Below are 288,358 nucleotides of genomic sequence, written 5' to 3' on the forward strand. Positions count from 1 at the left end.
ACAGTTTATTTGAGAGGTTATAGGAAGAGTTCACTAAGGAAAAATGTACACATGCATTTTCCTCTTACCTTGAATATAGCCAAGTTATTGTTGCTAAAATAAAAGAATACTGTATTTAGATTTCTGACAGTGAGCTAACATAAATTAACTGAATTTGTGAACTGAACAGCCTAAATTTGTCTTAAAGACAAATAGCTTAAAGACAAATTTAGCTAGAGGCGATGGTAATGGAGATATGGGAAAACTGTAGGTTTGTTTTTTGTTAATGTAATGTTTTATGTATTATATTGGTTAAAAATACATTAATCACAGGCTTATGGTGAAATCTGTATGCTTAATATTTTGTTATAATAATCAGAACTTTTTGAGTGATATTAGTATATATGTAAAAGTCTTTCACCATGTAAACACTATATAATACCATATAAATACTACTTGGAATTAGGGCTAGGAGGCTTAATCAACATCAACCAATGCCATAGATTAGAATGATATGCTGATTTGCATAACATGCACAAATGTTTTACAAAGGTGCCCCCACCCTGTGAAAACAGGGGCTGTGTCCCAAACCACTACCACACTAAATAGTGTATTTAAAATAGTGCTGTGGTTAAACAATAATCAAATAATACAAATTTATCAAAAATCTTTCCCCTTATCACTCCAAAGGGTGATGTCGATAAGCACAAGGCGTCTGTGAGCTGATGTATCAGAACCGAGGTGTGCGCTTTCCTCAAAATGCGCTGTGATGCTATTTGGCAGTGCTGCATCAGCAGCAGTTCGAAAAGAGGCGAAGTCTGACTTCTCATGTATCAGAGAAAGCATGTGCTAGCCTTCACTATCCTGGTGTTGGGTCATCACTAGCGATAGGGGGAGTCCTAAAAAGTGAGTTGGGTGATTGGCTGTGTGAAATTGTGGAGAAAATGCAAATGAATATTAGAAATAACAAAATAAAATCTGTGTATTCATTTATGCCAAAGTAAATACAGTTTTCAGTATAGGGCTTTTTTAACATACATATCATTAGTTGTTCATAATTATCATAATTCCTAAACCATTCACCACAGCATTGATCCTCTACTGTAGCTGCTGCTTTTTACCTGCCTAATGTAAACCCAGGGCTCTAGCTGATTGTACAGTGTAGTGCTCTCTAATAGTAGAGTCATTGAGATCTGATCTGCAGATTAAAAGAAGAATAAAACAAAAGGAAGGATAAAGAACACAAAGGACCCAACCTTCAGGTTTTTCCTGGTGTTCCCATCTCACCGGTTCAGTTAAAGTCAAAGGCAGAGAGGCAGTCGGATGAAGGGTGGTGGAAGGCCGTGTGTGTGCACGCATGTTGAAGTGAAATACAGATAAGCACGGACGGGGATAATAATAGCTCATCAGCATTATCATCTCACCATCGCCACCTCTGTCAGACGACCTTCGCTCCATTCTCCTCCTCTCCTTTCCTCCTTTCTCCTCTCCCCTTCAATCCTGCTGCCACTCAACCCGTCCCACAAAGACCGCGTTGAGTATTTCAATTCTGTTATATATTTAATTGTGAGAAACTTAACATTGCAGGTCTGGTTAGGTTGGGTTCACACTGCACAATTTTAGGCTTGAATTATCATTTGAAAACTAATTTTAGAAATTACTAGAGCCAGTGATAGAACAAGCACTATGGTCACAAGAAAGAGGAGGGTGGAATTAGACCTAGGTGTAGGCTACATGGTATAAATACTGCATGTTTTTGGACTCAATTTTAATATCTTAAAATTTTAATATTTAATAGCCTTTTTTTACGATTCATGATATTTATTGCCATATTTCGACACATAGAGAACTTGGTTTTAATTTAAAATTCACTTCATTTCATTACCTTAAACAGGACTAATTACACTTTTTGCAGTTTATTCAGTGTTTTTTTTTTTGTTTTTTTGTTTTTTTTTTAAAGATTGTTTTAAAAAGTAAAAAAGCCCTATTAGCCCTATGTTTAGCCCTATCTGGATGGGATTAGTTTCTTTGGGGATCCTGAGGTAATTTTCTCTTTTCGGGGGGGTTGGGGGGGGGTCCTCTGTGATTTTATTTCCCATCTGGAATGACCATGTACGTGTTTTTCTCAGATGTCCAGTAATTTTAGTCCCGTCTGGACACACATTTCTGAGTTTCGTCACCTCGCGTTTCATAAAATATCTTTTTTTTTTCCCCACTGCCATGCACCATAATTACACTTTGGGCGTGCGTTTCCACGGAGATCAATGTAAAAACACAATAGCGAGTGGAAATGGAGGAGCTACAGAACGTGATGTTGCGACTGAGAAAGCCTCAAAAAAACTCACTGCTCCTCCTGTTTTTATTCAATTGCAGTCCGGAAGCAAGAGTTTTAGCACTGAGTAGAAGTGGAAACTAATCCTGTCCATATAGAGCTTTTTTTCTAGTTGTTAAAAAGATATGGTTATATACATGTTTTTTATTAAGGTTAAATGTGATCCGAAACCAACATCCATCCTTGCCTAAATTGGGAATAAAACAAACAGACTAATCACAGCCCAATTTTCTAAGTTATATGCTCTCTAAATAAAAGTCATGACCGACCGACCAAATTTAGCCCAAATAAAAACGTCCAAATAACGTCCGGTGCTTCGTGGGCAGAAATCAGATTTTTCAGTGCATGTAAACTATTAACTATTAAGAGTATTCTGGGATGCATCGGTCTGTGCATGAATAAAAAAAACAGAGCATGGTAGTAAAAATAAGTGAGTTATTTTTACCAGCACAGCACCCTTTTGGATTTTAAGTAATCTTGCTCTTCTAGCTGATGTATGTTCACATTTGCAGCTTGATGTGTAAAATAATATATATAATATAATATATAACATAATATATTATTTACATTTACATCTAGTTTTTCTCTGCAAATGTATTGGTTGGTTGCAAAGCAAAAAACTTGTTCAGATCAGACTAACTATTTGAAATGTTCTGCAGTAATGATCTTATTATGAAGCATAGGTAAACACGCTTATTGACTTAAAGATTTTCGATTACAAGTCTTGTGGAGTGAAACCGGCATTTAATCGTTTTAAAATCGTTTTAATATTGCAGATAAAATGAAAGGCAGACTGGATTTTTATATCTCTGTATAAACTCATGTCCTATAAAATGTAAATGCTTTTAGAGATTGCCTTATGAACAGTAACAGATTCCACACATCCAGTTAAAGCTGACTTGAACCCAGGCCATCTGTGCTGTATTTGTACACTGGGACATCGGGCGGTGTGTGTGTGTGTGTGTGTGTGTGTGTGTGTGTAGGGGGATGGGGTGGTTGTGTGTGTGTGTGGGGGGGTGCTCAGTGTAATTGTAACTGTATGCTGCTCCTGTATGCGCAGGTATGAAATGAGAGTGGAGGCCTGCACACTGCTCGGCTGCGCCGCCAGTGACTGGGCCTCGGTTCAGACGCAGGAGGCGCCCCCCGCTGGCCAGTCCGCCCCACTGCTGGAGCTGCAGACTGACTCCGAGGGCATGCAGACTGTGTTCCTGCTCTCCTGGGCTCCCCCAACTCAATCCAACGGCAAGCTGCTGCATTACGAGCTGTACCGGAGACCGGGCGAAGACACCGAGAGCCACTCTGCTCCCATACTCGTCTACCGCAACACCTCCACCTCCCACCACGACCGCAAACTGCTGCCCTACACCGCCTACGAGTACCAGGTCACTACTCTAACTATTTACTCGATTTATGTCACTATACAGCTCTGGAAAAAATAACAGACCACATAAAATGATGAGTTTCTTTCATTTTACCAAAATATAATCAAGAGGAAGATGGATGATCATAAGCCATCAAACTAAGCTGAACTGACTAAATTTTTGCACCAGGAGTGACATAAAGTTATCCAAAAGCAGTGTGTAAGACTGGTGGAGGAGAACATGCCAAGATGCATGAAAACTGTGATTAAAAAACAGGGTTATTCCACCAAATATTGATTTCTGAACTCAACTATGAATATGAACTTGTTTTCTTTGCATTATTTGAGATCTGAAAGCTTTGCATCTGTTTTCCTTTTTAAATAAATGTTCTAAGTGACAATATTTTTATTTGGAATTTGGGAGAAATGTTGTCTGTAGTTTATAGAATAAAACAATGTTTATTTCACTCAAACATATTTATGAATAGCAAAATCAGAGAAACTGATTCAGAAACTGAAGTGGTCTCTTAATTTACAGAGCTGTATTTCACATGCTCACAAAAAATAAGCACTAAAATGGTTAATATCAATGCACCATAGTTTAATCTTTAAAATCCATTCCATCCCTGTGTAACAATACTTTTATGTATACAAGATTTACTCTGAATAAACACATTATTGCTCATATATCCCATTACATTTTTGCACATTTTATGCTGTTTTTTTTTTTTGGTGTTTGGTTAAGCAGCACAATATTTAAAAATCAATATATATTTTCTTATCCTTTCAAACATTTTGTTTTACATATATATATATATATATATATATATATATATATATATATATATATAATTTTTATTTATTTTATTTTATATATTTAAATATATATATATATATATATATATATATATATATATATATATATATATATATATATATATATATATATATATATATACACACCATTACTTACCGGCCCACATGGCTCACAGGTACCAGGTTAATTAATAATTTTAGATTCTGTGCCCGAGCCTGATGCATTCTGTTTAACCCTGTTTAATCACACAAAGCCTTGCCTGTCTTATCACACGTGTCTTTTCTAACCATACGATATCAGGCCGGTTGGTGACCTAAAGACATTTAGGCTCAGTCCCATTCACACCTCTTTCCCCTACCACTAAGCTCTACCCCTCTGTTTTGCACCTTAATTCCTAGGAGTGGGGTGTCATAGTTTTAGGGTAAAAACTGGGATTTATTTGGCACATTTCATAGGGCAAGATGGCAGCACAGGCAACAACATGTAGAATGTTCTTTATTATTATGCATTAAGCATTATGTTAGTTTAATGTTATTTTAATGTATTATTGCCCTTTCTTCATAACAAGCATAAAACCACTAGTAGCATTTCTCAAGGTAACTAAGTTAATTAAAGATAAGCTTAGTAAACAATACTGTAATAAAAAAAGACTTCCTTTTAAAATCAAACAAGCGCTGGATGTTAAAGTGCTTTTGTTTATTTACAGTAAGCCTTACAGTTTTGCCATTTTCTTTTAGCACTAAGGCTGAAGCATTAGCATTAGCTGATAACTGCTACCAGCGCTCCAAACCCTAAGTGCTACGATTAGCCTGGGTGATGTTAGCTAGCGATCCTTCCCACGTAGCTAGTTTGAACATGGTAAACCCACAGACTACAGTCCGATATACTCGCCTCTAAACAGCAAAGAGCTAGCACGATTAGTTGCTAATGCAGCTCCAGCAGTGCTAGCCGGGGTTAGCAGCAGGCTACAGGCTGATAATACTCACCTCTGAACAGGGAAATAACATTTAGTGGATAATGCTGTTTCAGTCTCAGTGCTGGATAACTAAACTGAAACTCCTGTGTAACTCTGTACTTTAGCAAAGTAGCTTTACTGCTCCTTATAACCTGACTGGTAAAATGCATACATTATGTACATGGGGTTAAAAAGGTGCACTGACAACTTTTGGAAAAATTAAATTTTAAGTGCGCCTTATAGTGTGCAAAAATATGGTAAGTATATAAATTAATCTCTGTCAATAGAATACATAATTGTCACATTTATATTAGGTTTTTTTTAAAAGGTTCTCCCGTTTCTAAGAGGGAGATTTTCAGTCGCTTCCTCTTTAACTTCCCTTGTGTTTTAAAGAGGAAGAGTGACACTTAAAAACAAGGGATAAGAAATAAGAAATTGAGCTTGGCCTTAATAGTGTATCTTCTCCAGATCATGCTCAGTGTGACACTCGCACTGTTAACACTGATGGCCGGTGAACCCCCAGGTCCGACTCAGCCTTGCTAACTGCCTTCAGTCCGTATGACAGGTGTTTAATCTAGCTCCCATATTCATAGCGCCGCTGTCCCTTACAAGACCTTTCTTAATTGACAGGCTAGCCTTTAGAGCAAAATAACATTAGCATTTGATTGTCAGGCGTGAGAAGCGTGGGCCGGTCGTGGGCTAAATTGATAGACTCTGCCTGATTGTTCTGTCTTATTTATGAGTGGTAATTTATGACAGCCGGCGGGCGGGGCCCAGCGACAACGGACAGGTGACAGGGCCATTAATCTCGGACCTGGCAGTGTACCGCTGATTACGATCGAAGCCATCGAATTAGCCGGCGCGGCCTCTCGAACGTACAAGCATCGGAAAGACCTTTTAATGTCCATTTGCTCTCCCTGGAGAGGACGCTAACTGTACCGGATGTGAGGAGGGTTCCCGAGTTTTAACCCACGCACTTTACGCGCCAACACGATTTCAGTAACTTCAGTGGATTAGGTGGCTGATTTAATCCGCTGAACCTCAGTCCATTTTTCACGTTTAAGGAGATCTCTTAGAGTCATGGTTATTGCTGTGATTGATGTCTTTATCCAAATGTTATAACACAGTCCCTTATGTCTTGTTTCATGTCGCTGGGGCTTTGCTCCGCTCCAGCTTTCCTGTGCAAAACCAAACCGGCTTAGCGAGCGGCGGCTACATATTTTATTGACACTTTTATGCCGAACCTTAATTAGCACTTCTATTGGAAGTGCTCGCTTTTGGCCCGGTGTTGATGAGCGGGGCGTGGTGGAACTCTCTCAGAACCTGTCGCTGGGCAGACTTTTCCCTTACTGCTTCAACCCAGATCCATTAGAGCTCACACATGACATATTTTTATTTTCCACTAATTACTGTAATAACAGCTCAGTATGCAAGTGGTGGCGCAGCAATAAAAAGGTCTGTTCCGCACACAAGGACATGGGGATGTCCTCGTGTCTCTCTCTTCTTTGGAGAAAACAGTTTGTGCTTATGTTTGTTATTAATTCACTGAATTTACACTAATCACTAAAAAAAACAGAGGCATGATAGAAGTGCTGTCTTATACTCAAAGGTACACTTCGAACATTTTTAATAATTGTACTCTCAAAGGTATAATATTGGTCTTTAGAGGTTTAAAAGTGTTCCTTCTGATGTACAATTTTTTTCATAACAGCAGGAAGTACAGTTACCATTGTACCATTTAACCAGCCAAAAGGTACATTCAGTATTCTGTATTACTGTACTAATAAACAATATATATTTATTTATACATTTTCAATTTGAAAGCAAGACTATTTTGGGTCATCACTTTCTTGAGACGTATTCAGTTGATGATAATATTAATAATCTTTATTGGTACAAAAAACATGGATACAAAAAAGACCTTCACTGAAAGATCTCTGGGCAAAGGTTTTAATTATTTATTTTGTGTGTATTTTTGCCATTTAAGTTCTTCAGGTCTTGTGAAGACCCTAAAATGTCACATAATCCAGTAAACGTAAATGATATAAAAGTTAGCAGGAAACTGGGAGGGCTTTTAATGAATACAATAACTAAGAACAATTTATTACTAACAACCTAAAGCTGGCCTGTAAGAATGGAATAAACTATGTTTTGAAAAGGGATGCAAAACAATGACAATTTCCAAAACCTTTGTCTGTAGTAAAGCAAAGCTGGAACAGATCATGTTTCTGCTGTTACTCTCTACTGCAGCATTTACACACTTACACACAGCACATTCACACTTTCATCATAATAACTAGAAAAACACACAGACAAACAAATAACTCTGTAACTATTAGAAGTACTAAAAGTGTTTTCTTTAAAGAACTTACAGATGAAGCCATAGACTGGCGAGTACTGTTTCCTACACCTTCAAAAGACTCAAAAAGAAAATTGCTACAAGGAAGAGTCACGTCTGGCTGATCCACATGGCAACAGCAGCCTTTAGCTCTTTTTAACACTGGAAACTGGAAGTCTCAGTTTCAGCAGTGAAGAGAAGAATTAGAGGTCAGAGAGGTTAAGTGCACTAATAGTCATTGATAAGATGATCAAATAAAATAAAAAAGAAGCAGGGTCATGCAGCACTGCTACCGGACTACTAAAGAATAGGATTGTTGTGAAACTTTTAGTGTATATAAATTAAATTATTTCCATTTTTCCTTTTACTCCACAGACATGATGTTTTTGGTACTCTTACCATATGTCCATATGTAAGTGAAAGGACACACTGTGTGTAGAGCAGGCGATGTCACTCTCTACCTTCCGCCTGCCAAGTTGACCTTTTCGCTCTTTGGGGTGACAAGATGCCCTTTCCGTGACCCTCCCCCCTACTCTGTCCGCACAACACACTTCCGCGCTCCTCAGACACATCCAGCCGTCTCGTCGTCACTCTTCTGCAGCCGAACGAGTCCGGACGGGAATACGCAATCAGGCTGTACACCGCGCAGTCCCCGCGTATTGCCACTTAGATCTATCATTCTGATTGATCACGGTCTAATTGCCTATTATTGAGGCTAATTTAACCCTATCCACCGGAACATCCATCTGCCACCTCGATTCCCACTGACAATCTACAAATTACTTACCCATGCAAATGCTGACCCCAGCCGACCTTTTGCTGTTTCTCCTCTCTAATTATACCAACAGCTCGTCGGCTAAATAAGATTACAGCGCCGGGCCGTGTGTTGGCGTGCTCCTTGATGAAGGTGAAATGTAATTTCCATGTAGATTTCCTCTGTAATGGACGCTGGCACTTTTTGGGCTCCTATTGACAGTGTGGCTTAGGCAGACAGAGCCTCAGGTAGCTGGATAAGGGAGGCAGCTGCACAGGCCCAGCAGGTAAAGGTGACTGTGTGTTAAAAGCAGGAGAAATCGCACTCTGGACTGACTCTATGTGCTGTCTCTAAACTTTCTCTGGAATCTCTCTGAACTGCCTCGCGACTCTGTCTCTGGACTGTCACTAAAGTGTATCTCTAGACTGACTCTGTAGTGTCTCTGTACTGTCTTTAAACTCTTTTTGACTGACTCTAAACTGTCTCTGAGCTGTCTCTAAACCCTTCATCTGAATTGTTTCTACACTGTCTTTGCACTGTCTGTAAACTCTGCCTCTAAACTGTCCCTGGACGTCCTCTGAACTGTCTGTGAACTGTTTTTGAACTCTCGCTGAACTGTCTCTGGACTGTGTGTAAACTGCCTGTAAACTGTCTCTGAACTGTCTCTGGACTATCTTTGACACCTCTCTGGACTGTTTGTAAACTCTATCTGAACTTTCTTTGAACTGTATCTAGACTTTCTTTGACCTCTCTCCTGGACTCTCTCTGCACTTTTTATTAACTGTCTCTGAAAGCTCTCTGAACTGTCTGTAAACTCTGTCTTGACTTTTTCTCTGAACTGTCTCTGGACTTTTTCTCTGAACTGTCTCTGGACTTTTTCTTTGAACTTTCTCTGGACTTTCTCTTAACTGTCTCTGGACTGTCTATAAACTCCCTCTGAACGGTCTGAACTGTCTCTGGACTGTCTTTGAACTTTTTCTGGACTCTCTGTAAACTGTCGCTGGACTTTCTCTGAACTAAAGAACCATGGCAGTAACCTTTTATTGTAAAAGCTCAATTAATTCGATTAATACATAATACATAATAGTAATGAAGTAAATCTAATTTAATTGTGTCTTTTACAAAAAGTGGTAATTATAAGCAATTTTATGTTTTAATAAAAAGCATGAATACCAACTCTATCAGACTTTATTAGCTTGTGTTATTAGCTAGTGCCGCGCTTCCATGCAGCACATGACCAAATCAAATTCTGTATGAATTTACAAAGACTTCTGAATCTAAGACAAGGATTTGCTGACCGCTCCTGAACATGAATATGGCTGTGATTTCAGGTGTGGGCAGTAAACTCGGCGGGTCATGCTCGCAGCTCCTGGGCTTTGGGCCGGACTGGACCGGCTCCTCCCGAAGGTGTGAGCCCACCCAAATTCCTGCGCATCCACGCCACCTCCGCTGTGGTGGACATCAGCCCTCCTGCCAAGCCCAACGGCATCGTCAGCCTCTACAGGGTGTTCACCCAGAACCAGGACACTCACCACCTGGTATGCTCTACAGGCTCTACCATGGTACCCTGGTGCTTACAGGTTTTCAGTACATCTCAGACTGTTGTCTATTTGAATCTACTTGAATATATATCTAAATGACACACGCATACAGTTAAAAGTCATAAGGTCGAGAAACATTGCTAACGCTGCTCCAGCAGTACTAGCCGTGCTAATAAAGGGCTAATAATGTTCAAAATACTTTACTTCCGCAGTCTGATATACTCGTCTCTGAATGGTGAAAGAGCTAGTGCTTAGCGTGGTTAGGGGCTGATATTAATGCTTTTCCAGCAGTGCTAGCCAGGGTTAGCAGCTGGCTACAGGTCAATAATACTCACCTCTGAACGGCTAATGAGCTAGCACTTAGAGCAGTTAGTGGCTAATGCTAATATTGCTGGACAACTAAACTGAAACTCTTTTATAATGCATTCTCTGCTATACACTATACACTAGTCCAGAACACAGAACTCTTCCTATATTTACTTTTCTAAGTATTCCCCTCACAGATCAGACCAGAACGCTGAAAGAACATTCCATTCTCATATGATTTGTTGTGATGCATTTTGATGCACTTGGATTTTTCCTTGTGTTAAAACAATCCAAACCAGATGAAAAATGTAACAAGTTTACAGCTATGTTTAAAAAAAAAAAAACATAGTAGGTCCTACCCTGTTCTATAGCTGTAGTATCTATAGTCTCAGTATGTTATACAGTCATATGTAAAAGTTTGGGCACCCCTATTAATCTTAATAATTTTTAGTTCTAAATATTTGGGTGTTTGCAACAGCCATTTCAGTTTGATATATCTAATAACTGATGGACACAGTAATATTTCAGGATTGAAATGAGGTTTATTGTACTAACAGAAAATGTGCAATATGCATTAAACCAAAATCTGACCAGTGCAAAAGTATGGGCACCCTTATCATTTTATTGATTTGAATACTCCTAACTACATTTTACTGACTTACTGAAGCACTAAATTGGTTTGGTAACCTCATTGAGCTTTGAACTTCATAGCCAGGTGTATCCAATCATGAGAAAAGGTATTTAAGGTGGTCAATTGCAAGTTGTTCTCCTATTTGAATCTCCTCTGAAGAGTGGCATCATGGGCTCCTCAAAACAACTCTCAAATGATCTAAAAACAAAGATTTTTCAACATAGTTGTTCAGGGGAAGGATACAAAATGTTGTCTCAGAGATTTAACCTGTCAGTTTCCACTGTGAGGAACATAGTAAGGAAATGGAAGACCACAGGGACAGTTCTTGTTAAGCCCAGAAGTGGCAGGCCAAGAAAAATATCAGAAAGGCAGAGAAGAAGAATGGTGAGAACAGTCAAGGAAAATCCACAGACCACCTCCAAAGAGCTGCAGCATCATCTTGCTGCAGATGGTGTCACTGTGCATCGGTCAACAATACAGCGCACTTTGCACAAGGAGAAGCGGTATGGGAGAGTGATGCGAAAGAAGCCATTTATTACTATGCAAAATTCTCATTATGCAAAAGCATACCTCAGGCGACTCCGTTTGTGGCGTGCTTGCAGAAATGGCTTCTTTCGCATGAATCCTGAAATATTACTGTGTCCATCAGTTATTAGATATATCAAACTAAAATGGCTGTTGCAAACACCCAAATATTTAGAACTAAAAATGATTAAGATTAATAGGGGTGCCCAAACTTTTTCATATGACTGTACATGCAATAGGTCGGCAGGTAAGTGACCAGTTAAAAACAGTGATCCTTAAAGGTGCTGAGAAATGTTTGTGTCATGATTAAAGTCATTTAAAATGACAATCTTTTTCAAAGTGTATCCATCACCCATGATTTTTGTTTCACCAAAATCACAGTTTGATATGCTTGACTTTTTTTTTTTTAAACAGTTGTCAGAGGGGACGTCCCGCCAGCAAACTCTGCACGGTCTCCTGCCCTTCACTGTGTACTCTGTGGGGGTGGAGGCGTGTACCTGCTACCTGTGCTGCAGCCGAGGCCCCCTGAGCGAGCTGCGCACCCAGGCCTCCACCCCGTCTCAGCAGCCCCCGCCCCGCCCCGTTACCCTCACCTCCCGCTGGGCTCTGGTGGAGTGGGATGAGCCTCTGCAGCCCAATGGCATCATCGAAAGGTGCAGAACACTTAGAACAGTCTAAAGGAACTGTTCCTTCACCGCAGTTATTCAGTCACATTAATATTCTCACTCAACCAATTTGACCAAATTCTTCTTAACCTTTTTAATCTCTGCCTTAATATTAATTTATTTTAAAATGTGCTGATTGGTGGGTCACTCTGGTTTAGTTTTAAAATAAAATAAGACTTTATAAGCAGAGCTTTTTTTTTAGCTGGAGTTGAACAATCCTGATTGAGTATAAACTGTGGTGAGTGTGTTTAGCTGAATTATTGGTGTGTTAAGAAACAGGCTATAGTCACTGATAACAAAAACATTTTTTTGGTTTCATGATTTTTCCCATTTTATCCCTAATTTTCAAGGCCAGTTACCCAACCCACTTATTAGAAACCCCCTTATCACTAGTGATGCCCCAACACACCAGGAGGGTGAAGACTAGCACATGCCTCCTCTGATGCATGTGAAGTCAGCCACCGCTTCTTTTCAAATTGCTGCTAATAGCATAGGAAAGCGACTCGTCAACTCGGTTCCAATATATCAGCTCACAGACGCCATGTGCTGATCGACATTACCCTTTGGAGTGATGTGGGGAGAGAGCGCCATCTACCCAACCAGAGAGAGCAAGGCCAATTGTGCTCTCTCAGGGCTCCGGTAGCGGATAGCAAGCTACATGAACAGTATTTGAACCAGCAATTACCTAATTATTGTGGCAGCACATAGCCCGCTGGTCCACTCAGAGACCCCCACCACAATTTTTTAAAGGAAAAAATTTAATTGTTAATCAATGGTTAGGCTACTAATTAAATGCTAGTTCACTTTGTAGTACTATAATTGCTACCCATTGACCTTTATTGGTATAGCTGTAGTATCTATAGTCTCAGTATGTTATACAAGCAATGGGTAGGCAGCTAAATAAGCAGTTAAAAGCAGAGATGGAAAACCTAAGGTCTACCAGGGTCCCAAGAGCTCTGGTGCTCTGCACAATGATGCTACTACAATATAGGCTTGTATTGGGTTTGTTAATCTCATGTTGTCTATTTATTTCCACAAAATTCACCAAAAGAAAAATGTTCTCCTAGGGGAGCATAACCCTGGACCCTGCTTGACAATAATGATGATCAGGCGTATACACAGGCTGTTAATATATCCTTTGCCCAGGGGCCAACATGCATTTCTGTCAGGAATTTTTATGTAAATGTCACATCTTATTCTTTACATTGTGTCACATTTTTTTCACAATAGACCAATAGAAATTCTCCAACATGACCTGGAAGAAAATATTTTACATTGAATGTTAAAACATGTTTTTTTTTTTCCCCGTCTTACCTTTTTCCATTTTTAGTGATGTGTTGATGTGAATAGTTTAGGGCTGGACCCGAATATTCGGGTATTCGGATATTCGTTCGTTGAGTAGGTATTCGGTTTTTAATTTTGGTATTCGGATATTCGTTTTTTTTCTCCTTTCCAGAGTTCCACCTCACTCTAACCACTTCTGTTTTAGCGGGTCCCGTCAGAATATCTTGCGCGCGGGACAGAACTGAACTGTTATTGGCTGGAGCGGGAGTTTAATCCAGACGATGCGGGAGCAAGAAAACTGTAATAATTGTAAAAAAAAAAAAAAACCTAAAGAAAACTCTCAACGCGCAGGATGGACCGACACACACACGCACACACCGATGGTGTTTGGACTGGGGTAAGGAACGGGACCACAGTATTCAGCGCTGCTGTTTTAATAAATATATAAGTAAATTTGAAGCATTAAATGTAGTTTATTTAATTTACATTAGGAACGTGGGGCGGGAGCGGCAGAAATGTGTATGTGGCGGGCGGGCGCGGGATTAAAAGAAGCAATTTTTTTGCGGAGCGGTAACGAGACAGAAACGCGGGAGCGTGGAAGAGTGGGTTTAAAAATCAGTCTCGCGCAGACCTCTATTATACATGATAAAAAAAATGCAGGCTCTTCGAAACTGATTTATATAATAAAACGTAAGGGGTAATGTGGCAACAGTAGGGGCTAAATCGGTTACAAAAGCCTGGCCTACAAAAATGATGTTTGAACGAATTTCCTCTTATCTAATATAATTTAAAATGGTTTAAAAATATAAAATAATTTCTAAGCAAACGAAATATTTAATATTGAGCTTATAGCCCAAGTGCAAAAATACAAAATCAGTAATACGGCTATGCCCTGCACAATGCTTAAACCGAAACAGACCAAGTACAATAACGTCATTAACAATGACTTTCCTCTACTCTAATATAATTTAACATGGTTTAAAAATATAAAATAATTTCTAAACAAACGAAATATTTAATATTGAGCTTATAGCCCAAGTGCAAAAATACAAAATCAGTAATATGCCCTGCACAATCCTTTAACCGAAATAGACCAAGTACAGTTTACAATGACTGTCCTCTAATATAATTAACAATGTTTAAGAATATAAAATACTTCCTGAACAAACGTTTTTTTTTGTTTGTTTTTTTAAGCAAATAGCCTAAGTGTGAAAACACAAACAGCAATTTACTGGGCTGGCTTGCGCAGCGGAGAAACCGTGCAGCAGCAGCCTCCTAGCCTGCTTACGCAGCGGATAAGCCGCGTGTGGGGCAGCAGAAATTCCGGGATGAAAACACAAAAAAATCTGAGCTAAAAACACAGAAAAAATATGGGGGATAAAAACACCAAAAATCCGGGGTGAATATGTCTCGTCGGTCAGAGCAAATTGAACATTTTTCAGTGGATTAAAGGGGCCGTGATTTGCTTTTTTTTATTTTTTTTTTTACCTCTTTTTTTAAAAACGAATATTCGAATATTCGCTTCGAATCAGTGCCGAATATCCGGAGCTCAAAAAACGCTATTCGGGCCAGCCCTAGAATAGTTGTTAATAATAATAATAATAATTTATATAATATTCTGTATTTGTATATATTATAGGTTAGATGCCCCTGTTGTCTATGGTATTTACCCATAATCTTGTGTGTTCTCCTCTGGTTGTAGCTGTGAGCTGCTGGTGCGGAGTGCTTGCCCCCAGCCGCTGCAGCCCGTCCCCATGCCCTGCTCTGTGGGGGCAGTTGAGACCAGGTTCTTTGGGAAGGGGCAGATCCTCAACATCACTAACCTTCTCCCTTACGCCAGCTACGAAGTCTGCGTTGTGTCTTATAACAACATAGGAAGCACAGCATCTGACTGGGTCTCCATCACCACCCTGAAAGAGCGTAAGATTATTAGATTAGATATTAACATTATCTATACATATCTTTATCTATATGTACCTACACTTATCTATACAACAGCAACTGACACCAATACAATAAAGAATCCTGCTTTTTTCTTGGTGGACATGCATTACTGCTATCTTACTTGAGTATAAATGTTGGTTATCCATACTCTACTGGAGTGATTATTTCTCAGACAACTTTTTACTTCTACTCCTTACATTTTTATACAATTATCTGAACTGTCTACTTTTTACATTTTAATAGCCTTGTTACTCCTATTTAAACTCAGGTTGTTTTCATAAAAAAAACCTATCCACATAAATCTCTCCATCCAAATTGAGTGAATCTGATTATGGTTGGATGAGAAGTGTAAGCATACATTCAGACACCCTATTGGTTTATTCTTGATCAATTACACCTGCACATGCCACGCTCTCATCTACCAGCTGGATGAGGTACTGCAGCTTCTTGTGACCAAGCAGCCCCAAGTTAGCCACGTAGCAATGCTGTGTAAACCTGAATTCCTGAAGCTGATGGGCTGGATTAGAAATGAGAAATTTTGGACGATCTCGTATGTTGGCTTAGAATTGCCCAATACCAATATACACTGCTCAAAAAATAAAGGGAACACTCAAATAACACAATAAAACTCCAAGTAAATCAAACTTCTGTGAAATTAAATTGTCCATTTAGGAAGCAACACTGATTGACAGTCAATTTCACCTGCTGTTGTGCAAATGGAATAGACAACAGGTGGAAATTATTGGCAATTAGCAAGACACACTCAATAAAGGAGTGGTTCTGCAGGTGGGGACCACAGACCACTTCTCAGAACCTATGCTGTCTGGCTGATGTTTTGGTCAGTTTTGAATGTTGGTGGTGCTTTCACACTCGTGGTGGCATGAGACGGACTCTACAACCCACACAAGTGGCTCAGGTAGTGAAGCTCATCCAGGATGGCACATCAATGCGAGCTGTGGCAAGAAGGTTTGCTGTGTCTGTCAGCGTAGTGTCTAGAGGCTGGAGGCGCTACCAGGAGACAGGCCAGTACACCAGGAGACGTGGAGGAGGCCGTAGGAGGGCAACAACCCAGCAGCAGGACCGCTACCTCCGCCTTTGTGCAAGAAGGAACAGGAGGAGCACTGCCAGAGCCCTGCAAAATGACCTCCAGCAGGCCACAAATGTGCATGTGTCTGCACAAACGGTTAGAAACCGACTCCATGAGGATGGTATGAGGGCCCGACGTCCACAGATGGGGGTTGTGCTCACAGCCCAACACCGTGCAGGACGCTTGGCATTTGTCAGAGAACACCAGGATTGGCAAATTCGCCACTGGCGCCTTGTGCTCCTCACAGATGAAAGCAGGTTCACACTGAGCACATGACAGACGTGACAGAGTCTGGAGACGCCGTGGAGAGCGGTCTGCTGCCTGCAACATCCTTCAGCATGACCGGTTTGGCAGTGGGTCAGTAATGGTGTGGGGTGGCATCTCTTTGGAGGGCCGCACAGTCCTCCATGTGCTCACCAGAGGTAGCCTGACTGCCATTAGGTACCGAGATGAGATCCTCAGACCCCCTGTGAGACCATATGCTGGTGCGGTTGGCCCTGGGTTCCTCCTAATGCAGGACAATGCTAGACCTCATGTGGCTGGAGTGTGTCAGCAGTTCCTGCAAGATGAAGGCATTGAAGCTATGGACTGGCCCGCCCGTTCCCCAGACCTGAATCCGATTGAGCACATCTGGGACATCATGTCTCGCTCCATCCACCAACGTCACGTTGCACCACAGACTGTCCAGGAGTTGGTGGATGCTTTAGTCCAGGTCTGGGAGGAGATCCCTCAGGAGACCATCCGCCACCTCATCAGGAGCATGCCCAGGCGTTGTAGGGAGGTCATACAGGCACGTGTAGGCCACACACAATACTGAGCCTCATTTTGACTTGTTTTAAGGACATTACATTAAAGTTGGATCAGCCTGTAGTGTGTTTTTTCACTTTAATTTTGTGTGTGGCTCCAAATCCAGGCCTCCATTGGTTAATACATTTGATTTCCATTGATTTTTGTGTGATTTTGTTGTCAGCACATTCAACTTTGTACAGAACAAAGTATTCAATGAGAATATTTCATTCATTCAGATCTAGGATGTGTTATTTGAGTGTTCCCTTTATTTTTTTGAGCAGTGTATATAGCTGATTACTTATTCCATCTCAACCTTACATCACGTCAATATGGTCCTGCAACTAGGTGCACCATTCCAACAGGACAATGTTCATCCCCAAACTGCTGACTGCATCACTAGACCAATCCCTGATTGAAACTATCTGTAACAGCATTACAATTCCTCACTTTATTCTGGGTGCAGTTATTTTTTGATGATGAGTGTGGATTGCTGTTCTATATTTCATGTAGTAAAGATAGTAGTAACTAACAGTGATTGTTGTTTGTGTGCTTTGTGTTGCAGCTCCGCAGTATAAGCAGCCGTTTGTGGTTCACAGTAACCTGACCACAGTGTATGTGGACTGGACCCAGTCGTTCTATCTGAACGGGCCTCTGAGGGACTACGCTCTGACCGAGAGCAGCCTGAGGCTCTACAGCGGCTTCCACAGCTACATCTACATCCCCCGCACCTCCGATAAAAGTATTACCCTCCTCCTACACTCCAGCTTTTGTAGTGTAGTCAGAAACTGTTCAGAATCAGATCACAGCAGTTTTCTGATTTATTCCAGCAGTCATGTAAACGGCATGATCTGATTTCTAAGATCAGAGTAAGGTGTAAAAATCTGATTAAAGAAATCTGATTAAAGAAAGCTGGATTTGAGCTCAGTAATCAGATTTCTCTTTGCATGTAAACTTTTAACCAGAGTATTCTGGGATGTCTCAGTCTGTGAAAATAAGCGACTAGTGATTAACAGCACAGCACCCTGAGATGAATCTGATTATGGACTGATTGTTGTAAACACATTTATTGGATTACTGACAAATTTTATTTGCACATATTAATAATTTACAATTTACTATTTTTTGGGGGATTTTTCTTGTGTATTTTAATCTCTCTTCTCACTTTTTACCACATCTCTCTCTCTCTGTTTTTCTCTCCCTCTATCCCTCTCTCCCTCTATCGCTCTCTCCCTCTATTGCTCCCTTCCTTAATCCCTCTCTTGCTCTCTTACTAGCCTTTTCCTTCCAGGTTACCTGCAGCACAGATAGTGGCAGTGCCAGTTCTCCTGTTATAAAATACAACACAGCCACTGGTGTAGGTATGTTGGCACTCGGGTGTAAGAAATATTGCTATCATTAGATATTTGCTATTCTATATTGATGTAAAAATTAATTGCAGTGGTTCATTTTGCAGCCATTAAAAAGCAGTGTTGTGTTTTGTACTTCAAATTAGAACTTTGATCAGGGCCAAAATATCGACCCTGACCCGTCATTTGAAATAATTTTAGTAAGTAGGGTGTTAAAACTGAGCTTTTAAAAAAGATTTTCGGGATAAACCTGTTATTTAAGAAAAAATATTTATTAAGAACAGATCTCCGAAAGATTAAAACATAAACAATGTTGGTGGTTTGGGATGAGTTGGAGCTCAAAGTGAAGGAAAAGAAGTAAACAAGGCACCTCTAGAACTCCTTTAAAACTGTTGAAGAACCATTCCAGGTTCTACCTCATGAAACTACTTGGAGAATAATGCCAAGAGTGGGCAAAGTTGGCATCAAGGCAAAAAGAGCTACTTTAAAGATTCTTAAGTATAAAACATATTTTGGTTTGTTTTACACTTTTTTGTTAATTATTTAATCATAATTGCATATGCATTTATTTTAGTTTTACATCTGCAATATTAATCTACAATGTAGAAAATAAATAAAAATAAGAAAAAACTTTAAATAGGTGTCCAAAATTTGACTGGTACTGTATATATTTGATATATTTTAATTAAGATTGGGGTTTGATTCATTATTACAGTTTTCTTTATCTTCCTGATCTCAGATATTGACCTCCACTTTTCCCCTGAACAGCCATTTGTTAGTACAAGCCTGCACTGTAGAAAACAGAAGCCGAAAACACTTGGTCACAGATTATCCTAATTTTTCAGATTATTAGACATTATTAGACAGCACAAGGTTTTATGGGTCAAAATTTTACCACCACATTATTTAGGCAAATGTTCCTAATTTAAGCTGGTGACATTAAAACATAGCATACTTTTATTATTCTCCTCCTTTCACCGTGTTCTTTAATGCTCAGGACCCCCCAGGAGAGAAAACCACTGAAGAGAAGCTATTATTATTATTATTTGGGTGGTGGGTCATTATTCTCAGCACTGCAGGGATTAGCGCTGATTAACATGGTGGTGGTGTATGAGGTGTTGGTGTGTGTTGTGCTGTATGAGTGGATCAGATACAGCAGTGCTGCTGGAGTTTTTAAACATCTTAGTGTCGCTGCTAGACTGGGAATAGACCACCAACAGCGTCCTGTGGGCAGCGTCCTGTGGGCAGCGTCCTGTGGGCAGCGTCCTGTGGGCAGCGTCCTGTGGGCAGCGTCCTGTGTCCAGTGATGAAGGACTAGAGGATGACCAGCACAAGCTGTGCAGCAACAGATTCAGAGCTTCTGTCTTTGACTTTACTTTATCTACAAGGTGGAGCAGCTGTAAGTAGGAGTGTGTAATATAGTGAAGGACAGTGAGTGATTAAACACAGTGTTTTTGTAATCAGTGCCAAATATAGAAACACAAAGTGTCCTATATGCTTAATTAAGCTAAATAAATGGATACGGGGTGTATAAAATAAGGAGGTGGTTCATGTCCAATAAAAATTGACGTATCAGCTGGGCTGAGTTATTCTTTTTTTTTTTTTTGTTAAACAGATGCTGTAGAGACTGCTTCAGGTGGTAAAACAGGGCTGTACGGCGCTGGATACAGGTTCTACACTGAGCTGTGGTTCATCCTCCTCATGGCCTTCCTGGGACTGCTGTTGCTTGCTCTCCTGCTGGGCCTGATTCTGCGCAGAGCCCTCAACAAACCCCCCTTCATCAGGGAGAGACCACCGCTCCAGCCCCTTCAGAGGAGGAGCCCCAAGTACCCACCCAGCGACTCGTACCTGGTGAGAGGACAGCTGTAGCACTGACTTCAATTTATACTGCCTTTATCAACTCTTATACCTGCAAATCTACCACACTGACTTATAAATACATCTAAAAATACACCCAATCAGCATGCAGGAGAAAATCAGGGCCCAACCGGACAAACAGGGAAATGTATAAGCCTAATGTCAATATAACATGTCTTTGTGTTGCAGCATTATGTTTAATAATTCTGTACAGACACTGTGTAACAACTTAATATATTCTCATAATTAACACATTATTACAAACATAGTGGAAAAACATTAGGCTTCATTTTACATATTTTTTGTACATTTTTTGTACATTTTATTTTTGTGTACAAAAATATAGAGCTACTTAAACAGGTTCAAGAATTCCCTGTCCACCTTCTCATCTTAAAATAGACCCACCCATTTAGAAAAGTGACCTTGGATATCAATGACATCACAACCCAATCCATATTGTTTTATATCCAAGGGACTGAATACACTTGCTGCTGCATGTTCGGCAAATAATAATATTAACTTCACTTAATATAGTCGTATGAAAAAGTTTGGGCACCCCTATTAATCTTAATCATTTTTAGTTCTAAATATTTGGGTGTTTGCAACAGCAAAAGCATACCTCAGGCGACTCTGTTTGTGGCTTCTTTCGCATCACTCTCCCATACAGCTTCTACTTGTGCAAAGTGTGCTGTATTGTTGAACGATGCACAGTGACACCATCTGCAGCAAGATGATGCTGCAGCTCTTTGGAGGTGGTCTGTGGATTGTCCTTGACTGTTCTCACCATTCTTCTTCTCTGCCTTTCTGATATTTTTCTTGATCTGCCACTTCTGGGCTTAACAAGAACTGTCCCTGTGGTCTTCCATTTCCTTACTATGTTCCTCACAGTGGAAACTGACAGGTTAAATCTCTGAGACAACATTTTGTATCCTTCCCCTGAACAACTATGTTGAACAATCTTTGTTTTTAGATCATTTGAGAGTTGTTTTGATGAGCTCATGATGCCACTCTTCAGAGGAGATTCAAATAGGAGAACAACTTGCTATTGGCCATCTTAAATACCTTTTCTCATGATTGGATACACCTGGCTATGAAGTTCAAAGCTCAATGAGGTTACCAAACCAATTTTGTGCTTCAGTAAGTCAGTAAAAAGTAGTTAGGAGTATTCAAATCAATAAAATGATAAGGGTGCCCATACTTTTGCACTGGTCAAATGTTGGTTTAATGCATATTGCACATTTTCTGCTAGTACAATAAACCTTATTTCAATCCTGAAATATTACTGTGTCTATAAGTTATTAGATATATCAAACTGAAATGGCTGTTGCAAACACCCAAATATTTAGAACTAAAAATGATTAAAATTAATAGGGGTGCCCAAACTTTTTCATATGACTGTATTTTCCATATTGGGCCCTATTGTAGTGACCTATAGGCAAGCCGGCGCAGCTTGATTTCGGGGGCGTCGGTGTGTATTTGCTATCGTAATGACGAGGGGGAAAAAGAACTTGCACAGTTCGGAAAAGACTACACAATTCAGAAGATTTCACATTCTGTCTAAACAGAAAAAGCATTGCTTTTTGTTTGACTAAATATATCTGACAGTCACATGTTCCAGTACCTTTGATTACAAGACAAATGGGTGGGTTTAGACAGCAGGTGCTATTTTCAGAGATGTGTATCAGAATCAGATGTAAATACCTGGAAATTAAAGCTGACCGTTTGGTCTGTTGTTTTATACTCATTTTTAATGTTAAATTTAAATGTCTGCAGCAGAAATAAAGGAGATGCACTAAAAGCAAGAAACATGCTGAAAATGCTGAGCAGGTAACTGCAGGACTGATGGTGTAACCTATAAAAAATAATTAGCTGCAAAATTACACTTCACATTTAAAGCAGGGATGTTATTAAAGAGCAGATATTGGTAAATGTACAGATGTTTATGAACTGCTTCATTTTATTATGGATCTGGAGTTACAAGGTATTTGTGCTGCCTTGTAAAACCAACTCTCCATCTGTTCTACTTTCACTCTTCTCATCATTCTGCCTGAACAAACTGAACAAACAGACCACGTGTACTTAACTTATCTGTCCACTAGAGGGCAGCGCTGCTATTCATTTCTATTCATTATGCTATTCATTATCTCCTGATACTGCTGCCACCTTGTGGCTGTGTAATAGAATGACTGACCACAGAACCCCATAATTTATTATAGTGTTGTGAAAATATTTTTTCTTTCATTTCTTTATCTCTTTATTTGAACACTCTTACACCTTTTTGATCAGAGAGAAAAAGTATTTATCAATATTACTAAATATTAAAAATGTTGCTTGTATATTAATCGGAAATACAGCTCTGGAAAAAATTAAGAGATCACTTCAGTTCCTGAATCAGTTTCTCAGATTTTGCTATTTATAGGTATATGTTTAAGTAAACTAAACATTGTTGTTTTATTCTATAAACTACAGAACATTTCTCCCAAATTCCAAATAAAAATATAATCATTTGAAGCATTTATTTGCAAAAAATTAGAAATGTGTGAAATAAACAAAAAAGAAGCAGAGCTTTCAGGCCTCAAATAATAAGTTTTAAGAGTTCAGAAATCAATATTTAGTGCAATAACTCTGGTTTTTAATCACAGTTTTCATGAATCTTGGCATGTTCTCCTCCACCAGTCTTACACACTGCTTTTGGATAACTTTATGCCTTTACTCCTGGTGCAAAAATTCAAGCAGTTCAGTTTGGTTTGATGGCTTGTGATCATCCATCTTCCTCTTGATTATATTCCAGAGGTTTTCAATTTGGTAAAATCAGGGATAAACATCATCCTTAAGTGGTCTCTTATTTTTTTCCAGAGCTGTATTTTGCAACAAAGGTAACAAATAAAAGCACTTACCACAGTAATAAACATTGTTATACGGTTAAATAATGTCTGAAGTAATTATGAATTTACATTAGTTAAGACATTATTAATTATTATGCCATTTTAATGCTCATGAATTTTGTAAATAATAATGAGTCAAGATAATAGTTAAACTATTTGTAACAAATAAAAATGTCTTAACTTGTGTCTATTACTAATTAGTTGAGACATTCTTTCTGTTAATTGACATATCCTTACTGTAAAGTGTTACCTATTAGTATTTTTATTGGTGCTGAAGTAAAGTACTATTTTAATCAGGTTAAGTACAGCCTTCACACCACAGGTTAGCTTTAACACAGACTTAAAACTAGTCCCCCATAGAAAAAAGCTGTATTAATGAAGCATTAATGCACAAAAAAAACACTGCTACATTAGCATTAGCTACTAGCAGGGCTGAAATTGGATTGGGCCACAGTCGTTACTTTTCACATTTTTAGTTAATTTTTATGTTATTTCTTTGTAAAAATGAACACATCAGAGAGAGATAGAACAGTCTTAACGTTTCCTGTCCTCCTTTGATTCTTCTTTCTTTAAAAATCTCTCTGTTTTCCTCCTGTAATGGTTTGCTGCTGGTGTAGAGGCCGTGCTCTGATCTGTGCTCTAACCATGCTTCCACTGCTCTCCTGCAGTCAGATAGAGGACTGGTAAGCACTCACTCACCCCACACTCTTCTCTCTCTCTCTCTCTCTACCCCTTTCTCTCTCCTTCTCTCTCATTTCTCACAACCTCTCTTTACATGTCTTCTCTCTCTTTCTAAACCTCTCTCAATCTCGCTCTCATCTTTCTGTCTCTTTCTATACCTCTCTCTCTCTCTCTCTCTCTCTCTCTCTCTCTCTCTCTCTCTCTCTCTCTCTCTCTCTCTCTCTCTCTCTCTCTCTCCTGTCCTGCTCTCTCCTCACAGTTTGACAGTGTGCCGGATTCGTCCAGCAGTGTAACTCTAAAGGGGTTTACCATGCACTCTGAGGTACAGCAGCACCTGATTGGCTCTTAAAGCTAAACGCTTGTTTGCATTTCGGGATTTTTTTTTTTTTTTTGGAGTGGCTTTGTTATGGTTTGGCATGGTTTCCCATATGAGTTGTGTTTGTTTGTGCATGCAGATTTTAGTTTTTTATTTTTTATTATTCCTTCTTTACTTACCTGTGTGGAGTGGTGCTGTGAGTGTTATTAAATGTACTGTAAAAGTAGCACATCTGTTTTTGTCCAGCAGATGGTGCTGTAGGTGCTGTAAAAAAGGAAGCACTTTAGGCTCTTAGACCGTATATTAGTTTTGGTAAATTAGTAAATGTTCATTAACATAGCAGGGTAATTTTACATTATCCATCTTTATCACAATGACTACTTATGTTGGTATGTTGATGTAAAAAATATATATTAATTAATATATTAATATTTAATTTATTTTAAGCTATTTTTACTGCTATAAATTAAGAGGTTTAAGTCTGTGTGTGAGTAATTGTGACTTGCTGTTTTAACAAAAACACAGTGACAAAATCCTAGTCATTAGGAAATGTGGTTCAGCTGAGCTCTGTATTTAGGTCTGGTTATTAAATGGTCTCTATTGAATTTGATCAAACTTTAGGAGGTGGTAGTACACACTTGGCATTTCAGGTTTTATTTTAATTGAGTTTTGTCGGAATTGTGGGATGGCTGTGGTTCAGGTATGTTTGTGTGTGCATGCACATTTTATTTAGTTCATTATTTTAATCAGAAATATTTTATATTACTTTATCTACCCGTTTGGAAGGGTGTTGTTTGTGTTATTGAAAGTGCTTTGTCCAGCAGATGGTGCTGCATGTATTACTATATACAACTTGAATATTTTACAAAAGATATCTTCCTTTTTTTAATACAGGACTTAAATTAGTGGAATATTGTTTAAAGTTTGATTTGATACAGATGCATTTTTACTCAATATTTTCTAGACCTTAATGTCCATAGAAATAACAATAGGTAGATAGCTTTAGTTTATAAGTTCTTGTTTTTCTCTCAGGGTCTGGCTGACACTAAGATCACTGGCCCCGGCTCCCGCATCAGCAACCACAGCTACCAGACCACCATGTCCGTACTGCGCGTTCCCAGCCAGACCCAGCTCAGCCACGCCTACTCCCAGAACTCCCTCCACCGCAGCGTCAGCCAGCTGCTGGACGCGGCCGATAAGAAATCTCTGGCTGGGCTGGCGTGGGACCCTGACCTGCAGGGCACTGACAGCGGCATGGTGAGAGAGATTTGGAAATTATATGTTGGTAAATAAGTATGTTATTTGTAATTAGTAATAATCATTATAAATAATTATACAAAAAATGTCCACTGAAGCACAAATTTGGACTGACCAAGAAACTTTCCAAGTTACACAACATCAAAACCAAAAAATCTAAACAAAATAGTGGGTGGAAAGGTGCCACACAATGGATAACATATAAGCTATATTATTTTAGGTTCTAAATAATAAATGTAAGTTATAATAATGTGGGTTCTGTATAATACATTTAAGTTATAATAATCTAGCCTCAAATTAAGGAGTGAGATGTGATGTGATGTCAAACTTTTGAATGGCAGTATATTGAATTGAACATGCCAAAGGTCATGTACACTGGAACCAGTATTCCATAGGATCCTATTTTAGCAAGCAATAGGTGAGCCTTCAACCACGCACTGCGCAGTGTGATTTAGGGTGTGTGCAGTGTGTCTTTGCTATCATAATGACAGTAAAATTACACCTTGCGCCTGTGTTTTCTGATGCCCAGATAGCAATATGCCAGGAAGTTAAACACCTGAACACATGACATATTCAGCTTTGGAAAAAAAGTAGAGACCACTAAAAAATTATAAGTTTCTTTTATTTTGCCAAATTGAAAACCTCTGGTATATAATCAAGAGAAAGATGGATGCTCAAAAGCCATCAAACCAAGCTGAACTGCTTATTTTTTTTGCACCAGGAGTAAAGGCATAAAGTTATCCAAAAGCAGTGTGGAGGACTAGTGGAGGAGAACATGCCAAGATGCATGAAAACTGTAATTAAAAACCAGGGTTATTACAATCAATATTTCTGAACTTTTAAAACTTTTAAAAGAATCTTTATTGTTATTTCAGCAGTTCTCATTTTCTGCAAATAACTGCTCTAAAGAAAATATTGTCTGTAGCTTATATAATAAAACATCAATGTTAATTTTACTCAAATGTATATCTATAAATAGCAAAATCAGATTACAGATTCAGAAAATAAAGTGGTCTCTTCATTTTTCCAGAGCTGTAAATATTTACAAGCACCATTGCTATTTAAACAATGCAGACACAAGGTGTGGAAATAATAGGCTTGTTGACGGGGTGTAAGATACAGGGGTGATAGCGTTCCGGCGCCGCGCCGGAAATCCGGCGTAGCGTGGCTCTATAAAAAATATATATATATATATAAATAAAATAAATAAATAAATAAATGGAGCCGGTTCAGGTATTAAGTCCCGCCTCTCAGTAGAAACAGCCAATCAGCTTGCTGTTTTTTTTTTTTTTTTTTTGCGGAGGAGCGGGGGAAGCCCCTCCCTTGCTGTGAGATTTAGCAGCGGGATCGGACGCAGCAGCTTCAGCTGATTTAAAAACAGATCTGGATATACGGAGATTTTTCTCAAAAAAAGATAACGGTAGGCTAAACACGTAAACTGTGATGATATGTTTCTGATAGCTGGTTAAAAATACACTTCTTGTATCAGCACACAGATTAAACCCACTGTGATTAATAAACTGCAGCTGTGTTAGTGAGTTAGCTTGAGTTTGGAATTAGCTAGATAGGGAGTCAAGGTTTTAGAAAATAAATAAACTATATATGTAATGTTCAACTTGCCCTGTACCTGATCAGCTAATCACTATTTCACATATTTCACTGTCGTTATTAGTTTAGGATTACAGGAGAAAATGAATATAGCTAATTAGCTAGAAGCCAGATGTAGTGGATAGTCAGAATTTAGTACAGTACTTTATGTTTGTAGTTTAAAGCAGTTTCTTAACCCACTGAACTAAAATTGTGTTTTCCACAATTCCACAATCATTTCACCTAGATTTTCACCTGATCTTGATTTTCACCTAGAGTGACAGCTGTCACAGTGAAAATGAAGCGGAGTTATGAAAGTGGTTGTGCTAAACGAAAGAAACGGGCAGAGAGCAAAAGAATCGCAGATGCACTGCCAAAATTCACCTCCTTTTTTACACCTCCTGAACCGATCAGTGTTTTTGGGGCCGATTCCGATCGCCGGTCGTCTTTCACCACGATGGGCCGATCGCCGATACCGATCTTGGGCGGGGCCAAATGCCACATTAATGCCACACAGGTGCCTGGCAAACCTGGCTGGTACAGATTCCCCTAATTACATCCACACCAAAGCAAACACTGGTAATTTACGCTGCTAGTAAATAAACACGAATGTTACTGGCCAAAATAAACGCTTTTTATGAGAGATATAAGTTCTGTGTAAATATTTATAAGACAATACCTGACAAAATCAGTTTTAATGACGTTAAATAAACATCACTGTGACAGCGCTAGTCGCAGTTTCACCGCAGTAAAGGACGAGGAGGTGAATCACTTATCTAACCAGCCTTTACTGATTTCTGCTCCAATAACCATTTCAATAACCTCCAATAGCCTTTAATAGTCTTCAGTAGCCTTCAACAGTCTAACCTTGCAGCCGTGGTGTGTCCACTAAACTCCGTAGTTATAAACATCATGAGGTTAGCAGCGCGCTAACTGACCTGTTTATAATGTAATCCGAGCAGTGCCTCCGTGACAACTGCTGCTGTTAGCTGCTTTGGCTGAAAGGTGAACTGTAGAGAGCTGTATTATCCGTTTTTAAAACCTTTTCCTACACAGATGAACTTAAAAAAAACGTGTAAAAAAAACGCCCCACACTGGCTGAGCTGAGCTCTGTAGCCCGTGGCTGGGCTGTAGCTGTGACTGAGTAAAGACAGCGGGGGCTTGTGCTGCTGCAGCTCCCACTAGTGGTTGGATGAGGAACTGCAGCTTCTTGTAAGTGAGCAGTTTCACCGGTTTCACCAGTTTCATCCACACACAGCTCTGATAAACTGCTTAACCCTAAACTCCTGAATCAGATCGGCTAAAATCATAAGAATATCTGCAGAACAGTGTTAATATGCAGAAGAATATACAGAACAGTGTTAATATGCAGAAGAATATACAGAACAGTGTTAATATGCAGTAGAATATGCAGAACAGTGTTAATATGCAGTAGAATATGCAGGATCAGGGTTGAGAAACACTGCTGTAATGTGACTTCTGTTCATTTGTAGTTCACAGTAAGACCACATGTCCTGACGTTTATAAAAATCTCTATGAAACATAAAGTTACATTATTTTACACAAGGACACCATCTTAAGAAGAGCTCTCAGTAGAAAAAAATAAAATAAAAGTGCACTTTTTTTACAAGAGTGGAGAAAATGTAAATATGAAAATGAAAACGTTATCTAAAATGTGTCACTTGACAATAAGGTTATACACAGACTATTAAATGTTTGAATAATGTGTCAACATTTATGCCTATGTTACGTCACATATGCAGTCTGTTGTCCCTCCCCAACAACCCCCCCCCCCCCCCCTTCCTCACCCTGTTGGAACAGGAAAAAAAAGTTCAGGCTCAGGTTTTTTTTTCACTATCACCCCTGAAGATAGCATTGAACATCTTGACGTTCTTTGCACAGGGTGTAAGATAGGGCCAGTAGTGTCCCAAAAAAGCTATGAGAAGAGTGTTGCACTGAGCTTTGGGGTAATTTCGGTGGGGTTTTCTGCATTTAATGTAACTCAACTCCCATAATTTAGTAGACTTGCCATGAGCACACTGTACAAGTTGTGGAATATTATCTTGTAAGTGAAGTTAAAGTCAGGTCAGTCATGTGCTTACAAACATCGTCAACATCGGCAATTTACAAACTGCCATCTCATGACTTTTGGCACGTTCATGTATTGAGCACTATACTTACATCTGTGGGATTTTCTTACTATATCTGACGTTCAGTAATGCTAACACTGTATGTTGTTTTTACAGTATGTGGGAGATGAGGAGTATCCGGAAACGATAAAGGGCTTCAGCTCTGTGAAGAAAGAGCAAACTATGTTTACAGACACTCACCTCTAGAGCTCACTCTCACACTGTTTCACTCTCTCACGCCTTTACACATGCTCATCAGCATCACAGTGCCACCAGGAATCCCAGCATCTCCTCTCTCCACCAGACTGCAGATAAAGGGAACTGATGGTTCTGGTTGTGTCCAGTACAGAAGCCCTTACTCTGCCGACTTTGGCCTCTAAACTTTACACACAGCGCACCCTTTAAATTCTCTTTAAAAAACACAAATCATGGGAATTTGTTTATTTAAATCTCCTGAGAACAGAAATATGATAAATCACTCTTCAAAAATGACCAAAATGCACTCTTAAGACATCTCTAAGAACCATGTGGGCATGGTCATATTATTTTCTAGTGAACCTGTATGACAATATTTGTTTATTTTACCATTGCAACGCACACCTTGTCACAGAGAAGCATAATGTATTGGTGAATATTTGGATATCTTGTATGTAACTTACTAAGAGGCTCAGAGAAGCCAAATTAACCCAATTAGAAAGAAAAGTCACATTTAGCTTCACAGGAACTTCCCAGAGAAAGAGAGATGCATTGGTAATACATCAGATAAATGCATGAATGTATCGTGTCCTCCAGAACACAGGGCAACTACCTCTTTAACAAGCTCTCCAGCTCAGACTTCTGTTACTTACGTTACTACTTACGTTATTTTAAACACTGTTTTCATTGTGTGATCATGTTTCATTCAGATATAAAAGGTTAAATCTCAGTGTGGTATTGAGGTTCCAGACATGATACTGTTACTGTTACTTTTTGCAGAAATAAATTATTAAGATGTGAATAAAGTCATTTAGAATGGTTTGAAGCAAAACACTTAATTCTACAATGTAGAATTCCCTACTTTGTGGTGGTGGTGGTTGTGGTCAGATAAACCAGGCCTCCAAAGAATAAGTGGCTTCCTTTCAGAAGGAAATTACTTAGATCATTTTGCCTGATGACAGATACTTTGTTTTGTATCTTTTGCCCTAAAACATTTGTTGAAGAGCTACATGCAGGACTTGTTTGTAAAATATATATTTTTAATTTAAATTACATACAATGGAATCTGGTGTAAATGTTCTCTCAGTTCCACTGGCAGAAAAACAGCTCCATAGCGTGACACTACCACTACCATGCTTAACAGTTGGCATGTTTTTTGGGGTTAATGCCACACTGGAATGCCTCACAACCACCACCCTAAAAAATTCTCTCAATCTTATGTTGATTCCAGAGATACCCTGCAGTAGAATTTTTTTGTACAAAAGATGAAATTAATTAAATAATTTAAAGCCTATTAACGCCATGGCACTTGAGTTTATAATGACTGTATGCAGACATCCAACCACAACTGTATAAAAGCTATGAAGACTTTTGACTGGAGTTTGTGATGCATTGTTTGTAACACAGTAGTATGTGCTACTACTGTTTAATGACAAACATAGACCACTGAAGTCGTGCGTCATTCTGTAGTCCTCGTACGGCTTCTGTGACTAAGCGTTTTTTCCCTATGAGAAAGATGAATAATGCTAGCTTTAAGCTAATGCTACAGCGGAGTGAACTGACCTCCCAGCCTAGCTGCAGAGATCAGCCGGGGACTATTTTCGGCGCAACACCAGCGAACTCCGGCAGTAACTATACAGAGTATTAAACACAGCTGAGCCAACTAATGAACTAGCTGCCCTTACTGAGGAGAGCTGAGAGCGTCACAGCATAAAATCACTAAAACAGGACAGTGATATTCCAGAACCAGCTGTAACACGTTTTAACATTTACCCTCTTTATTATGCAGTGAAATAAATTGGTGTTTCTGGTTTGTTGTCGCCTCAGTGAGAGCAGGTAGTTAGTTGATTAGTTAGTTGTTAGTTGATTATTTGGGTCAGATGTTGTAATTAATATAAACTAATGACTGTAATTAAATACTAAACCTGCAGAGAAGCGCTGATCCTGAACTGAGAGCCTTTTAAAGCTCTAACACAGACTACACTGTTCAACATCACACTGCTCAACATTACTGACAGAGTTTTAAATGCTTTAATGATCCTCTGTGAAGAAGCATAATAATCCAAAACGCTTTCTGATGGGAGTTCATTGGTGTCCAGAATCCAGTCCGGGGTCACTTCCAGCCGCTGTGCTGTGACGTCAGTTAAGCATTAGCTTAAAGTTAGCATTTTTCTATTTACTCCTCTTAAATGATCTCGAAATTCAGAGGATCCAGTGATATTTAGGAGGTAAATGTACACAGAATAAAATCAAATTCCCCATTCACTTGAACTACTTAGACATGGTCTAAGTATGGGCATAAACAACATGGTACCGACTGCAAAATAACGACATGACTTGACATGATCTATTATGAGGTCCCTTATCAAACCACTTTCAATGACATGGTTTACATCTTAGTTACACAGACAATTCAGTTACACAGAAAATAAATCAGTTGAAATCTTTATTCATTATCTAATGATGCTATTTTCACTGCATTGTATTTACATTACTCAACTCAACTTGGCTTTTCTTTCTTTTCTTAAGGGAAATTTGCTACCTGGTAGCTATTACAAAATGGAAAACAAAGCAGGTAACAAGAGAGTTAAGAGTTAAGTTGGGATGGGGTTGGGTTGGGTTGGATTGTGTTGGGTGAAGTTGGTCTGGATTTTGTTAGATGGGGTTGAGTTAAGTTGGCACCATGCAGTGGAAAAGCATCACATCAGATATTTTAAACATGAGCTGGGATTTTGTAGGTTTCATTAAATGCGGTTTAGAGCCATTTTGCTCACAGATCTGATATATAGAACAGTATCAAATTCAAAACAATATTAAAAATTCAACTCGTACAGTGGGCTTTGAAGAAATATATATGTAGTTTAACAATTATGTGGCTATAATACATTAAACTAGTCTTTATTGATACTTTCCCCAATAAGTGTTTGAAGACCCACTGAGTCATTGCTTCTGCTGTCTTTGTAGACGTGTGGGATGACTGGTAGTAATGGAAACATAGAGAGTGTGAAGTTGTGCCTACTAGATCAAGAAAATATCGCTTATATCAGTAATTGTGACAATGCCAACTGATCATACGTGTCTTAAATGTTGATGTACATGTTAATGTAAAGTCCTGACTGTTCATGTTTGTGTTATTTTTATCTGTTTATAAGGTCACATGTGGATATACCGGGTGTCGCATGTGTATTCAGAGGGGTTGTTTTAAACCTGTATGAAATAGCAATAGACTGTAGCTGTGCTGATCATTACTTCTGTTTAACTTTCAGTTTCAGCTTTTTCGAATAAGCAAAATGAAATACAAGCAATTCTGACTTTAAGTGATTTTTTTTTAAGATTTTTTAAAAAAACAGATTATCAGTATTATCAGTTAAGTTTATTGTTTTTATTGTTAATTTAATGTTTTTTTTTTTTGTATTATAACATACTTCTGTGTTGTGTAAAAACTGGGCAGTAATTTATCTGAAGGAACTTTGTGCTGGTGAAAGTGTTGTTTCTGTATGCATTAAAATAATGATTCTGAATAATTTGAACATTTGGTTACGTCTTTATTGTGTCAAGGGGAAAAAAAGGAGAAAATGCCAGTTTTAAGACACTGGTAGCAGTACCATAATGAGTATTACACGTTCTTAACTTTCTGAACTTACAGAAATAATAACCCACACATCAGTCCCATTTTAAAACGTGCTTTCTGCAGACTTGCCTTCATAAATTGGTCTAAGTTGGACTAATCATAAATAATCAGATATCAGACAATGAAGAGCAGAATCCCAGATAACATATTCATGTAGGATCTGTATGGGTAACCCCAATGAAAACCCAAAAATCAAAGTTTTATCCATGGGTTCCGTGTCAGCCCCATATATAGATGCTGTTATTACAGTTATTGGGCCAAGATGGGGTCCAGGTGAGGTTAAGGTGGGCTGTAATGATGTGGCCCATTAACAGCTAGGGGTGTGAACCACAGGGCATCTGATGATACAATATTATTACAATGTGTTGCACGCGGTAACCATGATATCATGATACTGTGATTCTGCGATACTTGATATATATATATAACAATACATTTCTTTACAATATTTCAGTTCATCTGTGTTACTGAAGAAAATAAAATTCACCTAAATAAGCAAATACCAGGAATTATGGATTTATCGGTGTCAGTTTCACAGAATTTCACCACCAATATTCTTCAGCGCTGATTTACACTCTTCATTTGATAATAGTGCCACCATGTGGAGTAATGAAGCAAGAACTTCAGTAAGTCTAATTGGTGGAAAAGTCTTAAGAAGTTTAGAGTGACCATGTTTTAATAAGACTATCTATATTTGATTGCATCACACATGAAAACAACATTACAAACCCACTCAGAAGCCATCAGTTCCCACCTGGAACCCACCTAGCCCACGCTACACCCATGTAAACCCCTCATGAGCATATTGGCTGGAATCTGACTTGTGACTCGGACCCACCAGCAGAACCTGCAGGCTCTCTCACTTGTTTAGCTTAAATAGTATTAGAACTTTTACATTTGTTCTAACAAGCAAAACGCATTAAGCATATGAATAATCAGCAAATTAAATGGTGGCAAAATGAAGCTGCAGAACAACAGTACAAGAACAGCCATGTTATTGTGTAATTGAGAATGTTTAGTAAATATATCCATATTTATATTTACTATTGTTACTTTTATTGTAAGTGCTCTCAGGAAGGGAGAAATTTAAGTCTAAATATAGCATATTTTAGTTTAAAAAACTTATTTAAAAATGGTTCATATTTTTCCCTTCAAAGATAAAGGTAGATATCTCATGATACAGCCAATCAAATTACTTATATAAACTTGTGTCTTTTTAGGGAAAATTGACAAAGACTTGATTATTAACTGTTTTTTCATTTTCTTTACATTTTCAGTTCTTTAAAATGATAGACTGAGCCATATACCAAGTGTGCATTAAGTATATGTTAACCAATTGTTTAACACTATGAATAATAACAACAAAACTCATTAGTAGATCATCATTTGGGCAGTTTTCCCTAACAAGCACTCCCATAGGGTACTACTTCATGGTTAATTTACATATTGATGTCCCATAACACAAATGTGTTTTTCTACTGCAAAACAAACATATATATTACATTTAATGCAAATTTGAAAGGAAATTTTCTTTCTTTGCAATCAAACATGCCATTGTTTGATTGTATAGTACTGACTATAATCATGATATGGAGAGAAATCCTGAATAGAATCCAATTTGACAGATATGTGTGCGTTATCCAACATCATGAAACTGGTTCAGAAAATGTAAAAGGTTCTGTTGGATAGAACTCTCAATCTCTTTCAAATCTTTTACTTCCTATGTTATAATGCATAAAATAATAACATGTAATGCACTGTAATAACATACAATGAATGTGAAATTCATGATATACCGTGTCAATAGTTGTGTATATAGTTATATATAGTGTACAGTTCTCTCAGGTAGGATTAAAAGTGTAAACACAGCCAGGTCATGGCTACACAGAAAGTGACAGTGGAGCTATCTTGCAATAAGACAGATGAGCATAGTTAGCTGGACATATATAGACAAACATAAACACTCAAAATTCACAATAAGTGCAATTTCAATAATACAAATTAATTAGGATTATATATTAGGTGAAGGCTATAATGAGTATATATACAGTATACTGACAACATAGACAACTTCACAGGCATCAGGTTGTCTACTCAGTTATAGTGTATAATACTGTCTGAATACACTAAACATAGTGCTGTAGTGTTCGAGCCACCGGTCTCAAGACCATAAACCAAACCAGACGTCTCAGTCTCGTCTGGGTCTCAATCTCATTTGGATTTAGTCTTGTCTTGGTCCTGAGATAAAGTGGGCACCGCTTTACCTCAGCCTAGCCTATGCATCGCTACATACCTTACCTGTAGCTCAATCGTGCACCTCCCTGAAAAAGTAACTACATGAGGCAAACAGCTGCAGCTGTGATTGGTCCGCTGGGCATCACGTTCCTGCCCACACATTCCCACCTTTGCAATTAAAACTGCAGAGCGACGCAGAGCCACTGATATCACGGATGTAGAAGTGTAAACGTGCTCTGCTACGTAGCACACTCTCGCTGGAGGCTACGGCGTAGGATCGACGCAAAAGTAAAAACTCTCCTTTAGTCTAGACTCAGGTTTAGCAACTAAAAGTCAACTCCGAATGTACTATTAAAGTCTTGATCTCGTATTTGACTCAAATAGTAAGTGTCAGTCTTGAGTCAAGTGTGAATCAGGGTTCACACGGTCATGAAAACCTGGAAAAATCATGGTTTTAGTAAATTTTTGGTTTTATTGTCCATGTCTGCATTGATTGTTGTTTTAAAAATCATAAAAATTTGCCATGAAGGCATGGAAAATTTTTAGTTAAAAAGTGTATAAACCCTGGTGAATAATAAACGTCTTGGTATTAATTATAAAACTACAGCTTTGGTCTTGACTCTTGACTCTGACTCAACTACTAAAAGTTATGGTCTTGACTTGGAATCGACTAATAAATGTCTTGGTCTTGACTAAAATTCAGATTCAATGTGATGCTGTCTATGTCTTGTCTTCCTCTCTGTCACTATTGATCTTGTTCTTGTCTCAGATTCAACTATTAAAAGTTGACTTTTAAGTGTGAGCAGATAAAACAGCCTGGATCTATTACAATACACCACGGTTTTTACAGGTTTTTATGAAAGCGAAACCAATATAGACACATTACACAATTGAGCATGATCCACTACACCATCAGATTCCAGACCACATGCACCCCCATTCAAACTGGACTTGTGTTACCTAGGTGATGCAGATGCCAACATGGAGGTGCATAAGCTTGCTGCAGTCACTGTTTGAGCTGATATTTGTGCAGAAGCAAACAACTAAAAGTCTTGGTCTTGATTTACTTTCGGACTCTGTGTCTTGGTCTTGCCTCACTCTCAGTCACTCCTGGTCTTAGTCTTGAGTCAGACTCGACTACTAAATGTCTTGGTCTTGACTCGGCTCTTTTGGTTTTGACTACAACACTACATTGCATATCTTAAAAGCTTCTTCATTACTGGAAATCACTTTTAGAACCTCAGATAAAGGCGAAACCAGCAGGGGTCATTTTAAATTAGTGTTCAAAGAAAACAAAAAAATCTGAATGCAAATATGACACAAATATAATAATAGTAGTATTAACAGCAGTCATTATGCTGGGGATAATCAGCATCGTCAAATTCTGCTAACACAAACCACTACAACAAAACAAGACGTTGTTGGAGCATTCTTGTACACTAGCAGCTCACCAGTCTGCCACTCATAACTCCAAATGGCATTAATAAAATGAGCTGAAAATGTAGATATATTAAGAAAGATGGCCGGCAGCCACAAGTCAATGCAGTGCTAGAAGAGTAATATGCTGTATAATATTTATATATATAAATAAGTAGTGCACACCACCACATTCCACAGACACAAAGAAGTGGGTGGGGCTAAACTTATTGTTTACACAAGACATGATGAAAACATCAGTACATCCTGGAGTTTTGTTTCAGTTTTTACTTCAAAACTTCTAAAATGGAGTAACTGATGGATATCTGCTCATGCGCTGTGAGACACTTCTGGAAAAGTTATGTAATAAGGTAATAAATGTAGTGCATCTGGATTAAGGTTTCTGCTGTAAAACAGGATTTTGTGCAAAGTTAGCCTGCTTTCTCTAAAGTCCCATGAAAAGAAATAGTCTAGAATGAACCCCCTCTTCATACAACCTACGAGAAAGGTTAATAAACGTATAAACCCAGAATAAAATTAACAATATTAAAGGCACCTGGCTTCAAAAAAGCTTGAATATTCCCTTCATCAAATGTTATCTGTAATAGCAAAAATAAAGTGCCTTTAGTTTACAGAAAAGAAAGCTGATATGGATCATTAAGGCCTATGGATCTATCTACATACTGTAGCTTCACTATAATGTAAGAGAATGTAAGAGAATAGCAGAATGAAAGAATGGCGGGCTGGTTGTAACTGATCTGCCTGGGTGTGGTGATTTTCTCAGTGAAAGATAAGGGAACATTAGGGAGGAGTCTACTGACAGACACTAAAGGACAGATTAGAAGTACTAAAGTGAAATTAGTATTAATAACTCTGTGATGGATATGAAACCAATAAAGCAACTTATGTAGTGTTAGAAACACACACTAAAGAGATAGCAAGCAGACACACAGTCATGCTCTGTACAAATACAGTGGTATAAAAATGTCTGTGCACCCCTGATAATTTTCATGATTTTCCTTTATAAATCAGTGTCCAGATTAGCAATTTCAGTTAAATATATCATATAGCAGATGAACACAGTGAGATTTGAGAAGTAAAATGAAGTTTATAAGATTCACAGAAAGTGTGCAATAATTCTTTAAACAAAATTAGACAGTTGTATAAATTTGGGCCCCAACAGAAAAAGAGTTGAGAGAAATGAGAGTCTGGCTTCTGGTTGAAGATATTTTAGATTATTTTTCTTTACAAAACATCTCCAGTTCAGTCAGGTTTGATGGTTTCTGATCATGAACAGCCGCTTTAAATCACACCACAGATTTACAATAATATTCAGGTCTGGGGACTGAGATGATCATTCCAGAATATTGTACTTGTTGAAGTATTCAACAAGACAATGACCTGGCACAACTTTTTCACTCATTCTTAAACTTTGTTCTCAAGAATCTTGACTGTAATCCATGCGACCCTCAACTTCAACAAGACTCCCAGTACCTGCACTGACCACACAGCCCCACAGCATGATGAACCACCACCTAATTTTACTGTGGGGAGCAGTAACGTGTTCGTCTTGGAATGCTGTGTTCTTTTTCCTCCATGCATAAACAACCGGCCCTCCAAATAACTCAATTTTAGTTTCATCAGTCCACAGCACCTTATTCCTAAATCAAGCTGGCTTATTCAAATGTGCTTCAGCTTTAGCATACCTAGAGCGACTCTGTTTGTGGTGTGTGCTCTGAAAAGGCTTCTTCTGTGAAGTGCTCTGAATAGTTGCACAGTGTCTCCATGTGCAGCTAGATTATGTTGTAGGTCTTAGGAGCTGCTCTGGGGGTTGACTGTGGTCTTCCGTTTTCTCACCATGTTCCTCAGAGTGGAAACTGACAGCTGAAATTATATTTATTATAATTATATTTTTGTATTTCTTCCCTAAATAATGTAGAACAATCTTTGTTTTCAGGTAATTTAAGAATTGTTCAGAAAAGATGCAAGAAGGAGAAAAACTTGCAATTGGCCAACTTAACCTTTTCTAAAAATTGGATTCACCAGTCTATGTAGGTCAAGGGTCATTGAGCTTACAAAACTAATTTTATGTTCCGATGATTGTGCTAAAGGTATTCAAATCAATAAAGTGACATGGGTGCCCATTTTTGTTTAAAGACTTCTTGCACACTTTCTTTAAATCCCATTAACTTCATTTCACTTCTTAAATATCCATGTATTCATCTGCTATATGATATATTTAACTGAACTTTTTGATCCGAACATCCAATGATTTATAAAGAAAAATCATGAAAATTATCAGGGGTGCCAAAATTTGTAATACCACTGTATTTCTGCTCTATTACCCTAGAGCTAGAGATATGTAGATTTTTAGAGATATGTAAATCATAAGCCCACTGGTTCTGTGTGGGCTTGTAACAGTGACTCCTGGTATAATATGGTAGGAACAGTGGAGCAGTGGTTCTCAGCTGAGGAGCTTTACAAGCTTTAAATAAGCTAATGTATTGTAAAGCCATTGCCATGTTGGTGAACTGCAGAAAACCACAAAAAGAGTGCAGGATATGAGTACAGGACTACAGGACCCAAGCTGAGAACCACTGCAGCAGATGGATGACCTCTCACTCGCTGCTCATGTCTGGGCCTTTGCGGTGGCGAGGGGAGGTGGATGTTTTAGTTGGAGAGGGCGAGGCTGTGCTGGAGGAGTCGCTGCCTCCTGCATCAGCTCCCACTGGCACAGAGCTCAGCTGTGGGACAGGGGGAGCCTTCTTCCTGCTCAAGAAATTCCCCTCGAACGCCCCTCTCCTCCTGCCCTCCGCCCGGCAGTCTGACGTCCCCTCGTCTGACGAGTGGGCCCTGCGGCGGTGGTCTCCCGGGCTGTCTGGGGCCTGGCGGCTCGCAGCAGATTTTGGACTCTCTGAGGACCTGGTGCTCCACTGCTCTGTGATCAGAGTCTTTTTGTCACCGTCGTCACCGTTGCTGTCGCTCGCAGACTGACGCACCTCGTCCTCGGCGCCGCACTGCCCGTTGTGCTCCATCAGGACTTTAGCCAGGTTCAGGCTGTGGAAATCTCGGTAGCTGTTGAAGCTCTCTGTGCGGCGGGCACGCGCCAGCAGGGGGCTCTCTCTGTACGGCCGCAGGGCTCCGTATGTGGCCACCTCAGAGATGGGCTCTTGCGTCTGGAGTTGAAGGCTGAGGTAAATAAACAAACAAAAATATATATATTAACGCTTAATATGCAGTGTATGAATTGGACTCAGCCTTAATCCTGCAATATGACTCCTCTAGTAATGTTTCAGATGCTGGAATTACTTTGGAATTCTGAGATACTTTACTTACAAACAATGCTTCAACACAACAGCACAAGTCTGAATGGAAAGCTCTCGTCACGAGACGATCTTATATAATCGGTCCTGTACAGCGAAAACCATGACCCCATGAGCACCTTGAGAACGAAACTTTAATTATTCACATGGCTCAAGATGTCAAGTGTAGATTGGCTCTTTTAACTTACCTTCATTGTTCTTTTGTTTTTCTTTCTTTTATTGTTTTTTATTTATTGCCTATGCATATTTACTTTTTTTGTGTTAATCTACATTTTGAAAGTTGAATTTGTTTATCTGTTGATGCTGTTGTTTGTTTTTTTATGTAATTTAACCATTAATAAAATCTACAGTATAAGTTAAAAGTTTAAACACACCTTTTCATTTAGTGTTTTCCTCATTTCTAATTAATTTCTACATTAAATATTAATATTAAAGAAATAAAAAAAACAATGATGGAACATAAGGAATAACTAAGTAAACAAAAAAGTGTTTAATCTCCACATTAATCCTCTGATCTAAACCTGATGAGCTGAGATGGTGATTTGAGGTGATTTGGGATGAGCTGGAGCTTCGCAGCGTGAAGGAAAAGCAGCACCTATTGTTCAGCACCTCCAGGAACTCCTTCAAGACACTGAGACAACTATTCCAGGTGATTCTCCCTCATGACACTGGGATTAAAATACCAAGAGTGTGCAGATCTTTCCTCAAAGATCAATGTGCAACTTAGAAGAATAAATTTAATATTAACAATGCAAAAAAATCATAAAGAAAAAAAACACCCTGAATGAGAAGAGATGTGTCCTTTTGACTGGTACTATAAATTATTTCTATTGTATCAGCTCGGCTACATTGCAAACGAAGGTCTCTGTCCATGTACACAAGAAAGTGATAGAAAGTGACAGAAAGTGAAAATGGAGGAAAAAAAATATATCACTGATAATAAGGGGGTCTATCTTCTGTGAGCTGTTAAATATAGAAACCTACTAACACAGATTGGAGTTCTGAGGTGAGAGCAGGGCCTAACCTGGAGCAGGACTCTCTGAGGCGGCTGTGCTGCAGGACCGAGGGCGCCGGGCTGATGTTGGGTGTTGCACAGCGTGATGTACTCAGGTCACACTGATCAAGCAACTTCAGAAGCTCCTCCTCCGTGGGCCCTCCCACTTCTTCAGAAAAAACAACACAGTAACAGTAAAGTTAAGATAAAACTGTTTTACCATAATCTACACAGTAATGTTTCCTATTCTAGGGAGTCAGTCAAGTGTTTTTTTTTTGTTATGTTTGCCATACTTGGGGCCTAAGTTTTGTCTTTGCCAATGGTTAATGGCAAAAAAATGGCTAAAATTAGCATCTTTAGAACAAAAACACCTGTACTTTGACAAAAGCCTATCTGGATGGTATTAGTTTCTCAGGGGGTCCTGGGTTAATTTTCTATTTTATGGGGGTCCTCTGTGATTTTATTCTCACCCGGAACGATCCTGTATGTGGTTTTCTCATATGTTTTCTGAGAAAATAACAGGCTGAATATCCTACTGTTTTTTTACTGAACTCCATGGTCCTCCAGTAATTTTAGTCCCATCCAGATGCACATCTCTGAGTTTTGTCACCTTGCGTTTCATAAAATAGCTATTTGTCCACTGCCACGCACCGTAATTACACTTTGGGCGCCCGTTTCCACGGAGATCCATGTAAACACAACAGTGTGTGGAAATGGAGGCGCTACTGATTGTGACGTCACAAAAATCTACACTGGTCCTTCTGTTTTTTCAATTGTAGTTCGGATACGAGAGTTTTATCCCTCAGTAGAAGTGTAAAAGTTTTTTATAGACGTCCCCCTGAGTAACTAATCCTGACCACATAGGGCTAAATCAATATTCGGAAGTTTGTAGATATCCTGAACGATCAATCTGAGAGCATCAGAATTCTGTAGAACAATAACCACATCTTAGCCACTTTAGCTAAGTTTTGTTATGCTTAGCTTAGCCGGGGTGTTATGTTGAGTTTAACTAATTAATATGTGCTGCTTAGCGGCTCTGTTCATTCATACAGTCATTCAACAGTTTTCAATTTTTTCATGTGTTTTCCATGATAACTGTGTTTTTCTCTGGTGTATAATCTGAGCTCACAAGGCAGCACAAATCAACAGAACTACCTAGCTAACACATTAGTGCCCATTTCACCAGTAGTACACACAATACTTAGAAATAGCATATCAGCTTTTTATTAAAATGGCTTGTCAGATGGGTAGTTCATTAGCTTAGCTAATCAGCTAACAAGTTAGCGACCATTCTTCCAGTAGAGGACTCGCAAATAGCATGTCTGCTTTTTATTTGAACAGCTAGCAGCTGGGTAATTATTTACCATACCTAGCTACAGTGTTTAGCACTGAAGGGGTATTTATAGGTTTTACCGGTGCACACTGCAAAATACACTCACTGAAACACAAGGGCATATGGGATTAAAAGCTGTAATATTGGTGAAAGCTGGATTTCGATAGGGATTTAGGTTTTATACTGGTAGAACTGCCACTAATGTGTTAGCAAAGTAGCTAAGATAGGCTATGCTAATAATCTAGAAGGGATTCCATCCAACCAAGCTAGGCTTTGCACTGAGAACTGTGCACAGGTTGTGTTAGTGCTAAGTAGCTGGCTAGACAGTCTCTGATGTCTCTCATGTGAATCCCTAAAACACTGTAACTGGACTGTTTTATGAATGAATCCTACCAGCAGCTTCACACTTGGTTTTGTCATCGCTTTTGTTGACCGTGTCCATAGCTGTGGTCAAGTCCCACATCTGAATGCTGCCGTTAGCGTGTCCGGTGAAGAGGTAGCGGCGGGGACGGGAGCCCATTCGGCTGGAGCCCTCACACTCACGCACCGTAAAACACGTGATAGTGGTGCAATCAACCGCCTGCACTTCACAGATCCTGCAATACAGGCAGTGAAACACATGAAATTTACTACATTATAAATGAATACTGATATAATCTAAGACTATGAAGGAACACAGAATCATGTAGTAACTTAAAAATGTTAAATAAACCAAAATACTCTGAAGTATTCACGTGCTCTTATCTAGGCTTCTGTTAACTTGCGATTTCTGAGGCTGAAATAGAGCAACTCTACCTCTTCACAACTTTACAACTGATGCTCTTAAATATATTAAGAGGCAAGAAATACAAGCATTTAACTCTTGATGAGTTCAGCACAGCTGTTAACTGAAAGCCTAATTTCCAGGTGACTCTACTGCATAAAAATGACTGAGAAAATCCAGCCAAGATGTGTAAAGCTGTCATCAAAACAAGAGGTGCTATTTGAAGAATTTAAAATATAAAATATATTCTGGTTTGTTTCAAACTTTTTTGTTTACTAAATAATTCCATGTTTTTTCTTCATATTTTGTATGACTTTATTTCAATTTACAATGCAAAATCTTTTAAAAATAAAGAAATGGTACTGTGGGTATGAAAAGTATTCAGACCCCTTTCAATTTTTTTACTCTTTGTGTCATTGCAGCCATTTGCTAAAATCATCAGATAAATCAGATTATCATGACAGATAAATGTAAATGTATTTGTTTTTCTCAGAAGTGTGGGTATAAATCACAATGACTAACTAATCTGAACACACTGTTTCTTGTGTGTAGAGAGTACAGCTCTGCTGATTTTTAAACTTACCTCTTTCCAGTAGAGGACAGGCGCACAAACAGCTTATTGGTTATGGGAATAACTTTCTGAATGAAAACCTGTTGATCATCTCTCTCTCCAAAAGGACCTACATAAAAATAATACAAGCATCACAGTTTATTTTTGTATATCAGTTGTGTAAGTATACCAAAGCTGAACAATTAATCTATCTTTCAATCTACAATTTACCGTGTTTAAATAAGCTTTGTGGGATGGACCACTAGCTATTATCTAGCGGTTAGCCGCTAATGCTAATGCTCCAGCCATAGTGCTGAGAAAATTCAGAAATCTAAACTTGCTATAAATAAACAGAAGCGCTTTACTCATTCAAATAAACAGTTTTCAGGAGATAAATCTCGCTAGACTTTGAAAGAAAGTATTTTTTTATTATCGTTTTGTTTAGCTTTACTTAACTTAGTTAGCGTCCCCCAATAGACATTTATTGACAGTGTGCCTTATAATCCAGTGCGCCTTATAGTGTGAAAAATACAGTCCTTCCAAGTTTTCCTTATTCCTGTCAGTTGATTCCTTCTGCAATGCAAAAACTGTTGGATATTTTTCATTTCTCCATTGGGGTCAAAATATTGTGAGATTATATAACCTATTACTTTATACTTATTATTATTATACTTTATACTTATTATTTTGACTTGATTTAAGTTATTTAATCTTTTGAAAATACATTATTTCTTGATTAAAGCAAAATTATCAGCTAATGCAATAAGACTCTCAGTTGATCACTTAAAACAAGTAAAACAAGTTTTTTTTTAAGTATTATAATATTTCTATTATATATAAAATTAATCCATATAATTTGTGTTTAGTAAACTGCGGTTTGTGACTAGTCATTGTGATTAGTCACTACGATTGCAGGATCACTATAAGATATAATGAAGGAAAATTCTTTAAGCTAGATTAACTAGTTAGCTAGAAGCTGGATGTCGTGGATATTCAGAATTTGGTACAATACTTTATGTTGGTAGATTAAAGCAGTTTCTTAACCCTCTGTCCTAAAATTGTGCATTTTCCACCTGATCCAACTGATCAGCTAATTAATAATCTTTTATTGAGTTTACCTGTTAAAATCCCTTAGCCCCCTGTAAACCATAAATCAATCGTTATGTATATCCAGCAGTGTATTAGACATGTCATACCACCACTTACTTTATTAAGTGCATTTAAAGCAGAGAAAGCTGTAGAATATGCAGTGGGGATATGCAGCAGAAATATGCAGGAACAGGGTTGAGAAACACTGCTGTAACCTGACTTCTGTTCATTTGTAGTTCACAGTAAGATCACAGCAAGACCTCATGTCTTGAGTAAATAGAGGGATTCCAGGCAAATCCTGGATTTTTTTTACTGTAACTGTATATGTTTTGAGCAACTATACAGCAACTTAGTGTGACAATGTTAAGGCAAGTTAGTGAAGTATAAAGAGAAAGAGAATGTTACAAAATAAGTTTATTGTAATAGGTGAGTTGTGGATGTTGCAAAATTAACGGGGGGGAGTAACACAAAAGTAACGCGATAGTTACTTTTACTGGTAACTATTTACTTTTATAGTGGAGTAATTCAGTTAGTAACTCAGTTTTGGAGAAGTAACTAGTAACTATAACTAATTACTTTTTCAAAGTAACGTGCCCAACACTGGTCACTCTTACCGATATCATTTCCAGAAGAGTAACTGCTGTGACTCTCTGTCTCCTCTAGTGAGATGATCTTGAAGGAGGCCAGTGGTGTTGATCCAGGTTGGGTGGATATCATGCCTCTGAAGCGAGTCACTGTCCATGTTCTAACGTGGTTATTGTCAGCACACACTGTGACACAAAATATTAACATTAAAGGACCAATAAGGAATATATTTTCAGTAGTAAATGATTAAATGGTAGGAGTTATTAAACTCATCTTGTAATTACTTATATAGGTTCAATGCTCTCAGCTTGGCAGCCCGAGTATTCTGTGGAGAGGTGGGCGGGGCAGGCAACTCTCTCTGGTGTTTTGGAATTGGACTGCTTTATTCATTTCACACAATCCCTCATTTCCTACTGAATGCTCCTTTACATTAACTTCCACATCCACATTTCCAATTGTTTTTTTATCTTCGTTTTCATCCATTTTTTTTCTATAAAATCTAAGATAAAAAAGCAGTGGTGAACGAAATCTATTTATATGTGTTTCAATTATCTCAGATTTCCCAAGCAGAATCACCACTGAATAACTAAAACTGTGCCTTCACAACATTTGCTACGTATTTGGATAACAGAAAAACAAGTGCTGACATACACGGACATGCCACAGGTCATGGGACAGGAACTAGTATCATATCCCATGAAGGACGCTGCACTGTGATATGTGGACGGGGTCTCCTGCATTGAATGTGGATGTGATTTCTCAATTGTCAGTTTGCATGGGCAGTTCTAGCTAGACACCACCAGTCACGATTAACACACTTTTGAGTTTAACCCACCACAGGCGATACTTCACAAATTAAACAGGTATGGATGTTCCCAAGCTTTTCACTGAAGTATCACTTCATAATCAATTTATTTCCTTCAAAGTTTACTAAGGTATTACTGCTTGTAACGGTAATGTTACCTGATACCAGGTGTTTCTCAGAGAGCATGATCTTAGTGACGGGGCTGCGGTGGACGGTGAAGGTCTGGAAGAGTTGTGGTCCAGATCCAACTGTTTCCGGGTGCTGCACTATTACACGTACTGCTCCAGAACTGGTGCCGTAAGCGATCTCAATCCAGTTTCCACTCACACCTAAAAACATTATGAGCTCTGTAAATCAGTGTTATATTGATCAGTATATTGATATTAAATACAGCAGAATATAAATGTCTTAGAGTGCGTACATGTGCAATGCTTAATTATGCTTAATTTTCTACAGGACACCTACTGGTTTTAGGGGTTAGGTAGACACTGAGGGCTGTGATGGCATCATTAGAAGGGTCGTGGTAGAGCTCAGTCACTAGGAGGTCATTGTCCTTCATTCTCAATGGGAATTTCTGCATGTCTAAAACAATGAAAAATGCATTTAAAAAAAGTACCTGTACTGAAGGAGAAATATAAAAATCATGTATAGAATAATACAAACCACTGGATTCACTGATCAAATCATATTATTTCTTCTTTCCTGCAATTTACAATTTTTTCATCCAGTTAACCATCAAATACAAAATGGTAACAACAGGGTTGTAATGGCTCCCCCTCCTGGACTTGCCACATACTGCACATGGGTAGACCCTGTGGTTTGACCTAAATGCACTTACTGTATTTTTCACACTACAATGCACACTGGATTTTAAATGTCTATTTTCTGATCTATTTTCATTAACAAGGTGCACTGGATTTTAAGGCGCATTTTAACATGTGACGCCACGTTTCGCTTGTAATTCAGCAGGTCACCTGTAAAGCTAAGCTAAGTTAAGTAAACAAGTGTGTAGTCAGACAAGTCAAACAAGTACTGAATGTTAATCTACACAGATTTCTCCCCTGAAAACTGATTATTTGGGTGAGTAAATGGCTTTCGTTTATTTACAGTAAGCTTAGATTTCCAGATTTCCACTGAGGCTGAAGCATTAGCATTAGCGTGTAAACGATAATGCTGTCTAACTGCCGCCCGACAGCGCTACACTGAGGAACCCTAAGTGCTCCAGTAATCCAGGCAAATATTAGCTAGCGGTTCGTCCCATGTAGCTTTGACTTGAAAACACACAGACTACAGTCCAATAATACTCACCTCAGAACAGCCAAATGGCTAGCACTTAGCCGGGGTTAGCAGCAGGCTACAGGTCAATAACACTCACCTCTGAACGGCTGAATTGCTAGCGCTTAGCAGATAATGCTTATACTGTTGGCGAACCAAACTGAAACCCCTGTTTAACGCTGTTCTTCAGCAGAGTGTCTTTACTGCTCCAGACTGGTAAAATTCATACTAGTGCACCAGATTATGAGGCGCACTGATGATTTTGGGAAAATTGTTGTATTTTAAGTGAGCCTTATAGACTGACAAATATGGTGTATATGTGTATATGTGTCAGGATTTAGAGCTTCCACTAGAGAGGAGTTCACTCACTTGGTGTTGGGTTAGAGGGAGAACTAGGATCCCCACTGGAGAACTACAGTATAACAAGAGAAGCACTGCTAACATTTCATAATGTCCTACACATACTCTGGTATATAGATTTGGGAAAGTAACACGGTGGAAGTTGAAGTGTCCCAAATAGGAATTGTAAACACTAGATTTAGTGTGTTTTTGGTGTTCACACTGCCTAGTCCTGACCAGGTGCTTACCAATGTAATATATGGAGCCATTGTTGCAACCAAGTAGAAGGAAAGACCCCGCAGTGTCACAGCTTGTTATGGGCACAACGTCTTGCACCTGCACAGAAAAACACAAACAGTGTGTTGTGTTGTCTTCCTCATCTTCATACATTAGTTTTAAACACTTTATATGGATGTATCACAAAACAATAAAAAAATTAACCTGCACCTCTATATTTATATTTGCAGTCATAGTTACTATATTTTATACTTACAGTTCAACCCCATAATGTTCTGCTGAAGTGATTTTTGAGTTATTATACACTGCCTGTGCAAAAAAACATTGGCACCTGGATTTAACTAAGCAAATGATCTGGAGTTGCTGAAGTTGCTCTTCAGATCTAGGTTCAGCAACAGTATGTGCTGAAAGAATGAGGTCAGCTGACTACCTGAATAAACTATATATAAACCAATGTCAGGATTCATGAGGTTGGAATTGTGAAAGAGTTCAGGGAGCATGAGATCATCATTTTTACACATGGATTGAGAGTTCACCCCAGAGTCCAGACCTTAACCTCATTGAGAATCTTTGTGATGTGCTGAAGAAGGCTTTTGCCTTCAGAACTGCCTTAATCCTTCATGGCATCATCCATTATGTGAATCTCTCGTTTCACCACATCCCAAAACTGCTCTATTGGATTGAGATCTGGTGACTGTGGAGGACATTCCAGTACAGTACAGAAATCACTGTTGTGTTGAAGAAACCAGTCTGAGATGATTCGCGCTTTATGACATGGAGCATTATCCTGCTGGAAGTAGCATCAGAAGATACAGGTACACTGTGGTCATAAAGGGATGGACATGGTCAGCAACAATACTCAGGTAGACTGTGGCGTTTGAGACACGATGCTCAACTAATGAGCCCAAAGTGTGCAAGGAAAATATCCCCCACACCCTTTCAGCACCACCAGCCTGAACCGCTGATACAAGGCAGGAAGGATCCATGCTTTCATGTTGTTGACGCAAAATTCTGACTCTACCACCCGAATGTCGCAGCAGAAATCATCAGAGGCTCATCAGAGCAGGTAACGCTTTTCCAGTTTTTCCAATTTTGGTGAGTCTGTGTGAATTGTAGCCTCAGTTTGCTTTTCTTAGCTGCAGGAGCGGCATCCGGTGTGATCTTCTGCTGCTGTAGCTCACTATCCACCTCAAGGTTTGGACGTGTTGTAGTTCAGATATGCTCTTCTTCTACAGGTTGTAACGAGTGGTTATTTGAGTTACTGTTACTGTTCTATTAGCTGGTACCAGTCTGGTCATTCTCCTCTGGCATCAACAAGGCATTTGCTCCCACAAAACTGCAGCTCACTGGATATTTTCTCTTTTTCTGATCGTTCTCTGTAAACCCTATACATGGTTGTGCGTGAAAATCCCAGTAGATTTCTGAAATACTCAGACCAGTCCGTCTGCTACCAACTACAAAGTCACTTAAATCACCTTTCTTCCCCATTTTGATGCTCGGTTTGAACTGCAGCAGATCGTCTATGCCATGTCTACACTCCTAAATGCATTGAGTTGCTGCCATTGGCTGATTCAACATTTACTTTACTAAGCAGTTGGAAAGGTGTACATAATAAAGTGGCCAGTAAGTGTACATTGTCTAAAAACCTCTCTGATGTAAAGAATGTTTCAACCAATACCAATCTGACCATCTCCCATTCATCATTAGTAATTATTAGCTGAATGTTCTTACTTGCCAGTGCTGGGTGACCGCGTTCCAAACCCCAACCTTTCCAGTATGACTTGTGGCCACTAACTGGCTCCCAATGAAAAAGAGAGAGTCCACAGGTACTCCAAGATTAAACACACCTGTAGGAAGATACAGAGAACTTTAGGTCACATCAACAAGCTCAAATAAAAGTATACTATATTGCCAAAATTATCGCCCGCCCGTCCAAATAATTGAACTCAGGGGTCCAATCACTTCCATGGCCACAGGTGTACAAAAAAAACAAGCACATAGTCATGCAGACTGCTTCTACAATATTAGTGAAAGAATAAGTCTCTCTCAGGAGCTCAGTGAACTCCATTATGGTACAGTTCAATTGTGAAATTTCCTCGCTACTAAATATTCCACAGCCAACTGTCAGTGATATTATAACACAATGGAAGCGGCTGAGAACAAAAAGCAAATCCAAACTTCATGTAGCTTTAGATAAGCTCAAAAACAGTAGAACATGGAGAGCACTTACTCTCCTAACACCTCTAACAAACTAACTACTTCTAACCTCATTTCCTTCTTCCCCTCCTTCACTCCTCCATCCCACTATTTCCCTTTGACCTCCTTTAGGCCCTATATAAAGATGTTTTACCTTTAACTTCTATTACTTCTGTACTTCACTATTGTAATTCACTTTGGACAAAAGCGTCTGCCAAATGTAATGTAATGTAATGTGTTTAATGGAATGGGTTTCCAAGGCCAAGCAGCTCCATCCAAGTCTTACATCAACAAACGCAATTCAGGTGAGTGAATAATTTTGACAATACTGTAAATATTATTATTTTCATACATTTTATAGAAATAATTTTTTTTCTCACCAATCTCATTACCACTTCCCCCATCCTGAATACTCCACAGAATGATCCTGCTTTCTGAGGACACTGCCACCATCTTGTCTTTGTCTCCATGTGGACCACCCACTACTTTCGCATTAAGGGCCACGCGCTCAATAGCCCAGTCCAGGTACGGGCTGGAGAACACCTGCTGCCACCCTGATGACTCCTTTATCCTGTAGAACAATAAGAATGTTTTTTTGAAAAGGTATCTTTATGTGTTTAATGTAGTGTATAATCATATAATACTGGTAAAAACATGATAATGGGTACTTAGAACAGATTACCTGTAACAAATGACGAAATGAGCGTAAGCAGCTACAATCCAGTTATGATGGCCTGCGACAATAAGCACCTTCCTAGGATCTACAGGTGATCCTGACAAAAATAAGGCGAATAAAAATAAAAGCCTTTGATTAGAGATCGAGCAAGCTACAGATGTGCTTATAAGATTGTATACATAAATTTTCCATATCAGTAAGGATATGATGTATTAAATTTTATACCAACACCCAAACAAGACTTTTTAGGATACCTTTTTTTAAATTGCCACCAAAAATGTCAAAATGTAAATTTTTACTCAATGTATTTGAAGCCTGAAATATTTGTGGTCTTTTTACCAGAGATGGAGTCGCTCCACGCGGTTTACACATTGTATTGTTTTTCACGACGTCAAAGGAGAAATATATCGTCTCTCTCTCCTGTTTCATTCAGCTAACACTGTCGAGCTCCGCAAGTAACGACAGTTTACGCAAGTCTGTCTTCCTGGTTTGTATCTGACCGCGCTGCTGCAGAAGAAACAGTTACTGATTGGATGACTACTACCGCTTGTCCCGCCTTCTCCACCTTTGCTAAAGTAGTAATGATTGGATCTCATCCTAACTGGTTCCCACCTTTCACAAAACTGAATCAGTTCTGATTGGATGTCGTCCCTGCCAAACATTTTCGCCTCGATTTTATTCGTTGACGAAAAGGTCAGTTAATTTCATCTCGTTTTTATTTTTTTATGCTGTTATTATTTAGTTATCGTCTCGTTTTCGTCTTGAAAAAAGCTTCGTTGACGAAAACTATGACGAAAATTATTCATCAACGAAATTAACACTGAGCACTACAAAGGTAAATGTATTGTAAGAATAGCACTGCTGAGGTAAATGTATCATTAGAATACCCTTCTGAGGTAAATTAATAGTTAGAATAGCACTGCTACGGTAAATTTGTGATTAGAGTAGCAAGTATTAGTTACAATATGATTGAATAGACCTTTCTTCATGATTCATGATTAGAATAGCACTGCTGAGGGAAATTCATAATTAAAAAAGCACTGCTGAGGGAAATCCATTATTAGAATAGAACTGCTGAGGGAAAGCCATGATTAGATTAGCAGTCCTGAGGGAAACCATAATTATAATAGCACTTATGAGTTAAATCTATAATTATAATAACACTGCTGAGGGAAATCAATGATCAGAATAGCACTGCTGAGTGACAAGACAAAAATACAATTAGGCTATTTAGTTAACTTAATGGTGAAAACAGTGGCAAATTAAATTATTTCGCCTTGGGATAAAAGGTTGATGTTGTTAGGTTTTGGCCCAAGGGTTCAAATAAGGTGAATCACTAATCAAAAAGCCCTTTCTTTTTTTTTTTTACATTTTTACAGTCAGCAGCTTGTGGCTGCATTTTTAGTGGACTCCAAACAGTCCAAGCGTTCTTCCAAACCCTGTGTTTGTGTGTGATGTAAGTCAGTGGTGTGTATATGAACGCTGCACTGAGCTGTAAAATTGCTCCCTCTCATCATTCCTCTCACATGACTTGGCCGAGCACAGAGGACATAAAAGGCCTTTTAAGATGGCTTTCCCTGCCCACTGCTGCTCAGCCAATCAGTGGACGGCTCTGTTCTGTGGTGCCCCTCTCCCCCTTCGTTTCTGTTAAAGATAAAGACATTAGCTTCTGCTAGAGCATTTCTCTCTACACTGCTCCACAATACCCTGCATCTAATGGCTGTTCATGTTACAGTCGTACTAATGAGCTTCACAAGGAAATTTTTATAGGGACTGTTTTTATAGGCTCATCATCAATAAATATATATCGATATATATGAATATATCGATATATATCAATATCAATATCATAGAAGCTCAGTGCGTCTAAATTTCTTACTGACTTGGATGGATTTAATCAATGTTGCACAAAGGTTATATAAGTGCAGGCTAAGGCAATATTCACTTAAAGCACTTGTAAAACTAGAAAATGAGTTCCAAAGTTTTTTTTTATGTAATGTACAGTACCAATCTAAAGTTTGGACAATCTTCTCATTCAACTTTCCTACATTGTAAATAATATCTAAAGTCATCAAAATTATGAAGGAATCATGTAATAACAAAGTGTTGAATAAAGCAAAATACTCTATGACGCATTTAGGTGGCTCTTATTTGGGGTGCCATGAACTCTTGCTCTTCCTTTCCTGGAGTGGTCCTGATGAGAGCCAGTTTTGTCATAACGGACTGCACTTGATGATACTTTAATGTTCTTTACATTTTTCAGATTGACTGATCTTCATTTCTTAAACGTATTTATTTATTTAGTTGAGTAGTTCTTGCTACAATATGGATAAGAACATTAAGATGCAAGAAATTTAAGTAATTAAATCTTGATAAATTCAGCACAGCTGTTTACTGAAAGCCATTCCAGGTGACTCTACCTCATAAAGCTGACTAAGAAAATCCAGCCAATATGTGCAAAATGTCATTTAAGCAAAAGGTGCTACTTTAAAGAATCTAAAACAGGGGTTGGCAATAGGCATGAAACATCTGGCCCATGAGGTTGTTTAAACTCTAATAAACAATAACGAAAAAAAGATCAATAAATAAAATGCTTTTTTGGTCAGCTTTAGTTTACATTCCTCCAGTCTTTCTGTCACGCTTTAATTCAATAGCCGGGGCAGCAGTAGTGTATGGGACCACGACCCTGAGGACACGGGTTGGATCCCGCGTGAGGAGCAGTGTTTTTATTTATTTTTCCTTTCTTCTTGGGTTTACCTGCTTTAAGATCAACTGTTCTGTAATTGGGTTCAACAACCATCTGGGCTGGAGTGCTACAATATAGAGAGCCATTTAAAACTAGGCATTAATAACTTAAAAAGTTCACAAGAAGCTAATTAAAACCACTGTTTACATCCCATTACGCTAGCTTCAGCTCCGTGCACCGCCATCACTGTTCTGATAGATCAGATATATTCCACATAGCCTGCCACCTGTCATTATCAGTCCAATGATGGCTTTACATGTCAGGGATTTTACCCTGGATAACGGTGGAAGAAGAGATTAATTGGGGCAAAAAAAAAATGCCTGGTGTCACCTAGTCTGAAGGGTGTTTGGACAAACTGTTAAAATTTCTGGATCTCAGAACACTGTGGAAGAACAGATGTTTGCTATTCATCAAAGGTAAGTACTTTTTATTATGTTTTACTACACTAAAAGTCCATTTTACACTGGGGTTCTCCTTTAAATTTGGTCTCATAATATTAAATATTCAGTATTTCACTATTCTGCTTGTGATAATCATGAATGCAGTCAATGTTTGAATTAAACATGTTGGCTACATTTTAAAAAATATAAAACCCTGTCCTACTATAGGTGTTAATATTGGCCAATACCATAAACAAGATTTTGGCTCTGTTACTTGGACAAGATGAAGAGCAGTTTACAAGATAATATATTTACTTTTGATGATTTTCTTCATTGTATTAACAGACAAACCATGTAAATAACTAATTCTGTAACGTCAGGCAGTGTGGCAGGCATTTAAGTCTTTAATTCCCCTCTCTATTGCATTTTACACATTTTCCACTATAATAAATGTTGAAAATTTTTAGTAAAGTGGAAAAGTTTTCTTTGTTTGAGCTATGTGTAACTAAATCAAAATAATGAAGGAAATTAAAATATTTAATTTATTGTGTATTAGACACAAAATTAACCTCTTATAAAATGACTGTATACTGGTTTACTCACCCAGTCTTGTTGCCCCCTCCCCTCCAGAAGGCCCTGGCAGAGCGGACTGTGGGCAGGAGCGTGGGAAGCCCCCCTCTGCTCCGCAGGAGCCCGGCCGCTCGTCCTGACCGGCAGCAGCTGCAGTCTGCCCACCAGTAGCTTTGCGGGCTGGGATAGCTGAAAGACAAATAAACCCAGCAGACTGTAAACTCTGAAGACTGGAAACAGTTTTACTGGAGGAGAGAATTCTGAGGGATCTGGGTCGCTTCGCCTCTCGCATTACTATAGAGTAAATGTTCATTAGATAAAGCAATAATTTTCACAACTTTGAAAGAAAGTTATGGTTAAAATTATTCTAACTAATTTTAGGTCCTTTGTTGATCAACTTTGTAGATCACTGGACAGCAGCGAAAATTTTTATTTCACTGTAAAGCAATCCATGTGTGTTTAGTTTCAGTTCCTTATGTTTTTTACTGTCTTTGCATGAGCATCTGTCTTTGCATGAGGCTTTTAATTCTCATAAAAAATAAACAAAATATAAAAAATAATATGTGGCCAAAAACACATAGGTTCTTCATCTGAAGTGGCCAAAAAACAGCAATACTGTACATTTAAAAACAAATTATCATTATGAAAAAAAACATCAATCAAATCAATGGGATACATTTTCAATAATTATTTTTTAGTTGATTAATCAGGAATAATCAAGTAATCACAGCAGACCAGCAGGTCAGTACTGGTCCTGTTAGTGAGCACACAGTACCTGGGGGTGGGAGGTAGCCGTGGAAGAGCACACTTCCACATGATGATCTCTCCAGCTCCTCACACAACAGCAAGCGTCGGACTGACCACAGCAACAGAACAGCAACAGAACAGAGGGAAACGGGTATTAATTTATAGAAATAAGGCATAATTGCCATATTATGCCTTAAGTTAAAGAAAAAATATCTGTTAAAAATCTCCAAATTATACCTAAAGGAGTAATTCCATAAAACTCAGCTTCATGCCGCAGTATGCTGATGTTAACCCCCCTGTGACAGACAAAAATAAGTTGAAGCAAACCAAGTATTTCTACAAATATATGATACATTTGTACAACATTCAAATCCAGTATGTGGGGTCTCTTACCTTAAATCTAATTCTTTTGTCCGAAGGAAGTTTAAAATGGGCACAAAGGCTGTCGGGTCCCTGTCTATAAATATCTGTGGCACAAAAAAAGGTATAATAATTTAAAGAAAAATGTATGACAACTTTTATCACTAATTCATCATTTTTAGTCACAACTAGAGCTAGGCAATATGACAACATTTAAAATCGATCACATTTAATTAAGATATTATAATACATAATATACTTTTCTAAGCACATTGAATATATGATCAGTAAATACAGTGATACGAAAAAGTCTGGGCACCCCAGGTCATTTTCATGCTTTTCTTTTATAAATCATTGGTTGTTCAGATCAGCATTTTTAACGATGCAAACCTGACTGAACTGGAGATGTTTTGTAAAGAAGAATGGTCGAAAATACCTTTAACCAGACTCTCATTGGAAACTACAGGAAGCGTTTAAAAGCTGTTATTTCTGCAAAAAGGGGCTCTACTAAATATTGATGTAATTTTTCTATTGGGGTGCCCAAATTTTTGCACCTGCATAATTTTGTTTTAAGATTTATTGTACACTCTCTGTAACTCCTATAAACTTAATTTCACTTCTTTAAAAATTTAACTGAAATTGCTGATCTGAATAACCAATGATTTATAAGGAAAAATCACAAAAATTATCAAAGGTGCCCATCCTTCTTTATACCACAGTAAAAAAACATCTGCTGCTACTGATGCCTTCCTGTTTGTGTGCCAAAATTTCTTTATAACTACAGTATTTTGTATTGTAAAAATGTTTTTAAATATTGTGAGTAAGGGTGGGTGATGTGGTCTTAAAATGAATAAATATTTCAGTGTTTTTGTTGTGGTAACAATATTCTTGGCTATACAAAATAAAAATAAATGTCACATTATTACTTACAGCTCCAGTTTCATCCCTTAGTGTTGATATTCTCCCACTGAGCAGGCTGGAGGACACACAGAAGATCCAAATATAACACTCTTACACTAAACAGTATTACAGAACAATTACAGTGGAAGCCTGTAGGCTGTAAATATGATTTTAAGGTAGGTAGATTTTCATGTATAAGTTTTAGGATTGTTGTAAAAAAAAAATTTTATTAAAAGATGAAAATTTCTAACACAAATGTGAAAATACTCTGATAGTTGGAGTCAACATACTCAGTGTAACAACACTGATGAACCACGAGTAAACACCCTGTTCATCTTAATGTCAGTCTGAATCGGGAAATATTATATCGCACAGGCCTCACTGGGTCTACATACACGTATTATTATGATGGCTTAAGTTTTAAAAAGTCTGAAAAATTACCTAGAGAAGAAAGAGTCTGGAATCCACATTAGAGTCTGTCTTGATGTGCTGAATCTGAAAAAAAAAAAAAAAAAAAGAAACTTGTCAGTTTTATTTACCAGTATTCAGCAGAGATAGTCGGAGTGTTCTTTTTCATTTCTATTTAGTCAATCAGCACTTTTTTGTCCTTGTCCTGTAGTTTTATCTTCCATCTGAACACCTGAATCCATTTCATAACGATTTTATACATACATGACTACATCTACATTTGAAAACAGGGTATGGATACTAATGTCACAATATTAATAATTTACTGCATGTTTCTGATAATATAGTAAAATAAACTGGTTAAATACACTGCCTGGTAAAACTGTAAATAATAGAGCAACCCATTGGATAATTACTGCATGGCTGATTATGTTTCGGATAACAATAAGTTAACCTTAACTGATGCAGTGAGTAGCTTCTCATTTGTTAAACATCCATGTGGAAATCCTGTGGTCAAGAAAAATATGTTAATCTGTTTCAGATAGGTCAAATTACTGTCCTACATCTAGCAGAATAATTATCTAAGGAGACTGTTAAACCTACTAAAATCAGGTTAGGAACTAATCAACTGTTCGGCCTGATACTGATGGAAGTTTCCGGAAGTCAGTCTTCCCTGTCACCCAACACAGATCAGCTGCTCACTGCCCAGTTAATGCCACCTGCTTCAGACTAGTTGCTTATTCTCCATTATAGACTATACCAAAGTTTACATGAACTCTAACTAGCAAACTGCTTCTATTATTGTAAATCTAATATTTAAAAACATAATAACCATAAGCCACACATCATATCAAACCACAAAACCTACTTAAGCAGCACAGTGCCAACTATCTGTTATCAGTCATTAATTCAGCTTGGAAACTGATAGCATCACCAGTTAGCCATTAGTCGTTTTGGCTAATCTGCAATTTCCAGCTTCATAATAAAACTTTATTGCAAACACAAAATTTGGCATGTTATGTTGATATTGACCCAAAGTGTCGGTTTATTCGTAAACAAGCCCATGCTCCAGCAGTGTTACTGAAGGAAGACCTAATATTCCTAATATTCCTAATATTATTGACTGGACTAATATTAGCTTACTTAACTGCAATCAGAAACATCTAAATGACCACTGCTGACACATGCTGCATAAACTCATACTTCAATAGACCTTGGTGTTAAATAAATCTATGTTTTCCATCTCTAAATCACTAAAACCACATTGATCTCTGATGTCAGTACTTATTTATTTGTGCACATTGATTTTAAGTTGATTGTGTCGTTGTTTTATATGTGTTGTTTGTATTAAAGTTTACTTGTTTGTATTATATCCTTATAGACTGCAGTGGGTTCTTGCAGTGTAGAAAGCGAGATTTAAATAACAATTATAATATTAATTATTATTATTATTATAACAATTATTATTTCCACCTTTTACCTAACAGTATAGACGAGCCAAAATAAGGGCGTAATAAAGGCTGTTTAAAGGTTCAAACAACATTAAAATATATAAAACCATGATATTTAGAAAAAATATTTAATGCACTTTGCTATCAGGGACATTATTTAACCTAGCTGCGTTTAAAAACGAAATGTCTAAAGGACCATTGCTGTCCATCTAACGTTAAACACATATAAACTGAATGTAGAAACGCCCTCATACTTCAATACATTTACATGAACGTTTGCTCAGCGTCTGTCAGAATTTCAACACTAATGCGTATTAAGCAGTTTTAAATAAAGGTTTAAACAACAGTAACATTTGTGATGTAACCATGTTTACACAAACGTTTAGTCGATATTTCTTGCTATCAAGGACTTGAGTTACTTAGCCTGGAGTTAACTGAATTCAGAAACAAAACGTCTAAACGACCACTGCTGCCCCTCCACACACACATATACATAAACTCCCATAGACCTGGGTAAACTGGGAGGAGAAGTTTAAGACGGTTAGCCCACCTCGTTCCCCCGACGTTCAGCTGGATGATGTCACCCATTCCAGATGTGGTGGAGCTGTTACAGATTCCGGCCATGTCTCTCCCCGCAGGAGCCCGTTATAACCCCGCCACTGTGGAGGAGGAACACCGTGTCCTCCCGATCCGGTACTTACGGTCCTCCTCTCCCCCTGGTCCCCTTCTCTCCTCTCCCGAAAACCCAGCTAAACCTCGCCCGGGGACCGAGCCGCGGCTCTCCCGCCCCTCTCCGCCATGTCCCCGGAGCGGTGTGGTTAATAAACCCGAGTATTAGGCGGGGGAAAGCTCCACTAGCCCCCGGAGCAGCGCGGCTAGATCAGCTAGTTTAGCTGCCTGCTGTTCGGAGAGCTGCTAGCGGCCGCGCGGAGCCGCCTGCACCGCTATGACTGTTCCATATCGGCCAGCCAATCAGAAGCAAGAGCGTCAGTCACGTCCAGCCAGCACAGCCGTAGGAACACAAGCCCCGCCCCAAACGCTCCTACTCTCCTATTGGCTGCTGAGCGGTGCTCGTCATCTGTCAGTTAGCTGTATGTGGGGAGGCTGGAAGGCCCAAGGTGTCGCTGATCTAAGCAGTCATGCTTTAACCGCGGTTCTCAGACTCTGCTGAGTAATATTATAAATAATAACTACGATAACAATATACATTATTATTACTACTATTAGGGCTCAACCTTGTTTTTCTTTCTCTTAGGTATGTGTCTACTTCAAAAGTAATTCTTCTGGCAAAAGGTCTGCAGAAGATTGCTTTAAACTTTTGGACAAGTTGAAACCTGACAGATTCTGTGGAGCTCTTGGTGGTGACCATTTGCCAACAGATGACACACCGTCAGAGAGTAAAATGGGCCAGATAATTTCAGAGCGAAGAAATCGCCTCAGTTCTGCAAAGGTTAGACAGCTGGTATTCCTGGTCTGCCAACCTGAAGTAAAGGAAATAAAGCAAGTAGGCCACATCTATCATGATGATCCTGTTTGGATTTTATTTGTTCTGCACCTACAACAGTGAGTGTATGGATGTGTCTATGTTCTATTTTTATTTATTTATTTTAGTTTCTTGACTTTTTGTTTTGCACTACAGTTAAGCTTTTTTTTCTTCAACATTTAGTTGATCATACTTGAATACTTTTTATTTTTATTAATTTTTTACAACACTCTCGTCTCCTGATCCGAAGCCGTGAACTAAACTGAAACATGAACCGTTCAGCCGTGTATCAGTTAGGTGGTTGAAGTCGCAGGCTCCTCCTGCCAAGCACTGAACGATTCATTGAACAAATTTTTCTAGTGAACTGATTTTAATGATTCAGTTCTGAACTGAATCATTAAAATCAGTTCACTAGAAAGATGAACTGTTCATCTAAAAGAGCTGTTGTGCCATTACTATCTAAAATGGCCTCAGAACTGAGCTTTGGAGATACACTGCTCTGGATTCTCGGCTCAGAATCTACTATAAAGATTACTGAGGTTGTCAGACAGGGTTCTTTTCTATAGATTTGTCTCTTAGATTTTTGTTCCTTTTTTTCTTTCCAGGTTTACCAGCTTTGACTATTGATTTCTGTATACTTAAAGGAATTTTTAGTTTCACTTAGGCTGGGGTGATGTCCAGAAGTACTTGGAGTTGTTTCTTTTTCCTGCAATAAGCTGAGATTTCCCTCCATTGCTTTTTCTTTTTCTCATGTTGTGTAATTTTTTTCCCTAAACTTTGACAGCTACCTGCTTGTAAACAAATACACAATGCATATACCAATAATATAAAAAATATAAAAAGTTGAAAAATAGCTCTCTATCTGGTCTATATGGTCTGGAGCTGGAGCCTATCCCAGCTGGCATTGGGCGGAAGACAGGATACACCCTGGACAGGCTATCCAGCCAATCCATTGCAGACACACAAACACATTCACTTACACACTCACACCTAGGGGCAATTTTATCTGACGTCTAATTAGCCTGAACGTGCCGTCTTTGGACTGTGGGAGGAAACCGGAGCACCCGGCGGAAAACCACACAGACATGGAGAGACGTGCAAACTCCACAGAAACCTGGGTCGCCCCAGCCGGGAATTGAACCCAGGCCGAAAACTGTAACTCATGGACGAAATTTTGATTTTAGAGGTGAGGGGGTTGATTGACCTCAAAGCATTCTTTCTCACCTGTGAGTCTCCAGCCTCTCCTGCTCTACCTCCTCCTGTCTCTCCTGCTCTACCTCCTCCAGCCTCTCCTGCTCTACCTCCTCCAGCCTCTCCTGCTCTACCTCCTCCAGCCTCTCCTGCTCTACCTCCTCCAGCCTCTCCTGTTCTACCTCCTCCTGACTCTCCTGCTCTACCTCCTCCAGCCTCTCCTGTTCTACCTCCTCCAGCCTCTCCTGCTCTACCTCCTCCAACCTCATCTGCTCTACCTCCTCCAGCCTCTCCTGCTTTACCTCCTCCAGCCTCTCCTGCTCTACCTCCTCCAGCCTCTCCTGCTCTACCTCCTCCTGCCTCTCCTGCTCTACCTCCTTCAGCCTCTCCTGCTCTACCTCCTCCTGTCTCTCCTGCTCTACCTCCTCCAGCCTCTCCTGCTTTACCTCCTCCAGCCTCTCCTGCTCTACCTCCTCCAGCCTCTCCTGCTCTACCTCCTCCTGCCTCTCCTGCTCTACCTCCTCCAGCCTCTCCTGCTCTACCTCCTCCTGTCTCTCCTGCTCTACCTCCTCCAGCCTCTCCTGCTCTACCTCCTCCAGCCTCTCCTGCTCTACCTCCTTCAGCCTCTCCTGCTCTACCTCCTTCAGCCTCTCCTGCTCTACCTCCTCCTGTCTCTCCTGCTCTACCTTCTCCAGCCTCTCCTGCTCTACCTCCTCCGGCCTCTCCTGTTCTGCCTCCTCCAGCCTCTCCTGCTTTACCTCCTCCAGCCTCTCCTGCTCTACCTCCTCCAGCCTCTCCTGCTCTACCTCCTCCAGCCTCTCCTGCTCTACCTCAGCCTCTCCTGCTCTACCTCCTCCTGTCTCTCCTGCTCTACCTCCTCCAGCCTCTCCTGTTCTACCTCCTCCAGCCTCTCCTGCTCTACCTCCTCCTGTCTCTCCTGTTCTGCCTCCTCCAGCCTCTCCTGCATATTGCGGACTTCTGTAAAGATGAGTTGGTCACATGTCCTCCACAGCGCTGTAAAAAAACTTGTTACACATTTGTTTGCAGTTGCTGCTGCTAGGGGTGGCCTATCAGTTAAACAAGTCCTTCAAACATTCGGTTGTGGTGTCTTAACCTTCCGCACATGCCTCAGAAGCTCTATTCCACTACGCCAGCCAATGAGGTTGACAGCTGGCTGACAGCTGGCTGACAGCTGTGGTGTTTGTGCTTACACCCATGTATATAATATTGTGGTACAGCGTCACCTCATCATTCAAAACCACCTTCTCGCTAAACTCCAGAAACCACCACACACTCTCTTCTACAGGTTAATACCTCAGTCGCTTAGCGACTTTAAAAAGAAAGAGGATTTATTCAGGTTCTTACCATAGACCGAATATTTCTTATTTAGTCGGTTTGTCTCGAAACACTGGCTAAAGGAACTAACTAAGCTAATGGGCCAAGCTAAGCTAAGCTTTATTTAAATTTTATTTTAAAAAATTTCCTAATTTTTCCCCCAATTTTGCTTAGCCAATTACCCAACCCACTCATTAGGATTCCCCCTATTACTAGTAATGCCCCAACACACCAGGAGGGTTTCCTCCAACACATGCGAAGCCAGCCATCTTCTTTCTTCGAGCTGTTGCTGATACAGCATTGCCGAGTAGCCAGGGCGCTTGGAGTATAGCGCAGCGACTTGGTTCAGGTACATCAGCTCACAGACACTTTGTGCTGTGGATATCCCTCTTTAATGATGTGGGGAGAGAGCGCCATCTACCCACCCGGAGGGAGCGAGGCAAATTTTGCTCCCTCTACGCACTGTCAGCTGATGGCAAAGCAGCATTAACAGGGGTTCGAACGTGCGACCTCCCGCTCATAGTGGCAACGCTTTAGCCCACTTTAGCCCGACTAGTTACTAGCTCCCTGTGCTATTGTGCTAAAAGTTAAATAGTTTGGCCACCATGCCGTTGTCCCCTGAATAGCGCAGTCTAGCAAAAATTAGCACACCAGCTAATTGTTTGGAGCAATGCAGGCAGGGCAGAGTGGGGTTGGTGAAAACGACCCTGTGGAAAAAAATGTTTTAGCAAGGACACGCACCACACTTGCGCCACCTGCCTTGGGCTGCGACACACCCAGGCAGCGCTGAAAGATCCCAGTTTGTGCAATCACTGCACACAATTCACTGTCTAAAGCCTACGCCGCAGGCTGGTGCGCCAAGCCAGGATGTGCTTAAGCGTGCAGCTGAAAAGCTAAACATCCCGTGGCCAGCCATGCTAGCGGAGAATGCAAAGTCACACTATGAGGAAAAGAGATTCCTAGGGTGAAGCGAGCCACAAGATATTTCCAGAGCTTATGGAGGAGTTAGTTACGTGTTGGAAGGAGAAGCCCGTTATGGGAAAAACTCCCCAAGCCCCCTCTCACTCTACTTTCAAGCAGGCGGTGGTCTGTCAGACTGTCAGTTTTTACATGCCTAAACTGCCGAAACCCTCAGCCGGACCAACCCGCTCAAACCGGAATTGCTGAAAGTAAAACTGCTTGGTCTAGAAAGCCCCAGCAGCTACGACAAGCTACCCAGCCACCCCTAGCCCATCCACATGGATAGTAAGGAGGCAGAAGAAGTCAGCCTGATGGGTATCTAGCATGGGGAGGAAGTCAATCTGCCCCCCGTTTAACTGGCTCCCCTTCCCAATGTTGAGGTGGAACGCAGTTCAAGCGGTCCAATATGTTCTGTGTGCCAACCATACCCAGTTCGCACACCAAGCACACCCTTACTTTTGATGGCCTCAGCTATAGACTTTTTCCCTCTGGGCCATTTGTTCATGAGGGATTTTCAGCGCTGGATGGCCGCGCTCAGATCCGTTGCATTACACACGCTACACGGCGCTGATGGCTTTGTGTCAGTGGAAGTGGAACACTGGGGGTCCCTATACACATAGTGCATGTCAGACAAGAAGTGACAACAGATGTCACTGTCTGGTTGTGGGGGCATACACAAGGACAGGACAGTGGATGGCAGGTGGAATTATAGGCAGCTATCCATTTACATAAACTGTTTTTAGGTGCTGGCAGTAGAGCTAACACTCAGACAGACACTATGGCAGTAGTGGGGCCAGGGAGGGCTGCGCTTCCATCCGTTACACACGCTGGCACACAGAATGATTTTATAGAGCAGTGTCCAACAGACTTGGGAGCGTTACGGCAGAGTTACGCTGGATCTGTTTGCGTCACTAGGTAATGCATAGAGTGCTCTGTTTTACTCTCCGCATGATCAGAATGCCCCTCCCGGAGCCGTCGCTTATCCACACCATATGGAGAGGGGTCCGAATGTAACCTTAGTAGCTTCACACTGGCAGGGCAAGCATTGGCTGGTGGAAGTCACGCAGCTTCTCCATGGCAACCACTGGCCCCTCCCACTGCGCAGGTATTTACTGTCTCAGGCGAGGGGGGATATGTCATCCACACCCAGGGCACCTAGCCCCATGGGTCTGACTCGTGAGTGGTTTAACTTAAGTGTAACAGGGCTACCGCCTAATGATATAAAAACCATTTACAGTGCCAGGTGGGGGGTGTTTGAACATTGGTGTTCAGATAAACTTGAAACCCCGTTCCAATGTTTTGTGGAAGTTATACTGTCTTTCCTCCAAGACCTGACTGGTAAAGGCAAGTCATTCTCCACAGTTAAGGCATACCTCACAGCTATTGCCTTGTGCCATGTGGGATTTGAAAGGAAAACAGTAGGGCAACATCCTTTAGTGTGCCGCTTTATAAGGGGGCACAGCAGTTGTTACCAGTCTCCAAACCCTTGTCTCTATCTTGGGATATGTCCTTTGTGCTTGAAGCCATGTCGGCAGCACCCTTTGAACCTCTGAACCCGGTAGACTTGAAGATTCTGTCTTTTAAGACAGCCCTCTTGTTAGCCTTGGCTAAACGCATGAGTGAGATACATGCATTTTCTGTGCACTCGTCATGTAGCCAGTTTTCGCAGGGGGACTTTAAGATATATTTGCGTCCAAACCCTGACTTTGTTCCCAAAGTCATTCAGCCTTGTCTCCCTTTGGAGCTGCAGGCGTTTTATCCACCGCCTCACATATCCAGCAGTGGTTAAATGTCCTGTGCGAGCGCTGCGTATTTATGTGGATAACTCAGCTTTTCGTATCTTGGACTAAGCCATACACGGGGAAAGCTATTACTAAACAAAGACTATCACACTGGATTACAGAAGCGATCGCTTTGATTTACACCAGTAAGGGGCTAGCAGTCCCATGTGCCGTCCGGGCACACTCCAGCAGAGGCATAGCGACCTCATGGGTGGTCTTTAGTGGCCTTTCTATTAAGGAGGTGTGTAACATTTCATTTGACTTAAGAATTGCTCAATACTGCCCTCTGCTGGTAAAAACGGAAGTAACATGTTAGTGCATTGTGGTCATGGGTTATGCTAATGAGCAGAAAGAGCGCCATGATGGCTGCCATGTGGAAAGACTAGATCTTAGATTAGATTGTGACTTCTCTTAAAATTCTGGTCAGAAAATGCACACGGTATGTAACTCTTTGTTGTTCGTTCTCCTGTTGTCAGCTTATTTGTGTTTTTGTTTTACTGTTACAAGGGTAACTAAATAGTTTTGTTAATTAAGAGCCATTACTGCAATTAAACTACTAAGAAACAGAAGATCTTGTGCATGTGTTTACAAATGCAATATTTCCTTTTATTTCAGTTTTTCACAGTGTTGCAAGTAAAAAAGGGATGGAAATAAAACTTGTAAAACATCAGCAGATTTGTTATCTTGTCTATTAACAGTTTATGGAGCCCCTAAAAGGACGTGGTGTATTTTTTTTACGTAGAAAGTGGTGAGCACCACTTACTAAGTCGTGAGCACCAGATAATGGTAGCTAGCAAGCTATAGTTTAAACTGGCATATGTTCATATTTCAGTGGGGGATGTTTTAACTAATGTTAGCTAGGTTGGCTAATGTTAACCACTTTATTTCAGTGAGGAATGTTTTAGCTAACGATAGCTAGGTTAGCTATTGTTAACTACTTTGTTTCAGTGGGCAATATTTTAGCTAACGATAGCTAGGTTAGCTAATGTTAACTACTTTATTTCAGTGGGGAATATTCTAGCTAATGTTAGCTAGGTTAGCTAATGTTAACTCATTTATTTCAGTGGGGAATGTTTTAGCTAATGTTAGCTAGGTTAGCTAATGTTAACTCATTTATTTCAGTGGGGAATGTTTTAGCTAATGTTAGCTAGGTTAGGTAATGTTAACTACCTTATTTCAGTGGGGGATGTTTTAGCTAATGTTACCAAATTAATTTCAGTGGGGAATATTTTAGCTAACGATAGGTAGGTTAGCTAATGTTAACTACTTTATTTCAGTGGAGAATGTTTTAACTAATGTTAGCTAGGTTAGCTAATGCTAACTACCCCATTTACAAAGAGACAATGTACCCAACCGCAGGAAGATGCATCTTTGGGGAAGGGGGGTATCCTTGCATCAGTGCACCAATCAAGCACCTGACCCAGTACAAAGTGCCTGTGCGGAACCCTGTACAGACTCGCTTCAACAAGCAAGCTCTCTCTGGCCTGGTGCATCATCGAAAGAGCATTCGGGATGCTGAAGACACACTGACACTCCATCTTCTTTAAGGCTTCTTTTGAGAGGAGCCCTGTCTTCGCCCCAGAAGTTGTGGCATGTTGTACAGTGCTCCACAACCTCTATCGCTTATGGTGATATAATTGAGACAGAAATTACAGAAGAGGATGATGCAGCACCAGAGCCTGTGAATACAGTACAGAAGTCAGGAGAGGATGCATGGGAGAACAGACGACCATACATCTCTTCACGAGCATGATTATGTTTAGAGGTGTTTTGTATACATTTTATAAATTGTTTATATGTACATTGTTCTGTACATTCCAATTTCTATAATTTTACTGTTACATTTTTCATATTTTTTTTAATTTTTTTTTTAAAGTAGGTTAAGAACACTTTCCACATTTTGATGTTGCAATACAGTTAATTTTTTATAATGTTTTATGAATAGTCTAAATATAGTTAGATTCATAGGTAATTAATCAAGTTATTGGATATTGTAACTCCTAGTTTTAATTGTTCACCCCTTTTATTCAGCATATTTAATTGAGGATACATTAAAAATAACTGACTCATTATTTGTCAATTCAGTTGCCTTGTTTTTTGTATGTTTTGCAAATTACCACATTAACATTAACCCTTTTCAGTTTAGAGTACAATTTTGATTATTAAAAGTTTGAAATTATAGTCAAAATAAGAAGCTTTTCATTTTTAATTCTGACTCTTGTATTCCCAACCAAAAACAACCCTGTTTTCCTTTTTTCCATCTTCTTTGCAGCTAATAGACCACTGAAGTCGTGTCGTCATTTTGTAGTCCGTGCCATGTTGTTTATGCCCATAATTGGGGTTCTGTGTCTAAGCGGTTTTAGTGAATGGGGAATTTGAATGGGCTTTTTTAAAAAACTGGCCTCTATCACATTCTGTGATAAATACATATGTTCAGAACCCTGTACATTTTATTCTGAATCCTCTGAATTTCAAGATCGTTTAAGGGTAGTAATTAGAAAAATGCTAACTTTAAGCTAATGTTTAACTGACGTCACAGCACAGTGGCTGGAAATGACCCCGGACTGGATTCTGCATAACAGCGAACTCCGGTCAGATCGCATTTTGGATTATTACGCTTCTTCACAGAGGATCATTAAAGCATTTAAACAGATGAAAACTCTTTCAGTAATGTTGAGCAGTGTGATGTTGAGCAGTGTAGTCTGTGTTAGAGCTTTAAAAGGCAGAGATCGTAAGAGAAAGTGGCTCTCAGTTCAGGATCAGCGCTTCTCTGCAGGTTTAGTATTTAATTACAGTCATTAGTTTATACTAAGTACAACACCTGACCCAAATAATCAACTAAAATCTAACTAATCAACTAATTACCTGCCTTCACTGAGACCACAACGAACCAGAAACACCAATTTATTTCACTGCATAATAAAGAGGGTAAATGTTAAAGGGATAGTTTGGTATTTTTGACATGAGTCTGTATGGCATCATCATAACCAGTGTCGTGCATCCACACTGACTTACCCCCCACAGCGTCCTGTGAGCCGAGTTCTTGTCCAGTTTAGGTCAAAGCGAAAGTAGTCCGGCATGTTTGCTGGGGTCAGGAAAATAACTCCTTTTTCTTCCCAAAGCAGTACGTGTTCAAAAGAGTGATTTATTTACATCACAAAAAACTAACCCTGCAAAAGTCACGCCTCGTAAATCACTTGGGTCCTACTTTCTCTCGTTCCATATCAATGCGCGCAGCGCTGCAACCTGACAGCTAGCCTACGTGTTTGGGTCGCTTTGTTTACTTCTCGCCTCGAGAACATGTCTGACTACGAGAGTGACGAGGAAAACATTGATCACCGCTCAGAGCCACGGGGATATCTTTATGAACCCGAGAGAGGGTGGACAGAGAAGTGGTGGAAGATGAAACTGGAGCCACTGCTGGAGCTGCGATACCCAGGGTGGCCGACAAATCCTGGTGCACTTGTTTCAAGTGCGAAATAATGCAGACCGAGGTGGAATGCTACTGTTGCCACGAGTGGGACTTAGTTATGCCCGAGATGCAAGACCAGGACATGTGGATAAAAAGTCATCATCGCTGAAGTGCGCACTGCAAACACGAAGCTTTTTTATTTTTTCCACTTTTGTGTCCACATGGATGCCCAGCGCTAGTACCCAAAGTTTCCTCAGAGCAACATCAGTCACAGGAAAACGATGAAAACTCTGCGGAGAATCAGCCACATCTTTGTTGCTACACACACACACACACCTAGCTATATATATATATATATATATATATATATGTGTTTACAAAGCTTATAAAAGCCAATAGACTTCTCCCTAAAGTTAGCTCGTTTGCGTTGCTAGTCTGAACACAGCTGCTAAGCACTGCCAAAACACAGAACAAGTTGACGCGTGCGCAGCTCGCTGTCAGAATGACGCGCACTGATACGAAATGAGAGAAAGTAGGACCCAAGTGATTTACGAGGCGTGACTTTTGCAGGGTTAGTTTTTTGTGATGTAAATAAATCACTCTTTTGAACACGTACTGCTTTGGGAAGAAAAAGGAGTTATTTTCCTGACCCCAGCAAACATGCCGGACTACTTTCGCTTTGACCTAAACTGGACAAGAACTCGGCTCACAGGACGCTGTGGGGGGTAAGTCAGTGTGGATGCACGACACTGGTTATGATGATGCCATACAGACTCAAAAATACCGAACTATCCCTTTAAAACGTGTTACAGCTGGTTCTGGAATATCACTGTCCTGTTTTAGTGATTTTATGCTGTGATGCTCTCAGCTCTCCTCAGTAAGCGCAGTTAGTTCATTAGTTGGCTCAGCTGTGTTTAATACGCTGTATAGTTACGGCCGGTGTTCTCTGGTGTTGCGCCGAAAATAGTCCCCGGCTGATCTCTGTAGCTGTGCTGGGTGGTCAGTTCACTCCGCTGTAGCATTAGCTTAAAGCTAGAATTCTTCTCTTTATGATTTTAAACGATCTCGTAACGCAGAGGATCTTCAGGAGTAAAATGTACACAGAATAAAACGTGCAGGGGTCTAAACTGATTTATTTACCACAGGTAAATAGATGTGATAGAGGCGGGTTTAAAAAAAAAAAAAACTTTTCATTTTTCTCATAGGGGAAAAAACACCGTACGAGGACTACAGAATGACGCACGACTTCAGTGGTCTATGGGTGAAACTGCTCTCTCACAAGAAGCTGCAGTTCCTCATCCAAACACTAGTCGGAGCAGCAGCAGAAACCCCGCTGTGTTCTTCAACCCAGTCACGGAGCTACAGCCCAGCTCAGTCACTCTAGAGCATTTTAACAGTTTCTGCAGTTCATATGTGTAGGACCAATGCGCCTCGCAGCAAAAAAAAAATTGTTTTAACCACACAAACCGGATAATATCTCTACAGTTCATCTTTCAGCCCAGTCACAAGCTAACAGCAGCAGCTAACCTCAGGAGCAGCTAACAACAGCAGCTAACCTCAGCAGCAGCAGTCACGGAGCTGCGTTAGCTCACAAGCTAACAACAGCAGAGGACTACAGTTTAGACTATTTTTAGAGCTGGATATGTAGTTTTCATTTGTTTCCACCCTGAGCTCCACACTGAAGTTCTGTGTGTGCGCACACTCAAGCTCTTCCTCTCTGTATCGGTTTATACTGGACGCTCTGAGGAAGCCGCAGCGCCGCTCGGATAAAATTAAAGGCAGGTTGCTGCTCACCTCAGAATTGTAACTATACGGTTTAGTGGACATGGTCGCCAGGTAAGACTGTTGAAGGCTACTGAAGACCATTAAAGGCTATTGGAGGTTATTAAAAGGGTTATTTGTGGCAGAAAGAGGCTGGTTAGTTAAGTGAGCAGATTCACATCCTCACTGGGGAGAATACAGAGCACTGTCAGTTTCGTTAAAAAAAAAAAAAAGCTTTCCTCCATATTGTACAGTTGTACATTATTAAAACAGATTTTGTTCATTCTAATTATTTGGGAATTTAGTTAAAAGCTCCATTTTCATGCTGTAACGTTACTTACTAAAAATTCTGCAGTTTACATCAGGTCCGCGCTCGTAATGACAGTTTATGACCGCGGTCACGCCATCTGCACTTAGAAAACGCTCGGTCGCGCTATCTACACCGAAAACTGAAATGCGCGTCTAAACCGTGTTTTACTGTAGCAGCGTGCACAGCGCACCCGGAGGAGCGGAGACTGGCGCTTCTCGTGCAGAGACTTAAAATGGAACAGAAACTAGTTTTACACCTAAATAAAAATTATTTAACGAGATCTAATCCACAAATATACACCAGAAAGACCACTTCTTATCTGTAGAACAGTGTAACGTTTTGAAAAGGTTTGGATTGTTATTAAATAAGCAAATCAAATTGTTATAAAACCACAGCCCTAAATTCTTAAAGATCTTATTCTCATGTATCCCAGATATATGTTTGAAGTGATATTACTGTATCATTTTTGAGTAATTGAATACCAAAACTATCTATTCGGTTTTGTATAAAAGAGATTTCGGAGTGCTATAAAGCTAAAAGAAAATCTAATTCTTCTTAAATCAGAACATGAAATCCTTAAAGAATACCTTCCATACTATTTATGTCATGCATGTATACTGATTGTACAGTATCATTTTGGAGTAAATGAATACCAAACTGTTATCCAATGAAACCAAGAAAGTCTTGAAGAAAACATTCCATTCTATTAATGACATGAGTAACAAGTGATATAACTGTATCATTTTGGAGTAATTGGATACCAAACTTAGGAATAATGTCTATTCGGTTGTGCATAAACCACATTTCAGAGTCCTATAAAACCAGCAAATCAAATTGTTATCCAATGGCACTAACAAAGGCTTGGAAAACACATTCTATACTATTAATAACATATATATCAAGTGATTTTACTGTACCATTTTGGAGTAATTAAATATCAAACATACAAAAAGTGTTAATTCACTTTTGCATAAATCAGATTTCAGAGTCCTATAAAACAAGCAAATCAAATTGTTATCCAATGCCACTAAGACATTCTTGAAGAACACATTCCATACTATTAATGACATGAGTAACAAAGGATATTACTGTATCATTTTGGAGTAATTGAATACGAAGCTTAGGAAAAATGTCTATTTGGTTGCGCAAAAACCTGATTTTGGAGTCCTGTAAAACCAGCAAATTAAATTGTTATCAAATGCTACTGAGACTGTCTTGAAGAACACATTCAATTCTATTATTGACATGAGTAATAAGTTATATTACTGTATAATTTTGGATTAATTGGGTACCAAACTCAGAAAAAATGTCTATTCAGTTGTGTATAAACCAGATTTTAAGGTCACATAAAACCAGCAAATCAAATTGTTATCCAATGCCACCAAGACAGTCTTGAAAAACACATTCCATACTATTAATGACATGAGTAACAAAGGATATTACTGTATCATTTTGGAGTAATTGAATACGAAGCTTAGGAAAAATGTCTATTTGGTTGCGCATAAACCAGATTTCAGAGTCCTATAAAACCAGCAAATCAAATTGTTATCCAATTACACTAACAAAGTCTTGAAGAACACATTCTATACTAGACATGAGTGTCAAGTGATTTTACTGTATCATTTTGAAATAATTGGATACCAAACATGGAAAAAATGTCTATTCGGTTGTGCATAAACTACATTTCAGAGTCCTATAGAACCAGTAAATCAAATTGTTATCCAATGCCACTAATAAGGTCTTGAAAAACACATTCTATACTATTAATGTTATGAGTATCGAGTCATATTACTGTATCATTTTGGAATAATTGAATACCAAACATAGGAAAAATGTCTATTCGATTGTGCATAAACCAAATCCTATAAAACCAGTAAATCAAATTGTTGTCTAATAAAACCAAAACAGTCTTGAAGAAAATATTCCAATCTACCAAGAACATTAGTCAAGTGATATTACTGTGTCATTTTGGAGTAATTGGATAGCAAATTTAGGAAAAAATGGCTGTTCAGTTGTGCATAAACCAGATTTTGGAGTCCTATAAACCAGCAAATCAAATTGTTATCCAATGGAACCAAGTCCTTCTTGATAAACACATTCCATACTAGTTTTATAGGACCCCGAAATCTGGTTTATTCACAACCAAATAGACATTTTTTTAAAGTTTGGCATCTAATTCATCCAAAATCATACAGTAATATTCTTTGTTACTCATGTCATTAATAGTATGGAATGTGTTCTTCAAAACTGTCTTAACTGTTTAATTTGCTGGTTTTATAGGACTCCGAAATCACGTTTTTCCACAACCGAATAGACATTTTTCCTGAGCTTGGTATCCAATTACTCCAAAATGATACAGTAATATCCTTCGTTATTCATGTGATTAACAGTAAGGAATGTGTTCTTTAAGGCTGTGCCATTGGATAACAATTTGATTTGCTGGTTTTATGGGATCTTAAAATCTGGTTTATGCACAACCGAATAGACATTTTTTCTAAGTTTGGTATCCAATTATTCCAAAATGATGCAGTAATATCACTTGTTACTCATGTCAATAATAGTATAGAATGTGTTCTTCAAGACTGTCTCAAATGCATTGAATATCAATTTGATTTGCTGGTTTTATGGGACTCCCAAATCTGGTTTATGCACAACCGAATATATTTTTTTTCTATGTTTGGTATCCAATTACTCCAAAATGATACAGTAAAATCACTTGATACTCATGTCATGCATAATATAGAATGTCTTCTTTATGGCTGTCTCAGTGGCATTGGATAAAAAGTTGACTTACTGGTTTTATAGGACTCCGAAATCCGGTTTATGCACAACCAAAGATACATTTTTCCTAGGTTTGGTATCCAATTACTCCATAATGATACAGTAATATCCTTTGTTACTCACGTCACTAATAGTATGTAATGTGTTCTTCAAGAATGTCTTAGTCGCATTGGATAACAATTTGATTTGCTGGTTTTATAGGACTCCCAAATCTGGTTTATGCACATTCAAATAGATTTTTTTCCTAAGTTTGGTATCCAATTACTCCAAAATTATACAGTAATATTCTATGTTACTCATGTCATTAATAACATGGAATGTGTTATTTAAGGCTGTATTGGTGGCATTGGATAACAATTTGATTTGCTGGTTTTATAGGACTCCAAAATCTGGTTTATGAACAACCGAATATACATTTTTCCTAGGTTTGGTATCCAATTACTCTAAAATGATACAGTAATATTCTTTGTTACTCATGTCATGCATAGTATGAAATGTCTTCTTTAAGGCTGTCTCAGTGGCATTGGATAACAATTTGACTTGCTGGTTTTATAGGACTCCCAAATCTAGTTTATGCACAACCAAATAGAATTTTTTCCTACGTTTGGTATCCAATTACTCCAAAATTATACAGTAATATTCTATGTTACTCATGTCATTAATAACATGGAATGTGTTATTTAAGGCTGTATTGGTGGCATTGGATAACAATTTGATTTGCTGGTTTTATAGGACTCCGAAATCTGGTTTATTAACAACCGAATATACATTTTTCCTAGGTTTGGTATCCAATTACTCCAAAATGATACAGTAATATTCTTTGTTACTCATGTCATGCCTAGTATGAAATGTCTTCTTTAAGCCTATCTCAATGGCATTGGATAACAATTTGATTTGCTGGTTTTATAGGACTCTGAAATCTGGTTTATGCACAACCGAATATACATTTTTCCTAGGTTTGGTATCCAATTACTCCAAAATGATACAGTAAAATTCTTTGTTACTCACGTCACTAATAGTATGTAATGTGTACTTCAAGAATGTCTTAGTCGCATTGGATAACAATTTGATTTGCTGGTTTTATAGGACTCCGAAATCTGGTTTATGAACAACCGAATATACATTTTTCCTAGGTTTGGTATCCAATTACTCTAAAATGATACAGTAATATTCTTTGTTACTCATGTCATGCATAGTATGAAATGTCTTCTTTAAGGCTGTCTCAGTGGCATTGGATAACAATTTGATTTGCTGGTTTTATAGGACTCCCAAATCTAGTTTATGCACAACCAAATAGAATTTTTTCCTAAGTTTGGTATCCAATTACTCCAAAATTATACAGTAATATTCTTTGTTACTCACTCCATTAATAACATGGAATGTGTTATTTAAGGCTGTATTGGTGGCATTGGATAACAATTTGATTTGCTGGTTTTATAGGACTCTGAAATCTGGTTTATGAACAACTGAATATACATTTTTCCTAGGTTTGGTATCCAATTACTCTAAAATGATACAGTAATATTCTTTGTTACTCATGTTATGCATAGTATGAAATGTCTTCTTTAAGGCTGTCTCAGTGGCATTGGATAACAATTTGATTTGCTGGTTTTCTAGGACTCTGAAATGTGGTTTATGCACAACCGAATAGACATTTTTCCTAAGTTTGGTATTCAATTACTCCAGAATGATACAGTAATATCATTTGTTACTCATGTCATTAATAGTATGGAATGTGATTTTCAAGAATGTCTTGGTGGCATTGGATAACAATTTAATATGCTGGTTTTATGGGACCTTAAAATCTGGTTTGTGCACAACCGAACAGACATTTATTCTAAGTTTGGTCTCCAATTAAGCCAAAATGATACAGTAATATCATTTGTTACTCAAGTCATTGATAGTATAGAATGTGTTCTTCAAGACTGTCTTGGTGGCATTGGATAACAATTTAATTTGCTGGTTTTATAGGACTCTGAAATCAGGTTTTTTCACAACTGAATAGACATTTTTCCTAAGCTTGGTATCCAATTACTCCAGAATGATACAGTAATATCATTTGTTACTCATGTCATTAATAGTTTGCAATGTGTTCTTCAAGACTGTCTTGGTGGCATTGGATAACAATTTAATTTGCTGGTTTTATGGGACCTTAAAATCTGGTTTATGCACAACCGAACAGAAATTTTTCCTAAGTTTGGTATCCAATTACTCCAAAATGATACAGTAAAATCACTTGATACTCATGTCAATAATAGTATAGAATGTGTTCTTCAAGACTTTGTTAGTGCCATTGGATAACGATTTGATTTGCTGGTTTTGTAGGACTCTGAAATGTGGTTTATGCACAACCGAATAGACATTTTTTCCAAGTTTGGTATCCAATTATTTCAAAATGATACAGTAAAATCACTTGATACTCATGTCAATAATAGTATAGAATGTGATTTTCAAGAATGTCTTGGTGGCATTGGATAACAATTTAATATGCTGGTTTTATGGGACCTTAAAATCTGGTTTGTGCCCAACCGAACAGACATTTATTCTAAGTTTGGTCTCCAATTAAGCCAAAATGATACAGTAATATCATTTGTTACTCAAGTCATTGATAGTATAGAATGTGTTCTTCAAGACTCTGAAATCTGGTTTATGCAAAAGTGAATCAACATTTTTCGTATGTTTGGTATCCAATTAATCCGAAATTATACAGTAATATCACTTATTACTCATGTCAATAATAGAATGGAATGTGTTCTTCAAGACAGTCTTGGTAGCATTTGATAACAATTTAATTTGCTGGTTTTACAGGACTCCAAAATCAGGTTTTTGCGCAACCAAATACTCTGAAATGTGGTTAATGCACAACCGAATAGACATTTTTTCCAAGTTTGGTATCCAATTATTTCAAAATGATACAGTAAAATCACTTGATACTCATGTCAATAATAGTATAGAATATGCTTTTCAAGACTTTATCAGTGGCATTGGATAACAATTTGTTTTAATGGTTTGTAGGACTCTGAAATCTGGTTTATGCAAAAGTGAATCAACATTTTTCGTATGTTTGATATTTAATTACTCCAAAATGGTACAGTAAAATCACTTGTTACTCATGTCATTAATAGTATGGAATGTGTTTTTCAAGACTGTCTTGGTGGCATTGGATAACAATTTGATTTGCTGGTTTTATGCGACCTTAAAATCTGGTTTATACACAACTGAATAGACATTTTTCTAAGTTTGGTATCCAATTAATCCGAAATGATACAGTAATATCACTTATTACTCATGTCAATAATAGAATGGAATGTGTTCTTCAAGACAGTCTCGGTAGCATTTGATAACAATTTAATTTGCTGGTTTTACAGGACTCCAAAATCAGGTTTTTGCGCAACCAAATAGACATTTTTCCTAAGCTTCGTATTCAATTACTCCAAAATGATACAGTAATATCATTTGTTACTCATGTCATTAATAGTATGGAATGTGTTCTTCTAGAATGTCTTAGTGGCATTGGATAACAATTTGATTTGCTTGTTTTATAGGACTCTGAAATCTGATTTATGCAAAAGTGAATTAACACTTTTTGTATGTTTGATATTTAATTACTCCAAAATGGTACAGTAAAATCACTTGATATATATGTTATTAATAGTATAGAATGTGTTTTCCAAGCCTTTGTTAGTGCCATTGGATAACAATTTGATTTGCTGGTTTTATAGGACTCTGAAATCAGGTTTTTTCACAACTGAATAGACATTTTTCCTAAGCTTGGTATCCAATTACTCCAGAATGATACAGTAATATCATTTGTTACTCATGTCATTAATAGTTTGCAATGTGTTCTTCAAGACTGTCTTGGTGGCATTGGATAACAATCTAATTTGCTGGTTTTGTGGGACCTTAAAATCTGGTTTATGCACAACCGAACAGAAATTTTTCCTAAGTTTGGTATCCAATTACTCCAAAATGATACAGTAAAATCACTTGATACTCATGTCAATAATAGTATAGAATGTGTTCTTCAAGACTTTGTTAGTGCCATTGGATAACGATTTGATTTGCTGGTTTTATAGGACTCTGAAATGTGGTTAATGCACAACCGAATAGACATTTTTTCCAAGTTTGGTATCCAATTATTTCAAAATGATACAGTAAAATCACTTGATACTCATGTCAATAATAGTATAGAATGTGCTTTTCAAGACTTTATCAGTGGCATTGGATAACAATTTGTTTTAATGGTTTGTAGGACTCTGAAATCTGGTTTATGCAAAAGTGAATCAACATTTTTCGTATGTTTGATATTTAATTACTCCAAAATGGTACAGTAAAATCACTTGTTACTCATGTCATTAATAGTATGGAATGTGTTTTTCAAGACTGTCTTGGTGGCATTGGATAACAATTTGATTTGCTGGTTTTATGCGACCTTAAAATCTGGTTTATACACAACTGAATAGACATTTTTCTAAGTTTGGTATCCAATTAATCCGAAATGATACAGTAATATCACTTATTACTCATGTCAATAATAGAATGGAATGTGTTCTTCAAGACAGTCTCGGTAGCATTTGATAACAATTTAATTTGCTGGTTTTACAGGACTCCAAAATCAGGTTTTTGCGCAACCAAATAGACATTTTTCCTAAGCTTCGTATTCAATTACTCCAAAATGATACAGTAATATCATTTGTTACTCATGTCATTAATAGTATGGAATGTGTTCTTCTAGAATGTCTTAGTGGCATTGGATAACAATTTGATTTGCTTGTTTTATAGGACTCTGAAATCTGATTTATGCAAAAGTGAATTAACACTTTTTGTATGTTTGATATTTAATTACTCCAAAATGGTACAGTAAAATCACTTGATATATATGTTATTAATAGTATAGAATGTGTTTTCCAAGCCTTTGTTAGTGCCATTGGATAACAATTTGATTTGCTGGTTTTATAGGACTCTGAAATCAGGTTTTTTCACAACTGAATAGACATTTTTCCTAAGCTTGGTATCCAATTACTCCAGAATGATACAGTAATATCATTTGTTACTCATGTCATTAATAGTTTGCAATGTGTTCTTCAAGACTGTCTTGGTGGCATTGGATAACAATCTAATTTGCTGGTTTTGTGGGACCTTAAAATCTGGTTTATGCACAACCGAACAGAAATTTTTCCTAAGTTTGGTATCCAATTACTCCAAAATGATACAGTAAAATCACTTGATACTCATGTCAATAATAGTATAGAATGTGTTCTTCAAGACTTTGTTAGTGCCATTGGATAACGATTTGATTTGCTGGTTTTATAGGACTCTGAAATGTGGTTAATGCACAACCGAATAGACATTTTTTCCAAGTTTGGTATCCAATTATTTCAAAATGATACAGTAAAATCACTTGATACTCATGTCAATAATAGTATAGAATGTGCTTTTCAAGACTTTATCAGTGGCATTGGATAACAATTTGTTTTAATGGTTTGTAGGACTCTGAAATCTGGTTTATGCAAAAGTGAATCAACATTTTTCGTATGTTTGATATTTAATTACTCCAAAATGGTACAGTAAAATCACTTGTTACTCATGTCATTAATAGTATGGAATGTGTTTTTCAAGACTGTCTTGGTGGCATTGGATAACAATTTGATTTGCTGGTTTTATGCGACCTTAAAATCTGGTTTATACACAACTGAATAGACATTTTTCTAAGTTTGGTATCCAATTAATCCAAAATTATACAGTAATATCACTTATTACTCATGTCAATAATAGAATGGAATGTGTTCTTCAAGACAGTCTCGGTAGCATTTGATAACAATTTAATTTGCTGGTTTTACAGGACTCCAAAATCAGGTTTTTGCGCAACCAAATAGACATTTTTCCTAAGCTTCGTATTCAATTACTCCAAAATGATACAGTAATATCATTTGTTACTCATGTCATTAATAGTATGGAATGTGTTCTTCTAGAATGTCTAAGTGGCATTGGATAACAATTTGATTTGCTTGTTTTATAGGACTCTGAAATCTGATTTATGCAAAAGTGAATTAACACTTTTTGTATGTTTGATATTTAATTACTCCAAAATGGTAGAGTAAAATCACTTGATATATATGTTATTAATAGTATAGAATGTGTTTTCCAAGCCTTTGTTAGTGCCATTGGATAACAATTTGATTTGCTGGTTTTATAGGACTCTGAAATGTGGTTTATGCACAACCGAATAGACATTTTTCCTATGTTTGGTATTCAATTACTCCAGAATGATACAGTAATATCACTTGTTACTCATGTCATTAATAGAATGGAATGTTTTCTTCAAGACTTTCTTGGTTTCATTGGATAACAATTTGATTTGAAGGTTTTATAGGACACCGAAATCTGGTTTATGCAAAACCGAATATACATTTTTCCTAAGTTTGGTATTCATTTACTCCAAAATGATACTGTACAATCAGTATACATGCATGACATAAATAGTATGGAAGGTATTCTTTAAGGATTTCATGTTCTGATTTAAGAAGAATTAGATTTTCTTTTAGATTTATAGCACTCCGAAATAGATAGTTTTGGTATTCAATTACTCAAAAATGATACAGTAATATCACTTCAAACATATATCTGGGATACATGAGAATAAGATCTTTAAGAATTTAGGGATGTGATTTTATAACAATTACTTATTTAATAACACTCCAAACCTTTTCAAAACGTTACACTGTTCTACAGATAAGAAGTGGTCTTTTTGGTGTATATTTGTGGATTAGATCTCGTTAAATCATTTTTATTTAGGTGTAAAACTAGTTTCTGTTCCATTTTAAGTCTCTGCACGAGAAGCGCCAGTCTCCGCTCCTCCGGGTGCGCTGTGCACGCTGCTACAGTAAAACACGGTTTAGACGCGCACTTCAGTTTTCGGTGTAGATAGCGCGACCGAGCGTTTTCTAAGTGCAGATGGCGTGACCGCGGTAGTTTATGGGGCGGGCAGAGTCAGGCTAAATTTTTTGCCCAATCTAAGATCTAGCTGGAGCGTTAGATAACTGTTGTCCTTATTAAATTTATATATTATTAGTTATATATGAACAGTAAATATGAGTTATTTTAAGCAGTAAGCTGACTCAGAAAAACAGGCTGTGAGGCGGCTGATGTTGGGACACATTTCTGCGGTATTAACATATAAATATGAAAATTCTGGTGTCTTATAACTATTGACACATAACTTGTATCTCTCCTGAAAAGCATTTTGGTCAGTAACACTTTTCTGTTTATTTGCTATCAGCATAAATAACCAGTGTTTGCTTAGGCTTGGATGTAATTAGGGGAATCTGTACCAGGTTTGCCTGGCACCTGTGTGGCATTAATGTGGCGATCGAAATCAGTCCTAAAAACACTGTTCGGTCCATGTACAATGCAAAATGGCCTTTTACCCTTAAGAAACCAATACAATATACTCAAACTTAAAGATACTACTAAGAAACCAAAATAAAAACGTGTACAGCTTAAGGTCTCTAAATATTCCTTCAAATTTCCAACACAGATAACAAGTTAAAGTGGACATGAAACATTTTAGTTTGTACAAGTTTTCTAAGGGATTAAATATAATGGAATTTATTTGCGAGATTTTTTTATATAAAATGTTTACACACTAAATTTTAATATATTTATGTTTGTTACATTTGCGCTAGTGCGCCGCCATTTTGCCCGTGCAGCACTGGTGAAGTCACGAGGTTGGTTGGTTGATGAGCCCAGGTACATAACTAGCGGTTAAGGGAAATAGTTGTTGTTTGTCGAGATTATGGATGAAGATGAAGCTGAACTGGGCTAACGTGGATCATTTGCTCAGAGATCTATCCTGCATAAACCTGAGCAAAAAAATTTTTTGATGCTTTTCTAAGAGAGAGACGTTTTGGGGGTATCTCTGCTCTTTCTACTTGAGGTCCCTGCAGAAACCCTGCAGCCCGTCAACAGCAGGTACTGCCATCCCGTTAACTAGCTTGCTTATATACATTTAGCTATTTAGCATGTAAAGTCCAGAGTTCATTAGGACTGAATTAAACGTACATGATTTAAGTGGATATTGAAACACCCAGGCGCTGTTTGGTTGATAAACCGTTCAGTTTGGAAATTGCTGGGTAGCTAGCTTCATCTAGTTAGCGTTAGCTAGCGTTGGCTAGCTATGATGAGATAGCTAGATAAGTAGGTAACGCTAGGCATGTTTTCTTTTAACTGTCAGCTTATCTAAACTTTCGGTAACGGTACGTGAATCTTTCTCTAATTCTTCACCCTGCAAAATTTTACTACACCCAGTATTACTACACTCAGGGGCAATACAAAAGTGGACCCATTTGCAATGATTTTTGGTTTGGCTTTTATTATACATTGAGGAACTAGTGTAGGCTCATAGTTTGTTAGTTAGGCGTCCAAAAACCAACCTAATGATGTCACTTGCGCTGGGACAAGATGCCGCTACACTTAGTTCAAAAATGACATTTTTGCTTATTATTTTAATTCCGTTTCACTAACAACTGTTAAACTTTCAAGATTTGTTAGAGTGAAAATACATCTTGTGAATTATACTAAAAACTTGAATTGTTTCATGTCCACTTTAACAGCTAGAATAGCTAGCTTTTGTTTTAAAGTGCATTCTTGCATATGAGAAAATGTAGAATGCATGATTTGTTTGGCCAGCATTTGCGTTTAGTACAAGTACAACCGATGAAGAAGATAAAGAATGCGTTTAAAAATACTAATCCAACACTACAAAACACAAGCTTGTCCAACTTACACGCTGCAATGTCAAGGTCTATGGCAAGCCAAATGGGTCAGAATTCGCCTGGGTCTGACGGCGCTTAAAGCGTGTGTAATACTTAAGCGCCGTCCAAAACGCCGTGCAGGGCTTACTTTTACGCCTTGGAACCAGAGACTGTAAAAAAGATGGATGCCGTGTCTCCGTTCCCATTCATTCAATGAAAATGAAGCCAAAATCTTCCGCCATGTTGGCGATCCTGCCACCTGATTCTGCGCAGTAGAGACCAGAGGAGGGAGAAAGACTGTGGAGAGCAGCCTACCCATTTACATAACCCGGAGCGGAGCTGACGGTCTGTTATTGGTCCCGCCCATAAGCAGCCCTTTTAACATAACCACACCTTTTTTTAATAGAGCTGAATAACGTTTTAAAAACCGAATTCTGTGGGGATATAAAAATTTAACAATATAAGCAGAGGTTACACTAGCTGCTGCATTTAAATAATGGAGGTAGAATTACAGTATATTAGAAAAAAACGTGATTGAAAGTTGTCTGTTTTGCCATTGAAACCTATGGGGATGGGTGGAGTTACACGGCTTTCTGCAGCCGAACAGCAGGGGGCGCCCGACCTGTGGTGGCTTCACTTTTGAGAGACGATGCTCTGTCCAGCTATATACAGTCTATGCTTGGAACAAACGCGAGGCGCCGCCAGGCGTTTAAGTATGTCAAGCCAACTAAGCCAAAACGTGTGGGAAAGAAACGCCTCCACGCGTAAAAATATGACGTGTCCACACGTAAAAAAAATCACGTGTTGACAGATAAAGACGTTATCTTTTTACGTGTACAGACGTAATCTTTTTACGTGTGGAGGCGTAAATTTATGCCGTCTGTACATCACGTGCTTTTTTTCACCTGTACAGACGTGGATATATTACGTGTACAGACGTAAAAAATTAACGTCTTGGGATTTACTGTCCATCTCAAAAAGCCGCAGTTGCAATATGCAGCCTGTAGATGGCAACATTTACTGAGCTGTAGAAGCAGTCTTAATATGCCTGTACAACACCTCATATCTGCTAGGACGGATTAAAATGTGGATAAACAAGTATTTTTAATGCCACAGTGCCCTACTCAGGGAACATAACATTCCCTACATTAACACACAAGAAATATAACTATTATTGCTAGGTGTAAGACAGATCCCACAGGGAAAGTCATATTAAGTCAAGTCGTATTATAGCGGCACAATTAACACTAAAGCAAGGCTGTTATTAAAAATGTTAGGTCTAAAAAAAAAATTAAAAAAATGAACTACAATCAATATAAACACAATATTTCAGTCCTAACTGTCCACACTTAATTGCAAGCCTTGTGCAGTCAGCAAAAACTGTTCTACAATTCAACAGAAAATTTTGCAGAGCCATGATTGCACTGACCTAAAGGCAGGGTAAACATGTGAAATAGGGGGTACATCATAGACACATGATTACAACGTTTCAGTTATGTGGACCTTGCGTGCAGAGTGTATGAGTATGTATGGGGCTATGTCACGGTACGTAGACACTGCGTTGTAACCCACGTAAGCGTCTTATGAATATGGAATACAATACGTTGCATGACATCATGTGTTGTCAGGCTGCCTTATTACAATGCAAATGTATGCATAGGCGCGTTTACCGATTGGATGTTAGATGCCAAAACGTGTATACACGAACAGTTTTACCGCCTGTACACGTGATTTTTTTACGTGTGGACACGTCATATTTTTACGCGTGGAGGCGTTTCTTTCCCACACGTTTTGGCTTAGTTGGCTTGCCATATTTAAGAGCGTGTGGCGGCGCCAGGCGCTTACATATGGAACGCCCTTTGGGTCTTTACGTCTACATTGACGTCCGTGTTAACACGTCCAATTTGAACGTCTTAAGACGGCAAATCTTACCGTGTTAACACGTTACTTTTGGACGTCTTAAGACGTTTAGATGATAGTACTTCCATACTATTGGTTGCCTCAAATGTACCCACCCCTTGTTGATGTAGGGTTTGCGTTGTGGTCACGTGGGCTCTACGCTGTGGTCACATGTGCTTTATGTTGTGGTCACATGGGCTCTACGTTGTGGTCACATGGGCTCTACGTAGGCTGTTTCTGAGGATACGTATGCATCACATGTCTTATACGCAGCTGTGAAGTTGTAATCGCAATGGTCCATGTGTGGGTGGGTTTATCTGTGAGAGTAATTTGGGGCAAGGTCAGGGTGGGTGTTTGGAGGGGCTTTTTTGCAGTGTTTGGATCCCCCCCTCAGTGAGTGCAGTGGTAGCACCCAATTTTAAAGTTACGTGTTAACGCGGCACATTTTGCCGTCTTAAGACGTTCAAATTGGACGTGTTAACACGGACGTCAATGTAGACGTAAAGACCCAAAGGGCGTTCCATACTTACATAACGCCACCACGCGTTTTCATAACGCCTCCAGGCGTTCCATATGCAAAAACGGACAGAATATACATATCCCCTCCTTCTCCAAGCAGTTCAGCCCTCTGACTCTGTCAGGGAACTATATCTCCTGTTAAAATAAAAGCCCCCAAGTGCTTCAAATGTCTGCTGTGTTATTAGATGTGCTAGATTCGTGTATTTCTGGCTAAACTGGGCTTTGCAAAATGTAGTCCCTGATTAAAACATAACAAAATAAAAAAAACTTATTTATCAACTCTTTCATTGCTGCTTTATTTAGTAATCATGTTTCATTTGCCGTAAGACCTCAGCCCGCCAAAACACACGCACACACACTCACACTCACTCACTCTCTCTCTCGATCTCTCTCTCCACTGAAGGCATTTGGTGGTGTTAACAAAACGTTCTTATTGATAGATACTGCTAAACATCTACAAGATGTCCAGAAGATGTTTCATCTTACGTTGCAAGCGGACATTAAATGATTGCACTCGACTTCTAACTGGTGACGCTGGCCCTGGTGTGTTTGAGTCAACGTTACTGAGGTAAATGTTGTTTGACTATCTAACCTAGTAAAGTTTGTTTCAATTTACTGTGTCAAGCCGATATAACTTCAACTATAGACATAGAGCTACTAAATAAAAAAAAAACACTAATTGTATTTGACTAGGTTAAATTGTAATTCGATATATCTTTAATTACATTTAATTTCTAAATATGAATCACATAACATTTAGTTAGACTTTGAGTTACTGCTAATAATTTAGCCTATAGAAAAAGGCTTTACTATATTTATAAAAAAATTGAAATTAAGAGACCACAGCAAAATGATCAGTTTTTCTGAGTTTACTATTTATATGTATATTTTGAGTAAAATAAAACGTTGTTTTATTCTATAAACTATGGACAAAATGTATTCAATAAAAATATTTTTATGTAGAACATTTATTTGCTTATTTATGAGAATTTATGAAAGTCAAATTAACAAAACTGATGCAGTGATTTCAGATATGAATTTGTTAAGAGTTCAGAAATCAATATTTAATGAAATAACCCTTATTTTTAATCACATATTTTATTCTGCAAATAAATGCTCTTCATGACAATATTTTTATACAGAATTTAGGAGAAAAATTTGAAAACAAGATTATGCACTGGGAGTAGTGAGAGCTGTGCCATCCATATGCTGGCACTCCCTGGCACACTGTCTTAGAAAAATAAAAGGGCTTTATTGAAACATGGCAAAGTAGTAAAAAGTACCAATGCTTCTTGTCCAGTAGGGGGCATTTGTGCCCTGATGAAGGCCTTAGTAGGCTGCAACTTTTCTGCACTTTTTACTATTATGTCTCAATAAAGGCTTTTTATTTGTCTACGGTAGTGTGCCCGGGAGTTTCCTTGCTTATGGGAGTGCCCGAGTAGGGAGAGGGGCCCTTGAAAATCCTGTTTTTTTTTCTTGCTTACGTTACTTGTGTACCGACATGGATAGGGGCCCACTGACATTGAGAGTGTACAGGGCCCAGAATTTGCTGCTACACCCCTGCTTGTGGATGCATATGGAGCTCTCACTACTCCCAGTGTTTTCAGACAACTGCACCCACTCGCTAGAAGCACCTATTTTTTGCCTTTACAACCGTGACCCCTGCAGCGCTTCTTCATAGATCAGAGAAACTGACCATTTTTTTTTCACACAATTAGAAGTCTTGTGGATGAATTATCTTTATGTATTTAAAAGAGCTCATTTGGGGAAATGTTTAAATAATAGGACCTGGTCTGCAAAGTAGGGCTGGCCCGAATAGTGTTTGAGCTCTGGATATTCGGCAGTAATTGGGAGTGAATATTCGTTTCGTTAATCCACAGCAAAATTGTCCACGGTCCCCCGGCCCCGAAAAAGAAAAAAAAAAAAAAAAACATTTCCCACCCCTTTCCTTGTCTGTTCGGGCTCAAGGCTCCAGAAGTCTGTGATGGGCGTCTTTTTTTTTTAATTCACACTGTTCTTATTTCTCATTAAATATCTACTAGATACAGATTATATCTGTACAGTATAATTTATTTCACTTAAGTTCTGAATATCTGGAGTGCATTATGTCTCATTATGTTGTGTAGTTAAGTAGTTTTCACACCAGGCTTCACCGCTGCGTTAGCAGAGCAGAAGCGCAGCTGCGTTAAGGCTATTTGGGTTTACTGATTTACTGATTTTGTATTTTGCACTTGGGCTATAAACTCAATATTAAATATTTTGTTTGTTTAGAAATCATTTTATATACTTAAACCATGTTAAATTATATTAGATTAGAGGAAATGCGTTCAGACATCATTCTTTTTTGTCCTGTTACCGCTCTGCAAAAAAATCGCTTATTTAATCCCGCGTCAGCCCGCCACATACACATTTCTGCCACACCTGCCCCGCGCTAATTTGCTTCCGCATCGTCTGGTCCCGCAAAAAACAATTCAGTTCTGTCTGTGTCGCAAGATATTCTGACGGGATCCACGAGAACAGAAGTGGTTAGAGTGAGGCGGAGCTCTGGAAAGGAGAAAAAAAACGAATATCTGAATACCAAAATTAAAAAACGAATACCTACTCAAGGAACGAATATCCGAATATTCGGGTCCAGCCCTATTGCAAAGAAAGGCTAAGTACTTCCCATTATTTTACTTTTATTCTTAATTTAAATGTCACCCTTGTGCATTTTTTCCTGTTTTTTAAGCCCTTTGTAGTCCACTTGAAGAATCTCAACTGTGTTAAAATTCTTTATTGCGATCATTTTAATGTTAATCGTGTGTCTGAATTTACATTGTCGTCCAAGCCTATTTTTGGTGAAACAGTTAGTATTTTGAGTGCCTTGACTGAACTGTTTTGGTTTTTCTAAGATGAACGAGAACATTCCTGAGTATTCAGATGAACTTTTTGACAGTGAGAGCAGTGTGGAAGACAACGGTACACATTCTACTAAGGTCAGAAAATTGGAGCACACTTGGAAAACACTAAGAAAACGACCAAGTTGCCATGTAAGTCTGTTATGTTATGTTTTCACATTTCAACAAGCAGTTCAACATAGTTCAGGATTTAATTAAATTGTCATTTTGTTTTTTTAAGTTGAAAGGGAAGAGTCCTGATGAGGGAGTTGACAGCAGTGAAGAGCACTCTGATTACAGTGAAGGGAGTGAGGAAGAATATATTCCAGATTCCACAGAAGATAGTTCAGATGATAGCACAGTTGTATCATTGAGGAAGTGCAAAGGAAGACCCCTTGCTCCTCCGGTTCAGATCAGTAGTAGAAGACCAAACTCACTTTATCTGAGCAGTATCAGAAGCTCAAATACTCAGACTAGGAGAAACAGCATAACTAGCAAACCTCAGACTAGTAATGATACCCTGAACTGTCACAGCTGTGATACAACAGCTAATTCTGATTCCACATCTTTTGTTGACCAAGAAAGTTCCTCAGTGTTTATTCCTGCTGTACACAAAAAGAGTGATGGGGGAAGAATGTATGACAAAAAACAGCACTGCCTGTTTTGTGGCTTAGCTTCTTCCAAACTCGCAAGACACCTGGAGCGTAAGCATTCCAATGAGGTGGAGGTAGCAAAGGCACTAAGTCACCCGAAGGGATCAAAAGAAAGACGGATGCAACTTGAGTATCTGCGTAACAAAGGGAATTTTGAGCACAATTCTGTTGTGTTGAAAACGGGCAAAGGAAAGCTGGTCCCTCGCAAGTTGCCAAAACAACTCTCAGATGGTGAAGATTTTCTTCCCTGTATTTACTGTCAGGGATTGTTTCTAAGGAAAACATTGTGGCGACATGTTAAAGTCTGCAAATTCAAGCCTTCTGAATCCAAACCTAAACCTGGAAAAACCCGGGTCCAGGCTTTGTGCTCTTTTGCTGCAACACCTGCCCCAGGTGTAACTGATGGTCTTCTAAAGCTGCTGAGTACCATGAATCAAGACGGCATAGCACTTGCAGTCAGGAATGACCCATGTATTATTGAGTTTGGAAATCATCTGTACAACAAGTACGGATCGCAGATTAAAATGCATGAATTCATCCGTCAAAAGATGCGAGAGCTTGGAAGACTCCTAAAGAGTGCACAAGAGGTCACACCCCTTAAGTGCATCAAAGATCTAATTTGTCCTAAAAACTTTATGCATACAGTCACTGCAGTGAAGCACACAGCTGGTTACAACAAAGACACAGATGCATATCAGTCACCAAGTTTAGCAGTGAAACTTGGACATAAACAGAATTGCTATGCTTGTTGAAAGCACTGCCACAATAAAAGGAGAAAAAGCAACTGCAGAAGCGGCCATCAGCTTCCAAAAAGTCTATAGCTCCAGGTGGCATGAGTATATTTCAGGTACAGCTCGTCGAACATTGGAAGAAGCGAAATGGAACTCCCCTCAGCTGCTTCCCTTCACAGATGATGTTAAACGTCTTCATTTGTATCTTGATAAGCAAGAACAGTATTACCGGAAAATGCTCTCAACAGATCCTTCTTCTCAGCACTGGTCACAGTTGGCAAAGGTCACACTGACACAGATCATGTTGTTTAATCGGAGACGTGAAGGAGAAGTTTCTCGCATGCCCTTGTCTGCATACACTTCCAGAGATGCATCAGATCCTCATCCAGATGTTTGCCTGGCCCTCTCAGAACTTGAAAAGAAGCTCTGTCAGCACTTCCAACGAATAGAGATCAGAGGCAAAAGAGGCCGAAAAGTTGCTGTTCTTGTAACGCCGACAATGCAAGAATCACTTGACCTGCTCATTCAGAATCGAAGAAAATGTGGAGTGCTTCAGGAAAATGTCTACCTCTTTGCTCGTCCTTTTGCAATGACCTGCTTTCGAGGCTCAGACTGCATCCGGGAATTTGCAAAGGATTCTGGTGTGAAAAATCCCAGTACACTCAAATCTACAAAGTTACGAAAACAAATTGGAACCCTCTCTGAAGTGTTAAACCTCAGCAATGCGGAGATGGATCAGTTGGCTGATTTTCTAGGCCATGACATTCGTGTGCATCGGCAGTTTTACCGCTTACCTGAAGGCACCCTCCAACTGGCTAAACTGAGCAAAGTTTTGCTAGCATTTGAGAAAGGCCGCTTGGCAGAATTCAAGGGGATGAATCTCGATGAAATCAGAATTGATCCTGATGGTACTGTCCACTACACAATTAGTCTTTCTTGGTCATGATTTTCCATTTATTTTATTTATTTATTTATTTATTTGGCCAGAGCATTGATGTAATTCAGGACATCTTTTGATGTAATTTGAAAAACATGGTTAAAACATGTGTCTTGGAGTATGGTTAGCAACTAATTTATTTATATGCTCTTTTCCCTTTCCTTTCTACCTCAGAGCAAGTTACAGTGGACAGCGACTCGGAAGAACCTGAAAGCTGTATGACAGGTATCTGCTTACATCTCAGTTTTTCCCCCTTCGTTTCATTAGAGAATTTATTAGATATTTAAAACTTTTTTACAGCTGTGGATAGTTTTATGTTCCAAGGCCTTCAGTACTTTTTCTTCATAGGTCTGACCCTGATTTTAGTAACAATGTCATCTTAAACAAAAAATGTATTTTAACATGCATTATTGAATTCTTCTGATTTACCTTGAATGGAGTGCACAAAAAGTAATTATTATGGCTCCAGACTAAAAATGCACCGTTGTCTTGGGGACGATAAAAATAGCTCACGGAACGAGATCAAAGTTTGTTTGGGATTAATGTATTTTCCACAGATGACTGAAGACCCTATTCTCCAATACATGCAGCTCATACTTGCAGCACCAGAGAAGCATCAAAGTCAAAGCAAGTGCATGAACAACGTTATTCTAAAACTAATAACAGCCTGACATGTGACATCACAGTATGTAATAAATAGACAAGTAAACAAATAAATTAAACTAAATATACATTTTTCTGTGCTTTTAGTTTTGTAAAAAAAAAATTGTGTGGACAAATTCAAAAGCTGAGGTAGTGTTGACTGTTTTTTGACAGCTTTATATTTACAGTTGTAAAATTGTCTGCACTATAGAGACTTATATTTTATTGAATTAATTAGTAAATTATGTGTTTTGTTCCCATTGCTTTGTGAGCATCAAATCAAGCACCAAGCATATGGTGTAGTGCAACAGTAATATTGAACTAATTTTGTAAGAAATATTTTAGGACGGGCTATTTTCATGTATTTTAGGACGGGCTATATAACCATGCATTTGCTATAATGAACCCCGCCTACACCATGCGGGGAGGGGAACTGTGATGATGATATTTGGGGTACAGTTCAGAACAGCTTGGGACGGTTCTCAAGCCAAATCCCCCCCGCAGCTAGGTAAGAGATTAAGATGAGGGTGGTGATGGGGTGGAGGCGGGTGCGAGGTCGAAAGTCACGTAGGTGAGGAGCACCTGGGAGGTATATATATAGGACCAGGGGGAGGAGCTAGGGAACTTGAGGCGTGGTTCATATCCCAAAACTTTGTTAATTCTTAACAACACTTTGCTATAATGAACCCCGCCTACACCATGCGGGGAGGGGAACTGTGATGATGATACTTGGGGTACAGTTCAGAACAGCTTGGGACGGTTCTCAAGCCAAATCCCCCCAAAAAAGACGAAGTGTGAGGACCGGCAGCCGAATCTGAACTGAAAGTGAGGTAAGCGAAAGTGAGAGTCTGGGGTCTTCAGCAGAACTTCATAAGATCTTGAACGGCGTTTCGGGTGGTTTGAGTGAAAAGTCTTAATAGTAGATGGCATGCAGAGTTAGCATCGTCCTCGTGATACGATTTGAAAACCAGTATAATGTTTGACTGAATGGGGAGTTAGACAGGTTTGTGGCCGGGTGAGTTATCTTCTCTTGACAAGGGAATGTGACAATCATGAAAATCTAAATCAACGTCTAGGGTATGACACTTGCTCCCAACTGGGTTGAAGGCCAATCGGCTGAGAATAGGGGTTGATCTCATGAAGTTTAAGGTGGACTGATTGTCCCTTTTTGGCCTGAAGTCTGTTCTTTACTTTGTCAGGTCCGTTCGCCCCTTCTGGGGCATACGCCCTCAACAAGATTTCGCCAGGCATCCCGATCCTGGGCCTTTGTCCTACTTGACTCCAGGTGTACCACATCCGCTTAAGTCCGCATCCAGATCCCTACGCGACATGTTTCTGGGCCTTCCTCTACTTCTTTCTCCCTGGGTTCCAGGTCAGTGCTTGCTTAGTGATGTTGGAGGCAGGCTTCCGAAGACTGAGTCCAATCCATCTCCAACACCTTTCTGGAACTCTTCTTCTTGTAGGAAGTTGGTTTGTTTCTACCACAGATCCTGATTGCTGATGATGTTTGGCCAGTGGATCTGGAGAATATTGTGCAGACATGAATTAATGAATGTCTGCACTCTCTTCATTGTTGGCACTGTTGTCCTTCAAATTTCTGCTCCGTACAGCAGTACTGATTTGACAGAGTTAAACAGTCTGATCTTGTTTGAAGAGTTAGTTCCCTGGATTTCCACACTTCCACAGTTCATTACGTGGGAACCAATAATGGGCCTGCAACTGATGATGGGTCCTGCATGATGTCGCGTGCAGCTTGGAAGACAGGATTGTTCTGAAATCAAAGAAGAGAAGCCTGAAGTAGAGAGAGTCCAGCTTAGTCCCCAAAAGAGCAACAGGCAGGGCTGAAGGTCATCACAGCAGACAGGGGCGCCCAGGTGAAGAACGCGGACACTAGAGGGACTTCAACCAGCAGGCGGAGAGAAGTGACAACTGAAGAATTCAGCGCATTAGTATGGCCGGGCGCAGGGGTCCGCCTCGCTTGCAGGGATTGAGGGAACTGAAAAAGAACTGAGGAAACAACAGAATCGAGGAATTAGAAGGAGCCGTCGCGGAATGGATCGAGGGAACAGGGGAACGGATCGAGGGAACTCGGAAACTGGGGAACTCGGAAACTGGGGAACTCGGAAACTGGGGAACTCGGAAACTGGGGAACTCGGAAACTGGGGAACTCGGAAACTGGGGAACAGGGGAACGTAACGAGGGAACAGGGGAACGTAACGAGGGAACAGGGGAACGTAACGAGGGAACAGGGGAACGTAACGAGGGAACAGGGGAACGGAACGAGGGAACAGGGGAACGGAACGAGGGAACAGGGGAACGGAACGAGGGAACAGGGGAACGGAACGAGGGAACAGGGGAACGGAACGAGGGAACAGGGGAACGGAACGAGGGAACTAGGGAACGGAACGAGGGAACTAGGGAATGAGGGAACAGGGGAACGAGGGAACAGGGGAACGTAACGAGAGAACAGGGGAACGTAACGAGGGAACAGGGGAACGAGGGAACAGGGGAACGTAACGAGGGAACTAGGGAAAAGGGAACAGGGGAACGAGGGAACAGGGGAACGAGGGAACGTAACGAGGGAACGTAACGAGGGAACTAGGGAACGTAACGAGGGAACTAGGGAACGTAACGAGGGAACTAGGGAACGTAACGAGGGAACTAGGGAATGTAACGAGGGAACTAGGGAACGTAACGAGGGAACTAGGGAACAGGGGAATAAGGGAACTAGGGAACCAAGGAACAAGGGGAACGAGGGAACAGGGGAACCAGGGAACTAGAACGGGGAAACGGAACGAAGGAACAGTGAAATAGACCAAGGGAAATGGGGAAATGGATCGAGGGAACAATGAATAGAGTGAAATGATTAATTAAATAGAGGAAACAAATTGAATCGAACTGTAAAATAGATCGAGGGAATGATTAATAAATTGAGGGAACGGTGAATAAATAGAGGGAACACAATTAAACTAGCAGGGAAATGGATTGAGGGAATGATTAATAAATCGAGGGGACAATGAAGAGGGAACAATAAATAAAATCCAGTGATGAAATAGATTGAGGGAATGATAAACAAATCGAGGAAACGATTAATAAATTGAGGGAACGATGAGTAAATAGAGGGAACAATAACTTAAATCTAGCCGTGAAACAGATCGAGGGAAAAGGTCAATAAATCGAGGGAACGATGAATAAAATAGAGGGAACAATAACTTAAATCTAGCGGTGAAACAGATCGAGGGAAAAGGTCAATAAATCGAGGGAACGATTAATAAAATAGAGGGAACAATAACTTAAATCTAGCGGTGAAACAGATCGAGGAAAAGGTCAATAAATCGAGGGAGCGATGAATAAAAAGAGGGAACAATAACTTAAATCTAACAGTGAAATAGATCTAGGGAATGGTGAAATGGATTGAGGGAACAATTAAATAAATAGAGGGAACAGTAAATTACATGTAGGGAATAATACATAATGCTGAACAGGCAAACAGTTCGACGGAATGCTAGAGAGAACAATAATTAAATAGAGGGAACAATAAATTGATTGAACGAAGGAACAGTGAATTAATTATAGGGAACATTGAATGAATTAAGGGAACAATGAATAGAGTAAATAATAAAATATAGGAAACCGATATAAATAGAGGGAACAATCGAGTAAATCAAGAACAATAGATCAAACTGAGGGAACCATGTATTAATTCGAGATATTAGATCGGCCTCACCGGCAGGTAGGGAGGGAGGGTGGTCGCGCTGTCTGGGAACTGATTCGCTGTGTCGAGCAGAATAGCTGGCGCTGGTGCTGAGGCGTAGAATCAGCGAATCAGGCAGGTTACGTTCTGGGCCGGGCATCAGACGAGCTGGATCGAGTAGTTTAGCTTGCGCTGAATCAAAAGATCCGGTGCTCCGAACCGGGAACCGACTCGCTGGGTCGAGTAGCTTTAGCTTGCGCTGAATCAAAAGATCCGATTCCCCAAACCGGGAACCGACTCGCTGGGTCGAGTAGCTTTAGCTTGCACTGAATCGAAAGATCCGATGCTCCGAACCGGGAACCGACTCGCTGGGTCGAGTAGCTTTAGCTTGCGCTGAATCGAAAGATCCGATTCTCCGAACCGGGAACTCGTAGCTTTAATTAGCGCCGGTGCTGAGGCGTGGAATCAGCGTGTCGAGTTGGGCAGGTAACGTGCTGGGCCGGGCGTCTGACGAGCTGGATCGAGTAGCTTTAGCTTGCACTGAATCAAAAGATCCGATGCTCCGAACCGGGAACTGACTCGTAGCTTTAGCTTGCGCCAGTGCTGAGGCGTGGAATCAGCGTGACGAGTCGGGCAGGTAACGTGCTGGGCAGGGTATCAGGTGAGCCGAGTCGAGGAGACCACGGAGCGCAGCCTGGAGTGAGATGAGAGCGGCAGAGGATGAGCGGTCAGAGAACAGCTCGAAATCCGAGGCAACCAGATCAAGGCCCAGGGCGGCGAGATCAGCAGGTGCTGTCGTGCGAGGTCGAAAGTCACGTAGGTGAGGAGCACCTGGGAGGTATATATATAGGACCAGGGGGAGGAGCTAGGGAACTTGAGGCGTGGTTCATATCCCAAAACTTTGTTAATTCTTAACAACACTTACAGGTTCGTTGTATGTAAATGCTGTAGTAGAGCCGTATTAACTTGGTAGTGACTATGACAAAGATAGATATTTGGGAAAGTTTGGAAACCTCATTCAGGTTATTTCTTGACTAGATTACAGGTACTGGTCATAAAATTAGAATATCATTGAAAAGTTACCTTATTCCAGTAATTCAGTTCAAAATGTGAAACTCATATATTATGAGAGTCATGTCATCTGCTGGTGTTGATCCACTGTGTTTTATTATCAAGTCCAAAGTCAGTGCAGTATCTACCAGAACATCTTACAGTAATTCATGCTTCCCTGTGCTCACAATCAATTTTTATGGAGATGTGGATTTCATTTTCCAGCAGGACTTAGCACACTGCCCACACTGCAGAAAGTACCAATTGCTCTTATATAATATTCTAATATTCCGAGACACTGATTTTGGGTTTTCATTAGCTGTAAACCATAATCATCAACAATAAAAGAAATAAACGCTTAAAATGGATCACTCTGTGTTTAATACATCTATATAATATATGAGTTTCACATTTTCAACTAAATTACTGGAATAAGGTAACTTTTCAATGATATTCTAATTTTATGACCAGTACCTGCATATGTAACTTCTTACCTGGCAGGGGAAAATCAAGTAGCTGAAGTATGTATGGTGTTCTGTTGTCTCCATAAATAGACTGGCCATGGAGTTCACTTGGCCTGCTAATTTTAGTATTTTCCTTGCTGAATTATACCCCCTTCTACTCAAGGATAAATTGGATGTTTCTGCAATGGTAGGTTTCTCACTACTACTGGATGATAAACATAATAAAAAATGATGGTGTTTATTCAGTTTCATTTTGCTTTCTCAGAGTGTGATGACCTTATGCCATTACCACAAGACCATGCAGAGCAAGCTGCCGAGGAGAGAGACGAAGTGCAGAGGTCAAAAAAAAATGTGAGGGGTAAGGTTTTAAACTTTCATATTTTTTCGTAGATGTGCTGATTTTGGGCCAATTTCATAATTTACCTTAAGAGCTTAGTAGTCTGTCAGTTCAGTAAGAGCTCATTACGTATGATATGATTTGTATCAGACATAATAAAACAGGGAGGACACAGAATATAAAGACTAATATATATATATTTATTTATTTATTTTATTTATTTATTTTTTTACTTTCAGGCGGTGATGCACCTTCTTCCTTACCACAAGAAAATGCAGGGCAAAATGACGGTGAGACAGATCAATTGCCGAGGTCCAGTAAAAGAAAGAAAGGTAAAGGTGATCTTTTAGTAAGGAGTATAGCATCTGTTGGTTGTAATTGGGCATGCATATAATAATGCTTAACAGATATGCTTCATTTCATAAAAAACACAGCAATGGTTAATGCCATTTTTAAGCTTTAGCCAAGTTTATTGATGTGATCACATAACCAAAGAGATAAAATGCATTCAAAATGTATAGCAAGCCTGAAAGCACGTCATGTTATTCAATGGTCAGGACTAAAGCTAGGTATCAACTTTATTTTTGTGTGTTCTTGAGATCTGTTTTTAATAGATGCTGATATTCTCTCCATTTCTATGTGTTCTGTGAGTGTTTTCCCTTGATTTACAATTTGTGAGGATGTTTTTTTTTTTTTTTTTTTGGTGAAGGTTGGCGCCTCCAAAAGTGCTCTGTTGCCCTCCTAGTGTAGGTTTGAGTTTGAAGCTTCTCCTAGCAGACAGAGTGATGGGGATGGGGGGGATAGGCTGTTTCAGTAGTGGTGTTGGGTGTTTTATGATCAGTTGCCAGAAGTCTTTGACAGGTGGACAGTACCATAAAGTGTTTGTGTAGCTGTCTGGGGTGTTTAGTGAACAGTGTGTACAGATTTCTCATTTTATGAAGTTTATCTAGTGTAGTGAACTCTGTATATTACTTTATTCTGTATATGATATTAAATGTGTTTTTGAGAGTGTTTGTCCAGAAATCGGCAGTGTGAGGAATTGAAAGGTCACCTTCCCATTTCTTTGTTGGTACAGAGACTGTTTGATCCAATAACGATAGTAACCTGTACATTTTGGATATGTTTTTTTCTGTCAAGGAGATGTTGCAGGGCTCTAGAGTGCGACCAAATTTTTCAATCGTGCGAAAAAAAACACACCAATCCCCCACACCAATCCCACGTACAACCAGCCAGCTGTTCAACCGGGTAGAAGTCTCCCTGTGGTTCAACAGACACGGAGCACACGTGATGGATAGATTGATAGATTAAAGTGGAAAGGGCAGGGGTGATGGAGAAAGAGGGTCGGAAGAAGTAGTATATATCCCTAATACTTTGGGGTAACAGGTTACACGCGAGAGTGTGTAAGACAAATCCCTAGCAACAGCTTAGCAACCTCTTTAGAAATTATAGCAACTGCTTAGCAACCAGTTAGCAACCACCTGGAAAACATTAGCAACTGCCTAGTAACCACTTAGCAACCACCTGGAAAACATTAGCAACTGCCTAGCAACCACTTAGCAATACCTTAGTAACCACCTGGAATACCTGGAAGCAACAGCTTCGCAACCACTTTAGAAATTATTTCAACTTCCTACTTAGCAACCACTTAGCAACCTTGTGGAATACGTTAGCAACTGTTTAGCAACCACTAAGCAACCATGTGGAATATGTTAGCAACTGCCTAGCAACCACTTAGCAACCATGTGGAATACGTCAGCAACTGCCTAGCAACCACTTAGCAACCACTTTAAAAACGACAGCAACTACCTAGCAACCAGATTGCAACAGCTTAGCAACCACCTGGAAAACATTAGCAACTGCCTAGCAACCATGTGGAATACGTTAGCAACTGCCTAGCAACCATGTGGAATACGTTAGCAACTGCCTAGCAACCAGATAGCAACAGAGCAGCAACCACCTGGAAAACGTTAGCAACTGCTTAGCAACCACGTAGCAACCATGTGGAATACGATAGCAACTGCTTAGCAACCACTTTAGAAATGATAGCAACTGCCTAGCAACCACTTAGCAACACCCCACCCCACACAGTCCATACACCATACACTCCACACCCCACACACTCCCCCACACACACACCACACACTACACGCCACCCCCCACACACACTCCTCACCCCCCAAACCCACACACTACACACCCCACACCCTACACACACTCCACACCTCACTAATTCCATACCACACCCCACGCACTCCACACCCTACACTTATTCCACACCATACACACCCCACGCACTCCACACCCCATGCACTTCACACCCCACACCATACACACTCCACACCCCACGCATTCCACACCCCAAACACTCCATACCACACCCCGCACACTCTACACCACACACACTCCACACCCCATGAACTCCACACACACACACACACACACACAGACTCCACACCCCAACCCACAGTCCACACCACACGCACTCCACACCACACCCCACACACAACACACTCCACACCCCACGCACTCCACACCAAACACTCTACATGCCACCTCACACACACTCCACACACTAAACCACACACTCCACACCGCCCACCCCACACGCACTCCACACCACACCCCACACACTTTCCACACCCCACCCCACACTTTCCCCACCCCACACTCTATACACACCCCACGAATTCTATACCCCACCCCACACATTCCACAGCCCACCCCACGGACTCCACACCCCACAAACTCCACACACCACACACACACCCCACACACTCCACACACCACACCCTTCACTCCACACACACTCCACACCCCACCCACTCCACTCCACACACCACACCCTCAACGCCACATACTCCACACCACACTTCACACCCCACACAGTCCACACCACAAATAGCCTACACTACACACATTCCACACCACACACTCCACACCACACCCAACTCAACATGCACTCCACACCCCATACAGACCACACACTCCACACCCCACACGCTACACCCTACAGCACACACAAACTCCACACCCCACCCAACACGCACTCCACACCACACACACTCTACACCCCACTACACCACCTGCACAGGCTACACCCCACCCCACGCACTCCACAAAACACTCAAAGTACCAAGTACCATTGATATAACGCGGTGGACCAATACCAGCAGATGACCTGTCTCTTCAAACCATCACTGACCATTAGTAAACTCTGCATTTCATTTGTCAATAAAGGGAGCAGAGTCTGGAAAGAGGAGTGGAGATGCACACAATCCAAGCTTCTTGAGGTCTAGTGTGAAGTTTCCACAGTCAGTGATGGTTTGGAGAAACATGTCATCTGCTGGTGTTGATCCACTGTGTTATATCAGGTCTAAAGTCAGTGCAGTGTTTTCCTGGAAAATCTTACAGCACTTCATGTTTCCCTCTGCTGACAACTTTTATGGAGATGAAGCGTATTTCATTTTCCTGCAGGACTTGGCACACCTGCCCACACTACCAAAAGTACCAACTAGTCTTATATTATAATATAATTTTCTGAGATACTGATATTTGGGTTTTCATTAGCTGTAATCTATAATCAACAATAAAAGAAAAACACTTAAAATGTATCACTCTTTGTGTAATGCATCTATATAACATGAGTTTCTGATTTTGAACTGAAATAACTTCAGTTTTCAGATGCACCAGTATATGTAACCTGACCCAGTTTGATGTAGTTCAACAGTGTACTGTGATATTTTGTTTTTCACATACAGTGTCCTCTAAATGAAGTGCAATGTAAAAGCTTGTTTTGTTATTGCTGCCCAATTGAGCCCTTTTAGTTTTATCGTATTAAACAACAAATATGTCTGAATAGGTCTGCTTATAGACATACATCAACAGGAAGAACAGAAAGCTGTCTGTGGGGGGTAAAAGCAGATAAGACGGAAAATTAATCAATCAAGTAAAAGTTAAATCTAAAATTTTGTTCAACAATCTCATACATCTTTTAATCTCATACCCAAATTATATTCAGTGTAAAGCATAAAATAATAAGCCTTGCCATTTTTAAAGGGCTCTAGGTAACTGAACAAAAGGGTTCTTTTACTGGCACATGTCTTAGTTTGAAACTCATATTTATTATTAATGTGAAAAGCTTTATGGACAGCATTGAGTCAAAGGCACTGTTTTTTTTTTAATGAGTCATGTAATGCATGTCAAATACCAGTTGTTTATGCTGATATGCATTAGCAAAATTTAATTTGACCTTTTTTTCTTAGGTCCCTTCAAGAGAACACCCTGGACCAATAATGAAATCTGTGCTGTGGAGAAACATATGATGACGTTTATCCAAAGGTGGAAGGTACCAGGAAAAGCTGAATGTGATCACTGCATAGCAGCTGAACCATTGGCACTTCAAAACAGAGACTGGTTGGCTGTTAAATTCTATATAAAAAATCGCATCACAGCATTACAAAAGGTTTAAGGCTTAGTTGGCAAAGGCCAGGTCTTAAGGGTCTTTTTTGTTTTTTGTTTTGTTGGCTTCTTTGTTAATTATTTGTTTATATAATGTTTTTGATTGGATGCACAGTAACTGTGTAGAACCAGATTGTTCTTGAATGGTTAGAAAAATTTCATCTTCTGTTGGCAAAGTTGCCATTTTGTGTTCAGTTATTCGTGGCAGGCCCCCAGCAGTTATCCCATATTCCTTCTTTTTTGTCCTGTAGAGCCCCATTTATTTCCGGCCACACCCAAACCACTCATACTCAATACTGACCCACACTGCTCCATTCATTCCTAATGTCTCCCATAGCTCTTGTTCTCTTCAAGAAATGCACTTTTGGTGTATCTTATTCACCTTTGCTTATGTGTATTGCAAAATGCATACTAGCATATATTTTCGATTGCTATATATATGCTAAATGTTCTGAAGATTTCCAAGACAATAAACAAGTATTTATTGTATTTGTCTGTGTTAGTTATTTTGTAATTGGTCCTTCACAATATGGGACTGGTCCTCAAAAAGTATGAAAACAGGTGTGTGTGTGTAATGATGGTCCTCAGATATACTGAATACCTGAAATTCCCGAAGTGTCCCCACAAGTGACCTTCCGTTCAGGTAAAAATTCATTTTGGTGAGATATTTGAAATTTGAAGTGATATGATTCACAAGTGAATTTTTGCATTACATGATTTTTTTCAAGTCTGTAGTACCTTTGGAAATGGTGGCTCCCACAATGTAACAATTCCTCCAGGTGGGTCTTACGATGCATGAAAACAAGTGTGTGTGTGTGTGTGTGTGTGTGTGTGTGTGTTTTGGCGGGCTGAGGTCTTACGGCAAATGAAACATGATTACTAAATAAAGCAGCAATGAAAGAGTTGATAAAAAATAAGTTTTTTTTATTTTGTTATGTTTTAATCAGGGACTACATTTTGCAAAGCCCAGTTTAGCCAGAAATACATGAATCTAGCACATCTAATAACACAGCAGACATTTGAAGCACTTGGGGGCTTTTATTTTAACAGGAGATATAGTTCCCTGACAGAGTCAGAGGGCTGAACTGCTTGGAGAAGGAGGGGATATGTATATTCTGTCCGTTTTTGCATATGGAACGCCTGGAGGCGTTATGAAAACGCGTGGTGGCGTTATGTAAGCGCCTGGCGTTTAAGAGCGTGTGGCGGCGCCTCGCATTTGTTCCAAGGCAAAAAAGTAAGCCCTGCACAGCGTTTTGGACGGCGTTTTTTAAGTATTACGCACGCTTTAAGCGCCGTCAGACCCAAGCGAATTCTGACCCATTTGGCTTGCCATAAAGGTCCGCCTTTTTTGCCCACAAACACACTTGTGTGGGTAGCCAAGCCCAGCAAGCTGTGAAGATTGAGCTGTCGTGAGAGAGGCTCCCAGTCTCGCGCCGTACCCTTCTCGTTTTGAGACTTACTTAGAAGCTCCCACAGCACCCCCGTCCGGTCTTCATCTTAAATGCACGTGAATAAAGGTGTGTTATATGGCCTGCATTGCCTTTAGATGTCAGACGAAAATATGTAGGAAATACCGTCCTTGTTTGGAAAATTTAAACCACTGTATACAGTATTGCCGCTATACCACCCAACCCTAGCTGACATCTAGCCTAGGCTAAATAGCTAATTTGCTAAAGGAAACTAGCTACAATAAAAGCCAATTCAGATTTTGTTTTGCTGGTAGCTGGCTTCAGATGGTTTAAGCTGGTCTTTGAGAGTCAAGGTGGTTGAAAAGCTGGTTAGCTTGGTAAACACATACAATACCGGTAAGTAAGCTGGTTACCCAGCTCTTCACCAGCATAGTATATTTCATTTGAATTTTATCATATTTTGTCATGCTGGTCAACCAGCTTGGGGACATGGGTGGTTAAGAGTGGAGAGAAATTTCAAAAATCAAAACACACTACAGTCAGATGCATTCCATAGTTATAGTTGGCAGAATATAGAATAGTTTAAAGAAGGCTAACTTTCATGCAATATGTGTGTCCGCATATGTATATACTATTTTTAATTTGAATTTGTGTAATATTTTAAATAATTTATGAATTTGGGATATGGGGCAGTTGAGTCAACAGCAAGGAATCTGGTCTCACACCATGGGCACAAACAGCACAGAGCCTGAGTGAGCCGTGACAAGTGTTCCAAGCACATCTGTGCAGCAGGAGATGACTAGGTAAATTCTTATTCTTGTTTCATATATTTTATTTGTGTTATTAGGGTTTCCCGCAGAAAAATTGCCAGTCAAGGTGGTCTCTTTGTCGATAGGGAGTGGGGGGGCGGCTATGTGAAATTTCCAAGGCAGCTCACAATTCGATGTTATCATGACATGTTGCCCACAATAATAATGATGATATCACGAGACTGCGATAGCAATGTATCACAATACAATTATCTATGATCTATATTACTGAACAATATAAAATACTCCTAAATAAGTAAATTATTTGGATTTATTGGTCAGTTTCATGCAATTTTGCAACCAATATTTAAAAAAAATCTATTATATAGTGCATAGCTTAGCTTGTTCTCATCTCTTTAACACACATGCACTGACTGAGACTCTTCTAAATGTGGCTCTTATTATTCCAAAATTGTAAAATATATAAACTACCATACATTAGAACAGTTCTGCTGCTGTTAAAATGTGTAGGTATAATACAACTAGTACACTATGCTACACTAATAACCTTTCTAATTGTGTTACTGACACTTTCAGAAAAAAAAATACAGTAATGCAAGTATACATTTAGAAATGTTTGGAACTCCATCTTCACACTCCCTGCATATGAGTACCCTTCTTTCAGGAAACACAGCGGATCTTAGCATTCCTAGCGCTCGCAGCTCTGCTCCTAGGCCATCTTTGAGTTTTAGAACTGTCTGGTCTTCGTAGATGTTTGTGCTCGTTGCTTTGGTACTCCTGCATAATTTTAAGTTCAGGTTGGGTTTAAGTTCAGGTCGGGCGTCCCTATCCTGGCACAAACATCTCCAGGGAACAGGGTTTTTAACTACTGTCTAAGCTGTGCCACACTAGTAGTGGAGTGTGCTTTTGGCATTCTTTCCTCCTAGTGGCACATGTATTGGCGTGTGATTGAAGTTTATCATACAGTTGCTGAGAACTGTGTCAAAGCCACCTGTGCTCTCCATCTCCACAATTTCCTCCGAGTGAGCACCCTGAAGGATGTAGGAAGGCCATCTGATGCTCCACGTCAGGCACAACAGGATGCAGTGAACCAGCACTTAAAACATCACTCTAGCGGACACTGCCAATAACTTATTGAAACAAAAATACTAGGTTACATTGATGCATGATTCTAAAAGAACATAATATGTATGTAGATACATACAGAGGATGCCATCAAAGAGCAGGATGAAAGCAGATTCAGGCAGATGATGAATTGGTAATGGCTGACCACTCTCCATGGGTTATAACGACAACATCCTGTGTGACTTAGTTTAACAGGAAACAGAAACATAGGCGAATACTTAGGCTGTGTCCAGAATTTTTTGCTACTCGTCCTCTCCTACCTGATTAGCTTGAACATTCTGTCAGTATGATGTAGTTTAATACAATAAACATATATTTTGTGCAATGAATGCTTGTGTGAAATTTCCTTATAGAGGAGACCCAAAATTAATTATTTAATAACTGATATGGTTTAGATAACACAGAGATAGTCATATCGCATCAGTAAAAGCCTTGTTACCTTTATCATGACAAAACTTTTAACAGTATTGATTGTGAATTAAACTTAAAAAAAGTGTTTTATAAATGTGTATGTTTGCTCACAGCCTACCAATGCATTTGCAGTAATCTGCATTAACAGATAAAATAACACCTATTCTACAACAGTCTTAACAAACTGTTAAAACAATGTTAACTTGGTTAATAACCTGACCGCTTAACGAGGCAATTAAGTAAAACAGATGAAAGCAATACACTTAAATACCGTCACATAGGCATAGAAGAAGTGACAGAAAGAACTTTTCTGCTGAATGTAAACTGTGGTGTAAACAGATCCCATCACCAGTCCACAACCTAATTTTGTGAAATATGGAGCACCTATTACTTCATAATGGCTTACACTGCAATAATGCTTACACTGTAATACTAAGTGAAAGTTGCCATAAATTAATAAAACCCAAAATATACATGTAAATTTCCATCCTTGCCTAACTTAAATACTTTTTAAGTTTTCTAGCTACACAGCCCTGTATTCTAAGCCAGGATGAACAGGGCTGTGCCACCCCTGTCACAATATTTTAAAGGGGTCTCTGAGCTGACGTCTGTCCTACCCGGGCTACTATGGACATGGTCATGCATTGAGTTCATAGAGCTCAAACTCATGGGTGGACACATGAGGTTTGGGTGCTCCTCAGTGTATATTGGCTTGCTCATGGACTGTCGTACAGGGTGGTAGCAATGGCATTTGATGTACCGAGAAGCACTGTGCACAGTCTGGCCCACCGCTTCTGTGCTGAGAAACTCACCCTGCTGGAGGAAGTAATCTGCTTTCCAGTACAACAGGAACTCTCAGCTGTGGTTGCAGGGTTTGCTCCGGCAGCCAAACTTTCCTGTGTTCTCCAAGTGTGTGGGTGCTATTGATGGATGTCATGTACGAGTGAAGGTTCCACCTGGTCCGGATGGACATGACTACACTTACCGTATGCTGTTTGCTTCTATCCAGCTGTGACAGTAAAGGAAAGTTCATCAACATTGATGTGGGGTATCCAGGCTGGGGTGTCCATGATACTAGGGTGCTGAAGAATAGCCCAGTGTATGTAGGTGCTCTGTATCCCTCTGAGGGTCACTTTATACTGGGGGGATGGAGGATACCCATGTATCAGCACTCCAATTACCATCATTACCCCCTTCTGTGAGCCAACAGAGGGAAGAATGCAGGACCGCTTTAATCGATATCATGCAAGAGCCCGGAATGTCATAGAGCGAGCATGATGGCATGATGAAGGCCAGGTGGAGAAGTATCTTCCTTAAGGCACTTAAAGTAAGCCACCTCTTTGCTGCAGATGTGGTAGCTGTCTGTGCAATACTGCATAACATTTGCCTGTCAACAGGGGATGTTCTTGAACCAGAAGAAAGAAACGACCAGGTTAATGTCCTGCCACCCAGACCAGTTTGGGATGAGCGCAGTGGCCAACCACTGCGAGCCTGTTTAGCAGCACAGTTGTCCACCCCCGTAATTTGGCCAGACCACATACATCATGACTACATATCATTTTTTTTACTGTAAATAAATGACATGATTCCCCAGAAAACTAATCCATATCTTGTCTGTCAACACTCCATTTTAAATAGAAAATGAAATTTTCTAAAAAGAAATGATGTGAAATCTACATTTTTTCAATCATTTTCTCAAATAGCCAAAAATGTATCATTCTGAGCCTGCTCCCTCTGGGCTCTAGCCTCCTCTCTGGCAGCCTCCTCCTTCAGAAACTCTAGCACCTCTGCAGAGTAGCTTTGCCTTCTCCTTTTGGCTGCTGGAGTTCCTGAAGAGGGACAGGAAGTACTTCTGCTGGTGGAGGGCACTGGCTGGCTCACAGAGTCAGGGGCAGAGCTGGCACAGGAGGGAGCATCATCTTCCAGTGTGGAGCCTGAGCATTTACTTGTTGATGCCACATCAGCTGGTGGGCTTGGCAGTTGGGCATTTGTGATCCTCCTGGGATGCACCATTGAAAGTTTGGGGCATGCATTGCCCCAAACCAGCGCCATGTTGCGGCTGTGGTCTCCCCCTGATCAGTGCCGGTCCCTGTAGGGGGACTTCTTAGCTCCTAAAAGACATAATTTTGGTGTTGCAATGTACAATTATTCATATTACTTACTAAACAATATAACAAAAGGTTTGTACAAAAAGATCCCAGTATATTCTGTGATTACACTTTTGCCCAGCACCAGTGAAAAGGAACATCTCCCAAAACATAGTGTTCATTGATTGTTTCTCTGGTTAGGATATTGTAACACAAGACACCCAGTGCAATTCCTTATACCTACAGTCTGTATACTTTTGCCAAACAGGACATGCACCTTACATATATTTTTTGCTCAAGAGACACCAAGCCCAAGTCTCTGCGAATTGTCCTGTAAATCAAGCATCATGAGTCTGACATGAATAAAGCTGCTTATTTAAGACTCTGTGTCATATCTAACAGGTCGGCTGTACAAGAGTGGCACAAGGTTGCATATGTAAATATTATATTATTTTAATAGTGAAATATGATTTCATTGAATGTAATAAAACAAATAACAAATATTAATACATAATAAATATTAAATATAATAATAATTATAACATTTTGCATACATGCTGAAGTAAGAAAATATTAGTTAAAACAGCATCAATGGAACATAACCATCACACACAGCTAAAAATTCAGATATTACAATAAAATCATGCTTACTCCCAGGCATGTTAGGCCGCATTTCTCCGGCCAGTGAAGAGGGCAGCCCTGTCTGACCTTATGAAGGTTTCGGTTTCCTCATCAGTAAATATGTATATATTATATGTATATATAACATGTTACAATTAGGGTCATTAATATTGTTTTACTGAACATACAAAGCAACTTGTGAGCAGTTGTGTTAACTGCATAAAGAATATTTAAGCTCAATTCCAGTATATAAAGCCAGGTGGTAAAGAAAGAGCGTGTTAGCTCTAAACTATGAACTATAAAACAGCTTTAATTAATGCGTTTATGACTTACATTTGTGTATTGCCTTCGCCATCTCGCGTGCTCTGTGGGCGTGGATGCAGTGATGTCATTTGAAGATCCCTAAAAGTCTTCCGGATTAGGATGCTTTCATGTATCCTCTGTTGGAAGCGGCAAGATGGCGTCACGAAATCAGTTTCCGCGTCACGGAGGAGAGGAGGAGGATCGGTAGGAAAAAGGAGACACTTTTGGGGTTTATGGACGCAGCCTAAGATTCACCGCAAGGTGGTTCTATTCACTACTGCAAAAGGCATTAAAGATAACATTGAATTTATAACAGAACAGTGAGGGAGTCGACAGAATGTCCACCAGTTTAAATGTCAGCGTCTGTGTGGACAACTTACCTCACACACCTCTCCCTGAATTAATGGTAAAAGCAGACGAAGTATGGGCAGAAAATAAGTGCAGGATTCCGCGGGCTGTTTTACTCAAAAGGCTTCAGTAACTAATTGAGGATTATATTCACAATGTGTAAGGTAGCTTGATAATCGTCTCACATGTTAGCTAGCTTGCTGTAGAAAGACTGTAGAAAAATACCTTACAGTTCATCTGACTACAGTCCTCCTAACAGGATTTACTGAACTGAATCTATCCAGGCAAATACATTGGCACAGCACGTAATATTAAATCAGACATAAAATTAATGTCAACACATCCGTTAAATGTTAGCTAAGCATGCAAGTGTACACTCTTGTAAGACCAGGCTACTCACCGTAGGATATTACCTAGATCGCTAAGCAGCTACTCTAAAGAGCCATGACTTGACTAACATTACCCCTCCTTATTTAGACATTAAACCAAGAAAATAAACACTTAAGGGTAAATGAAGATCGTAGCCGGAGAACTGGGTTTAGCTAGCTTGCTGTCTTTCTGCTAATGTTCATCTGTCTTAATTAGCTGGCTGGGTAATATTAATATGGCTAACCTTAGCTACGTAGCACAATAACATATATCTTAGTGAATCTATTCACTTTCCCAATTACGGGATCTTTAAAAAAACTTTGAGAGGTTTGACCTTTTTTATATTTCTTTTTAATTAAGTTAGTAACTAAATTATGTAGCTGCCTAGGTAGCTAGCACTATCTAGGTATTTCTGTTTTTTTTAGAATACCCATAATCTGATTAACACTAGCTAAATTTCTTTATTTTTGAAATGCATTTGGGAACACAGCAGTGAGGTGCACTAGCTGGGTATTCCTGTTTTTATTTAGAATATCATTTTATGTAGCCTACTGCCTTGAATTCTGTACTAGTTCAATTTTTAGCTAGCCAACCAATTAGTTCGATAGCTAGACATTACTGTTTTTATCTAGCTAGAAATTCCTGTTTTTATTTACCTAGGAATTCTCACTTATATCTAGCTAGAAATTCCCGTTTTTATTTAGCCAGGTATTCTCATTTTATGTAACTAGAAATTCCTGTTAATAAGGTTAGCTAGCTAAATTACTTAGTTAATTAGGTTAACTAGAAAATCAGCACTAGCTAGGTGTTCCTTTTTTATTTAGAAAACGTCTTCCAAGGTGGAGATTTTTGAAAACGCTGGGAATCGGTGCTTTCAAAAAACACTGATGTCACACAGCGAGTCTGCGCATGTCTGCTTTTTGTTTAGCATTAGCTTAGAGATTGGAAGCAGTGTTGCCAACTTAGTGGGGCAAAATTATTTACAAACCTCACCTCCACTCACAGCTAAGAGCAGCAGAAGCAGCTTAATGAATGAAAGAGAGCAGCACAAGTTTTAAAAGAAGCTCGGTTTCCGCCATGTTGTTTTCAAATCTCCCCCCGACTTCTGTTGACGCCCACATTCACATACGTAGTGAGTGACTCCTTAAAGCAGTGGAAACACGGGCCGGTTCTTAAAAGGTTTGCAGGAACCAGCTCCGGCACCAGCACTTTTTTGGTGGAAAAGAGGTATGGGAGACCAGATCTGTCTGTGACGCCCAGTTTCTTTAGCCAGACTGTGCTCACCAAGTCTGTACATGGTGAGGATCTTCCTCAGTGACCTCTCTTTGATAGCTGTGAGGCTATTCTGACAAAAGTGGCAACCTCCAGGAACACTGTTTAACCATAATATTTTTGCTCTTAACATTTTTTTTTGTATTTAATTTATGATTTTGGATAAATAAAAAAGATGTACCAGTTGGACAAGAACTTCCTTAAAGCTTTCATACAAAATAATTATGTGCGTTGTTGTTGGGGAAGTTTGGGGTTCCCCCTTTATCAGTTGCACGTGGGGCACTAATTAGCGTGACACCACGCCTGAAAGCTGTATGTTTTCCCGTGCAATTCACAGTTAGTGGTAAGATGTGTATTCACATTTTCTGAAGTTAATATCCCTTTTTTTTATTAACTTAGACTTCTAGAAACTTTATAAATCTTCTGAAGAGGAGGTATTATAACTTCATAGTGAAGCTTTATTGCTGTTTTTACTGAGAACACAGTGCAAATAGTGTTCTTAAACCCAGCTTTTGTACCTGTAGTTTTTTTTTTTTTTTTGCTTTATTGTTTGTGTGTCTGTGCGTGCGCTATGCTAACTTGCTCCTTGTTTTGTGCTTAGGTATGTTTTGCTACTGTTCTAACTGTTCAAACTAGTTCTTAATCCAGAATATTGATTGATTTAAGTGTTTTTATTTCTTTAAAAAATTGTTGCCCATTGTGATTAATATATACACCTATATGTGATAAATATACCCCTAGTATTTTACATAGCCTCCCGTATAATTTTACAATGTGATTTGTTTCATTGTCATTGTAATTGTGTGTGTGTGTGTGTGTGTGTGTGTGTGTGCGCAGTCACATGGTGAAGGCTGAACTGGAGAGGGAGAGAGTGTGTGTGCTATGCTAACTCTGCTCCATGTCTTGTGCTCAGTTCCAGCAGTAAATGAAAGTCTGACAGTCCGTTGTGGTGTGGCTGTTCCTTGACTGTATGAACCAGTTTACGTCTGCTACACTGGCATGTGAATTTCATTAGGTGCTTCTTCAGAGCCTGTATCTATGTAGCTGACCACTTTTTCTTTTTTGGCACTGCAGAATCTGTAAAAAACAAACAAACAAAAAAATTTAGCTCCAGCACGGACACAATGACCGAGGGTGTGCTAAACGGCAAGTTTCATTTTAAAAAGCTTCCAGATGGAACTTTAGATAAAACTAAAGTTGTGTGCACATTTTACAGTGATGAACTCTCTAATCATTGAAGCTCACAAATATGAAGTACCATCTACGGGCAAAGCATATCTTTGCTGATGTTAGCAAGGACGTTAGCAATGAAATGGGTTCAAACGGCGTTCATCAAACTACACTGGCTGAGTGCAGCCAGACCAAGTTACATGTGATGGGGGGAGTCCTAATGAGTGGGTTGGGTAATTGGCCGTGTAAATTGGGGAGAAAATTGAAAAAAATTGGAACAAAAAAAAAAAAGCGAAGCTACTGACAAAAACTTCACATATTGCACTGGCCTGAGACCCCCTGGACATGAGTAAGCAACCAGAACTACCTTGTGTAATAGCACACCTAATCGATAATAATTGCCAACTGAACTCATTCAAATTAGGAGTGATAAAAATGGAGGAAAGGCATTTTGCTGAAGCATGCACTAACCAGTTTCTGAAAGTTGCCAGTGAGTGGAATATAATAGACAAAGTGACCACTGAACACATTGTTTATTGCAGTAAATCATGGCTCAATATATTATCCAAAATAATTAGTTATCGTGATAGGCTAAGTGTAATTTGCATAAATATTGTTTTGTTGTATATTGAGTATTTGGACTCCTTTAATAGGCCTCTCCTAGTGGTTTACTGAGGAAGGACAAACCATTCTAGAGTGGAGGGGGAGCCAAACATTTAAACACAGGGTTGTAAACAAATATCTGCCACATTGTTGACAGAGCAACAGTCTATAGTGACAAAAAAAAAAACACAACAAACAAATGTAACTGTAATAACTGTAGAGGTCTGTGAGGTCTTCAGCATACTCACATTTAGCCCCTGCGAGGCAATCCGCACCACTTGATTGTTAACGACCTGTAATAAATTAAATGATAAAGATTACATTTTACACTAATCTCAAACAGTGACTTAATGTATTAATTAATACAAAAGAAAAAGGTCTTGCATCGTCAATAAGCCAATGCAGTCTTGACTTTGGTGCAATTTCTGGATCAAGAAGATGCTGTGGACAGATACTCCGGAGGTGTCAGATTGTAGTTGTCATCAAAGAGTTTGTCCTATTTAACATATAAAAAACATAGTACAAAAAATAAGGACATTTGTGTTTGATAGAATATTTCTTTACTGACTCAATGCTTATTGGTAATAATTTGTATACTGTTAAAAAGCCTGTTAATTTCTTTAGAACATGCATTTGTGGGATGAGTAGTGGTGGGGAATCCTCTCTGCCATTGCCAAACAGCTTATTTTGACATTGACTTTGTTTGGTGTACTGAATGACTAAATTTTGAAGAAACAAGACATATTGGCAATTTAATGATTTATTAATTTCACAAACATGTGCCTCAGTAGCTTGTGGAGGAACCATCCACAGCCACAACAGCCTGGCACCTCCTCATGCTGCTCACCAGCCTGGTCTCTCACTGCTGTGGGATGGCATCCCATTCTACAAGCAGGCAAGATGGTTGTGTTGGTCACTGGCATGAACAGCTGCACGCCCAAGCTGATACCACAAGTTTTTTTAATGGGGTTGAGGCCAGGACTTCTCTACTCCCAAATTTATAGGTGTAGTCCACATACTCAACCCTACTGCTCATCCCAAACATGCATGTTCCTAACAACAAAATAATCCACACATTTCCTTACTTTCAGTGCTATATTAATACACAGCTAAATCACACAGGCTGCTAATGTAAAACAATACAACGTACACTCTGCTGTGAGCCCTGATTTAGTCGTTATTACCTACCTACATTCTCAGGAGAAACAGAGAACATGGTACTCTAAATGCACAGTCATCAGATTCTGCGTGATGCTCTTCTTCATACTCATCTGATAGAGGTGGAATTTGACTCTCCTCTGCTGAAATGAAAAATATCAGGTTCTTCATTTTGTTTATATTTTTGTTGGTGTTGTGAAGATGAAAATATAATCTCATAATAAACATGTAATGCAGATCATTCATCTGGCACAATGAGTACCTGCTTGATGACAGTTCTCTGTTTATCTGTTCAGCTGCAGAAGAATTAACCAGAGAAGACAAATCTGGCACCAGTTTTAAGCTCCTCAGTAGTTCGTCTTTGATTTTTCTGATGGAACCTATCATACAAAGAAAACCTTGGACTGGTTCCTGTCACAGGTTGTACAGAGGAAAACCTGTTAACAGATCTTGCCTGATCGTGAAAGGCTGATCTGGATGAGAAGCCAACACTGGCCACCCATGGAAACTGGACATGAAGACTTTTTTTCCAGTGCAGCCTGAATGTTCTCATCTGTGTTTGCACACAGATGACCATCATGTGGCTAGGAAAACTGCTGGTTTGTCTGGTTGTTGACATTCCTAGCACCGTGTCCAGCGATTGTCTGACATGTACACTGTGGGGGGATGTTTAAAACTCAAAAGAGCATCTCTATGGTTGTAGGCTGACTCCTGCCCCAATACTGACTGGTAATACACTACAGAGTGTATACAGGCCATGTGTAGCACTCCACCTAAGTTGGATATAAACAGAATAAAAAAACTTCACTGTGCACTTTAAAATAAAACAGTCAATTTGTTAATCTAAGTATAAGATTTATATAAAGAAATGCTCAGTAAATATCACATTAAATATGTAATGAGACATTTTCATCAAAAAAGATCAAAAAACAGTGTTAACAATAAAAGTTTGCTTGTTTGTTTATCGTCACCAGTTTTTTGAAGCTTCACAAACATTTTAGGATACAGGTCCTTGTACAGGAGTAGCTCTTCAAGCCAACTGATCAAGTCTGTCCGACTACCAATGAGCCCAAGAGCATTGTGTGCTTTGATCAAGTCCTCTTTACTGGGCTAAGCGAAGGAAACAGGCACAAAAAAAGAATATAAGGATTTGCGTGTCTTTGCATTATTAGAATGAAACAACAAAAAATATTAGAGATATTGTAGATACAATCTTAACTATACATTCTAGGGTAGTACTTACTGCTTCATCTACATTCAACCAACCCCCTGATGAGGCAGCATGGTCCCTCCGAGACAGACCTTTGAAAATTTCTGTCTTTGGTACCACATCATGTAGTCTGGTGTCCTGCCCCAGCCACGGAGTATATGCAGTGTACGTCAGAGTACTTTTATAGGGATTGTTCATTGTGGTACCTGGTGATAGAAAATAAACAAAATCTCAATATAGCATTAATTTCTAAACAATGTTTACTAAATGTTCTGAAAGTTTCTCTTACCATCACAAAAAACCAGAAGCTACAATCTGTTTTTCAAACATCTATCGTCTAGTCTAGTCCAAATTAGGTCGTCTAAATAGGTGGACTAGTACATGAAAGACAGAATTGGCTAAATGACTGCATGTTGCCTCTACATACATTTATTGTTGACAGTCAAAAAATATTTTGCATAGGCAACCTCATGACTCATGACCTCATAGGCAATTCACATACTTGTTGCCTTTCTGTATGCAAAATCAAGTATACATTCGGCTGCCTTATTTTGCAGTTTGGGTGATGTTACCAGAGGGTTGGTTACCAAAAAGTAGATTAAAAACAGAAAATCTGTTTTAGATTTCTTACCTGGTAATTAAAAGCGATTTTCCAATTTGCATCAGCAATGAAGATTGGTGGACTGTGGCCACATCTGTTGCAGGAACTGTAACTGTAATTCTTTAAAGCAGAAGAATGGTACAATGCCTGTCATATTATTGTGCAGACGTTTGAGGCTGGCATAATCCTCCAGGGTTTGCAAAAATCACCCAACTGCAATGTGATTCTATCAATAAAAAACAATGACCATTTTCTTTACCAAAATTAAGTATAGTTAAGATACCCTGGATAATACAAAAGTTTGGTTAGTCATGAATATGCATACCAAATGTGACAGAAAATATCACTTTAGTTTTACTGCACACAGCTTAATGACAAAAGAGAAAAATGAAAGTAATTGTACACAACCAGATTCATACACAAGGTGTATTTGCATTATAAGACGCACTGTCAATTTTTTTATTTAATGATTTTAAGTGCACATATAGTCCGAAAAGTACGCTACTTACGTCCATGTTCTCTCCTGCCATTTAAAATCAAACATGTACACCAACTCTTCATTGGTGTACATGAACCTGCGTTTTTCTACCTTTGTTTTCTCAATGAATTCTCCACGTTATTCAATAACAAGTCCCCTCTGGAGATATGGGCAACTGCAAACACACCACCTGAAACATACCTGAAACATAACCACAGATTGTTTGAAAATGTATTTAACCCTTATGCCCTCCTCGGGCATTTTTGTACATTTTTTTCAACTTTTTTTTTTCATTTGGTGATCATTTTGGCTATGTTGCAGCTAGTGGCATGAATTTTTGCAGAAAATCTGCTTTTTCATTACATTTTTGAAATCTATTGTCTTTTACTCTTACACGTCATTCATACTCTCTGGATGCATTTTGCACCCTCTGGACACCTTCGTGGCAAAAATGTACACGCACCAAAAAACTGCTCTTAAATCATTATACATCAATATTTTTTTTTGCTTTTTTTTTCATAAATCACTTAATCAATTTCAGACCTACTCAAAACTACCAAACATTAAATAATTTTCAGAATTTTAACCCTTTAAATGACAGTTTAATTATTTGAATTATTGCATTTTGTTTTGCAAAAAAACACGAAAAATGTATTATTTTCCATAAAACAAACAGTGGACAGATGGGGAATTGGTGGTAATTACAGTCTTGGATATGTCAAAGATTAGCAACAAAATTGTTTTGATTGCATTATTATTTTTTATGTAGTGCCAGATTTCAAATTTTGCACCCTCTGGACACCTTCGTGGCAAAAATGTACACGCACAAAATCAGCAATAAAATCCTCATATGTCAATATTTTTTTTTGCTTTTTTTTTCATACATCACTTAATCAACTTCAGCCCTGATCAAAATGATCAAATATTCAATAATTTACAGGATTTTAACCCTTTAAATGACGGTTTAATTACATTAATTATTAATTATTCATTAAAAACCCCACAAAAATTTAATTATTTTCCATATAATAAATAGTAGATGGATGGGGCATTGGTGGAAATAAGAGTCTTGGATATGTCAAAGATTAGCAACAAAATTTATTTGATTGAATTATTACTTTTTATGTAGTGCCAAATACTCCCTCTGGACACCTTCATGGCCAAAAATGCCCCATTGACTTCCATTGAAACCACATTTTTTTATCTCACTGCAATTACAGTATAAAACCATGCATTCTGAAATGTTAGTATTTCATTTTGAAGAAAAGTAGTGATATTTGACATTTTTACTGTATTCCATTAGATTCAACAATTTTCCCATTTTAGGCTGATGAATTAAATTCTTGTAATTTTGCCAGTTATATTATGGAGCCATGTGACTAACAGGGGACCCCCTAGAGTGTGTGTGTGTGTGTGTGTGCAATCAGTTTAGAAAGAAAGAACACTTTTGTTGGCATTGCTGTCACAAATGTACAATGGAATTAGAATTCTGAATTTGCTCCTAAAAGTTTAGCTTAGTTCCTTTCAAGCAGACCAGCAGGCCCTGCAGCATGTGACCTGGTGCTCTCTACAAATACACCTGTTACACTTGATGCAGGTGGTAGAGGACCTCTTCTTTAGGCCTGTGCACAACCAGCACACACCTCTCTTTCTGGTGGCAGTAGTGCCAATGGCAGTATCAGTTGTTTCTGTATGAGCAGCAACAGGGGCCTGTAAATCCACCACCATGGCAGCAGCAGCTGCTGTACGTGGAGGGTGCCGTCTCCGCACAATTTCTGAGGACACCATGGATTTCCCCAGCTCCTCTAAGAACAGCCTCCGTCTGTATGTTCTTTGCTGGTTCCAGGAGGGAACCACAGCAGTGAACAGCACGAAAGCATTGAAGGCGGAGATATCGATGCAATTGAAGAAGAGGACAAGAGGCCACCGGGAGGTCCGCCTCCTACAGCTGTAGGTGCTGACCACCTACGAACAAACAAGAACAAAAAAATATATATATAAATAAATAAATACTTATCCTCATCATTCACAAGTATTTTATATAATTCATTCTTTATGTAAATGCAATAAATATATCTAATGAATGATAAACAATCATAATAAATACATATTTATCTCAAACACAAACATGAAATCAGTGAGAATAAATAAAATCTGGAATCAGTTCATAAAGTAATAAAAGCATATAATCACATACCTTGTCAAGGTTGTCCACGCCACCCTTGCAGTGATTGTAGTCAATGATGATTTGTGGTTTCTGCTTCTCATCCTGATGTACAGCTGGCTCCCGGTGTTTCGTGCTCAAAAGGAGGACATTTCTTCCCCGCCTCGGGATGTAGCTCACTGCTGCGGTGGTGTTTGTGAATGCAAAAAGAGATGAGAAGACAGCTCTCCCCTTTGTCTGCTTCAATCTGGGGGGAAGCTCAGGCTTATTTGCTCTGATGGTCCCTACCAGAGCCACCTTCTTCCTCAGAAGCTCCTGGGCAAGTGAGTAGGAAGTGAAAAAATTGTCACAAGTAACTGTGACACCCTTGAGCCCCTCAGTCATATCCAGGATGACTCTCTTTCCCTGGCCCATTTCTGGAGCTCCACCAGCGGGTTTTCCAGTATACACCTGGCACCTCCAGGCATATGATGTGGCGACGTCTGTGGTAACCCAGATTTTTAGCCCATACTTCGCTGGCTTGCTGGGCATATACTGCCGGAATTTGCAGCGGCCTCTGAAAGGTACAAGCTGCTCATCGACGCAGATGTTCTCCCCTGGATTAAAAAGGAGTGGGAGACGCTGCACCCATTTGTCCCACATATTACGGAAAGCAGAAAGCTTGTCCTCTTTGTGTCGGCAAGGACGGGTGAGTCGATCATCGAATCGGAGGCTGGCACTTATCAATTGAAATCGTTTGTGGGACATGGTGGCTCTGAAGACTGGTCTCCCATTCTGGTCATCCCACAGGCTGCGGGTAGATTCTCCTTTGGACCGGTACACACCTGCCAGAATGAGAAGTCCCATGTATGCTCTAATCTCTGTTTCATCTACATCACTCCATCCTGACACCGAACGCCTCCCATGCAGGTTTGTCATTTGTAAAATCAGCTGGATCATGTCAGGAGTGAAGAAAAGGTCAAAAGAAGATGCCACATCATGGATTCTGGTTATGGCATATCTTGTGGGCCCTGCAATCATGCCACTGGGTGCCTGAATGTAGCGCAGTGTCTTGGAATGAGATGGAGACCAAACTTGCCCATTTTTCGCTGTCCACTCACTGTTAAGATGGGCAGGATCCTCAATGTCCTCTTCACTTTCAGAGGAAGGGTCAGAGGCACTCTCAGAAATGGAGGACTCCAGTGACCATTCTGTGTTAGACTCCGCGTCGAAGCTTGTGTCTTCTTCAGAGGATTCCTGCAGCTCGGTTGTAGATAAAGGCTGCATGACCATTTCTAATGCTTCCTCTGTACTAAAATGTCTCTTCATTTTTCCTGCAGGTCTTTCTCCTTCTCTGCTCTCTATGAAATGACCCCTCAGCCAAACTGCACGTTTATCTTTGGCTGTGAAAGCAGCCAGGTGCATAAACATACTAATAGTTTTTTTGTTGTTGTTTTTGATTACATCAAAGGCAAGAGGCCATGATTTTACTCAATCACCTCTTCAAAGACATCCATCAAAGGTGACCTTTTTTCACCCCAAAAATATCAGTGTGTGCTTACAGATTCACACACACACTCTCATTATCTCTCTCTTTCTCACAGGCCCACACACACACACACACACACACACACACACACTCTAGGGGGTCCCCTGTTAGTCACATGGCTCCATAATATAACTGGCAAAATTACAAGAATTTAATTCATCAGCCTAAAATGGGAAAATTGTTGAATCTAATGGAATACAGTAAAAATGTCAAATATCACTACTTTTCTTCAAAATGAAATACTAACATTTCAGAATGCATGGTTTTATACTGTAATTGCAGTGAGATAAAAAAAATGTGGTTTCAATGGAAGTCAATGGGGCATTTTTGGCCATGAAGGTGTCCAGAGGGAGTATTTGGCACTACATAAAAAGTAATAATTCAATCAAATAAATTTTGTTGCTAATCTTTGACATATCCAAGACTCTTATTTCCACCAATGCCCCATCCATCTACTATTTATTATATGGAAAATAATTAAATTTTTGTGGGTTTTTTAATGAATAATTAATAATTAATGTAATTAAACCGTCATTTAAAGGGTTAAAATCCTGTAAATTATTGAATATTTGATCATTCTGATCAGGGCTGAAGTTGATTAAGTGATGTATGAAAAAAAAAGCAAAAAAAAATATTGACATATGAGGATTTTATTGCTGATTTTGTGCGTGTACATTTTTGCCACGAAGGTGTCCAGAGGGTGCAAAATTTGAAATCTGGCACTACATAAAAAATAATAATGCAATCAAAACAATTTTGTTGCTAATCTTTGACATATCCAAGACTGTAATTACCACCAATTCCCCATCTGTCCACTGTTTGTTTTATGGAAAATAATACATTTTTCGTGTTTTTTTGCAAAACAAAAAGCAATAATTCAAATAATTAAACTGTCATTTAAAGGGTTAAAATCCTGAAAATTATTTAATGTTTGGTAGTTTTGAGTAGGTCTGAAATTGATTAAGTGATTTATGAAAAAAAAGCAGAAAAAAGAATTAATGTATAATGATTTAAGAGCAGTTTTTTGGTGCGTGTACATTTTTGCCACGAAGGTGTCCAGAGGGTGCAAAATTTGAGGAGGGCATGAGGGTTAACCAACTTTTTTTGCAGTTATATAAGCAATCCATTGTGTCACTTGACACAACTTTCACTTGAGTAAAATGTAATGCACTGTAAATGGTTGCCTCCTACATATTATCTGAGGTAATTGATCTTGCCTTCGGAAATGTCAACAGTTAGTTGTCTAAATGTGCAGCTGCTGTTTAGAGCCCCGTTCTTTATAGCAACGGTAATAAATCTAAACTCATTCACTTTATATTTTAAGAAATACAAGTAAAATGATAACTCTATTTTATACCCTTAGTTTAGATAATTTTGTAACCTGTATCAGGCTAAGCTATTTTATTAATTTATTTGCTTGTTTTAAGCACATATTACAGATCAAAAAAAGCTATTTTTCTAATGGTGGAGCAAGCAATACATACAGCACATATCATTAAATGTTTATGTTTATAGTGAACCTATAACCATAAACACACACAGTTCCAGTATTACAGTGTATAATAATACTAGTAACCCTGTTAGATATGGACCGGGGGCTGTATGTATCCCTGCGGTAATCTGCACTGACTCAGTAACTTTACATTACTAGCACAACTCCAGTGGCTACTTAACCCCCGTTACCATGGAGAACAGCACGAGCGCTGTTGGAACGCGGTTCGACGTCACGGCTGTAAACAGCTGAACCCGAGCACGGAGCGCTGCAGCCGGTAACCGAGCCGAGCCGAGCCCGCGAATATTACTATATGTATTATATTATATTAATGATTAATTATAAGACTGTATGTTTTTATTAACTGTGCTGGAGAGGAAATCAGCGGAGCTACAGCGCTGTGAAGCTACAGACCCCAGATCAGCGCAGGTTCTACACGCCAGCACGAGCTCTGTACACAACTCTACAGGTAGATAGTGAGCGCTAGCTGGGTTAACAGCTTACCTAGCCAGGAGTCACAGAGTTAATATCACCATAGCGGACACTAAGAAAAGATACAGTAAAACGAAATATTTAATATTCACAATCTTTAAATGGTTTATAATCACTGAAATAAACAGGATGCTAGTTCAGATGCACACTGTTAGAGGAGTGAATCAGAGTGAATCTGAGTGTTTCAGGTCTGAAAGGGGTTCCAAATGTATTGCTTAATGGCTGCCAGGGTTTTACTAAGTGATTGTCAACTGTGAACTGATTAGTTTGTTTTAATAAAAAAGGCTTCAATCACAGCACACCTTTCACAACAAAATATACTTGTTTACTTCTGTTTCTCTGGGATTGAGCTCCTTAATAATTGTTCACACAGACTGGTTAGATCTGTTACTATTGTTACCTATTCAGAGTCTCTAACTAAACAGACTCTAACCAGTCTTGCTAACCACAGATTTCTCTTTCTATCATTTTTGTTTTTCTTCTGTGTGTTTTTGTGCCGGAGCCCCAGCTCTGCAGTGAACAGTCAGATCTGTGGTTGGGTCGTCTGAAGACTGTTCACACAGACTGGTAAGCTCTGTTACCATTGTTACTTAGTCAAACTCTAACGAAACAGATTCTAACCGCACATATACTATAACCAGTCTCGCTAATCACATATTTCTCGTTTTATTGTTCTTTTTTATTCTTCTGTGTGTATTTGTGCCGGAGCCCCAGCTCTCCAGTAAACAGTCAGATCTGTGGTTGGGTCATCTGAAGACTGTTCACTAAAACTGGTAAGCTCTGTTACCATTGTTACCTAATCAGACTCTCCAACTAAACAGATTCTAACCACATATATACTCTAACCTGTCTCACTCACCACATATTTCTCTTTCTGTAATTTTTGTTCTTTTTCTGTGTGAATTTGTGCCGGAGCCCCAGCTCTCCAGTAAACAGTCAGATCTGTGGTTGTGTCATCTGAAGACTGTTCATTAAAACTGGTAAGCTCTGTTACCATTGTTACTTAATCAAACTCTAACAAAACAGATTCTAACCACACATATACTATAACCAGTCTCGCTAATCACATATTTCTCTTTTTATTGTTCTTTTTTATTCTTCTGTGTGTTTTTGTGACGGAGCCCCAGCTCTGCAGTAAACAGTCAGATCTGTGGTTGGGTCGCCTGAAGACTGTTCATTAAAACTGGTAAGCTCTGTTACCATTGTTACTTAATCAAACTCTAACGAAACAGATTCTAACCGTGCATATACTATAACCAGTCTTGCTAACCGCATAATTTCTTTTTTATTGTTCTTTTTTATTCTTCTGTGTGTATTTGTGACGGAGCCCCAGCTCTGCAGTAAACAGTCAGATCTGTGGTTGGGTCGTCTGAAGACTGTTCACTAAAACTGGTAAGCTCTGTTACCATTGTTACCTAATCAGACTCTTCAACTAAACATATTCTAACCACATATATACTCTAACCAGTATCGCTAACCACAGATTTCTCTTTCTGTCATATTTGTTATTTTTTCTGTGTGTATTTGTGACTGAGCCCCAGCTCTGCAGTGAACACTCAGATCTGTGGTTGGGTCGTCTGAAGACTGTTCACAAAAGCTGGTAAGCTCTGTTACCATTGTTACCTAATCAGACTCTCCAACTAAACAGATTCTAACCGTGCATATACTATAACCAGTCCCGCTAATCACATATTTCTCTTTTTATTGTTCTTTTTTATTCTTCTGTGTGTATTTGTGACGGAGCCCCAGCTGTGCAGGAAAGAGTCAGATCTGTGATTGGGCGATCTGAAGACTGTTCACTAAAACTGGTAAGCTCTGTTACCGTTGTTACCTAATCAGACTCTCCAAACAGATTCTAACCACAAAACCAGTCTCACTAACCACAGATTTCTAATGTTACTATTGTTGCCTATATTCCAACCAGTCTCTGTAAACACTGATTTCTCTTTCTGTCTTTTTTATTTTAGATTTTTCTGTGCCAATTTGTTAGATCTGTGATTAGATCAGTTAGATCTGTGGTTGGGTCGTCTGAAGACTGTTCACAAAAACTGGTAAGCTTTTGAAGTATAGCAGCTTGAATATTTTCTTTTTATTTCTCTTCACTAATGTATGTAACCATTCTTCTAGGTAGACTTCTCCTATGGCTGTGTATGTCTATAGCATGTTTAAGTGTTTCCAGATGTATACCATAAGACCTTATTTAAGCAGGTCCCCAAGTCCGGAGGGAGAGAGAGCAGGAACATCAAATTGGGCTACATGTCTCTCCAGGGCTGGCCTAGGACCACCTTGAAGATATTGTCTTAGTCTTTGTAATAAAAAATTGTATTGTAGGCAGTGTCTGCAGCGTCTTCTTCCTAATCTTCAAGCATCTTCACAGCAAAGAGACAGCAATAAACAACACTTTTCCTCTGTGTGTATTTGTGACGTCCACTGGCACTTTTCTTCAACGCATGTCGCCATACCGGATCTCGCGGCTCGCCGTGTCTGTGATGTTTTAATTCAATTAAAGCAACAGATGTAGTTAATCATAAGTTTAATATTTTACATTTTTAGTAAACCTCACTGGCTGGGCGATATGGAAAAAAATCTTATCAAGATATAGTTTTCCATATCAGCCGATATCGATATGTATCACAATATAAATCAAATCACTTTCTGTTACATTTAAAGATTTCTTTTTACTTATAAGTGACACGTGTATGGCCCTTAAACCCTATAAACCAAATAAAATGCAATAGCACTTGGATTTTTAATAATTTTTTTATTACATTTTTAACCAAAGGATTATTCCCCTCCCTGAATGCAGGCAGCTGGATCTTGATTTAGTTTTAGTCTTTTGACTAAAATGTATAATAGTTTATTTACATTTTAGTCTAGTTTAAGTCTAATAAATTTTGGTCATATAAAAAGTATGTATTACACATGTTTTACTGTTTTTCTATTTTATATTTGTTGTTATTTTGAGATTATTTATTGCTATTGTTTATTAAAATAATAGCCTTTAAGTTTTTTTTGCATTTAAATTATGCTACATTTAAATATTTTAAAGCTAGTGACCTGTAATGGAGGTGGGAGGAATAAAGTCAAGTTTCTGAAATGATGCACTTCTACTGCAGTACAGAGTTATACTAACATTACTGGCTTTCAGTAGACTACACTTACATTACTTAACAAGTGTATTTAAAACTCATTCAGTTCAGTAACTGATCGCATGCTGCGCCTGTTCGCAGCGCTACTTAAACGGGAAATAGAAAATAAAGTTTATGCTTATTATAGCTATCGCGATGTATAATTTCCTTGATAACTATCGATATCGTTTTATCTCCCAGCACTAACCTCACTGTGATTTATAGTTCTATAAATCCATATTTCACCATTTTTAATTTTTTCTGTGGTTAAGAGGCACCTGTGTGTGTGAACTCGCAGCCTCCTCTACCCGTCGGATTCATTTAAATAAAGTGTAGCTCTGCTGAACTTTTTTGCCGGAGGGCGGGGCTGCTTCATTGCAAAGCAACCCAGCACGCACCGCGGTCTGCGGCGGCTCTCTCCATTGAAATGAATGAGATGCGTCAAGGCTTAAGTGCCAGTGGACGCACACCGTGCGGCACCGCCCACTGCCTTGCTCTCACTAGCAGGAGGGTCAGTAGGTGTAGCCCCGCCTACTGTTCATTCATGTATTTGCCTGCTGGTGAAGTTAAAAATAAGAAAGGAATTGGAAAAAAATAAATCAGCAGAGAGTGCTAATCTTTATTTGCGTTTGCCTTTTTATTTTGGCACTTAAAGAGCCACTAAACCCTAATCTATATTTTTTTCCATTTATAGCTGAAATGTGTTCCTTTTAAAGTAATAAAACATACCAGACCTGCTTAAATTTTTTAGGAACCTTTCCTAACCTTCAGAAAACGCATTTATAATGATTATTTCTGCCTCTGCAGTGCCCTCACAGGTTCAACTTTCATTACTTTTGTATGTATAATATGCAGAACAGTCAATCAATGATACAGCCCTGGTATTTACCCTGGTGAACAGCGCAGAGCTAGCTAGCGTTAGCTAGCTATATAAACCCCACAGGCTGCTGCTGTCTCGGAGAATCTCACTGTTCCTATAAGCTGTGGCCGTACTGCGGGAAACGTTCGGATGAGTGAGTGAGTGGGTTCTTTCAAAGTCATTTTCTGTGACTCGTTTACTGCTTCATTTCTCAGTATTCATTTCTGAAGTATAATCCTATGTTTATCCAGTGCGAGTTCTCCATGTGTGTGTGTGTTTATACAAGTTTGCAAGTATAATGTGCATTATGCCAGTGCCAGTTGGAATAGGATGAATCAGTTCAGCTGTATCAGTTTGATCAACTAGCTCAAAGTCCTGAGGAGCCAGCGTTAGCACCAGAGAATGGTGAACAGCCAGTGGGAGAGGTGTCAGAATGGTAGGGAATTTCCTAAAACCACGACTGCTGTAAAGTTTATAATTATCTGTACAGCAAAAAAACATCAGATCAGATGTTTGCCCCAACTGCAAACATCACTGCGGTGCCCCTCCCAAAGTACCATGCCCATTTTTTTTTTCAGCATTTTTCAAAACTGAGCCAGGAGTGGAGTCAGTTGATATCATTGAGGGCGACACCTGATGTGTAAGGACGTGAGCAGACCAATATAAACTTTATGGACATTTTATCGCAAGGATAAAGTTAGCTTCTTATTTACCATCATCTTATTTGGATTTCCGTTCCACCTTAAATGCTTGCTGCATAATTCTTGCCTAATACTCGTAACCTAGCTGATTATCCCATTATCTGATTAGCCAGGTCCATAAAAACTAGTTGAACTGATTGGATTACTGACAAACTCACTGTGATATTTTAAATTCAAAATTAATCCATACAAGACAACCTATATAGAAGAAAAATACAAACAAAATAATCAGTAAAATGATGAATACATTTATTGTGGAAATCATGTGTTTTTATTTCTTATAATGTTTATCCTTTTGAGGATGACGAGGAGAATGACAGTGGAGATCACACTTTTTCCAAATTAAAATTGGATCCACATATTCCTATAAAATTTTAAATAAGTTTATAATACAGATGCTCATATCGCTGTAAGTAAATACTTGATAAAAGGACTTATAGAATAGCATGGCAAAACACATCGACGAGACAAACATGAAAAGCTTAACACTTACTTGCTGCTTTAGATCATCTTTAAAACATTGAAAAACAATGGTGGGTAATGTACAGATAAAAAATAGAATCTAAAAAAATGTTTACATTCCTCTCCATCCCAAAATATATATAAATAAAACAATTATTCAACAAATATAAAAAAAAAAACAGTTGGAAGAATTTGCAAATAAACACAGGGATCTAAAGGCAAACGCTTGGTTTTGTCTTCATGTGAGTACACGAGTGAGGACTTTATTATGTACAAAAACAAGTTCCCGTTCACTGCATTAAATTCAGTATCTATGGAGAGAGGAGGGGTCAAGTGCATAGAGTGTGATCATACAAAGCCAGAGCAAAAGGATCCACAGACTAAAAATAAAAATATAATCAACTCAAATGGGGCGGAAAACCAGGTACCAGAAGCGCTGAAAGGAACTGTCCTTATTTGTCATTATTTGAAATTAGCATAGTCTGAGAAGATATCCACAAAATCTTGAACCACTTTGTAACAGAAGTCATACTGTTCCTGAAAAAAGAAAAAATGAGAGAAAAGGACACAATGAGTCATAGTATAATATGGCTTGTTAAATACAGAAGGAGAGAGTGAGTTTTATACAGTTTATCACTTTTATGTGCAGTGCCTTGAAAAAGTATTCATACTTTTACCCACTTTTTTTAAAGATATGTAATTATGTAATAAACAAAAACAAAGCTGAAAGTAAATGTGAAGTGAAAAGATGGTACATAATCTGATTTATTTCAAATAAAAACTTGCATGCATTTGAATTCAGATCCCTGTACTCTGATAAATAAAATGTAGTACAATCAATTCAGTTCAGACACCTAATTAGTAAATAGAGTCCACCTGTATGTATTTTTTTCAATACAGCCTTCTGCGAATGCCTCAAAAAATGTTTTAGTGAACATAATTGATCAAACAGCATCGTGAAAACATCAGATATGTCAGAGATAAAACATCAGATATGTCAGAGATAAAGCAGCAAGAAGGCCCATGGTCAATCTAAAGAAGCTGCAGAGATTCACGGCTCTGGTGGCAGAATCTACCCACAGGACAACTGTTAGTCATGTACTCCACAAATCTGGCCTTTATGGAAGAGTTGCAAAAAAGCCATTTTTGAATGCAAGCATTAAGAAGCCATGTAAGGAACACAGCAACACGTGAAAGTATAACTTTTTGGCCTAAATGCAAAACACTATGTTTTGTGGTTGAAACCCAACATTGCACATCATCCTAAAAAACACCACCCCCAAAGGGAAGAATGTAAAAAAAAATTAGCGTATAGATTCTGGGGGAGACATATCCCAAAACACCTGCAAATTTAATTACAGCTAAAGGTGGTCCTACAAAGTATTGACTTGCGCAGCGCTGAGATTGAGATTTTTTATGGTGTTTATTTTTATTTTTTTAACTATGTATCTTTTTCCTGGCTTCTTTGTATTGGTCTATCATAGAGTTGCACGGTGTACCGAAGGTTCGATTCTTTTTCGATACTACGTCATCACAAACGATTCGGTTCTTTAGCGTTCGATGCTTTCGATACTGTATATAGCCCAGTCACTAGCTTCAAATGAGTCAAATTAGTAGGCGCGATTTGATTCAGTTCATAAGAAAACTGATTCACACCGCAGCAGTCGGTGTGGCAGGATTCAGATAAACTTAGTGTTCTGAACAAATGAATCGATTCACGCGCAAGCCAGCAGAGCAGCAGCGAGTGTAGAATGGCGACGGCTAAAATAACAGATGTCTCTCGTCCGCGACTTGTGGACAAAACGGGCGCGAGGAGTGAAGTGTGGGAAAATAGTCTGAGATGTAGGCATCTGTTTTTTATTTATATTTTTATTTTTAAATAAAATAACGAAAACTGAAAGTGAAACTAAACTACTTTATTTATTAGCGCTGTTTTCACTCCCGCAGTTGTACAGCGGGGGGTGTTGTGCCGATTCTGTCCGCGAAGCGGGAGTCGGATTCAGTAGCGGATTCGGCACAAGCGCGGAGGCACCTCGTGGCGGTGTTAGTTGTAAGCGCTCGCGCTAGCCGCAAAATACGACAGAAAACACTGAGGGAGCTGCAGAATTATGTGTGGGACTAGAATATGAGCACGAGGAGATAAAAGAGAACCTTTACCTGTGAGTAGCTCACACACCAGAACAAGCAAATCTCTCTCTCTCTCACTCTCGCTGTGTCTCTCTCTGTCTCTCTCTGTCTCTCTCTCTCACTCTCGCTGTGTCTCTTTCTCTGTTTCTCTCTCTCTCGCACGTGAACGCCTCCGCGTTTGACCTGCAGCACTGTGTTTAGCTGTTCTTAAAAATCATTTTAATTAAATAATAGTTCTATGCTTCTATGTTACAGTGTTATTTAACATAATAGCAGACAAGCACCCTGATCTCTACAAAGAGCTGAGAAGTCGACAGGTTAGTGGAGTTAGTCAAGATACACTCTGTCTGTAGCTTTACTAAGATTTACTAGCGACTGCTTATTAAAAACGGTAAACGGTTGATTAATAAAACGGAGCAGTGAGTGTTAAAATGAACATAACATTGTAATGTTCTTCTGTCTCTTTATTTTCCTTATTCAGAACTTAACTTCTGCCCGCCCGTCAGGTTCACATAGTCAGGCTACCATTACCTCTGGTTTTAGTTTTAGTTTTTAGGAAGTGTTTAGATAATTATGTTATAGTTAAGGTTATAATAACGAAACTTGTTTTTTGTTCAAATGTTTCATTTTAGAATAAAAACATTTGCACCTATTGTTCAGTGTTCAATCCAGTTCAGTCAAAAATAAACATTTTATGTTCAGATATTTTTATTGTTTTTTTTTTCTTCCAAGTATCGTTTTGGTATCGAGAATCGTGATACTACAGTTGGTATTGGTATCGAAGTCAAAATTTTGGTATCGTGACAACCCTAGTCTATCACATGCAGTCCAAATAAAATACATGTATGTCTGTGGGTGAAAAAGAAAAATGTTAAGAAGTTTAAGGTGTATGAATCTTTTTTCAAGGCTCTCTATTTGTGTCTCAATCAATTATTAAATCAGTCATACACACAGTACTGTCTAACTTCTATCTGTGGTTGCTATGGTGTTACGAAATCGCTTAATGGTTAGTACGGTGTTTCTAGGTGGTTGCTTGATGGGCAGTTTTTTTTGTTATCTGGTTGCTATGATATGATGTTGCTATGTGGTATCTGTACTGTCTTCTTACCACAGTTTGGACCATGTGTGGTCTCTGGTTGCGTAAACTCTTCACAGTCTGGAATACGTCCAGCAGCCCCTCAGCTTTGACCCGCTCCAGGATGTTACTGAGAGAAATGAAGGTTCCGGTCCGGCCCGCACCAGCACTGATTAAAACAACACGAAAACATTACTTTCATTCACACCTGAGCAGCACACAATCAATCAGGAGTATTATCACTGATGTTATTTTAATCTGCTATATAAGTGTTGTAATATATCATCAGAGGAACAATGTTTAATATGTTTAATACAGCATATCTTTCTTAATCATATACAGCTCTGGAAAATTTAAGAGACCACTTCAGTTTGTGAATCAGTTTTTCTGATTTTACTATTTATAGGTATATGTTTGAGTAAAATTAACATTGTTGTTTTATTCTATAAACTTCGGACAACATTTCTCCAAAAATGCAAATAAAAATATATAATTTAGACCATTTATTTGCAGAAAAATGAGAAATAGCTGAAATAACAAAAAAGATGCAGAACTTTCAGACCTTAAATAATGCAAAGAAAACAAGTTTATATTCATAAAGCTGTAAGAATTCCGAAATCAATATTTGATGGAATAATTCTGGTTTTTAATCAAAGTTTTCATGCATTTTGGCATGTTCTCCTCCACCAGTCTTACACACTGCTTTTGGATAACTTTATGCCTTTACTCCTGGTGCAAAAATACAAGCAGTTCAGCTTGGTTTGATGGCTTGTGATCATCCTTCTTCCTCTTGATTATATTCCAGAGGTTTTCAATTTGGTAAAATCAAGTAAAAACATCATCATCATTAAGTGGTCTCTTATTTTTTTCAGAGCTGTATTTTCTATTAAGACATGTTTAAAGTACTAGACACCCAGACCCAGTGCTCTATATTCTACATTTTTGTACTTGAGTATTGCAAGTAGTTTATTGTAAAATGTAGTAAGCACTGAAGTACTGAAAGTACACAAGTGTTGTGTTGTGTAGTTATTACAGAATAAGGTCAAAAGTTTGAATATAATATTTATATTATTTTGAGTGTTTGGGCTAAAGGACACTCACAATTCCTTTGGCTGTAGCCTCTCTAAATAAACTTAACCAAAAGAGAGGCTGTTAGGATATTTTAACAAATTCAGCATAAAAGGTTTAGTGGTCTTAAGCACAGGTGGAACCCAGCCACACCTTCCTCTCTTAAAAAAAACATGGACTGTAAATTAATTTGTGAAGAGTTCCCAGGAGGGATGAGTGTCATTTTATAAAAAAAAAAAACATAATCATTTAGATTCAAATCAGACACACAGGCTATTATTTACTATTAGTATGTACTATTTAAAAAAAACCCTGAAGCTTCGTTATATGGTCTATTTTAAAAAGCTTTTTCAGGGCATCTGCCCACACTGAGCAATGAAATAGCCTTTATTCTTTTACATGAATCTGAGTATGGCCCTTTATTTAAAAAAAACAAACCCAAAATCCATGACTGACTGACTCACTGGTTGGCCACACACACAGGTATGCAGACACACACACACACGGGCATGCACACACAGGAGGTATCAGGAGTGGGGCAACACGTCAGACAACAGCAGAATGAAGAGCGCTGTTTAATTGTGCATGCGCACATGTGCGTGCTCAGCGGAGAGAACGTAGATTATCATTGCGGTGCCTGAGCCCCTTAAAAGGACTGGTAATGCCCCTGGTAACAAGTAACACATAAAAAATATATCAGAGTAATGTAAAGTAAAGTACAGATACAGCATTTTAATACTTAAGTACAGTAGTTAAGTAACTGTACTTTGTTAATACACAGCTCTGCTTCTAATGTAGATATTTTTGTGTATCTATGCTGGAAGATGTTTTTGGGGATTTGTTTTATACTCTCTGGATATATAACATAGAGAAGTTATATTACATTAGAAGAATGTGAGAATGTGAATGCGTGTGTACCTGCAGTGCACCACTATGGGGTGGTTGCCAGATTGCTGCTGTTGTCTCTGCACTGCGGCGATAAGATCAATCATCCCCTTTCCGTCTGACGGGATTCCGATCTCTGGCCAGCCATGGAAGTGAAAATGCCTGACCAGGCGGGTTTGCTTCTCCTAAACATAAAACACATGATGATTAAAGTGATCAATCAAAAAAATGCACACAGATTCTACTGGTTTGTAGAAACACATACCTTATATATAGTTGTTGGACTTTTTATCAGAAACACAGATAAGTTAATAGGTGTTGGAATGTTTCACTCAGACAGCAGGTAAAAGTGGCCCAAATCCAATTTCTCACCATAAGCGATTTTTATTTTAGGTTGTTCACACAATGATGTGCACGTGCAAAACAGCATTTCCTCACATGAATTTTCACCCTGTGAGAATCTCAAGACCTTTAAATAAGTTCAAGCTGCATCTGGGCTCATAACTACTGATTCACTCAAGCATCGCTGCTAAAACTGTACGTTATTCAACCACGGACAGCCAGCCCTTTCTTTAAAATTAATAATTTGATGCATATGATGTAAATGATCAGATTTGAGCCACATTTACCTGCTGTTTGAATGCAGCTTAAATGGCAACTTTGTGTTTACTGCATACATATTTGCTGCCTGCTACTGTGGGAATCATTTCAGACACAATACTGAAAAGTATTGTTTACTTTTATTTTAGGGAGTTTATATTAAGTCTCCTTCAGTTTGACAGCAGTAGCAAAGCACATAACCTACTATTTTAAAATGTATGTACAAACAGTACAGATATATGTTAATATAAATTACATTATATATTTGTTCACCTTTTGATATCATTTCAATCTGGCATTTACTCTTTACCAACAGAAATGCCCTAAATCAATGTTTGCTGTGACTCTAATTGAATGTTTTTTTTTTACTGTGAAGCCATTTTTCAGTATCAATCTTCTACGGAAGTTTACCTGGATATTTATTTAAAAAACTCAAAAAGGAAATGTGTTTTGCTTCTGGAATGGTAATGTAGATTTACATATCACAATCCCATGTGAAAGACTGTAATAGAGTAGTTGAGGTGTATAACTCACCGGCATGTATGTGAGCAGTAAATCTCGGAGACTGAACGTGTCGCACAGTGTGTCTCTCTTCAGCTCCACGCTGTACTCTCCAAACGAAACGCTGCCCTCTGCAGGCCAGTAAGGCACACATTTCTCCTGCAGTCAGAGAGAAGAAAATACTCCTTAAAAATCCTGTTAAACTGAGGTCATTGTCAGTGGCTCATCCATCCATCCATCCATTCATTCATCCATCCCACTCGTTTATTAGCCTTTGCAAATGCAGTGGCATTTGCCTCTAAAAAGATGCAAAGCCTATTTTGTATTTTTTTTTTTTTTGCAACTTGCAACTGTATTTACTTTTAATAGTTTGATTGCAGTTTATATGCATGCACTAAATATTCCACACTTTAGTTTTGTGGTAGATCTTTGATGTGCATAACTTTTATTTAGGTTACATTGTGTGACACTGTTATTATTTTATAGTTTTGGTAAGTATAGTCTGCTAGAAATGCGCTAGAAATGTGCACTCTCTCCGCTTTTAGACTCTTTGGCCCGTTTACTGTGCTAGAAATGCGCACTCTCTCCGCTTTTAGACTATTTGCCCCGTTTTTCTGCGCTAGAAATGCGCACTCTCTCCGCTTTTAGACTCTTTTACCCCGTTTTTCTGTGCTAGAAATGTGCACTATCTCCGCTTTTAGACTCTTTGGCCCGTTTTTCTGCGCTAGAAATGTGCACCCTCTCCGCTTTTAGACTCTTTGGCCCGTTTCTGACACCTAGTGTTCAAACTTTGACTCTCACATTATAAACCTGCTTAACAGCGGGCCAACTTTCATTCTATTTATAAAATACCTCACGGTTTAAAAAACCTTTAAAAAAAGGAAACGGGCTGCAAATGGCCCGCGGGCCGTAGTTTGGACACCCCTGCTGTAGACCAGGGATGGGCAACTGGCGGCCCGGGGGCCGCACACGGCCCTCGTCATCACTCAGGCCCACGAATAGATCAAAAATAATTTCATAATTTCATAATTAAAAAACAAAACAAAACAAAAAAACCAAAAAAAAAACCGCAATTCTACTTTTGACCGCTAGAGGGCGCTGCCAAACAACCACGAAAATTGACATTGACATCCAGTCCATTGTGAGCCAGCAGGCCAAACCACAGCTCTCTCATTAGCTTCAATAAATGTTGGGCCTCTGTGGTCTAGTTTTCTGCTATTATTGAATGAGCTATTTGCAAGTTTTTAAATCTTTTTTGTTCTTTGTTATAAATGAGTTCAAATGCCTTTTGCACTTTTATAAGCAAATGTTTTGTCCTTGTTGCTTATGAAGGACTTGTTATAATGAACTTATTTTACACAGAGGAACTACTGTATTTGCAATCAGTTTTTTAAGCAAACTTTTTGTTCTTTGATATGCAGGACTTCCTTTTTGCACTTTTTTTAAGCAAACGGTTTGTCTTTTGCTGTATTAAAATGCATTAATATGCAGAAAATAGTTGTTGATAAATGTTGGTGCTGTAAACATACAGATATAAATTCATATAAAATTTGTTCTTATTGAAAATCATTTGTAGCGTTTTTCATATTCAATTATTTGAAGTGCGAGGTCATGTGGCCCTCCAATGGTCATGCTGAAAAAAATGTGGCCCTCTCCATCATGGAAGTTGCCCATCCCTGCTGTAGACTATAGACTACATCTACTACATCTGTAGAATACATCTGTAGATTTTTGGTTTCTATTAAATGTATAAAACAGATTTAAATAAAACTTAAAATAGTTATATTCTTGCAGTAGTATACTCATGAAATTATAATAAAAAAAATAATGTTTTGCCATAAAACCAAGATCATCAAGACAATATAGCAAAAATACCCTTACATTTACTGTAATTATTTTAGGGCTATCACACACACATAGTTATTTTTACATATGTACATATAGGGCTCTATTTTAGTTATCTATAGGTCAGCCATTAGCAGTGCTGCTGGAATTTTTAAACACTGTGTTTAATCGCTCGCTGTCCTCCACTCTATTACACACTCCTACCTACAGCTGATCCACCCTCTAGATAAAATAAAGTCAGAGACAGAAGCTCTGAATCTGTTGCTACACAGTTTACAGTGTTGGTCATCCTCTAGTCCTTCACCAGTGGTTACAGGACACACACCTCACCAGCACAACACACACTAAAACCTCATACACCACCACTAAGCCCATCAGTGTCATTGCAGTGCTGAAAATAATGACCCACCACCCAAATAATAATAACTTAATTGTGGTGGGCCTGTGAGGTATTGAGGACAATATGAGGATAATACAGTCTGCAGCAGTGTTAATTTGATTAACGAAACCTATGGCAAAACATCTTCATTGATAACATATTTTTCATGATGAAAACAGGACGAGAACTAAATAAAAATGAAAAAAAAAAAAAAAAAAACATATATATATATATACAAACTATATTATACTTTATATACCGTATTTTTCGGACTATAAGGCGCACCGTATTATAAGACGCACTATCAAAGAACGCCTATTTTCTGCTATTTTTCCATACATAGGGCGCATCGCATTATAAGGCGCGTTAAGTGACACTAGAAAGGGTGCCTATATCAAAGTGAACAGGGGTGGCGCCATGTTTCCCTTCCCCCACCGGGGGTGGTCGCTTGCCGGTGGAGCGTCTCCGTATACAAATCTAGCTCTTTCAAAGTCAAACGAGTGCTGGATATTAATCTACACAGATTCCTCTCCTGAAAACTGTTTATTTGGGTGAGTAACGTGCTTCAGTTTATTTACAGTAAGCTTAGATTTCCAGATGTCCACTAAGGCTTGCTGCACCAGCGTTAGCATAGCTATCCGCTAGCACGCTAGCTAGTCACCTAAACTAGTAAAGTTAACCCAAACTTAAACGACAGCGTTACACTGAGTAATCCTGCGTGTTCTGGTAAGACAGTGAGATATTAGCTAGCGATTCGTCCCCCGTAGCTTGTTTTAACACGGTAAACAAGCAGATTACAGGCTGATAAAACTCACCTCTGAGAGAGTTAGCGCTTAGCATCTAGCTAATGCTAGCCAGGCAAAGCAGCACAGACTTACAGGCCGATAACTCACCTCTGAACGGTGAACGCTTAGCGATTAGCATCTAACTCTAATAATACTGCTCCAGCAGTATTAAAAGTGCTAAATTTAGAAAATACTGATCTCTGAACAGTGAAAAAGCTAGCTAGCTAAGCGGTTAGCATCTAGCTAATGCTATTTATTGCTGCTCCAGCCTCGGAGCGGCACGGCTCTGCACCGGAGTGTGTGTTTACTGCTCCTTACACCTGACGGGTAAAATTTAGATAATACTGATCTCTGAACAGTGAATAAGCTAGCTAATGCTATTTGCTGCTCCAGCCTCGGAGCTGCACGGCTCTGGACTCTGTATAGCACTGAAACTCTGTATAACGCTGCACGGAGTGTGTGTTTACTGCTCCTTACAACCTGACGAGTAAAATTTAGATAATACTGATCTCAGTGAATAAGCTAGCTAGCTTAGCGGTTAGCATCTAGCTAATGCTATTGCTGCTCAGCCTCGGAGCTGCACGGCTCTGGACTCTGTATAGCACTGAAACTCTCTATAACGCTGCACGGAGTGTGTGTTTACTGCTCCTTACAACCTGACGAGTAAAATCCATACAAAAGGCGCACCGTATTATAAGACGCACTGTCAATTTTTGTGAAAATTAAAAGTTTTTAAGTGCGCCTTATAGTCCGAAAAATACGGTAATACAAACTAAAAATCAAACACTGACAAATGGGGAAAATATTTGTAATAAACTGTATTATTGACCAAAGATCAGAACCCAGCCACTCCATGCGAGATCCTTATGTTTGATAAAAACAGCAACATTTCCCCGAGCCCCTCACACAGACCCTCTGTCACACAGCTGATTCACACATTGTCGGAGTGACTCTCCTTCTTACTGAAATGAAAACTATTTTGGGGAGAAGTTCAGATTTCCTACCCAGGAAAACTAAGGGCAAAATATGTGGAATACAAATCTTAGGAGGCATCTCTCACCACCAATACATTTATAACATTAGCTCCATTACCTAGCTAGCTAATCTGATATGTCTCCAGTTTAGTTTTAGTGTTGTTTAATGTCTAAAATGGATTTGTGAAACTCATGATCATTAGTGTTTGAGTTATACTGGCCACAAACGTCTGTAAAACATGTTCCGCGAGACACAATTCAGTTAGTTTTCACTGCATGAACGGAGACTGAACGACTGTTTAGATTTTGTTATGAAAGTTATGAAATTTTAGTCTTCTAAAAGCATGTAATATTAGTATAAATCGCAGTAGAAAAGTATCATTTCAGAAACTTTATTTTATTTTGAATGTTAGTATAATTTAAATGTAATAGAAGTTAGTTTATTTGTTTTAATAAACATAAAAATAGTAAGAACATAAAATACATAATTTTTTAATTCAACTAAAATCTGTTTGACTAAAACTAGACAAAATATTGTTTGTTTTTGTCGACTAAAACTAAGCTGAACCTAATAATAAATAACTGTAAATGTGACAAAAACTATTATACATTTTAGTCAAAAGAATAAAAAACTAAAACTGAATCAAAATTTACACTGGTATGCAGAGATTACCTGTTCTCTCTCTTTTAGTTCAGTCAGCATGACGATGGAATGACACTTCCACTCCCACACCATTCGCCAGAAGTCCTGCACAGTGTGGGCTAAAGGGCCCTGTGTAGCTATGAAGTAATCCTTCTGCCTGTAACCCTACAGACAACACACACACACACACACACAAAAGCATATTTAAGTCTCACAGTCAGGGCAGCCCCACACTTAAGCATGAAGAATATGAATATAATGAATATGAATGTAAAAACCACAGAATAAAAAAATGTCCAAGCATGCAAAAAAGAATGTTAACTTGAACACTTTAATAAAAACCTGAGTATAACCCTAAAATATATACCCAGTTGACTTGTTCATTAAAGAGATACTTACGTCTATGAAAGATGCGTTTATGTAATCTGTGAATTCTTGACCTCTTTTCACAGATAATATTACCCTGTTGAAGTCATCTAAAAAAAGAAGAGAGGCGTGTGATGAGCCATCAACTGTGTAATAACATCAGCACTATCATCATTGTTATTTTAGATAACATGCTGTATGAATAATTTAAGAAAAATAACATTTATATATGAGAGTTTATATATGTAGAGATGATAGTGATTCAGCAGGGATCTGCAGAACCTCTGATATAATAGTTGTAACATAATAAATAAAGGTGTTTTTCTTACATGGAATGATCTGCAGTACTCTGTTCTTCCTCATGTTTGCAGGCAGATTCCCAGTCCTCATGTTCTCCTTCATTATTCGGACGTTAGTCAGTTTCTGCCAAAACACATCAAAGCAAGAACTGAAGATATAGAAACAACTTTCCTCAAAACACCTGTTTGTGATTTTAATGAATCATTATCTCTTATGGTTTGCTTACACATAATTAATCTGAACGTTTGCCCTGTAAATAAAATATAATAAAAAACTGGAAACTGGATTACATCAATGCATATGTTTACATTATATTATAAATATGGAGTACATTATATTTATATTTGATATATATATATATAATGTCTCTCTCAAATTAACATAATTTTTCTCTCAGTGGAAGTCAGTGTCATCTCTGATTAACTCTTGCTCTTCCTTTTTTGGGGTGGCCCTGATGAGATTTCTTAAAGTATTTTTTTTCTTTACTTAGTTGAGTAGTTTTTGCCATAATAAGGATTAGAACATTATTCAAATTGAGCTACTCACTGTATACCTGTAACTCTGTTAACCTCTTCACAACTTTACAACTGATGCTCTAAAACACATTAAGAGACAAAAAATTCAAGTAATTCACTCTTGACAAGTTCAGCACAGCTGTTAACTGAAAGTAATTTCAGGTGACTCTACCTCATTAAGGCCAATTTATACTTCTGCGTCGAACCTACGCCTTAGCCTATGCGTACCCAGCGAGAGTGGGCTACACAGCAGAGCACGTTTATACCTCAGCATGTGCATATCTGCAGCTCTGCAGTTTAAAGTGAGAAGGCAGGAATGTGTGGGCGGGAACGCAAGGCCCGGCAGACCAATCACAGCTGTGGCTGTCTGCGTCATATAGTTACATTTCCAGAGAGGTGTGCATCAAGCTACGACATAAGTTCGATGCAGAAGTATAAATTGGCCTTGAAGTTGACTGAGAAAATGCCAAGATGTGCAAAGCTGTCATCTAAGCAAGAGGTGCTACTTTGAATAATCTAAAATATGAAACATTTGTTGAATACTTTTTGTTTATTAAATTACTCCATAGTTTTTTTTCCACAGTTTGGGTGTGTTTAGTTGTAATTTTCATACAATAATGCAAGCCATTATTTTAAAATAATGAAAAAAAAAAACAAAAACAAAGAACAACAGTGAATTGTGTCCACACTTTTGACTGGTCCTGTATACTATATATAGGTCAACTTTTATCCAGTTTTCTTCACAATTTACTTGAACCAATTTACCCAGTCATTGACTGGCATACAGTGAGCTTTGAAAATTAGACCCTCCTGATGTCTAGCCGTAACAGTTTGGTACTAACAGAAGTGTCTCAGATTCTTAGTCTTGTCCATTTTATTACTTCCAACACATGAACTTCAAGAACTGACTGTTCACTTGCTACTTAATACTGGATGGCAGTATGTAAATGAATCATAAAATATTACCTCCATGGATGGCTTAGGAATGACCACATCTGTATAAGTTATGAGGTGTTACCATGTGAAGGTGTAAGTGAGGTTGGTTAAACACTGGTAAGTATGGTCAAAGCAAGACCAGGTAAATTATGGGAGTTGGAGTGAGGTCTGTGGGTGGGTGTGTTGTGGGTGTAGATGGATGGGATGTTCTATTTCCCATACCTTATTTATATTTCTGAAGGTGTGCAGGTATTTAACATTCCTCCATCCACAGTGTCACATGTATACTGGAAATACACCTTAGAAGGCTGATATTACCAACCTCAGTAGACAGTGCAGTGGGTGGTAATGATGGTGACTAGAGGCATCTGGCCAGAATTGTCTGTGTGAACAGACAAGCGACTCTGGCACAAATCCATGTTCAGTACAGGACCGTACACACATATCCCAGAGCAGTGGGTCAGTCCAGCGTTCTGTAGCTTTCATGGGAAATGACAAATGTCATGGGACACAATACTTGTTCCTGTCCCATGACATGTAGCAATTTAGTGAGTGTGTGTGTGTATAGCGAAGTTCTGCTATTAAAGAAGGTAATTACCCTGAACTCCTCCTCCAGCCCCACTCGGTCCATGTGTATATGAGTGCTGTGCAGTCTGTGCAGGTGACCTTCCAGAGACGAGATGTCCAACTCAGTGTCGCCATACAAGTAATGCTCCAGCAGAGCCTGGTAGATAAACGAGTACTGCATCTGGAAAATCAAGATCAAAAGCATTTTAGGAGAGTAATTAAGCCCTTGCAACTAATAACTACACTTAATGTAGCATAATTTTTACCTATGCATCTTCCATATTGCTTCCTGAAATTATTTATTTGCATAAGAGGCCTGTCCCTGGTCTTGGCCACCAGGGCTACCTTCCATTGGAAGCACAGTTATATTTCATATACTGGCTTATTGCCTGGAGTGTTATAAGCCATTTTCTTACTGTAAAATGTGAATTCTGCCTGACTAAAAACTGCAATGAAGCATAAGCTAACTTTATAAAAATTAAAAAAAGCACAAGCTAACCTTGCCTGAAGCAGCAATAGTTAGTCATATTAAGAGGTTAATAAAACATACTGCCAATCCTCTTATAAAAAAAAAAAAAAAACAAGACTGCAAACTGATGGTGAGTTAGTGGTGGGGGCACACTCGTTTTAAAAAATAAATGATGCCAGGAATGAATGTGTTTGGTAACATTAATAATTAATAATAAAGTTGCAATTACAATTTTGAGTTACTATGCTATTTAAAGCCAGTACAACTCAACTAAATTGATACTCATACACTTATATAGTAAACATTAATTAAATATATTTAAAAATATACTTTTTCCAGGCAGCTGGTTTCCCAGCTTTTCAAACTGAAAAACTGGAGTTGTCTAAAATTATTGAGAGGTATTAAATATATGAGCTATTTTCCCCTTGGTGAAATCAGATATTCTATATTTTCTATCATTAAAATTTAAAAACATAAATATATAAATAAAATAGCTTACAAATTCATATGAACCAAGACAAAACCGATTTTTCCCAAAACTTTTAAATGATTGATATATGGTTAATCCTCATGCTAAAAAAAAAGCTATGTAAACAGTAGGTCTCTCGCGCTGGAGTCTTACATCAGTCTGTACGAGCTGACAGCGCTGGTTTCGTATTCTGGACACAAAGCCAAACACGTCCACACGTCCCTCTGCGTGCATCATATCCATCATGGCATCGATTACGATGAACGTGCCGGTCCTTCCAACCCCAGCACTAGAGAGAGTGAGAGAGACAGACACACATACAGGCGTTAGAGTGACCTTCATCAGGCGTTCCCATTCACCTGTTCTCCAAACCTGATTAACCACCTGCAATCACCTGCTGTGAGCACAGGCCAACAAACCTCACCACCACAAACCAAAACTGAATGCATGTCTAGGTGCTTGGTCTTATACACCTGTGGCCATGGAAGTGACTGGAACCAAATATTTTAGATTTATATATATATTTTTTATATATTTTCTTGCATTATTTGTAGATTTCCTGTCCTGTTCTTTGTGCTGCTGTAACTGGCTAGCGCTAGCTAGCGAGCTCTGCTAGTGTGCTTCTTTGGCAGTGCTGTTCTAGACAGCGCTCCACAGCGCCTCTAGTGGTATGGGGGTATGTGAAAAATGCATACTGGTTCTAAATTCCCCTCCGGTAAAACAGAGCATACTGTCACCCCCCCCCCCCAAGCCTTCAGTATATAAAAAAAAACATTTTGTTTTATTCTCAGGCAAAATAACAAGGTTGTGAAAAGGTTTGATAAACATATATTGAGCATTTTGCCCTAAATAAAGTTACATATTTAGTATTTATACAACAAAGAGCAAGATTTGTAGACTCTAACTTACTTTCTTGACATCTATAAACGTAAAAAAAAAAAATTGGCCAAAAATAATAAATACTGAACAATATTTTACTTTGTTGGTATGTCTGCTGGGATGTTAAAAATTTTCAGGGGTCAAAAATTGTACTTTTAAAAATGGCTTTTTCTATAAAAAGCCAGGGTTGTTATATTGTTTTCGTTTACAATACACATCCTGTATACAGTATTTAGTATAGTAAAACAACATATGCTGTACAAATATTGAGCTATTGAAAATTGAAAGTGGATAGCTTTTATGTAAAGTAAGCTGGTGCAATAAGCTTTTATATACCACTGGCTGTGAAGGCAGCTGGGTCTTAGTACTTAAACAGCTGTTAGGCTTTAAAACAGCAAATCCCCTCACTGTCACAAACTCTACACAACTTTCATCTATAGTGGACATGTGTTCCTACTGAGAGTGTTAACAGCCCCATATAATGTCCCTGTTGTTCTTCTTAAAGCTGAGCATGTCCTCACAAAACACACACACACACACACACACACACACACACACACACGTAATTTCATCGGCCCTGACATTTAGCCTAGGCGTCTGTCTCCAAACTTTTTAATTAGACTGTACACCCTAAATGATATAGCCCAAAATGATATTACAATATTTCAAGACATTTTTACAATAATGATATTCATAACCATATAACGAAAAATTTTAAGAATATACTACTGCAACAAAATACATTTTAAGATTTATTTTACATATGTAAGTATAACTGTTTCAAACATTCGGCAGAAATAAAAAAAAAATCTATAAACTTCTATCTATTTGTAAACAATATATGTAACATTATTTAATGCATGCATATAAACTGAAAAAACATTATTTTATGCATTTTTATTACAATATTACTTGTGATATATGTGAAATACAAACATAGAAACACAAATGTATATCACAAATACTTTATTTTACCTCCTCTCATGCATTTAATTTATATGAATTAGCAGAATATGTGTAACAGGTTCCCTTCAGATTTCTTTTATTTCTGTTTATAAATAAGGGTTAATCTACGGTTACAGTGAATACAGAAATGTTGAGCGTAATCTGTTGTACACATACTGCTAAGTGAAATGCCTGCACACTAAGGTGGGTCAGATTTCAGCAAAACACCAGTTCTTTTTTTCTTCTATTGTTTATTGGTTGATTGACTGCCTCGCGTGCTGTAACTGATCTATAAGACGGAACCATCTATAAAAGTGTTTTCAAACTTCAAACAAAGCGAACCATGGTTTAGTTGATCTTGACCGAGATCACCTCTTTCGGTCAGACCAAATTTTGGTCCTTGGGCTATTTTTCACAACTGCTATTTTGGTTTGGATCAACCTGAATAGTCCCTAATAATCCGGTCCAAACAAGGCAGAAGAGGAAAACTCCCTAAAGCTTTTTAGTGGCTTTTTAACAATGCTGTAGTTTTTCACAATTACCTGATTGCATATTTAACCAATGGTCCCCCGGGAGGGCTTTTCTGCCTAGCCTGCTGATGGTGCTAAAGAAGTTACTTTAAAGAGCCGAACAAAAGGTTTGTATTATTGAGACATCTGCTTTCAGCATTTATATCATAGCAGCACACAGATGAGCATACACTGCTCAAAAAAGACTTAATCATCATAGTATAACACAAAGCCAATTAAACTTCCTGCTTTGGTACAATGGACAACATGTGTATCGGTTTAGAAGGTTGAGCCACAGACAAATACTCTCTCCTTTTCCTTCCTGACTGAGTTTTCCCCTGGTTGTTATGGTGTTTTTAGTTAGTTAGTTGATATAGTAATCCTTTAGGTAATTGCCATGATGTCACTAACTGGTTACTTGATGGCTGATATGGTGATTATAGGTGGTTTCTAGGGTGTCCCAGTTGGCTGGTGTTGTTATGTCTGGTTTTATATTTAGTGCTCCTGGGTGGTTAGTACGATGTTGCTACTCCTTTTTCAATGCATTTCCATACCCTTACTACATACTACTGGTGGTTAAAATGGTAGTTTGTGCAATGTTCAGAAAGAAAGGTAATTTTTATACTGAAAGTATACTGTGACTGGTGGTCATGGTTACCTGCAGTGAACTATTATGGGTCCAGCGTGTGAGGGGTTGACACTCCGGACTTTCTTAAGAAACTTTAGCATTCCAATAGGCGAGAGGGGCACGCCGAAATCCGGCCAGCTGGTGAAGTGGAGCTGGGTGACCAACCTCGGAGCTCTGCACCCATCTGCAGTGTGCTAACAATCACAGAGAGAGAGAGACAGATTTAACACTGAGAAATTGTTATAATTAATATGTAACCCCTGTGGATACGCTGCAGTTTGACTCTAACTAAACAAAACATAGTGTGTTGGAGCGTATAACAGAAAAACACAGAGATTAAAATATAACACTGTCTGTGTGGTTAAAGTGCAACCTTTCCACTTCAGTTTGGAGCCATTGATACACTAATCCAGTGAACTATGTAAGAACTGTAGCTTCCATACACTTTCCTATTTCCTATATAGGGACTAAGGCTATGTTCACAATGCAGATGCTTTGTTTGTATGGCTATGTGAACCCTATGTAAAACTAATTAAAACAAAATTAAACAAAATCTTAAGATTGAAAATCATTACCTTGACATGCATGCACCTTTTTATTTAAAATATTATTTTAGTTCAGTCAGATCAAAACTGAAAAAATAATTTTAACATATTCAGTCAAGTAGGTAAGACAAACTGTGACACATTTAGTTACAATATTAAGAACATATTTTTTTTATTTTCAACATTACTGCCCTCTTTTTCTTTTTACACAAAAAACGAACACATACTATGGTTGCAAAAAACAGTAATTGCAATAAATTTGTGGCTTGCGTTATATATTGTTATATTTAAAATATTGCAGGAGTGTTCACTATATTTCCCCAGAAGTCAATAATCCAACATGTCAAGATAACATCTGTGGTGGAACCCAGAAGGCATGCAATGTGTAGGAAGCTACAACTTTGAACTCTCTGAAAAACTAAAGAAGCTTAAATATCACACTGGAGAATGTATCCAAATGACACATTGGGTCATTTATTATTTTATTTCAGATCTATTAAATCAGTAACAGAAAACTATTAAAAAAATCCTCATTAATAATGTGGATGGTCCAGCTGGTAACACTCAACTTGCCACAGCCCTGTTTCTACGTGTGCCCTGCATTAATACAGCTGTGGGACTGTGAGCTGTCTGAGAAGTATGTGTGTGTCGGTAGTACATATTAAGCGCTTATCAAACGCCCGGGTCTTTTTTTTTTTTATCTTGGATGTCATCCGCATCTGGTTTGCGCTTGTCATACAGAGGGCTGTAGTGACGAATTAACTGATCAAACAAATGATTTGTGTTGCTCCACACTGTCAACAAAAACACCATCCTCTCTGCAGCTGAAATAATTCAGCATATCTTACACTGATTTTCTTTTTCCAGAGGTGGAAAAAGTACTGAAAACTTGTAATTAGTAAAAGTACCTTTACTTTGCTAAAATTCTACTCAAGTAAAAGTAAAGCCAGGCGGACACTGTGCGATTTTAGCCCGATTTTAAGCCCGATCTGGTCGGATGTGACTGAATTTCATGATCGGGCCGAATTTTAGCTTGATCGTGCGTCGTTTGTCGTGCAGTGTGAGAGGGGAAGCGATGTCCGATTAATTGCCCATACGAGCTGCGAATGAGCAGTCGGACGCGACCAGGGATTTCTGACATGCCAGAAATTTTGGTCGCTTGTCTCACAGTGTGAGCTGTTTTGCGGGCCGATTTCTTAACGTCACGACCTGTTTTCCCAAAAATCTGCACAGTAACTATAAATTATTATTAGTCATATTTATTTCTGTCAGTTATAAGGATTTATATTTATGTTCGGTACACAGACTTATAGCTTAATATAGCAGACACAGGCATTCTGCTGTTTAAGAATTTCAACAGATGCTTATTTTCAGTCAATAGCTGGAGTTTTTGAAAAGATAAATTAAAAGAGAAAATAACTTTGACAAACATAAATTTATTTTATTTCACTTTGCTATTATATCTGAAAAATAAAGCACATTGTCAGCCTCTGGTGCTGCCCGTCAATTATATAAAACTTAAAACATGCACAGAAATATAAAGCAATATTTTATAATTCCTTTCTTTTCGCCAGGGCAAATTTATTAAAATTATAAATATATTAATTTATTAATTAAAATCTCGTCCAGTGCTCCAGAATATTAGCCACGCAAAGCCAGCTTAGCGCAGCGCGTGGCATTGCGCGCAGAATAACCTCTGTCTTCTAAAATAAACGTTTTAATAAATAAGGTCGGAGAAGTGTAGTAAAATTAATGCTATTAAACTTACTAAAGCTAATAAATGTACTCATAATCAAGATAAATCGGACAAAATGCGCTGCGCCTCTCTCTCTAAATTCAGCTAAATTCAGCGCGAGGCTACAGATAATATAAAACTCAGTTCAGTTGAATAAAAATAAGTAAGGGCCTGTAAGTACAAGCAAAGGACCTGTAAGTAAATATTGTCAAATATAAAGAATAGTTTGAGGTTTTGGTGAGCTGTTTTCATGATTTGAAACTGAAACTAACTGAAACTTTGATTAATCTGCAGAAAGCCTGGGTTATTTTAAAGAATTTTTAATGAGTTTATATTTTATATTTATTCATTTTAATTATTTTTCTTCTTTTATTAATCAAATCATTAAATATATATCTTCATAAGATATTAATTTTTTACCTTATGTCAATTTTTATGATCTTTTTAAAAGGTCCTATTTTTCATTTTTTACGTATATATTTTATTCGTATATAATACATTTCAGTTTTTATTTCTATTTTTTATATATTTTTTTAATCCCTTTTAAACTGTTAATGCTCAGGCACTGTAAATGAGGGTCCCTATCCAGTGTGAATAATCGATTGCTTGTTTAATATTCAGTGTTGCAAAACCAGTTTTTACATAAACAATAAACAGAATAAAAAATAAAATTATTTTATTTTATTTAAGCTGCTGGTGTTTCTTTCGCAGCCTGACGAGCAGTCATTTTTCTATGCGCTCTCCTTCTGTAAAACGGACAACCCGTAGAGTCCACGTCGCCTCAGCCACCTGCGAGTCCATGTAGGTCTCTTCCGTGGACTTTCAGCGCACAACAGGGCACAAATAAGCAAAGCTAAGCGCTTTCTTTTGCAAGGCGACATGTTGTGTTGAAGCGAGAGTTTGTACGCAAAGAAAGCTCCGCCTACGGGCTGCGTTTAGACGTGCAGTGTAAGCTCCCCCGTCGCAGCAGGTCAGTCGGACCGTACAGTGTGTGCAGATGAATCGCAGGCGTTGTTCATACACGACAAACGATTCAAACGTGCAGTGTGAGCTCTCCAGAACGCATCCGATTACAAAAATCGCACAGTGTCCGCCTGGCTTAAAAGTACCCATCTAACAATCTACTCGAGTAAAAGTAAAAAGTACTCAATTTAACATGTACTTTGAGTAAATTTACATAGTTACTTTTAATTATTTGATGTAAAAAAATTGAAAACAAATAATACATTCAATTGATTTGAATGAACTATTGTACCACATAATATTTTAAACCTTTCAGGCAGTATTTGTTCAGACCACCGCATAAAATATTTTTAGTGGCATAGGTTTCTATGATCCATTTGTTTTCTTTACTGTTAAAAAGTTATGGTCATATAGGTGACTATAAACTGTAATTTTATAGTTTTACAGTTTATTATTATTTTTTAACTTGACATTGCAATTCTTTAACTGCTATTTACATGTTCTTACTGCTATTTACATGTTCATTTAAATAGATTGTTTAATAATAAAATACTTACCACCACATGCTTTCTCAGGTTTGATGTGGAAGTTTTGAAAGCTGACAGCTCTGTCCGGTGAGGCACATTTTGTATTGCATGAGGAAGTTATTGCCTCGTTATTCCACACGCGAGCATCCGTGTGCCCACATGTCCGCCCAATTTTATTTTTTACTCACTAATTGTGAGTTTTCCAATGTAGCGAAGTAAATTGCTTGTGTCAAAATGTACTTAAGTAAAAGTAAAATTACCTATTTAAAAAAAACTACTAATTTAGAAATTACAAATTACTCATAAAATTTACTCAATTACAGTAACTTAAGTAAATGTAATTCATTACTTTCCACCTCTGTCTTTTTCCACTCAAATCTTTACTTTCTGTGAGGGAGGGGGAAGTGTTGATGATAAAGAGTGTTTGGATGGTTCACTGTTCCTGCAGACACTGCATTTCACATCAAATAGCAACAAACTCTGTGTAATTAGGTCAAATAAACTGTGATTAGAGTAAAATAAATGATATTGGACAGATGTGCCCTGGCACTGCATATCCTGGAATGTGATTATTGCGCATGTGCACATCTCGATGACGTTGCTCTAATGATATATCATGCTGCCCCAACATGTACAGTGTGAACTCTTTGTGTTTAAAAGTGATTTTAGGGTTTTACTCACATACTGCACACAGAACTTCCGGATGGTGTAGTCCACCAGCACTGTGACGTCCTCACAAGCCACCCTCACACAGCCGTACTGCCAGCAGCCCTGATCCGGCCAGTACTGATAGCATTTCTCCTACACACACACAGACCCAAATTTAACAGTTTAATAACACGACTTTAACTATTTTATCAAACAGCATTAAATAAACAGGACCCCATACAAAGGTTGTGAGCAGAATAAAAATAATATTACAATAATGTAGTATATGGAACCTTTTAATGACTGCTTCTATCTTACAAAAATAATAAAGCTAACTTTGTCTGAATAAGCAATAGTTATTCATATTAAGAGGCTAACTAAAGCATGTAGATTTTCCATGTAGTTTATTTTACATTTGTTTGGGTTTCTAATGAGCTTTATTCTGATTATCTGCGTTGTGATGTATTAAATTAACTACTTATATCTACAACTTAAATCATTCCCAGATGTACACGGTATGGATTTATTTTAACACCTCAATAGTGTTAATTTTCTGTGTTTTTCACATTATAAGGCACACTTAAAATCCTTTAATTTTTCTAAAAATTGTCGCGTAATGTATTCATTTTACCAGTCAGGTTGTAAGAAGCCATTCCACTGAAGTACTGCATTGCAGTATACAGGATTTTGCCATTCAGAGGTGAGTATATTGGACTGTAGCCTGTCTGTTTTCTGTGTTAAAACAAGCTAGCTAATATTGCTTTGGTTTACCAGAACACTCAGGGTTCCTCAGTGTAGCGCTGTTGGGTGTCTTGCGCTAGTGGTTAGCTGCTAATACCAATACTGCTGCACCCAGCCTTAGTGGAAATCTGAAAATCTAAGCTTACTGTAAATGAACAAAATGGCTTTACTCACCCAAATAAACAGTTTTCTACAGAAATCTCTGTAGATTAACATCCAGAACTTATTTGACTTGAAAATGTTTTTTTAAGAATTAAAGTTTTGTTTACTTAGCTTATGTTTACTTAACTTAGTTATCCCCCCACCACCACCCAGCAGCAAGACTTGTTCAATTAGAAGGAAAACATGGTGACACCCCTGTTCCTTACCAGTGTTGCATGAAGCGTTTTATATTTCAGTGTGTCTTATGTATGAAAATAGACCAGAAAATAAATGTTCATTGACAGTGTGCCTTATAATATAGTGTGCCTTATAGTCCATAAAATACAGTAAGAGATATCATCTATAAAACTGTGGGATTCACCTCTTTTCTCTCGCGTGTGTTGGTCAACATGACGATGGTGGCAGACTTCTGCTCCCAAACCATTCTCCAGAAATCTGCCACCGTCTCTGGTTTTGGACCTGCAGAGAGAGAGAGAGAGAGAGAGAGAGAGATCACCACCTGTTAACTAAAATCACTTCTTAAAGATCAGAACCCTGATCAGATCCTGCAGGGCTGCACTGTAAAAAGTAATTTCACAACTTTTTTAAATAATATTAATAAGCTTTGTGTATATCAAGCAAGGGCTTGATAATCTTGCTATAATACATGAATTATGTATCATATGTAAGCATTATTTGTAAATATGATTTAAGAACTAAATAATTTCCAACAAGAAAAAAATATTTTGTTTATACTTACCCTGAGCAGCGATGAATTTATTCTTTTCTCTGTATCCCTACACAAAAACATGTGCACAAAAGAATGTATCAACAGACAATAGTCCAAGGCTGTGTCTGGTACCTATGTGCAGTATAATTATTATTATTTTATAATTGTTGTTTGTTTTAGTGTTATGGTAGGCTAGGCTAGGCTTTTATATCCGAATTGGTGATATTAACCAGCCAATAAAAGAAGACCTTCACAAACTCTCAGTAAAAGGAACAACAGTGTGATTTATTCTGAGGCAAAACAACAGGGATGCATTACATACACAATTACTTCTTACTATTTAAGAAATAATAACCTAAAATACTACATGCATGCATTATATAGCACTTTTAACAGAGTCATAACAGCTAATAATACTGGAATATGCTTTTCCATTAGTTTTTTCACATTAATTACATGAATAATATACTCACATCTATGTATGAGGCATTAATGTAGTCAGAGCACATGTGGTCATCGATGCGTGAGAGCACCACTCTGGAGTGATCGTCTGTAGACAAGGTTAATAACAGTCATCAATATTTCTGACAATCTGGCAGCTATATTAACTGCTATATGCTCTCACATACCAGTTCATTCATTTGACATATATCAACTATTTTATTAGAATAATTTACCATGAGCCAAAACATTATGAACACTCACAAATTTAATGCAGTTTGTACCTCACACTATAACACTGTACTTTACTCTACCTCACTGTACCACATTCAACATCATTTTACATCACTCACCCTTACTCTACCTCACTCTACCTTATTGCACCTTACTCTACCACACTGTATCTTACTCTACCACACTATACCACACTGTACCTCGCTGTACCTCACTCTACCACACTGTACCACACTGTACCTCACTCTACCTTATTGCACCTTACTCTACCACACTGTATCTTACTCTACCACACTATACCACACTGTACCTCGCTGTACCTCACTCTACCACACTGTACCACACTGTACCTTACTCTACCACACTGTACCTTACTCTACCACACTGTACCTTACTCTACCACACTGTATCTTACTCTACCACACTGTATCTTACTCTACCACACTATACCACACTGTACCTCGCTGTACCTCACTCTACCACACTGTACCACACTGTACCTTACTCTACCACACTGTACCTTACTCTACCACACTGTACCTTACTCTACCACACTATACCACACTGTACCTCGCTGTACCTCACTCTACCACACTGTACCACACTGTACCTTACTCTACCACACTGTACCTTACTCTACCACACTGTACCTTACTCTACCACACTATACCACACTGTACCTCGCTGTACCTCACTCTACCACACTGTACCACACTGTACCTTACTCTACCACACTGTACCTCGCTGTACCTCACTGTACCACACTGTACCTTACTCTACCACACTATACCACACTGTACCTCGCTGTACCTCACTCTACCACACTGTACCACACTGTACCTTACTCTACCTCACTGTACCTTACTCTACCACACTATACCACACTGTACCTCACTGTACCTCACTCTACCACACTGTACCACACTGTACCTTACTCTACCTCACTGTACCTTACTCTACCACACTATACCACACTGTACCTCGCTGTACCTCACTCTACCACACTGTACCACACTGTACCTTACTCTACCTCACTGTACCTTACTCTACCACACTGTACCTCGCTGTACCTCACTGTACCACACTGTACCTTACTCTACCACACTGTACCTTACTCTACCACACTATACCACACTGTACCTCGCTGTACCTCACTCTACCACACTGTACCTCACTCTACCACACTGTACCTTACTCTACCACACTGTACCTTACTCTACCACACTGTACCTCGCTGTACCTCACTCTACCACACTGTACCACACTGTACCTTACTCTACCACACTGTACCTTACTCTACCACACTATACCACACTGTACCTCGCTGTACCTCACTCTACCACACTATACCACACTGTACCTTACTCTACCACACTGTACCTTACTCTACCACACTATACCTCACTCTACCACACTGTACCTTACTCTACCGCACTGTACCTCGCTGTACCTCACTCTACCACACTGTATCTCACTGTACCTCACTCTGCCACACTGTATCTCCTTGTACCTCACTCTACCACACTGTATCTCACTGTACCTCACTCTGCCACACTGTATCTCACTGTACCTTACTCTACCACACTGTACCTCGCTGTACCTCACTCTACCACACTGTATCTCCTTGTACCTCACTCTACCACACTGTACCTTACTCTACCGCACTGTACCTCGCTGTACCTCACTCTACCACACTGTATCTCACTGTACCTCACTCTACCACACTGTATCTCCTTGTACCTCACTCTACCACACTGTACCTTATTCTACCACACTGTACCTCACTCTACCACACTGTACCTCACTCTACCACACTGTACCTCACTCTACCACACTGTACCTTACTCTACCATACTATACCACACTGTACCTCGCTGTACCTCACTCTACCACACTGTATCTCCTTGTACCTCACTCTACCGCACTGTACCTCACTCTACCACACTGTATCTCACTGTACCGCACTCTACCACACTGTATCTCCTTGTACCTCACTCTACCACACTGTACCTTACTCTACCGCACTGTACCTCGCTGTACCTCACTCTACCACACTGTATCTCGCTGTACCTCACTCTACCACACTGTATCTCACTGTACCTCACTCTACCACACTGTATCTCCTTGTACCTCACTCTACCACACTGTACCTCGCTGTACCTCACTCTACCACACTGTACCTTGCTGTACCTCACTCTACCACACTGTACCTCGCTATACCTTACACTACCACACTGTACCTTGCTGTACCTCACTCTACCACACTGCATCTCACTGTACCTCACTCTACCACACTGTACCTTGTTATTCCTCATAAAAAATAATTTTACATCACTCTACCTTACTGCACCTCACTCTGCCTCGCTGTACCTGACTCTACCACACACTACCTCACTACACCTCGCTGTAACTCACTTTACCTTGCTGTTCTTCATTCAACATCATTTTACATCAAACTACCTCACTGTACCTCACTCTACCACACTCTACCTAGCTGTACATCACTAGACATCTCATCTCGCTCTACCGCACACAACTTCACTCTACCACATTGTACCTTGCTGTAACTCACTCAACATCACTGTATATTATTCTAAATCACTACCACACTCTACCTCCACTCTACTACGCTCTACCAAACTCTCTATATCTTTGTTTTTCATTTTACCTCATTCTACTTCGCTGTACCTCATATTTACTGTGGACCTCTAACTCGCTCTACCTCATTCTGGCTCACTCTGCCTAGTTATGTTATTGTCACTTTGCTGCATCTATTTTGATGTGTTTATCACAACAAAATAAAACTGACATCACAGCCCTAGTGACTACCTTATAGGTTTTCACTGCTATTCAAATAATATCTATGCAGTGGTGGTCAGCAGTTGTGGTGAAGAGGGATGCTGCAACAGGTGGCCTTCAGTCGGTAACTGTAAACCTACAAAGTGTACGTGCATGATTTGAGTTTCAGATGCAGTGGCGAATGAGACTAGATACTGAGTTCTGAGAATTCAACAGATAGTTTTCTAATTTTCATACATATAATGCATATAACTATTAATAAGATTTGTTTTTCTTTCTAAGCATTAAGCTATAATATTTGTATTAGTGGTGTCAATAGCAATAAAAATATTGTATTATTCTTAACCATATTCTGTGATTAGTCATACACATAATCAACACTCACAGGGCAGTATGTTTGGATATCTGTTCTTCTCCTTGTTCTCCTCTCTGCTTGCCTCCTCGAACATCCCGCGGCCGAATCCACACGGCAAAGACTGCAAACACAGTTGAGAATGGGGAAGATTAGTTACTGAAAGCACTGTGGCTTTAGACTGTAGAGAGGGAGCAGAGAAATGTATAGAACTAAAGAAGAGAAGGAGTGTTCATACGTTAAATTCCTCTCTGAACAGTTTGCCATCATCTGCCATGCGCAGACGGAACTCTTCCTCCAGGGAGTCCAGCTGGATGGGGAAGAAACGCTTCGATGGAGAGGGAGAGCGAGGGAGGAGCACCACTGTCTGTTCTGAAATAGTGATATATATATATATATATATATGTAGAGAAAGAGAGAGAGAAACAAATATATATTTGAATTAAAAATAGAACTTACAGAACTTAAAGTTACAGAACTGATCTACAGCCAACAAAATGATATCTCAAACTGTATCCTATGACAGGGATGGTCAATAGAGCTATATAATGGTTAACCCTTTCTTTAGTAAAACTTTTTCCAGGATGTTTTAAAGACGTTTCCCATGAGGTTTTTTAGGATGTTTTCCAGAACATTGGACAAGTAATCTGAGCTTAGGTTTGACACAGGTTGTTTTGCAGAATCTCCTTATATTTTGCACTGCCCATCTATCCTTCAGTTTTACCACATGTTCAGTCTTATTCTCATCACATGATACTACCACCCCAATGCTTCATTGTTGGGGAGGTGCTTGTTGAGAAATGTTCAGTTTGAGCCATATACAGTCTATATATAATTAGTTTCGAACCAAATAACCTGTTCAATAACCTGTCTTAGATTAAGCCAATGCTTTGGAACTTAAAGGAATAAATACTTTTTCAGGGCCTTGTACAGTGTACAAGGGGTGGGCAACACAATAGTACTTTCTATTTAATATCCTTGATCTGACAAGGACGGGATGTCAAAATATGCTACAATGAAACGTGTAATGAGTGTAATGTGAATTATGTATTTAAGTGTAATGTAATTTGTATAAAAAAAATTAAACATAAAAAACAAGTTGTGCCCTCCACAAAGACTAGAAGGGCAATTTGGAAAGACAACCTAAACAAACACACCAACACACACCCCACCCACGCACACACACACACAAACACACACACTGCATTAGCTCCAGTTGTAAAGTTGTTTCTTTATAAAATAAAAGTGAACTTATAATGTTAATCCTACCTTGGTCTTCCAAGTATCCATTGGGTAACTTTTTGTCAACTGAAGTGACAAGATCCTTTCTTTGGTGCCTGAACCTTTAAAAACAGCAAAAAAAACAAGAATTTAAATGAAAACAAACTAAAAAAATCAGCAAACAACAATAAACACAGAGGCTCTAATGATAGTATCTAATCTAAATTATGATACACTGTAAAAAAGCACCAAAACACACCATCTAAAGCTGTTCTTTCTCATGGGAGACGGACTGTAGCTCTGATTCCACAGAGCAGCTGAGAGGCAATGACGCTCTGAGCAGCTCCCACAGCTGCCGCAAGTTTTACTGCACAAACAGCTGTCGGACTGTGTGGGCGGGGCCATATACACACACATACACACTCACACACACACTCGCACCCAGCCCATACACACACCCCTTATAACCACCAGCAAAGAAGCACATCATTAAGTACACGCAGCATGGAGTCACATTTAAAAGGGTAAGGGTTCAACTCCATCAGTTTAGCAGATAAGTTCAGTTCATCAAGCGAAATCTGGAAAATCTGCTTAAAAATGTATTAGTGAACATCAGTTATGAGAGGAATTTCAGCTCATCTTCTGGGTTGACTGAATCCAAATGAAACTAACCTTAATAAGAACGATTTACTGAGAGAAAGATTTGGCCAGATATCCTACAGTTCAGTTCAAAACACTCTACTGTCTAAAGATTTCATGTGAATGTTTGGACAATTACTGTAAATTATTAATAAAAAATAAATAAAACTTCATATGGAAATGTATGTTTCTGTCAGATTAAAATAATTTCATAAAAAAGTAGTTGTAGTCAGAGCAAAGTGTGAAATTCCAGGAACAATATATGAAAAACATTTTCACTGATATGGGCAATATAATCTGATGTCCACAAACAGAAGTAGTGTGTAACAAAGGTACTACTTTTTAATATGACTTAATAAAATATATATATATATATATATATTTTTTTTTTTTTCATGTCACACTATAAAAACAATTGCTATGCTATGATTTGCTTTAGGATGTGAAAAAATATTAACATATCAAAGTATTGCAAAATACTTCATTGCAAAATGTATCATTTTTCAAAAACACTGTATCAATGTTTAATTATTAGTTTAGTTGTAAACATTGGTGTCTTGGTGAGGTAAACCAACATCGGTAGTAATTTTTCTTTTGATCAAGCACACATACAAGGAAAAACAGTGTGTGTTTTAAAATAATGAAAATGACTAAAAAAAAGCCTGTTTAAATCACATATGTACATTTATTTACTTAAACCAAAACTTGCTTTTTATTCATCAAAAATATTTACAAATCTGAATAAATGCGTATCTAATGTTCTAATGTTTTTTTAATTTATTAAATTTGAATCCTAGATTTGGATATTCTAGCCAGTTAAACAAAAATATAAATAAGATATAAAACTTCAGGAAATTGTTGTTAGTCTGGTTGGGATGCATACTATGCATATATATGTGATGTTTTAGCTGTTGTTTTTCAAGCACGGACTATAATACAACTCCACAATGCCAATGCTGTCTGTCTGTCTGTCTGTCTGTCTGTCTGTCTGTCCAGTGTGTAAACTACCACCAACATGAAGGTGAACCCTACACAGCAAACATATTGTCAAATCACACAGCGATTTATAGAGTAATGCTTTTAAAAACAATCAACGCTTTATTTTTTTTAGATTAATCACATGCATTAAGTGTTAACATTAACAGCACTACAAAGAACATCATGCAGGACTTTGTATCAGTTCATGATTTTACCAGGTGTCTCTGCATTAATGGACAAAGCAGAGAAAAAAAAACCCAGACAGTGCAGTACTGCTGGAGAGAGTCTGAGGCTGGGTTCTGAGTGCCCAAACTGAGACTCATCTGTACAAATCTGATTATAGTCACATTTTAAATCTCTAAAATCTCCAAATGTGATCTGATTAGCAAAAAATTTAATTCTTGGATTTCCGACTGACTATCAAAAATGAATCTGGATACAATGCAGACATGTCAAAAAATCAGTTTTGTGCTGGCAGTCTGACCATAGCCTGAGAGAGGTGGAGTGTATTACAGTGCTTTATGGGAGAAACGAGTCTCTGTGCCAGTTATTGGCTGCAGGCAGGGCTGAGACGCAGTGTGTGCTACATCAGCATTATCTGACTGGCTTTTATAGTGTTTTACAGGCTGGCTGAGATCGAGTCGTGTTTGAGCTGTGCATGTGTGTTCTGTGACTGGCAGTTTTATTGAACAGTTAAGTTACTCAATTACCATTTTAAGCCTGGAAATGGAAAGCACTTGGAAAGTGGTCCTTTAACATCTGCAGGTGGGTAATTCTCTGAATCGGGAGCCCTTTAAGTCCCCCAGCTGCAGAACATTAACGTGGTGCTACTGTCTAAATATTATTGTCATTTACTATTAAAAATTATGGCTACAATTGGCAAAAAAAAATGAACCCCACTACACTAAATTCCTGTGAAACTGAATAAAACCACCAATAGTTGTACCAACTATAAAGTCAATGAGAAATTATTCAGATTCTTGCGTCCTAATTTAAGATATAAAATCATGAAATTTTGCTTGATTAAAAATCTTACATACTTAAACCTTACTACATAAAATTAGTTTACCCTATTGGCATATATAAGTTAATACATTTTTATATGCCAAAAAACTTGAAGTATTATATTTTCTAGGAATTCCAACAAAAGATGAAACAACATATTACATTATGTTCAAAAAAAAAAAAAAAAATGCACTCTATGTTTTTAGTTGGCCTAATTTAAGTTCTGTAAAATCTGCTGACAACCCTAGAATTATTATTATTTTTTTTGGTTTTTACTGTTTACCATCTTTTTTGCACTATACGGCACACTATAAGCCACGGTAAGCGGTAGTAAATTCCGCCCTAGGGTGATATAAGCTAGCGGTTCGTCCCACAAAGCTTGTTTTAACACGGTAAACGACAATAATACTCACCTCTGAGCAGCGAAAGAGCTAGTGCTGTTAGCAGCTAATGCTAATGCTGCTCCAACAGTGCTATCTGGGTTAAGCAGCAGGCTATAGGCCGATAATACTCAGCTCTGAATGCTGAAAGAGCTAGTGCGGTTAGCAGCTAATGCTAATTCTGCTCCAACAGTGCTATTTGGGGTTAGCAGCAGCCTATAGGCCGATAATACTCAGCTCTGAAGGGCCAAAGAGCTAGCGCTAAGCTCGGTTAGGGGCTAATGCTAATACTGCTCCAGCCTCGGTGCTGGAGAACTAAACTGAAACTCCTGTAAAAGCGGAGTGGCTATGACTTTTAAATTCATACAAAAGGTGCACCGGATTATAAAGTGCACTGACGATTTTATGTAAAATTTAAGGATTTTATAGTGCAAAAAAATACGGTATATTATATTGTGGTGACATTCACATGGGCTTCAAAATCTTAAAATATTTTTTTCCTACCCAAACTAAAGGCAGGACATCTGACTGTATATGTGGCCTACCTGAGCAGGTAGACTGTGAGAAGGATGAAGATGATGAGAAGAAGAGAGATGACGAGGGCAGAGGGCAGGACATGGGAACCCTGAGGAGCAGGCGGCTCTGAGGAGAAACAGCAAAAAAATAAAAAATAAACAGGCAGGACAGATTCTGTAGGATCTTTATCACATAAAAAAATCCTCATCAGAAATGAAGGGGAAGACTAGGCATACCTGCTGTCCGGTTGGCGTGTGAGGAGATGTTTGATATGAGATTTGTTGCCACCAGAAACAGGACCATCATGACTGCAGACAAACAGAAGCAAACAATGTAAATGCAGCTTTATAAAGCACATATTTTTAATCCATTTATAATGGAAAATCCACAGAAATCTGAAAGCGTTTGTGCTGGCTTGTGATCAACGTTGCGTCTCGTGATCAACTGCGTCATCTATGAACTCTATGACTTTTAGTTAACAGCTGTGCTGAACTTGTCAAGAGTTAATTACTTGAGTTTCTTGCCTCTTCATGTGTTTGAGAGCATCAGTTTTAAAGTTGTGAAGATGTAGAGTTACAGGTATACAGTGAATAACTCTATCTGAGTAATGTTCTGCTTTAAGAAATGAAGGTTAGACCATTTTTAAAAGTATCCTCACGTACAATTACAAAGACTATCAAAAACGTTATAATGAAACTGGCTCTCATCAGGAGTGCCCCAGGAAAGGAAGACCAAGAGTGATCAACTGCGTCATCTATGAACTCATTCAGAATCCCTATAGAGCCTTTATCAGGAAACCCATAAAGAATAACCCATAGGTCAGTGTAGAACCTTTAAAAATGTAATACAATTCTAGGCTAATAGGCCACTGTCTAAAATTACCCATCAATTTCATTCAACTAATCATAGATTGTCTCGAGAGATATATAGCATCTCCAGAGGCAACCAGATGCTCTACATGCTCTAAGCAGCACCTATGCACATTAGAAGTGGTAGCTAGAAGTTATAAAGAAACTAGAACATGTAACATGAAAAAAAAAAACATGTATATGTGAAATAAAGTTTGGTAATGCTGGCTTTTCTTTAAATTATTTCATCCATTTAAGCTCTCCAGAGTTCTCCAGAGGAACTTACACTGTCCTCAAGTTTCTCTTGTTCTATTTTTTCTTGTGCATGAGCTCATGAAATGCTGCTTTCATTATAATGCAGTGGCCCAATCCTATTGCACCTCTTGACTGATACCGTTATCAATATTTATCATGATAGAAAATATTTTAATAACAGTGACATAAATTTTAAACACATTTTCAATATTTTAGTATCACTCAGAATCTGCTTGAGGGCTGCATTAAGCTGCCAACTACATGCCATTTTTCTGACCTCATATAAAAAAGTGTTTTTTTATTATTTAAAAATCTGCATTGTAGATTAATAATAAAGTCATCTAAAATATAAGGAAAAAATATGGAAATATTCAGTAAAGGTTTTGCATTATTTTATTTAGATGACAGCTTTGCACATGAGGTAGAGGTAGAGTCGCCTGGAATGACTAAGTTAACAGCTGTGCTGAACTTATCAAGAGTTAATTACTTAAATTTCTTGCCTCTTCATGTGTTTGAGAGCAACAGTTTTAAAGTTGTGAAGAGGTAGAGTTACAGGTATACAGTGAAAAGCTCTATCTGAGTAATGTTCTACTTTAAGAAATTAAGGTTAGACAATCTTTGAAAGTATCCTCACGTACAATTACAAAGACTATCAAAAATGTCATGATGAAACTGGCTCTCATCAGGAGTGCCCCAGGAAAGGAACATTTTAAGTTACCAGCCTCAGAAACTGCAAGTTAACAGCATTCCAGATAAAAAACACCTAAATTATTTCGGAGTGTTTTGATTGTTTAACACTTTAAGTTTACGTTCTCTAACATCTGTTATCTGGTGACTGACAATCTGTTTGATATATCTGTTTGTTCAATATTGATATTTTCTCACAATCTTAGTTTGCTTTCTTTAGCACTAAATTAGAGTTTTAACATTCAGTTAGTCTGCATCTGTCTGTATATCTGTGCTCCTCATGAAATTGGCTTTTAGTGTGCATCCAGGTTTTTCAGGTCCAAATGTGAGTGTGGTAAACATTACCAACGCTGCCATCTGTGCTTAAAGCTGGCATGGAAATAGGGAACACACACACACACACACACACACTTTTATTTATTCCTGCCCTCCGCTGTGTGTGATTACGTGTAAGCTTTTGCTATTTCACCTGACTCACAGTGACCTTTAGAAGAGAAGAAAAGAGAACAGAGGTGGGTCTGATTAATCCCACCATAATCTGAAGGGGAAAGGCCTCCGCTATTTCCTGGAACTTTCAGTCACAGAGGTGAAGCTAGAGACGGCTGATGCAACCAATGACACATTCACGCTAATACAGAGACGAGCACTGAATACAGACAGTCCTGGTCCAGAACGATACAGCAGTTAGCTGACGGCATTGGCTTGTACTAGCCTTATTTGTATTCTAGTGTTTCAGTCATTTGATATTTTCCTGTGTCCATTATAATTGGGACTAGTTTCTGGCTTTGCCACAGGTTAGTGGTAAGAGATGGCTAAAATTAGCTGAATTCCTGGTTAGGCCTGTCACGATAACAACATTTTCAGGACGATATATTGTCCCAGAAATTATTACGATAAACGATAATATTGTCAAAAGCACCACTACAGAATTTTTTTTTTCCTGCTTCTGGGCTCCCAAAGGTGCTTTATTACGACAATGTGCCACACCAATAATATACTAGCATGATACTATTACACCATTTTACAGTTAAAGTAACTTTATATTATTAAGAGCAGACATTGAGCTCCCAATATAAAAATATTTTAATATCCTAAATAACTAAAACAAATAAAGTGCACCCACCCTGGGTTCTGAAAAACTGCACTAAATATTAAACAGACCCTTATTCAAAAAATAAAGTAACAAGAAATAGATTAAAGTAACATTTACATTAATTATTTTTTAAAAACTCTGAACACATGGGCACTTGCAGATTTCATTTTTCTGATCATATATGTATATGCTGTGAAACACACATTAGCTTAGTCCATATGATCGAAGACACACAGCTAGCACAGCAGTCCAGAGCTCTTGCTATTAATGGATTTTTTAATTCTGAGCAAGAAACACCAGCATGTTTAGCGTGTGGGGCTTGAGGCAGGATCAACAACAACCGGGGATTTTTTTTTTTATATTCAATATTCAGCTGGATGAATTGGGCTGGATGGTTGTGCTTTAAATAAGATCTCATGTTAGTAGTATTGTCAGCTTTTGTTTCCACTGTTGTGAAACCTTGTAAACATACCGGCTGATTCGTGTTGATGGTTCTCCTCGCTCATTTGGTTTAAAGTCAAAATACTCCCGCACCGGAGCCGTGGAATACGGTTTTAAAACACAGCCCATCCCGGACTGAACTTCCTCAAACGTTCTCTAAAGTTGTTTAGTTTTGAGAAAGTCCGATTAGCCTCGAATACATTCGCTAGCTAACACATCTCCACACACACACACACACTCTCCGCTGTGTGTGTGTGTGCGTGCTTCTCACTCTCACTGCTGCATGAACTCTGCGCACACTACAGTTTCTAACAGATAGATCCGGCGAGAGCCTGCGACAGAGCAGCGGGACTCGCTCTCTTATGTAAACAAATCCACGCGGAAACACACGGCTGTTATCGACGTTGGCAAATTATCGCAATAAAAAAAATTATTGTACGATTAGTCGATAACATAGTTATCGCAACAGGCCTATTCCTAGTTCCATCTATTAAAGCATCTATTCTAGGTCCTGAAGGAGCAAAGCAGCACCAGACCTTCAAACAACCATCGCCATGTTTCACGTTCAGTGTGATGTTCTTTTTCTGAAATTATGTGTGTAATTTTATGCCAGACATACCGGGACACACTTTCAAAAACGTTCCACTTTTGTCACGTCTGTTCAAATAATATTTACCCAAAGTACTGGGAGTCATCAAGATGTTTTTAGCAAATGATTTATAGATCCCAATAACTTTGTTTTCTCATCTGTTTTTGAATTTCTTCAGATTGCGGCATAATGTGTTGATTTTTGAGATCTTTTAGCTGCTTCATGTTGTCAGACAGGTTGTATTAAAGTGATTTCCTGATTCTACAGGTCTGGTAGTAATCAGGCCTGGTTGTGGTTAGTAGTAAAATTAAAGTCCCAACTTTCCAATAAGTGTGATAAATCACAGTTCATTTATGGGGTGGGAAATACTTTTTTTTTTTTTTTTTTTTTTTTTTTTTTTACAAATGACTAGATTGGTTTGGGTAGTTTTTTTTTCCTAATAAAAAAAATCATTATTTTGAAAGGCTTTTTATTTATTCAGGTTACATGTATTTGATGTTAAAACAATATATAAAATTTTAAATAATAAAATACGTTTGTTTGATAATCTAATAAAAGAAAGTATGACAAAAAGGAAAAACAAAAAAATACTTTTTCACGCCTCTGTATTTGCATATGTGCTATCTACTTGGTGGCTCTGTACATTCAGACACCATTATGTGTTTTTTGTGATAATTCTTTGATGCATTATACAATCTAAGGTTCCTGACAAGGCATGACAAATCCACAGAACTACCTAGCTAACACATTAGCACCCATTCCACCAGTAGAGAAATTACACATGAAACTTACAAATAGCATATTAGCTTTTTATTAAAATGGATTGTCGTATGGAAACTCCATTAGCTTATATACCAGCTAAAAATTTAGTACACGTTCAACCAGTATAGAACTACCATGAACAGAATACCATGTTAGCTTATTTGAGTCTACCGAAAAGCACCAAGCCTCCAAAACATGAAGGGCATTTCGGATAAAAACGTTTAATATTGTAGGGTTGGGTTTAAGTTTAATACTGGGGGAACTGGTGCTAATTTGTGAACTAGGTAGCTAAGCTATGCTAAGCTAACCATCTGGAAGGTATTTAAGCCAAACAAGGAGGGCACCCTTTACTTTTGACTTCTGTGGTCCAAAAGAAGTTGAAAAAAGAAGATACGTGTGTTTTTTTTTGGTTCTAAACGACAACGATAGCTTATTTAGTAGTGTGTGGCAAAGCCATACCTTTTACCTTGTGTGATATTCATACCTAATACAGCATTAAAAAAACATTAGTTTTTGGAGGAATGAACTGAAAGTATCTTGTATATTATATATTGCCTGAAAGGATCACGGGCCAGATGTGCATATTTGTAATAGAACGGCGGACACTGAGGTTGCATGTAGTTTCCAACATTAGAATACAACTATCATTAATCTAAACTTGAAGTAATTTTAAACCTTTATAAAATACACTGTGACATCACTTATTTCTCAAATAACATCAGTAAACTTCACTTATTTCATAATATTCTAATGATGTCTAATTTCATATAAAAGACTGTGCCCAAATACATTTGAGTACATTACACCCAATCCTTTTGAGATTTTACTTAAATAATATTTACTTAAAAATGTTCCTGCAATCATTTATTTGCATAATGTGTGTGTCCCCACCACAAACTCACCATCAGTGTGTAGTCTTGCCCACCAGGGTTACCTTCTTGTCAGTACAACTTAGCAGTTTACTTACATAGTAGAAATTAAATAAACATTACTTGAAAATATGTGTTATATTATTAAACTTTTTCAGGGCAATCGGTTTCCTCCAGTAAAATCAACTTATAACATTTTACCTTGTAGCATAAAAAGTAGTAATGCTAAATGCCCAGGTCCAGAATACTCACAGAGGTGGTCCGAACAGTGATGTCTCGTCTAGAGTCAAAGTGTCTTCTTAGTCCATAGCAGCAGCTCACTGCTCACTACTGTTTCTGAGTACTAGTGTGAAACATCTTCATAATATCTGTTTATCCGCTTCTTCTGGTCTCTTCTGGTCTTCACTGATCTTCCTCAGGTCACTGTCCTGTCCACTCTAGGTATGACAGCCATAACCCTGGAGATGTGAAGGAGATATAGAACATATTAGCACATTATTTTTACTAAGCATATTTTCTAGTGGTACAGTGGCATGCAAAAGCCTGTCATCATCACCTACATGGGTGCAGTCTACTTTTACTTTACACTGATTGATTTGTAGAATGTTATCAGTCCAGCAAGTTGAAATATTATATAATAACACTTTACATTTAAATGTCTTCTGAGCATTTAAAGAGTATTGAAATCCCCTGTTGAGTTGTTTCTATCGTTCTAAAGCAGGGGCGTCCAAACTTTTTTTGTTGGGGGCCAGAAGGAGAAATATATTTGAAGTCACAGGCCACACTCTGTAATAAAACAAATAATGAAATTTACCACTTTAAATAATATTTTTTTCCTGATTATATCATTTACACACCATTTTACTTCACTTACTATCTTTATCTATGACAGTGTTGTGTAAACTAAGATTTTTCATATTTATGTTTAATTTCATGATGTCTCTTAATATTAAACTCCTTAATTACGCACCCTCTCCACTTTTAGACTCTTTTGCCATGTTTTTCTGCGCTAGAAATGCGCACTCTCTCCGCTTTTAGACTTTTTGCCCCGTTTTTCTGCGCTAGAAATGCGCACTCTCTCCGTTTTTAGACTCTTTTGCCCCGTTTTTCTGGGCTAGAAATGCGCACCCTCTCCGTTTTTAGACTCTTTTACCCTGTTTTTCTGTGCTAGAAATGCTCACCCTCTCCGCTTTTAGACTCTTTTGCCCCGTTTTTCTGGGCTAGAAATGCGCACTCTCTCCGCTTTTAGACTCTTTTGCCCCGTTTTTCTGGGCTAGAAATGCGCACTCTCTCCGCTTTTAGACTCTTTTGCCCCGTTTTTCTGGGCTAGAAATGCGCACCCTCTCCGTTTTTAGACTCTTTTACCCTGTTTTTCTGCGCTAGAAATGTGCACCCTCTCCGCTTTTAGACTCTTTGGCTCGTTTCTGACACCTAGTGTTCAAACTTTGAATCTCACATTATAAAAACCTGCTTAACAGCGGGCCAACTCAAAAAAAGGAAACGGGCCGCAAATGGCCTGGGGGCCGCAGTTTGGACACCCCTGTTCTAAAGCAATAGAGAAGGCTAGACACAGAAGCCATACTCACAGGAATTAGAAATGGAGGGCATAATAATCAATGATAAATGACAATAATCAGTGACTAATTGACTTATCTGTAAAATAATTGACAGATTAGTTGACTACAAAAACAATTATTAGTTGCAGCCATATTTTGCATAAGCCCCACAGTTTCGCACTGATTAAGAATGTAGCGTATGAAAGTGAAACCTGTCCTGAATGTCCTCTAGACAGTACTGGAGCTGCAGAAACCCAAACAGCTGCTACATCACCCGCTCCTCCGCTGATGGACCTTTTACTGCCTGTATTAAACATTATTTACTTTTCACACATACATTCATCTGTGTTCAATTGTGTGAAACATATTATGAAAAAATATATATTTTTTCATGGCTAATGTACATATCTGTATATTATGTAGAGTGCTCAGACTTTGCTCAGCTTCCGATGTCACAAGCCATCTTTTACTGCCCACATGGGAGTTTTTTTATATTTTAATATTTAATTCTTAATTAATTTTGTAATATTGAAAAAGTATTGCTCCTTAAAAAGTAAAGTGTAAATGCATTATTATTATTATGCTATTATGTACATTGCAAAAATTTCACATTTTAAAGCAATAAATCTTATTTTTTCTATGATAAGCATTTTGTAAGTGTAAGATTATTTTGCTTATTTTAGAAACAACAACCTTGTCAGTCCTGACAGTGTCAGTCTGCCCGCTCTGGACTCTACACTTAACAACAAAGACTCCAATTCCCAGCATGCTCTCTCACCTGACTCTGCAGATCACATGAGGATGAGTGCCCACACCTGTCTGCTTTTGTTTAAATACCAGCCTGTAGGTATTGATTCTAGTTCACTAGCACTACTTCTAAGCATTTCTTTTGTTTGTTTCCTTTTGTTACTTCCCTATTTCTAGAATTTCCCCTCGGGGATCAATAAAGTATCTATCTATCTATCTCTATCTATTTTTGTATATTACACTACTCTTTTTGCCTACTTCTGTACCTTATTGGATTATTTTAGCCTGCTCACTCTGGTTTGTTGTTTATTTTTGCTGCCATTACGATACTGACCCTGCATGTTTCTGACTACCCCTGTAAGTCTTACCCTTTTGTTTCTAAATTGTTTGACTGGTATCTGTGAGTGTCTGTCCTTGGTTCTGTCCGTGTGACAAACCTTAATCAGCCTTAAGATTTTCACCTAATTTTTTTCACCTAATTAGAAAAACAGAAAGTCACCAGTCAGGTTATTATTCTGTCCAAGTTTTCTTCTTCTTTAGTTTTAATGCTGAAGACAGGCTGCCTCAACTTCCTGCAGACAAACCAAGTCTCCCTGAAGCTGTGGGAGTCTCCCGCATTTCGGTAGTGGCTCCCTGATGCCCGCGAGTCACATATAATCTCCCGCAATTCAGAACGAGTGCCCCAAGAGTGCACTGCACACAAACGCGCACACAGGCGACAGACTTTTTTTTCTAATCACATGTGGGAAGGAGAGAGAGAAAACAGAGAGGGTTCTGATTGGCCTGTTCTCTGCAAAGAGTCTGTGAGACAGCCAATCAGTTTTAAGTGTGGGCGGGCAGTGTTTTTCCCCCCTCCCGGACGGGAATTGTTCAGTGAGTGAGAGAAAGCAGATCATGGTGGAGGAAGGGAAAGCAGAGGCAGGGCCTTCCAAAAAGAAAAAATATAAAACTCATTTTACCTCTGAATACTCTAAATTTAATACAAAAATAGTTAAATTAATCAAAATAAAAGTTAAGTTTCGTTAGCCTTTGGTGTGTGTGCAAGTTTTTTTTGTTCTGTTTTTTTTTTTGGCCGGGGGTGGGGGGGTTTAACCTCCCTGAAATTTACTTTTGCAACTTGGGATGTCTGTTCCTGTAATTGGTCCAAAAGTCCTAAACATCTAGAAAAGTGTTTCCACACTGCAGAAGAACCGGACCGTGGTTTAGTAGACATCCACTTTTAATCAAACCAAATACCTTTCACGCCTTTTAGCATTTTGGAAATAATAAATATGAAGGTATGCTCATTTCCATTTTAGTTTTATGCGTTTTGCATTAATTTATCTCTTAGCAATTATTTTATCAGATGACTATTTACCCCTTTAAATGTATATATATTTTGTGTTTATCTACATTTATTCAAATGTCAATGTTATTATTGCCCAGAAATGTACCCTACATTTGTTTTTTTTTTCTTTTCAGAAATCTTTTTCAGAAGATATTTGTACAGTACTACACATACTGTGTCTGTACATAATTACTGCATTGCAGAAGTGCCTGGCAACCCACACAAGGTTAAGGTTAAGTGCTCCCATTAAACACTTAATAGTCTACCGTCAAGGAGGGCCATTCAGATCCGCTGAATACAGCCCTGCTCGATATCCACCACCGCAATCCAGGATAGTGTACTCGTCTCTCCCTCTGCAGCACTGTGGCAGGTAAAGCGATGTAGAGGCGAAATATGATATAATTCATGACTTAAGCACAGTAAAGGCAATGTCAGACGCTATATACGGGACTGTTTTCCCTGAACGCTCTAATGTTAGCATCACAGTGCCCTCCAATATGAATGATCTTCTGTAAGGATGAGTATGAAAAATCTGAATTGATCTTTTATGTATTTTAGCCAGTCATTGTATCTTTATTCAGCAGAGATGACTGCAGAATATTGAATGTTGACTTAAATATTTTTAGCACTAATTATTCAAACACAAAATTTGTTTGGTAAGCTAATTGACCCTTGACCTACATACATAGGTGAATCTAATTATGAGAAAGGGTTAAGGTGCCAACTGCAAGTTTTCTCCTCATCTTCTCTAAAGAGTGTCAACATTGGAAGCCTCAAAACGCAACTCCTAAATATCCTGAAAACAAAAATAGTTTAACATCATGGTTTAGAAGAAGGATACAAAAATCTATGTCACAGATTTCAGCTGTCAGTTTCCACTGTGAGGAACATAGTGATGAAATGGAAGAACACAGGCACAGTTCTAGTTAAGGCTTGAAGTGACAGAAAAAACAAATCTCAGATAAGCAGAGGAGAAGGATGGTGAGAACAGTCATAGTCAACCTACAGAGCAGCTCCAAACTCCTACAACATCATCTTGCTGCAGATGGAGTCACTGTGCATCGTTCAGCTATTCAGCGCACTTTAGACAAGGAGAGGCTGTATGGGAGAGTAATTAATGCAGAAGAAGCCTTTTTTGATCACACGCCACAAACAGAGTTGCTTGAGGTATGCTAAAACTAAAGCACGTTTGAACAAACTAGCTTAATTTTAAAATAAGGTGCTGTGGACTGATGAATCTAAAATTGAGTTATTTGGAGGGCGGTATGCATGACAAAAAAAGAACACGCACTCTAAGTCGAACACTTTCTACCCACAGTGGAATTTGGTGGTAGTTTCATCATGCTGTGGGTCTGTGTGTTCAGTGCAGGTACTGGGAATCTTGTTAAAGTTGGGGGTCTCATGGATTCAACGTCTCAGAATCAGTGAGTAAGTTGAGGTTGTGCCGGGGCTGGATACTTTAACATGACAACGACCCTAAACACTGCTCAAAATCGACTTAAGCATTCATGCAGAGGAACAAGTACAACGTTCTGGAATGATCATCTCAGATCATCTCAGTCCCCAGACCTGAATATTATTGAAAATCTGTGGTGTGATTTAAAGCAGCTGTTCATGAACAGAAACATCAAACCTGACTGAACTGGAGATGTTTTGTAAAGAAGAATGGTCTAAAATACCTTCAACCAGAAGCCAGACTCTTATTGGAAGCTAAAGAATAAGTTTAGAGACTGTTATTTCTGCAAAAGGAGGATCTACTAGCGTTTCTGATCAGCATTAAAGATTTGCGCCTAATTTTACTTCATATAAAAACATAAAACAGGCTTAAAATTACCTGCAGCTATATTGACATATAATAATTTGTCCATATTGTGAAGCCCAATATTAAACCTCAACTTAATAAATAAAACTGTTACAAAGAAAAACATTATGTAGGATAATCTGATTATTCTGCATACAAACTACACTCTTATTTTTGTTTGTTTGATGACCGTAAGTAACATTGAGAATCTGAAAGGCAGCAGCTTAAAAATGAAGTCCTGCTTCCCAGCCTCGTCTACACTCCTGACCTGGATGTGTGTGTCTGACGTAAAGCTGGACTGTCGTTACAGGTCATATCAGGCCCCTGAACAGGTCAAGCAAATGCAGATCACATCAGAGAAGCTGTCATTCAAAGCCGAGCAATTGTGTTCCAGACGTTCTGCTGGAGAGAGCCAACACAGAACACAGTGCAGTCATACGCTCACAGATCCATATTTTAATTTTTTTTTTAATCTAATATGAGTGATTCTTAATTAGTTTTTTTTTTAGATATTTAGTTTTTTACGTTACAACAGTTTTTAATCATAGATTTGTTATTTGCAAACAAACAGCATAATTTAAAGTGATGTGCAAGCTATTGGTTCCTAGCTATTTTTGAACTTTAAAGGTGCACTTCAAATCTTTTTATCTTCCAAAAAATCGTCAGTGCGCCTTATAATCTGGAGCTTTGTATGTATGAATTTTACCAGTCAGGTTATAAGGAGTAAAGTAAAATCACTCAGCTAAAGTATAGCGTTATACAGGAGTTTCAGTTTAGTTTTCCAGCACTGAGACTCGAGACTGGAGCAGTATTAGCATTAGCCGCTAACCGTGCTAAGCGCCAAGTGCTCTTTTACCGTTCAGGGGTGAGTATTATCAGCCTGTAGCCTGCTGCTAACCCCTGCTAGCCACTGCTGGAGCAGCATTAACATTAGCCGCTAACTGCAGTGCTAGCTCTTTCGCAGTTCAGAGGTGAGTATATTGGACTGTAGCCTGCACGTTTACCATGTTAAAACAAGCTATGTTGGGTAAACCGCTAGCTAATACTGCACTGGATTACCGGAACACTCAGGGTTCCTTAGTGTAGCGCTGTCGGGAGGCTAACCTTAGTGGATAATCTGGATGTAAATAAATTAATGCGCTTTACTCATCCGAATAAACAGTTTTCAGGAGAGAAAGTTGTTTGACTTTATGTCAAGGAGAATTACAGTTTTGTTAACTTAGCTTAGCTTTACAGAGCTGTTGAATTAGAAGGAAAACATGGCAACACACTTCCATTATAATCCAGTGCATCTTATGTATGAAAATAGACCAGAAAATAGACGTTTATTAATAGTGCACCTTATAATCCGGTGCGCCTTATAGTGTGAAAAATACGCTAATTGTAAAATGTTTAAATATGAATATAATTAGTAAGCACCCCCTTTAACCTTACAGACAGCTTTTATCTTAAACATGGTGCATATTTCAGTTATGATATATGATATATGAAAATCACTGCAAAAGAGTTATTTACAGGTTTCTGACAAAAGGTCTATTTACCCTCTGGCAGCTTCTATATGTCTATTTTGAAAATAGCATTAAAACAGTAATTTGATGAATCAATTTAATGCGATTAACCTCCCAGTGCTAGGTGGCATGTAAGGCTACAACGATTAGTTGCCAGAATCAACAACAAGGGTGGTACAAAATATCAATATCAAGATACATCATATTATTTTGTTGGCTACACATTATCGATATGTGGCGTCCATCAAATATGGATATCTGTATTAAAATATAGGCTCTCCAAACTTCCTAAGACTATCCCAGTGATGCGACTTACTAAAGTCACTGCGTTATTACTCCATGTGGTGGCACTAACTAAATGAGTGTAAACCTGTGGTAAAGAAAATTAGTTGAAATTCTATGAAACTGACAAAATTAAATCCATAATTCCTGGTATTTGGAATATTTTATCATCTTCAGTAACACAGATGCAGTGAAGTATGGTGGAGAATTGTCTTGTGATTTATCGAGTATCACAGAATCACAGTATTGTGATATCACTAACACGGGCACAGTATTGTAATAATATTGTATCGTCAGATGCCCTGATTTTCTATTTGTTGTTGTGAGCCTCTTTTATAAGCTCTTTCAGTCTGACTGGAAAAAAGGAAAAGCACAGGCATTCTATCATTAGCTTCACGTATTCCAGCTGATGAGTAATGCACGTCTCTGCCCATGTGTTGTCTGTACCCGACGCATTACAGCATTATAATGATCCTAATGCCTTTGTACAGCTGCTCCCTCCATCACTGGGAAGGGCCCTGCTCTCATTAGTGATGGAGGCATGCATCACAGCAGGGTGGGGAGGTGCATGAGTCGTGGCATCAGCAGCGCCGCTTTGGAGCCTCCTACCAGCGTAGGCCTGTCACAATAATTTTATATTACAGACTGTTATAGATTTTACAATATATGGACACAACGTCAGAGCAAATGTATGTAAATGAGCAGGTATGGCATTTGTTACAAACACTGATTTTACCAACACTGAACTTTTTTATATTTCAATTCAAGTGTAATTTTGAAAAACTCCCTCACTCTTATCAGCTCTGTCTCTTTCGCTCTGCCTCTCGCTAAATCACGCTGTCTCTCCCTCTCTCTCCCTCGCGCTGTCTTTCTCTTTCTCACCCACTCTGTGTCTTTCTCTCTCACTTGCTTTGTCTCTCCCTCTCTCTCCACCTGCATTGTTCCAACTGGAATAGTTTGACAAAAACAGCAAAAAAAAAAAAAAAACACTTATAGCTACACTTTTCCATTTCAATCTGAAATAATGTTACTTGTCCAATAAAAAGCACAGTAGTTAGTTTCTCTGGTCCAGATCAGTTGATGAGTTTGTTTACTTGTCTTGTCTAAAAAATGGTTGACTGCGTGTTCAAAGGCACTTATGCCTGTTACTGGAACTCACTCCTGTTACTGGCACTCATTTCTGTTACTTTTTGTGTTTTGAGTAACAGGAATGAGTTTTCAGCATAGAATTAGCAAAAACAAATAGCTAAATGACAGCTATTCTAATAGCATGAGGACACTGAACACATTCTAGTGATTTTTCCCAAAATGTGGATTTAAAAAATAAATAATAGTAACAGGACAAAGTGTTGAGATTGACCTCCCAGTTATAGCTACAATACGATAAAATATACAGAAAAATAAATGAGGGAACTGAATTTGAAAAAAGTGTCTTCCCATGGTCTTCAGATAAACAAACAGATTCCTGTTGTAGATGTGACTTGTAGAATGTTCCAGATGTTTCAGGTGGGGTATGGAATGAGTGAAACCTTGGGAAACAACTAAATGTGATTTTATGGATTTATTATGAAAAAAATATATATTAAAGCATAAATGGGATTTGGAGTCAGACAACAATGCAAAAAAAATACACCTGGATTTTAATAATTATGTTGTATGGTAAGGTTTACAGTTAGAGAGAGGGGACAGGTAACGAGTGCTAAGTTTCAGTGTTCTAAGTAGTTTAAATTAATGTTTTTGATTACATACCTGATTTTTGCAATTAGGTCAATATACAAGACACTATGCTTAATAATAAAGTGTATTTTGAAGTTATTTTGTGTGCACATTTAACCGTGTAATTTCCTTGGGACAGAAATGGCACAGATTTGGTGGAATGACCATGACCATATACTAATCTGTTTTATTCACCTGACAATAACATTCAAAGTAGAAATACTGTGCAAAGAAACTGATATAACAAAAAAAGCCTACAATTTAAGTAAATAAATATTGTTTTTAAAATAATTGCTTAAATTACCTTAGATTATTAACAGTAAGTTCAACTTGCTTACACTGTACACTCACAATATTGCACTTGATGTTTGTGCTATAATGTGAGATACTGACACTGGTGTTCTGATCTGTACTGTACATGAATCCAAAAACTGGCCCTGTGGACCATCTGAAATTAGCTATTAAGCTAATAAGGTAGCTGCAGCTGCAACAAATTAACCCATTAGCCTGCAGAGAACGGCTTTACTTCAGTCTCAGTCTTACTTCAGTCTACTTCAGTAAATGAACCCATCTGCCTGGCTTCAGTAAACTGTGTTAAACGCAGGTTTACTGTCTAGTAGCCTCTGTGCTAGCTTATGCTAACCGGCTGCTGAGTTTAGCTATTAAGGTAAATAAGATGAAACATACTGTAGGTGAAATCCCCCTGAATGTGGACTACGTGACTGTGGATAATGCAGCAGCCCCAGCTGAACAGAACCTGTACAACTGATTAAACTTTAATCCTGGATGGGTCACCCAACAGCAGCTGTATATTTATTCACTTCAATCAAAATCCAAGTGCAGCCAACTACAACACTAAGCTAACTTCTGGAGACCTTTAGCCTCCCAGTTAAGAGACACATTCCCTCACTCTAGACCAGCGTTTCTCAACCTTTTTTCTATCACGGCACCCTTTAAATATATGCGAGATGTCAAGGCACCCCAGTTTCCGGGGTGGGGGGGGGGGGGGTGTTTTGCTGGCGCAGTACTTCAGGTGAGAACGGGGGGGGGGGGGACCTGGCGCAGTACTTCAGGTGAGAACGGGGGGGGGGGGGATTGGTGCTGGCGCAGTACTTCAGGTGAGAACGAGGGGTGTTGCTGGCGGAATATGAAATAAAATAGCGCGTGCATCGCGTGGGGGACAAAAACTTTACAGTGTGTCCCAATTTAGGGGCTGCATCCTTCAGAGGTTGTATTCGAAGACAGATTGCGTCACAGCTGCGCAGTAATACACCGCCTCTGTGGGTCGCATCCTGCAGAGTATGCTGCCTGTGAATTGGGACACACCCCGACACGAGCTGACTCTGGAAAGGAAATATGCACGTGAGGCGCAATATTTTGACGGCACCCCCGATGAAGCCAGACACGGCACCCTGGTTGAGAAACACTGCTCTAGACCTCCTTTAACCAATGAAATCACAGCGTGTGAGAGTGTCAGGTCTGAAAGGCTAAGAGCGAGGAATCTATGAATAACTCCAGGGTAGTGCCTGTTCTGAAAGGAAGTAAAGTGCAGTGTTGGTATTAAAATAATTCATAACTCTGGATCAGGCTGTGTTCGTCTGCTCACAGAAATCAGTCAGATGTTTTCCACGCCTCAGTGAGCACTCAGGCTTTTCTCACAGTCCACAGAATACGCAAGCTACTGTTAGTGTAGCGCAGGGCTGGCGGCAGCCTTTCATCACAAAGTTTCATGAAATAATCATAAACTCAGCATAATGGAAAGAAAAAGAGGAGGAAAAAAATCTCAATTCCAGGAGGGAGCAGACAGGAATTCACTCACAGTGAATGATGTTAATGTTTTAACGAATCAAAGAATTCAAGAGATAATTCATGCGCAAATATGTTTACTTATGTCTTTATATGGTACTAAGAAAATATCAATATCAATATTTTGTTTTGCAATACTGTGTCTATTAAAAAAAACATATAATTTTTACTTTAAATGTAAAGTTCGGTGTCAGACAGTGGTTCACTTAAAGGTACATTCAGTAGGAAATGAGAGCGAGTGTGTGAAATAGCTACAGCAGTCCAATTTCAAAACACTAACTTGGGTTGCCAAGTTGAAGAGGCTGAATTTACACAATCCAGTGCAAGACGAGTTCAGAAGCTTCTACCATGTCAAGCAAGGACGAGTCATACTACTTTAAGAGTTAAGAGTGTTTTTATTGTTTGCATGTTTTAAACCATGTGAACTTTTTATCCTTAGTTAGCTAATCTAGCTAAGCCTGTTATACCGGAAAAATCCCACTGGTTCAAAAATACACAACCTAAAGCTAGAGTTTCTACTTTACAGATCCTAGTATTTTTTTGTTGCTTATTTTAGCTGATAACATATACATCTATATTTGAGTAGCCTACCGTTTTATCTTGTTGCAGCCTGATCTAGATCTCAGTTATGACCTGCCCTCACTGCTTTCAAGCGAAGCCAGGTAAAACTGGGCAGGTGTCGATGCTAGAAGAGGCAGAGAAACTTTCAAACTTACTGCCAATTTTTGCTCTTGTTTTATTCCTTCTTTAGACACTGAGCTTTTTTAAAACATGCTGAGGCTTTTTAGCCTGTGTAGCAGCTATGGTTTCAGCTGAACCAGCCCTGCTTGCTAGCTTCCATGCTGTAGCACCACTCGCTTGCTGTTGTGTACTAGTAACCTTGTGGGTGGAGTTAATGTTGGGGAAGGAGCAGCAGGTGTGGTTAGAGGCCAAAACAAACACAGATACCGTGATACACTGCACAGTCTAAATAGAATTGTACTGCTGAAGCTCTGCAGAAAAGAGCTGCCAGTCCTTTAACTCAGCATGTTTCCTTAATATCTGATGATACATCCTGATCATTTTATCATTTACTACAGAAAATATAATCCTTAATAGTCATTTAATATTGTGTTTAAACCCTGCCAACTAGAGATCAATAATGTGCTTTTTATACTGACATTCACTATATTGGCAAAAGTACTCACTTGACTGCATGTCATCTGAACTGGAGTAAAATCCTATTATTAAACCAAAGTGTTTAATTATTATAAAACCAATGTATGGCGTCACATCAATGTCAAAAGTCGGACGGAAAAATACCACGTAAAAAAAAATTATCAGCATGTTCCACATTTTGCTTGTGTAAACTAACGTCTTGCGAGAACAAATGTGAAACTTGTGAGCAAAAAGATGTTAGTGTGTGCGCGCTGAACAAAATATTGCTCTCAAGCTTAATTTTTCTCCTCTCGAATGTTTTTTTCCCCACTTGAATTCACAGTTCTCCTCGAGCGTCCGTCCCCAAACTGTTAAAACCACCCCTTTCAAAACTTGAGCTCAAATAACTCTCTTAAGCGAAAACAACAGCCGCAGGTAATTTGCACTCCTAGGGTGATGTCCACAGCACAGGGCATCTGTGAGCTGATGTACCGGAACCGAGTCGCTGCGCTTTCCCCAAGCGCGCTGTGATGCTGCTCGGCAATGCTGACACTACATGAGCGGGAGGTCGCAGGTTCGAACCCCCACTCATGCAGCGTTGCCATCAAGCTGCTGGCGCTCAGAGGGAGCAAATTTGGCCCTGCTCCCTCCAGGTGGGTAGATGGCGCTCTCTCCCCACATCACTCCTAGGGTGATGTCCACAGCACAGGGCTGCTTCACCCTCCGCGAGTGTTGGAGCATCACTAGTGATAGGGGGAGTCCTAATGAGTGGGTTGGGTAATTGGCCGTGGAATTAAAAAAAAAAAAAGAAACGATTCGTCATTACAGAGAACACTATCTAGAGTCCAGTGCCAACATAAAAATAAAAGGATTAATATATAATAACAACCATAAGGTATGCTAATAAAGTCAAAATAAATTGATGCTTTTTGCTATATAACGTAATGTTATGTAATGACTAATAAGGTTGTGTAGCCTACCCTGTAGCCCAGCCTGTCCATTACAGGCTGCATTGAAGTATATGCAGTCATATGAAAACATATTTTTTTATTAAAATTACAGATAAAGAATAAAGCACATTTAAATATTTCTGCACATTTTAGAGCTTACTGTATATGTATGTGTGTCTCTGATAGCTACATAATTGATGTTTGATGGGTTACAGTTAGCGATGCAGATCAGCACTGATGCAGACAAGTATCCGGCTGATATCAGCAGAAAATGCTGGATCAGATAACAGTGGAAGAAAACAAATCTGATCCAAATTCAGCCTGAAACAGGAAGTAATGTGTATGTTAATGTGACATTTACTGTGTCCTTCTTCCTGTGGGGCAAGGCAGTACTAAAGTAGATACGCCACATTTAGATGCTGACTTAAAATAAATTGTTTAGAATTCAAATTTATGTTAAAGCTAAGTACATTTTAAATAAGAAACATATAATTAAATAATATATTTTTATTTAAAAACAGTATTACTATTAGACCCTGTTTACACCTGATCACTTTATTGAGAAACATCTTTATTATGGCATGTTCTCAGTCACCTGAAATGGCTTTCAGTTAACAGCTGTGCTGAACTTGTCTAATGTTAATTACTTAATTTTTTTCCATCTTAATGTGTCTGAGAGCATCAGTTGTAAAGTTGTAAAGAGGTAGAGTTGGTATGCAGTAAATAGCCTTATTTGAGCAATGTTCAGATCTATATTATTGTAATAATTACTCAACTAAGTAAAGAAAAAAATTACATTAAGAAATAGAAGTCAGTCAATCAGAAACATTTTTATTAACTTTGAAAATATTCTCAAGTTCAGTCGCAAAGACCATCAAAAATGTTATGATGAAACTGGCCCTCATCAGGAGGGCCCTGGGAAAGGAAGACAAAAGTGTTTTCTGTTTCACATATTAACTTCATCATATAGGATAAGTTACCAGCCTCAGAAACCTCAAGTTAACAGAACCCCAGATAAGAGCACCTAAATGATTCAGAGTATTTTGTTTTATTTAAAACAAGTTACTACATATTTCCTTATGTGTTTCTTCATAGTATGGATGACTTCAGTATTCACATACAAAAAAATTATAAATAAAAACATTGAATGAGGCTCAGCTTTGGCTAACAGGTTTAGCTCAGGCTAAATGGTTGATGGTATTGCACAGTATGAGATAACTGCCTGAGGGTTTTGGGAGGTCAAGTTTGTTTATATAGTGATTTTCACAAAGCCGCTTTACAAAAAAACTGGTTTACTGAGCCCCTGGTGAGGCTTACACCTGGGCTGACAGTGCAAGAAAAAATCCTTAGAGGAGGAAGAAGAGGAACTTTAAAAGAACCACCTCTGGTTGACACTTTAAAAAAATGAAACAAATAAAATAAAAGCATATTTAGGAAGATATACCTAAAGAATATATAGTTATGGACATATGTTTTAATAAAGAACAATTAATAAAGGAGTATAAAGGCATATTTCCACCACTCTTTTTTCTAGACACAGGTGTGCTAGCTCCATGGGTTCAGTATATTTGATTAAGTGTTTTTATCTAATAAAGCACACTGTGATAGGACTGCAGCAATATTTTTGATTTAGCACTTTTTCTGCATATTATACGTGGTTGACCAGCAACAATGTCAAAAACCCTCATTCCATTGACATTTTTACTTCTGGCCTGATCTCTGTAGATTTCTGAAGTGTTTACCAACATGCCTGGCTTTAAATTACACCAGAGAGCAAAGTAATCATGAAAATAATCTCCTTTTAAGTGCATGCTGCCTTAATCCTCCTAGTTGCACTCCCTCTACTAGAAACAAGGTCGCATGGACAGCAGTTACACACCAGCTTTACCAGTGATCCAGGAAAATGCGTCTGTAGGCCATAATGTTATTATGCCCTGTTTCCTGGATATTTCATCATTCATCATAGTAATAGTGGGACAAAGGTCAAATGGTTCTTATAAATGGTAGGGATGCATCAGTAATGTTGTGTTTAAAGCAACAGGCAAGGGGTTTGCAGGGAAGCCAAACGTTCTCTGTGAATCCATACCTATTCCTGAACCATGGATCAGAAACATTACTGTGTAATCCCATACATCACTTTTCTCTTCTTATTTTTTGGCCTGCTACAATCACCCTCTTTATGGAACAATTAGGACTTCAATATTTATTTATTATTTAAATCCTTAAAATTTAATATTTTAAATGTACAGATAATCTTATGTAGGCTGTGGGCTAGCATTGAGCTACTACCTGCAGAGTGAATTATAACCATAATCCACATATCATATTAAACCCCAGATCTCTAACCAGCATAGCACCATCTATCTGTATTCAAACCCCAAAGCCTACTAATCTAAGCAGCACAGCGCTGTTATCAAACATCAACCTTTAATTTAGCTTAGAAAAAAGAGATAGCAATGCTAGTTAGCCATTAGCTAGTCCTTCATTTTCGACTTCATATTGTATTCATACACTGTATTGAATAAAATAATAAAGAACATCCATTTTTTATTTTATTTTATTTGTGATCAAAACATTGTCAAAAATCTAAGTTCTGTTAATATTTTGCATGTATTTTTTTTTAAGTGTTAAGCAGGACTGGTGTGTTTTATTAGGACAGAGCAACACATTTTAGCTATTAATGTAAAAAAGGAGGAAAGAATATTTATGTGGCAATACTGAAGCAACATCTCAAGACATCAGCCAGAACTTTACTCAAAGCTTGGGCGCAAATGGGTCTTCCAAATGGACAATGACCCAAAGCATACAGACAAACTGATTACAAACAAAGTCAATGTTTTGGAGTGGCCATCACAAAGCCCTGATCAAAATACTAACATGGCCCAGTTACACCAGTTCTGTCAGGAAGAATGGGCCCAAATTCTTGCTGCCAACTATTGTGAGAAGCTTGTGGAAGAATATCCAAAACCTTTGACCCAAGTCATACAGTTTAAGGGCAATGGTACCAAATACTAATGAAATGTTTGTAAACTGTTGCAGAAAGTAATAAAAATGTCATTATTCTGGCAAATACAAATAATTGTGTTAATCTTAATGTCATGTCAGACAGTACAAAAAATATACACATGTCTTTTTGTATAGTTAATGTAAACTTCTGGTTTCAACTGTAATGTATTAGATTTTTTTTTACTTCACACATGAACACAGATATGAATGACCGTTTGTTAAAGGAGACATCACGCCCTGCTGTGATGAACGACTTTGTCAAAAGGAAAATGATGAGCGATGATGAAAGCCACAGCTGCACAACAGAATCGTGATCATTATTCACTGCAGCGTGTAGGGCTGTCCCTAACGATTATTTTTTAAACGATTATTCTAACGATTATTTTTTTCGATTAGTCGACTAATCTATTCATTGAGAAAAATATTTAAATAATTATTTTACGTTTTAAAGCAAACGATAAATTACTATATTTATATATAATAACAACAACAACAACAACAACAACAACACAAGCCTACTAAACCAAACCCCACACTTATAATCACTTACATGTACAGCACGTTGTTTAGATCTATAACGCTAAAAATGGATAAGCTCCCATACACCACAACCGTGTGTTGCACTGTTTTCTGTGACCGCTAGATTTTGTGACCACTGGCAAGTAGTTCTCAGCAGACCGGTGCACTGGCCGATTCGAAACGTGTTCGTTTCTAATGTTTACCCCGACTGGCCAAAACGGTTCAGTTTAGGGCTGAGGGTAAGGTGTAGGTATAGAAAGCTTCCGTTTTGCCAATGAACGCTCATAACCGTGAGCACTGGTCACAAAATTCCGACGGTGACAGAAAACGGTGCGACACCGCAGCGCCGACGGCGCTAGCTAAAATAACTTAAGGCAGCTAGCTTAGCTAAACACCTGAACGTATGAATAATGCTACTGTTTCTGCGAAATGCCATGCACAAATATAAACCAAAAATGTATAATTTCTGCCTGTGGCAGGTTTAAAACCTTTGGTAGACAGCCTTAAGTCTTTTTAAGGACACCCGCGGAGACCCTGATGTAAACGGTAACTTACTGTGTGACCCTGTTGACATAGTGCTCCTGGATGTTTGCGCTTCAAGTGCTCCTTTTGCACGTATGGCAGAGGACCACATTGCCTTTTGCGTGAAATGCTCCCAAACTTTAGATGCCCGCTGGCGTTTTTTTGTAGCTGGAGATTGCTCTCCGGAGTCCAAGCTCTCTAGAGCTTAGATTCTCTGCCCGAACCCGACATGACCCGAGGCCCGCCCGTAAATCCGACCCGGGCTCCAGAAAATAGTCCGAGATGTAGGCGTCTGTTTTTTAATTATATTTTTATTTAAAAAAAAATAACGAAAACTGAAAGTGAAACTAAACTAATTTATTTATTAGCGCTGTTTTCACTACCGCAGTTCTACAGCGGGGGTGTTGTGCCGATTCTGTCCGCGAAGCGGGAGTCAGATTCAGCAGAGAGTCGGATTCGGCACAAACGCGGCGGCACCTCGCGGTCCGCGGTGTCAGTTGTAAGCGCTCGCGCTAGCTGCAAAATACGGCAGAAAACACTGAGGGAGCTGCAGAATTATGAATGGGACTAGAATATGAGCACGAGGAGATCAAAGAGAACCTTTACCTGTGAGTAGCTCTCTCTCTCTCTCTCTCTCTCTCTGTGTCTCTCTCTCTGTGTCTCTCGCACGTGAACTCCTCCGCGTTTGACTTGCAGAACTGTGTTTAGCTGTTCTTAAAAATCATTTTAATTAAATAATAGTTCTATGCTTCTATGTTACCGTGTTAATTAACATAATTCTGATCATATTTCGCTCATTAAAACAGCCCGAAAACAGCCAGTTGGAATTTTTGGGCCCGATCTAACCTCTAATGCTCTCCACAGGCGCCGCCATGTTTACGACGCGCCGACGCACGTTATGCAAATCGATGTATTTTTGTAATCGATGACGTCGATTATGTCGACGCGTCGCCCCAGCCCTAGCAGCGTGTACTGTTCAATCAAATCATACAAACATGCTTTACTGTAGCGGTGACAGACGCCAGCGCGATGTCCAGTCACGCTCAGAACACCGGGGGCTTCACATCTGAAGAGCAGACAACATGGAGAGGAAAAACTCATCTCATCTTTACACTTTGTGATGTCTGATTATCCAATACTAAACCTTGTGTTTCGTTTTTTGTTATAATCTCTAAAAATAGTGTCATGTTATGGAAACAAAAGTTAATCCAGTGTGACGTTTCTGAGGACCTTACTCTTCTGAGGAACACAATGGGAGATGAATATCAGTTTGGGAATAAAATGTGCTTATTTCTGCCTGGCTGTGGTATGATGTGTAATTCCACTCATTTTCATATGGAACTTGGTGACAAGATACATAATACAATACAGGGATTTAATAAATAAAATACATTAATAAATTAAATTTTAATACATTAAAATTAAAATAAAAAAACAAGCCGTTATATCATATGAAGGCTGCGTTGTAGTCGAGTTGTCAGGCAGTAAGCTAGTTAATTATACTGTTACTGATCATGTGGTTTTATTGATTTGTTGGTCGCATTAACACTATAAACACTCCAGCTTGATCTAATTAGCTGTTAGCCACCCAGCTAATGTAAGTGTAGTTAGACATGCTAAACTCTGTCATGTATGTATTTTATCTTGGCTATTGCTCTCGCTAAATTTACTTTGTAGTCCAAATACTTTTTAAATACTGCTTTGGTCCATCTCAGTGTGTGATGTACACCACATTTAGTGGCATTATACTGTTTATATCAATATTGGAAGTATACCATTCCACAGAAATTAACAAATATATTGTTATATATAATTCAGCCATATCATCCAGCACTAACAGTAATACGTGCTTAATGATCCAAACAACACTCATGTTCAAAAAGAACAGAAATCTCAAATATATTTTTTAAAAGAATAAAAAGACAATGTAAAGCTGAAAAAGCCTACATATAATCAGGACAGTTTGTTTAATTCCACTCCCTAGTCAAAAGCATTATTAATAATTATTAACTGGAGATTGGCCAATTACTAATCAATAGGGACTCCACATTTTATGTAGGTCAGTCTGTGGAACTTGAGTCACTCAGTCCTACATGTGACAAGGGTTTAACTGCTCTGTAATGTTTCTGGAGGAAAACCAAATTAAAAACCTCAATATTCGAACAGGATGATGCCACACTCTCATAAAGAAAGGAGTGGGCTAAGGAGTGTGTGGGCCTGCTGGCACCAACAACTAATGTGTGGGAAGCAGTTCATTTAGAACAGTTTAAAAAAATAGTTCGGAAGAAACTAATGAAATAACATAATTCATCAGGTATACTAGATACTAGCAGCAGTTCTATAGTTTCCAGTATAAAATGTAAAGCTTTACTAATATGCTGACTCCTCAAATCCAGTCCCAACAATCAGGGCTGTGTATTGGCAAGAACTAGTCCAATACAAAATGTATCAGGATACATAACATAACTATAATATGTTCCAAGGATCAGGGTTACACTTGTAAACAAGGAGGGGTACAAAAGAAAAATGGGATTGGGCCTACTAATGTTATGTCACGTGTCCTCACTGGTCCACCTTTCTTTTTTAATTGCAGTTTAGACGCAAGAGTTTTAATACTGAGTAGCAGTGTGAAAAAAAATTCACAGACGTCCCCCTGAGAAACCAAACCCGTCCAGACAGGGCTTGATGACTTAGAATCTTAAAATAATTATTTATTTCCTTAAAATAATGAGACAGTAATTTACTTAATAATGAGAAGGAATTATGTGTATCTCAAAACAGTGACTTAGCATCTCAAAATAATAAGACAGTAATTTAGTTAATAATGAGAAGGAAATGTGTGCTGGCTTTAATAAATCGGTTCAGGTCCCTGACAGTGCAGTTCTGTCCGCAGGATGTGTGAGCAGTAGACCCGTGTGCTGCTGAGGAGGCGCAGGGCCCCCGGGCTGAGAGTAAACACGGGCCGTCTGCTCCACTAACCCACATCCCAACCGCGCCACGGAGCCACGGCCAGCCCTCCCGCCGCCACCACCGCTGCAGCGTCTGGACTGTGTGCTTTCACCCATTCACACACCTCTACCTTCCCTTAGAGAAAAATACCGCGTGGGGAGGGAATATGATTGAAATTACTGCTCTAAAAACACGGAGCGTTCAATAGCCTATATTTAAACGTGTATTTATTGTTGATAAAGCAGAGAGGTTGACTGGCGCTATCTACAGAACCCGCTGTTCTGTCCGGATACGCTACCCATCAATATGTGCATCTTACGGCACCGCGCATGTGCAGAGCCACATGGTTTTTTTTTGGGTTTTTTTTTTACTGTTTTCGTGTTTTTTTTTAATGATAATTCGGTTTTTCATGGGTGCATTAATCAAGCTCACCGTCGTTACCTGCTAGAGTATTTTAACAGGGTGTAAATGACAATTAATAATACAAATAATTTAATTCATAATAAAAAAATATATAATAATAATTTAGTCACCTTTGCTACCTTAACTTTACCATACAAATGCAGTGCTTTAGACTATCCAAATAATATACTTAGACTTCTGCAGCATTCTGCAAAATGTCCTAATATGGTGCTTACTTATTTTATTTTTACCTTTAAATTGATACACTGGTAGCGCGGTTTGGCAAGGTAGCACAACTCGTCAAAACACCGACGACACGTTAATCGCAAAAATGCCTCAATACTGTAACAGAGCTAACCTATAGCCTAGCGTTAGGTTGGCTATTCCATATTTTATTAGTGAGGAAATCCTATATATTACACTACAAATCAATAAAATGCTGTGAAATAAAAGAAAAAGCAAAATAATGTCGAATAAAATCGCGGTATGTTTATAATGAGGGACACGTCTCAGACGCGGTTTTTTGACGGTGAAGCCCCTCCACCCCCTCGAGCTCCCAGGCCGCGTTCAGTAGTGATCAGCGCAGCCCAGGCCCGCCGCCCGCACCGCCTCTCCCCGGTAATTTACCCGGATCACCGAACCCGAGCCTGCAGAGCTGCAGAGGGTCAGTCTGCGGTAACAGTAATATCCTTGCAGCTCCAGGTTTAGATAAATTATCGCTCCTTACCTTTACAGCCGCGCCGGACCCGCCCCGCCCAGCGGACTCCCCCGCAGCAGACTGGATCCAGTACGGGGCTGTGCTGGTGTGTGCGGAGGAGAGAGAGAGAGGGAGAGAGAGAGGCAGGTGTGGGTATTTTCCCCGCGCCGCGCTGCTGCTGCTGAGGCTGCTGTTCACTCCGGTGGGCGTGTCTCCTCCGCACACACTCTGCGTCACTCATTATGATGTGCGAACGGGCACACATCAGTGAAACCTCTATAACATCTATCCTTGCAATCCTCTGATAACTAATAAATGGTGTGATGTTAAAAAATATTTGTACAATAAGAGACCACCTAAAATGGTTTTACTTTATTTTACTTTTCTTACATTTATTTTACAAAGTTTCTTTGATTTTTACCAAATTGAGAACCTGGAATATAATCAAGAGGAGGACGGATTATCACAAGCCATCAAACCAAGCTAAACTGTTTGGATTTTTGCACCAGGAGTGGCATAAAGTTATCCAAAAGCAGTGTGTAAGACTGACGGAAGAGATCATGCCAAGATGCTCATTGCTATCTTACACACAGCAAACAGTCTATTTTCATGCCTTGCACCTGCATTGTTTGAAAAGCAAGAGAGTTGTGAATAAATTTACACCGATGGATGTAGTCGTCTGGAATTGAGGTAAGTTTAGGTAAATTTCTGGCACATTGCTTTCCTGGTAATGAAAAGTACAGGTGCACCATTGGCTGAAAACAGCCTAGACAAACGCCAACAGTCAGACGTTCATTGCTATCTTGGCAACACAGATGCGCCCTGCATGCTCAACTGGCAATCCCGCTTGTTAGACACACAGTTGCAGGCAGCAGTGCGCAAAGCCAACTTTTACATCAACAATAAGCAGAATACACAATAAAAAAACATTGCTGCCTGTTCCCATATATGAGATGCTTGTGTATCTTCACAGCACCAAACACATGCATGTTTAATTAAGAGAATTAGTACATGCCTTTTGTTCATTTCAAGCAACATTTCTCATCGTTATGATAGCAAAGATACACTAACACACCCTAAATCAAGCTGCAGGGTGAATTGTTGACGGCATCCATTTATCAGCTCCACTAATATGACATGGGTTTTCTTCTTCGTCTGTAAGTATAATTTACTTTAAAGTGCAGTAACAGACTCTGTGTTTAATCACTTACTGTCCTCCACTCTGTTAGACACTCCTACCTACAGCTGCTCCAGCTTGGAGATAAAGTAGTCAGAGACAGAAACTCTGAATCTATTGCAGCACATTGTCCTATATAATCAGTGGAGATAAAAAAAGATAATAGGTGGTCATAATGTTATGCTTGATTGGTGTATATTGTTGTATACAAGTGTGCAACACAGGAATGTATATATCCAGTATGGACACAACAGTGTCACTTATCAGAGCACTGCATTAATTAATTAAGCTTTTTTATACAGAATTACTGGTTATTAATTGTTTTACTTTAGTCTTACAATAAAAATATGTAGATATATAGATATATTTTAGCTGTGAAAAAAAACTAACATCCATTCTGTACATTTGTTTACAGTGGAGTATTACTTGTATTATTATTATTATTATTATTATTATTATTATTATTATTATTATTATTATTATTATTATTATTATTATTACTACATGCTGTTGTAAAAGATTTAGATTAGCATTTTTGTGAAAGAAGAGCCCCACCTGGTGGCATAGTACTAAAACGCTATATAGCTGCTAAAATAGTGGCTCACTGTGCTTTTTTCTTTTCCATTGATATAAAGGAGGATTGTCTCTTTAGCTCTTATTTTTTTAAAGGTCGGTAGACTCTTTACTGTGTAAAAGCATTCAAATTCATTACTGAAGTAGAAGTATATACACAAAATACTTCTGCAGAAGTTAAAATATCAACTCAAGTATTTGTACTGGTTTTAAAACTACGTAAAGCATAAACGAAAATGTAGGGAGAAATTTTGGGATGCACTAGGCTCCTTGTTTCAGCTGCATATACAGCGGTATGAAAAAGTTTGGGCACCCCATTTTCATGATTTTCCTTTATAAATCATTGGTTCTCTGGATGAGCAATTTCAGTTAAATATATCATATAGCAGATGAACACAGTGATATTAAGTGAAATTAAGTTTATAGGATTAACAGAAAGTGTGCAATAATTCTTTAAACAAAATTTTCATGGTTAGATCATTTACTTTAAATAAATACACAGTTGTGGTTTTGACAGTAATGTTGGGGACAATAATATATAGCTCAATAAAATACAAATGTTATATTGATATGTCCTAAAGATAATGCCTACTTTTAATTCTGTATTTATACTTGCTTATATTTACTCTCCCTTTTTTTCACCAATTATGTTGATGGTGGACTGGGTTCAGGGATCTGCTGAGAATGACAACAGAGGACTTTGACTTTTTGCTTTGGAGAGCCAAACACCTCATAGTCAAGCAGGACACAAGAATGAGAACGACAGTATCACCCAGAGATGGTCTGTCTTTGACCTTGTGGTTCTTGGCAACAGGTTGATTTTCTGAAAACATTTGCAAATAATATAACTATTTTTTAAAACAGAAACCAAGAAAAAAATGTGAACTTTTCATGTGATGATGCTAAAAGTGAGTAGAAAGTTTTTTAACGACTGATATACTGGTCAAGGAATTTTTTTTCATCTAAATTTTAGATAGTTAATTTATGTTCCATGTTAAAATAATATTTTACATATTTGTTTGTGTTTCAATTAGCATTAAACACAGGCTAAATAAATGAATTTAGAGATTTCCTGTTTTTGTTTTTGCTTTAATTGTGCAAATTATACAGAGCCCCTGAAGGGACATGGTGTATTTTTTTTACGTTAAAAGTGATGAGCACCAGATAGTAAGTGGTGAGTACCACATGTTCACTTGTCTGTATCTGACTTAACAGACTGCTATGTTGTGCTGTGTACATGCTCTGCAATCCTCCATCCAGTTATCAAAATCATATTTATGTAGCTGCCATTTGTGATCTAATGTAGTCTGCTTTTGCAAAGATCTAGCTAGCTAACCTAATGCTAGCTAAGTTAGCTTAGCTTAAAGGCTTGGTTTGCTCTCTGTACAATATATGGTAGGCTTGGGTGAAAGTAGCTGCTGTGTTTGGTGTGTGCCCAAAAGCTTTTTCTTTTTGTGCTCTTCTAAAAAGAGTTAGTGTGCTATCGTTAGCTCTGGCCTAAAGCTACCTTTAGCTACTTAGCTAAAACATTCCCCACTGAAATAAAGTAGTTAATATTAGCTAACATAGCTAACGTTAGCTAAAATATTCCCCACTGAAATAAAGTAGTTAATATTAGCTAACCTAGCTAACGTTAGCTAAAACATTCCCCACTCAAATAAAATAAACATTAGCTAACGTTAGCTAAAACATTCCCCACTCAAATAAAATAAACATTAGCTAACCTAGATAGGGCATTGAGTGTAATCAAAAATGCATTCAATATACTTGCAAACTGGCTGATGGTTTTCCGGTCCACCACATGCATGGAGCCACACAAGTTAATCAAGATACAGCAGTATGAAAAAGTTTGGGCACGCCAGATCATTTTTTATTATTTTCCTATATAAATCAGTGGTTGTTCGGATCAATAATTTCAGTTATCGCAGACAAACCAAGTCTCCCTGAAGCTGCGGGAGTCTCACCCATTTCGGTAGTGGCTCCCTGATGCCCGCGAGTCACATATAATCTCCCGGAATTCAGAACGAGAGCCCCAAACGCGCACACAGAGGACAGACTTTTTTTCTCTAATCGCGTGTGGGAAGGAGAGAGAGAAAACAGAGAGAGTTCTGATTGGCCTGTTCTCTGCAAAGAGTCTGTGAGACAGCCAATCAGTTTTTAACCTCCCTGAAATCAACTTTTGCAACTTGGGATGTCTGTTATCGTATTTTTAGCACAATAAGGCACACCGGATTATAAGGCGTATTATGTGGCACTAGTAAGGAACAGAGGTGTTGCCATGTTTTCCTTCTTATTCAGCAGGTCCTAAGTTTTGTAAAGCTAAGTAAACAAAACTAATTCTAAAAAAAAACATTTTCTTTTAAAGTCAAACAAGCACTGGATGTTAATCTACACAGAAAACTGTTTATTTGGGTGAGTAAATGGCTTCTGTTTATTTAAGTTTTTATTCACTAAGGCTGGGTGCAGCAGCATAAGTGGCTAACTACTAGCGCTAGCGGGACGGAAATGAAAAAGTGCTACACTGAGGAAACCTAAGTGTTCTGGTAAGAAGGACAATATCAGCCAGTGGTTTACCCCATGTAGATTGTTGTAGCTTGTTCTGTTGAAGCCTTCCTTCTGGGATCCTATGTCACTCTTAGCACTTTTCCACCGAAAGAACTCAGGTTCTTGAACCAGTTCCGTTCAGACTTCCGTAAGAACTGTGGTGCTTTTCAGAGAACCGGCCCGCGTTTCCACCAGTTTTAGGGTGCATTAGTCCTTCCAAGTTCACTTGGTAAAACTACACTGCAATATAAAGTAAGTCAAAAATCTTTCCATGTATTGTGGTCACCTCCAGTAATTTAAAACAATTTCATAATAAGAAAATCTGAAATCACAGAGATTAATTTAAGTAACTTTGTGATATTGTGACATCCTTACATTTTTATATAAAAAAAGCTATATTAATTAATATACAACTGGCAAGACTTCTGGGAGCAGCAGAGGGTACTTTCCCTAATGCTGCCATATACATACCCTTTGGTGAACTACAATAACCCACTACCAACCAAGATGAAAAACAACTTCTAAATGTTAAACAAATTCATCATAGAATTAGGCAAAAACCGTCCCAGCCATCCTGAAAGGGAATTTTGCCACAATGCAAGATGGAATCCACTGGACACCGGAAACTGCGGAAATCACCTGTAACCACTGGTTGTTCCATTTAAACTATAGCTTTGCAAGAAATCACAGGCAGGCCACAGCCCAGGGACAAGAGAGTAGTTAACCTATCCAAAACTCTGACCTTAAGGCCCACCAAACAACACTTTCACAAAAGGGACTCACCTATATTCCCACTCATACAGTTAAACCCCTCACCAAAACAGAAATATTGGAACAAATAACCCAGTACCACCGTCGACTAAAACCAGCCATGTTTTTTAAGAAACCTTTAGAACAAAACAAAACAAAAACATTCACGCCAAAATTAGACTGGGAACCCCAACACAAAAAGTACCAAGAAAATTGAAGGATTTAATATCATTGTAACTGAGCGGATAAATGGCATGCCACAGTCATTATGGACCATACACAATATGTCAAAGAAGCAAATAGACAAATAAACAACCAGGATTACTACACAAATCTGCACAGGACAGTTTACATGGAATCCGTGAATCTCATCAAAGACAGTCTGGATAAGTTACAATCAAAAGGATTCATTACCCTAAAACAGGTAAAATTTATAGTAGGGGAAGACACTCCAAGGCCTAGACAACTCTATCTCCTGCCCAAATACACAAACCCCCAAAAGCCTGGCCATCAGACAACATGCCACCAGTAAGCCCCATAGTTTCTGAGTGTGTGAGTGAAAGCTAGAGAAAAGCGAAATACCCTGACTATTTAAACCATTAAAAAGGGCAAAAAACGTTAATTTAAAAGAAAAAAACTTCCTATTCTCAATTGAACATAATGATCTGTACACCAACATTGACACAACAAAAGGACTCCAGGCAATCAGGCGACCAGATGAAACAGGCCTGATGAAGTACTGCAAATTAGTCTTACTAGAAATTATTTTAAATTAAACGGGCAATTCCTCCTTCAAACAAAGAAAATTTCCCCAGCATATGCAAACATATATATATGGCAAACCCTGAAGAAACAGTATTCCCCAAGTGTGAGTTCCTACCAACACACTATGTCCGATATCTAGATGATATCTGGGCCACATGGCCACATTTCAGAGGAGCAATTTAGGGATTTCATATCCACACTTAACAACCACCATGAATCAACAATAGTCAAGTACAAAATTGACATCAAGTCTGTTGATTTCCTAAACACAACAACTTACAAGGGACCACATTTTACCAAGACCAAGAAGCTGTGTACCAAAGTATTATTTTTAAAGAAAATGACACATGCTCTTCTGCATAAATGTAGCTTTCACCCCAAGCACACCTTCTGAGGCATTATAAAAGGCCAAATTCTACGTTTTAAAAGAATCTGCACAGTTAAAGAGGATTTCCAAAAAGCTACTCAAACCCTATTTAGGGCATAATGTACCAGGGGATACTTAAGGTCATTCTTACGCTTGGTATACAAAGATTTGGGCCAAAGACAAGAATTTAGATTAATCATTTCAACATGACTTTCATTTCAACAAAACAAACCATCCCAATCATAATGAGATACTCAAGGAACTAGTAAATATTTTCCAAAACCCTCAGGCAAAACTTCCACTTGCTCTTTGGGAAAACTCATAACTCATAGCTCTCTTTGGGAAAACTTAAAATAGTGTCTGCCTACAGAAGGAACACAAATCTAAGGGATCAACTGGTACACAATAAAAAATGCAGCCCCCCAATCAACACTCTAGGCCAAAATCACAAAAAAAGTGGAGAAAATGTGTCACAATCAAAGAACCACTTAATACACAAACAAATATCACTGCACAGAAAAAAATGATGTGTACCTAATTTGATGCAGCCAATGTGGGAAACAATATTGGTACGTCAAAACAAAACTGGTACATCAATTAGAACCAGATTTTACACACACCAGTACACCATTATGCGTAACAAGAAGAAACAGACACATCTAGTAGCACACTTTAAGAGACACAGTCCAAACCAACTAAGGGTCTCCAGATTCAGTGGACAACCCAGCGTGAGTTCAGAGACTACTGTGTGCTCGTTTTCATGGAGATGTGGTTAACGAACTCCATTCCAGACACTGCCATTCAGCTAGACGACCTGGTCTTCTTGGCTGTGGACCCAAGTAAGACCCGCAGAGGGGGGCTGTGTAAACTAAACAGTGTTTCCACACCCATAACCATGCCTTCACCACGCTACCACTCACCGCGGCCATAGTTCAACATGGTTCAACTTTTACCTCGCGGCAAGCGGTACCGTGGCAGAAAACGCATGGCGTGACTCATGTGACCAGAGAGAAACTGTAGTCCAACCGACAATAAACAGTTAGAGAAAAAGAGAGTGTACGTGACAGAGGAACACACACACAGTGAGAGAGTGAGAAAATAAAGCATCCTGACTGGCCTCTTTTTATGCTTAGTTGACCAAAGAGGTTTTTGTTTGAGTGTGTCGGTTTGATCGAAAGGAGAGAAGGGGAGAGAAAGATGCCCACAGCAGCGCTATGGCCGGCATGTCCATTAAATAGAAAAAATAAAAACAGAGTTCACTCGTTTATTAACATTGCTAACATTAGGTAAATTTCTGGCTAGGTGTTGAGGAGCTACTAAACTAATAAACAATAAATTATGTAAAAAGTACAACAACAAAAACTCTAAACCTAATAACTGTTTGGGCCAAAAACAATTAAGCATTTGCAATAACTTGCAGTGATGCTGTGGAACACCATGGAAGACTTTTGGCCCACTCTTCTTTACAGAATTGTTGTAATTCCGCAACATTGGAGGTCCTGCCACAGCATCTCAATAGGATTCAGATCGGTATTTTGACTTGGCCACTTCAAAGTCTTCCCTTTATTTTTCTGGTGGACTTGTGTGAAAACACTGCTGATGAAGTGGTAATAGGTCCAGAACATAACCCATTACAGATTCTAAGACGCAGCAGAGAGACAAGAGCAGCAATAGACACCTGAAGTAGCTCATCGCCGCAGCGTTCTGCACCTTGCCCAACACCTAGACTACCAGATTTGAAAGAGAGCAATGACATCGAACATTACCTCGCAATGTTTGAGAGGTTTGCGCAGACAGCAGGCTGGCCACCTAAGGACTGGGCTATCTATCTCATTCCAGCATTGGAGGGCAAGGCTTGAGAAGTGTACATCTGGATGTACAAGCAGACAAGGTGGAGGTTGTCATGAATGCCTCTGTTCCAAACACAGAGACGTATGAGGTCATTTCTTTGGGTCTGGTTGGGTGGTACCACCGATTCATTCCCAACTACTCCACTATCGCAGCACCCCTCAAAGAGCTCACAAAAAACTATCATCCACACTGTAAAAAATCCAACTTTCGAAACGTTATCTGAACTAGAGTAAGAAAGTAATTTGAACTAAAAAAAATAATTGGTGAGGTTAACCTACCATATTAAGTTATTTCAACAAATTCAGCACCAACGCATTAAATTTTTTTGGCAACGCATTTTTTTTTGTTGATGCAACATATAATTTTACATTTCTTGACCACAGTACCAACTAAGTTTAGTTAACGCATGCGCACTACGCCATTGTAGTTTGCTACGGGGTTTCCCGGTCTGCAAGAGCTGTTGTAGGTTTCCATAAAGAATCATTTAGCCCCAGCAGTTGCCTAAAGGTAAGGTGGGTTAGCGATGTTCAATGTGTACACCAAGATGTCGATAAAAAATGTAAATAAAATGCTATATTAAAATAACTATATTAAAATAATATAACGCCGGTGAAAACTCGTTTAGGCTAACGGGGCATCCACAGCCGGTGTAAGAGCCAGTGTAGTTTAGCGAACTAGCTAGCTAAGTGTTAGCACCCGTGTGGACACGGCAAGGCTTGGTAACACTTAGCTAGCTTAGCAAGCTATCGCTAGCTTCGTTAGCTATTGTTAGCTATCGTTAGCTTTGTTAGCTATCGCTAGCTTCGTTGGGTTTAACGCATACACTACGGCGCTGGGCGGTCCACACGGGTGTTAGCACCCCTGTGGACACGGCAAGGCTTGGTAACACTTAGCTAGCTTAGCAAGCTATTGCTAGCTTCGTTAGCTATCGTTAGCTTCGTTAGCTATCGCTAGCTTAGTTAGCTATCGCTAGCTTCGTTGGGTTTACGCATACACTACGGCGCTGGGCGGTACGGTAAGACCGGTGTGGACACGTTAAGGCTTGGTAACACTTAGCGTTAGCTAGCTACATTGGCTGTAACGCATCCGAGGCCAGTGCGCTGAACTGTTCTGTAGCCACAGTAACTTTTAGTTTACCTGGTTTATTAAGTGTTCCGAGCCACTAACAAAGCGGTTACCAGTGTTCAGAACCGTTCAGTCCTGCAGTAGACCTTTCCACTTTGTAAGTTTATCTCCGTTAACTCGTAAATACAGCTTGAATGTTCGTATACTAATAATATGTTTGATGTTCTCCACTTTAGGCTGTGGTGTCGTGTTGTGCTTTTTTGGATGAACTTGGCAGTTTATTAGCATCGTGCTAGGAATCCAGGTATTTAGTATGTCCTAAACTCATTGTTTATTACTCATTATGTTTCTGCTCATAATTGTGTTTTTATTGATAATTTGTGTGGAATTGTAATATTTAAACATTCAAACGCTGCTTTAATCATTAATATTTCTAGCAGACACTGTATTTAACCCTGTAAAGCCCAAACCATTAAATAATTATCAGAAAATTCAATTTTTTTTTAAACTGTAGCCATTTGAACAAACAAACAAACAGAAAATTCAAATATAAATTTCAATATGAGTTTCAATTTGTATCATATTTGATACAACGGGTCACAATGCTCAAATATATTTTTTTTAACAAACAAAAAATAATAAAACACAAACAAATTGGGAATTCCAAAGTAATGAGAAATCCACCAATGGAATTGGCAGGGTGGAGACACTATTATTACTACGATGTCACTTGAATTTCCATCCATAATCCTCTTCAGAGCATCTCAAACACTGTATTTTTTTTACATTTTTGTGTATGTGTATTGTGTATTTTTCCTTTGTATTGGTCAGTTTTTTGTGAAAATCAATAGGTAAAATGAAGTTTCTAGCAATTATACCATCGCAACACCCAACTAGTCATCAACCATAATACAGCGAATTGCATATATAATATATATATATATATATATATATATATACAGATTTTTTAGTCACCTTTTTGGGCATTTAAGGAGTCATGAGACAGTGAGCTGTCCATTTGTAGGTTGCCAATACAAAACCAACAAGCTTAGAATTTTTTCTACTCATAAAAGTAGAACACACAAAACCCACACAGCAAGAAATATAAAAAGTTCAGTATTTACTGAGCTTGAAGAAAATTTCAACACTGAGGCAAGAATAGACTGTAGTGAGGATTTAGGAGAAGCAAGTACATCTTCTCAGGCTGATCAAGCTATTAATTCTGTGAACTGTGAATTGGAGAGTGTTGATAGGGCAACTCTTGAACGTAAACTTGCATCTTTATTTCTGTGCATGCAAACCGTTTTGCATGTTTCCAAGTATGCAATTCAGAAAATAATTGAAGAACTTCGTGATATTTTGTACTTTTCAAAGGTACTTTCTTTTGAAACTATCAAAGAAGTATTGGTCAAGCAGAAAGTTGATCTAGATCCTGGTATTGTCCAGGAAATTGGTAATGCTCTTTTTGAAACCAATGTTATCCAGCAGACCACATCAGTGAAAGGGAGTTTATAGAAGAAGAAATTTGTTTTTCAAAGAGCATTTTTTCTGTTGTGGAGCCAACAGAGTATCTCTACGACAGGACACGTAAAAATCACTTTGTTTATGTGTCGATTTACCAAGCACTTGAACGCTTGTTACGTCACACTGATGTCCTGGTATCTTGAACATTTTAGGTCTTTTGAGATTCAAGAAAGCAGTTGTGGTGAAATTCATGTCCTTGATCCTAAAATGTTAAATGATTTCCACCCCCTGACAGCTTACAAAGTTGGAACTAAACTGCTTGTGACACCAAAAGTGTTCTTACTTCATTAGAGTATTTACAGTGGGGAAAAAAAGAATTTAGTCAGCCACTGATGCAAGTTCTTCTACTTAAAAAGGTGAGATATGTCTGTAATTTTCATCATAGACACACTTCAACTAGGACAGACAAAATAAGAAAAAAAAAACAGGAAAAACACATTGTAGGATTTTTAAATAATTTATTTGTAAATTATGGTGGAAAATAAGTATTTGGTCAAAAACAAAAGTTAAACTCAGTACTTTGTTACATAACCTTTGTTGGCAATGACGTTTCCTGTAAGACTTCACCAGGTTTGCACGCACTGTAGCTGGTATTTTGGCCCACTCCTCCATGCAGATTTCCTCTACAGCAGTGAGGTTTTGGGGCTGTCACTGAGCAAATTTTCTATGGGGTTGAGGTCTGGAGACTGGCTAGGCCTCACCAGGACCTTGAAATACTTTTTACAAAACCACTTCTTTGTTGACCGAGCGGTGTGTTTGGGATTATTGCCATGCTAAAAGACCCAGGCATGTTCCATCTTCAATGCTCACTGAGGTTTTGGCTTAAAATCTTACGATACAAGACTCTGTTCATTCTTCCCTTAACACAGATCAGTTGTTCGGTCCCCTTTGAAGAAAAAACAGCCCAAAGCACGATGTTCTTACCCCCATACTTCACAGTAGGTATGGTGCAACTCAGAATTCTTCTTCCTCCCAACATGCCCAGTTAAGTTTTCAACAAAAAGTTTTCTCTGCAGGTCATTCCTCAGGTCCCTCTGTGTAGTTATGGAATTATTGCTTACCGTTCTCATGATCATTTTGACCCCACGGGATGAGATCTTGCATGGGGCCCCAGATAGAGGGAGATTATCAATGGCCTTCCCCTCCCACAGTTAATTTATTCACACCAACATGTAAATTCAATCTTCCCAGCCTGGTGCAGGTCAACAATTTTCTTCCTGGTGTCCTTCAACAGCTCTTTGGTCTTGGCCATGGTTAAGTTTGGAGTCTGACTGTTTGAGGATGTGGACAGGTCTTTTATACAGATAACGAGGTCAAACAGGTGCATTAATACAGGTAACGAGTGGAGGACAGAAAAGCTTCTTAAAGAAGAAGTTACAGGTCTGTGAGAGACATAAATCTTGATTGTTTGTTTCTGACCAAATACTTATTTTCCACCATAATTTACAAATAAAATCTTCAAAAATCCTACAATGTGATTTCCTGGATTTTTTTTTCTTATTTTGTCTCTCATAGTTGAAGTGCATCTATGATTAAAATTACAGACATATCTCAACTTTCTAAGTAAGAGAACTTGCACAATCAGTGGCTGACTAAATACTTTTTTTCCCCCACTGTATTCTTGTAGTTGTAGTTGTCGTGTACTTTTTGGACACTTAGACTTGTTAATAAGTAATAAAAAAGTAAAAACTTTGCAGTTTAGAGAAATGTAATAAAACTTTGTAAATATTTTGCTTTGTCATTCTGAGATCTTGGTCTTACAGATGATTATGATGTAGATACACATAGCGGTTAAGGGAGAATTCGGATAATTGAGGTTTCGAAACTTGTCTTGTACATACATGCATTTGTGAATTAATTTTTGAAAAGAGGTTGAAGCATGGAAGTTACCCTTAACCTCTTGCCAAAAATTATTTATTTATATGGTAGATGTGAATTGCCAGTTTCCCTCACTGTTTCTTTCTCTTTTATTGTCATTTCTTAGGATTCTATTTAGTTTTTTCTTTTTTTGACCTTCAAAATGTTGCTCCGGATTTACATTTCTGATGCCAATGTCAGGCGAGTTCAGCTGATCGAGGTACCCACGTCTGTGGACCAATTGAAGACTTTGTTAGAGGAAAAGTTACAACTAAAGAAAGGATTTGAGTTGCAGTTTGAAGACCCAGACTTTGATAATGCACTGTGTAACTTGCACAGCATTGACGAGTTGCCAGCAGAAAAGGCTGTCCTAAGGGTAGTTTGGGCAATAGAGCCATCTTCATCAGTGCAGGACATATCAGATGCAAGCTCAGTCTCCTCTCTGGACACAGCAAGTAGGTCAAGTTCATTTGGTTCAATCCAAAGCCCAACAAACTTGCGAAGTGTTGCACAGTGGCCTTCCCTCTTTGATGGGCCTACATTTTCACTTGATGTTGAGCTTAGGCTGCAAAAGGCTAATGAGATCTATAAGGAGACAACGAAACCATTGAATGTCCGCAGAGACATGAAGTCTGAAATATTGGACAAGCTTGCACAGACCATTTTTGAGATCAAAGCATATCCTGATGCATGTGAGTGAGTCAGTTGCATCTGCTCTGGTACAGAAACATCCATGTCTTACAGAACCTGGTGCTGGTTCAGGTTGGGATGGCTGGATGATGAGCATTAAATTTAAACTTGGCAACTACCGGGCTAAATTGCGGGATGCTGGATGCTCTGAAGTAAATATCAACCGCAAAAGAGAAAGGGGTCAGGTAGAAGGGCTGAAGGGACGCATGAAGAAGTCTAAAAGAGCAGAAGTCAACTTTTTACCTGATCATCCAGCAGGCCAGTCAGATGAGTCTCTTGAGAAAGAAAGAGTCTCCATTGTTGAAGAAACTCGGAAAAAGAGAATAGATGCAACACTTGTTCGTCAGAAGATGGAAGCAACATTCTCACTGCGGCGCAAGGAGGTCGTAGAGGTTGAACCACTTGTTGAAGAGATCAGGGAAAGGTGGCCTGCACTTTTTTATGAGGATGAGGTAAGTGATCATATAATTTAATTGTGGTATTTAAAGATTTTATCTAATGATCCATTGTAGTAATTTAAACTTACCAGGTAGTTTTCTGTGTTTCTTTGTTTATTTGTTTGTGTAAGCAGATCTGCAGAGAGTTCTTTCGAATCACAAACATCCATCTACTGAGCACATTTAAAGAATCGCTAGACAAATATACAGCACCCCTCCTGAAGCTGTACCGAAGGCGAAGAGAGGCATTTGGGCAGGAAATGAAGATTCTTTTGGAGAATTTGGATGAACAGGTATTGTTCCATCAAAGTTCTGTATGCATTTTTTTTGCTGCAGTTAAAAGAACATTTGCATTGCCGCTTATTCATTCTATTTATTTTACAGAATTAAAACAGCTGTTTAGACTGTGATGTGTGTGAATATGCTAGTAGTGCTCTAAAATGTTAGATTCCATTGAATAATAATGTTTTTGTATTAGAAAAGTTCAGAGTAGGTTTTTGCCTTCTCCTGTAAAATTACATGCAGTTACATGCAGTGAATACTGTAATAGGCACCAACATTCAAAAATTTGGTTGATTGGCTGATTGTCAATTGTCCCCTGTGCTTGAGTGTATTTCTGCTGATATTCATAACATTTAGAGTTTCCTTAATACGGTAAACTCTAAACATGCTCTCTTTTTTTGTATATATTTTTTTCTTTTCCCAGGTGAATAATATTGTTGCCAGTCAACAAAGAACAGCTCTTGAGGGATTGCCACTTTTTCTGCGGGAAAATCCATCCAGTTTACTGAAGAAATGTCTGGTAAGTACCTTTCCCTATGCAGGTCTGCTTAGTGCTTTCTGTGCCTTTTATGTATTTTATTTTATTATTTTTTAAATTATTTATTTCAGGACACAGATGCTGAGGACAACTACACCAAAGATGTAAAGATTGGAATTGTTTCTCTGCTGAAAGATGATGTGGCTGCTGCAGCGTCCCTGCCAGATGTCACAAACATTGCAATAATACTGGAAGAGGCTGTTGTTCTCCGGGATATTGCTGATCTGCCAACAGCATTTGCGTATTTGTTTGGTCTTCTGTACTCCATTAATATGGAATATCCCAAAGAACTCAAGTACACCTTTGAGGCGATGCAGAAGATTTTCATGGATCTTGGTGGTTCTTGCTCTCCAAGAGTGCAGTCGCTGAAGATTAAACTTTGCTAGGTGGACAGACTTTACATACTAAATCTTCCACTCCACCCTTTGTCACTGAACTCTATTTTTTGGCCATCCCAAATGGTTTTGCATTACACAGCTCTAATGTTTTAATAACTAACTAGAGTAGTTCAGCTTGCAGGTTTGCAAAGCATTATAGTTGTGTTTACGTTATGTTGTGACTGTCGCAGTTTAAGAAGCCTCCAACAGTTTATTAATGTTAGTGTTCTAACTGGCAACACTTTAAGAACTGTTTTGTTGACTGACAATATGAAAGTTGAAAGTTTTTGGGACACGAATGCTGAGGACAGCTACAAGATACACATGTTGGAATACTTCATGTATGGTTTGCAACATCCCAGGTTAGTTGACACAAACATTGCAACAATCCTGGAAGAGCTCAGGCACACCTTTTTGGATATCTTTTTAGGGGAGTGCAGTCCCTAAAGATTACAGTTTGCTATGTGGACAGACTTTACATGCTTATCCCTCCCCGCCACCCTTTGTCACTGGACCTCTCTGTTTTCTGAATGCTACAAGTTGTTTTACATTGCACAAGACTAAATTACACAGCTCTTATTGTTTCAGTAATGAAAGTTCAAAATCTGAGTAGTTTTATTAATGGCTTTTTGTGTTTTTTTTTGTTTGTTTGTTTGTTTTTATTACCAATAGTGTACATGTAAGTTTTTCTGTCAAAAAGCTGTCACTGTGATCTGCGTATTGCTTTTTTTGCTTGTTTGTATTGGAGCCAAGTTGCTACCCTGTGATGGTAGTGAGTTGGTGGCTGGCTTTTCATGTATTTGAAGAGGCATGCTAGTCTTTACGCTCCTGTTGCTAGTTATGGGGGGAGTTCATATAAGAGGGATTAGATAATCTGCCTTCTAGATTGGGAGAAAAGTGGTAAAAAAAATTGGATATAAATGTAGATATGTGTTTTACCAAGCAGATTGAATTTTATAACAGTTGGTATGTGAAGAGTTGTAAAATGCACTGCCTGTTACATTGTGACAGCTTTTTGTACAGTTATTAAAGTTTTTATGTTTTTGTACTGCCTTAATAGAATAGTATGGTGAATTATAAAATCCAGTTCACACATTTTCCGCAGTGCTGCAAAACCAAAATAGCATAATTCAACCTGGGAAAATATATGTTAGAAATCTGCTTAACAATCTACTTTAAAGCAGTAAAAAAAATTAGGAGCAAACTTCATTGTTCGTGTAACACGACACGCAGTGTAAACGGTTTGCTGTTGGTTTAAATAATTTGTCAGTTGGCTTTTAAATATGATTTTTGTCATATTTTATATTTGTGTGGATTGAAGTATTTTTTCACCAATCTATTCAAAGGCTTGGAATAATTGAAAATGATTGTTTTATGTTTTATGAAGTTTATGATTTTACAGTGAATATTCTAAAGGGCATCTGATTACATTATGCCTTAATTTTAAGGAGCAGATCAGTCCAAAGCTCAGTTGGTTGTTCAATCACTGAAAAGAATGCTCTTATGCTTTAATAAATATTTTCTTAATGTTTCATCTAGTGTATAGAGTGTATTTTTTAGTACAATAATTAATTAGCTTAATTAATTCATATTAAGTTAAACATCTAGTTTCATATTTGTAAGTTGCGATAACTTTTGTTCTGCCAACTAACATTGCTTTGTCCTGTAGTTCATTTAATAGACAAAACAATTTATGTTATGTGAACTCATAATTTAACTTGATATTTTGAGTTGGGCAGACTTTTGAGCTAAAAGTTGAATTTACTCAAAAAGTCACTTTTTGACATATTTTTTTTAATTGGCTGAACTTATTTTTTTTTACAGTGCACTGAAGGTCAAGTGGACACCAGAATGCGACAATGCCTTCAAGAAGCTGAAGTCGTACCTGTGCTCTGCACCCGTCCTGAAAAGCCCGGACAGGTGTAAACCGTTCACAGTGCAAATGGATGCATCAGGAGTTAGATTAGATGCAGTCTTGTTACAAGCTGATGGGGGGACTTGCACCCCATCTCCTACATAAGCAGGAAGTTATTCTCATGAGAACGAAACTACTCAACGATCGAGAAGGAAGCTCTAGCGATCAAGTGGGCCTTCGATATGTACTACCTGATTAACAGTGAGTTTACACTGGAGACTGTTCACCATAAGCTGCAGTGGATGCGCAAAACGGGACACAAATGCAAGAATCACACGGTGGTACTTGTCGCTATAACTATTCAGGTGTGTAGTAAAGTACAAAAAAGGAGCTCAGAATGTGACTGCTAACTTTTTATAAAGAGACTCTGAAGAGCTCTGAGCTTAAGGGTGTGTGTGTGTGATGATGTCAGGGCCCTGAACACATCACCACCAACTCAAGAGACATTTTATCTACACGGACATTCTTAAAACAAACAGTACTTACCTGAATCCTGTGAAAATTGTGGCGTGCAAGCCACCCGGGTCCTTAAGGTCTTAGTAGATACCAAGGGTTGTCCTGGGGCAGGGGGGTCTGGGGTACCTGTGAAAAGAAAACTGAAAAAAATAATGTACTAACATTGTAACATTATAATGAATACTTAACCTGGATGTCCAAATGATTGCATGCATGTCTGTAAATATTGAACAATAACAATTGTGTACAGTTATCTTACTCACCTACCCACTAATTATTTACTTGTTGGTTTAGCCAGGGTGGATTGGAAAAACACACTGGTTGAGCGTGGCTGGTATGCCGACGGGGAGTTGCTGATTATTGAGCATTTTGGTGATAGCTGCCAATCCACCTTAAACTCCTCCAGTGTATAGTTTGTATATATTGTATATTTCATTTTGTTTTCTTTTTGGGTGTGGTGCTTCAGTCACAATTAACAGTTCAAAAGGGATACTTACCTGGTTCCAGACTGTTTTTATGTCTCTGCATCACCTCTCTCCGGTAACCTCCTGACCAAAAAAAAAAAATTTGGAAGTTGTCTTGTCAGTCCACACATTATTTTCCAAAAAGTCCTGGGAATCATCAAGATGTTTTCTGACACAATTGTCTGCTCTTATTGCTGAGTAGTGATTTTTTTTGACACTCTGCCATGCAGGCTATTTTTGGCCAGTCTTTTTCTTATGGTGGAGACATAACACTGACCTTAACTCTGAATGTAGTTGTGGGGTCTTTTGTGAACTCTTGAATGAGGCTTTGCTGTATTCACCACTGTTTCACATTTTCACCATTTGTGGATAATGGCTCTCACTGTGGTTTAGAGGAGTCCCAAAACTTTAGAAATGGCTTTATAACCTTTTCCAGACTGATAGATCTCAATTACTTTATTTTTTATTTGTTACTAAATTTCTTTGGATGTTTGGCATGATGTCTAGCTTTTGAGTATTTTTTGGTCTACTTCACTTTGTCAGGCAGGTTGTATTTAACTGATTTCTGGATTGAGAACAGGTGTGGCAGTAATTAGGTCTGGGTGTGGCTATAGAAATTAAGCTCACAGTTAAATTATGTTTTAAGGGAGGGGTGGGAAAACAGCACTCACTCTCTCTCTGGCTTCATCTAAAAAACAGACTTCTACTGTTACAGACTGATCTGTGTTTCTGTGTCTTTTTCTATGTATTATGATGAAAGTGAGAATGTTCTGTGTGTTGTGTTAATACTCTCCATAGCACACTCTAAGGAGCTGCAACATCTGAAAATTCTAACTAAAGCAAGGGGGCGGAGCCAGCCCCTTTCAGCTAATATTAGCAGCAGTAGGGAGAGCAGCTACTTTACAGCTAGAACCACTTGGAGAAACACAGAAGCCTACTCTACTCAACTTTTACACACAAACATACACAATTCTTTATTTGTATGCAAACTTTTTCAGTACGTTCGTTTCAAAAAGGACGACAATTCTGCAAGTTGATTCTTATGGGCACTTAAATAAGTCAAACAATTCCCCAGTAAAATTGTTTAAATATAAAACTGAGGGCTAAGGTTTGGACAGCAGCTGTAACAGTAGGAACAAATGGTTTCATAAAAAATACCCTAAATATCATACAGAAGGACAAGTTAAATGTATGGAGGCATTACTGGTGACACTGAATGACAGAGCAGACAATGGGAGGTAATGACATGACAAAGTAAGAGGTGCTCTTCACTGAAGATGATTTTCCACCCTTACCTCAATGTGAGAAAACCTCTTCAACACACTCGTCGCCTTGGGGCCCGTCTCCCTTCCCCATTACATTGCCACCCAGGTCACCTAGAAAGAGATTTCTGACACCTGGTTTAGTGGAGGTTAACCCAGTGGTCTCCCATCCAGAAAACCACATGGAGCTTTTCCAAACTGAACTGTGCCCAAACACAGTAAACCTGCACCCAGTGGCTTATCCATGATCCACAAACTGAGGCCCTCCTGCATGTCCCCAGCCTTGGTGGAGGTACATACTGGAAACATCACCTCCCCACTGAGTGAGGGAACAAAACAGGACCCTAGAAACTGGTGAAATGCAGTTTCCAGAGAAACCAAGAACACCAACAGGGGAGACAGAGCTAAGAGCTAAGCTAAATTTAACTGGGTTAAATTTTATCTAAATTGCAAACCATTGGGCATAGTTCTTAAAGAAGAACACAAAAGTAGTTTCCTACCCAACTCCCCCAATGCAACCAATAAGACTGGAAATTAGCTTACCGGAAACCTTCAGACTGGTAAGACTTGTCCCCACTAACTGTAAAATGGTCAACTGGAGCTTCAAAGCCCACCAATCAATATGGAAAAAGCCCAAGTACTGGAATATTATAAAGTAATTTCATCCTACTGCAATAATTGAAACTCGAATGGTCCCACACCACAAGAAAAAACACAGAAAAATAATGGATGGTTAAATTAGGATCATTACACCCAGGGAGACTTAATAAACAACTCACCTAAACATAACCATATAACCCTGAGCTCTAAACCTAAAATATAACCCAACCTAATATAAACCTAACCTTAAGCTACCTAAAACAATGATCATTAACTTGATTAAATGATTGAGAATCTTTGTTATCATTATGTGTGAGTATAACAAAACTTGTTAACAACTTCCCAAACAGCAAAGACAACAATATACAATAAAGCCCAGAGATGTGCAGTTAACAAAGTTTACAAAAGCAGCCTGCCTCACGCTCTTCTGAGTTTGACATATGCAGGTACATCTCTCTGATATCTCTTTTTAGAGAATCTTGGGCAGATCCCTACTTTTTTGAGCAGGTAGCAGCCACCCTACATTGGCCCAAGGAAATGTGGTATTTGCTTCTCCAGTGCAAAGTGGTGGGTAAGGAACAGGAAGAGTACTCTTCTTTAACTGGCTGCTGTACTTCGAGCATATGGGCTAGTGCCTGAGGCCTGCAGACAGCATTTTAGGTCCTACAAGAAAACAGCGGACCAAACAATTGAGTTTGCTTGATAGAAAACAGTCCTATTGAGGTGTTCTGCTTCTAAAGGTGTTAAAGTTTGAACAGTTAAAGGGGAGGGGAATTTAAAGTAAAAGTTAGTAGGGTGTGATGGAGGCAACAGCCTTTGGAAAGAAGCTGTTGCTGAGTCTGCTTGTCCGTGTGCGGATGATTCTGTACCTCCTCCCAGATGGCAAATTCTCAAAGAGGTAGTGATCAGGGTGTGTTTTGTCCTTGCTGATGCCGCCAGCTTTTCTCTTTAGTTAGCTGGCATAGACACTATCCAGGCTGGGGACATTAGTCCCTATGATCAGTTCTGCCGTCCTGACCACACAATGTAGTGCCTTCCTTTCTGAGACTGTGCAGCTGTAGTACCACACAAACACACATTGGGAAAGGATGTTCTCAGTGGTACTGTAGTAGAAATTTACCAGAAGCCTTTAAGGGATTTTGGCCTTTTTCAGCTTCCTTATGCCCGGATCAGACTACATGATTTTAGCCCGATTTTGACCCAATTTTTTCGGCACCAACAAATTGCGTGCGTCGGATCCGAATTTCAGTGTCATGAGCGACAAATGTCCGTGTAGTGTGACACAGTCAACGAGCAGTAATTTGACATGAGTGACGCCGTCGGAGCGTCCAATGGAAAGACTAGCATATTAGAATTTTTGGTATTTTATCGCCTAGTTTGACATGCCTCGCGACATGCTCCCTATAATGACCAATAGAAAGACAGAGCTTTCTTTTCCCTCGTTTTTTTTTTTCTGAGCACAAAAGCACTACCATTAAAAATCTTGTGTAGTCTGATCTTGGCATTAGGAAGTACAGCCTTTGTTGTGCCCTCTCTATAAGGTGTGAGGTGTTAAAAGACCACATTAGTTAATTGTTTATGTGGACTTTTACAATCTCCACACCTTCTAGCTCCTCACCAAGTATGTGAAAGGGGAGGTGGTCTGGCTTTCTTGTTCTTCTAAAGTCCACAATGATCTCTTTTGCCTTAGAAGTGTTGAGTTCTAGGTTGTTAGCTTTGCATCATTTATCTAGCCTAGGTGTTTCACCTCATTCCTGTAGGCATGCTCATCACTGTCTAAAACAAGCCCCGCTATTGTTGTCATCTGCAAATTTTATGATGTTGTTTGAAGAACGGATGGCAGTGCAGTCATGTGCAAACAGGGTAAAGAGTATTGGACTTGTTAATGCCCCCTGTGGAGTCTCATAATTCAGGATTAGAGTAGATGAGGTGTATTTTCCCATCCTGACCCTTTGTGGACCATCTGACAAAGTCCATGATCCAGGAGCAGATAGGCCTGATTAGACCCAGCCTTCCCAGCTTGGCAAAAAGCAGGTCCACAAATAACATCTGCACATATGTATTTGGCTGCACCAGGTGTGTTAGTGCTATGTGTAGTGCCACAGAGACTGCTAATCCAGGTCGATGAATATGTTGGCTAATCCAACACAGATTTAATAACAACAACAAAAAAATAATAAATAATCACCAACTTGAAAAGGGGAAAAATGTGGGAGAATGGTTGTATTTGATGATGTGTGATAGGTCAGTGCCTGACGAACTGTCCAGTCTTAGTGGACATGTTTGAGACCTTGGATATTTTGGGCTCTGACCAAACCTAACCCTAGCCACAAATCAAATCCTAACTGTAACCCTTGCCACAACTCTAATACTTAACCCATCCATTGCCACAACCGTCTGTGGCCTCCAGCCGAGGCCTTGATGCTCCCCCCCAACCCCCCCAATTGAGTTTTTGCATGGCGGTACGTCTGATGCAGAATTTTCTGTGAAAAGTAATATTCAAACTCTACTTCAGCACAACAAAGCCAGGATATTAAACGTAGCTTGAAATAACAAAATGCCTCACAAAAGCTTAGGCATAAGAATAATAGCTACATTAGAGCGAAAAGACATTATACTTTGTCGCTGACGATGTGCAGTAAATCTCTTATGAAGGTGCTCTTACTAAATGATTAAGGGGAAGATTTATGTTCTCTATTATCTTCTCTGCCTTTCTAAAATCCAGCTCCTGTTATGAGATTATAAGGAATAAAAAGAAAGGGATAATATGTTAGTATGAGGTCCATGTCTTCATTTCTGTTTTACTATGCTCAGCTTTCTGACTTGAAAGAAAACATAAATAATTGATTGTCATAACTTTTCTATTAGGGATGTACTAAGGTATTTTGATTATTTTACCCACTGATCTCAGTCTCTTAATACTATATTAATATAGAGCTGAACGGATCTTTGTGTCTGTATAAATGATACAGTTCCAGAATATCTTTGTATAAAACCACAGCAGAATATCTACTGCACATCTATTAGACAGTACATGGCAAAAGTCATGGGACATGATATGCTACATCATGAGACAAGAACTCATGTTAGTGTATTTGGTCTTTATAATTCTGTTAAACAGTTTCACTAAATGACGGTATTTTGTTTTATTGTTTCAACTTTCTTTGTGACTCGCACGTGACCTTTCTGTGACCTTCAGATAACCTTTCAGTGCCTACAAATGATGAGGCAAAGTCTAACAGGATGCACGAAAATGCTGTCAGTGAACAACAAAGAGCTAAAAGATCTAAAGGCCTTTTGATAATTTGAGCAAAACTCAGCTTTTTCCAAAGCTAGAGTGAAGTTCAAGCTTACAAGCTCTCTCCTCTTATTAGTGTGTGAGGGAGTGATGAAAGAAAGTTTGGAAGAAGTTGTTTGCCAAAGCTGGAGTTCACAGGAGGACTAATCTTCCTAACACTTATATGGGTTAGTTTAAAAAGGACCCTGCCATGAGAGACAACACTGCGACAGAATGATATCCTGCACATATTTTTGAGCTGTTGGTGTCCCTTGTGTCACTACTAGGGGTGATCGGCTGGCGTACGCGATGTTCCCCAGATCATCACAGCAGCAGTTGGGGCAGTGCTTTTTATAGGGCGGTATAAGACAATTGAGAATGCCGTTTTCCAGCAATCAAGGGTGCATTATGTTTTGTCAAAAACCTGAACTGTTTTTTTCACACTATAAAATCCTTTTATTTTCCCAAAAATTGTCAGTGCACCTTATAATCCAGTGCACCTTGTGTATGAATTCTACCAGTGCTAAAGAATTACACACTGCTTAAGTTAGAGATGGGACCGATCCAATACAATATCGGTATCGGGGCCGATATTGACATAATTTAACATATTGGATATCGGGCGAGCGCGGCCGATCCACTTACCGATCCATATTCCAGTCCGCAGCTTGAGCTGGACAATAAACCCTCGTAACACTAACACAAAACTCAAGCCTGGAGCTGAAAGCCAACGCCACGGGTTTTTAATAAACTTCTTGTCCACTTTTAAAGTTCTTAATGCCCCGTTTAAAATGTCAGGGCTTCCCGGATTCTACCAAGAAGATGTGGAGCTACTTTGAGGCTTTAACCGTGTAAAAATTATGTATCGGGGCAAAATATGCCCCAAAGTGGTCGTTGTAAAAAGTGCGTTTTTTTGGAACGCTGCGGGAGAATGGAGGGTGCTGTTCAACAAAGGTGTTTTATTACACCTAAAGTCCATTTTACTGGAGTTCACTGGAGTGTCTCAATGTATTATTTACAACAGTCTTGTTTAATGTTTAAGAACAATGCAGTTTAGCAATATTTAAAATTAGTGTCAATTGATAATTAATTTTTTTTTAAACATTAAAGGAGCAATCAGTCAGAAATGAGAGGGAGTGTGTGAAATGGCTACAGCAGTCCAATTTCAAAACACCAGAGAGAATTGTCTGCCCCGCCCACCCCTCCCCAGACCTGAAGCTCACTCAGGTTGCCAGGTTAAGGACACTGAAACTACACAAACAATTGCCTGACGAGTTCAATAACTTCTTCTGAACAGGTATCCAGTGTTGCATTGACTGGATTTTATATGAGGAACATAAATAAAGAACTAGTTGCTAGAAATGGTCATGAGTAATGTTTATTGTTACTCACTTTAGATACAAGACACTGCTTAACATATAATATATTTGTAGCTGAGGTAGAAATCAGATCGCCTGCTCCTCTGCTGTAACTGACTGTAGTAACGTTAGCATGTGATGTGTATCATAATTGCATTAGCCAGCATAGTACAGGGCTGGGTTTTTCCGAAAACAATCAATCTTAGCGAATAACAAACAAACTAACGAATGACGTGAGAAAAGAACAAGCCAGTTCTGTGAGTGTTTCCCAAACAGCTTTGCAAAATGAAAATTAACGAATGAGGTTAAAGAGGGTCTTTGTTGACTCCTCCCCCGAAACAGAGCACTTAGTTGAACCACAAACATCGGTTCAACACTGCCAAACATAGAGTATTTTTTTCACTATTACATCTGAAAAACATTGAAATGTAATGGAATCAATATCATTATACATAATCTTAAATGCATGGAACAAAACTATGAAATATAAATAAAAATAAATAAATATATATAAAAATATATATATTTAAAATTCCAAAAAATATTGTCATTTAGATTTATATTTTCATGAAATGAGAAATGATATTTATCAGTATAATCAGACACTTAATCACTCCACCCAAAAATGGTACCAAATTGCAAACAGTCTCAGTCCATGCAATAGTTTTAAAAGAGGTGCCACTGAGGTCCGAAAAAAATGGAATGACCTCTCAATCTTAGCTAAAAAGAGCTGAGCTTAGGAGAGAAAGGTTTAAAACTGGTGCAGGGCAACTGCTGACAGTGCCCCTCAGCTCAGAGGAGAAACTGGACCTGGGCATACTGGACCCAACTGTCACAGAAGGAATATATGGAGGGGAAGATAAAAAAAGAACCTCCATCCTCCTCACCACAGCCTGCCTCTCCAGTGCTGCCTTTCCCCTGCTCCATTACTGCCTCCTTTGCAGGGCTCTCACACACAGCGCCATCACTAATTGCACCATCTACAAGGGCTCCATCAGAGAGGAACAGAAGGCCCAGTGCTTGTGGGTGCAGTCAGGAATTAACTTCACTGAAAAAAGGAGTGGCTGCTGACTGACAAAGACCAGGTCCAACTTAAACGTGAAGAGCTTCAGTTGCAGTGTGAGGAACTGCAACAGCGTGAGGGATACCACCAGGAGCTACTAAGCATAAAATGTCAAAGCTTCAAATCCTGGCCACACAGTTGGAACTGGCTGAGGCTCAGTTTACCAGACCTTCTATTTCTGTGCCAATATTTTTCCCTTCAGCACAAGGTAAGTTGTTTAAACACAGAAAAACACACAAGCTTGATGTTTTTGCATATCATGACTATGTTTATTTTCCAAATAGGTGTTACTGTTGCTTTAAGGCTCCTCGTTCCCTTGCTTCCCTCAAGTCTGTGCACTGTGCAAGCACAGAAGAAAGAAGAAGCATGGCCGAGTAGTGTTATTTTTTGGTCACAGCAGCAGCTGAGAAATTCGGTTTCTAGAGGTAAATATAGAGATTAGTCTAGAAATTATCGTCAATAAATGCACATAAGCACCTCTAGATGCATATTTTTCAAGTTTTGAGTGTAGATGGTGTGTCTTTTATCGTGGATGGCGTTGGATTGTATGTTGGCTCACTGAAAATATTCACATGATGTGGTGAGTTTAAAAAACTATACAGCCATCAGGATTAAACTAAAAGTGACCGTTAATGTAGAATGTGTTCTTGTACAGATTTAGTGTTTGGGTTAAACTTGCTAATATTGAGGTAAACTGTCTATAGGAAAACTGTATGCTGTGAGTGAGCTGCCTATGTGAGCTAGGGGGCACAGCCACCAAGATTTAGTAAGTTCTGTGGAAAGATTTTTGTATGTTGTTAGAGTTAAGTACTGCAAGATTGTGTAAAATGGCTAACAGTGTTTGTTTTTTTTGTGTGTGTTTTTGGTCATCTGTACATTAGCCACTACCATATTTACTTTGTTTGATTTAATTTTCTGTTTTTTCTTATTTGCTCAAAGTGCAGGTTGAGCATGTGTTAGTCTTGTTATTTGTGCTCTGCAAAGAGTGTTGAGAAACAGAAACAAAAGACTAATCTGAAATCTAATCAATTTAAACCAGAATAAAAGAGAAACCCAAAGACTAATTTTGTGTTTTTTAATGCTGGCTAATTATACTGGCCACATATGTTTAGGTTTCAGACCCAAGCACAACAGACCAGCCTTCTAAAGTGTTTGACCATGTCACACCATGTTGTTTATTGTGTATATTTTACTTTTGATTGTATTGATTTAATTTGCTTTTTTTCTTGCTGTAATACAAACGCAAAAAGAGCATGACTCAAATGTCTTTAAGTGTATTTTAATGGTTTATAAATTAACTGAAATAATACCAACTCAATAAGGCACAAACTTTAAACATAAATTAACATTTAACCAAACACATTTGTTTTCTCGGGCATTCAACCCCACCTGGTAAACGCCCTCTCTCTGTTCTCCGGGCAGTTCAGTTATGCCATATTCCTCTCTGTCCTCCTCCTCCTCCTCCTCCTCAGTGTCCTCTGCCACATGAGGAAGATGAATTCCAGCCTGAAGGCATCGAAACCGCATCTTCAGAATGCCCAAAGCGTGCTCCACTACGCTGCGTGTTCTCCTGTGTGCCTTGTTGAACCTCTCCTCAGCTGCAGTTTGGGGGTTTATCACAGGAGTTCAGCAGGTACGCATGGAGAGGATACCCGCTATCACCCAGCAGACATCCACCTGCAAATTTACATTTACATTTAAGGTATTTAGCAGACGCCCTTATCCAGAGTGACTTACAACAGTGCTTCAATGTTACTTCAAATATCCATAGCTAGTTTGTGGAAACTAGGATGAAGAGATACACAGAGCTTGATCATGTTTAGAAGGAGTTTTTTTTTTTTATTTAGAAACTAGACTGTGAGTGACTCTGCTGTTCTGACAGAGAACAGAGAAGAGTCTGGATGTTTGTTTTCTGTGGGTCTTGAGGGATGGTGGTTCGAGCTGAGCCGAACTGGAAGCTCTAAGAGCTCTTGGTACAGATCTGGCTTTGACCATTCTCATCAAGTATGAAGGGACTGGTCCATTTTTGGCTTTGTAGGCCAGAGTTAGGGTTTTGAATCGGATGCAGGCGGCAGCAGGAAGCCAGTGAAGGGAACACAGCAAAGGAGTCACATGACTGAACTTCCGAAGATTAAGGATGAGTCGTGCTGCTGCATTCTAAATTAGTTGTAGTGGTTTGGTGGCTTGTAGTGGAAGACCAGCCAGTTGAGAGTTGCAGTAGTCAAGTCTTGAGATGACAAGAGACTGAGAGTGGCTTCCTGAGACAGAAACGGTCTAAATCTTTAGATGTTGTACAGGAGAAATCTGCATGACCAAGTCAGATTTGCAATATGGTTTGTAAATGATAACTGGTTATCCATTAATACACCAAGGCTTCGTGCTTCTGCTGATGGAGTGACCAGTGAGTTCTCGAAAGACATGAAGAGATTGTGATGAAGGCTCGTAGTTCCTGGGATAAACAGAAGGTCAGAAACCACACCTGAATCTACTCCTTAAATCAACAAGTCCCAACAAGCACAAGATTATCAAAATGGTTCCAATGGTACCAAATCAGAATTAAGCTAAAAGTAACTTATAGCCAGCCTTCCTTACAAGCAGAGGATAATCAGGTAAACTCCAAGCACAAATCCACCGTCTTTTGCTAGTTGACACACCCCAGAGTTAGCCCAGATGAACGCATCATGCGTTCTCCCAGGCCACTTGGCTAAAGTGTCAGTAAACAGCCACTGATGGTTGCATATGACCTGCACATTTAATGCAGAGTACCCTTTACAACAGGTGTAGATCGGATTTAACAAGCTGGGAGTGTGAATAGGAATGAGTGTTCCGTCCACTGTACCCACAACACCAGGGACATTTCCAATGACATGAAACCCTATCTTGGAGGTCTGTAATTCCCTTCCTGTTGGGAATTGAATATACTGTAGGTGCATGCATGGTCCAGAAGCAGCCTGGTTACACAATGCACTCACTTGGGCACAGCAGCCTTGCTTAGCCCATGACTTTCACCAATAGTCTGCAGAAACCCACCTGCTGCATAATAGCGGAGGGCAGTGAGTAGCTGCACTGTGGGACCCAAATTTCTGCGGTTTGATCTTGCCAGTTGCTGTTTTACTCAATCCAATAATGCAGTTATTTCACTCCTGGGCAGCTGTATTTTTCGATTAGCTCAACATCGCTGAGTTCATCCAGTGGGTTAATGTTTGCGAGTAGAGCAGCATTGAGACCAACGGCTCTACCTCTTGGATGGCGCAGTCTTCCCAAAGTATCCTCATGGATTTAAATGTTTGATTGGTTATTTCATAGTGTGCCCAATTAGACTACAAGCTGATGTCATTTGGACTAAAGAGTGTACAATATAATATAATATGATATAATATAATATAATATAGCATAATATATTAAACTCTCTGTTTTCACCCCTTCCTTCCAAAAAGAGATTCAGACAATTAAAAGGATGAGCAGATTGAAACATAGCTTTTTTCCTCAGGATACTGCAATTCACTGTTTTAACATTGTTCTTAACATTGTTCAGCGACAATAAACTATTCTATTCTATTCTATAATATGATGTAATGTAGCATGACATAACATCACATAACTAGTGGTGTTAATCTATTAAAAAAATTAATCCGATTAATCACAACAAAATTCAGTGTAAATTACTGGTAAATTAATAATAAATTACCTGGCTAAAGTAGTTTAACTACTTTAGGTCTGCTGACAAGAGATCAAAGTGCTTGAGCTTTGCATATTTCCGTAAAGTCTCAGCTCTGCTGCTTTTGGATCTTACTGCTGCCTTTGCCACGGTTGACCATGGTATTCTAATAAACAGACTGGAAAACTGGGGAGGACTTTCAGGAACAGTCTTAAATTGGTTCAAATTGTATCTTGATGGCAGGGACTACTTTGTTGCACTGGGCAGCTGTAATTCAGAGCAAACCCCTTTGACGTGGGGTCCCGCAAGGGTCAATACTTGGACCCATTTTCTATAATCTCTATATGCTCCCACTAGGCCAAATCCTGCAGGAAAATAAAATATCTTACCATAGCTATGCAGATTTACATCGCCTGTTCCCCTGATGCCGCCGGTTTGCAACATTCTTTACGTTATTAAACTCATGAGAGCTGAACAATGGAGACACAGAAGGAGCATAAAGTATCATCCCCACCACAACAAGCAGAAACAGCTACGCAGGCAGCCCAAGAAGAAGAACTTTTACCAAAAAGAGGGGGAACTTCTATTATTTGGTTACATTTTGGATTCAGGAAGTCTGACACGGAGCAGAAAACGGTTATCTGCTAACTTTGCCACAAGACCGTTGCCTTGCCTGACGCCAACACAACCAACCTCTTCTATCACCTAAACCACGAAAAAGAATACATCAGAATCCAAAAAGTGTGAGGTATAGCAACTTGTGAAACAGCTGGAGAAAGTAGCAAATAAACCTGTAGCCAGCTGAAGATAGTCCTTGGCACGAGGCGTGCCGTATGAAAAAACTTCTCAGCGCCATAAACAAATAACAGATGCCATCTCGCGTTACATATGTAAAAGCATGAGCCCCGTGTATGTCTTTGAGAAAGACAGATTCCGAGACCTCGTCAAAATCCTTGACCCGAGGTGCGTTATGCCCAGCCACAAACACTTCAGTCAAGTCGAGTTGCCTCGATTATATGAAGCATGCCGGACCAAAGTAGAAAATGAGGTTCGCAGTGTGTTTCATTATGCTTTGACAACTGACCTGTGGACGAGCACGAGTGGACGAGTGATGCAGCCCTACATGAGTATAACCATCCATTTCATCAGTGAAGACCTCTGCGCTCGCTGTTTACAGACTGCCTACTTTCCAGATGACCACACTGGAGCCATGTTAGCTCAAGGTACGGTACACGTTTGGGTATTTATATTTGTACATATATATTGAGAAATCGTTTAATTCATTTTAAAACGCAAAGCACGGAATTTAGCGCAGACTTTTAATGTGAAAAAGCGTGCTTAGCGTTAACTCACCCACGCACAGGAAGCAGGTGGAGGAGGCGGAGGTTTTTGGAGCAGTGAGCAGGCAAACTTAACTTATAACAAATCAATAAGATTACCATCCTTGTAGCTTAACAACATGACAGCGCTGTGGCGTGCAGATTACTAGAAATACTGTCTAGTATGTGTGGTTAGTTTATTACAACGGAGACTTTTTACAGGCTTTATGTAAACAGCAAACAGCGCTGTGCAGTTTATAAATAAATACATGTTAAAGTTAGGCTGAGCTAAAGTAACCATGTATTTTTGATTAGTCTTAGTTATGTCAATTAATTAGATCTGAGTAGTGTAAAACATGAAAAAATGAACAACAACAACAAAAAAAAACATGAATACTTTGTCACAATTATTCCACAGGTCTAAACATCCCCTGTCCAAGAAGGAGAATCCACTGACTTGGTGGGAAAAGAATGCAGCGAGCTTATTCAATCCATGCATATGTTTTATTATTAATTAATGTCTTATATTTAATACTTACAAGAAACCCTAAGTTGAAATGTAGTGTGGTGCGGTAGTGTCACATCCTCGTGCCTGTGTTCCCCACGTGACCTGTGCCCCTGTGTTTCGTCTCAGTACTTTTCTACCTGTGTCAATTTGTAGCTCCGCCCCTTGGCCCCAGGTGTTTTCACTTCCCTTGTGTTTTAATTAGTCCTTCTGTTTCAGTGTTTGCTGTCAGTCTTTGCACATTCCTCTGTTGTTTTGTCATTCCACGTTTAATCCTAGCTCTAGTTTTCTTGCTCCGTGTTTATCTTAGTTTACATCCCTGCCCTGTTTAGTTTAGTTTAGTTTTATTTCTGTTCCTTGTTTGTTTCTTGGTTTATTACTCCTTGTTTGTTTATGTTAGTTTTCACTCTCGTTTGTTCCTTGTTTATTTCGTTGTTTATTCCTTTGTTTATTATCGTTACCCCTCGGTTGTTTTGCTTTGTTTCTTTGTTCTGTGTTCACTTGTCTCTTTGTTTATCTTTGTTAATTATTTAATAAATATTCCCCTTACCTGCATTTACGTCCGCCTCCTCGTCTCCCTGCCTGCGCAAATTCTGACAGGTAGTAGTGTGTGTGAAGGGCTATTATGCAGTGTAGGCTTGGCTGGACTTGTATTGTCCTCTTTAATATACTGTCCTGTTGTATTTATTTATTGTATTAATTCTGATGGAGACCCCTAATTAATAAAATATTTACCTGTCTAGGTCTGAGAGATACACTGGAGTCGTGGGGACTGCAAGAATGCCACCTAGTCTGTGTCACCACGGATAATGCCACTAACAACATCTCTGCAATGGAAATGAATGAGTGGGAACGGCTACAGTGTTTCGGTCACCGTCTACAGCTAGCTATTGGTCAGTGTAAATCAATCTAAAAATGGTGTAAATATGGGGAGTTTATACTACCAACAACAAAAGTATTAGTGAATTAAATTATTAGTTTAGTTATTTTGTGTTATACTTGATTAGCCTAGTAGAACACATTATTACTGAACAAGTTATACTCACTTTTATTTTATAACTACTTATGGCAAAGGCTAAATTGTGATACTAGCTCCCTCATAGATCTAATTGTGTTAAAATCTAATTGTAATTAAAATTGGCATCAAAACAAATTATGTAACTTTTTTTTTTTTTTGACTAAAAAGAGAATGCTCTGAAAGCTCTCAAACCAACATCTAAAAAGCAAGCTGTAGAACGTGCAGTTGGGGTCTGTAAAAAGGTGGTGATTGCCTTCTCCAACTCCTGAAAGAGAAAAAGAGACTTGGCCAAGGCTCAGGCAGTGCTGGGCTTGTTTTCCTATCAGCTCATCACTGAAACCCCCACAAGGTGGGGTTCACGGCAGCAGATGATCAAGAGGTTCCTAGAGCAGGAGAAGACTCTGTCACAGAGACCTGGACACTAGACATTACACACTGATTTTTTTCTTTGTGAATTCAGATGTTTGCAGCCAAGATTCACCTCTATTTTCACCAACTATTTCCTTTGCTATCTGACTTAGGCAAGAAGTTTGGTGCCAAGCTGGCAAGATATGATGGTGCTAGAGTCCATTAACAAGGCACTGGGTTCACTGTTCGAGTTTATTGATGCTTTGTCCGGAGAGAAGTATGTCACTGTATCTTTTCTGAAACCAGTAGTGCACCTTTTCAATAAAGAAATCCTCAGCCTGAAGGATGGAGACACAAAGCTCACAAAATCAATCAAAGATTGTATCCTTAAGGACCTCAATGAAAAGTAAGATGATGATGCCACCAACAACCTTCTAGACAATCTTCCTACATGAAGGAAGAGAGGGTGGAGTTCATAAAGATGAGAGCTGCAGCAGAGCTTGTAGACATCTTAACACCAGCAGCACCTGTAAGTGCAGAAACAGCAGCCACCTCCATTTCACCACCAGCTGCTGAAGATGATCCAGAGCTTCCATGCCCAACAAAGAAAACAAAGAAGAGTTTAGGTAACTACTTCAAAAAGGCATTAGCAGCAGGCCAAGGCACCACTCATGCTCAGCCAAGCAGAGCATCCATTGAACTTTCCATTGAGCTCTTCAGGCAACCGGGCCTGACTCTGAGACTAACCCTCCTGAATGGTGGAGGCAGCACGAGCTGAACTTCCCATTGGTGGCCAGGCTCGCCAAAAAGTACTTATGCATTCCTGCTACTAGTTCTTCATCTTCAGTGCAAGTGGGAACATTGTCACATGTAAAAGGTCATGTCTTAAGCCAGACACAGTTGGCCAACTTGTCTTCCTTGCACTCAACTTGCAGATTTAACAGAAGCTATGTTTCTACCTCTACAAAGTAGCCTTTTGTGTTTGCAATTTTTTGATGGTTTATGCCTTAAACAGAGCTACGCTCAACTTTGATATTTACTTTTGATCCTTTGTTGCTACTAGTATGGTTTGCACTATAAGGTCACAGATTTCAGAAACTTTTTTCTGTTCAGATGTGTCAGAAACTTGAAATGTGGACTTTAAAAAATATTTAAAATAAAGTTGGAAAAAAGTAAGCAATGATATTATTTTGTCATATTTTTCAAAGAATAACTGGAAACATACTTAAATGTAGTATATCATGATATATATTGTTATCGTGATAGGAAAATTCCATATTGTGATATATGATGTTTCCCATATCGCCCAGCACTAGGTCAATGCTTATCTCAATGCAAAGGGTCTCGCTGCTAAATTTTGGAGTCCTAATTGACTCAGAGCTCAGCTTTAACAGCTGTATTCAAATCTTTTACCAAGTCAGCTTTCTACCACCTGAAAAAACATAGTAAGATTCAGAGACTTTATAAGGGCAGAAGATCTAGAAAAACCATCCACGCATATATTTCCAGTAGATTAGATTACTGTAACATCCTCCTCACCGGCCTCCCCAAAAAATCTCAGACAACTGCAGCTTATTCAGAGCGCTGCTGCCAGAGTCCTAACCAGAACAAAGAGACAGGAACACGTAACTCCAGTGCTCAGATAATTACACTGGCTCCCAATCAGATGGAGAATAGAGTTTAAAATTCTGCTCCTTGCTTATAAAACACTAAGCGGGCTCAGACCAGCGTGCATCTCTGATATGCTGAAGAAGTACTGGTCTGTTAGACTCCTCAGATCATTAGAAGCAAATCTGTTAACAGTACCCAGAACTAGAACTAAACACGGTGAGGCAGCTTTCAGACATTATGCTGCAGTTAGTTGAAATAAACTTCCAGAAGCTGTGAGATACGCTCAAACTGTAACCTCTTTTAAAAAAATGCTGAAAACACATCTGTTTAGCTGCACTTTTCACACTGTGTAACTTTCTCTGCTGTGCACGTTGTTATATAGATTTTTGCTTCCAATTTTTTCATTACTTGAATATTATTTTAATTATAATGTCTTGCATTTACTTTTACTTTTTGTATTTGTATTTTTTTAACATTGCTATTAAACTATTTTCTTTAAATTACAATTATTATTTTACATGTTTTTAATTTGACTTATCTTTGTTTTAATCACGTTTGAATCATGTTTTATCCATGCTTTATTCTTAATCTATTCTTTTATTCACATTTTTATGGTTACATGTACATTTGTAATTTGACTTCTCTTTGTATTTTCTAATTTGTAAAGCACTTAATACACTTAATTGTGTATGAAAGGTGCTACATAAATAAACTTTCCTTGCCTTGCCTATATCAAGTGAAAAATCTCCTAATGGAGTAAGCTATTTTTTTCTTAGTGCTTCTTAAAATACGTGATTGCAAAGTCTCAAAAAGAGTGAAGTCAGACTTAAATCAAGAAAAATATATTTTTTGGCTTTGATTTGAATAACTTTATTACTTATTCATACAATAAGCAAAATAACTAAACTTATGATGCTTAGAAAGACAAAGGGACTTTATTTTCCCACTCTGTCTGTTGCACCATATAAGGTGGAGCTGGAAAGTTAGCTAGCTAGCTACTGAGAAATCTTTTTTTATGCTTGTTATAAATAATTCTGCCATAAAACAGTGAAACTACACATTAAACAATAGTAATATAGTGCAAATCGTCACTTTTAACAAGAAAAATACTTTAATTTCTGGGTTTCTTTGGTCGCTTGTTCCGCTATCTTACCAGTGATTCTCATACATCAAAAATCTTTGTAAGAAGAACTATTAAGCCCTATCTCTCCCCCTACCCCTTCAGCCTAACAAGAATCAGGACACCAATAGCCTTTGGCGTGCACACACAAAACAGAGGGGGTAGGGGTAACTAATAGGGGCAAATAGTTCTGAACTGCGTGCTGAAGGAGCATGCAGTTATATCCCCAAAAATAGAACTTATATGGAAGCTAGTTTGAAATGAGTCTGTCTCAAATCGTCTGGTTTGGATTGGATGTATAAGTGATACGCCTGGGAGGACCACTGGCTGAGGAGCTTGATGACGTGCTCGGGGATTCCTTAAAAGGAGGTGTTGGATGCTGCACCGATGCGGAATAAGTGGGCGTAGTATTGGTAACCATTGACAGAAAGGATGCGGCGGAGATGTCTGAGGAAACCAGTGCCTTGTGATTATACTTCCGGATTCCGTAGTGAACAGAGGATCTGAAAGTGATGCTTGTTGAGAGAGACGGAGATTTAAGTGGTGGACGAGTGGTTCGTATGGGCTGAGGGGAAAGTCCAATTTAAATAGAAGGAGGATCGTGGTTTTGCCAAATTGGTCGGTTTTGCTCTGTTTGATTTTGAAAGTGAGAGTATCTGAGTCCAGGATGCTGAGATCTGATATGAGGGGGTATGAAAAGGACAAACTGACAGACACTGGACTAAACTTCAGAATGCGGGTCTGTGACTGAAAATAGAGAAATAATTCACTAAACGAGTCACAGAAGAAACATTGAAGGAGAGATTATTATTGTTTTCCACAATTAATCACAGTTTTTAGAAATTATAAAATTGATTTAAAGCTGAATATATGCACCCCACCGGGTTTTTTTCGGTATGAGCTCAGTCTTTGCACACTTCAGAAATGAGTAGCGTTTTGGATGTTTCTAGGGGTGTGGCCACTGTGACCTGGCAATCAGGAAGCACACAGATACACAGACACAGGGAGTGAATGAACTCAAAACATACATTTTACTGCCACTATGAGCGGGAGGTCGCAGGTTCGAACCCCAGCTCATGCAGCTTTGCCATCAAGCTGCCGGCGTTAGAGGGAGCAAAATTGGCCCTGCTCCCTCTGGGTGGGTAGATGGTGCTCTCTCCCCACATCACTCCTATGGTGATGTCTGCACCACAGGGCGTCTGTGAGCTGATGTACCTGAGCCGAGACGCTGCGCTGTCCTCCAAGCGTGCTGGCTGCTCGGTAATGCTCCATCAGCAGCAGCTCGAAAAGAAGCGGTGGCTGGCTTCACATGTATCGGAGGAAGCATGTGTTAGTCTTCACCCTCCTGGTGTGTTGGGGCATCACTAGTGATAAGGGGAGTCCTAGTGGGTGTGTTGGGTAATTGGCTGTGTAAATTGGGGAGAAAACGGGAAAAAAAAAAAATAAAAAAAAATAAAAAGAAAACATACATTTTATACCCAAAACAAGCTTAAAACATAACTACGCTGTCCAACAATACTCAGCAAAGAGTGAGTGGTTTGGAGGTTTATTTATACTGAGTGAGACAGGTGATATCAGTAAGTGGGTGATTGGATTTCAGGCAGTGTCATGTGTAGTATAATGTAGTTGCATGAGGGAGTGATGCACTGTGACCCGGAAGGAGGAAGTACACAGAGATGCCGGGGCTTGGTGAGCGGCGGATCTCGGTAGCGCCGGGGCTTGCGGAGCGGCGGCTCTCGGTAGCGCCGGGGCTGGCTGAGCGGTGGCTTTGGTAGCACCGGGGCTTGCGGAGCGGCGGCTCTCGGTAGCGCCGGAGCATCCGGCTCTCCCTCCGGGTCGGCCTTGCTCACGTCTTGGCCGTTCTACCCCTCCACGACTCTGACTCGGCCGCCAAAGTGTCCCGCCGGTGCGGCGGGGCGGAGCTGGACCACAGCCCGGGCTGGGAGCCACAGAGCTCGTTCTCCCCCTCCACGACTCCTACTCGGCCGCCGAAGAGTCCCTCAGGAGAGGCGGGGCGGAGTCGGACCTCAGCCCGAGCGGACGCAGTAGAAGTCCGAGCCGAGTTCTAAACTAAGGTGTGGCTTTGGGCGGCCAAACAAAGGCACGATCTGAGCCCAATACCACCCCATGTCGTGCTCCACTCCGCAGCTTCCTTCCTACCGGGTCACTGAACCCCGCCTGGGGAGTAAATGAACTCAAAACATACCTTTATTTGGTTTTATCACCCTCACACCCAAAATGAACCTAAAACATAACTAGAGTCTGTAGAGAAATTTTTGGTGTTTTGTTTAAAGTCCGTGCAGCCTCAGATCTCAGCTCGCCACAATATATATATTTGAGTGGGATGCAGCTGATGTCTCTTTGTTGTGTGAGGACAAATGACAGCTGCTGATGTCCCAGGGTCTGCCTGCACAGGAAGATGCCGTGGTCTATAAACATCTGACCAAGGAAGTGCTGGGTCTCCATTGCAGGAGGAGGACCTGTGAAGTTGAGTCCTCTTTCCACCTCATTGAGCAGCTGCTACGAGAGCTCATAGGGAACAGTAGCAATAATGATTCTCTTGGGGTCCCACTTCTTGACATTAAAAGGATGGAGCACATATGAAGTGTTCAGAGAAAAACACATAAATTGCATCCAGGACCCACCAGGTGTAGCCTTCTACACAGAGGCTGGAAACATCACAAAGGGGTGTGCTTCTGGAAACGTATCGGGGCGCCAGGGGCTCAACTTCTCTTGAGTCATTTCAATTTACACCTGAACCGGTTTATCCCCGTTTTGTGCCAGTTTGAATGTGTATACAAAAACAAATATTTTATGTGTTTATATTCTGAATAGTGTGTGTGTTTGTGTGTGTGTCTGAGAAGCAGTGCCAACAGTCTAAACTTCCAGATATACCTTCTGGAAGGACTACATAATTTTTTTTTTGTCATTCTAATGTAGAATTGCTGATGTGCTTTTGATCATTGTCCTGTAACACATCACTTGCTTCTCAATTGCTCAGAAAAAAGGTTGAAGAATGATTGATTATGTATAAGCAAGTAATTCAGAAGGATGTGGAGAACAGGAAAGAAATGCTCAAATGGATCAGTAAACACTAGGTACATTTTCATAGAACATTTTAATACATAATGTATAAATAATCAGACAATAAGACAGTGAAGACTACAAAGAGCTTGTTACTACAAAATATACCTAAGACCTAGGCACACCAGCTAACACCTCAGCACAGAACTCCCCTCGAAGAGCATTTCCATTTAATGTGTCTTGGACACCCTCTTCACTCTCTGTGTCTTCTTCACAACAATCTTCTTCAGGTGGCAGTTCATCCCCAGCACCCAGACATATGTTGTGGAGGATGGCGCAGGGACAACCACTGTTGGCACAAAAGGGTGTGCACTTCTAGGGCCTTCAGGAAAATGGAACGCCACCAAGTCTTCATGATTCCAAAGCTCTCTCAATCAGAGAACGTGCTTTTAAGTGGTACCTGTTGAACACCCTTTGTCTTTTATCCCTCAGTGGCCGCTTGTATGGTGTGATGAGAGTCAGGGGCTTCTGAAGACATGGATGTCCCCCATCTCTCAGCAGGAAAGTGCCAGTCAGAGGCTAAAGCGCAGTGTGAAAGGGGACTGTGTTTCAAGACCTAATGTTGTGTACAGAACCAGGAAGATGGACATGGACGGATATGAAGAGTTTCCTTTTGGTGGCAATATGTATGTTGCACCCATCTATAGCTCCCCTTGCTTTTCTAAAGGCGGGATTTTGAGAAAGCCTTTCAAAGCCCTGAACTTTTTGCTGCTCTTCTGCAGTTGCTGGCACAATGGTGACCCTGCTCAAGATGCCCATCAGCTCCTGTGGACAATTTGGCAGACGGCGGTCTTGGGGATGCTGAACGCCCTGGACACCACCCGATATGAGGCTTCACTTGCAAGCCAAAACAGAAATACAAGCACTTCAATTGTGGACCCCCACCAATGATGGCATTCTTGAGAGCATTCTGAGCAAAATGGCCAGTGACTCCCCTTTCAACTGAAAATTTGGAGGTTGAGGAGAGAAATCGACTCATTCATGGAGCAGTAGCGAATTACTTGGTCTTCATTCTGGGTGGAGAAGTACAGTTAAGATTATGCTTATGACTGGGTATGGTATAAATGTATTAATATAATTTCAAATTGAAATCAGGATGAGTTTTTCAGGTAAGTATTGCTTATAGCTTGTTGTCTTTTTATTGTCACTATGCTTTTTGCAGTATCACATTAGAGCTAGTAGGTACGGGCACGTAAATTTCACATTTTTATTTAAATTAAATTACCATGTTTGTGTTTGTCCTATACAACTAAAGCATCTAATTAACCAGATAAAAATAGATTAGTTGACTGTGTATGATTGTATTGTGTGAAACTTAGTAACATAAAGGTTAGCTTAATAGCTGATGGTTTATTTATAGACAAACAAATTATTATTTTGTATCAAGGTTGCACTACTCATACATTTCTACAAAGCATTTAATAAGAATAAAAAAACGTGTCATACTCTTTAAGTGTAAAGTGATGTTAGAAAGGAAATTTAATAAATTAAAGTAAACAATTAATATTTTAATATTACCTGTAATATATGGGCGAGTACATAGGCCGGGACACGCCTCCTCTGTAGAGCAGCTCCTCTTCACACACCAATATCCTCAGAAGAGCTAAAGCAAAATAAATAGCTGCCGCCACTGGGAGATCCATTCTGCTCTGAGGTAAATCACTGATACTATACATATATATGCAATCTGCAGACTGACCAGGAGTGGAGATATAATTATCTCCATTCTCGCACCCGGTCAGTCGTGGAGAGGGCAGCTGAAAAGCCAGTGGCGCTGCCTGGACAGGACTGGGGGAATGCTTCTGTATTGGCCAGAGAAGGTGTGTTGCATTGTGAGGGCATGTGGGGTCCTGCACAATGTTGCGCACAGGTATGCCGTGCCATTGTTGGAGGTGGTGGAGCAACCAGCGGACCCAGAGCCAGGACCAATTAATGCGCAACCTAACCCAGGTGCCATACAATCAAGACAACAAATCATAGCAACAATATAAAAAAGAGACAGCATTTATATTTGAACCAATTCTTTAATTGAGTGGCTGATGCTAGTGAGCGCATCACTGATATTTTTAAGGTGTGTATTAATTTCTCAGATGCCCCTCACAATCTCCTCCTGTGACTGCAGTACAGCACGAGTCAGGACCCAACCGGTCGGCTGAGATTCAGCACTGGACGTGGAGGGTGCAGAAACCCCAGACACACTGGGGACAGCAATCGGGGGACATACGGGCTCAGCTGGCGTGGATTGTGTGCCAATGGATGCTGTAGAAATACATAAAAGAATTAAATACATCTCATTAACCCAAACAAGCTATGTCTGTCTTTCTTATAAATAGTAGGGGGTAAATTGCCATAATCAACCAACGTAGCCTACTTACGGGCAGCTATTAAAAAAGGAATAAAATAAAAAAAGGCAAATAGTGTACTTGCTGAAAGTTGCTCAAAGAACTTGAACTCTTACCTTCACCGGTATCCAGGGTAACATCAGTGTCTCCCTCACCTGCTGACACCACGCCACAGAGGGCCACGTCGCCCACAACAGCCACCACCCTTTGCTCAAATGGGGTGAGCTCCTCCATCGCCGGTCCACTCCCCATCCAACACTTTTTCGATGGGCAGAAGTCCGTTTCTTAACACCCGACTTAACATCAGACCATTTCTTTTTTAGTTCAGCTACTGTACGGTGTTCAGAGCCCACTGCATTGATGGCCTGCGCCACACTTTCCCATTCAATCCTTTTACGTTTACTGTTTATGCCGGAGGACAGAGAACCAAATAAAATGATTTTTTTTTGGCCTCTACCTCTGACAGTAAAACCTCCAGTTCACAATCGGTAAAGTGCCTTTTCTTTGCCATTTTCGAAATGAGTATTCCAAGGCCTCTCTTTTTTCCAGTGCAGTTAATTCCTGACTGCACCCACAAGCACTGAAGCATCTGTTTCTCTGATAAAGACCTTGTATATGGTCCAGTTAGTGATGGAGCTGTGTGTGAGGGCTGCAGAGGAGGCAGTAATGGAGCAGGGGGAAGGCATCACTGGAGAGGCAGGCTGTGGTAAGGTGGATGGAGGTTCTTTTAAGCAGACTTCTTCCCCTCCAGATATTCCTTCTGTGATAGTTGGACCCAATATGCCCAAGGTCCAGTTTCTCCTCTGAGCTGAGGGGCACTGTCAGCAGTTGCCCTGCACCTGTTTTAGACCTCTCTCTCCTAAGCTCAGCCCCCCTTTTTTTTTAGCTAAGCGTTAAAGGTTATTCCATTTTTTTCGGACTTCAGTGCCACCTCTTTTAAAAGTGTTGCATGCACTGAGACTGTTTGCAATTTGGTCCCATTTCTTTTTTTCAGCATTTGTGAGGCTTTCTCTGGCTTTGGAGGTTCTTTTCCACCTCTTCCAATAAGATGTTTTCATCTTAAGTGAAGTGTTGTTTTCTCTTACGTTTGGTTTTAGCCACTCTTCTGCATTTAAGCAAGGATGTGACATTTCACATCGAGCCCATATATACACAGGAGTGATTGAATGACAGATTAGTTGATGGACCAAATGACTTTTTTGGGTATATACATGTGTTTCACAAAAAGGAACAGCCTTTTTGTTCTTTGCATTTCAGAATATGTATAATGACATTGATTCCAGCACATTTCTACTTTTTTCAGGCGTAATGGTGAATAAATGTGTTGATCGATGTTTGTGGTTTAACCCTTGTGTGGTGTTCATATTTTTGTTACTCATTTACTTTGTTACTTGTATGTAATTCAGCAAAATTAAGCAATTTTACATTAAAAAATTCTTTACACATGCTTGCTTCACCTAAATTGCAAGCAATATAAACAGCTTACATGGTTAATATTTGACGTTTACCTTTCTTATGTTACATTTCTTTCAAAAAGTGCTACTCTTTTTTAATAAAATGTAAAAGAAAATGAATTGAACTCAAGATATGAGTAGAAAAATAGTTTAGTTTCAAATTTACAAATGAAGCAATGTTTATTAGCCCTTGGCCAAACATACTGTATGTAATATAAATGTGTTGGGCGGGGGGAGGGGGGGGGGGTGTGCGGCATGGGGTGTATAGTGTGTGTTTATCGAAAATGTGTTTTGATATATGTTTTTCACAAAAAATGAGCCAATGCCAATGAGTTTGAGTTAGAAAAAATATTTTTTTAGTATCATTTGATGAAAAATGAAAACGGGTCCCATAGACCCGAACACTAGCCTACCTACTGCTAAATTAGACTATTTGGACATGCATGCCTAATTTATCCAGTGTAAATTGTCCATAAACTATCACTTACAACCGTCTTTTTTTTTTCCTCCTCTTCCTCTCTCTTTCTCTTCCAGAATTTAAAGGGGCGCTCACACAGTTTGTCGTTGCATTTAATTTAGTCGTTGTTTGCAAGCCCCAGACCAGCTCAGGGCCCTAAGCACTTGATTGCTGTGCTTGCCTTGCTGCAAATGGCCTGTGTATCTATGCTACCTTCTGCCTCTCTCTCCTACTAGTTAGCTGTTATATCAAGATCTGAGTCCTTCATAAATCCATTCAAAACTAAATCTGTCTGCCTTGTTGATTGCCCACCTGTCCAGCCTGACAATGATGAAATACATGAACCTCTAACGAGCAATTTTCTAATTGATTTCATTGCTGGTGTGGCTATTCACTGGAATATATGAGATGTGTGTTTTTTATAATATTATTAATCTAATAATAGTAAAATAGTAAATAGTAAAAGTAATTTGACCAAAGGAGGAGAGGTATGTGAATCTTGATTCCAGTGTTTCTTCCTCCAACTCTGAGGGAGTTTTCTGGAAACTCTTCCATGTGTCTTGGATGAGAGTGATGGATGTAAGTGCAGAAATATATTTATTAAAATAAACAAACTAATAAACTTAGAAACATGATAAAAGCTATACTGAAAACAAACCGAAAACAAACATGGGTAAGGAAACGCAAAACAAAAATAAACAATACTAGGATAACTTGAAAACTAGACAAGGAAAACAAAACTCAATCAGAAAATCAGAAAACAGGAACCTAACAACAAGCAGCATGAGACACGTAACAAACCTGACAAGACCACAGACACCAAACAAAAGACTAGACAAGAAAGACTTGAAACAAAGGGGCTTATATACACAAGGAGGGAACAGGAAACTGGAAACACCTGAGGATCTGTTACGAGGGGGCGGGGTTTCAAATAACTGATGACAGGGTGGATGACAGGACAAAAACACCACAACAGTAGCACATGGCTGGGAACACATGACAGGAGAACAGAGGGCAGGAGCATGTGGTATATATAAAAAGGTATATTTCAAGTTACCCTGAAGTACAACTAGGCAGGGGGCAGCAGAGAAAATCCTATTGAAGACAGGATGTCTGACATTTCTGCTCTGTAAGAGAATCCTGTAAATACACAGTCAGTACCTTTATCTGAGTTTTCATTTATTGTTATAAGAAGACATCATAACAAGCACAAGGGAAAATCACAAGACAGACATGGGCTAAGGTGTGACACCATGCACTCGTTAAAACTGCACCTTTTAACTGGACTTAACAGAAAAATGATGGAGCTACAATGATGGAGAAATTTGGGCTAAAATTATATATAAAAAATGTAATAAAATATAATATTTAAAATATAATATGTAACAAAATATCCACCTTTCATTAGGCAGTCTAGCAGGACTGGGAACGTCACAGGAACATGTTAAACAAAATTTTAACAAAAATATTTTTTGCTAAAATCATGAGTGCTTATTAACATGAACACATGAAAAGTCAGAGATAAAACAGCTTACAATATACAAAATATAACTAATATATATAGGGCCGGATCATTCTGGGCACAGGACACCAGATAGTCTGATAGTGTCTGCAGGAGGCAATACAATAGGCCCAAGACTTTTTGAAACAAAATCTAGTGGACAAACAAAAACAGGGTATGTGAAGTTTAAATTAAACATCTTTAGTCCAGTTTAATTTAAAGGCTTGGAGAGATGCTGCTTGTAATATGGACTGTAACTGGTAAGTATTTGGATTAGCAATCACTACAGGGATCGGGTCAGGATAGCAATATGTTCAGGTAAGGTGAGATGAAAGAAGAGAGTCTTCAGATCCAGCTCCAGCATTTATCTTGTCTTTAATTGTGCACAAACATTTTCCTGATATTCAATGTGGCAATGTGTGTGTTTGTGTGTGTGTGGTTTATGGACTTTATGCCAAAACCTTCTGAGCGATGAAATGCCATAGTTTTAAGTGATTTTAAGAAATAAGGTCAGCATCTTAAACTGCAATAAAACAAAACAAAATAAATATGTTTAAATCTGACAGAAAAAAAAAATCTAGTAGTTCACGTGCAATCAGTGATCAGCAGGGGGAGCTGTGATATCAGTAATGCTCTCAGTTCCGGATTCCTTCTCTCCTTAGACAGACCAGCACTGTGCATGCAGCCATACCTGCCCAGACCAACACACACCAAAACACTCAATCACCTGTTCTCTGGCTTTATAGAAGTGATAGACATCGACAGACACTCTGTGATTAGAAGGCTTTGAAGCATCAAAATAGGTTTTTGCCAAAATATGCAGACCTCTCTTTTTACCGCTGTACACTGACAGAAAACATCAGGAAATGTAATATATGAGCATATTTGAGGTTGTCAAATGTGAAATATTTGGCCATATAATGTAAAAACATGTACATATACCAGTGGAGTGCAGCGAATATAGTGGGTACCCCTTCTGCAACCACCCCCCACCTTCAACACAGCGCTGAGAAAGGGTTACACAGCCATGGCCCCGCCCTGTAGTGAAAATCATGAATCTGATTGGTTAGACTTGCTTTGACTTTGCTATTAGATTCATTACCACACCCTTCTCAAAATCAGGAGAATTGTCATGCAGGCACGTGAGGGCAGAAGCCATTTTAAAAAGCTTTCATTGGTTAAAACCGCTGTCAGTCAGATAAGAGTCCTGTAGCAACTGAAAAAGACAGACTAATGCTTTGAATTAGTTGTTGTTTTTTTATTTTAGTTAATTTATAAAATCAATTCTTACACTTACAATAGCTATGATATATATTTCCTGCTTTAAAATGATGTAATTATTTACATGCATTTATTGTCTCCCTTTCTCTGAAGGGTTAGAAGGGCCTCACTGCACACCACTGATATATACATTAAACATTCAAAATTAGAACTGTCAAAAAAATGCCTCTTACAGATTACAGTTTTTTGCATTTGTCATATATTTTCCAGATTATCAAACAAATATAACCTAAATACATATAAAAAGCACTAAAGATTTCATTTATCAGAGGAAAATAACTATCCAAACCAATCTATTCCTCCATAAATAAACTGTGATTAATAACGTTTAGGGAAGCTGAGTTTAATTTCACTACTAACCACAACCAGGCCTGAATACCCACCTTTGGGTCCCGACCCACCAGTTGAGAATCGCTGCACTAGAAGGCACTTGATCACTTTTGTCCCCAAAGGAAATTCAGCCAAGTGGGCACTTTGGCCAAATCCTATTTCAGGGTGTTTTACCCCACTGGTTTGCACGCACACCTAGGGTTACCGTGGCCCAATTCTTGTAAGGCTGGAGGGATTGGGGGTTAGGTCAACATGCCCTTAAAACTGAGATTTTTCAAAGGTACACTCAAAACAGAGGCGTGAGAATCACTGCCAAAATGGCGGCACAACTGACCAAGGAAACCCACAAATTTGAGTATTTTCACTGTTAAAATTTACAATATATTTCTATTATAGTTTTATGTGTAGTTTCAATGTTTTAAGCCATTTTCTTCATTACAAGAATCGCTAGTAGTTTGTCTCAGAAGCTGGCAAGCTATCTAACTTGTCTATTCTATCTTAAATGGTGCAACAGAGGGCAGAGGCTGCAGCATTTAAGGTGGAACCGAAAAAAATAAATTAAAAGCTCCCCATCACAGGAAATTAATGAAGGACAATAATAAATAATTTATCTGTCTTAATCTGTATTGGGTGCTTGAAAAGAGTTACACTCGAAAACAATGGATAAGGGGTACAAAAAAGAGAAATGCAATTGGATTTTCTCACGTGAGTATTTCCAGTTCCAGTGTCCCAACATTCCCAATAGTTACTTTTCCCTGTACTGATATTATGCCACATTTCTATATTTTCCCAGAAATTAATGTTTGAAACCTTGTTCTGCAATATCATAAAAATGCAGGGCTACACAATTAACTAAATGATTTACAGCCTTGGCTGAATTAGACCGTTTGCATTACACTGAGTTACTGAATTGTAGTTGAGCTGTTAGACAACTAGATGTAGTCATTGTAATGTTTGCCTTATTAACAGACACTCAGTATAAAGTTCTTTGTTTTTTTCGACTGTTTTTGGTAAGTCTGAGGTTTATGTAAAATGATTAAAGTAACTAATTAGTTGGTAGCCAGCCAGATAATGTTGGTGTAGTTAAATGTGCTGGATGTTCCAAATAAATGTTCTTAACGTATCATTAAAAAAAAAAAAACATTATATTCTCTTTTTTAATGGTCACCAGTGTGTGATGACTCTCAGCTCAGTGGTTAAACTGGAGCATATTAGCTTTGGTTCATCTCCGTGGTAATCAGTGAAAAATGATGAAGGCAGTCTGAAACACTTGGTTGGGAGAAGGTGGCCGGTCTATTAAATGAGTGTATCTGGCGAATATTTTTGGCTTCATTTTTTAAGAATGGAAAGGACCATGTGATAAACAGTCATTGCAGGTTATAAATGCTCAGCAGCCAGTGGCGTTTGGGCGAAACTAGGGTCTTCGTTTCTTATTTCTCTCTTTCTCCCATTCCCTGAAACCTCTGTCCTTTTGAACTCTGCATGATTTTTTAAAGGCCCCTTCTGGTTAGATTGGGGTGCTCTGGACCTCGGTGGGAGTGTTCCTGTGTTTTTGAAGTGGGTGCCAGGCTTTGAAGTCTCTTTCAGGGGGATTTGCAGTGGCAGAGACACTGACTGAGATTGGAGTGAGAGTTCAGAACTTGGATGGCACTTTACCAAACCACATTATTAACCTTTTGCACCATGTGACCCATCTCATTTGCTGCTGTTGTTGTTTGTCAGCTTGAATTTTGTCAGCTCATGCCCGGTTATTGGTTGTTGTGTGAAGAATTGCTTTGCATATTAGTTTATGGGGATGTCATGTCGACTTATGACCGTAGAGATTGTGCACTACATACTCATACTATAATCTTAATATTCTGGGATTGGCAGGTTACAAAATATTAACAAACTAATGTGTCGTTTTTTAAATTCATTTTATAAAAGTGTTTCCCCTTTCATGATTATTTTGTTTTTTGCATGTTTGTCACACTCGTTTCAAATAATCAAACAAATTAAAATATTAGTCAACACAAATAAATGCAAAATGCAGTTTTTAAATGAAGCTTATGCCTTATGGCCTTATGTTCATAAAGTTCTTTGCACAAATTCACTCTCACATTAAGAGATCTCACAGCCCAATTCTTACCAGTTTCAGTCTCTTTCAGAATGAGACATTTAAAGGCTTTGTCACTTTATTGCAAATAAGCTGAAACTGCCAGTGCGTGCAGCATTGTAGCTAAGCTGATCCCTCATCTGCTGATTTGCCACAGACAGTAGGTACAGATCCCTCCGTCAGATGAAGTCTGCTGGTTAATCCTGTGGTGTACTGTCTCAACCAAATGGTTCTCAACCAGCAGACCGAATTGGCGTTTCGGGTGGGGCTCTGGTAGGAGTTGATGGGTGAGTGGTGGTGCCAGGGCGGCTCTATGCAGGTTAGATGGATGAATTTTTTTATAGGGGCAGTCGAGACCCAAGTGGAAATAAAAAAAGCATGCAAAAAGTGAGTTTGCATAATATCTCCCCTTTATGAGATAAGTAAAAACGTCCAAGTATGATTGTTTGTTTATTATTGCAGTGGCACTGAGTTTTGGATGTGGGGAGGTCATATTTTTCTGCTGTTGGCCAGAGCCATTTATTGAGAGCCTGCCAACTTCCTGTTTAGCCTATTATATAAGAAAATGACTGTCAACTGCTAAAGTTAGCTTGCAAGTAAATCCAAAATAAATGGGGGTGAATGGAGCTAAACACTAAAAATATTGTCTTACTACATGTCAGTAAACGGGTTTTAGGCAGTAGAGATGCTGCAATACTGCTACTGTGTGGTGATTGGTTGGTAAGCTGAGAGTGGATTTACAGCCATGGCATGTTATAAATAACTGGAATTTAAAAGCTCTAAATATTTTGTCCACAGTTCTGAAATATTGATATGTTAATCAGTGCTGAGATAATAAGGAAAAAAACATTAATAAGCTGTGATTTTGCTTAAAAGTGAGAACTACAGCCTGCAGGCAGTCATTTCTATCTGTCTCCTTCTGTAAATTCAGTTGTTGGAAGTATGACTTGGTCTTGCTATTCCACCCACAGTCACGCTACAATATTTTTTACATCTACACTAATATTAACTTAACCTATGCCATGGAGAACAAGTTTAAATTCATGATTTGAATACATTACAGTCATTGTTGTACATGTTTATATACATATGGTATATGTTTAATGTTGACTCATAGATCAGGCTAGGTTATTCTCTGAGGTGATTGCCTACAAAGAAATTGGATTGATTGATTAATTTTAATTAATTAATCAGCCTTTAAGAAAATATGTTTTTTCGCCTCAGGCATGGAATACCAATAATTATTAGGCATTTCTTTCTCATTGAAAGTTTAGAATATTTTGAGTTCAGTCCGGTCAAAGACAGTTTAGCCCTTATGTGATTATGATTTAAAAGTATATACACTTAAATTCTTGCACACTGAGATGTCCTTTGTTTATGATCACTTATTCCTTGTAGATTTTTTAAATAGTAAATATTTAATTTATATTAGAATTTAATTATGCTTTTATTTTTTGAGTGTTCAGTATAATTCTACATAAAGTTAAAAAAAAAAACATTTACAAGAATTATTCATTAATCCAGGCACCTCTGGGTCTTTCCAAGTTCCCAAATAAGTTGAAATGTTGAGTCTGAAAATGTAATGATAGTCTGTTGGGACATGCAAATATGTTTACTGTTTACTACTATGACTTTAGCTACGAACCACTACCAAGCTGTCAAGAGGAGGTGAAGGTCAGTTAGCTGGGGTCACTAGTCTAATGACTGTGTGTTGTTGTTACCCAATATGGAAATAAACTGAATTAGGCTAATGTGAGTGATAGGAACTGAAGGGGGTTCACTCACTTACCTGATGATATTTAAAGAACCCAAGCGCTGACTCTATTGTCGGCCAAAACAAGCATATATACACATTGTTAAAAAGGGTAGGTAGCGAACAAAAGGTGCCACCGTTTTCAATGTGCTAGGAGAGGGATTCACTCCATCACCAGGCTGCCATCCCATACCAGAGGCCTTCCTTTGAAAACTTCTCTTCAGGGTCTTAAGGCAAGGCAAGGCAAGTTTATTTACATAGCACCTTTCATACACAACAGTCATTCAAAATGCTTAAGAAAGATAGACCCCAACAGTGACTGGTGTGTGTCTTGTGGATGTGTACTTTCTAGTTTAATGCACCTAATGCCAGTAATTAGTTGCACGGAGTTCTTCAGTTGTTAAACGGGGGGTTGTTGGTGCACAGTTCTTCTTCAGTTGTTCACCGACGTGTGTTTCAGAACTTTCAAATCGGACAGTTCTTCGCGCCTGACACTCTGGCTGAAACTCCACCCTCTTTGACTAGGTCTGCCTAACAACAGAGCGATCTATATTCTGATTGGCTCAACGAGAGTACATTATAATATACAGCCGATGGATTGGCAAGTGTGATAAATACCATGTGTGGTGTGTGAGCGTGTGAACTCGCTGAAGTGCATGTGTCACACGCTCAAAGCGTGAGACACTGTCACTACATATAGTAACTACATAACACAGTGCTGTATTTTACTTTCAGTGCTTCAGAACTACATTTTTCAAGAGACTACTGCAGCAGTTAACTACAAAAATGTTGAATACTTTAGTCCTTCCACTTAAGTGTGGTGTTTCAACTTCTACTCAAGTCAGTGTCTTTTGTACTTTACACATGTCTGCTTATATGTAGCCCAACACTCTTATTATCTTCCCCAGGTGTTTCTTGTCTGTCCCCTTGGAAATATTATTTGCACACCCCTGTGAGAGACAGTAGGATTAATGTCAGAAAGCTGAAACCTTATATTAATTTAGCTGTTCTTGCAATGAAGTCTTCTTTCTCATCCATACAGCTGTGACACCCAACAGGTTTATTACATTCTAATCTGCTGACAATATGTTAAAATCACTGTAAAGCGCCGGCCACCTGTTCGTTATAGTTTGTGTGTCTGACTTGAATCAAAGGTGCAGCATTAAAAATGTATTTGCCTGTTATTTAAAACTGTAACCGCTCTTTATATTAACAAATAAAATAAAAAAATAGATAAACTAAAACAATATAAAAAAATCATAACATTTAAGACAGTTTAATGGTGAAAGTGGAAACCATGCAAACCTGTGTTCGATATTCAACCTTCGGTCAGGTGTTTTTACTTTATTTGGTTTAGGACAAAAATGTTAGTTTTAGTGTGTTAAATTATGTCATTTGTGTAACACAATTCTTTTCACTCTGTACATTTTTTTCTGTTCAGCATTCAGGACAAATTGGATTTGGATTTAATGACCCTTTAAGGCTAAAAAAAGGGGCAGCATGCTAACCAGCTGTACCCAGCAAACGGATACCTCATAGTACTGAGTACTCAATAACCTCTTTTCACACTCCTCTTAACAGACAAGGCTGAATTGTATGACTGGAAGAATACTTGGACCTCTCTAAACACTCTGTGGAGAACACTTCACTGTCTGCCCCTCATCACTGAGCAATCACAGCTGTGTTCAGCTGAAGCTCTCAGAGGAGCTCAGTTCAGGCTCTGCTGCGGGTTCTCTGCCAGTAACAAAATCCGAACAATAAACTGAAGCCAACTCCGACCTTCAACGTGTTCAAGGGTGAATGAAGTGGAGACGGAGAAGGATTCTTAAAGGGATTAAATCAGTGTTTCTCAGACCTGGTCAAGGAGGCACACTTTCTGGCAGATTCTACAGTTGTGTCCCCTTGCCTAGGCTGCAGTTGAGGTATAGGGGACGGGTCCTCAATGGAACTGTCCTATGTCCATCTCAGTATGGATAAGTAGATACATACAGTGCTGTAAGAAAGTATTTGTCCCCTTACTTATTTCTTGTGTTTTTGCTTTTTTACCATAATCACATTTTTTAGATGAACAAACACATTTTAATATCACACACACATAACCTGAGTAAATATATATATATAAAGGAGTTTAAAATGATAACTTATTTTATTAAAGGAAACACAGATGCAAAGCAACTAGGCTCTGTGTAAAAAAAGTGTTTCAGGTCAGTCAGGTCAGTATTTTTCCAAAAGTCATTAAGATGTTTTCTGGCAAGATTGAGACAAATCATAATGTTCTTTTTGCTCAGCGGTGGTTTTTGTCTTGGCACTCTGCCATGCAGGACATTTATGCCCAGCCTCTTTCTTGATGATAGAGTCATGAATGCTGACCTTAATTGAGGCAAGTGAGGCCTGCAGTTCTTTGAATGTTGTTGTGGGGTCTCTTGTGTCCTCTTGGATGAGTCGTCGCTGCGCTCTTGGGGTAATTTTGGTCGGCTGGCCACGCCTGGGAAGATTCGCCACTATTTCATGTATCACATTTATGGATAATGGCTCTCAGTGTGGTTCCTTGGTGTTCCAGAACTTCAGAAATGTCATAATATAAACTTTTCCAGACTGATGAATCTCAATTACTTTCTTTTTTCATTTGTTCCTGAATTTATTTGGATGTTAGCATGATGTCAAGCTTTTGAGTGTATATTTTGGTCTATTTTGTCCGGCCGGTCCTTTATAAGTGATTTCTTGATTGAGAACAGCTTAGGCAGCTTATGTTTTAATGTGGGCAAAAATAAATTCTGTTGTATGTTTGATTTTTTTTTCTTCCTAAAAACCTTCATTTAAAAACTGCATTTTGTGTTTACTTGTGTTGTTTTTTACTAATATTTAAATTTGTTGGTAAGGATCTGAAACATTTAAAAGTGGCAAACATGTAAAAAATAAGAACTCATGAAGGGGGTAAACACTTTTTTAGACTACTGTATATAATGCTTTTTACAACTGATGTCACAAAGCAGCTTTACAGAAATGTGGAATCAGAACAGGGAATCAGATAAAACTTTGAACATTGAATACAAAAGCAACACAGGCAAGGAAAATTCCTCAGAACTGAAGGAGGAAGAAACCTTTGGAGGAACCAAGACTCTTGACCTTGTCCTAGTTTTGACTGGATTTATAATGAACAAAAAGTATGAACATTATCAGAGTGTGGCAGATCTGAATAAAACAGCCTAAATAAAGGGAGGGAGCCAGAAGGTAACATAGACACAGAGGCTCCCTGAAACACTGGCATCCATCCACTCCACCGTCCACACACCTAAATGGCCGTGTGCAATGGGAGAACAACATCTCAGTTTACCACAATTACTTATGTTCATGAACTTCTGGATCTGCAACTTTTATAGGAAACATGTTTTACCAAAAGCTAAACTAATCTAGTAAGATTAAGACTGTTGAATTTTGGGAGCTACTAGGCAACCAGCACTCTGTGATCTGAATAATCATAGTGGTTCATAATAGGAGTAATTATACACCAATTAAATGGACTGACTCTCAGGATTATGATTTAAGCTATTATACCCTAAAATATAAGCTTTAATATTTTAAACAGTAGATTTTTTACCTCATAAATGTAAAGTTATCACGTATAGCAGCACATAATTCACACACAGAGACCAAACTCAAACTGAGCCCTTTAAAACACCAGACTCATGTTTTTCCTTCAATCCAATCATTCGAAATCTTAATATTTTATGTAAACAGTTTTTGGAAAATGTAACATGTCAAAAATAAAAGGAAAAAATACAAAAGATACTTGGTCTTAAGTGCCACCAACATAGAAAAATCCAGTTTCAGAGAGGTATGTTGTGGGAAACAGTATCAGGAATATCACTGCCTTATCTGAAAGATCAGAGTACTCTGATCTAACACGAAGCCAAAAATCTATCAAAGATGTGAAAATATGAATTTTAATGCACTGTCACAAGATATATCAATAAGGCTGTCCTGCTTAGAAGCACTCAGATTTGCAATGGCATGTGTCGATAAAGGAATTTTCTATCCAGCCGAAATTGCCGTCTAGTGCTGCAAAGTAATTGCATAACAAATTTTTCACATTTTGCAGGTGCTCTACAATTGGTCTTTCAACCACATTTGTCAGAGAAGCATTTTCTTTTTGTCAGAAAATCTGACGGATTCTCAAATGACTCACAGTTTGACTGTTCCACATGATTGGTCCACAAGTCCAGCTTCTTAATTGTAGCTTCAGCTGTCACTGATTTACCTTGAAGACTAATGTGTATGATAAGTCTATTCAATTGGTCAAAAATATCTGAGAGGCATGGGCGTGGTAGTGGGGGGAAAAGTGGACCTGACCTGACTACCGAGTAGGGGCCTGACATTGAGTGTGTACAGGGCCCAGAATTTGCTGCTACCCCCCTGCTGAGATGTAACCCAATTTAGCAAGCCACTCAAGATCAGTAAAGTGATTTAAAAGTTTAAAGTTTGAGTCCAATAAATTCTTCAATTCAAAAAGTCGGGTCAGCACCTTGCCGCGAGTAAACCACCTTTCATTGCTACTGTATGTAAAAGAAGCTGAACTTGACTGTTGCTCATTTCATCGCATAAAACACAAAATAAACGGGATTGAAGTGGCCGACCCTTAATAAGGTTGACTTTAATGCCTCATCCAGCACAATTTTGAGGTCTCTTGACATTCTCTTGGCAGATAATATTAAGTCCTACACATTTGGACCACTCGATACAGTTCAACACATTAAATGCATTCAAATCATCAAAAATGGCTTCAGCAGTTGCCTTGGAGGTTGAAATGACTTGCAGTGTCGGTAGATTCCTTCAGTTGTATTGCGTAAAAGCGACTCTTGAACTGTCTTTATAATTTGTTGGGTGTGTCATTTTATTTATTTTTCTTTTAACTGTGTTATCAGACAGTGATATGTGTGATTTAGTGGTGTGCAGGCTTTTTCTCACATCACACCAACTATTTTTTTCGCAGCGGGTAAAATTAAACACTCCCCAAAATTAAACACTTCCAAAACTCCCTACAAGCTGAACAACATGGTAGGATGCCTCAACAGCTTTAGTATTATCAGTTCCAGAGCAAACCAATTTAAGGGTCTTTTTCTTGCTTCGGTATTCTTATGTTTGTTCTCACAAAATTACACCTGTTAAGATGCATAATCGCTGTGTTGGCTTAAATGTTTCTTTTGCCAAGACGTCTGAACACATAACGTGGAGTGGTAGCTGTAAATGACCCCCTTTGTTCAGTTTATTACTGGCTAATTTGGTACTGCCTCTTTAAGACTAGGATCTAATTTGGGGCTGCTGCTGCTCAGAGTTTGATTTTCACTTGAAAACAGTTACTTGTGTGTGTTTGGACTCATTTTCACTGGACATTTTTTCTCACTAAGTCATTTTAGGTCTTTGTGCTGCACTCTCTGGATGGTTGTACAGGAGGATGTGCTAAACACATTTATGTAGCTCCACTAGTCCACTAGAACCATGGCTAAATGCCGTCAAAAATAGTAGAAGCCTCCTCAAATATTGCACCCTTGGAAAGCGGAGCGAGTTATGTTGCATTGTGATTGCTTGATTGCTTATATTTTGCGTAATTTAGTCAGACTCCGCGACAGTAGACGAGCTTGTTTATGATATTCTGTAATATGTGCCAGGCATTATTTGGAATGCACATGTAGAACAGACTGAACATGTTTCTCAAAAATGTTAAATAGCTGTTTTTGGAGGCAAACAAAAAACTTGGGCCTTATTGGCAGGCAGCTGATTAAACCCTGTTGCCAAAAAGAACAGTCTGTAAACATTTTAGGCTTCATGAGACAGTTAATAATGTTTCCTCCCTCTACTGAAGCTCCACTCTGTGGGAAACGTGACTGCGAGGTTCTCTTTTCCAGCACAGACGGCCTTGGGCTCTGACCTTGGAGCTCTTTTCACTACAGAAGGATCCAACCCACAGCAAATCTGGATCAGATGGCACATCAGCCGCCTCAAAGGAGGCTGCCCAAGGTCTTCCAGCACATATTCACCACAGGTAGATTTGTTATACAGACCACAGCATATGGTTTTGAGTTCATAATCATCAGATTTATAGAAAAATAATGGAAAGCCTATGAATGACTATGATGATGGCTGTCTGCCATCTTCATCACATAAGCAACTGAGTTGTAATGAAGGAAACATGTTGCTTAATCAATACGCCATTTAGAGCTGTCTAATTTGTTCCTCAATGCACAAAGAATGAGATTAAAATCAAGCCTCAATCAGTGTTTCTTAAGTGTCACATTGTCATTGGAGATTAAAGGTAAGACATGACACTACAATATGTGACCAGCAGCAGAAATTCTGAGATTCACCAGAATGGTGAAATTTGAGAAAAAATGTTTTAAAACGCAAGATCACAGTTCATGCATGGATTTAATTTGTAAAATGTGTTCAACCGCCAATCAAGTTGTTTCATATTCGTAATACAACTTAAATAATATTGCAAACATGCATCCTGTATACTAAGTAGTATACTAAGTATCCCATGTATTAAAAGTACTTAAAAGTATTCATTCACTTTGAACCTTTCCACATTTTTTTATGTTACACCCACAAACCTAAAGTTATTTTATTGAGATTTTATGTGATAGTCCAACACAAAATAGCAAGCAATTGTAAATTGAAAACAAAGGGTATTTAAGGCAGGTAAATAAAGGTTATCATCAAATGGTTATTCACATGTATCGGAAGAAGCATGTATGCATCTTTCTTTCTTCACCATAGGCATCACCTCCATGAAATCTAAATTTCATAATTCACAATTTATAATTATTTGTTTGGATCAATTAACATAAATATTACTTCACCCAGGGCTGTTCCTATTGCGCTGAGAAGGAATCCTTTCCACTTGATTGATAAGAAAATGCACATACCACTGAAAATCCACATTGGGTTTTCCAGGTTGCGTACAAACTTATGCTAGTGCAACACCACATGTGAGTAAAGTGAAGGGTCAGTGCAGTCAATGCACTGACAGTGCAGACTGCTGGAAACAGGAGGACCTTATTCTTTTGTCACATTAATTAACCCTAGGCCACATTAAATTAATGTTCACCTAAATAATATTATATAATACATATTAAGAGTAGGTTTTGCCTTATTTATACAGTAGTGTATTCTTGGTTAATCATCAGTTGTTGGCAATATTTGCTCCCTCCTCAGAAACACATGCGCAAATTCTTTACAAAGTAGCAGAAGCTACAAAATTTAAATCATCCCATCAAGACAGTTTATTGGGAGTTTAGTACTTTTATCAGCATCTTAAATAGTCATTACATTAAGTCACTTTTGTATGTAAAATTAGGTGTTTAACAACCTGTTAAAAATATACTTTTTTTGAGGGAGGACCCCAGATACACAACCCACTTCCAACAGAGTGTCTCCCCCACATAAAAAATGCTTCTGACACTCCTGATTTCACACTCCTATCCACCTTATTCTGCATGACAACAAGAACACTGTAAAAAACAAAACTTAAAATTGTTCTGCTTAATGTGATTTTTAAGTCAGCTGAATGAGAAATATTGAATTGCACCCTAAAATATAGCAAACTAATCACCCCAACTTACTTTATTAAGTTTCTTGTTAAAAGTTGGTCAAAATAAATAATCTAGGTTGACAAAATTGACTAATTGTAGTTGAACCCTAGTCAAGGCCAAACCAACTAGTACGGCACATGCTCAGTTTGACCCTTTATTTGATTGGGGTCTATGTAGCAATGTTAATCACACTATTTGCATATTGGGCGTGTCCTTCCACCTCTCACTCACCATGAGTGTGTAAGCATTCTTCACAAGCTGCCTTCTCTTGGAATTTGCATATCTGTTATATAATAGTAACTACCTGGCCTCAGTGTTGAAGCTCGTAAGAGCAGGTTACTATATTCTGTGTTGCCAAGTCAGTCTGGTTACATTTGCATTAATTGCAATAGTTTTACATAACTGATAATAAGGTGGATATGTGATAGTCATAAATTCCAATTACCCAGTTGTTATGTTAAATTAACAAAAGTATAGCGTTGCACCCACTAGGGTTGCAGCGGTAACCGGTTTCACGGTATACCATGGTATTAAAATGCACGGTTATCATACCGTGTGTGTTTGCTTATTACCGGTAAAACGCTTGCCAGCGGAGAAACTCACCCGCGCATGCGCAGCTCTGCTCCGCTTCAGCTCCTCAGCACACAGCGGTGAGAACAGCAGAAAGTGCATCAGACTAAACAAATCTCCGTCCGCCTAAAAAAAGGCTAAACTAAAATCAGCAGTGTGGGACTATTTCGGATACCCGCCCAACGCAGGATGGTTATCCGATTTGTAATCAATGTGGCCGTAAAGTCACAGCTAAAGTTGGACATCCGTCAAACCTGTTCTCCCATCTCCGAGGACACCACCCCGCTGTGCAGCGCAAAGTATGTGTTTAGTTTATAATTTTAATCTGAACATAAATAAAACCTCTTTGTAGTCGTGCATAACCCATGTGGTAAGCGCCCTCAAAAGCGCCGAGTTATCCGAAATTTGGGCACGCAGGTACAGGCGTGAAGTGCGTGCTACGATGGATTCACATGTCCGTGTAAAGGTCCTGGCCGTACTGGATGTGAAAGACGCCATTCATTTACATGCGTTAATTTTCAAATTCTGACGTGCCTGTTTTTCATATGTTAAAACCAGACTCGGTGTGAAAGCCTTAAAATAGAAATCTCTATTGTGATGATCATGTCAGAAATAAATCCCCTTTTTCTGCAGTATCTGGTTATATACCAACTTGGCAGTAAAACGGACGTTTACAACAGTTGTTGATCAGACACTGACCCAGGCTCAGTTTATCAGATATTAAATAATTTAAACTTAAATAATTGTACTGAATATTTTAAATACAGGATCTTTACTTCTTAGAGGACATGTAATGTGTGTAACGTGTGTGTATGTGTGTATATATATTATATATATTTATATATATATATTTTTATATACACTCTTAATGCCCTTAAGAGTAGTGGAAAAAAATGGTTTCCTTCACCTGATGGTGTACAGCTTATTTTTTTTTAAGGAGACATTAAAATTATAATTGTTCCAGGTTTCTACAATAAATAGTTAATTGAACAAAAAAACCTTTGTTGTGATTTCTTTAAGGGTCAGTTTAATAATATATGTAACAAACTGTGATACCGTGATAACCGTGATACCGCGGTATTTTCTGAGACGGTTATCATACCGTGAAAATCTCATACCGTTGCAACCCTAGCACCCACTAAAAGATTTTGATTCATGTAAAACATTTTATTGGCGCAACTTATTTTTTTTAGTTGGTCCTAAAAGATGGTCAGCAAAACTTGCAATACACATTTTGTAGAATTTAAATCAGGCCAACAAAAGACACAAATTACATTTTTAAGTTGGTGAGATTTAATATTTAAAGTTTTAATACATATGATCTGGGCTAAAGATTTCTGGTTGGCACAACTGCATGTTTTTTTTTTTTTTTCAAAACTTAAAAGACTGAGTTGGTCTCAAAACTCAAAAATGTAGTGCAATAAATTGCCTTAATATTTTGAGTTTTCTTAAATTTTTTAATTTTACAGTGAAGTGGGCCACATTTGTTAAATTTGTTAAGGCATTGTTGTAGATTATGAGAATTAGTAGTATCATATAGTCAGTCACAGGGTGTGAGAGTAACTGGAAGAAAAGGGAAATTTCACTTAAACAGCAGTGTTGTAAACATAATACATGTGCAGCTTTATTTAGGGCATGTCAGTGTGTCTTTGCTATCGTAATGATGGGGGAAAAGTATACCTTGCATGGTTCAAAACTCACAAAAGAAATTTACTAATTGTCTTTATTAATCATGGATGTGTTTTGAGTGTAACATGAAATAAACCAATCAGTATGTCACTTGCAACTCCCTTTAAGAGCCAGGCGAACTCTAACATTTGGAAGATTGGTATTTTATTGATGCAGCGATCCTGCACTTCTTAGCAGAGGAAACTGACCTGCTCATATATGCTGTGAAGGTGTGCAAGCAGGTCCTTTAATAAAACAATTACCTGTATTTTGTTTGGATGTTATTTTATTTTGTATATTGTTTATTATTGGTGAAAAACTTTGCATAGCTGCTAACAGGCATGCTGTGTACACATTGCTGCCTTTTTTGACTTTTCACTGCAAACATAGCAATGAACATCTGACTGTTGACTTCTGTCTAGGTTGTTTTCAGTTAGTGGTGCTCCTGTATTTTCCGTTGCCAAGGCAGCCATATTCCAGAATTTTACCTGAACATACCTTATTTCCAGACCACCACACACAAGCACTATTGGTATTTAAATGATGCCAGTGGAAGGTGTTAAAATAGACTGTTGGTTGGGTGTAAGATAGTAAGTGCAGGGTGTAAGAAGAAGGGCCCTTAGAGTAATTTAATGGGTGTCTTGTGTCCCTGTGGTGGACTGCCACCCTGGAAGCATCCCCTGGACGTACCAGTTTTTAAGGTTCCAGATCTGAACCTCTGAGACCCTGACCATAAAGAAGAGGGTAAGAAGATGAATTAACACTCAGGTTGGAACAGGACTGAAATTTAAATGTTAAAATATTATGAATTTTTAAATATTCTGCCTGAAGTAAACTGAAATGTTTCTTCCTCTTTTCCTGAGTGCTGGCCTCCGTCATGTTCATCCTGGAAAACAGAGTTTGCAGACAGTCGGTGTTACAAAAAGGAAGCCTCTGCGGTTCTGTTTAAATCATAAATCTGTGGCAGCTGTAAAATATTCAGCATCTTTTCAAGATCGCTTCCAATTCTCCTTTGGCATCTGGTTTATAGAGTGGGTTTATAGAGTGGGCAACTTTTCAAAAATAATTGCAGGATGGGGTTTTCTCAGACCCTCATTATGGTGCAGCGGGGGACTGAGATGGAGGCTTTTTAGACTTCACAGCTGTATTTTCGTGGGGACGCTGTCTCTTTGTGGCGCTGTTATTACTGAGAAAGTAGTGTTTTGTTGATGCCACATAAAAACCTTATATCTAATATTTTTGATGTTGGATCAATAGAAATGCTTAAAAAGGATCTGGAATAAAATCATTATATACTGACTTATACGGTAAAATCCACATTTTGAAGATAATTTGAAGATAACGTTTTTTACATCTATCTATCCTCTTATCTGCTTCTTTCTGGTCAGGGTCATGGTGGGCCTGAAGCCCAACCGAAATCATTAGGCACAAGCAAGGAGTGAATACCCCTTAAACAGTGTGCCTGTCCATTACAGGGTACTACCCACAACCATTCACATACACGCATTAACAAATATCCAATGGTGGATGCGTGATATAAGCACATAAGCACCAGATTTCAGTAATAATAATACCATCCATTTTCTTATTGGAAGGGAAACCATACAGAGAAAAATGTTAAGAGATAGGGCCCTGTGTCAGTGTGTCTTTGCTATTGTAATGACTGAAAAAAAGTACACCTTACGGGGCTTTAAATGCACAAAAGGCATGTACTAATTCTCTTAACCCTCCTACTATCCTCAAGTTTACTAAAGCCAGGCGGACACTGTGCGATTTTTTTAATCGGATGCGTTCTGGAGAGCTCAGACTGCACGTTTGAATCGTTTGTCGTGTATGAACAACGCCTGCGATTCATCTGCACACACTGTACGGTCCGACTGACCTGCTGCGACGGGGGAGCTTACACTGCACGTCTAAACGCAGCCCGTAGGCGGAGCTTTCTTTGCGTACAAACTCTCGCTTCAACACAACATGTCGCCTTGCAAAAGAAAGCGCTTCTTTGCTTATTTGTGCCCTGTTGTGCGCTGAAAGTCCACGGAAGAGACGTACATGGACTCGCAGGTGGCTGAGGCGACGTGGACTCTACGGGTTGTCCGTTTTACAGAAGGAGAGCGCATAGAAAAATGACTGCGCGTCAGGCTGCGAAAGAAACACCAGCAGCTTAAATAAAATAAAATGATTTTATTTTTTATTCTGTTTATTGTTTATGTAAAAACTGGTTTTGCAACACTGAATATTAAACAAGCAATCGATTATTCACACTGGATAGGGACCCTCATTTACAGTGCCGCTGAGCATTAACAGTTTAAAAGGGATTAAAAAAATATATAAAAAATAGAAATAAAAACTGACATTTATTATAGACGAATAAAATATATACGTAAAAAAGGAAAAATATTACCTTTTAAAAAGATAAAAGGTAATATATATATATATATATATATATATATATATATATATATATATATGTAATGATTTGATTAATAAAAGAAGAAAAAAAATTAAAATGAATAAATATAAAATATAAACTCATTAAAAATTCGTTTAAAATAACCCAGGCTTTCTGCAGAATATTCAAAGTTTCAGTTAGTTTCAGTTGCAAATCATAAAAACAGCTCACCAAAACCTCAAACTATTCTTTATATTTGACAATATTTACTTACAGGTCCTTTGCTTGTACTTACAGGCCCTTACTTATTTTTATTCAACTGAACTGAGTTTCAGATTATCTGTAGCCTCGTGCTGAATTCAGCTCCGCGCTGCAAAAGAGAGCGAGAGAGAGGCGCAGCGCATTTTGTCCGATTTATCTTTATTAATTTTTCAGTACATTTATTAGCTTTAGTAAGTTTAATAGCATTAATTTTACTACACTTCTCCGACCTTATTTATTAAAACGTTTATTTTAGAAGACAGAGGTTATTCTGCGTGCAATGCCGCGCGCTGCGCTAAGCTGGCTTTGCGTGGCTAATATTCTGGAGCACTGGACGAGATTTTAATTAATGTAACCCCTCCTACATCCCAGGCCAAAGGGACAGGGCCCCAAGTTCATTAATTAGACCTCTCCTGTAAATTTAGCTACCAGCTGTAAATATGTCTTGAAGTGGTAAACCACCCAGTTACAGGTAATTAAAGATATGAATGAGTACTCCCAGTGAAGTTTATTGCTTTACAAAAAAAAAAAATTATAAATGGGGAGAAATAAAAACTATACACACTAATGTGTACTTAGATCTAAAAATAAAAATGTATGGAACGAAACTGATGTTTTTCTTTTACACAATCTATACCCTAAACAACTTCAGCTTATGTAGGCAATGCATAGAACTCAATTAACATATTTAGTAATACTTGTTTAACAAAAAGAGATAAAAAAAATATACACATTCATAAATAAATACAAAAAGCCGGCAGTAAATAAGAAATGAAAAAAAAAAAAAAACCCACGTTGCAGGCCTGATACTTTTTCTGAATGGAGATGTTTACTCACAGTCACTCTTGAGGAATTGAATCAGATTCTTGACTCAGACTCTCGACTCAGAGCGGGGAGTTGGCCACCCTCCTCCACCTGAACAGGACTGAACTGCGGAATTCCCACGTTGCCGGAGGAACCACAGGTGCTTCCTGGCTGACCTGTGGCGCTATCCGGGGTAAAGGTGCTCCCACGAGGCACCCAGAGGAACCACGAGCGTTATCCTGGTAGCTCGTGGCGCTATCTGAGCGGCGAAAACACGTAGCTTCGCGTGGCTCTTCACTAAAGTTAATTCTCGTTACGGTTAGCCGGCTAGGCTAACTACTAGTTATAAACAGAGCTGAAACTTCTCTAAGTGTTCAACAGCGAACTCTCTCAATCAAAAACACGTCAGAAATAAATATTCACTTAACTCACAGGCCACTCTCGACCCAAACTTTAACAAAACCCTTTCAAAAAAACTCCCTCAAACATCCGGAGCTCCTGTATTTTTTTTTACCTCGTCTCTCCCTCTCTCTCTCCCCCCCTCTCTCTCTACACACACACACCGCTCCTCCATTTCCCCCGCCCCTTCAACCAATCAATGGAAAAGGAGGTAAGATTGACAGGTAGATGACCCAATAAATGAACTCCCTAACCCTCTAAGGTGCTTGGGATGTAAGGAGAAGTAAGAACACTTTTCAAAATACTGTTTAAATCAATGTAGAAAAGAAAAAATATATAAATATATAAACATACAATTCTTAATATATTACAAATTACATTTTACATCTTATACAAACTGCTACAATGTTTCAGTACGATTCAACAGCACTAATAAAACATTTTCTCTCAGTAGTTAAGATACATAGAGGCATGGAACTAAATATAGAACTGAATTATATTTGGGCTACATTAATAAATTAATATATTTTGAATTTTAATAAATTTGCACTGGCGAAAAGAAACGAATTATAAAATATAGCTTTATATTTCTGTGCATGTTTTAAGTTTTATATAATTGACGGGCAGCACCAGATGTTGACAATGTGCTTTATTTTTCAGATATAATAGCAAAGTGAAATAAAATAAATTTATGTTTGTCAAAGTTATTTTCTCTTTTAATTTTTCTTTTCAAAAACTCCAGCTATTGACTGAGAATCAGCATCTGTTGAAATTCTTAAACAGCAGAATGCCTGTGTCTGCTATATTAAGCTATAAGTCTGTGTACCGAACATAAATATAAATCCTTATAACTGACAGAAATAAATATGACTAATAATAATTTATAGTTACTGTGCAGATTTTTGGGAAAACAGGTCGTGACGTTAAGAAATCGGCCCGCAAAACAGCTCACACTGTGAGACAAGCGACCAAAATTTCTGGCATGTCAGAAATCCCTGGTCGCGTCCGACTGCTCATTCGCAGCTCGTATGGGCAATTAATCGGACATCGCTTCCCCTCTCACACTGCACGACAAACGACGCACGATCAAGCTAAAATTCGGCTCGATCATGAAATTCAGTGCATCCGACCAGATCGGGCTTAAAATCGGGCTAAAATCGCACAGTGTCCGCCTGGCTTAACACCCTTTATTCTTTGGGTTAATATGATCCCAGCAATTTAGACCTCCCAAAAATTAATTATAATTATATTTAAATAAACGAGTCAGCAATGTTTATTTACCAGTTATTTCATGTTTATTTGATGAATTATCAGAGGTTCTGGCATTATTATAATATTATTACTATTATTTATGTGTTATAAATATTGTGTTGTGAGTTGTGAAATTAGGGCTTTAAGTTAAGGGACCTTTAGAGAAAGATTATACAACTAGATGTCATAGTGACCTCAATATTAATAACAAATGTGTGCAAAATTGTTATATGTCTTATGTTTTATCCATATAAAACAGCCTAAATAAACATTGAAATTGAAACATTTTATTATTTACATATTGTCTTCATCAAAGACAATAAATATTAACTAGATTAAATGGGATTTTAAACATGAAATGGGGTTAAATTTACCCCAAAGATAATAGGAGGCTTAATTAATCATGAATGTGTTGACTTGACTTGTGTGACTTGAAATAAACCAATCAGCATGTCACTTACCATTTACATTAAGAGCCACAGGTGCTTTGACTTTGGCAGATTGGTATTTTAATGGCACAGAACTTCAGCGATTTTCAGTAGAGGGAACTGAACTGTGCGTTCACACTGTGAAGGTGTGTGAGAAGGTAATTTACAGCAATGTTATTTTATGTTGCATTTTGTTTATTGTTGATGTAAAAGTTGAGTTTGTCCATGTGTGTGTGTGTGTGTGTGTGTGTGTGTGTGTGTGTGTGTGTGTGTGACGAGCAGGGTTGTACGTGTATTGAGTGCCTGTTTTACCGAGATGGCAAAGAACTTATGATTGTTGATGTCTGCCTAGGTTGTATTCAGTTAATGGCGCATCTGTGATTTCTGCTGCCAAGATAGCAATATATAACAGAAATTCATCTGAACACATCTAATTTTCAGAACACCAGATTGGCACAGGTTTTGTCATAGGCACCATTGTTATTTTAACAATGCAGCTGTGAAAAGTTGTGAAAATAGACTGTTGGTGGGGTGTAAGATAGCAATAAGCATCGCAACAGATGTAAGAAAGGGCCCAAAAAATCAGATTTTCATGCTCTGGAGGGCATCATGAATTTCTTTTGCCCTTTTTGTCACTTTGTCTTGATTTTGCCTCTGTAAAGGGCACTTATTTATAATTTTATTTTTATTTTTTTCTCATTTTCTCCCCAATTTACACGTCCAGTTACCCAACCCACTAATTAGGACTCCCCCTTTTACTAGTAATGCAGACTGCTGGAAACAGGAGGACCTTATTCATTTGTCATATTAATTAACCCTAGGCCACATTAAATTAATGTTTAACTAAATAATATTATATACTACATATTAACATCGCAAAAGATGTAAGAAAGGGGCCCAAAATATCAGATTTTCATGCTCTTATAATTATATATAATTTTATTTCTATTTTTTCCCCATTTTCTCCCCAATTTACACGTCCAATTACCCAACCCACTAATTAGGACTCCCCCTTTTACTAGTAATGCCCCAACACCAGGAGGGTAAAAACTAACACATGCCTCCTCCGACACATGTGAAGAAAGCCACCGCTTCTTTTCGAGCTGCTACTGATGCAGCATTGCCAAGCAGCATCACAGCGCGCTCTGAGAAAAGCGCAGCGGCTCGGTTCTGATACATCAGCTCACAGATGCTCTGTGCTGCAGACATCACTGTAGGAGTGATTGGGGGAGAGAGCGCCATCTACCCACCCAGAGGGAGCAGAGGCAATTTTGCTCCCTCTGAGCGCCGGCAGTTTGATGGCAAAGCTGCATGAGCTGGGGGAACCTGCGACCTCTTGCTCATAGTGAAGAGGTCTAGACCGCTGGACCACTCGGCGCCCGTAAAGGGCACTTTTATGACATTTCTTCAACCATAGGGGCACGTTCCATTAATATTTGGATATACAGTGTGTATGTAGGGCCTGTTCACCTTGTCTAGATAGGACAGATAAGGTGTTATGATGGGGTTGTTTGATTACAGAATTAAACATAACCTTCAGTTTCCCTTCCCTAACACACTCACATCTCAACTGTGTGTACCTACCTTCAATCAAACAATGGCTGTAAAGGGCTTACGCTTTACTCATGAAGGTCAAATCCTCTCCTGAGGACGTGAGTGATAATACTGAGAGAGAGGGGAAATGAAGAATGAGGATAAGATGGGCAGGAGCTGTTTTATGAAAAGTAGGAAAAGGAAAGGAGGGTTGGCATTCTTTAAAGAAGGACTTGTACTCATGCATGTACACTAAAACTGCACAGTATTGGAAACCTGATATCGCAATATAAGGTTACTACTAATGATGTCACTGGCTTCATTCAAATATGCCTTTAATATCACCATCGAATAATTTGAATAATTGTTCAATTACATACTTCCCAGGTGGCATGTAAGGGTTTTCAGCTGAGTAGTTAATGTTGATTTGAGCACAAATTAATGAGTAATTATTATAAAGGAGATATAATTAGTAAGTAGTTCTCCGGGAGATATGTAAGTCTCAGTAATTAATGTGGAGTTAATAATGAACTACTATGATCATTAGTTCAGTACTATCAACTAAGTAATTACTCAGTACTTCCTGGCAGTTAATAGAAGTAATTTAGGTGTTAATGCAGCACTATTAATTAGTTACTGCTTAGTTACCTATTAACTATGGAACAGTATGTTGACTATGTTTTATTGGAGAAATAGTGCAATTTATTCATACAGTCTAACTTTTTACATTTAAAAAATGTTCTGTTCACCTCATTTATCTGTGTATCTCTATTACTGGCTCTTGTGGTTTGCCTCAGGCTCTCATATTCTTGATTATTCACCACAGGTGTCAAGCCTGACATTGTTTTCTACTTTCATGCTTCAGTGCCATTGATTAGGGCACTCTAACTAACATGCATACCATAAAGATGTTATGATTATTTCCCAGATTGAAAGAATACATTTAGCATAATTGAGCTTTTACTAACAAGATTTAAAACACATTACTCTAGCAACTGACTCTCAATGGCTATTCAATTACATTTTAATAAATTACTCATGGCCACAGATCTGTCTGGCGCAGGCTACCATCTGTCATGTTGCTCAGATTTTCAATCATCTCAGTATGATGAGGTCTTTACATTGAGAACAGGCCTACTACTTTGATGTAAGGGCATTTACCTTGATCCAGCTGTTCCAAGGGTATTTTCCTTAAAGTCAAAGCGTATGCTGTTGCATCGTTCCATAAAAATAATGTGTCATGAAATTAATGTTCTGAATTCAGTTTTAACCTGTGCAGAATATATTACTACCTAAAGGTCAAACTTTATTAGCAATAGCAATAAACTTCAGCTACGATATTAACATTCAACCTGATCTTACATTTGAAAATTGCAAAAGCAGGCTCTGGCTACACATTTTAAACACTTGTGAACTAAAAGAATAAGTGTTCTGAAAGAAGAATTGATATTTTGGTAACATTTTATTGTATCTTTAACTTGCCTCGCCCACCTTGGCTCACGACTGCCCACAGGCAGAACTATAGCGACACCGTCTCGTCAGACAGGAGCTAACAGCACTGGGAACAATATGACAGTTTGTTCCTGTATTATCTGTGCAAATAACACATTAGTATTATATGCTTTGCCCAGTAATTCAGAGCTAAGGAACAAATAGTTAGAATTTGTCTATGGAACACCGCCAGCAAAGTACAGTTGAGATAGATAGGTGTATTTTTAGCCCAGTTCTGTTTACACTAGTTAAAAGTATATATCCACCCCGGGGTTTTGTTCCAGCTGCCTGGGTGGCTCTTCTGCGGCTCAGCCAGCAAAACCCTGGGTAACCCTCTATATATTTTGTGTTTTAAAGAGACTCTAAGACTAGGTCAGTGACTAAACTGCACTTAGCAGTTGTAAAGTAACATGACAATGCACAACTGTTATTAGTGTAAAAATGTCTTTAGTTTAGAACATTTCTGACTGTTGTCCATCTCGCTGTGGCACAATGCTGCCAATCAGAGACAGTATGTTTGCATGTATAAATATTTATGAGCAAGGGCCAAAATCCTATTGTGAAAAGAAGAATTAGAGGCCTGGTGAAGTGCAGTAATAGTCATTAAGAGTCATTGATAAAAAGTCATTCATAAGATGAGAAAATAAAAAAGCACCCTCTCTGGGTTATGCAGCACTGATACTGGACTTCTAAACATTAGTGGTGTTCTAAAACTTTTGAATTGTAGTGTATGCGCAAGCACTTTTACAGTATAAACGTCTGGCTCCCTACCAATTTCAACGTCTTTCCCTTACTTTGTTTACTTTCCCTGCATTGCTCCCGTAATGGCTTTTAAACTACCTTCTTGCATTAAAACATATGCAAAACAAACTAAATATTAAATTATTAAACACATGACTTGCATTTAATTTGTATACATTTGTTTGCAATATTATTGTATGTGATACGATATAACACACCCCTGCTTTTTATCACAATATTGATATTTTGTTCCACCCCTACTGAATACCACAAAATATTTATTTTTGCCTTTAAAAAACTGCTTTTGAAAATGACATCATTTTTTAACCTTCGTCCCTCAGTACATTACTAAGTGTGACCTGTAAATAATTAATCTCAGCCATTTATTGTACATAATAATGAATTATTGAACGTTGGGCACAGTGGGCTTGAGGAAGACAGACCGGGGACCGGAGTCGTCCCCTGCCGTGCATTTCAGATCTAAACGAAACGGAATGGCAAACATTTCCTTTACTATCCAAGCAGCTAACCCGCACAGGCCCCAGAGGAGCTAGCGCACCGCTAACAGAGTATCTCACAGGCTGATAGCTGTCAGAAGAGCCCGCCGCGTCTGAGAGAATAAATGATCTGGTAAATTTGGTCCCTTGCTCTCTCTACTCGCTGTCAGACACACACGGTGCCGAAATGCTTCACTTTCTTTGATTTTATCCGCCGGGAGGAAACGATGGAACAATGAATATGAATGTTTTGCTAAGGAGCAACCAGGAGATGCAAGAAAGGCTGAAGTCTCTATAAACTTCAAGGTCAGGACTGGGCCATTATTACATTTAAACTATACAGAAATCTTATTTTACAGCTTAATTACTTTTAATTTTCAGTTTTATTTGCTGGCATGCATGCAACAACCTAGTTATGGCAAACTGCACAAGAGTGTTACATTTTTAGTAAAAAATTGGCATTTGATGGAAACGTGTTTGACCTAGAGTTGCATTGTTCATGGTGACCTTGTTTTATGCTTTATCTCTAAATACAAGCTAAATATGGAGACAATATGAAATTAAATATTAAGTAAAATGAACATTAATAATTGCTGAACATGGGCCAAGTGTCTTCAGTTCCTTTATAAATCAGTATAAAGAATGTCACTGATGTCAAAAACTGTATTATTTAAAAACATCTTCAAAAGGCCTTTTAAAATAATTATTTAACCTAATGCTGACAATAAACTCCTCTCACATTAAATTAAACTGAATAAAATGTACAACATTTTCTTCAAAGTGAAGGTCTGTCATGGTGTGACAAGGTCAACGGAAGGTTATTACTATATATTTGTAAAAATGTGATCGTTCAGAGGAAATCTTAAAAAATATTAAATTTCACAGTCTGGCTAAATTATTTAGAAGTATATGCTTTATTAAAAGAATTCATTAAAAATAAAATTGTTAATTTGAGTTGTACCACTAATAACACCAGTGTTTAAAACTCTTGGCTTTGTTCAACAACTACTTCAGTTAATTTGTTAATTTCCCTGTGTATCTGAAATTACACCAGACTAGAGTTTATGACCTGCATAAATTGCCAGCATTGGACAGACTAACAGTGCAGAAAGGGGACTTTGAATTACTCTTAACAATGTTACATAATCTGGACACAAAACACAGTAATGTAATTAGTGCTGGACAATGGTGAAAATTTATATCACAATATATTTATTAATTTCGGTCAATACAATATAATTCCATTATTGATATAATGGAATATAACAGTATAAAAGCTACCACTTGTAGTGTACATCACACACTGGCACTGACAGACTACAGTATCTTACAGTGTTCTACCCTTTGTGCTCAGCTTTGATGCAGCTCCCTGCTATAAAAACTGTATATCTCATAGAACACTAAATATTTACATTAAATGTTTTTATTATTTTATTCACCTAAAAATGACAAAGATAGAAAGAATTTGCAATAGACAGCCACACATGCCGGATATTATTTTCAGAGATTACACTAATATGTTTTTTGCAATAAAAGCCAAATAAAATAAAACGGTACAAAAATGGATGTAGGTTACTGTTTTAGTATACATATCCTTATTAATACAATCTATTAATACAACCTAAATGTTATCTACGGAGCCCCTAGCTAATGTTAGCTAAAACATTCCCCACTAAAATAAAGTAGTTAACATTAGCTAACCTAGCTAACGTTAGCTAAAACATTCCCCACTAAAATAAAGTAGTTAACATTAGCTAACCTAGCTCACATTAGCTAAAACATTCCCCACTAAAATAAAGTAGTTAACATTAGCTAAAACATTTCCCACTAAAATAAAGTAATAAACATTTGCTAACCCAGCTAATGTTAGCTAAAACATTCCCCACTAAAAAAAGTAGTTAACATTAGCTAACCTAGCTCACATTAGCTAAAACATTCCCCACTAAATAAAGTAGTTAACATTAGCTAAAACATTTCCCACTAAAATAAAGTAATAAACATTAGCTAACCCAGCTAATGTTAGCTAAAACATTCCCCACTGAAATAAAGTAAAAATAAAGTAGTTAACATTAGCCAACCTAGCTAACATTAGCTAAAACATTTCCCACTAAAATAAAGTAGTTTACATTAGCTAAGCTAGCTAACATTAGCCTGTCCAAAGCTGTGCACCTCAGTCCGGCACTTTTTTGCACAGATATTTCCAGTTACAGCCAAAATCACACCTTTAATTCCAATTAAAACGATTTTATTTACCTTTTAAAAGCCTGATAAAAAGGGCAGATTATTGTTGTTTTGCTGTTTTTGAAAGATCGGCTGACTCAGCTCTCGGTTAGTCCAGATCTCTGAGGCAAGACAATGCAGGGGTTGGGGCAGATCCTGCATTGTTGGGGGCATATCCTGCAAAAATATTGCAATATCATTTTTTTCCAATATCGTGCAGCCTCACTGCATAATGTACAATGTAGCTTCCAGCTGTAAATATTCTCTTAGAGAAACATCTAAGGGTAAGAATTCATGTAGACCACCTCGGACTGCTGCATGATTAGCGGACTGATCATGGACATGCAGTTGTCTTTCTTTCTGTTAATAATTGAATGTACAAGTGTATTTTTTGAGTGGTAGTGTAATACAAATAAATTATCTGGTTAATTGGATCTGTTGATCTGCTCTCTTCACTCAGACACATGGTGCAAAATGCTTTACTTTCTAAAAGGAAACAATGAATGTGAATGTTTTGCTAAGGAGCAGCCGAGGTATACGAGAAAAGTTGAAGTCTCTATAAACTTCAAGGACACAGCTGAGGCTCAGTTTTGTCTGTCGATTTCGTAGCATTTCTAAGCATGTCTGAATTATTTAAAATTGTATGCCTTGTTAAAGGATTCATTCACTTATAAAAAAAAACATAAAACTTCTGAGCAAACCACTAATAACATCAGTGTTTAAGACTCTTAACTTAGTAAAATTTTTTAGTTATTTAAATGTGTGTATGTTTAATTGCACCAGACTACAGTTCATGACCTGCATTCACTGCCAATTGCGGACCCCAAAACAACCCCACAAGTATGTGTAAATGCAAAATTAAGTAGGCTTATAGTACTAAAATCGGAGGGGTTAATGTTGGATTAAAGTAAAAACAGAAGGGACAGGGGTGCTCAGGTTTAGGATTTCAGATGGAATGTGTGGTTTTGTAGTTAGACTGCAGTTTGTTCTTGTTTAGCATATGTGATACAGTGACGTGATATCCATATTGCAGTGTGATTTGCAAAAACACTCAATATCTAACCGTTCAAATTTAGATTTTGGTCAAATGGTATTGAACTATGATATATATCCAATTTGCAGCAGTGTGAATCGCAATTCCAGTTCGGAATTCATGCACCTAATCATGACACCAGTTAAGGAGGGGATTAGTTATAAATATTTGGGTTGATGTCTCACAGGCCATTGTCGAAACGGCTTTGTGTTTTTTAATGAAATGGCCAAACACAGCCACAGAAGGGCGTGGCTGTAGCAGCTACAAATTTAAACGCAAAAAAATTAAGTTTAAAGAAATAAAGGATGCAATCTTATGAAGTTGTTGTGGCTTATGAATAACATATCCTTTTTACAGAGAGTTGGAATGCATTCTCAGTGATAGTCCCAGCTACAGGCCCTATCGAACACCCTGCAAAAGCACGCTGCGTACACCACACACGAACGTGCAGCAGAGCACACACCTGACTTTTACCTCAACAATAAACAGAATAAAGAATTAAATAATTTTGCTGTTCCCTTAAATGAGCTGCTGGCGTACCTTTACAGCATGAACGCGCAGATCAGTCCTCTTTTGCTGAGACTCAAAGCGCCGCACTGTTAAGATACGAATGCGCCAATGTTAGAGCGCACCTTCCTTTTAAAAGGAGTGGCAAGTGACACACTGATTGGTTTATTTATTACGCCCAAAACACATCTATGAATAATAAAGAGAATTAGTTCCTGCCTATTTTGTGTTTTAAGCCACGCAATTTAATTTAATAGAAATAAGAAATATAAATCGAATAACAGTGTAGTTGCATTGCTTTGGATATGAAATGTGGTGTCGGGATTTTGTACAGCTCTGTGTGTGTGTGTGTGTGTGTGATATCCTTGAGATAAATTGCCATATATTTGAACTGTTTTCCCTGCAGCTGTGTCCCGTCTCGAGCCTTTGCTGCTCCTGACCTCCTACAGGTTCAGTCAAGATGCATCAACTGCTTTCCCAGCAATCAGCGGCCAGCATCCGCTTCTCATTCAGCCCAGGAAACGTTTTGTTTTCCCACCTGAAATCAGCACAGATTGATTCGTGCGGTTATCTTGATTCATTTCGGTTCCGCTGGCTCAGGGACAAATTGAAAAACTGCCAAGGGATCTGGGTTCTTTAATTTTCAGTGTCTGACACGACGGCAAAAACTTTCTTTTCTTTTCTCCTCCTAATAAAAGCCATTTATTTGCTAATTAAAGCTGAGTCGGCTGTTTTTGTGGCCCCTGCGACAGTCTTTTGTTGTCACTTGGGCTCGATTTAAAATCTACTGTTTTGCTGTTAATAACCTGATCGCTCAGCGCCGCTGTTCTAATTATTCTGGTATGTAATGCTATCTAACAAAGATGAAAATTAAACGATTTTTACAACATTTATCCCAAACTGCTGCTGTGCAAAAATGAACAATAGTACACTTTACATATCAGTGGGACTGTTCCATTACTCAACATTTTTATAACAATAGTAATAATTTTAATAATAATAAAATAATAGCTGAAATTATTTTAATGCTCGACTACATTATACCAGAGAGAAATAAGCCTGCTATTGTTGCTGTTCAACACGCTGCTAACTTCACTATGTAACTCCAATAATATTGCTCCAACACTTTACTCTACCTTAGTGTTTTACTTCAGGTGCCAGTTCTGTATCTTAGCTGGTTCCAATAATCCATGTAAAAAGTGTGTTTTTAGTTGTGGCTCAAAAAAGGCAAATTACACTTTCAAACTGTAGAAGGACTCCAGGAGCAAAACCAATTCTCGCATAATGCTGCTTTAAAGAAATCATCGTTTTTTTTTTTTCTGTGAGCTTTGTAGCCATAAACAATGCTTTGGTTAGAATCAACAGTTTTAACAAATCATTTAAAACCATTTTTATGTAATGTAGACATGTATACTGTGCCATATTGTGGCAAAATTAAGTTTTTAATTTTCTCTTAAACTAAGGGGTTGGGTGTGAAGGGGTTGAACATGACAGCGTTGAGTGTGACGGAATTAAATGTGGCGGGGTTCAGTGTGACTGGGTTGTGAGGGGGTTGGGTGTGACAGGGTTGGATGTGAAGGGGTTTTATGTGACAGGGTTGAGTGTGACAGGGATAAATTTGACGGGGCTGGGTGTAAATGTGTTGAGCATGAAGGGGTTGAGTGTGACAGGGTTGGATGTGAAGGGATTGAATATGAAGGGGGTTGAATGCGACAGGGTTTAGTTTGAAGGGGTTAAATGTGACAGGTTGAGTCTGTTGGAGAAAAGTGTGATAGTGTTGGGTGTGAAGGGGTTGAGTGTCACAGGGTTCAGGTTGAAATGGCTGGGTGTGAATGGGTTGGCTGTGAATGTGACTGGGTTGGGTGTGAAGGGGTTGAATCTGACGGTGTTTTGTTTGAAGGGGTTGAGTGTGACTGGGTTGGGTGTGAATGGATTGAATGTGACTGGGTTGGGTGTGAAGGGGTGAGCGAGACAGGGTTGGGTGTGAAAGGGTTTAATGTGACTGGTTGGCTGTGAAGGGGTGAGTGTGACAGAGTTTGGTGTTAAGGGGTAAAAAGGGACAGGGTTGGGTGTGAAGGGGTTGAATTTAAAGTGGTTGAATGTGACGGGATTGAATGTGACGGGATTGAATGTGACAGGGTTAAATTTGACACGGCTGGGTGTGAAGCGGTTGAATTTGACAGGGTTGGATGTGAAGGGGTTCAATTTGAAGGGGTTGGGTGTGGCGGTTGAGTGTGACAGGGTTTGGTGTGAAGGGGTTAAAGGGGACAGGGTTGAATGTGACCGGGTTAAATTTGACAGGGTTGGATCTGAAAGGGTTCAGTGTGACCCAACATGTCCTCTGCTCTAGACTGACCCTTAAACTCCGACCCATAGTAGCGGGAGATGACCTGGTGTGTGCCCGTCTCATAATTAGTAATAAAGGTCCATTGGTGGCTCTTTGTCGTTCTATTCATGCTTAAGTCAAACATGATAATAGACGTCTATTCAGTAACGCTGTGCGATAGCTTCTTCTTGATGAATGAAGTGATCCCATATGTGGAATATATGCCGTTTTATTTTCACCACAGGTAAATGACTTTGCAAGCTGAGAATTAGGGAACATGGCAGCAAACTGTGCCTCATCACAGTATAGAGAACCCACAGTACCTCTGCCTTTTGGGTCTCTGGTGGTGAAAGCTTATAATAGCCTACTGAGATGAATCTGAATTTTTTAGAATGTGCAGCACACATTGCAGGCAATAGCCTGGCCCAGGGGCGCAGACATGAGGGAAGAGACATGTTTAAAATAATCAGCGGGGGAGGGGGAAGAGAAACGTTAAAATCATCAGCGGGGTGGGGTGGGGTGGATGGATATGGTTGAAAATCATCGGGGGGGGGGTGGGGGGGGGGTATGTTGAGGAAATTTATTTGGGGCTTTGATTTGGCGCCCCCTCTAGTGCAGCGCCCCTAGGCTGCTTACCCCCTTTTTGCGCCACTGGCCTGGCCCCACTATGGCTAGCGGCTGCGATAATGTCTTTTTGCAGAATTTGCACAGTGCTTTCAGCTGGCACCAACCAACTCCTAAAAACATCCTATTCCATCCATTTGTCATTACATTTACACTTCCCCATCTTCATATGTTTTACCACAACGCTCACGAGAACTGCGACCTGCTTTCCGACCTTTAGTTCTAACAGTTCTACAAGGACTACTGGTTCATTCTTTACAAACTAACATACAGACACTCTGGCAGAAGCTGGAAAGAGACCGAATATGTCTGTGAAAGCCAGAAAACAAGAAAGAGAAACTAATACGCCTGAAACATTTATTACAATTGCAATTGTAGGGGGGAGCCCACGAGCACAAAATCTCAATCCTACCTAGTGGAGCTTTAATTACTCAGATTTTAATTTAAGACAACCCTAAAACCCTAAAAAAATTCAAGCAGTTCAGCTTGGTTTGATGGCTTGTGATCATCCATTCTTCCTCTTGATTATATCCAAGAGGTTTTCAATTTGGTAAAATCAAAGAAACTCATAATTTTAAGTGGTCTCTTTTCTGGAGCTGTATGTATGGTTATGCGTATGAAAATCTTTTTTGACATATTTATCAAGAAATATTTACACGCTATATATATATAGATATAGATATATAGATATGCTTTATCTACAGTGTACACAAAAAGAAAGCTGTATATACAGTACCTGATCTTGTATTGGATTATCTAGGTTTCTTATATTTCTAACCTATTTTTCCATGTTTTAAGCATCTACATTTAACATTAAAATATTGCTTGTTTTGTGATTAAATTAAACTCAATTAAAAAGTATTAGACCAGACTTAATTTAAAAGGATTTGGTAAGATATTATTTATTAATATCTGCAATGCAAAAATTGAAAGCAAGGTAAATCTTCTAAAATCATTCTTGCTTTCAGCTGGCACCAACCAACTCCTAAAAACATCCTCTTCCATCCATTTGTCATTAAATTTACACTTCCCTATCTTCATATGTTTTACCACAAACAGCAAAATGTTGTCTGCTGCTATTAATCTCTTATTCGTCTCTCATTTACTACACTGTCTTTGTACTAAATTAATCAAACAAATACACACTAATAAATGTTTATAGTGGGCCACTGTGTTTTCCCACTGGCATTAAACGCACTGAAAATGTCATTCCTACAGCAAATTTACAGTCAATTTGAGACCTTAATTACCCAGATTTTAATTTAAGACTTTTTGAACTTTTTTATGGACCTGCAGGAATCCTGCCAACATTAGTCCAAAGATAATAGATAGAGTTCATCAAGTCAATGACAGATTAGTATCTTAAATTTAGATATTATTATAAGAAATAAATTAATTCTTAAATACATATATACCTCAACAGCTTGTGTCCACTTATCTTACATTAGCCACAGTGCACCAGCGAGCTGGAATTCACTAAAGGAAACTCTAAAGCTCAGCTTACTGGGGTCACTAAATCATTTTAAACTCCTAGTTTCTAACCACCTTCAGACAGCCTGACACTGTTTTAGCTCATTTTAGTTTTTTTATGATCTTTGGTATGTTTTAAGTTTCTTTCTTTCTTTATTTTTATTTATTTATATTTTTTTATTTAATTTATTAGTTTTCTTTTATGCTGGTTTGTTTTAGAGGGTTTTATTTATTTTTATTTTCTTACTTTTTCTTTTATTATTAGTTATTGCTTGTTTATATTTTACTATTTTATGTTTATTTTTATTTTTTCATCTGTAGTTGAATTTTTATTAGTTCTATTACCTTTTTTTACCTATGATTCTATGATTGCTACTTTTAAATTATTATTTTTACCTTATTTGTTTTCTATCTTAATATATTTTTTAAAATAATTCTTATACCTTATTATAATGCTGTTATTTATGCTTTTTTTATTACTCATTTTATTCTGTCTACTTTTTTGTTGTTGTTATTTCTGTCAATCCTTTTCCTATGTAATTGCTTGCTTGTCACCCTCAATGTACTCTGAGTTTAAATAAAGGTGGATTGATTGATTGATATTTCTGTAGAGCCCCAGCAGTCCATTCAGTAGTGAACAGTAGAGATGGTATTTGTACAGCAGCAGGCAGCAGAAGGTTAGCTATCGGTGGAGGAAGGCCGTGATGCGCGGTCAGGTCATGGCGATGGTGCAGATGGTGGCCATGCAGAGTGCTCTCTCAGGTGTGAGCTGATCCAGGTAGACAGACCAAAGGGCTCCAGTATTAAATATTTACCATATTCAGCCTTAACTAAAAACCTGTCCCACTGCAGCAAACTTCGTGATACAGCGAGAGAAAAAGAAAACAGAATATTACAGTGTGTTTTAAACAGTCCATCCTTTCTCCTGATCCTGTATTCCCCGCTGCTCTCCAGCAGAGTTAGTGTGAGGTGAGGTTGCAGTTGAGGGAAGGACGGGAGTTTGGGCTGCTACAAAGCCTTTATATTCCGTTCACTCTGCAGCCATCTTTACAACAACAACAACAATGCCCTTCCAGGAACATAACATATGTACATTTATGAATTCACTACATAAAACACTTAAACTCTTAAGTGTTAACATAAAAAAATTAAACTTTTAATATCTAACCACCTTCAGACAGCCTGTTTTATTTAAGCTTTTTCTTTTACCCTTTTATTTATTTTGCTCTTTTATTTATCTATTTTTATATTTTACCTTTTAGCCTTTTTATTATTTTATTTATTTAATCTATTTATTTGTTTTATTACTGGTTTTACTTTTGGCCTTTTACATTTTTATTTCATTTATTCCGTCTTTTATTTTTTTTCTTAACTTTTTTCCTATCTTACACAATGCTCATTGCTATCTTACACCCGGGAAAAACAGGCTATCAATATGCCTGCCACCTGCATCATTTATATAGCAACAGTGCTTGGTCATGGTGGCCTGGAAATGAGGAGGGTTTAGGTAAATTTCTGGTGTATTACTATCTTGACAATGTAAACTACATCCAGGTAGCTGCGCCCCTGAAATAGCAAGTCAGAGTGCACTTAAGGGGAATGGCAAGTGACACGCTGATGGATTTATTTCAAGTTACGTCCAAAAGACACCCATTATAAATGATTAAGAGACTTAATACATGCCTTTTGCATGTGTCGAGCGGTGCAAGGTGTACTTTTCCTGTTGTTACGATAGCAAAGACAAACTGACATTTCCTTTATCAAGCTGCGCGGTGCACTGTTGACGGTCACTAAAACGTGTGTTAGCTTTAGCATTTAGCTTGCACTCTTTTTTATTTTTCAGCACTCTTTTTTATTTTCAAGCCACCTTCTTTATTTTTCTGTTGCTAGTTTCAGGATTTAGATGGTGCATTTTCTGGGAGAAACAGCACCACCATCTGTGCAAAAAGAAAAAATGTTCTCTGGGAAAAACTTCACCCTCTGTGCAGTTCTTTCTTCTAATTTATTTGTGTGCTTCCTTTTATTTTTATTCACTTCTTTTTTTATTGTATTGCTCCTCTTTTTATAAAATTGTCAGTTTTTTTATCTTATTTGTGTTTTTTTAACTGTGTCCGTTTTTATATTATTGCTCAACTTTTTTTTTAAAACTGTGTCAGTTTTTTTATATTATTGCTCAACTTTTTTAAAAACTGTGTCAGGTTTTTTATATTATTGCTCATCTTTTTTTAAAAATGTGTCCGTTTTTATATTACTGCTCAACTTTTTTTAAAAACTGTGTCAGTTTTTTAATATTATTGCTCAACATTTTTTTTAAACTGTGTCCGTTTTTTATTATTGCTCATCTTTTTTGAACTGTGTTTATTTTTTTATATTATTGCTCATCTTTTTATGAAAGTGTGTCAGTTTTTTATTTCTGCTTTTTTTGTGTGGTTCTTTTTATTTTTAATCTGCATCTCTTTTTTTATTTTCTTGCCATTTTTTAAAATGTGGTTTGCCCTTCAGGGCCACCGTATTTATGACATATAAACCCATATAAAGTAAAATATATATGTATATTTGTGTGCAAACTATATGTTTATATATTGTATACCTGTCCAATAAAAGAAGTATGGTCGTGTACAGGTCTGTAAAAAATAGAGATCACTGATAGAGATCAGTTTCTGAATCAGTTTCTCTGATCTTGCTATTTATAGGTATATGTTTAAGTAAAATAAAGACTGTTGTTTTATTTTATAAACTACAGACAACATTTCTCCCAAATTCCAAATACAAATATTGTCATTTAGAGCATTTATTTGCAGAAAATGAGAAATGGCTGAAATAATAAAAAAGATGCAGAGCTTTCAGACTTCAAATAATACAAAGAAAACAAGTTCATATTCATAAAGTTTTAAGTGCCGAAATCAATATTTAGTGAAATAACCCTGGTACAGTTTTCATGCACCTTGGCATGTTTGCCTCCACCAGTCTTACACACTGCTTTTGGATAACTTTATGTTACTCCTAGTGCCAAAATTTAAGCAGTTCAGTTTGGTTTGATGGCTTGTTATCATCCATCTTCCTCTTGATTATATTCCAGAGGTTTTCAATTTGATAAAATCAAATAAACTCCTAATTTTTAAGTGGTGTCTTTTCTGGAGCTGTATGTGAAATATTTACTTTGAAATATATATCACATATTCACCAGGGGCCTCATTTATAAAACTCTGCATAGGTTCTGGAGTGAGAGTGTGCGTACGCACAAAAAACAGGAAATGGCGTACGTCAAAAAAAAATCAGATTTAAAAAAGAGAGTCTGGTGGGTAAGGGTGTGGATCTGGTTCAGGGTCCTCAAGTTGGTTGGCAGTTAACAGGGAGAGACCATTTTTCTGTGCTATATTGTGTAGCACAGCACATGCTCTCACAATCTGGCAAACCTTTTCTGGACGGTAAAGCAATCTCCCACCTGATGCATCTAAACAACGCCATCGGCCTTTTAGCAGCCCGATGGTGCGTTCCACAACAGAGCGCGACAAAGCGTGTGCATCATTGTAGCGTCGCTCTTGTCTGCTGTGTGGGTTGGGGAATGCCGTAAGAAGCCAGCGCTGGAGGGGATAGCCACTGTCGCCTACTGCTTAAAGTCTTGAATAACCACTTTAAACTTTTCACTTACCAAGAAGCCAACCATCCGGCACAGCTCCGTTTTCAAGCCGGTTTCCTACACTACTATTCCTCAGAATAAAGGAATCATGTGTTGAACCAGGCCATCGAGCAACCACATTGGTTAAAATCATGGTCGCATCACAAATAACCTGTACGTTTATAGAATGAAATTGCTTTCGGTTGATGAAAGCAGCTTCATTCTGGCTCGGCGCTCTTATAGCAACATGAGTGCAGTCAATTGCTCCGATTACATTTGGGAAACCGGCCACTGCTGCAAATTGCGCTTTGTTTGAGCCTGTTCATTTGCAGTGTAAGGAAATCTGATGTACCGATTTGTCAATCTGATTATGCCAGCTAATACGGCTGGCATTATGGAGCTTAAAGATGGTTGAGATATTCCTGACCTGTCTGCTAATTCTCTCTGAAAGCTACCCGTCGCCAGGAATCCAAGAGTTGTTAGCACCTGTAAGTGGACATGTATTGCCCGATTCCGCAACGTTGGTTTCTGTAAATCTGTCCCCAACTCGGCACACAGTTCCATGAGAATGGCTCTTGGAAACCTAAATCGGCTTATTAACCAGTCATCATCATTCGCAAAAAAATCTTCATGATCTCAGAAAACACGTTGTCGCTGTATTTGTCGGTTAGCTACGTCCTCAAGTAATGCCAAAAACGCCATTATAACAGACAGTGCCTCACTATTTTCTGTCTATTTATAGAGCTGTTATTTTATGCAATTAGGTACAGCTGTTAATGATCGTAATTATCTGCAACTATTACCAGCCCTTAACACTTTCCTCTCTCTTTATTATAGAGTATAATTTGTTGCAATAATAATAATAATAATATTTACACACATATATATATATATATATATATATATATATATATATATATATATATAGCACCTTTAGATTTTACAACTGTGAGATAAAACAGATAATACAAGTAAAACTGAAATAAACTACAAAGTGAAATATACAAGTTAGTGGAAAATTAACACTACATATACATATAATACAGAATAAGATACAGAAATAATTTTAACTATACATGCAGAAAAAAAATATTGAAACAAGTAATGCTTAATCTTCCTTTGTTAATTTTGATTTATGTGGTAACTAATATGCGGAAGGAAGAAAAGCTTGCGCATTTACTTACAATTCCCTACTTTACCACATGATGCCACTAATTCCCGCTCTCTCCGCACACTTTTGAAGGCATACGCATGCCTCAAACCTTGCTTAAATGTACGCTCGTTTTCACGCCAAGTATTTCTTTATAAATCACAATTCTTGCGTGAGATGTTGCTTACGCACATTTCTGCCCTCTTTTTATGCGTACGCACTCTTTATAAATGAGGCCACTGGGGCCTCATGTACTAAGACTTGCGTGGACTTCCTACTAAAATGTTCTGTACGCTCAGATCTGAAAAGTTCCGTACGCACAAAAAAATCCGGATTTATCAAACCGTGCGTAGGCAGAATTCCACGTACTTTCTCTTAGTACATCACAATCAACTTGAAATCAAGAGCAAATGCACGAAAGCATCACACTTGCCACGACTCCTCCCTCAATTACGCAGAGTATAATGTTATATTATTATTATTATTATTAATAATAATAATAATAATAATAATAATATTATATACGCATAGCGTATAATTACCCATGTTTTAAGTTTTATTATTCTAAGATAAATGCTTTCATTTAAATGCTTTAAATGAGTTGCCTACCAAAAAGACACACGTCACGCACTCAGCTTGTTTTCTTATGCTCTTGGAAATCTAAAACTGCTTATAAGCCAGTCATCATCATGGGCCAAAAAAACATAATGGTCACGGAAAATGCGCGCTCAATGAATTCGGCCATTAGCAGTATTTTCCAGTAATGCCAACGCTGCATCTCCAACAACTCCAGCGCAAACCTGATCTAGGCTAAGTGGAAACACGTTAAACGATTATTTCTGTAAGACAATGAAACTGTCTGATTAATTTACTTTATTTTACCCAATAATGCTTACTTCAATGTGTGCATAAAGGATATCTTAATAGTTGTAATTTCAATGCATCGCCTCTAAGTGTCGCCAAATGACAAAAACACAATATATACACACAAAAAAAAGGCGTACGCCCAAAACAAAACTTCCGTGGGGGAACGCACTTTCACACGTTCAAGTCAAATTTAGTACATCAGACCGTGAGCGTGAAATATGGCGTACGCAATGTTTTTGTGCGTACGCACCTTTAGTACATGAGGCCCCTGGTCTTTAAAAATATGTATGGTTATGTGTATGAAAATCTTTTTCGACATATTTGTCAAGGAGTATTTATATGCTCCTTATATATGCTATATCTACAGTGTAAATTTAACATTAAAATATTGCTTGTTTTAAGCATAATTTATTTTGCAGATTAAATTAAACTCAATTAAAAAGGAGTAAATTAGACTTTATTTATTTATTTATAAGGATTTCACTTAGTAAGATGTAATTTATTAATATCTGCAATACAAAAATTGAAAGCAAGGTAAATTTTCTAAAATCTTGTTAACATACAAAGTATTTGGCTCCCTACAGATTTCTTTTGTTTTTGCTTTTTTGTCTTACTGATATTTTTCAGATTATCAAACAACCTTTAAAAGCAGACAAGGATTACTTTAGTAAATATAAACATTTGTATAATAATTTTATTTATTAAAAGAAAAAAAATATCCAAACCAATCTAGCCCTGTGAAAAAATCCAATAACTTGTTGTGGCAGCAACACTGCAATCAAACTTTACCTGGCAATGAGTCTTTCACAGCACTGTAGAGGTCCACTCTTCTTTACAGAATTGTTTTTATTCACACATTGGAGGATTTTCCTGCATAAACATCCTGTTTAAAATCATGTGACAGCATCTCAATCAGACTTTGATTAGGCCACTGCAAAACCTACTATTTTTTTTAGCTATTCAGAGCTGGGTTTGTTTGTGTGCTTTAGATTATTGTCTTGCTGCACAACTCAAATGCGCCTGAGCTTGAAGTCAGGATTTTCTGGTAAACAGTTGAATTCCTCTTTTACAGCAAGTTATCCAGGCACCAAAGCAGCAAAGCGTCCCCAGACCATCACTCTACCACCACCATGTTTTACATTCAGTATGATGCTCTTCTGAAATTATGTGTTAGTTTTACAGCAAATGCACTGCAAAAAATCCATTGACAAAAACTGCCAATGGGGTAAGCAAAATTTTCTTAGTAAGATTTCTTACAAAAAGCAATGGCAAAGTCTCAAAATGAGTGAAGTAACAAATAAATCTAGCAAAAAAGTCACTATTTTTGGACACAAGAATCCGAATAACTTGATTGCTGCTTGATTGTGCTCATTTTGAGTTCAAATTACTTAAAATAAGGTACAAATTCTAAGTAAGAATGATTAAGATAATTATCCCTAAAATGAGCAAAATAATCTTACAATGCTTATTAAGAAGAACATAAGATTTAGTGCCTTAAATTTAGAAAAATTTAGAAAAATGCTAAGATTTAGTTTTTTTTGCAGTGTGCAACAGGACACACCCTTTTTTCACAGTTCGAATTTTCTCATTTCAGTCCGAAGAATATTTAACCAAAGTTCCGGGGATCATCACAATGTTTTTGACCGATCAACTTATTTCTAAGCTATTTTTCCTTGTTTTAAGCATTTTAATCAATTGAATGTTGCTTATTCCATTGGCATTTATTTGTTTTTTTTTTTGCTTTTTTTAAGCAAAATCGCTCGACGGAAAAAAAAAAATCTGAATAAGGCAAAATTGCTCATGTAATAAGGTACTTGTAGTAGATTAAATCACTTAAAACAAGTATAGGCAACTTCTGTACAAGTGATTAATCCTTATAATATCACTTTAATAATCTCAAAGTGAGATTTTTTGACCTCACAAAGACTCCACTGTGTTGGGGGTGTGGTTGATAGTGGGGTGGCTATAGCAGGGCCCTGTTTGTTGCCTGCACTGCTTTAGAATAGACTGTATTTTGTTTCACAGCCTGTGCTTTGTTTCAGCTTCAGAGCACAGACTCTGCACTGTACCATTATGCTTACCTGTGGTTTTTACTTTGTTTGCAATGTGTCCCATCTGGTGCTCCATTACACACACCCGCATGCAAGTGCACACAAACATTCATGCACCCCCAAACACACACACACAAACATGCATTACAAACATGCATTAATGCACCCACACATACTCACACACTGTGTTTGTTGGTGGGAACTGAGGCTTGGCAGGAAAGCAGTGATGTTACACACTTGACTTGCAATAGTGAGTAAACAGAAGCGAGCGGTTGTAATGAGTGTTTGAGAAGTCATGTCAGACAGATATTTCTCCAGCACCTTCCACAGCAGGGCAAAAGCTCCACAACATCATGTTTTTCTATAGTCCCTAAATGTGCTTCTACAAACCAGTAAGTCCAAACTGTCTGAGTGTGAACTACTACAGAAAAGTACTGTATAGTTTACCCTCTCATTGCTTCCTCAGCCCCTCAGTCAGATGATGAGGGGAGGCATCAGGTACGACTATCAGCTCCAGTAATGATATGAAGGAGAGTAATGTTATAGAGATATGTGTAGAGAATCTGTGATCTCATCTGATGTCTCTCACAGCTGGGCTTCCAACTGACACTTTATCAGCAGGATAAGATAGGGCAAATTATGTTTTATGATTTTCTGTTTTATTGAATTGTTAGGTTTTTAATAGTGCTGTCAGGCAATAAAAAAAACAACTAATTAATTACAGTAAAGTATTCTAAACAGTACAATTCAATTGAATTGTGAATGAATGACTAACTGGTATATTCTTAAAATTTAAAGTAAATACTATAAATCTCTTACAACTCTTGATCAATTTAATATAGCTGCACGTTTATTCATCTAAACATTACTGAACTATTCTAAAAAAACGTTTACACGTGCCAGAGGTTATTTCCAGGAGATTATAGGCTACTCATAACAGATGGATGGTGTTGTGCTGGTTAGATTAGTAGGTTCTGGGGTTTGATAAAAGATGGATGGTGCTGTGCTGGTTAGATTAGTAGGTTCTGGGGTTTGATAACAGATGGATGGAGCTGTGCTGGTTAGATTAGTAGGTTCTGGGGTTTGATAACAGATGGATGGTGCTGTGCTGGTTAGATTAGTAGGTTCTGGGGTTTGATAACAGATGGATGTAGCTGTGCTGGTTAGATTAGTAGGTTCTGGGGTTTGGTAACAGATGGATGGCTCTGTGCTGGTTAGATTACTGTTACTGGATCTCCTCATCCAGCCTGTTTACTCCCCAGGCTCTCTAGATTTTACAGCGGGTCAGTAATCTGGGTTATAGTGATTTGTTTATAGATTCTGATAAATTATATTATGCAGTGAAAAAATAAGATGTTTGGTGTTTGTTTCTCTTTGTTCTAATACATTAAGCCACGTTAAGCTTCGTCTTTATAACAGGCTTCAGTGAAAAGAAAACCAACATTAAGTATTTTTAGGTGTTTTAGACTTAGAATTCTAGTTTTCCTGCTGCATCACACGGCTCGCCTCAGTGAGGGCAGATAGTTAGCTGATAAGCTAGTTGTTAGTTGATTAGTTGGATCAGGTGTGATGTAATCGGTATAAACCAGTGACCGTAAAGCCTGAAACAGGGACAGCGCCTGGATTGGTTCTGTTCTCTCTGCAGTGTGTGGATTAATAACATGTGCACAGTTTAATTTAATGTAACTCACAATATTTTACACAGCGGATGTAACTTTACTAAAATGCGCTGTGTGCAGTTTTTTCCGATCCTCCTGACCAAAGGTAAGTTACAAACCTTACCGCGAACGGTAAAAAATTGGTGAGACAATTTAAAAAAATGACGTAGTTTTTGCTGAGGAATGACGAGAAAACGTCCAAATGTCTAAAGAATCGCTGTTTATTTCAGCGTTTTTGAGTGGTATGGCGTTTCTGTGTGGACGGGGATATTTGTGAAAACGCTGCTCTTGTGGACGAAGATATTTTTAAAAAACAGAGACCAAATCCTCCGTTTTTAAAAATATCCGGCTTCATGTGGACAGGGCCTAATATTACCACCCACAGTGGACAGTGCAGTTGGTGGCAGTGATTGTGATCGGCGGCATTTGGCTAGAATTGTCTGTGTGAACAAATCCTTATCTTAATCTGAATTCAATGCAGGACACCCCACATACATATCCAGCCGGTCCATACAGCATTTCCATGGACCATGGCAAAAGTCATGGGACATAAACTAGTTTTCTGACATGACTTTTCATTGTCATAAACTTTATTATGGTTTCCCAAATGTTAGCATGGTACCTAAAATAATAAGCACACAAAGTTGCAGCCCACAAGATTAAACAGTAGGTTTCTATGCCAAAATTTCAGCTTGTTTTCCAAACAGCCGACTCCAGCGAGAGTCTGTGTTCCACTATTACAAACACTGAGGGTGCATTACAGTGTTTAACTTGTGTCAGCTTTGCTGTCAGACTGAAAGGCTGAATCTGCTCCTTTCAGCCTCAATTACTGCCATAAAAGCAACTATCACCACTCATTATACGTAAATCATAGCAGGCTGTCTAAATCACCCAATTTTCTAAAGGCCACCAGTACAGATGATAGCAAACAAACATGCATACATAAGCAAATACACGCATATATGCAAGCTGTGCGGGCCTGATATGCCCTCCCTGACTGACTGATGGATGACAAGATGGATGGCTGGTGGATGGATGGATGATAGTGTTTGTGAAAAGAAAAGCAACTTATGACTATAGATACACCAGTGACAAAATAATAACATAAAAAATAATGATTCCTGAATTGCTGTGAACTTGCCTTGCATTCATGTACAGTGTATTCATACCCCTTGAAATGTTTCACATTTTGTCACCATGCAAAATGATAGACCAACACACAAAGCAGCATATAATTGTGAAGTGAAATGAAAATTATATGGTGGTTTTCAAACTTTTGACATGAAAATGTATTCAGACCCTCTACTCTAAAACCGCTAAATAAAATCCAAAGTCACTTAATAAGTAAATAGAGTGCAGCTATGGGTAACAAACAACATCATGAAGACCAAAGAACTCACCAGACAGGTCAATGATAAAGTTGTGGAGATGTTTAAAGCAGGGTTAGGTTATAAAAATATGTCCCAAGCCTTAAGTATCCCAAGTAACATTGTTCAATTCATCATCCAAAAATGTAACTGCAAACCTCCCAAGACATGGTTGTCCACCCAAACTGACAGATCAAGCAAGGAGAGCACTTGTGAAAGAAGCAGCCAAAAGGCCCATGGTCACTCTGGAGGAGCTGCAGAAATCCACAGCTCAGGTGGGAGAATCTTTCCACAAAACAACTATAAGTCGTGCTCTCCAAATATTTGGCCAGAAAGAAAAACATTGTTGAACGACAGACATAGGAGTGTTGTTTGCAGACTGACAAAAAAATTATTAGGACACAGCAAACATGTGGTGCTATGATCAGATGAGACCAAAGTTGAATTTTTGGGCCTAAAAATGCAAAGCGCGCTATGTTTAGCAGAAAACTAACACTGCTCATCACCCTGAAAACAACTTTCCCACTGTGAAACAGGGACAGGGAAGCTGGTCAGAGTTGACTGGAGAATGGATGGAGCTAAATACAGGACAATCCTGGACAAAAACCTGTTGAAGGCTGTAAAAGACTTGAGACTTCTACCAAGACGATCAAGTCAAGTCAAGTCAAGTAGTTTTATTGTCAATACTGCATATGTACAGGACATACAGAGAATTGAAATTACGTTACTCTCCTTCCCAAATTTTATAGCATGTACAGATAATGGATATAATTAAAGAGAATGGGAGACACTATGTGTACAATACAGCAGTGACACAAATAGACATACATGAGACAGAAACAAGGTGCATTAGTGGTGGGAGTAAAATAAGATATATAAATAAAAAGAAATAAGATAAAATATATATATATATATATATATATATATATATATATATATATATATATATAATATAAAAAGAGTGGGAGACACTACAGTATATGTACAATACAACAAGAACACATACGAACATACGTATGTAGACATACGTAAAACGGAAGACAACAGTGCAATATTGATGGTGATTGAGATGGAATTACAGTATAAATAGAACCCGTAGAAACGATGACCCTAAACATACAGTGGAATGGTTCAGATCAAAAATATTAATATGTTTTGACCTAAAACCCATTGTGCATCTGTGGCAAGACATAAAAATGGCTTTTCACAGATGAGTTTAAGATATTTTCTACAAACAAATGGCAAAAATCTAGAGTCTAGATGCACAAAGCTGGTAGACACATTACCCAAAGGCTTGAAGCTGTAATTTTAACTAAAGTTGGCTCTATTAAGGATTGATATAGGGGTGCTGAATACTATTTTGTGTGAAACCTTTAAGATTATTATTTCATTACAATTTTAAAAAACATGTATAATTTTCCTTCCACTTTACATTTATGTGCTACTTTGTACAATAAGTCTGTTTGATGTTGATTCTGAAGCCAGAGTTGCCTCTCATTGTAGGGCTTTCAACTGGCATTTTTCAGCAGGATAATGCTCACCCACACACAGCAAGGGTTTCCCAGGAATGATCCCATCAGATCGAAACACTTTAGTTGCCAGATTTGATGCCAATCAAACATTTATGGGAGCAGCTGGGAGTTTCAATAACCTATAAGTGTAGAGCAGGATCTAAAGGTTCAGCTGCAGCAACATCTACATGTAAATGTTTTGCAGGATGTCATACAGAACCTGTATCCCGCCATGATCGACCATCTCAATCTCATCATATATCATAGTTTGAAGTGCCAACAGGGTTCTAGAACCTCATTTTAATAGTATAGTCACTCTGATACTGTAAATATTTGCGTATACTAGTGCATCTCAAATCATTATAAAAACATTGAATAGTTACTTGATTACAGTATTTCAGTTGAAAAATGTGAAACATGTATTATTATATGGATGCATTACACACAGAGTAATTTATTTTAGATTTATTTATTTATTTTTATTGTTGACGATTATGGCTTTCAGCTGACGAAAACCAAAAAGTCCTGCTGAAAAATAAAATAAAAAAAACAGCATGAAGTGAAGATTGCTGTAAGATTTTTCTGGGAAAACACTGCACTGAATTTGGACTTAATACAACACAGTGGACCAACACCAGCAGATGACATGACTCTCCAAACCATCACTGATTGTAGAAACTTCACACTAGACCTCGAGCAGTTTGGACTGTGTGTCTCTCCACTCTTCCTCCAGACTCTGATCCCTTGATTTACAAATTAAATGTAAAATTTACTGATGGTCAGGAGAACCATATCATCAGCAGATGTTGCTCCACTGTATTATATCATGCTTCCCTCTGCTGACAACTTTTATGGAGATGCGGATTTCATTCTCCAGCAGGACTTGTGTCCGGGGGTTTTCCCCCGAAATAAATTCTAACTATGGGTAGTATTCAAGTTCACTTGTTTTCACTGCTACTACTGGTAAACCACTTACCTATATTCCATCACAGCCCTAGAGTCTCTAATAAGAGCATGACTCAAACTACTACCTCACACACAACTTTAGTGCTCGAGTGGTCTGGTGGATGTACTTGAGGTAGAGCAGGTTTTAAAAAGAAACAAAGGGAGCCGAAGGCTAATTCTTAGAGGGGTGGAGTAGGCCTTGTACTTGTGATTTAAGATCAAATAGCCTAATGCTGAGAAGACTAGAGGAGGCATTATAGTCTGGAACATTGAGATCACTTTAGAGTTAATGATTTGTTTATGTTCCCCGTAAGAAACTTTCAGCAATAGACACAGGTAAGGTCAGCCAGCCCTTTGATTTTTCCTTCCTGTGATTTATTTGGTTTTGCTGAGATAGTGTGGGAAAAGCTTGGGGCTTTCTTTGATTTGGAGCTTTGTACTATTCACTTAATCACCTAATACTGCCGCAGTCCAATCAAAGTCCTTATAGGCAAGTCAGTTCACACTACGGCCATTTTTGCAATGTGGCCGGGTAGTTATATAATCTGTTTAAATGGGGAGAGATCAAAACACAGGAAACTGAAGATCAGATTACTATTTTATAAAATCACTGATAAAAACTGATTTAAACCTTATGAACATTTTTTAGCATTTGACCTAATAATGCCAATATGTTTCACATTTTTTTGGTCACTGCACTTGCACAGATCTCCACAGGAAGGGGGGAACACTAACCCTCCTCTCTCCTTTATTCTTGGCACAACTACCAAGCTGATTGGCTCATTTTGTTGAAGGATGGGGTTTTATCCATAAATAGACATGTTAACAGTCAGTAGCTGACCTCTTTATTAGTAACACCTCTAGTCCAATTTCACAGCACTAAAAAGAGTTGTCTCCTCCAACGCATGCAAAAAAATAAAAATACACTGACGCTACAAAAATGAGCAGAAGAACCTTTGCAATAGGGATCAATGTTAAATAATTTTTTGCCAAATTAAGTGAATATTGAGTCAAACTGTTGGTCTCTGGCATTTATTTATGTTACCCTGTTACCCTAGCTGTGACCTGTCTGCTCCTTTGCTGTAGCTAATAGACGTTCATGCTTCCATGCTGTAACATGACAACGTGGATTATTTTATATCAAATACTCACTGTCTTTATTACATTACATTTGGCAGACGCTTTTGTCCTTTATAATCCATCTGCACACAGACTAGTCAGTATGAATGCAAGGCTGAAATGTTAAAATGCTTTAAAATGCCCATCTTTACTAGTGGTTGAGATAAAATATTTAGCTACTAACTAATGTGAGCTAACCTTAGATGAAGCTCAGTGCTTTCCTCTTTAAGTGAAAATTAGCAAGCTTGGCATCTGTCTTGTAGTCCTTCTGGACTCCAAGCTGCCTCCATATATCAAATGCATTGCTAATAATTACTCACAATTTACTTCATCTCTGCTCATGGAGCTTTTTAGAAGAATACTAGGGCTGCAGCACTCTATGATTTGCTGCTGATGAGTTTCGGGGGTGTGGACATAGAAATAAATTCCCCCACCTACATACTATTATCAGAGAATAGCATAGTATAAATTACCAAATTTTTATGGCCTTAAAGGTTAAATAAAATCACATTAATGTTTAAAAAAATGTCACTGCACAAAACATATTTTTATCAATTATTATTAAAACAACTAAAGATTGTCTAGGAAGCCTTTTCTCAGCATAGTTACATTTTGAAAGATGTGGCCCCTCAGCCACCTCATAAAAAGAAAAAATTGGACCAAAGTCAGTCATAGCTTTAGCCATCAAACACAAACCTATTAAAGAGATACTAACAAAAACATTAAAATATATAAGGTATATATTATTAGGTTTTTCACCAAAAATAAAGAAGGCGAATGGTGAAGGAGACAAATGTCCTACCTCATCACAAACAGACTCTGCACTGGGCCAACAGACAAAAAGAGGCTTGAAAAGAACTAGTCGTATGTTCTTAACTGTACATTTTAACTGGTAATTCATTTTTGTCCAATGTAGATACTGAATTAATGAATATAATAGTTCACTATTACTTAACATTGTATCCTGGAAAGTTACTTACTAATTATGTCTCCTTCCTAGTGTAACAATACAGACTGAAGTCAGATGCCTTCTGTAAAAAAAAAAAAAGTAGATGAGACTTTAATACTAGTGGCACAAAATGAGAGCGTAGTAATACTACCTACTTATTCGTTTACCTATCCATCTACTTATCAATCCAATCTTACCATCATCCCCCAGTAGACAATCCATCGGTTTCCTACTGAGAACCATGGCCTCTGTTTTAGCTGTGCTGATCCTCATCCCTGCTGCTTCACACTTAGCTGCAAACCAATCCAATGAGCGCTGCAGATCGCAGGATAATGATGCCAGCAGGACTACATCATCCGCAAAAAGCAACGACGTATTCCGGCAGCACCTCCCACACAACATTCTTGGGATCCCGGTCCTACACCTTCTCCAAATTCACCAAACACATGTGGACCAGATAGTTGTACTCCCAGGCCCCTCTAGGAACTCTCTCAGAGTAAAGAGATGCTCTGTTGTTAAATGACCAGGACAGAATCCACATTGTTCCTCTTCAATCGGAGGTTCGAGAATCGTCTGAACCCTCCTTTCCAGCACCAGTTCTGGCTCATTCCCCCACAGTAAGGTAATGTGTCACATCCCTAAAGTTAGTCTCTGCCGCCAAAGTCTGGTTTGCTTAGGCCTCAAGCCTTCACTGCCACCCTTGTGGCAGCGCACCCAACCCGATCAGTTTCTCCCACTAGTGGTGGGCCCACGGGATACTTGAGGATGGATTACCACGTTGCTTTTTCAGGCCGGCATCGGCTGGGCCCCATGGCTGACTTGGCTGACCATGGCACCCCTGTCCAGATTAGCTCCCGACAGGAGCCCCAGGATTCCTACGGGCAGGGTCCCGCTCCTCTTATTTACACTATTCATAGGGTTTTTATGAACCATACTTTGTCTGGCCCCTCACCTGAGATTACTTTTCCATGATAGACCCTACCAGGAGCACATGGCCCCCAACAACACAGCTGCCAGTTTCATGCAGGCATGCAAACCTCTTCATCCTTATTAGGTGATGGTTCCAGGAAAGGATATACCCATCAATCTACTAGGGCTGTGCGATACTGCAAAATTTGGTATCGATCCAATACCAAGTAAATACAGGGCCAGTATTGCCGATACCGATACCAATACCGATACTTTTTACTACTACCATCTACTTTTGTGTAGGGGAGAGCAATGTATCATTATTTATTTAGTAAATGCATCATCAAATATGCAAATTTGAATGAAAGCTTGAATTTTCATAATTACTTAATTGTTTTGTAAGTTTTCCTTTAGTTAACCATGTTCATGATGATAATAAAACACAGGACACAGTTTTCAGGTAAAAAAATGTTTTTAATAAGTAACTTATTGTTTATTGAAAACTTAAAACTGCAGTTGCAATCAACAAACTCAAGATGTTTTTTTTTTCTATTTGAAATGCAGTAAGAAAAAAAATACTTCTACTGGCTGTCTGGCTTTTTGCCTTTCTGCTAGAAATTATCCCCTGAGGATCCCAATTTGGGACCTGTTCCCTTGTTGAGAACTACAGATTTAAAGATTTTTGTTCAGAAACAATAACATGTTTACATTTTTCCCTTTTAGTGAACTTCTCCTCTCACTTACTAACTGACCTGCCTTGGGGAAAATCCTTTCTGCTATAAGCTACCTGGATATTGTTGCACATGCTGAAAAGCTTCTGCTAGGGACCTCTGTCTTGGTGCTGGGGGTCTGCTTTCCCTCTCTTCCTCCTTCCGTTTGCTCTGCAGTTCAGAGTTCTGGTTGGGGTGTGTTTTTATGTGCTTATATAAATTTGTGGTGTTGCCACAGTAACAAATTTGTTTCCTGCAAACATCGCAGGTTGCAGTGGTTTGATTTTCAGCTGTAAAAAAGCTCCAAACAGTGCTTCTCTTCCGCTCTGCCATCATGCTGCACAGCAGTAAGCTGCCCGCGTCGCATTGAGTGAGTGTAGCAGTGGAGGGGGGAGGGGGGAGGTGTGGCGAAGGAAAGGGGAGGGGTGTTGAGCATGAGTGAAGTGAGAGAAGAGCTGTGTTATACGGCCAGTCGGCCACTGTGTAAATGGCTGGAGTTGTACCAAAGAGAAACCGAAACTTAAGAATCGATCTCATCACGTAAGTATCGATACTATCAATATTTTAAATCAATCCGCCCACCCCTACTATCTACCTGTCCATCTACCCATTTATCTACCTCCCTATTTACCTATCTATGTACACATGTATCTACCTCCCTACCATCGCCTTACCCATCTACCCATTTATCTACCTCCCTATTTACCTTTCTATCTACCCATGCATCTACCTACCCATCTATCTATCTCCCTACCCATCTACCATTTATCTACCTCCCTATTTACCTATCTAGCTACCCATGTATCTACCTACCCATTTATCTACCCACCAATCTATCTACATATCCATCTACCCATCAATCTATCTACATATCCATCTACCCATCTATCTCCTTACCCATCTACCTACCTACATATCCATCTACATATCAATGTACCTACACATCTATCTACTTATACAACTATCCACCTATCTATATATCTGCCTACCCATCTATATTCCTCCCCATTTACCCATTTATCTACCCATGTATCTACCTACCCATCTACCCACCTATCCACATATCCATCAACATATCTGCCTACCCATCTATCTACATTTTTATCTACCCATCTAACTCCCTACCATCTACCTATTTATCTACCTCCCTATTTACATATTTATCTAACCATATATCTACCTACCCATCTACCCACCTATCTACCTAGCAATCTATCTACATATCCATCTACCCATCTATCTCCTTCCCCATCTACCAATCCATCTACCTACCCATTTACCCTTCTATATACATGTCCAGGTCAAAGTGAGGCGGACCTAGTCCTAGTGGGTGCGCTGAAGGTCTCGGTGAAATGAAACCATCCATCAGGCTGGACCTCTCCAAACACGACCGGACAGCGCGCCGCTGCTTGATCTTATGGTCCAGCTGCAGACTGCAGGAACGGAGCTCTTCTGAAGATGTTCCTAGCAGAGGATCCACCACAGAGTGATAGTGTGGTACTCTGTGGAACTCTGAGTCTCTGTGGAAGCAGAGTCTGCCCACCGGTGAAGCTGGTCCCTGGGATAGAGTATAGGAGAACACTGGGTGGACTGAAGGCCTGGAACAAGAAGCAGAACAAGAAGATTTAGAACCTAATTTCTAAACAATTTCAGAGTCAATTTCAGAGTCATGAATATAAATATAATAAAAATATATATGTTCCCAATCTGTTTCTTAAATTTTAAATTCATTGTAGTAAAATCTAGGTGCAGTAATCATCTCCATCAGAGTTATTTTACCTGTGGTCCACGATCAGATGAGGGAGAACCGCTGCATGGTCCTGAAGCTCCTCCAGTGTGAAGTTCAGTTCGGTCATTCTGGAGATGCAGCTGTAACTGTGGTCCAGTCTGGAGCTCAGATCTGGTGTGGAGATCTCAGGAGCCTTGGCCCTGCAAGGTTTCCGTCAAGCTGCAGAAACCTCCTGCAATAACCTCTTCATCCAACGAGAAGGTTATCGTTTCCTTCTAAGGCTGTACTGACCTGCAGAGGAACGATGGCCTGTGCTAAAGACCTGAAAGTAAAATATACATATTTAAAAATTCTGTACAATTTAAAATATTAGTCCTAAAACATTTCTCTATGCTATTTCCAAAAGAACACAGGTGATAGTAAGTTAAAGGCTATCTAAGCTAGCAAGCTAGAAACACAAAATCTTAAATCTAAAATCTGTAGGTAAAAAAATAAATACACTTTAGAAACTAAATTTACCTTTCCTGGATGAGATATTCCAAAAAGAATGTGGATGGTAAAGAAAAATATCTAGCTAGCAGATTTGCTAGCAGGCTGAGCGGCAGCTGTTGGCAGTGCCGGCGCAGGCTGAGTTGAGGCACTGGGCAGCGCCGGGGCACGAGGCTGAGCGGCGGCTCTTGGCGCCGGGACAGGCGAAAGCGGCAGCTCGTGGCAGTGCCAGGGCAGGCTGAGCAGCGGCTCTTGGTAGCGCCAGGGCTGGAGTAGCAGCGGCTTTCGGTAGCTTCCTCCCAGCGCTGGCGGAGCCACTCCTCCTCTTTTTCCTCCTGCGAGGCTTTTGCTGTGGTTTGCGTGTGTAGAGAAAAAAATAATAATTATAATAATAAAGGCGAAACAAAAGCTGAGGTGTGGCTTCGGGCGGCCAAACAAAGGCACGAATTGAGCCCAATACAACCCCGTGTCGTGCTCCACTCCGCAGTTTCCTTCCTACCGGGTCACTGAACCCCACCCAAAAGGGTCGGTGCCAGCATTCTCCACCACTGTGGTTGGCCCCTGGGGTTAGGGGCGTGACCACTGTGACCCGGTAGTAGGAAGTACACAGAGATACACAGACACTGGGAGTAAATTAACTCAAAACTTATCTTTATTGACTTTAAATGCCCTCCACCACACCCAAAAGAACAATACATATTTTCGATATATTGTCTAGCCCTAGTTGGATGATTTTTTTTCTAATTCTTACAAGTAACAAAACATCACAAAACCCTGCTCCAGTCCTGCCCTCCCACCTGTAAGACGAGAATAAAGTGGTCCCAGCAGGTACTGACCCATTTTAGCAAACACGACCACAAAGCATGAAGCATCTATACAGGTGAGGAGATGGAGAGAAAGAGAGAATAAAAAGGAAAGAAAGGTTGAGTGAGGAGAGGGAGATTGAAGGACAGCACAGCTTGTGCTTTAGTAAACTTTCTCAGGTGGATCTGTGTTATTTCTTTTTCCCCTGATTTTTCTGTCTTTTTCTTATTTATTATTTTTTTGTCCATCCAAGGTTTCTCTATCCTTGAACACTTGATAAGTGCCTTAGCTTGTTAAATATAAATCTGTAGGAAGAGCATCAAAAGAGGATTTGCTCAAGGATTTTGAAACATCAGGAATCATGACATACAGGCAAAATAAACTAGATTTTTTTGCAGATGTGTAGAAAAGTAAAAAAACTGAATGTGCAATACAAAAATTTGACCATGGGTGCACACATTTTGTGATCAGTTTACATAATGCTGTCCCGTGACTTTTGGCATTGGTGTGAATCCGATCAGAAATATCAGACAGTTTTATTATAATTAATTAAAACTTTTCAAAACAATTTCTTTGTACTGTCAGTTTTTTCAGATTAAGTTGTTGAGTCTTAGACATGATTATATCAGACAGAAAACAAATCAAACGTTATACAAACTCTGACTGCTCTGAAAGCTGATGGAGATAAAAGTGGTGTAGAATAACCCTGGCTGGTGAAGACTTAAGTGAGCACCTTAATGGACGAGCATAAGCTGTCAACTGTGTCCTTGAGGCCTGGATTGATTGTTTAGAGTGTAGCAGATGAATAGCTGAGTGAAGCAAAGAAGATCAAAGCTTGACAGGTTGGATGTGTATGACAGTGACTGTACTGCATGGGCTATTGTTACTGCCCTTCTGTATAAAAGTTTTTTATACTTGATTTAGACATTAGGTCAAAGGAAGTTTGAATTGTTGCAAAACATTAAAAAAGAAAAATAAAGCATCAAAAAAGCAATATAACCCAAGAATATCCAATAAGGAAAAGAACGCCCGCTTGATAATGTCTTATGAGTTTGTTTGAACAATAGAGTTCACTCCTGGGTGAGTCCAAAATGAATGGGCTCATAAGGAGCAATTAATCAAAATCATAGTTTATTAATGTTTAATTTTCTCAACACAGAACCATATCAATTGTTTACCAAAAACATAATAAAAAAAAAACCTTTTAAACATGCTCTGGCTGTAACTGCAGCATCAGCTCACAGTAGCAGTAATGCAGCTTTTTACTTTTTATTGTAGAAAATATTAAATATGTATAGGTTTTATTTGCTGTTTTATCAAAATATTTCATTATAATTTTCAAAATTAAAGAAATATCCTGACCAAAAATTATTTAGTACTTAAATAAATTTGAGTTTTTAGCCATTTGGCTCAATTCACTCCCATTTGTTTTGGTCTCACTCGCAGGCTCCCCCTAGCGGTTACTTTCCAGTAATTTTGTGCTTTTTGCCCAGCACTCTGTACAACACACGTATCGGGCCATATTTTGCCCCGATAAATCGCTTTTTACACAGTTTTCCAGGGTCAAAGTAGCTCCACACCTCGTAGAATCCTTGGTAGAATCCAGAGAGCCCTGACATTTAAATTTGAGGCATTAATAACTTTAAAAGTGCACAAGAAGACTCCGCATAGCCTGCCTCCTGCCATAGCAGCCGGCGCCCAAGGTCTATAATAATCAAAACTCTATCAAATTACCATTTATTAATAAGCCATACCATATGTCTGTCTTTCTAAAGAACATAATACAAAGTATTTCAGCATGAAAGCAGGTATTTGTAATGTGTGGCAGCGTCCTGAATCATTACATCTCTGCTGTTAGTAACAAAAGAGACATATTTATTATTTACAGAGATTTACAGGCTCACACGCTAATAAACTTAATAACACAGTAACAGATACATAAGGTAGCATTTTATAGGGTAAAACATGCTCAAACTAGCATAACTAGCTTAGCTATTTAGCCACTTAGCCTAACCGCTCTACAAAAATTTCAACACATAAAATAAAAACTCTCCATACCTGATAAACAGAAATAAACAGCCTTTAGCTCTGGATAGGTGGGCACCTCTTTTCTCCTCTCCACGTCTCTCTTTAGTTAGTGTAAGATCATATAAAAGCAGGGCTTAATTAGCTAGTTAGCCTGCATGCTAGCATAGACCATGTGCCATAGCATTAGCAGTGCACAAACATGCATATAAAAGCTTTAATACTTACCAGCAACATATTGTAATCCACAATTGTTGTTAATAAATGTGGAGGCATATATAGAGCAATTTAGAGTTTTATAATGATCTTACAATACATACTTATTTTAGATTAAAATCAGAGCACTTTCTGGGACCTACCTCTCTATTAAACATCAAGTAAAGGGAAGAAAAGAGGCAGGGTAGGGGGGAGAAATATAATAGGGGGAAAGGGGAGGAGCCGTCCTAACCTAGACACTTTATATTAATATAGGCAAACATAAGCAGAAGAATTTTGGGGAACTCTAAAAATAAAATACATGTATATTTGAACTCTGTTACATATACAAGCTCTAAGACTCTGGTTAACCTCTTACTGCAGAAGCGCCCTCTAGTGGGCCTGCCGGCGGGCCCGTTCTAACTATGTAAAGTAAAATGCTTAAAAGCATCAAATATTCTAAACACACCAACCAACTAACCAACTCATATTCTTTAGTACTCCTTTAACTAACTGCATGCACATTTTCAGCCATCTACATGAAACCAGTCGCCAGAAATCTCCATCTGAAAACAGCCTGTTTTTTTTACATTGTTTAAACGGGGAACCTCCCCAACAAAACAGCCTTATAAAATATTATCAGTATATAAAATAACATCATATTATGTTATAGAAAATTCACTTACTATCACAGCATCCACAGTACAGCACTGAACTGCAGATAAAATATCCGAAAAGTCCTTTATTCGCCTGCTCACTTCCCCTCACAAACATGCGTTTACTTTCAGCGCAACCGGAACGTAATATTCTCAGGCTCCTAGCGACCACACAATGTAATATTTTTACGTAAAGTTGTACGTGAATACAAAGCTAAGGATGTCCTCTTCTAGATTCTGTGTTTTTTATTGGTCCACAAACAGCTATTTTTCTTGAGTGATCGTCTTTTGAACCAATGGCATGAGCGCTGGATCGTGGTGTTCAGGGGTGTCTAATCAAATCAGGTCACAGGCTTTCTCCAGGGTCACAAAAGTGATTGACACCTATTTCAACCAATAGTCCACCCTCAGATGAATACATTGTTACGTAATTTGCCCTGATCTAATGTTTGGGAGTGGGGCATGTCAAACCGTCACCATGTGGTGCGCTGTCACCAAAATTGCCCTGCTGAACATTGGTGCGCCCACAGCGCGCATACGTGTGATTTTGTGTGTCATTTCATCAAAAAATATTAATATTACTCTTAAATAGAATTACATTAATTTACTTGATCACAAACAAACAAAAATATTACAAACTCTTGTTGTACAGTGACAGATTTACTAGGTTACTTGGTAGGGGCAGCCATAGCAGTGGGGAAGCCCATAGGGAGAGTGCTAGAGATTAGGGGGGGACTTTTATTTTGAAGTTTGGTGGTGGGGGCGGCCATTTTAGAGGGGCATTTTAGTCCCGCGGTAGTTTGCCAAGCATCGTTTGGTCTCGTTGGGTCGCGGGTGGGCCGCAGGCACGGTGTGTAGTACCGGTAACTGGTTTAATGCGGATAATTATATCCTTGTTTTATAACTCGAGTGAGTTCTTTTAGAAAATAGACTGTTGTGGTTCTGGATCCGAGGTGTGAAACCTCCTGAGGGGAGTGAGGAGCTTCTGGAGTGGAGGGAGACTGCCTGAGCTTGTGTATGAGCTAACCATATGAGGGTATGTTGTGCTTTCTGCCTTATAAAAGTTTAGCAGGTTTTAAAGGGAAACTGTTTATATATATATATATATATATATATATATATATATATATATATATATATATATATATATATATATATATATACATATACACACGGTGTTTAGATTGCAGGAGGGTGATCGCGAGGCTGCCTAGGAGAGCTTAGCTTATATCAAATTAACTAAAGTTGATTGTACATATTACAGTGAGAGCTTCGTCTAGAGGGCGGGCAGGAGCTGGAGGAATACTCTTAATTGGGCAAATACTGCTGTTGCACAGGTAAACATTGAAATTAAAATAAGCTAATACTGATTTTTAAGAAAAACTCAAAGGAATAATTGGGTGCTTGTGTCTGTGTGCCTTACAGGACGGCGCATGCCTGTGATAGTAGCCACTGTTCTACATACTGTTCTTAGAATGTTTTATTATATAGTTCAATTCTAGTGTTATACTCCCTGCTGTAGTCTCAACCCTGTGTGAGACCCAGTCCTAGTCCTAACTAATTTGGTTGATATAACCCAAAATACCGATTTAACCTACTGCTAATATTAGTGGGGTGCCTGAATCAACACAAGTTACTAATTCAATAACGGTTAGGATTCCTTTTTTTATGGAGTGTAACCTCAGTAAGCTCTGAGTAATTAGGATTCACCTCAGTATTGTATTTGGTTTTCAAGTCTGGATGTATGGGTTTAATGAGTGTGTGTTTATTTTTCTAAGTTTGGGATTTGCTTTGTGTAGGTTTTTTTTTTTTTTTTTTTGTTATTTTCATCGCTGTTTATTTATATGCATGTGAGTGTAGTGTGAGGTGATACAGCCGTACTGAGTGTGAGCCCTTGGTTGCTCGAGATAGGCTAAAGTGGGTACATTCCTCTTTCTTGGGGAACCACCATTTGATACTTGAATAATTTTATTGTCTTGAAACATTTTTAAGCTACCCTAATAAAATTTATCTACGTTTTATTTTATAATCTAAATACTGAATTAGTAAAATTGTGTTTATAGAATTGTGTATGGTTGTTTACCCCATTGGTGGGTTGAGGGTGTACTCTGACATTTAAAAACAAGAAAATAAAGATTCCTTGTTTGCATCAGACTCCATGAGAATGTACTTGTGTCCTTAACTGTTAGAGGGTTTATGTGGGACTAATAGATTACGATCAAAGGTTGAATTGTGGGCATTTTGGTCAATCTTTTTTATTAGGGGTCTCCCACCCGATATAACAAGGGAGTGGCGTAGTCATATCGCCTTAAATGGTGGGTCAGGGTCACATAAATAATGGAAATTAAAGTCATAAAGTGAATTATTGTTTTGCCCCAACTGTCTACTACAGTTTAAGCCTTGAATGTGCTATATGTAAAAAGATATCCATTGTTATATCGTAGTAGTGCTAATCGCATGAAAATGAGCATAAAATTGGATCTGCAGTAAAACATTATTAGCTGGAGACAATATTCCCGACCAGCCTACATTATTTCTATAATTTTTATGATATTTTATAAAGTACTAATTTCAAACAGGATATATAAAATCGTGTGATATGACTATAGCCTACTGTACTATAGGCTGCTCATCAAATATGGTGCTTCCGCATCGTCCTATTGGTCTGCATTGTCTTCACTGGAAAGTTATTGGCGAGATCACTGTTATAGTAATTTTGGCGGGGTGGTCCAAGTTATTTCTGTGTGTGAGAGAGATGCAAGAATTGGCACGTGAACTGCTTGAAAAGTGCATCTCTCGCACCCAGTGCTTGAGACTTCAGAGCTCTGGATCATTAGAATTTAAAAGCATTAAGATTTTGTAAGCCATCTTATTAGTTAATTACTTGTAAGTGTCTTTTTTTCTTAACTCTCATTGGAATCATCCTAATCTTATTTCATATTCATGTAATTCAGAATTATAATAAGAGACATACCTTATTAATGTAGTCGACTTCCAATGATGACAGATATATAGCAGAAATTTGATCTTCTGTGGGGTTTATTGAAGAACGAGGTCACAATTCATTAGTTCAATCATTATTCAGGTGCAATTAACATTTACATGGTAATGTCCTGTTTCAGCAGATACCTTTATCCTATGTGACAGTTATAGAAAATACAGATGGCAGTTAGCAGCATGTGGCATCAATCCAAATCAACAACACTAACTACTAAACAGATTTGATTAAAGCCACGTCATAGTAAATTGTATGTGATTTATAGTACATATTACACTGCAATAATAAAAATAAAAGTATAGAGGTACACATACAGAAACAGTGTAAAATACATGTTCCTAATAGATCCCTGCAATAATAAAATATTCTCTGGGGTGCCGAGTGGTCCAGCGGTCTAAAGCGCTGCCACTATGACTCCAGCTTCCTGCTTCTGTGCCGTTCAGACGCTTCTCTGCTTAGCTCTGCTATCTCTGCTATCTTTCATACTTTTCTTTATTTTCAGATATTTTTGAGCTACAGTGTCTGAGCTCATTATTTAGATTAGCACTAGCACTACCATATTTTGTTTCTTATTTTATTTTTTTTCTAGTTTCTTTTGGACATTTTATAGTAGAGCCATAGGCACAGGAATCAGAAAAGTTCCTGTAGAGTACTTAAGAAGAAATCTGCAAGATGCCTCCTTGTGTGGGTTCAGAGCACCTGTGCTGCCAGAACTGCTACAATCTTCTACAAAGAATGACTGTTTTGGAAACAAATTTTCGGTCCTTGTTATCAGAGTTTAAGGACTGGCATCTCTGCGCTGTTCGAGGACCAACGGAGTGTGGGAGTGCTGCCAGCGGACAACGGGCAGGGATTTTAACGGAGCAGCGAGCAGTGGAGACGAACAGAACTGGACCAGCAGATCATGTGGACATTCCTAATGTGAGTACAGCTGAAAGATATGGGCAAAACCAGCAATGGGTTCGCATTGGAGCTAAACCCAAACGCCATGCCACATACAGCTCTGTAGTATCCTCCACTCCTGCTAACATAGCACATCTGGCTAATGCTAATGCTAAAGCTATTGCTCGGAGATCAGAGCACAGAGCCAGAGGAAATCAGTTCCAGTCACTTAGTTTGCAAAATAGATTTGAGCCACTGCAAGACCTTAATGACTTTCCTAATACCAGCCAGTATGATACAGAAAGAACCAGAAGATTCAGCCATTCAAAACACCCCAGGAGAGCCACAGGGCTCCAGGCTGGGGCCACAGCAGACACCCTTGTTTTGGGAGATGACTCTGTTCATGGCATGAACAATAATCAGAAACTCATTGTTCGATGTGAGCCAAACATCACCGTTTCTGAACTGAATGAGAAGCTTCCAAAACTACTGGCTGAATACAGAACAGTGAAACGGATCATTGTTCATGTTGGAAAGAACGATACAAGGAAAGAGGAGTCTGAGGTGTTAAAAAGGGACTTTAATGATCTTTTTACCACACTGCGCAAGTTCAACATTCAGACATTCATTAGTGGTCCTCTACCTGCAAGAGGCTGCAATATGTTCTCTAGGCTGCTGGCTTTAAACATATGGCTTCAGAAAACCTGCAGGTCAAACGGACTGAACTTCATTGACAATTTCAATCTGTTTTTTGGGAAGAGAGAGTTTTTCAGGAGAGATGGACTGCACACCAACAAGAGGGGAGTCAAATTCCTGTCAGAGAACTTCATTTTTTCTCTGTGCAACTTCTCTGTTCCCACTGGTGAAGACACGTCAGCTTTAACACCCAAGGACACTGTCTGCACTACAGAGACACAACATCCTCCCCCCACAGAGACTGCGGAGTTATCGGACGGGAGCCATGTTCTGC

At 38.7% G+C, this 288,358-nt stretch overlaps 4 protein-coding genes and 4 long non-coding RNA genes across 18 annotated transcripts in view; 4 read left to right on the forward strand and 4 right to left on the reverse strand.

Annotated features, from left to right (window-relative positions):
- ush2a (Usher syndrome 2A (autosomal recessive, mild)) overlaps window positions 1-31,578 on the forward strand; it is a 440,168-nt gene extending 408,590 nt beyond the window's left edge. Inside the window, exons 64-73 of the mRNA XM_049464244.1 lie at window positions 3,372-3,693; window positions 9,867-10,073; window positions 11,953-12,191; window positions 15,190-15,407; window positions 17,870-18,046; window positions 18,582-18,665; window positions 20,269-20,504; window positions 24,013-24,078; window positions 25,425-25,649; window positions 29,483-31,578. Coding sequence (XP_049320201.1) covers window positions 3,372-3,693; window positions 9,867-10,073; window positions 11,953-12,191; window positions 15,190-15,407; window positions 17,870-18,046; window positions 18,582-18,665; window positions 20,269-20,504; window positions 24,013-24,078; window positions 25,425-25,649; window positions 29,483-29,572 — 1,864 coding nt within the window. The 3' untranslated portion in view covers window positions 29,573-31,578. The remainder of the gene's footprint in view (window positions 1-3,371; window positions 3,694-9,866; window positions 10,074-11,952; window positions 12,192-15,189; window positions 15,408-17,869; window positions 18,047-18,581; window positions 18,666-20,268; window positions 20,505-24,012; window positions 24,079-25,424; window positions 25,650-29,482) is intronic.
- A 1,503-nt stretch (window positions 31,579-33,081) lies between these two features.
- kctd3 (potassium channel tetramerization domain containing 3) lies at window positions 33,082-59,565 on the reverse strand. 2 transcript variants are annotated; one of them, XM_049464245.1, is made up of 18 exons: window positions 59,120-59,565; window positions 57,152-57,205; window positions 56,741-56,786; window positions 55,844-55,917; window positions 55,688-55,746; window positions 55,479-55,559; window positions 54,737-54,892; window positions 51,014-51,104; window positions 50,712-50,902; window positions 49,867-49,982; window positions 48,147-48,234; window positions 46,750-46,866; window positions 46,443-46,631; window positions 45,509-45,664; window positions 43,839-43,935; window positions 42,886-43,088; window positions 41,190-41,328; window positions 33,082-40,031 (listed from the first exon to the last, which is right to left on the reverse strand). In XM_049464245.1, the coding sequence occupies exons 1-18, from the start codon at window positions 59,191-59,193 to the stop codon at window positions 39,461-39,463; spliced, it is 2,502 nt and encodes an 833-aa protein (XP_049320202.1). In that variant the 5' UTR covers window positions 59,194-59,565; the 3' UTR covers window positions 33,082-39,460. The 2 variants fall into 2 exon arrangements, with proteins under 2 accessions (XP_049320202.1, XP_049320203.1); XM_049464246.1 differs by having other exon boundaries at window positions 46,443-46,613; window positions 59,120-59,563.
- A 27,948-nt stretch (window positions 59,566-87,513) lies between these two features.
- LOC111194462 (uncharacterized) lies at window positions 87,514-101,085 on the forward strand. Its single transcript, XR_007424253.1, has 5 exons — window positions 87,514-87,783; window positions 90,126-90,176; window positions 96,067-96,159; window positions 96,378-96,470; window positions 100,401-101,085. It is a non-coding gene; the product is annotated as an uncharacterized LOC111194462 (long non-coding RNA).
- Window positions 101,086-115,674: 14,589 nt separating this feature from the next.
- Window positions 115,675-118,295, reverse strand: LOC125781130 (piggyBac transposable element-derived protein 4-like). The gene is made up of 2 exons (XM_049464268.1): window positions 116,729-118,295; window positions 115,675-116,496 (listed from the first exon to the last, which is right to left on the reverse strand). Exons 1-2 carry the CDS (start codon window positions 118,103-118,105, stop codon window positions 116,056-116,058), a joined length of 1,818 nt encoding a protein of 605 aa, XP_049320225.1. The 5' UTR covers window positions 118,106-118,295; the 3' UTR covers window positions 115,675-116,055.
- Window positions 118,296-121,191: 2,896 nt separating this feature from the next.
- LOC125781086 (uncharacterized) lies at window positions 121,192-122,537 on the forward strand. 3 transcript variants are annotated; one of them, XR_007424183.1, is made up of 4 exons: window positions 121,192-121,807; window positions 121,951-122,015; window positions 122,175-122,258; window positions 122,335-122,537. It is a non-coding gene; the product is annotated as an uncharacterized LOC125781086 (long non-coding RNA). The 3 variants fall into 3 exon arrangements; XR_007424184.1 differs by having other exon boundaries at window positions 121,957-122,015; XR_007424182.1 differs by lacking the exon at window positions 121,192-121,807 and having other exon boundaries at window positions 121,814-122,015.
- Window positions 122,538-125,123: 2,586 nt separating this feature from the next.
- Window positions 125,124-184,070, reverse strand: ptpreb (protein tyrosine phosphatase receptor type Eb). Of its 2 annotated transcripts, XM_049463954.1 has the most exons (21): window positions 183,917-184,070; window positions 163,214-163,419; window positions 157,654-157,725; window positions 157,447-157,543; window positions 153,948-154,021; window positions 152,917-153,050; window positions 152,712-152,802; window positions 149,326-149,402; window positions 148,883-148,919; window positions 148,505-148,602; window positions 147,274-147,393; window positions 142,853-143,016; window positions 140,015-140,150; window positions 138,955-139,104; window positions 136,935-137,028; window positions 136,639-136,715; window positions 136,270-136,404; window positions 131,647-131,772; window positions 130,546-130,697; window positions 128,593-128,728; window positions 125,124-125,894 (listed from the first exon to the last, which is right to left on the reverse strand). In XM_049463954.1, exons 3-21 carry the CDS (start codon window positions 157,721-157,723, stop codon window positions 125,820-125,822), a joined length of 2,043 nt encoding a protein of 680 aa, XP_049319911.1. In that variant the 5' UTR covers window positions 157,724-157,725; window positions 163,214-163,419; window positions 183,917-184,070; the 3' UTR covers window positions 125,124-125,819. The 2 variants fall into 2 exon arrangements, with proteins under 2 accessions (XP_049319911.1, XP_049319912.1); XM_049463955.1 differs by lacking the exons at window positions 157,447-157,543; window positions 157,654-157,725; window positions 163,214-163,419; window positions 183,917-184,070 and adding an exon at window positions 154,159-154,319.
- LOC125781048 (uncharacterized) lies at window positions 150,869-151,703 on the reverse strand. 7 transcript variants are annotated; one of them, XR_007424094.1, is made up of 3 exons: window positions 151,518-151,703; window positions 151,098-151,287; window positions 150,869-151,057 (listed from the first exon to the last, which is right to left on the reverse strand). It is a non-coding gene; the product is annotated as an uncharacterized LOC125781048 (long non-coding RNA). The 7 variants fall into 7 exon arrangements; XR_007424093.1 differs by having other exon boundaries at window positions 150,872-151,027; XR_007424098.1 differs by having other exon boundaries at window positions 150,873-151,007; window positions 151,128-151,267.
- A 13,145-nt stretch (window positions 184,071-197,215) lies between the features above and the next one.
- Window positions 197,216-200,217, forward strand: LOC125781058 (uncharacterized). The gene is made up of 2 exons (XR_007424168.1): window positions 197,216-197,779; window positions 198,193-200,217. It is a non-coding gene; the product is annotated as an uncharacterized LOC125781058 (long non-coding RNA).
- Window positions 200,218-288,358: the final 88,141 nt, after the last annotated feature.

Source organism: Astyanax mexicanus, chromosome 14 (assembly GCF_023375975.1).
Source record: "Astyanax mexicanus isolate ESR-SI-001 chromosome 14, AstMex3_surface, whole genome shotgun sequence".
NCBI classification, from domain to species: domain Eukaryota; kingdom Metazoa; phylum Chordata; class Actinopteri; order Characiformes; family Acestrorhamphidae; genus Astyanax; species Astyanax mexicanus.

Coding starts and splice junctions, on each gene's coding strand:
- kctd3 (XM_049464245.1), bottom strand. CDS start 59,193: ATGGCCGGAATCTGTAACAGCTCCACCACATCTGGAATGGGTGACATC. Junction 54,893..55,478: donor CGGCTACCTCCCACCCCCAG/GTACTGTGTGCT, acceptor TTTGTCTTTCAG/CTATCCCAGCCCGCAAAGCT. Junction 40,032..41,189: donor CTCAGAGAGTCCTGCTCCAG/GTTAGGCCCTGC, acceptor TATTTACCTCAG/CCTTCAACTCCAGACGCAAG.
- ptpreb (XM_049463954.1), bottom strand. CDS start 157,723: ATGATGGTCCTGTTTCTGGTGGCAACAAATCTCATATCAAACATCTCC. Junction 157,544..157,653: donor ACACGCCAACCGGACAGCAG/GTATGCCTAGTC, acceptor GTTTCTCCTCAG/AGCCGCCTGCTCCTCAGGGT. Junction 154,022..157,446: donor CTCACAGTCTACCTGCTCAG/GTAGGCCACATA, acceptor CTGTTTTTAAAG/GTTCAGGCACCAAAGAAAGG.
- LOC125781130 (XM_049464268.1), bottom strand. CDS start 118,105: ATGTTTATGCACCTGGCTGCTTTCACAGCCAAAGATAAACGTGCAGTT. Junction 116,497..116,728: donor GCGTGGACAACCTTGACAAG/GTATGTGATTAT, acceptor GTTTGTTCGTAG/GTGGTCAGCACCTACAGCTG.